Here is a 232,028-nt window from a genome sequence, read left to right as displayed (position 1 = left end):
ATATATATATATATATATATATATATATATATATTCATTGTCCTATTCATAAATATACTCTCGTAATCCTTTTGTCATCCCTTACAAAATGAGAAAAAAGAAGGAAAAAAAAGTTGGCTAGTAATTAGAAAGATAAAAAATTGTAGTGTTATATAGATTTCTAAGATGATTTGGTCTGATCCAAATTCCTCGTATTAGGGAGAGATTATGATGCTTGACAATTTTCATTTGATTCGCTATTCATTAGTTTAATGAACAAATCATCTTGAAGAAATTAAATTAACTGAGCAGCAGCTAATTAGTTTAAGCCATCCTTATATCAACTTACTGACCGACCGACAGTCAAATAGAAGCAAGCTAGTAAAGTAATCAAGAGAAGATCATTACGCAAAATAATGTGTTGTTTTCACATTATATTCAGCAGATTTTGATGACCAGAAAGCAAGACCCGCAAGAATCTGATATGAAGTAAGCTATTGCAGACGTGTCTGCATCTGTATGCAAAAGTTGAAGCAAATAAAGAAGAAGAATAAACATTCCACAAACTAAAATATTTTGTTTGAAAGCCACAAATTAAATATTGTAATTAAGTTGTTAAACAGATAGTCTTAAAATATTATTATGTAGTACTGGCAGCTTATTTAATTATGTAAATAAATCATATTTAAGTAGGGGCTAGGGAAGTAGTTGAGAAAAAGAGGCAAGAGACAAAGAAAAAGAAATAAAACTCATGCAATTAACAAATGCTTATTGAAAAAATAAACTTTTAAATGTACAACTCATTGAAAAATATCAGTTAGCAACTAGGTGTAACAGGATTTCATCAACTAATTAAACGATTCATTAATAATTCAAACTTAATACTTTGACTGACCATTTGATTCAACTAATCGATCGTATATATGATGATGAAGTTAAACGTATATTAAAGGAGACCAATGCATATTTCCATTTAACTAGTTAAGGTTTTAACTAATTGTTATGTGCACTAGAATATCGTAACTTGGTATAGCCAATTCATGTTTTACAGTTTAGGTGGATGAAGAGTTTACACTTGAAAGTATCATATCATTAGTAAAAAAAAACCCCTTGGGCGACGAAACAAACATCATTGCTCAAAGTTCCTTTGCGCGATGAAATTTAAAATTTCGTTGCGCAAAGTCTTTACAGAAATAAAAAATTATTTTTTAAAAACCTGTGCATGATGAAATCCAAATATTTCGTCGCCTAAACCAAATTTTTATTTTTTATTTGATTTTATATTATAAATTTTAAAATATAGTTATTTTCATAAGTTTTTATTTTTTTTTTTAAAACTTTGCGTGGCGAAGATCAATATTTCATCGCCCAAACCCTATTTACTTGTTTTTTATTTAATTTTATATTATATATTATTGAACTAAATTATTTTCTTTGCGTGGCGAACATATATTTCGTCACGCAAAATCCTTAAATTTGGGCGGGCGCCAAAAATGGGATGCGGGAAATTTTATTTTTTTAATTTTTTTAAGACTTTGCGCGACCAATATTTTGTCGCGCAAAGTGATACGGTTTTTAAAACTAAAATAACTCATCCACAATTTTCTCAATGTCTTTCTCTATTCTCTTACCTCTCCTCTCTTTTCCTCTCCCCAAATCCGACCTTCTCTCTCACACTCACTCCTCTCACTTAATCTCTCTTCTCTATCTCTCACTCTCACTCACTCTCTCTTCTCTATCTCTCGCTCTTACTCACTCTTTCATCTCTCTCTCTTACTCATTCTTTCATCTCTCTCTCACTATCTCCTTTAACTCTCTCACACTCACTCCTCTCTCTCATTCTCACTCACTCTCAATCTTGCCAAAAGGTATTTTCTCCCCAAATTTTAATTTTTTTTTCATTAATATGTGTTTTTGGAGTTAATTAATTGAGTTTGGTGTGGGGTGGAGTTTGGGGTAGGATTTGGGGTATGCCAATTTTAGGAGAGATTATGCTGATTTTTTGGGATTATTTTATGTTGTTTTTTTTGTTATTTGACCATTTTTGTTTTGTTTGTAAGGAATCGTTGAGACTTTGACGGTGAAAGTTGAGGATTAGGATGCTATCAGACCATATCCCCTGTCACTACCACCACATTAGACTTGTATTAGGATTTTATTATTGTACTTTGGAAATTTATGTGTACATTTTTAATATAATATATATTCTGGATAATTTGATCACTATTTTTCATATGTAATTTTATTTTGAATATGTCAATTTAAATTAAAGTAATTAAAAAAATTAAGATACAATTAAATTAAATTAAAAAGGTAAAAATTCGAAAAATCTTGTGCTACCAAATATTTCGTCATGCAAACAATTACTATAATTAAATTAAAATAAGAGAAATAATAATAAATAAATAAATAAAATACCTTGCTCAACAAAATATTTCGCCTCACAAACAATTAATTTTGTTGTGCAAAATATTAAATTAATTCAATTAAATAAAAAAATAAAAAACCAAAAACTTTGCGCGACAAATATTTATTTTTGTCACGCAAACCCTATCGTAACGAGCTTTGTGCGACTAATCATGCGTGACAAAAATTTTCTCTCGTAAGGTTTTGAGCGACGAAATCATACTTTGCGCAACAAATCTTATTTCGTCGTGCAAAGTGTTTTTTGTAGTAGTGTATCAATACACATGCACATATATTATAACTCATATACTAATCATGAATTAGGGGCAGCTATGAGATTTCAGGGGTTTTGTGGGAAAATTAAAATAGGGCACTTTCATGTACGAGACATTTTTTTTTTTGGTGTTTAAAACATTTTTTTTTCTTCTATGGTATATTTATGAGTACGAAACTTAGAATGAAAGTCAACTTTGTAACACAATACTAAGCAATAGATGTAGAAGAACTTAAAGGAAGGTATATGTCAAAGATATTAAGTTTTTAACTAAGAAAAAAGAAAGTATATTATAAGACATAGTATTCTCCAAAACAGAAAATAACTTAGGATATTTTTCAAATTTGTACTTAACTAAGTTATGCATATATAGAATTTGTTTTTTTATAGAACCATTAGAACTGAAATATATATATATATATATATATATATATATATTAAACAAATGATATTATCTATACTAAAAGGGAGGGGGAGGGCTTAGCCTCACAATGAACTAGTAATAATGTGGTTCAAATTTGCTTTTGGAGAGATTGAAACCTAAAACTTCTCACTTACAAGTGAAGAGAAATACCACTAGACCGTAGTATTAAGTTGCATATATATATATATATAACTAAATGTTGGTGGACCTTGAAGATGGGGGCTGTGCAACTGCTCCTTTGGCACTCCCCAAAGCTGCCACTGTCGTGAATATATTATAACTTTGTAATCATCTATTCAAAACATTTAAAAATGTAAATACCATAATATATATAATGGCCGCAATTACATTCAAGAGATTGGCAACAATCTCTAATAATTGCAATGTGCGGGGTACCATATATATTTCAAGTGTATATAGAGGTGTGGTTGGACAAGGTGACCAAAGAGATTGTGATTTATGACATATAAAGTAATGAAGCAAAGCATATGAAGCCAACAATCACAGAATAATCAATAATTAGCCAACCTTGATGTGATGAAAAGTTTATTTGCCTAGGGTTTCAAGTCCATATTATTCCATGAGACAGGTATTAGAGACTAAGCAAATGTACAGCCCTTCAAATATACCCCCACAATGGAACAGTAAATATATATATATATATTTATAATTTTCAGTTTGATTTTAATTAGAACAGAAAATTCAAACTTTTGATGTTTTTGAACAAAGTAGAGAGACAGGGTTTTTATTTATTTTTACATTCACCTTTTTAGTTTTAATTTTCAACACATTATCAAATGAGCCCTGAATTGTCATGATATAGACTTTGTCGGCCGATTAAACCTAGCTTTTTAATCCCAAGATTAGGCAGGTTGAACCACATCGAATTAAACTAATCTAAATGATTCCAAGTGTGTCTAAATGTAGATTGGCTTCATATGCATTTCATGCTTGAAGTAAAAGTCATAGCAATTAGTCTCTAATTATGATTGATGAAGACATAAAGTGATCAATAATTCATCAAAGCCAAAGTCAATTATAGACGAAGATCAGCTTCTATGAACTTGAATTGTCTTACACAGATTGCCATAAAAGGAGGCCGGTTCCTACCCCATTATGGCATGCATGCATGAAAGTACAGTCGTAGGTCTAATTGATACAGTTAATTAGTCATAGATCTAATTGATACGTTTATACTAAAATACTAATTTGTAAACTTGGAAAGAGCCAAGTTTGCTAGAGTAATGCACTTCTCCTTGATTAATTATATTAAAGTTTGAATCTCTGTCATAATTTAGTTTTAGTTTAAGTCAAATTAGAATATCGCTTAAATTAAAAAATAAAAAGACTATGCTTTTTCTCTTCTTTTGCCCACTAGCCACTAAGAAATTATACTGAACTCTATGCAAGATAATTTTAATCAGTTTGTTTTGGTTTTCAAGCAGAGTCCCATGTGTGAAACAGCCTAACACCGCCTAGCTAACAAGGAATGAGTAAATACAAAAGCACTTGAAAGCTTCTTCTACACACACCAACAGAGCTAAAAAGCTCTTTTGGGCATGTGGGTAGGAAAGCATTTTTCTTGGGCAATGTCACAAGTGGAGCTCATAAATGTTAAAAAAGCCACAGTAGAAATGGCCATTTGAGTTGTGGCTTCATTTAGTACACTTTTTCCAGGAGTTCTTCTTGGTTTGTATCAGTCAATATATATATATATATATATATATATATATATATATATTCAGGGGAGGCTATCAATTTGTTTTTCCATTGCCATTCTGAATGGCTCTCACAGTCCCTATATATATAGTCTATTTTTTTCACAGACACCACAACTGCAAACCCTAATTGAGATGAATGCATTTATCTTTTAAAGCAGACCCATGTGAGCAATATCAATTCAGGACAAGGAAGATAGTTCAGAAACCAGAACCCACTCATTCTTTTCATCTAACAGCAGCTTGGAGTTTGATACATGCAAAATTAAACTTTCTTTCAAATCCAACAGAAAAGCATCTATCCAAACAAGGAAAAAGTAAATCCAAAGTACTCGTCTAAAAAAGGAAAAGGTAAAACTCTAATCACACACACATAACTGGTGATGCTTATTGTGGACTGCCAATTTAGGATTTAAGATAATCTCCTTACAGTGCGATACTTGGTGTAATTTTTACTGTGCATCGATAAAATTAACAACAATAAGAGCTGTTGTGCATTAGTAAACTATAATCCCTTTACAGTGTGATACTTGCGTGCAACTGAGGATATCCACTATTAATATCTATGTCTTCACACGAAACGAGATGGTGTTAGTATTGCTTAGGAAACCGTAATCTCTTTCTATAGAAATTCTTCGATATAATCTCTTCTATTTTTAGACCCAATATTCTGCTCGAGGGGGAAGATTTGAGATAAGTCACAAAATGGGTCTGTCATAGTTATCGAACTCACCATCCATAGGACAAGAGTCGAAAAGGAGATCTCACACTTACCCAGTGAAAATGAACATCGCTCCAATGTAGGTTAGTAGCTTGTATGTAATCTCTTTAACATCTCCCTCTCGCGATCTCATCATCAAACACGTGGCTTGTATTCCTTTTTATTCATTTTGGTCCAAAACCAGTTTTCAGAAGCCCAAAAGAGCAAAAGAGAACAGGATCCATCAAAAGCTGAAGGCCCAAGAACGCAATGGCCTCAACCAAACATCTGATACCGTTTCAGAGATTTCTGCAAATCTGGTATTTGATTCAATGATTGGCTGGATTTGTAACTTTGTTCTCGCACCATGAAAATATGAAATCTCCAAGGAAAATTTGCAGTCCGTTTACTTATGACCGATAACCACCTTTGGCGCCTAAATTCAAAAACTCCGTAGCCAAAGCCAAAGAAAGACAGTCAATCTTCCCTACCGCTTCGCAAAACTTGTAATTTGTAAAAGACCTCAATGCACGATGCCATATTTCAAAAGGTGCACAGGGTTATGTCCCTTTTCAAGCAATGCACCACCACGAAACATGTAATGCAAATCCATGGCCACATAATCCACAAAGGGCTTGATCAAAACGTCTTTGTTCTTGGCAAGATCGTCTCTTTCTGCGCGGTTTCGGACCGCGGAGACATGGACTATGCCGTCTCTGTTTTCAGAAGCGTTGAAAGCCCAGATGGGTTTTTGTGGAACACAATGATCAGAGGGTTTGGGAAGACCAGGAAGCCTGAAAGGGCATTTGAGTTTTATAAGAGAATGCAGGAGAATGGAAAGGTGGCTGATAATTTCACACTTTCCTTCTTGCTCAAGGTTTGTGGGCAATTGGGTTCTTACGTTTTGGGTAAACAGATGCATTGTGCTGCTCTGAAGCATGGGTTGGAGTCTCATGTCTTTGTAAGGAACACTCTCATTCATATGTATGGGATGTTGAAGGATGACAAAACTGCGTTCAATCTGTTTGATGAAATGCCTCAACCAGATTTAGTGGCTTGGAATACTATCATTGATAGTTATGTCAATTGCGGAAAGTGTAAGGAAGCACTTGACTTGTTTTTACGGATGGTAAACAGTGGCACAGAACCTGATGACGCCACGGTGGTTGTGACCCTCTCGGCGTGCTCTACATTGGGTGCATTAGATTTTGGGAGGAGAGTTCATTCTTTTATTAATCGTTTGAATCTTAGTAGCAGTGTGACGGTGACTAATTCGCTTATTGACATGTATGCAAAGTGCGGAGCTTTTGAAGAAGCATATGAGACGTTTTGTAAGATGAAGGGGAAGAACATAGTGTCGTGGAATACGATGATTCTGGGGCTTGCAACGCATGGGCGTGCAGACGATGCATTGGAATTGTTCTCGAAGATGTTGAAGGAAAAGCTTGAGATGCCGGATGAAGTAACTTTCTTGGGAGTTTTGTTTGCCTGTAGCCATGGAGGGATGGTTGATGAAGGAAGAAGGTATTTTGATGTATTGAGCAAAGAGTATCATATCAAACCAACAATGAAGCACTACGGATGCATGGTGGATATGTTGGGGCGAGCTGGATGCATGGAGGAGGCTTACACGTTGATAAAGAGTATGCCGATGGAGTGTAATGCCGTTATATGGAGGACATTGTTGGGAGCGTGTCGGGTGCACGGTGATATCGTGCTTGGAGAGAAGGTGAGGGGTCATCTTTTGGAGCTGGAACCAGATCACAGCAGCGACTACGTTCTTCTATCGAACATGTACGCAAGTTCAGGCGAATGGAACGAAGTTATACGAGTGAGAAAATCAATGATTGACAGAGGAGTTCAAAAACCAGAGCCTGGTAATAGCCTGGTTTAAAGGTCAGAGATCATTTCGAAATGACCACTTTTACTTCTGCGTTCTGTATGAAGTCTCGAAAATTTTGTAGCATTCCATCTAAAAAGTTGTTTTGTTTTTGCTGAGATATATCGCTAGCGTTTCAAATGTAGCCTGATGGAGGACAAAGCCCTCGTTGGGGATGCTCTTATAAGAGAGAATCAATGAAGGAAAAGGGAGTTCCAAAACCAGAGCTTGGTAAGGTGTACAATACTAATACGGATACAGATTTATACATAATCTCATCTTTACAGAGGGTTACAGTCTCATATAACCCATCTAAGCTTAGTGATTTTCTTTTGTTTCTTGTCCTGCCACTCTTTGATCCGAGCTTCTATCTTTTCTTCCACGCTTGCATGAAACCCTTCATAAGGTTCGTAGCCAAATACCGATTGAAGACACTGCACAATGCAACAATAACATGACTTACCCCTCATCAACAAGAGAAACCATCTCCGATTCAGAAAGGATTTAGATTCGTTACCTCAAGCAGCACAAAGAAAGGACCCATTAGAAACGCTTGAACAAGGTTGTCCCAAAGAGCTGGTGCTCGTTTCTGAAAAGAAATGTTATCGTCAGGTAATATATACATATTTTGCTGCTTTCAATCACGAAAATGATAATCGTGAGATGTATACTATGTTAGGCAAAGGCGCCAGAACAGGGAAAACCGGAGAAGCTAAAGTCCGAACCAGAGCTAGACAAACATGACTATCAACGGAAAGACCTGAGGAGGACAAGATGCCCAACCGAAGCCAACACACAAACCAGAGATGTACATCTCTTGATGAACAGAAAGGCAGAGTTCATCCAAGTGGCCCTTCCATTCAAAGTCATTGCCTCCTCCAAAACCCTAAACCCCACACAACACATTCACATCCTGTAAAACATAACTTCATGGACAAGAAATTTCAACCATTCACCCAAATAGGACTACATTCCAAATTCTGTGAAGACACCGTGGGTAGAACTTGCCCCTAAAAACCGGCTAAGGGGTGCCCAAGAGCTCTTAAACCACTCCGAGATCTGTTATTTTTCCGATGTGGGACAACTAGGTCCTATCAAGTCAAATTGATCGGACAAGGATCTTCTCCGGATCCTTTCCTCCTAATCCACTATGTCCGAAGATCCAAACCGTTGAAATTTGATCCAATGGCTACAAATAAAGATCCATTTTAAAAGTTATAGTCTGGAGATCTGAACCGTTGAAATTTGATCAAATGACTATAAACAGAAGATTCAGGCCGTTGAAAATTTGATCCAAAGGCTACAAACAGGGATCCACTTTAAAAATTATAATAATTTTAGCCGTTTAATCAAATTTTAACGATCTAGATCTTCGGATTTGATGGATTAAGAGGAAGAGATCCGGAGAGGATCCTGTCCAAATTGATCAACAAAACTAACAGAATTCCCAACCCTGAACTCCTTAACCCTAACTTAATGGCATCAAAAGACAGAAAATTTAATCAGATTAAAAAGTTAGAAAACCATTCCATCGAACCCAAAATCCAAATCCTTAGAACCATAAAACCATCACCTGGAAATCGCAAAAAGGAGAGAGCTTTCAGCTTTACCTTCCATGACAGAGAAAACCCAAGACGGCTAGCAAGCAGGGTGGATTGGACCCAGCAGAGTACACAGAGCAAAGCAGAAATGGAGCCAGCTTTCTTATCCAAGCATACATCGCAGTGAAAGCAAACCCTAAATTGAAACAGAACCCATTTGGGAAACTGTAGAGAGAAGGTGTGAAGTAGAAGAGAGCCAGAGAGGTGAAGAAAATGGGCCACACAGACAGTTGTGGATCAAAATGTTAACTGGGTTCCTGTGATAAGAAGTGCCGTTCCAGATCGAACAATCCGGTCCTCCCCATGAAATGTTCCGGGAAAATGGACGGATTTTCCTAGAAAAGAGATTGGGAAGGTGAATGAAAATACAACAACAGTACAAAAAATAAGAAACTAAAACAGGAAAAATATGGCCCATGCAGGTCTCGAACCTGCGACCTTCGCGTTATTAGCACGACGCTCTAACCAGCTGAGCTAATAGGCCAGTTGATGATTTCTGTTAAAACCTTTTATTTATTGGTAATCTAAAATTTTCGTATGGCTATATCTGCATTAGAAGGGTGGCTGCAAATGGTTCTCTTATCCACTTTCCCTCCAAACCAATGAAAACAAAATTTGCAACCCAAACTCTTACAATCCAATTTGGAAGTGCATCTTCTGAACTCAAACTCATTGGAAGACAATGGCAAAAGCTATCATGGGATTCACCATTACCACTCCACATATTCACAGCTCTTCTCTCCAAACAACAAAATTGGACATGAGTTGCTCATCAATCAGATTGGTAAAAATTCAACTTTTCTCTTATATTAATCACTTGTATTGCATATTTTCTTATTGTGTTTGAAACGGTACAAGGACAGACGTGAGTTAAGTCAGTTGGCACGAACAGTTTCCCCGCCCTCCCCTACGTAGATTAGAGTAGTTGAGTGTATTGTCTTGTAAAAAAAATGGTCCATATCCACGAAATGCTTTTGAGTACTTTTATTTTGCAGCTTAGGCAGTCTTCAAGCTCTGAACTTTTCAGTGGGTGCAAGCAGGTAATTAACCAGTTTTATAAATTTTGTCCCCAAAAAATGAACTTAATTTTCGTGAATATATCAAAAAATTTACAGCATTAATATATTTTGGTTTTATAGATTGAAGTAGGGAAGAAGAGCAAAAGAGCCTCTTTCTGCAGAACAAATGCTTTCCCAGATTGGCCTCTAATGGCAGTTCTTGTTGAACACATAGAAGGCCAGAGAGACCTCATAACCCACAAATCTATCGTGCATCTCAGTGATGAAAACATAAAGAATGTCTGTAAGTATTGTATTTCCTAATTAATTTTTTATTAGTTTTTGTGTAAATTGTGGTGGATTTTAATTGGGAATGCTTGAAAATTGTGACAATTTTTTTTGTTTTGTAGATACTTTTTACATCATGTTCACTTGTTGGGGATGCTTGTTCTTTGGTTCCATGAAGGTAATTAATCAGCTACTCTCACTTCATTTTTTTTTTTTTTCAAAATTTAATTAGGTTATATAATTTCATTAGTTTAGAGATTATTCTGAAAGGTTAGGGAATGTTTTCAGGATCCATACTATGATTCAGAGACGTATAGAGGAGATGGAGGGGATGGCACTGGATTCTGGATTTATGAGAAGGTATTTAACCCTTAATTATTACTTAAATTATGTGCATCAAACATTATTTCCACACTTTTGAGTTAGCTTAAGATTAGATATTCAGGTCATAGATTATTCAAAAGCATAGAAAATGAGGATAACACGAGCTAGCTGTAGTTTTAAGGGCTCTGACAAATAAGCTCTTCAAAACTCCATTTCTTATTAAGAAAAAAAACACTTAAATGACCGTCTTGAAGAAAAGCTTCGCCTAAACCCGACTGTTATTGCACTTGACATTAGCAGTTGCTAAGGGTCTTCTTTTTTTGTTTTTTTTTTTTTTAGTGAATAACGATATTTATTTGATGAACGAAACATATAGAGGACCAGGTGTAATGAATAGTCTAATTAAAACCTTGTCGGGCCTTTCAACCAAATAGGGTGTTTTTCTTTGTTCCTCATTGTTTAGTGACCAACTTTGGGAACTGTTTATTGCAGCAAGAAGACATAGAAGAATCAGCAAGAGCAGAGTTGTGGAGGGAGGAGCTGATTGAGGAGATAGAGCAGAAGGTTGGAAGTCTAAGAGAGTTGGAAGAGGCTGGCAAGAAGGAGGAGCTTGTCAAGTGAATCATTATGCATTGTTTAATATTGTTCCACAGTTCCACTTCCAGGCCTTCAAACATCCAGACGTTATTGTATATATACCATGTTTGAATATCGATAAATTCTCATGAAAAGAAACACCAACTTTTGGAGATTATGATGAAGTTGTTGCAATTTAACTGTCATGAATTCAGCAGTCAGGCTGCGTGCCATGACCTTTGTCAAATGTTATGCCTTTGCGTTGGATCCGATGACGATTTTTGTTAGAATGTAAGCATTCACTCCAAAACTAATTGAGAATAAGGGAAAAGGTTCAAAATGTTTAAGCTCTAAGCTAAACCTTCATCGATCCTTCGATGTAGGAAGGATACGATCAACAATTTCAACGACACACGAACAATGGTTGTATTTGGTACAGAGCAATTCATTAGCTAATTAACACTAAAACCTCACAATCCTGGTGATTTCGTTAGGGGAAAACTTACATGCAATTGAGACGGAAAAATAACAATATCTCAAACTTATCACGTGTTGTTATGTGTTTTAACTTACCTACATGGCATTACATAATTCATTTGAGTTACTGTCACCTCGATGTCCCAGTTGCATGCAAGTCCATATCATCATAAGAGAACTAAGAAAAAATAATAAAAAAAGATTAAAAAATATAAAAAAATCAGTAAAAATTTAGTAAGTTGTAAAATGGAACCTGGTGGATTGATGGATTATTGGATTATTAGGGTTATAGAGAACAATACTGCACACTGATACGCCTCTTGTTTCTTTGCTTAGTGTGGACTCAAAAAACAGTTCCAAAACTCATGGACTTGTTCTAGAAGATAGCCTTTTCCCTTGGTTTTCTTGAAAACCTGTGTTCCAAAATCATTTCCCTTGGTTTTCTTGCAAACCAGTGTTCCAAAATCACAACCTATGGGCTACCCTACCTTTTAGCACACAAAAAATGGTCCAAAATCTGTGGGCAAATAATTAAAAATATTACATAAAATTCTAGCCTATTTATCAAGCAATCCAATTATCCAAAGAGGTTCATGAACTGAAATAAACAGATCGCATGCATATGCAGATGTAATGGAGCTTAATCCATCATCTAGAATTCCAGGTGCTCTCATTGTCACGCAATATCATCCAGATGAAAAATATCCAAGCCAACTTTCTTGCATGACACTCCCATAATCTATATGTGGGTTTTTGGTCCTACCCTGTCTTTGGATAGATTTTTCAGTGTGCCAAAAATACGGTCCAGTATATTAGGTGTCACAATATAAGTAGTTGGATACTTGAAAATAAAAATTCAACCACTTATATTATAACACTTAGTGTCCTATATCGTGTTTTCGGTACATTGAAAAATTTCTCTTACTGCATGCAGCTCCGATTTGCCATTTAAATGGAATTGTTTTGGGGGATGGGGATCCTCAGCTAATTTGTAAACTTGGATAAAGTGAAATGAATATATATACTAGTGAAATGATAAGAAGACTTTCTTAAAAGCATGACTTTTTATAAACTTTCTGACACCTCATGTTTTTAGCAAAATATTTTATAATGTTAGCATTGAAATTGGCCTTAAACTATAAGGTGATAGAGAATATTTAAAGAGTCTCATTTTTAAGAGAGTCTCTTTAACGTTTCTCCATATATATTATTTTAAATTTTGATCGATCTTGACGTGATTGATCTTTTACAGTAAGTACATAATCGAGCTTCCAATTCAGGGTTTAAGTCCAAATTTTGATACTTAAATTCTAAAATCTAAATGATCGTGTCAAAAAGTAAGTTCATCAAAGTTGAATTTCGGAATGTCTAGATACATGGTCTCTATTTTGTTTTATTGAAATTATTCATTTAATTAATTTATCTTTGTTCTCCTTCAACTAAATATAAAATCAATAATCTCTTAATCCAACAACTGACTTATTTGACCAAAAAAACAAAGAACAAAAACTGACTTGCTTTCCAAGAGACTTCAGTTGAGTAAAGTGCAGAGCTTGGAACTCCTAGGAAACTCAGTAAAGTAATTTAATCAGAACTTGGTTTTCTTTCTTTTTTCCCTTGATTAGGGATCGGATTAGGCCCCTTGTACCATGACTCAGCACCCATGATTTTTAATGGGAAAAATATCATCTGCATCTCAAACCCTAGTGCGTCCATCGTGTGTTTGCAGTATATATTTTGTATTAATTTAATGTTTAACACGTATTTTATGATCATGGAGTTGTTAAATGCTGCGATTTGATCAAGATTTGTCATCATGGATTAAGCCCTAAGCAGGAGACTGACCACAAAGCATCATCATATTCTTTTGTTTATTAAGGAAGATTATTGGGTAATTACAAAAAGACAGAAAGCATTCGTGAGGATCCCATGTTTTCATGTGATCGAATGATTATGTATGAAGTTAATCTACCCTACACATATGATCAAATGCTCCCGTGTTTTCTTTTGCTAGCGTAGATGCAGAGGGGGCATTGAGAGGGAGCAAAATGTGCAGTTGCACGGGATCTCAAATTTGAAGGGCCTCAAAAAAAATTTGTCATGTAATATTATGTAATAATGTTCTATTCTTAAAAAAAAAATTTGTTTTTGTTAGTACTTTAAAATTTCATTTTGCACCTCTTATAAGAGTAATTTTTTTTTCCTTTCTAAATATAAAAATTTGGAGTACAATGAGATATTTTGTGTGCCAATAATAACATCCGAAAAACGATATATATAATAATATTATATGTTCAAGTGAAACTTCATAGTTAGAGTTTTGAAGTTTTTTGTTTTTCATGTTTGATTGTTTAAAAATGAACTGCTTTTGATTATTTAGTGAATGTTATGTTTGTAACTCTTTTTACTTATAATTAATGACATTTGTAAACTTGCATTCAGTGAGTACTAAAATTTGTTTTGATTTAAGTAACAGTTTTCTAGCATCAATGCATTGTCTTTTTGTTTTTTAAACTATCTTAAGGAGGGTTTTTTTTCAAATTTCACACAGGGTCTTCGAAATCTCAGAGACGACCCTGCGTAGATGATGGGCGTTTTAACTTTGGATCTTTTAAAATATTATTTGAATTAAAAGCGTATGAGTTTGATTTTTCCTTTCATTATAGTTGACGAACTGAGTTCCTCTTTGAGTCTCTACAACCGACAAACTTAGAGATTCGGACTTATTATGTTAAATCATGCGGACCGTATTACATCAAATTGTAATGAAAAAATAACAAAATACACTATTGCATGATATACCATACGATTATTATTGAAGTAAATTTGTTGACTACTAGGTACAACTGTTATGAAGTGGTGTGTAAACGGTAAGTCGGTAAAGCCGTATTTCTTCAATTTTTGGAAGAAAAAAAAATATGTGGAATTAAAAAACTATAAAATAAAGTATTTTATTTATGAAAATAAAATTTTGATATGCATCTCTTAATCAAAAACATAACTTTTTAATAAAAATAAATAGTCAGAATTTCACTAGCCAAAATAGGATTCTCAAAAAGAAAAAAAGTAAAAAAAAAAAAAAAAAAAAAACTAAAAACAATTCTACTCCAGCAAGTAAAACGAGAGATAAAAAGATAAATCAGATTATCCAATTTTTGATGAAGCAGATAGAGTCAGCTGCTCAAATTTATCCACTTCCATAATTTTGTGGAGAAATATCCCAATTAATATTTTCACACAAAACCAGAGCATTTGACCACCAAACATTTGCCCGAAATATAGCAAGTTTTACATTATTGCCAACTCAAATCCAAAAAATTAAACGAAAAACACAGCATATTCCTCGTTAATGACGGTAAATTACACATAAACAACAGCTATAAATCTGTGTCATTTATCAAAAAAATAATAATAATTAAAAATAAAAATAAAAAGTTTTTGGATAAGAGGAAAAATCCATATCAGAAAGACCCCACCTACCCTGTTTCAATTTTTTTTCTAAATACCCCCACTTTTTTTCCTCCTCCTCCTCTCTCTCTCTCTCTCTCTCTCGCTCTCTCAAGTTTTCAAAGAACACAACTCTGTCAATTAGGTTTTTTAGTAAAAAGGAGACATTTTTTGTTCAAAGCTTTGAACTTTTTGTTTAAAGAACAAGTTTTGTTGAAGATTTTGATTGCAAGGGGTTAATTTTAATCCATTTTTCGGCCGTTTCGATTCGAAAAAGTGGTATTTCAGGCAGAGGATCAAGTTGGTCTTGGTCGGTTTTTTTGTTTTCGCTGCGAAATCTGGGAAAAGGGCGTTTGAGTCGACATGGCCAATGCATTTGCATCACAGACTGGTTTCTGCATTTCTTCTGGGTTGGATGAAATTGCAGCTGGCTCCAAATCCCCCAAAGGGGATTTTAGGGTTTCTCCTACCTCCCAATTTAAGGATGCAAATTCAAGAGCTTTTCCTGCATTGAGTGTTGATTTCTTGGGAAAACCCTTGATTCTCTCAGATCAGGGTTTCGAGAATTGGAGGGTCAGAAAACCAAGCAATTTCTCTGTGCATGTATGTAAAGCTTTCTCCTTCTCTCTTTTTAGCTTTTAGCTTTTGCCTTTTGGCTTTTACCTTTTGTAGGATTTTTGTGTTCCCCAATGCATTTTTCTTTTCTTTTTTTGCGATTTTTTTTTAATTGGGAATTTATGGTTTTTCAGGCACAAGCATCTCTGTGTGTAAGCAGAGCAATGAGATGGTGGGAGAAGACCCTTCACCCCAACATGGTGGAGATCCATTCTGCTCAAGAACTTGTTGATTCTTTGAAGAATGCTGGAGACAGATTGGTTGTGGTTGACTTTTACTCACCTGGTTGTGGAGGCTGCAGAGCTCTCCATCCCAAGGTATATATATTTGATTTTTCGTTTATGTTTTAGCAACCAATTTATGCATTTCAGAGAGACGGACCAGCGGCCCACTAATTCCGCCTCGGAATTATGGCATTCTGGTTTAATTGTTAGGGCCTTAATCTGGAACATTATGGTGAAATTTGTTGACCAATAGTTGCCATTTTATTAGATCTGTCAGCTGGCTGAATCGAACCCGAATGCGATTTTCCTCAAAGTTAACTATGAAGAGCACAAGACTATGTGTCATGCTCTCAACATTCATGTGCTGCCGTTCTTTAGATTCTTTAGAGGTGCAGATGGTCGTGTGTGTAGCTTTAGCTGCACCAATGCAACTGTGAGTATTCCCTGCAATCATAATCTTCTTTCTCGAGCTTTAATTGCAATGAATTAGCGAAATTGTTTGTGGATCAAGAAACTGAGTCAGAATTCCTTGTTCAACAGATTAAGAAATTCAAAGATGCATTGGCAAAACACGGGTCTGATCGTTGTAATCTTGGGCCGGCGAAAGGGTTAGATGAATCTGAGATAATAAAGTTAGCTTCAATAGGTGAAATATTAACAACAACATCATCGCCATCCACGAAGGAAGAAAGATTGGAGGATCTGGTCACGAAAAGCGTAGATTTTTCGGGTGTGTGGAGCAATGAAGGCCATATCATAGAACTTGAGGAAGAAGGTTCCATGGTGAAGGTTTAAAAGCAGCTTCTCTAGGACAGTTTCCTACATGGTGTTGTTGTACATGTCTTTTTAACTTTGGGTTTTCCCATAAGCAGGGGGCTCTGGCTTTTTTACATCGAGCCCTGCCTAGTTTGGTTAATCTGGTATTTAGATTTGGATATTGTGATCTGATTAATTATATTTTATCTATTCAAACCCAGCATTCACCAGGGTATGCTTTTCTTGGAAGTGCCTTTTTGTCTAACTTTCACGTTGAATTCTTTCGAATTTGTATGGCAATCTTGACTGCGTCCTAGCAATGATCTTCTTGCAGGCCCCAAACTAACATGGTCAGTAATTCCGGCTAGGGTTTTTTTTTCTTTTATAAATTATTATTAAGGGAAGAGAGAGGGTTCGAAATTATGATAATAATTAAGGGGAGAGGGAGGTTCGGACCCAGAACTCTGTAGAGACACAACACCCTATCCACTAGGAGATTGGATCACATGCTCCAACCGAGGGTATTTTTAACAATTCCCTTTACTTTTTTAGCTCCTGTTGCAAAACTTATATAAATGTGAAAAACTCGACGGTTGGAGGCCAATTGCTATGAATATTAAGATTGACGGAGACTCGTAACCAAATTGAACGTTAAGAGGGTAAATCGAACTCGAAGAGAGTCACAAGTTCGAGGGTGTTATAAATTTTTTTTTTCCTTCCAACTAAGTAGGCCATGACTCATTCAAAAAACAAAAAAGAAATTTCATGGGGCATCAATTTGGCAGTTGGTGTAACATTATGTGGATTTATTTATTTAATTTGTGGCCCCTTGAATATTGACAAAGAAAAGTTATGGTGTTGGCAACTAGCTAAATTTTGTTGGCTTTGCATCTTGGATTTGGATTATGATCTACCGTTTTGGAATCAATGTGGTAGTTTTTATTTTCTTTTATTTTAAGAAAAGGAAACCAATTGGTGGCGTTGCCAGCAATCCATCTTTTCTGAGGTTAGAAAAACTTACATAGGTATTTCAACTTCTTCCTGGCAACCATCGTGTGATTCACTATCGCCAGGAATCGAACCCAAAACGTGTTGGATGAAATACGAGTCTGAAATTCATCTCCAACCATTGAGCCACCTCATAGTAGTTGAATCAATGTGGTTGTTAGAAAGCCAAAGTTTGTATTGTTTTCAACATCCAACTCCCTCAAAGTTGTCTTGAGTTTAATAAACGTTTCACATGAAAACATCAAGCACTTTTTTTAATGGCCTATTTATTGGAGTAGGATTCTCTCCTCTCTTTTTTTTCTTCCCCTCCTATTTGAATGGTCACGATTAAACCATGTCAACATTTTATATTAATTTTTTATAGAAAGAGATAGATAAAATAAAGAATATGAAAGGAGAGGATAGAAAAAGGAAGGGAGAGAATCATATTCCCTATGTATTTGGTGGCATGTGGTGAGGCAAACGTGCGGTGTAGAACAAGTTAGGTCATACTAAATAGAAACCGAGAACAACTTATATGCACTCAGAATACTATGATTTTGATGTTTTAAGTCAATTAAGCGATGAAATTAAAAAATAACAGACTTTAAAACAACTTTACTATGGCATCCATGACATCAAAATATCTCATGTGAACCAAATAAATTAAGTCTGTTCTTTATATGAACACTGTCAAAATAGATGAAACTCAATAGTCGATGAGTTTTAAAATAGATTTCATATTACATATCTCGGAAATGTAAAGTGAGATGTAACCGTAATTATTACCTTTTGAATTTCCGTATTTTTATTGGAGATGCTCTAATTTGATTGCAATTAGTTCGAAAAATGTCTGTTACAAATCCTCAAAGTTAATCACAGTAATGAGCGAGGATTTGGCAATGAGTTAAGTTACGAACAATTCCGCCAATTTGAAATGAACCCCACAAGGAATTATATCACATTTTAACAAAAATGTTACAAAACTACATGGCCACATGAAATATGACATTTTTGTGGAAACACAAGAATCTAGCACAAAAGAAAAAAGATATTAAAATTAGTACTCTTTTGGATTCTGATGATGAACATAAATTAAATTACAGAGTGTGATTTGTACTATGCAACCACCAATTTGGATAAGATCATGTGCCCTACACATTCTGGAAAATTCTGGAAAATGTTTTAAACAAAAAAATTAAATAAGCAAATAGGAGGCAAATGATCTTCTTGCAGGCCCCAAACTTACATGGTCAGTAATTTCGGCTGGGGTTTTTTTTTTTTTTTCTAAATTATTATTAAGGGAAGATAGAGGATTCGAAATTATGACATAATTAAGGGGAGAGGGAGGTTCGGACTCAAAACGCAGTAGAAACACAACACTCTATTTATTAGGAGATTGGACCACATTCTCCAGTCAGGGGTATTTTTAACAAGTCCCTGTATTTTTTTAGCTCCCATTCCAAAAATTATATAAATGTGAAAAACTTGACGGTTGGAGGCCAATTGCTATGTATTTTAAGATTGACGGAGATTCATAACCAAATTGAACGATAAAAGGGTAAATCGAACTCGGAAGAAAGTCACAAGTTCGAGGGTGCTATCAAATTTTCTTTCCTTTCAATTAAGTAGGCCATGACTCATTCAAAAAATGAAAAAGAAATTTTATGGGGCATCAATTAGGCAGTTGGTATAACATTATGTGGATTTTTATTTTTTTTAATTTGTGGCCCCTTGAATATTGACAAAGAAAGTATGGTGTAGGCAACTAGCTAAATTTTGTTGGCTTTGCATCTTGGATTTGGATTATGATCTGTCGTTTTGGAATCAATGTGGTAGCTTTTATTTATTTTTTTATTTTAAGAAAAGGAAATCAATTGGTGGCGTCGCCAGCAATCCATCATTTTTGGAGCTTAGAAAACTCACAGAAGTATATCAACATTTTTCTAGTAATCATTGTGTGATTCACTATCGTCATGAATCAAACTCAAAACGTGCTGTGTGAAATACGAACTTGGAATTCGTCTTCAACCATTGAGCCAGCTTGTAGTGGTTGAATCAATGTGGTTGTTGGAGAGCCAAAGTTTGTATTGTTTTCAACATCCAACTCCCTAAAAATTGTCTGAGTTTAATAGACGTTTCACATGAAAACATCAAGCACCTTTTTTAATGGCCTATTTACTTGGTGGCATGGGGTGAGGCAATCAGACGATGAAACTAAAAAAATGATAAACAACTCTACTGTGGCATCCATGACATCTCATATGAACCAAATAAATTAAGTCTGTTCTTATATGAACACTATCAAAATAGATGAAACTCAATAGTCGATGAGTTTTAAAATAGATTTCGTATTTACATATCTCGGAAATATAAAGTGAGATGTAACTGAGATTACTACCTCTTAAATTTTCATATTTTTATTGGAGATGCTCTAATTTGATTGCAATTAGTTCGGAAAATGTCTGTTACAAACCCTCAAAGTTTGTCACAGTAACAAGCGAGGATTTGGTAATGGGTTAAGTCATGAACAGTTCCGCCAACTTGAAACGATTCCCACAAGGAATTATATCACATTTTAATAAAAATGTTACAAAACTACATGGCCACATGAAATATGACATTTTTGTGGAAACACAAGAATCTAGCACAAAAGAAAGAAGAAGATATTAAAATTAGTACTCTTTTGGATTCAGATGATGAACACAAATTAAATTACAGAGTGTGACTTGTACTATGCAAGCACCAATTTGGATAAGATCATGTGCCCTGCACATTCTGGAAAATGTTTTAAAGAAAAAAAATTAAATAAGCAAATAGGAGGCAAACAACTTCTGATTGGTCACCTAACGTGGAACTGACGTGGATGGGCCCAGAATCCTACTCAGCATGGGTCCCGGGGAGGAATGTATTTGGAAAATCATCATGCAGAATTCATGGAATCCAGAACAACCTGCAGTTTCTATTTCCCACTTCCATGCTACTGGATAAAATATTTATCTTTATTTTCTAAAATATTTGGATAAGTTATTGGATATGGTACAATTTGATAATTTTGTACTGAGATGTTAGACCAACTTTATTGTCGTATTTTTCTACTTACATTATAATCTCACATACCATAAAACATTAAAAAATTGAAATATTATTTTCACATTCACTATTATTCCTAAAATAACCTCTAATATACTATTTCCCCACACATTATTATACATAAAAATTGAAATATTCCCAAACAACAAAATCTCCCCCGAAAATAATTTACCAACAAATGAATGACCCTCCGAATGTTTGTTGTTGTGTGATTATACACTCTAATAACTACCATCAACATCCAATCATCATCAATTTTTAGCTTCTTACCCTTTAATTGGAAAGGGCATCTACATTTTTACATTCCAAAGTTCCTTCTATTTTCATCCTTTATGTATTTTCCGCCAATTTGGCTTACATATTGTCCTTTCCTTTCACAACTCAATGTAAATCTAAAGCTCCTGTCATTTTTTTAAGCCCAATCCATTTTTATTATTATATATCGTTTAGGTTCTTATCAGTCCTTTTATAAATGGGCAAACTTGTTATAAAAAAGTTCACTAAAAAGTGAGCCAAGAGATACAACACTGAAGTAGGAATAACAGGACTCTTTTGCGAAGTTCGTATTTGGAAAATTGATCTTACCAAAATTCAATGTAAACCTACGCCCAAATAATTGGTTGGTAGTCGGTACATTGTGAGCTCTAAGGTTAGCAATTTTCACTGTAATTAAGAATGCTAGCAAATTTTTCCCTCACTATCTCTCAAATTCATAAGGTCATATTCTTATCACTCGGAACATTTTTGTTTTACCTTCTAAATTCATATCAATCTTTAAAGATTTACTCCGCAATAAAACCAACCAAATTAGAAACCATTTAACCATTTGATTAGGAATCTAAAATTTTCAGCTTTTAAGAAGCATGAGCCGTCAAATCATGGAGTAACCGTCAGACGGTTTAAGGGTGGGCGCGGTTTGGGTTGTGAAGTTTTAGGTCAAAACGAAAACCAATCAGCATGCTTCAATTTTGCTTAACTTCCAAACCACAATAGCTTAAAACCGATGTAACCGGGTAACCAATATCGCGGTTTGATTTGGTTTGGTACGGTTTGCGGCAAGCAATTCCCGAATGAAAATTTCAAAAATATAAATAAATATATTACAAAAGGGTAAATATTTAAGAAATAATTGGAATACTATAAAATTAAAAAAGTGATATTCACACACTCTTTTTAACTTCTCAAACACCATTTTTATTTTTGAACATCTGATTGAACAAATCAAACAAAAACGACAAAAATAAAGAAACGTTTGTACGAAACTAAAGAAAGTGTGCGAAAATCACTTTTCTAAAATTACATTATTTCATGACTTCATTTAAAGAGATTGAAACAATTAAGAATGCCGGCAAGCTTTAGCTCACAAGAATTTTCCCTGGGACATTCTCCTCCTGTCAAAGTGGCAAATAAACTTAACACAACGTTCATAATGCAATAAAATTTGTTTAATTAAACGCTGTTTCGCCCACCTGACCTCTCTTATTTCCGCCCCAACCTTATAACTAAAACTTAAATCATAAAACAAGAATGCTGCTATACCCACCCACTTATCCTATTTTCTCCGCCATAGGAGAAAACAGAATAAACGGACAGACATAACAGCACTCTAAATCAATTTTCAATGTTCACAATTGTTAGATGCAACAACCATCACCTAAACCCCTAAACGCAACTTTGAATTAAGTTCAACTAATTGAAAACTTTTATCTACTTACTTCCCAACAAAAGGTCAAATTAAGACTAATTTGGGAAGAGGAATGACAAAAGCTTGTGATTAATTAAACTTAATTAAAAGTTGGATGCCAATAAGTTGGATGCCAATAAACCAAATCACAAAAAATCAGGTCTCGTTTGGATATGCTTTTAAAATAACTAAAAGTGCTTTTAGAGAAAAATGTTTTTAGGTTCCAAAAGCTCTTAAAGTGCTTTTTACAAGAAGCACCAGTTATGTTCTTCCAGTAAGCACTTTTAAGTGCTTTTTCAAAAGCACTTCAGTTATTTTAAAAGCACTTTCAATCATTTTAAAAGCACATTCAAACGAGCTAACCAGCAAACAGATAATTGACAGACAGATGGCAAACAAGATGTAAAATTGTGAGAAAGCCTTCATATACTATCCAGCGTGAACGATTATTTCATAAGTTGCTTTTGGAGCCCGAGGTGTCGAGCTTCCACAAAAGCAATACTTCAAATCTCCGTTCTTTTGTTCAATCACCAGGCATTCAAAAACAAATGCATACACTAAAGATAATGGCATTCAAACTTTGTAACACATTGTTCAAATCATCTTCCTCGTAGTATACCGTTATGCAAAGAAACACTTACGAACGACAGAATTCAAGCAAAGCAAGCAAACAGATTTTGCCTCAGAGGTAGTGACAATATTAGCATATATCATCATATCTATATCTGATAATACGTGCATTTGAAATGCATCATTGGCAAAACTTAAAATTCTAACAACAATACTAATTAAGTGCATCAGAGAGATTCCCATCGACAATTCACCATCCTCCGAAAGGAGTTCTGATGTCCCTGTCTGTTTTATCGTCACGTGCAATACATAGGAAAACTAACCAAAAGTCCTCAAGAACTTAATGAAAAATGACAAATAAGTATGTAAGTGAATAGCACAAAGAAAGGTAAAATGTGATTTTTCGTTAAAAGTGAACAATACCGAAAGTATTTCGCTAAAACTCCCTACATTCAATCATAAAAACCTCAAATGCAATCACATAAAGATATAGACACTACATGACTCATGTTCCCGGTACCCATAAAAATTTCTCGGCCGGATCAGAAGTAAACAATCCTGAATCATGCAAGAACACAAATCAATGGCAGTAAATAAAAAGTTCAAATGCATCAGAGAGATTCCCATTTAGACTAGTCATCAATCTCCAATGGAGTGCAGATGTCCCTGTCTGTTTTATCATCATTTGCAACTCCAAACACCCACAATTTTTAATCTAATTACCTAAAAAACCAAACTTTCTTGTCACCCATGAAGCATAAACTGAGAATTAAGCATAAAGATCAAAGATTTCAACCAGAAATAAATAAAGATTAATAATTTCAGTAAAACATCAAGAGTAAAATTGGTAAAGAAGTGTAAATCCTCATGCCTCAGATGTAAATTTGTTTCATAGAATTTACTCTCAAAGTATATTTAACGCCATCATAGGCATGGGCATACCTTCTTAATAATAATACCATAAATAAATAAATAAATAAAACAGATGAAAAGACAGAGCAAAAGAATATCAGAAAAACAAAACAGATCAGAAATCTTATGAACAAACAGAAATTCAAGACCAAATTAAACCTGGGATTGTGGTGTGAATCTCAAATTAAAAAGGGCAGGTTGGAAGGGGCAGAGATGGAGGTCGTGGAAGATGGGAGAAGAGAGGGTACTGAGTTAGGGTTTTGACTGTGAGTGTGATTATATATAGTGAGGGGGGAGGAATTAGGGCACAGCAAAAACGTACAGTTTGATCAGGACCGTTCATTTGTGACACGGTGGTGGGTTGGGCTAAAAAGCCCAAATATGATAAAACAGCCTACTATTAATGGACCCAATCATCCACTGGGGCTTCCAAAGTTATAATCCAATGTCCAGAGTCGGCCCATTTTTGGGTTGGGTAGGATGGGGACTTTTTTAGGGTTTAGGGCTTAGAGTATTGGCCCATAGTTGGGTTGGGTAGGAGATGGATTTTGTTAGGGTTTAGGGTTTTGGAGTTTTCAAAGAACTTAACTGACATCATGGAAATTGTGAACGGAAAATGTGCAAAGTAAGTGAGATAAAGACTTAGCCCGGTTCCCAGAGCATCCCAATGAAGGGTTTTATATGAGGCCGAAAAAAATTATGAGAAATCTTTGAGGTTTTATAAAATAATCTCTCCCAATAAGGGGGTTATTTTTTTCAGACTATATTTAGGGCTATATATATTTATTTATGTAGTAATTTGATTATAAGATATTTTTTTTATTAACTTTTCTTAAGTTGATTTTTGGACGTGCTATCTTAAACTTTTTTTATGAACCTTCCAACCTAAAAATGTTCAAATTGTGACAAAGTTAGATTTCATCATTTATGAATTGTTTGTTAGATTAAATTCTCTTATGTCAATCTCATCCATTGAAAGATACAAACCCACTATGAAATAATTTGATTTTCACGTACAAAACAACAATTTATCTAACATCAATTGGTATATTAGTATCATACAATTTTGAAAAAGTTTGTTTGAAAATTTCACCCACAATGCCATTGAGCGTTAAATCAATTTGAAAATTTTAATTCTTATGGAATTTAAAACAATAATTAATTAGCCAAATTGCAAGAAAAGTATGTAAAGAAAAAAGAATTTAAAAAAAAAGGAGAGTATAAGTGTATTCGCAAGTGGAGGGAGAGTGATAAAAAAATTTCATATGAGTTGCTACTTTTTGTGGGACCCACAACTTTTTGGGGCTAGATGTAGCCCAATTTTATGCTACCCAATAAAGGAAGTTACTAGCTCCAGTAGTGGATCTAGCTCCATTTTCCTGCTCATTGGGGATGAAATTTCTCATTGAGGCTTGAAATATTGTAGCCTCATGGAGCATAAAGTCCCCATTGAGGATGCTCTCATAAATAGTACATGAATGACCTATATGGTACTTGAAATGTTGCAATCTTTTATACAGGCTAAATGCTAAGGGGACTCTCTCACAAGTGAGATTTTTTATAATTTTCAGTCATCTCATGTTCTTGGTACAATGTTTTATAATGTTGACATGAGAATTAACGTTAAACTATGAAGTGACAGAGAGTTATATAGATTCCCATTTTTTAGAGTCATCTTAACATTTTCTCTTCTATATGTGTAGGCATTGGCGAATCCACACAAGAGATAGTGTTTGCACCTGAGTCACTACTATTACTACGTGTGAAATTTGAAGTTAATTTCATTTTCTCCTGATTATGACTATAAGTCTATAACGGGTGCAAAATCTTTGACAAACGAAACAGTATATAGTCAAAGTAGTGTGCGAGTTCATCTTGATATTTATAAGAAAATTTTCCTTGATTCCCTACCGAGCTTAGAGATATGACATCTTCGATAAGTATTTATTTTTCTTTTTAGTTTTATATTGTAACTTTTTGATGAGTTGAGGAAGTAAGAAATGAGTTGCACTTATTTAAATTTAAGAATATATTCCTTCCATGCATGTCACAAAATATGCATTGCGATGCTTACCTATCTGGCTCATTGGTATCTCTTCCCCTAAAAGCTGCTTTACCATTGGCAAGATAAAAAGGAGCCGAAAAGATTAAGGAGTTGTCTCCAAGTTAAACTTGATTAATTATCTTTAATCATGGATTCATGATTCGCCCAAACTTCATCTACTTTTCCATATGTATGCACTCGAGGAAGATAATTCTTTCACGCCTCCTCTTGCACGTTATCTCCATGAATTCTGGCCTTTTGTGTAAACTTTCGGTGTTCATCACAAATAGTTACTTGGACCGAAAAAAAAATCACAAATAGTTACTAGTCGAGGTATCAAATATAAACTCGTTATCTAAGTAAGTGGAATATGAAACATTCAACTTACAAATTGATAAATTGCAAGTACATTGGAACCGAATTAATATATATATATGTATAAAACATAATTGATAATCGAACCGAATTAATATATATGTATAATTTTAATTTTAAATATATAATTGATGCAAATTATTGTAGATGCGTTGGATTGGTTGAGATTGCCTTCGGTCTAGCATATAGCCATCGACGACGTCGTCGAGTCAACGTCCATTGCCATCTAGTCATCGCCCATTGCTATTGGAGCCGTCGTCGTCGATCCAAAGCCATCGTTGTCGATCTAGAACCATCGATCTAGAGCAATCTATAATCTCAATTGTTGCGGTTTCAGTATAGATTTTCAATTCCCAAACATATTCGCATCATTTAACCCCCGAAACCAGCCCTAATTGTAGTTATGAAATAAGCATCGTGCTTCAAACTTCAAATCAATTAATTTGAAAAAAAATATATATATATATATATATATTATAATACAACGAATTATGATATATAAAAAAACAATAACCATGCATGCCTCAAAATAATTTTTTTTCCCTAAAGTAAAGTAGCCAAGTACTTTGAGAGAGTAATGTCTACATCGGTTATGTATAGTATCTTAGCTATTTAGTTAGGTTGCCATCAACCTAGATCAACATCGACAACTTATTGTCATATAATCTGAATGTAATCTTGCACTTTGTCTGTGTTAGAGAACCGTCGCCATTTTTGTTTCTTGTATTCTTTATTAAAATGAGCAAATATTATATAATCAAATGCACTGGATTTGGATAGTTATCGTCTTTTCCCTTACCTTTTTTTTTTTTTTTTTTAACCCAGAAGTTAATTCTTATATATTATAGAATACAATTAGAGTCTTATGGTTTATTTCTTTGCACCAAATACATTGGATTTGAATCTTCATTCCTTGTCTCTTTTTATTTTGGAATTGTCTACTCTAAACTATGGAGTAGTGATTTGAACTTGAGTGCAAAGAGGAGAGCATATTGCTGTAGCAAAGTTAATAACGCCCTAGTGTGTTGGAACTGCTTTTATATATGGAGATTAATAACCTTCTTATTACTGGTTACTGAATAATTCCATTTGTTAGATAGGTCCAATGAATCGATATTCATAGGGTGGTGCTATCCTCACATCCCCTATTAATTTACATCATTTAATTTTCTTCAATTCATTCAATCTAACGATCAAAAATATAAAAATATGTGTAAAAAATAAAGAAAGATATGTGAATAGCACCACGCTATTCATATCATATCTAGGGAAGTAGGATTTATCTGCCAGATGACTATAATTTGTTAGAAAATTTGACAAGCTATAAAATATCTTGCAACTTGCGAACAATTTTGTTGTCTTGTTAATCCGTTTCGCCACATATAAATTCAGTTACTAATTTACGATTTTCTCTGACATTTCTGGGCTTATATTATCGTCTCCCTCTGTGTGCCGTTTATATATATTGACTTATTGTTCACATACTCAGTTTTTCCTCCTCTGCAATGAACGGCAGGATTCACATTTTCTTCATTAATTCTAACTTATGCAGCGACTACACCTCGGTGCACCCCTGAAAAAATAGCAATGTTATTGTTTTATGCCCAACGATTCTCGTGAGACTGTAAATTTAAACTACATATTTTGATAAGAAACAAATATCCAACGAACTGTAGATAAATAATCTTATGTTGATCATATATAATCATGTATATATTTGATCACGAATTCAAAAGAAAATCAAACGGTGCAGTTGTAGTTTACCCAAAAATATCAAAGCTTTGAAAGAGAGGCTTGAAAAGTGGCTTTTCATGATTCATTCACACACGTATGCATGGGTCAATTTGCATGATGTATTTGTAAACTAGTGTTGGTGGCTTCCTGGTTGTTTTCCAGGCTTTAGGTCTCGACGGTCAGTAGATTTCATCTCTGAAGAAAGAATCCGTGAAAGATAAGGAAATAACAGGACAAAAAAAACAAAACCCTAATTCATAATAAAGCTACGTGTACAGCTAAAAATGACGACTGCATGGTCTGAAAATGGAGCCAAACTAGTGCAGCACGTACGTGTTCGATCCCATATTAAAACCGTTCACGTTGCTTTCCATGAGAGCTAAGCCAGCTTGCTTATCTAATAGGTGGCACAATTCCACGACAACTCTTGTTTTGTCGAAGAAAAACTTGACATACTATATTACTACTTGTAAAAATGAATAGTTTTACTACTAGTTGTACCAAAATTTTTTATGATAAAATTCAGCACCTATGTATCAAATTGTGTATGTGGTTAAGCTATGCTAATATTTGGGTCATTAGTAATGGACCACTGACTTGACTGTGAAATCTAAACATGTGTCCCTTATTATTATTTCTTTTTCTTTTCATTTTTTTTTAATTGTCCAACTTTTTTGTGCCATATAACTTATGTGACTGTGTGCCACTGTGGATTGGAAATTTAAAGAGTTCATACATGTTGAATGGAAATAGGAACTATAGTTGATTGATAATACCGAGTACGTAGTATTGACTATGCTTCAGGTCTATTTTTACGGTAAAATACAATTGATGTTCCTTGTAATGAATCAGAAGATAAGATAGGATATACACATATACCATACGTATAACCACACCAACTAAATCATGCACGTTCTCGGAATTCGTGTATGACCCCCTCCATGGAAAGATTTTTTAATATACTGAAAACACGACCCAGTACTTTAAATATAATAATACGTTGATTGGTTTGAAAAGGAGACCTAAAAACAAGATTGCAGCATGTGAGTCCCTCAAAGCATCACCGTCACACAAACTTTCTCGCCGATTGATGCTAGCAAGTTTTTAAGCAATATGTTTAATTATTTGTACAATTTTATGTTGTTTGATTAATTGCTTATCTTCATATTTTTTCTACCTAAGTTTAAACTCTCTTCCGTTTTATTAATGTAGCTTAAATTAGCTAGAATATATATATATACATATATATATATATATATCGTCATAGACGGAGCCAATGAAGGCTCATTGGGGCATATGCTCCCATTCAAATAATTCGTTTGTTTAGTTGCAGATTACAATTATATAATTACACGGATTATCTTTGAAGAAAATATATGTATTTAATATCCAACATACATTCATTTTACTTATACTCCATATCAAATATTCTATGAGCAATAGTGCTCTTGTTTTGTCATTCAAACCGAAAAAACTCTCTCCCGCCTACCATGTACTTATATATTTTCTCTTCACTTTGCCACTTTCCACTACTATATTGAAATTTTTGTAAAATTAGAATTGTGATACATCATCATTTGAAACCATACTTAATATCATGTTGCATATAACCATACTATAATAAGGTTTTCTTAATTGTTTTTGGTTGCCCCCACTAGAAGAAATTTTTGGCTCCGTCCCTGTATATCGCGTATGGTTTCTACATATGTATACTCTATGAGTTACCTGTATGTTAAATTTACATTCATTTGAGAAGTTTGAACAACATATATATAGCCGGATATGCGTGATACATTCATGCATGCATCCTTGTGATTGCAATTTTCAAATTGATAACGAAATTGCACATGCATGCAACTTTGAGAGACGGATGTGTTTGCAGCTTTTGCAGAACTAGTTGGCAACAAAATTAGTGAAATATAATAAATGGGATTCAGGTGTTGGTGTGCTTTCTCATCAGATGGTCCTAGTACTCCCTCCCTCCCTCTCTCTCTCTCTCTCTCCCTCTCCCTCATCAACTCCCTTTGTTCTACGATCGATCGTGATATGTAACAGACTGATGAGCCCTGCTTATCAGCATTACAAACATTTCATCATCCACGTTATAAGAAAAATAAAAAGGTAAAGAATCATTTTTTGTCATCATCCATGTGCACTCCAAGTCCAAGTGTCTATATATAACCAAAGTGTCAAACCGATAACATTGAATGAGGTTTCTGCATTTGAGATATCCCAAGCACAATAACTAGGTCAAACTTTCTCATTTGAGTTATTAGGTTTTAAAATATATATTGGTCATAGAGTCAACACTCGACAGCCATAACAAATTTTATTTCGCCATTTGTCGGTCTGAAAATTATCGAGTTTTCCAAATATTTCCATGCCTAAAGCCTATAGGCAGACCTAGCTACTCATGTTCGTGGGATTGAATGAAATGTTTGACTCCTTTAGTATCATTTATTTTTTAATATTAATTAATCAAAGAAGAATTAAAAAATAAAAATGAACTGTTCAAGAAAAAAATAATTTCTCTTTCTGTTTAGAGAAAATTAAAAAACTAGTCTATGAACTTTCGCTTAATTAGAATTGTTGTCTATACACTTAAGGACTAATACTCACACATTTTATACTCAATGACCAAACCTTCAAATAGACAAAAATTCAGAGACTTGCTTCAATCTTTTTTTCTTCTTGCGAAAACTCACAATTTGACATGTAAATTTTTTTTTTCTTTTATTTCTTTAATTAGCCATTTCAATGTAAGTGTAAACCTCAAATTTACAGGTAATAAAAAATAATTCATTAACTGTAAAGAGCAAAACAATGTTCTCGAATAAATGATGTGTATGTGTGAATTCATCCACATTCAACAACCATGCATACGGAATAAGTAAAAGATATATACTTTATTGGTAGTTAGTTTCAACATGCTTTTCAATTGCACATGGACTGAAAGATGGTTAGAAATTTGGGATATCGACCAACTAGTTACTTATCTTGACTTTGTATTTGTAGATTATTCAAAGTAAACTATTTATGATAACCACTTTAGCCGCGTTAGCCCTTCTTCTTTACCTTTTTGGACTGGACATTAACGGCACGGGACCATTTGATGCATCTGCATGCGTTTTCCTCTTGGCTAAAGCGGCTGAAGCTGCTGCTAAAAGAAAACAGAGGAAAAGGCAAACTGCAACGAAAAGACTTAGTTTAGTGCAACGCTGTAGTAAATGATAGATACAATTAATGGTCGTTATTTACAGCTTACACATGCACCAATAGGAGTAGTTTTTCAGTGTGACACTAACTCATTTGCATGGTGTTCACCTAGTCACTTAAGTTGCGACACGCATAACATATCCGAGGTTCATAACATATATATTGCGCATGTTGTTTACACGTCTAGCTAGAAACACTTGAGTACTACACCCTTTAGGAAATCGTTGTGTCATCTCAGACTTAGAGTATAGTACTAGTTCAGAATATCGACACTTAAGCGATCATGTTTAAGGTAATTTTTTTTCGTTCACACATGTCATAACACGTAAATTAGTAAAAGTGATTGATGAAGTGTAGTGGGCATGACAGTTCTGTAACGGTACCTTCAGTACAAATTGCAAAAACCACTTTGGGGTCGTGAACCCTGGTTCAGTCTTTGAATCTATATGAATTTAACTCACCAACACCAACACACACAGAAATGTGAATGGCTCCAAAACCACGTGGTTTGAAGAAAAAGTTTGCTTTGGTTCCAGGCACATGCATAAAACCGCTTGCACTTGGCGGTTCAAGGTCCCCACACCTGAAAACTTTAGTTGGTGTGACGTTGCCCTTTCCATCCAACTCCAAGCATGTATTTATCCCCCACCTCACCCCCTCCACTTCTCCTCACAACTCACAAACACAAAGCCTCTTTTGCTTCTTTCTCTTTTCTGACACTACCGAAAGTGGTGTTTCTGCTTCAAAAACAAGTACAAGGTGCTGTGCAGGAAAAAACATGGCAATTCTTGGTTTTCTCTTGGTGGGTCTTCTTTCTTTGAGCTCCTTTGCTTGTGGATATGGAGGAGGTGACGGTGGTTGGGTTGATGCACATGCCACTTTCTATGGCGGAGGTGATGCGTCCGGAACAATGGGTGAGTAAACATTGCAGGACGTTAAAAATAACATACATGCATCAATAATTACATCAACAACATGTTGCTACATTTTGTTAGAGCATATCGACAGTCTGTTCTTTAATACCCTCTTAACTTTCTTTCAATGTATCTAAATTGCAGGTGGGGCTTGTGGCTATGGAAATCTGTATAGCCAAGGGTATGGAACTAACACGGCAGCTCTGAGCACAGCACTGTTCAACAATGGGCTGAGCTGCGGGGCTTGTTTTGAGATAAGGTGTGTGAGTGACCCCAAATGGTGTCTTCCGGGTTCTATTATGGTCACGGCGACCAATTTCTGCCCTCCAAACAATGCCCTTCCGAACAATGCCGGCGGTTGGTGCAACCCACCGCAGCACCACTTCGATCTCGCCCAGCCCATCTTCCAGCAGATTGCTCAATACCGAGCTGGAATTGTGCCTGTGTCTTACAGAAGGTATGCAATTCAGGCTTGGCTTGTTTTATGTTTCGAGACTCAACTCTTGTAGGGACTGTTTGAAATTTAATAAAAAATTTCGAAGGGAAAATTGCACATACACCCTTTAAATTCTTAGGGGTGTTCACAGATAACACAAATGTTTTTTTTTTTTTTTTTTTTTTTGACAATTTACCATCCAACCAATTTACCAAACGTCAACTTTTCCAATTTCTTAAATTTTCAAAACTACCTCTCTCAACGTTATGTTATGTGACTGTAGTATCGTCACGTGATTATAGCAATCTATTAATAGCTAGTATTATACCATAATATATTAATTATGTTGTCCGTTTATATTATAACACGTAAATTACTTGAAAGTATTTGACGGCCTGACAAACTTTATCGCTTGCTTTGACTGATGAATTGTTGTTCTAAATTTGCAGGGTGCCTTGCTTAAAGAAAGGAGGTATCAGATTCACAATCAACGGTCACTCATACTTTAATTTAGTGCTGATCACAAACGTTGGAGGTGCTGGTGATGTTCATGCAGTTTCCATCAAAGGGTCAAGAACTGGCTGGCAACCCATGTCAAGGAACTGGGGCCAAAACTGGCAGAGCAACTCTTTCCTCAACGGCCAGAGCCTCTCATTCAAGGTCACAACCAGCGACGGCCGCACGATCGTCTCCAACAACGTTGTTCCTGCCGGCTGGACCTTTGGCCAAACATTCAGCGGCCTACAGTTCTAAACAACACCATAAACTTTAAACAAATTATAATTACGTTTGTTTAGGGTGTAGCCACAGTTATTGAAACTTAGTGTTTAGAGTCAAACCTGAGAAGGGCTTATATTAAGAGGGCTCTTTTATCATTTCAAATTAAATTATGAGGGTTATTGTCTCTCCTCTCTTTTGGAAAAGGAAGGCAGAGAATTCGGCAGCGGTGGGCAGAAAACCACCCGCCGGGTTTTGTCAGGTTACTTAGTTATTCGTGTAGTTTGGTTTGGTTCGGTTCAATTTCGTTGTAATACGCTTTATCTTGTAAAATTTTAGTAAAATAAAGTTGTCCTCTCTTCATGAGGATGAAAGTAGTTGCTTGAATTTTACATCTATTCTATCTATGAGTGAAAATTTTGTTTTATAACAATTTCTGCGTGTTTTAATAAGGTGATATTCGAAGTTACGATAATACGTGTAATTAAAACTTGTCGTGATTAAAGAAGTTTAAACAGAGCAATGGTTTTGTTCATAAAACTTGTCGTGATTACACATCTTGGGCTAAAAATCTGTAACCCCTCCCCTCTCTTTGTTAACCATCAGACTTCGACTACAGCCCAAGCCTAAACGTGGACTTTGAAGTGGGCTACTATCTCTTTTGATTTTAGACAACCTTTTTTCTCTTACGACGGCTGTCGTAGTGTGTTTTCGAACCTGATCACATATACTATTACTGGGTATGTGCTCAGAGTCTGCTAGAGATAAGGCGAACAACGCATGCGCTTTGGACTTCCCTCTAACGTAGGCATTGCAATTTTATATTTCTGTTAATGAGTACTAAATGCTTTAATGTGACTTGATCAGTACTAGATTAGATGCTTGTATGTTCTCATTGCTAAAAGCTAGTTAACTACAACGGTGGGTTTGCTTTTACAGCAAGAAATGGACAAGCAAGCCTAGCGAGTCACATAGATATGCCCCTACCTACGAGCACGAGCATAAATAGGGCGAGCAAAATCTCGTTCTATCTATATTATCGATAACAGTTAATTTTGATAGCAGTCATGACTCTTGAGGCAGGGTACTGCTATTGCAAGAGTTCAAACTCCCTCCCTCACCACTTGAGCTAATCCTAAGTTTTTTTTTTTTTCTTTTCTTATGGTCAAATCTTGAATGAGATAGGTCGTCTTGTCTAGTTTTCACCTTTTTATTGTTTGTTGACTTCTCAAAATGTACCTAAAATTTTGTCAATTGGAAATGTTTTATTGATGTATAGACGTATATGTAAATGTTAAGGCTTCTTTACTTCCCCATAAGCCATTGTAATCATCCTTGGCTGCCTGTCTCATGGTTTAAGTGGAAGACTAATGAATAAGTTATCCTCTCCAAGAGCTATATGATGACATAGTTCCCTAAAATTTCACCCTTATATCGATTATCAAATTCCGACTCAATGTCATATAGAGTTAAAATCAAGCTACCGTCTATAGCTTTTGAGCTTCAGTAATAATTTCATATTCAAATTAAAAAGAGAATACGCACAAACATAAATTCGTGTTTTCATACAAGACATTGTCTGTTAATGTCCTCTAAATTTCATTTTTGATTAAAAATTTTACCTGTTTTAATTGTGTACTTAAACAAAAGGTAATTAAGTAATACCACACCGATCCAATTAAATATGCATTTGTAACCAAACGAATCACATTTTACATGAAAACAAAACTTACCCTATGCATTTAGGACATCATCATATATCCCGAATCAATAACACATAACACATGTTTTAAATTGTCGACAATGCAGTGCAATTGAGGTGAAGCTACACCAAGTCACTAGCTAAGATGTAGTTTGAGTCAGCCACTTGTCATGCAACTATAGGCTCCCTCAGATTCCACGTGGAAGGAGATCCAATCATCATATCCAAGGATTCTCCCATATCGATATCCTGTTATAAAAAAAAATCTTCATACGTGGCCCAAAAGTGGAACCCACAGTCTCATTTCAGCCAACAGCAACAAAGATATAGATTTGTGGATACGAGTGAGGATCTTCGCCAGATCTTTTTATGAGAATTTCCAGAATTCTTAAATTACATCTATTCATTATATATTGTACGGTTAGAAATTATTGTAAATTTTTTTATTTAAAATTAAATATAAACAATACTTCATAAAAATTGATCGCACGATATACAATGAACGAATGTGATTGAAGGATTTTTAGAATCCCCACAAAGAAGATCCGACAGGATCCTCCCTCTGTGTGGATACAACCCTAAAGATAAAAAGATAAGGTCCAAGGACTTCCCATTGGCCAATCTCAAACCACAAGCACATCTACACCGTTGGATCCTAAAAATCTTGCAAATCGACGGTCAAATTCCATCAAAGAACAACCTCCACAAGACCACCATTGACAATTTGGCATCAAATATACGAAGCCATGGACTCACATCACACCATTCCATGTTCCTTTACAACCATACCCTTCTATTCCTCTACACCACCAACTCCCCATCCCTACCTGAAAATCCATTTTCTTGACCATAATTCAGGTGGGGAAAACAATGGCAACAGTCACAACTCAGGCCTCGGCCGCCGTTTTCCGGCCATGCGTCAACTCGAAATCGAGGTTCCTTTCGGGTTCTTCTAGTAAGTTAAATAGGGAAGTGGCTTTTAGGCCTATGGCTTCTCCTCCTGCTGCTTCTTTTAAAGTTGAGGCTAAGAAGGGTGAGTGGTTACCTGGCTTGCCTTCACCAGACTACCTCACTGGCAGGTATGTTAAAAATTTCACGTTTACACTAACAAAACTATTATTCACACTCTAAAATAACCATCGTACATTTCTCCAATAACAACTTAATTTTTTTAAAGGAGTGCATGATGACTTTTTTAAATGACCGATAAAAAAGTCCTACAAATATTTCGACTGGGGAAAAAACATTGATTGACTAAGATATGTTTTTGTGGGCAGTCTTCCTGGTGACAATGGATTTGATCCTCTGGCACTTGCTGAGGACCCAGAGAACTTAAGGTGGTATGTCCAAGCTGAGCTTGTCAATGGCAGATGGGCAATGTTGGGCGTTGTTGGGATGCTATTGCCTGAAGTGTTCACCAGCATTGGGATCCTTAACGTTCCCAAATGGTATGATGCCGGAAAGGCCGAGTACTTCGCTTCTTCGTCCACCCTCTTCGTGATCGAGTTCATCTTGTTCCACTATGTCGAGATCAGACGGTGGCAAGACATCAAGAACCCGGGAAGTGTGAACCAAGACCCCATCTTCAAGCAATACAGCTTGCCCCCAGGTGAGGTGGGCTACCCAGGTGGCATCTTCAACCCCCTCAACTTCGAACCCACTCTCGAGGCCAAGGAGAAGGAAATTGCCAATGGTAAGCATTTGATCTCACATCCAAGGGGCGTACACACTGCCCCGACCAACTAGCCTAACGCACGTTTGCTTTTATGTTTGAAATAAGGTCTAATATGTTATTTGAAATGTGTTATGCAGGGAGACTGGCAATGTTGGCATTCCTCGGGTTTGTGGTTCAACACAATGTGACCGGAAAGGGGCCGTTCGACAACCTGTTGCAGCACCTCTCAGATCCATGGCACAACACCATTGTCCAAACCCTAAGAGGCTTCTAGATCCATTGCAAAAGCAGAAAAGATGGAAGATCTGTTTTTATTTAGTTTGTAACAATATATTAATGGTCTTTGAGTGATTGGGAAGGTGAGCATCAATGTAGACAAAAAGGTTTTACCAGTGTACAGGAACCATGGTGGCAATGAATATTATCATTATCGTTAAACGTGTGCTCCATCTATACCCAAGTTTGAATCTCCTTCCTCGTAATTTAGACTGGATTAGAAATTGCTCAATTGTGTTTAAGAGAGTGATCCCAAGCCAACAAGGCTCCCCACTTTACGAAGGTCGGGAAAGGAATATCTATCGTACGCAGCCTTACTCTTACTATGCAAATAGGCTGTTTCCACAACTTGAACCCGTGACCTTTTGATCACAAAGGAACAACCTTTCCGTTGCCAATACTCGCTGGATTAGAAATTGCTCGATTGTGTGCTAACATAATATAAATCACAAAAATAGCTCAAGAAATCCATCATGTTTGCTTTCATTTTCTATGAGTAATAATTTACAAAAGTGGTGGTTGCTCTAAGGAACCCAACCATGTTAGTATACAGATGAACTCTGATCCTATATGTCTTGTACGGTATATATACAGATTTAATCTATGCCCCCAAGTAGCCTATTAGCATCAATACATATCTTAGATAACTGTTAACATTTCACAACTCACATCATTTGCTCGGTGTGTGGCGCCCATAAATCCTTCCCTGATTTTGTCAGCTACAATCTCACGTTTGGTTGCTACAAGATACAAAAACAAAGAGCCGCAAGGCATCCATGGAATGATAATATACAAAGACCAATAATTTATCTGTTATTTCATAAGCTTGCCAAAACAGAATGAAAAACATCGATGGAAGGAATGCTCACCGGCTGGTAGGTATTCTCCTTGTACACAGCAATGCCGCTAGGGCCAGGCGAAGAAAGCCAAGCATGATGATCATTTTCATACAAAGATCTTGGCAGTTCAAAGTTGCTACTTAGTTGATAATCCACTGGATTTGCTGGTATGTTCATTTCATTCTCCGGCTTCACTTTCTTATCGTCTGGCACATTAGAACTACAATATGTTGGATACGCATAATGCTCACCAGATTCCGTACTTAAACAAGCATTAATGTCAAACCCATTGAAGCCACCGCCCCCTTCCATATTAGAAATTTGTCCCATAGTATCTAGCTGTAATGGATCACCAGCCTCAGATTGTTTTCCGGTGCTAGAGCTAGTGCTAGTCCCAGTGCCAAAGTAACTAGTATAATGTGGAACTGTGGAATTTGTTGAGCACTCCACACCTCTAGAGAGAGAGAGAGATAATCATAGCATCAGTAATTTATCAGAAAGAAAGTTCTCAGGCATTAGGCTCTTTGGCATATCCAATGGTAGATGCAAAACAGCAGTAGACTAACCTATGTGGCAGATAGTTCTGCTCATTCGGTAATATCATGTGCTGATTGTCGCCATTGAAAAGCCAAGTTATATGTTGAGCTTCTTGTGAACCACCAACTAAGAAAGACGGAGGCATTCCATTTTGAAACTTTGATACACAAAAATCAAGCTTCAGATTAGATGCGTGTGAGAGAGAGAGAGAGAATTAATTCTTCATCAGCTAAAGTATATATTACCTGGTTTGTGCAATCTAGTGATGTTAGTTGGTGTTTTCCCAAATTTTCCTAACAAGTTTAGTTATCAAATATTAGCATCGATTCAATAGCCAACCCCACATAAGTTACTATCAAAGCAGGTAGACAAAGTAGCAGCGTAGGCGGATCAGGTAAGTCATGGCTCCTTAAACTCACCATGACACCAAAATCAACCAAAACCATATATCACTGTTCATACTTCATCATTACTTTTCAGTTGTTTGGTATACAAAACCGTAAAGCCCTCGTTTCTTCTTTCACAGCATAAGCCTTAGAATTTATTGCGCAACTACTGTAACTTGAAAAACAAAATGATACCTTATGCAGACGTGTTCGGTTGATTGATTCCTTAAGCATGTCTTCCATCTGCCGAAGCTGTTCAAGATTGTCAACCTTATCTGGGTCACTCCATAAGCTGAAAAAGTGGCAACAGCTTGATTATCACATGGATTCTTTATATGCATATACCTTACTGATCAATACATATTGGAATCCGATATTCATTTGTAAATTCAATGAAAATTTTAATAGGAAACAGGTCAAGAGAAAAATAATATAACCAAGAACACACAAGAAAATTAAAGAAAAAAGAGTTTTTATATAATTTTCTTAGGGTGGCTAAGGTCCAACACATCAAGTTATCTTCGTACTAGCCAGCCCGTCGAATACTTCATCTTGGTTGCTATTAGGATGCAGCATGTGCAACACAACCCATAACATGAAAATCACAAATACGACTCAAATTGATCCCCAAATTGGGCAGTGAATCCCTAAACTACACTCGTAAGCAACTTAAATCACTTTTGCTTATTTGTTTCCCTTATCATATCAAGTTCATACTTTGAAATGCCCTAATATCGAATTTACATTTGCTAAAATACACAATGTAATATGCTAGTAATTTGACCAAAAAGACAAGGCAATACTTTAACAACCAAAAGCTCCAAAGGTGCACCTCAGTCTCCTATGGAGTTCTGTAAGTTGGGCTTGCAATACCATTACTTGATGAGTCAGATCCTGCCAATAGCAAATTATCACAAAACATCAGTCGTTGTAATTAAACTAAGAAATCGAATAGCATTTATAATTGGTATTGGTGGTAAAGAATATATACCTGAACCGTCTGAGAGCTGCAAGAAACAGAAGGGAAAAAGAACATTAAGAAAAGGGCTGGATTAGATATCCCCGTAGGTTTCACTCAAGGGAAATGACAAATTCAATAAAAACAATCACATACCTTGAACTCATGAAATCTTGTACGTTAACATCATGATCCAACTTCTTAAAAGTTTTCTTCAGTACCTATATCCACAAAAATACCACCAAAATACAAGTATAGAATGGATGAAGTGACATAAATTAGTTTTCGTTTGATACAACAAAAGCAAGAGAAACAAATGTTCCCGTTTGAAATGCTATTTGTGAAAGTCTTACTTCAAGGCTCTCCAATTTCCTGTTAGAGACAAATGGACAAATAGTTAGCTGCAATGCCATCCAAACTCAATCAGCTAGAAAATGAGAAAGTCAGAATCTCGTTGCAAGTAATGTAGTACCTCTTTGCCCTCTCCTGCGGAGTTAATTGCGCGAACTTTGAAATAATCTCTTCAATATTACTGAAAAATTGTCATGAAAGCAAGGGAGCTATATTAGCATATGATATAGAAAGTTTACTGCTAGGTTGTCTGCAAAATCGTGATCAAAGAACGAATGTAAACTTTCCGCTTACAATACCTGCGCTCCCCTTGGAATAATGTAGGCCTTCCAGTGGGGGAAAACATGAGAAGGACGATATCTACATCACATAAGATTGATAACTCCTTAGCTTTCTTCAAGATCCCATTTCTCCGTTTTGAAAACGTAACCTGCCGGTTCCCACTGCTCTCTAGTTTCTTTATCTTTAACTTAACCCTTCCCATCCTGCAATCCAACAAGCAAACCCCTCGAAAATCTTACGAAGCGCCAACTGCGAAAATTTCTCAATACTCTTGTTTCTTGTTGAAAGGCACATTGACTCACTTCAATTACACAACAAAGATGCACTTCTCCAAATGCAGCTTTCATCCCAGGAACCAGAACTTGATAACCATTTATTCAAAAAAAACAAGAAAAAACAAATTCCACCCCAATTCTGAACAATTAATTGTTTTGTGCAGAAAAACAGATCCTACTTATCACAAAAGCAGACAATCTCGTGAAACCTTAAAATCCCAGAAAGAAAACGACCACCTAATGACAAATACAAGCAAAGTTCTGCAATCCCAAAAGTTGATAATTCACGAAATCAACAACAAAAAATTTAATAAAAATCCACAAAAGCGTGGACCCAAATGAGAAATATTAAAAATCGATGTGAAAAGGTGACATTTTTATGAATATGGTAAAAGGGAAATTCAAAACAAATACAGGGGAAGCCAGAAAAAGTAACAGCAGAGTAACATGGAGGGAAAGAAAGAAATGGGGTGTTAAGATTGAAAGCTTACGAATTTGCAGACGACGGGTCAAGCTGTGATTTCGGTCGTTAAAATATGCAGAACCCACCACCAGAAATTTACTGCGGCAGAGAGAGACAGAGTTGTGTTGAGAGAGAGAGAGAGAGAGAGAGAGAGAGACGTGTAATGAACGGTGCGCTTTGTGAGTTTGCAGTAGCACCGAGAATGAAAGAAGGAAAAAACAACAAAAATCTTGGGTTGGGAATGCGAAAAGCTTCTCCACCAAGAAAGCCTACATGGCTCTCTTTGCGGTTAACATGGTAGGCGGGTCGACTTGAGAAACTTGCATGTACCGCGTTATTCCAAGTCAATCACGGATTACTAGCATTTTATATTGAAATGTGTGATTATGTTGAGATACCACGTGGTAATATGTGATTAGTTTGTAATAACGAAAATAGCATCTAGTGTACTGAAGTTCTTTTCCGATGGTCATGTAGTTAAAAACTTACTTGCATTGGAAACTGGACTGACATATCTCGTTGTGCAAAAAGGTGTATAGCTTTTGTTTTGATTGAATAAAAAAGGGTTACATTTATTGAAATTTTTTAATGAATAATCAAAAGAAATGTTAACGAGACTCTGTGAGAAGCTTTATAGACTATGTGTTATCTCACAGTTTAACATTAATTCTCGTGCCAACATTATAAAACATTGCGTCAAAAACATAATGTGGCAGAGAGTTCCCCTTTGAGAGTCTTTCTTAGCATTCACAGTTTCATTACAATGACAATGATTGAGTGAGATTTCTCTCAGCTTGAGAGTCAAAAGCTGCAGCTTCCTCTAATTCCTGCCTTGTCAAAAGTCTAGTTGAGGGTACAAACTTTGTATTCGAGGTAGCTTCAAAGGTGTCCGACTGTTCGGGTCTCACGGAGAATTGGGTTCCGAGTGCCTCAACTGTTTTCTCAAGAAAAACTGATCTTGGGATGTAGTCTTTCATGCGGCATATGAATTCTAAATGGTCTCTTGCCTGCAAAGGAAATAGATAGCATATTAGCATCAAAATATAGGCCTCAATGACAAGCAATAAACTAATAGGCTATTTAAGCTGTGAAATTCAGAGTTTCTTGTTTCAGGCACATTTGAAACACACATTGATACACATAACATACCAATCGATATTCAGGAACCCGTTTTGGATGCTTCAGGTATGCCATGTTCCTAACCTCATAGTCCCATAGAAAGGAAGTGTGGTGGATCCACCGGTTTTTACTAATAGATTGAGCATTCCCACCAAACTTGCAGCTACCAAATACATAATCTACAATCCAACAGGACCAATTATGTTATTAGGGCACAGTCCAAACATAAAACTAACATTTGATACCACACAGAAAACATCAAATAAAGAACCTCAAGTTGCATAGAGAAATTCGAATCAAAATAGCAAGAAACAAAAGAGGTAAGAAAAAGAAAACAAATCAAGGTAATAAACACGACAAACACATAATCTTGTGAGCCTAAGGCACCAATAATGTTGGAAAAGGTTAGTTAAGGTACCGTTTTCACGAAGCTGAAAATCAGCAAGTCCTTCAAACACTTTGCTGTATACTAGGCTACTCCACGACATTATAGGTCGAGGATATGGTTGCAAGCCAGGAACCGCATCCTTGTTGCATAAGAAAGTGACAAATAGGGTATTCTGATCAACAGTAACAGTACCACCTCCAGTAAACCTTCTAATGACGGGAATCTGGTCTCGTAACACCAAATCAATTTCAAGAAGCTCTGCAGGTTTTCTATGCAGAACACACACGGATCCTTTACAATCTCCAATACAAAAAGTAGATAAATAAATAACAAAATCACAAACCTAAGAGAATGAGCATAGCCAGAATCATGTAATTTGGAAAATAAGTCTACGATTGACCAAGCATGACACTCGTATCTTGGACAGATCACGGCAACATCATCTACGTGTTTGCTACTAGCTCGGTAATGGTAGTCAAGGAAAGAAACTACAAACTTAAACAAGGTCACAAGAAGTGTTGAAGCTCATCTTACCCCGAAACACCCATGACAATAGCAGGATCATTAGTTCCATCATTTATAATGCACCAATTATCGGACGAGGTCCGAAGCAATTGCTCCTCTAAATGAAGCTGTTGGAGAATGGGAATTCCCTTTAACCTAACAAGGTTCATGAATGGAAGCCCAAAGTTTCTTCCTTGAGGAATAGTCAATGAAACCATCCTATCCATCAAAACACATCCACAGAAACAAAAATCACACACAGAAAATGAAACTGAACATTTTTTTAGCTAATTAAACTGTGAAAATTCATCAGAAAAGCTTCCATCTTTGATTGCAAATACAAATTGGGTAACAGCATGCAACTGGGTTTTGCTTATTTCCCCTCTGACCAAGATATAAATATAATATATATACACACACGCACACACATTCACAGTACAAATTCCGAAATCTTTTTTATAAAAAAACGATAATAAAAAGATGAATCTGTGTTTCTTCTTAGCCACACAATCTGACAATTAAAACGCAATCGGACTATGTCAAATGGGAAGGAAAAAAATAACATACAATTAACAATATGGAAATCAAAGGCCAAAGGTCTTACCTTTATCGGGTCGAAAACAGGGGCGACGACACCGGCGAGCTGCCCCCTGCGAGAGAGAGAGAGAGAGAGAGATACAGTAATGGTGCTGAAAGTTAGAGTGAGGTTCATTGCGGGAATGAAGAAAACTTGGGCCAAAGACTGTCGACCCAATTGTCAATCCTCAACAACAAAATGGATAGTGGCCCATTTGTTTGTTGGAAACTTTTTCACTTCATCGGAGTTGTTGTACATTACGCTCCAACACAATACCTACTCTTACTAACAACTCTACTCTCACGGATTTGGATCCTCTCCTGAGCTCAAGGTGAGAATCCTCCTGATCAACATATGTGAACCGTTAGATTTTTATCCAACGGTTACAAACAAGAGTTCCCTTTAAAGTTATAATAATAATAGTCGTTGGATGAAAATCCAACAGCCCACGTGTGTTGGTCAGGAAGATCCTCCCCTTGGGCTTCGGAGAGGATCCAAATCCTACTCTCACTACCAATTTAAGCACAAAGACCATCACTTTTTGTAGAGTTAGTGCAACAGTACGAGTATGTGGAGTGTTGTCCCACGTCGAAAAGTTAAGAAAAATTATTGACCATTAATTTTCATTACAGGTTATTGAGCTTTGATTGTGTAAGTTTAGGTCGGTTTTGTTAACTATAGTAGCTATTGAAAGTTTTATGTTTTGAGACTTTAATTACTTTGGGAGATAAAACTTTTGTGCTAGTGCAATTGGTTTGCTGCTCAATTTTATCTACCTCTAATTTTATCAGTCTTCATATATTTACTAGGACGCGAAACAGCAATCTAGTTGATCCCGAAACACTGGATTTAAGTGTAAAAGTTTAATGGGTTCTCAGCAAAATGAACAGTGCCCAGCCCAGTTTTTGAAAAGAGTTGCAAACTTGTAGTTTTGAGAGGGTAAATGCTCAAGTTACCAAGGAAAAACTCATCATCTGACAGCAATCACATCAGTAACTTAAATTAGAGGGAATAAACTGAGAGAGAAAAGCTTACTCCAGAAGGAAGAGTCAGTTCTATAAAAGGGAGCATAAAGGAAGAAAAAATGGACACTTAACTCAACATACAAAAAGACTTCAAAACTTTGCAAGCCTACTTTTACAAATTCCTTTTGTACTTTCATGCACTCTTTTACCTTTATAGCTCTGTTACATTATTTGCAGTGTCAATCTCTTGTATTAAAATCTATTCCACAAACACTTTCTATCTTTACTAGCACTTGCCCTGTCGGTGGACAAGTTTGCCCGACTCTGGGTAAAACTTGCCCGAATAGGTTTAATCTTTGTCTGATTACTTGTATTAATTGTTTATTTTGAAGTTGTTATATTTCTATGCAGTTTACTATGCTTTTGATTAATGTTCAGCAAGTCTTTACAGCTCTTTACATTCATCCATTCACTTATATTCTGTTTTGTTCCACTTACTGCTTTTACATTCATAACGAAGATTGCAAACTGACTTAGATCACTTCTAATCAGTTTGTGGTCTTCTCTTGGCATCGATATAGAAGTCCTTGTCACCAAGGCACGAAAAAGAACTTGACATGGATTTAACCCCTCCATGAAACAATCCTTGATAAGAAGTCCAGTTTACTTGTTGCGGTGCAAGCAAACAAGCTCGACAAATACTTCAGAAACAATCAATATGTTGATCTTGGCCAACAATGACACGCATGAAAGCAATTAAATTGTTTATAAGAGCCTAAAGGCATACTCAAGGCTTTGACAAGGCACCTAAAACTAGGCCAACAATGACACGCATGAAAGCAATTAAATCGTTTATAAGAGCATAAAGACATACTCAAAGCTTTGACAAGGCACCTCAAACTAACACAAAGAAAGAAAGAAAGAAAGAAAAGGATGCGAGCGGCCTTAGCCACTCATTTTCCCAAAATCTGTGAGCATTTTATGTTGGTAACTCAGCAGAAGCTGTTCTCCATGAGCTTAACAAACTCGTTGAAATCTATGCGTCCATCTCCGTTATCATCAAACGACTTGATCATCCCTTCGCATTCCACTTCTGAAGCTTCAACGAAACCCAATACAGAGAGAACCTTCTTTACCTCCCCGGCATCAATGAATCCATCCTCATTCTCATCAAACACACGAAAAGCTTCTTTTACTTCCTCCAAGCTCGGGACCTCCTCAAACAAGTTAGCAATCTCCTTCGAGCCTCCCTCCCCCTCACTCAATGTTTCTAGTTTCTCCATCACTAGTCCTAGTTCTCCTAAACACAGATTCTTTTTGCCATCTACAACATTTTCGCGAGTGTAACTAATCTCCGCGGCATGAATCAAGGGGACTTGATCAGAACTTGTTGTAGAGTTGGTTTCAACTCCTTTGGATGGTTTGTGATCACATACTTTCTCATCAGTGCAACTTCTTTGGAAAACGGTCTTAACCTGCATAACTTCGCAAAGAAAGCATAAAAACAAGTAGCGTAAATTCGATTGGAAGTGCAGTACAATGAGCCTTAGGACTAAGAGAAGTGCAACAAGTGAAACGAGGCTGCATCCGATGCCTTCGTTCATCGCCTTCTCCATGTCGTGGGTGGGAAGAAAACTAGCGAGTAGAAATAAACGAGTAGAGAGATTGCTTAATTGAACCGCTCTTAACTTAATTAATTACGACTTGGGAGTGTTGAGAGACTTAAGAGTTGAGTGTGGGAAGCAGAACGGAGTTAGGTTTTTAATATATAGACCTAAAGAGTTGCTTACTTTCTAAAAAATTTTGAGAAAGTGATGGAAATTTCAAACCAAATTGCAGAGAAACTTTGTTGACTTACTACTACTCGTCTCTTCTTTGTTAATCCATTAGGCATCAGGGTCGTTACATCATGGAAATTTCCAGGTCTTTGCATGCATCATATCCCATGCAGGAAAGGCCAAATTGCAGAGAAATTTCATGTGTGAAAAAAGAAGTTAAATTAATCTCTCAAGTCTTCTTCTACTGAGAGAAGACCTGCTGAGAGAAGACTTGTGAGCACAATGTTAAGAAGCCAAAATATATCCAAGGTAGAAATTTCAGTCTTGAATTTTATATGACCCGCCATCTTCTCCGACGAAAAATCATCAGACCTTCTTAGAATTCGACGGTAAAAAATGGGGCAAAAGCCCTTTTCAATGTCATCAAACTCATTACCCATATTAGTAAAGGGATTTTGTAGGACAAAACTAAAAAACAAAGGACGTTGAATCTGTTCATCACTAACTTCCTTCCCAAGTAAAAATGACCAAATCCTGCTGATCCTGATAGCGTAGGCTTGTAATTATACAGGACATTAAAGCGATTGATAAGTGATTGAGTTTTGATCAAGTGAGAATGATATTTGAAATTTATTCACCACTCTTGTGAAGTCACTTTAAACACGCCTTATTATACTAGGGTTAGTAGGGCACCTCACCCATTGTGAGATGGTGGCAAACAAACAAACACACAATACAAATAAAAATGAACAAATCATCATCATCTTCACTCACATTTCCCATGATAGTAACGTTCTCAACTTCTTTGCATATCATAGCAAAGTGAGAGACATTTTGAATTTCACATAGTAAAGTAAGAAGAAATCGAGTTTCAAGGAATATAGGTGTAATTAATACTAATAGATACCGTCGTTTCTATCCTAATAATTCACAAAATATTAAGGGGTATTATCGTCTTTTACATTTATGGATGGCTTAATTTTCCAATTTTTCCAGTTTCGTGATAATCTGAGAAAAGATGAGGCCGGGCAAAGAGCCAAAGAGGCGGAGCCGCCCTTCGTCTCCACTCAGGGACCGAACCGCCGCGCCCTCCGCCCGTTTCGAACGACGTAGCAGCTCACCACCGAAGCCTCGCGCCTCCGCTCTTCTCAATCGGGACCTCGTCGTCACCGACGTCACTGCCACTACTCTCTTCGAAGAAGAGCTCGCGACTTCTTCTTCTTTTAATAGCAACCCACGAAGCTTTCCGTACAGCGTGAAGCAGCAGTGCTGGGACAAGGCGGAGAAGATCAAAGGTCGAGACCCGGACCGGTGGCGCCGTGACCCTCTCGGAAACACCATTTTTCGGAAGCTCGTGGGTTGCCCCGGTTGCTTATGTCATGATTATGATCACATTGTGCCTTACTCCAAGGTGAAATTCCTCTCTTTTTCTCCAAATTTCACATTTTTATGGATTTTTGAGTGGTTTTGTTAGTGGGCATTGCTTGTTTGTTTTGTGATTGGAGTTTTGTGAGGTGGGTTCCTTTTGGATTTGGAAATTGAGTTTCTGTTTTTGGGGTGCATTTGATATTTACAAATTCAAATTTCTTTGCTTTTTGTTTGGTGGCTTTTCCCGTAGAATCTTATAATTTCTGTGGGTGGAATTTTTGGCTTTCTGTATGGAAAGAAGATGCAATTTGGAAATGCTTGTGCTATTGAATTTCATACATTTAGTAATGCTACTGTCAAAGTTGAGCTATTTTGTAGCTATGTAGTCTGCCGTTGCTTATTATATACGCGAACATGGTTATATGAAACTGCTACTTGAATATATGCACGTACGATACTGGAGGTGATAGGTACTAGTACAAGCTTAGGTAGAAAGCTTTTCTCACCTTTGGTGGAAAATGCATGTAAGATAAACTGGAGTCTTGTAAGTTGTTATGGCAGTTGATTGAGCAGAATAACTATGAGGTCCCAAATTTCATATAAGATGGCGACCGTAATTGTGGAGAGCGGCAGGGTGGCATGACTAGTGTTGTGGAATTATGTGCATTCATACTAGCCTGTGATAGAACATGGTTAATCATGGTGATACAAATATAGGTGAAGGATTTGTTTAGGCCTTTGAGGAATCTTGAGGTGCAATCCCATTTTCTAGATCATTTCACTTGACTGTAATGCAGGCTTGATTCACTGCTGCATTTTTTACCAACTTGGCTCCAAATGATTAGGATTGAGTCGATTGACAGTGCACTAGAAGATAATCCAGTGATGAATATGCATTGGCTGAGGCATTGGTTTTGAAAAAGGAGCGACTTAGCACATTTCAAGATGAAGGTTGTTCTGCAATCTCTTTCGTGCAGATTGAAAAGTTATGGTGAACTCATAAATGTACTGGTTTTGGTGCCGCAAATTTGTGACAAAGTCTGGAAACCAACACCGAAGATGTTTCGTTCTGTGGACTTTTGTGCTGCTTTTGGTTGGAAAGGAATATTAGAGGAAACAAGGAGTTCAGAAATGGGCTGCTGTGGCATCCCAATTTAATATGATAATCTTGATAGCTGAACTTGTAATTCTTTATTTTGTTTTCCCCAGCCTCCTGATCCCTGAAATTACTTTCGGAGAGAGGATTAATCTTTTTTATTTTCACATTTCAGGGAGGACAAAGTACGCTCGAAAATTGCCAGGTCTTACAGGTATGGACTTTCTTCCTCTTTGGAACCTTGGACTATTACACGATTTTTGTATCTTGATTTTGGGTGGTATCTCCATTCCATAGAAACCCTTCACCAGTAGATGTTAGCACACAGTAGATTCCTGCTCTATATTGCTGACCTTCAAAAGGCTGCCAAAATACCTACACTACTAGAGTTATCTTAGGATTCTTAACAACTTAGAGCGATCTCCACAAAGTCTCATTTTCCTTTCATATGAAGTCTGGCACTCTACAGTCGCATTCAAATTTCAGATCATGATTGAAACCGACGTTTGCCTTGAATTTAATATGTTACATCTTACTCTTAATAAAAGCATCTTCCCTTGCATACTGTAGGCAACAGTCAATCGATCAAAAGGAAATCGGACTGAGTTTTCTAGAGCCGAGCTCATCCAGAAGAGTTCTTACTGTCGGGTTTCAGGTAAGCCCAAGAAACCTCAAAATCTTGTGGAAGTTCTTCCAGGGATGAATTCAACTAATTTAGTAGCAAGTGACAGTGTATTGCTTTGAAATGCAGGTCGTGACATGGATCTTCTCGAACTGTCAGCCTATGGCAACGTCCGTCGTGGACAAGATTCAGGGGGATGTAGAATCCAATGACAACATAAGATGTCGTGTAACTTGTAGAATTTATCCTAAGATGGAAGGGGAAACTGGAGACTAGCATTGCTACATGTGTCTCCCAATTGGATGGGAAATATTTGTATCAAGTTGCACAGAATGTCATCCCTTACCTTTTTAATGTAAAATGTGATTTTCGTTAATGTGAACAGTACCGAAAGCTTTTCATTAAAGTTCCTTTTAATATATGAGAATTTTGGCTCAGCATTTTCTTCCTTCTTCCCATTGACGCACTAGACAAATAGACGGGCCGTATATTGTGAAGCTTGATCGTAGGTACATGTTTAAGTAATAACAGTTATTCATTGCTTACATGCGTGTAGGAGAAATTTTTTACTGTATAAGAACACAGTCTAGTACATCAAATTACAATTAATTGGAATTTTGTTTTTTTTTTTTTTTGAAGTTTTTAAAATTTTATTATTATACTTGGTGTACTGACTTCTTCATCCTGCGTGTAAAGCCAAATTTCCCCTCATTCTATGCAACTTGGATGACTTTTGATTGATAATAAAAAGAGCACTAGAATAGTGGGAGATTGACTATGACTTCCATCGTACCAAAAGCCACTTTTCAAATTCAATGAGCTTTACTTTTTGGGCTAAATACATTTCACATATTTTTTTTTAGAATTTTAACAAAAAGTCTACAATACCGTTCATTTTAATGAAAAATTATATTTTTATACTAAAAGGTTAATTCTGGTACTATTTAATTTACCCTTTATTTTATCATTATCATTAAAACTCAAAGTTTTCAAACTCTTTTCATTAGTTTTTCTTTTTTTTTTTTAAACAAAATTTCACACTTTTTATTTTGAAATTGTATTAATTTATTTATTTTTTATAATGAATTATTTGAATTTTCACTAAATTAATGAAACAGTGAGGATGAAATCCATATTTACGATTACATGTAAGCTTATTTGCACCATATTAACTAAAAAAACTCATCAACTTAACGGATATTTAAACGTTCAAATATCTAATATTCAAAAGATGTTAATTGATGCAATTTAAAAATATTAAAGAATGAATAATATGAGAAAATTGAAGCCTAACAATCCATTTTAAAAATCACCTTAAACATGAAGGTGTAAACCTACAATTTTAATCCACTTTTTTTCCTTCAAGGAAGGGGACATGAATTTATGAATTGAGCCAAATGGGAGATGGTAAAACCACATATAACTTGTAACTTGGTGCTGTAATTATTAACATGCAAGAAGACTTGGTTGGTTTGTTAAGAATCCACCATGATTAAAAAAAAATGAGCAAAACAATTACAAGTGGCTCTCTACCTAACCTAATATTCTGTTACTCAAATGTCAGCATTAATCAATTACTAAATGCTACTTTGTTGCTTAATCTAGCCTATTAATCGTCTTGTGCAAGTTTAGATAGTAAGGCTAGTAGTATAATCCAACAATCAAGTCTTTTGTGTAGTTCGACTTACCTAATTCTTTATCATCGTTCCATTAAAAAAAAAATTAATTGAATACTTAAATGAATTACTTCATGCATGCACGGACAAATGGCATGAGCATTTGAGGTGAGAGGATTAGTGATGGGATTAAACTAAGGATTAAGATTTTTATAAGAGTTTTTCTTTCTTTTTGCTTTTTCCCTTGTAAAATGTTGTCATAGTGTCAAGCCTTGAGAGGGAGGTTTTTAAGAAAAATGGAAGAGCTCCATGTTAGTCTGTTGGAGCAATAAAATGACATGCCTTGACCAAACCTTTTCTCCTCCTTTTTCATTTCTCTACAAAGAGACCTTTTTGGGTTTTTAGTTCGAAGGAAGGCTCAATTCCCCATATTTGGAAACACCATTATTTAGCAACGTTACCAAGTTTGCCACTAGAATTTTGTATCCTCAATAAAGTTAAACATGTAAGAGTGCAATGCATGATCATGGTGGTATCCTCTCGTATCCTCTTGTATCCTAATGTCTTGTCGTGTCGTGTCGTGTTGTGTTCTTTTGTCCATATCCATGTGCCGTAGATGTAAGGTTGTGTTCAATATTTAGTCGACATTAAAAATCAAAAACCATATGGCTAAAGAGTTGTGATCCAGAAAATATTCAAAAACCTTCTGTCATTGTATCTTCTTTTGTCTCCCAGACAAGCATTAAAATTAGGCATATGGATGAAAATAGAGGGACAATTGCTTTCGTGTAAGATGAAGGAAAAGAGCAAAAAAAGGAAGAAATAAATAGAAAAGCAAAAGCGAGACAAAATAATGACTTATATAGAACAGATTTATCGTTATTATTGCGTTTGATTCAATAACACAATGTTATGCATAAATTCCTCTCCACATAGCATTGCATAATCAAATCAAAACGCTATGTAACATCAAACTCGTTCTGTATAAATTGCTCCTCAAATCAAGAGAGAGAGAATGCCAAAATATTCATGGCATTATGTGTGGAATTGGGGTCCCATATAACAACTCATCTTTACCAAAAAATGTGGCCTGCATTTGCTTGTTGAACCCAAATATCTGTGTTTTTTTTAATTGGTAATTGTTTTGAGAGACACACCTATCTCTGATGTTGATGCATCTAACGATTTGCTTTGCAAAGAAATTAGGTAATATGTATTTCACCAAGTAATCCTAACATCCATAGTTTCTTATCAAAGGGGAAATATCCCAAGTTTCTGTCACTAGCTAGTGAGAGGCATGTGTCTGAGATGAGTTGTTTTAACGAGTAGTCGTTTAGAGTTGAATAAAGGGTCGAACATATATATATTTATAGAAATCAATGAAAAAAGAATCAAACATATATATTTATAAAATCAAATCGAGGGTTGAACACATGTATTAAGGTTATCAGAGTCTTTGATCATAGCATCAAATTATTCCGTTATGTGTTTAAAAAATGTGATTTCTTTAGCATCAATTTATACGACACAATTTTTGCTAAAAAAGACCATGAACGCATAATTGAGAAATGAAGCTATGATCCAAGACTCTGGTAGAATACCATACCATACCATTGTTTCAAAATTTCCTTCTTATGTAGGTAGGCAATTTTTGGCTTCAATAATTGTGTTGATTTATTATTTCTTAGGGAATGAACATAATTGTTTTCTGAACGAGAAGAGTACGAGAAATTTTTCAGTATGTTCAGAACATAGGACAGTACACCACCTGTTCCTCCAACTGTTCATTCAATTGTATAATAACATGGTGTATTATTTTGTGTTCCAGACACACTGAAAAATCTCTCAAAGAGAAAAAGGAGGAAAAAGACAGCAAGATAATATCGGACGGTCTGCAACCAAACTTTTGTGCAAGTTGTTCAGATCCTTTGGTGGTGAAAAGGAAAGCAATTTGGCCCTTGCCAGGAATTTAATTCAAGCTTATCTTACAAAGAAAAAGGGACTCAAAAGAACAATTTTGTTGGTTTGTCGCCATCCCCATTTTAGCCCCACGAGAATAGCCACCTAGGCATGAATGGATAGACAGCTTAATTATAACGGAAATGTCACTATGACGGTATCTCAAATTAATCAACTAGCATTACTAACAAGAGTCAAACGCAACACTTTTTTATTAGCTTAAAATATTATCATAGTAGCGCCTCAGTTGTAGATCCGCTCTTTTCCTTGGCCCCCAAGAAAAGGGAATAGAAAGATCTTTGGATCTCCAATTCTATCATAGTATTTCACATATATAGAGATTATGGATACGTACATGAACACAACCTCAGAAAAACTAAGTACATCAGAAGGGACCAGTGCATAGCGCAAAAAGGCGAAAGTAGTTGCCACTAGAGCTTTATCCTAGAGGGAACCAATCTCCCACAAGCGCTTTATCCTACATTAGTTCCCCTATCATACTGAGGAACCCTAGAGAGTAGAGACTGCCCCTCCAATTCTGCATCTCCGATTCGACCAGCTCAACTAAAATGGCCTAGCTGGATGGGGTTATCTGCCAAGACTCATGACTACTTGGCTAGCTAGCTACTTCATGAGCTCTCATGAAAGTTGAGGGATCTAGACAATGCAGCTGGATTAGCTCGCATTGCGGGGGAGGTTTCAGGGACAATTTTCTTTTGATCACTCTTTGGTTGGAAGGCCTTGAACAGTCCTTTGCCACTGATGGAATCGTTCTTGATTCCGAGCGTTGCCCATATTGAACTCTTTGCAGCTTCACTTGGATCATCAATCCGTAATGTTTTCGGAACCAAAACACATCCATTTTTCTGTCTTGATGGCTCTTGTTTATCCATATTCTCTGGTCTTACAACGTCCTCATCCCTCGAATGCTTCCCCAATGTTGGAGAATTTGAACTAGAGTGGGGAGACTTTTGGTTTGGAGAAGGGGGTTGTGGACCAAACCAAGGAACGTTCCAAGTGCCAGGCACGCCACAGTTCCAATAAGGTGCAGGGCAAAATGATAGAGGAAATCCTGGAGGACAAAAAGCCGGTGGGGGAACTGCTGCATTCCATGGATAAGGCCACAGAACACCGGGAAGACAAGGAATTTGCGAAGAGAAGCCATTGACATTCTGCAAGTGTGCTTTTGAAACATTTACAGAAGATGCACTGGAGCTATCATCACCATTTTCCCTAGATTTGCAAGGAGCTTGAAATACCTGTTCTTCGCCTTTATGTAAACCATTTCGAGTACTACTTGAAACATTTTTATCTGCAAGATTTAGAACAGAAGCCATAGGATCACAAATAGGTGCATCCACTCCGAAGCTTAGGACTCTACCATTGCTTTTTAATGGAGGGTGGTGAGCTCCATTTGGAGCATCAATCCGAGCTGCTTGAAGAGCCTCGGTAATGGTGAAGTGGCGATAATGTGAGGCAGAGTTCTTGTTTTTGCGACGTCCAGCTCCCACAGGCACATTCCTCATGGTACCGCCTGCAGTCCAGTATCTTTGACAGGCTTTGCAGAAATGCCGCGGTTGATTGACATTGTAATTGTTGTAGTAACAAAATTTAGTGTCCATGCTATTGCAGCGGGGGCATGGAAGTATCTTGTCAGGCTTCTTCAGGGTTTTCTCTTCCGAGTTTTCAGTACTCGGTTCTTTCTCTGTCTGAGCAGTTTTCGATTGCGCACTTTCTTCATCTGTTGATGGTGTCTTCGGGTTCACATTAGAATCTGGTAATATTTCCAGATTTGCAGGGTCTTCAGTTTTAGGAGGAGAACCATCATCTTGTTCGATGCTCTCTGTCGATTTTCGTGATGGCGAATCCTGAAAATTTTACAAATACGATTTAGAATCGGGTAATATTTCCAGATTAATGAAAACAACAGCTCAGAAAATCAACAGAAAACCTTCCAGATTTCTTTCATATGAAGAATAAATAAATCTCACAGCTGAAAATCTGGCTGCTTAATTAGGAGAAAATCAAGAAGCATAAACAGTTTCACAGTTTTTTATCTGCAGTCACACTTATAAACAATCTAATTAGCTATATGTAAATTGGACTTAATTAACCAAAATTATTAAACAAAGAAGTAATAAAACTGATCAAATTTAATACTTTTCCAAAAGCTGGAGTGAAATCCATTGATTGAAAATCGTTTCATTGATAAACAAAATTGAATCAAACAATCAAAAGGCAACAAATTTTCGATTTCAACTTTCAACTGGAAAAAAAAAGCTCAGAATTTCCACTTTCTTTCCCTGGTTCTTTCATCTGCTAAAATTTATGAACTTAATTAAACAGGATCAAAAAATCAAACAAAAATAGAAAAATGAAAACGAATCAAGAAAACAAGCTCGACCCTTCAAAGCTCTCAGCATTTTAACAAAAGGGTCGAATCCAAACGAAAATTTAGACAAGAACTTTCTCTCTGAGTTACAAACTGTTACCTGCTCTGTCTCTGCATCCTCTTCTTCTTCGTCCTCCTCCTCTGACTCTACCTCCACTTCTTTCTCTACAGGCCGAGCAAAACCCAAGTCGTCGATGTCGGCGGGGAGGGCAATCTTCTTCCCGAAGAGCTTGATCGCGGGGTCCTTAGTTTCCAGCATTTTCTCGGCAGCCAAACAGTGGGAAAAGAGGCGCGAGTGTTGGAGGTGTTTTCCTTTTCGTTTCTTTTGGGTGAGAGTCGTGGTGGCATTGGGCGTGGTAAAACGTCGTCTACGATTTTGATCCGTTTAAACTAGCTGGAAGTGGGTGCCACGTCACAACGTGGCGTTTGATTCTCAGCCACAAGTTCTTGTGGCCTCCAGATTTTCCTTGTCAACTTTCCTTTGGGTGCATGGAAAATTCGGTGCTACCGGTAGAGATATCTATCTTTTTTCTTCCTCGTATTGTCACGAATTTTTTAGTATGCACCGATGTATGATGACATTCATATTTTTAGTCGTTGAGTTCATTTTCAGAACTTTAGTCGCGTAATTAACATTTCATTTATCTAGTATATGCAATGTATCGAAGCATAATATAATTTTTTATTGTTCACAAGTTTTTACAAACCAAATAGGATTGTCCAATTCCTATAACACCTATCACTAGAATATACCCCTAGAGAGGGACAGGGCCAAGCGGAGCAAAAATAGTTTTTTTTAATTACCTTCCTTGAGTATGTATAAGACCGAATCCATTTAATTTCTGAAAATGATTACTAATCCTTAACTCTTCGAGGAATCCTTCATAGTGGTTGGGTCAACTTTTCTTATTTTCTTGTAAGGAAATTGTTTAACGGAGTTGCGAGTTGCTGAAGTAGAATTTGAAGGAGATTCTATCCTTGCAATAGCTGCTATCCAACAAGAAGGCGATGACACCTCTATTTGGGGCTAATAATTAATGATAGTCGCTTATTTCTTCAAGCTTTTTCTCGATTCAAGCTTAAGTCATGTTAGACAAGAAGCAAATCAAGCATCACATGGGCTTGAAAGAGCAGGAACTGGAGAGTAACATGAGGTGGCTTAGTTTGAAGAACCATCGGACATGTAGCAAACATCTTGATTGAGAATAGTTCTATTCAGTGATTACAATGTTCTATTTTATTCTACAATGATGGCCTCTTTTTTCATGTTTCCAGTTTGAAAGTCCTGACAAGGTTTTTTATTCTTCAGAGATTCACTTCATTTTTATGTCATATCCTCTTGTATGTATTTTATTGGCATCTTACTAAAATTGTACCTTTCCATAAAAATTAAAAAAAACACAGGACTACAAACACCCTCTTAAATTTTGGTCATCGAATTGAACAAATTAAAGAAGATCAAATGATATAAATTATAAGGAGTGTGTGAAAAGTAAACTAAATATGAATACTCTAAGCAATTATGTAATTTAATCTCTTTAATTATTTGTATATGAAGACTCTAACCTAACTCAATATATTTTCTATTTCATTTATCTTGCTAACTTAATATTTAATCTCAGATTAGAACAAGGTTTGTCGCCACATCAGCTGCAGAAACTTTTCAATGGGTCCCACCCCAAAAAGCACAAAGTTGAAAGCCTGCAGAATATCTACACAATCTCCCGTGGATGACCAACACGTGTCCTAGCGCATGACACGCGTATACCATCGACCAACTTGTACGTAAGCAGAGCTCTCAAAGGATGACACCAAATAAAGATTTTTTAATGTAACCATCACACAAGATAGTACATCACGTGTCTCCACATAAATGGTAAGATATATGTGTTAAAAGGTTAATAACTTAAAAATTAAAATTTTCCATCACTTACATAAAAACACATAGTGTATCATCTGTGTTCTTGTCACAATTAAAAATTTCTCGACACAAAATCCAATTAGTGGACATTTTAATTTTTTTTAATATTTCAAAAAATTAAACAACACAAAAGTAAAAAAATATGATTTTAGTACAATCTTAACGTAGGGATAAAAGAGAGAGAATCCTCGCCAGATCTTCTTTGTGAGGATTCTAAGAATCCTCTAATCATATCTGTTTATTGTATATTGTGCGATCAGTTTTTATCAGGTACTATTTATATTCAATTTTAAATTAAAAAAATTACAATGATTTTTTTCTCACTATGTACGATGAACGGATGTGATTAGAAGATCCCCGGGATCCTCACAAAGAGGATCCTGCGTGGATCCTCACAAAAAGGATCAGACAAGGATCCTCTTGGGGGATAGAAAGTTAAAAGATAAGAGTATATCTAAAGAAAGCAACATTTGACGATGTTAGTTTTGTTATGTTGCGTAGTAAAAATAAATTTTTAATGAAGATAACAACTTAGTTAGCAAATTAAAGAATTAATAATTGATCTTGCAAGTTTATAAGGTCAGTTGTTACTTTTTTAAGTTAGCAAATTAGATCTCGCAACCTATTTTATTTAAAATATTATTAATATAAGTGTTTGAAAATAAAATTTGGACCTCATAAAATAAATAAAGTTAAGATATTAATATTTTAAAATAAAATCTAGAAAGTTGGTTGAAAAAGTGGGAGAACGATAAGGGGTGCACAATGGCTTTGCGCAGAAATGCGAAGGCCTCCCCCTTTTATTTTTTATTTTTTTTATTTTTTATTTTTATTTATCGTTTTGTTTATGTTTTGTCTTGTTAAGAGGACAAGAAGGAGATAATGAACCTCGAAGATAAGGAAGCAAAAGTTCACTCTCCCAAGTCACAATTCTAATGGATAGTGATAGTAACCCAAAGCTTTAGTGGTTAGAGTGGAATTTTTAAAATTACGTAAAAGTGTCAAATGGGTTAAACAAAGACAACTTTAAAGAAATCTTTTTTGTTAAATCCTTTAAAATGCTCTAAGGTTTGGTCTTTCGGTGTTAAAGGTCAAATGGTTTTGATTACTTTAATCACATGCTTCATCTATTGATTAAACAAGTCAACTTTTTCTTTTTAATCAAAATTAAACAAGTGTAATTAGGTAGTTAAAGTTGATTTGTTTAATGTCGGATTAGCCAGTGGGCGGTTAGGATTTCGGCTAACATGTTTTTCAATTAGGAGGTACATACCAGACATTTGATTTGGACAGGATTAAGATGAGATTAGGATGGAAGGTTTGAAGAAATTTCTCCAATCTCTTAGTCCCCTTCTTTCTTTTCAATTTTTTTTTTAGGGAATTTTAATGAAAAACTCTCGGTATTGTTTACTTTAACGAAAAATCATATTTTTACATTAAAAAGTCAACCATGGTACTATTCACTTTATTCTTTATTTTGTCCTTATCGTTAAAACTCAAAATTTTCAAACCCTTTTCATTAGTTTTTTTTATTTTTTATTTTATTTTATGTTTCGTAAATATATATATATAGCTTTTTGGCTGTTGACTGGTGCTTTATTTGAAGAGATTTTTCAGTGTGTCTGGAATACGGGATGAAACATCATTATTATTATACAATTATAGGAACACTTAAAAAAAAATTCTCTGATTATATAATAACATAAGATGCTCCGCCAAGTATCCGAACGCAATGAAAAATCTCGCGTTTATTTGAACCTGGTGTCAGTCAACAGAACAACATGTTCAATTGAGGTTGAAAGTGATTGTAATATGGCCCATGTTTTATAGGGATTAAGTGAAGTCCCGAGCCCAGTGAAAGCTTTGCCAGTGGGCACAGAGTGAGGTTTATTTGGGATTCCAAATAGTGTAAGGTGTCCCAAAACCCAAAAGTCCTTGCCACGGTGGCCCCAAAAAATATTGACTTATGGCCCGCAATTAAAATGAAAGTCTCGTCAATCATTGCTCATCTTCGGAAGAAAAACTTACCTATCACGAGTTCATATGATCCAGAAAAATCTTAAAGTAAGTCATTGAGGTATTTAACAACTAATTGTGAAAATTCCTATCAATTTAACAAATGACTTTTAAGTCATTTAAAAGACGTGTATAGCACGACCCCATATGACCTCTCTCGATGTAAAATGATTATTCGCTAGACATCAATCATCGTCTATAAGAAATCTTAGATATCATGAGTTTGTGTAACATGTACCTCAATGATTAAATCAGATTAACCCTTTCATCATGTAACATGCTAAACCAGAAGAAAGATCCACCCTAATGATAAAAAAAGAAGATTATGTGAACGTTTCATGTAAGTTGTTAAGCACATAAACTCAATGTGAAGTGTGTGACATATTGCTCCCATGGGCATGAAGGGACTGACTAAATTGGGTGAGATCAAACAAGCATCATCAACGGACAGCATCCCATCTGAAAGGGTTGACTAAGTTTGAGTAAAATGTAGCATGATAAATTTTGAAGCATGCAAAAGCAGCAGAAAGCATGGTATGATTATTCTGGATGGATCCTTAAGCTTTTCTTGCTTTATATATTTTTTCTACTTTCTCAGCCCCATTTCGGATATTTAGGCTTTTAGCTTTACTTTGTAATTAGTTAATTAATTTTGTTAATTACCTTTTGGAATTGGCTAATACATCAGCCATGTTTGTTTCATTGTCAATAACTACTTTAATTACAACCTAATCACTCTGTAACCATACCACCATGTAAGGGCAGTGACCCACCAAACACATTGTAAAGTTTGATTGGTGATTCATAAAGTCAAACAATTTAAACTAAAAGCATGATAACTTGATCCCAATATGTCCACTGAAGTCGGAACAAAGTTGAATGGTTAAACTGATTGTGTTGCCAACTCTAATTGTGTTCTGAACTTATCATCCAACCAGATCATTGTGTGTCTTATTCTTGGAAAGAAGAATAAATCATAATAAGAAGAGAAAACAAAGTTGGGTTTTCACCATGTAACCAATTGATAATATTTGGAGTAATTCAACTACATAATTATAAGTACATAAAACGTCCTTCTTTCTGATGTGAGATTCACTCTCAACGTGCTCCCTCATGTGTGATGAATTTTAAAGTCTAACATGTGAACAACACAAGTTGGGTGGCGTGGAGCACGTGTGGCCGTTGGGTTTCACACACAGAACAACTTGCTCTCTGATACCATAGAGAAGGTTGAGCTTTCACCATAAAATCATTTGACAATACATGGAGTAACTCAACTATTATAAGCACACAATGTCCCTCTCTCCCTTATGTGGAATTCACTCTCAACAAAGAGGTCATGAACTGAAAAAGTCATAAATAAAGAAGATAAGGAACGTAAATGAGATTAACTGCTTCCTTAATTAATTTAATTTTTGTTTTTTAGATTTTGAGTTACGAATTATAACGTATGAGTCACATAATTTTTTAGCCCGTAGATGTCACGGTATTAGCAAATGCATGTGAAAGCATCAAGCAAGAGCAAACCCATGTGAAATCATGAATCATACTAACTTTAAAACTCATGCGTCAGCAAACATCAAAAATCGAAAATTTCAATACAAGTATGTTCCAAATAAACATGTCATCGTCTTCTTCAACTTTTTATTTTTATTTTTCAAACAAGTCGTACTTGTACTGCAATACTACATGCTATCGCATTTGGTGGTTGTTGTTTGTTTTCCCTACCCCTTAGTTGACATGCCACTAAAATGGAATCCCAAAAAATCAAACTCCATATTGCTTTGCTTTTGTAGTGATTTCTGCTTCCATTTCATTGAATATCCTTGTGCAGCTGTGTCCAATGATGATGACTCCCACTAAACCTTAACCTACAATTTAGTGCATGAGACCCCTGAGCTCAAATTTTGCCACGACATCATCCTTTGTGATACCTCCACTACCACATTCACTTAAAAATCAATTGCCCCACTTAACAATTTCCCAACAACCTAACTGCATTTCTGGGTAAATTTCCACCAATTTACACTCGTCTTCTCTTTCGCCTTTTTGACTTTTTTCCAAATCCCAACAACTCAAACAAAGGTCTAGAAAAGCAGCTTTTTTGAGTTGTATAAATTGAGTAGTGATAGCTTTAAGACAATTAACATTCAACTTCATAGAGAAAATGGCAAGCAGTCTCCTTCATGTGCTTGTGATCTTGCTAGGGTTTTCTCAACTCATCTTCTTGAATGCCATCCCAGCTACAAGTAAAACCTGTAACAGCTTTCTGCTTCTGCATCTTCTTCTTATTCTTCTCCTTCTTGTTCTCATTTGCTTTTTACAACATGCAGGAATTGGAAGCCTAAAGCATGGACCTCAACTTCATCAAATTGCAGGAAGTATCAAACTGGTATTACTCCATATATTTTCGATATTATAGTTCTTCGCGACTCGCGAGGATCCTGTAGGCATCTTAATAGACATGTATTCATAGTACAAGTATAATTCACGAGAAGCGCTTCCGGGAAAAGATGTGTTGAGTTACTAGCCTTCCATCTCTTAATTTTCATCTTTCAAAACAGGTAACCACAGAGAAGATTTATAATGAGAGAGCTATCAGTGAAAGGATGGATGTGGAGCTAAATGACTACCCGGGATCAGGCGCCAACAACCGCCACACCCCGAAGCCGTAGTCTGGAAGATGCACTGGTTGCTAGTATTCTGCTGGAACTATGGGTTTTAAGGTTTACAATGTACTGTTATGTATGGAATTATTGGAAAAGAGATTTTTGTTTCTATATCAGTCATTTAAGTTTATTAATGTTAGGGTTTAGACGGAGTAGGAATGTAGGAACTAGTCGCGTTAGGTGAAATGAAATCATGGATTAATGCAAATATATATGTACAATGATTATGAAGAGTATTAACTTGATCAAGCAGAATGAATGTATGAGCTTTTGAGCTGTTGATAATCTCGTTAACTATGTGTTTAAACTTTTGATTTTCGTTAACTCGTAAAATTGAGCAGATTATTTCACAGCTTAGCGAGAAATCTTGTGAAAATTTTGATAATTTGGAGTCTGGACACCTCGTGTTATAAGAGACAAGATTATATCTGAGTTGAAATTTTCACGGCCATTTGATGCTCCATAGGCTATACTGCAGAGGGTGAAATTTTTAGGGCAAAACTCCAAGATTAGAAACACATATTTGAATTCGCAAATATAATTCTAGTTTGTATATGAAAAACTTCTTAAATCTTAATCATCACTAAGAAGAAGTTGTTAGAAAGCTTTTCATTCTTCTAGTGTTGAGCAATACTGTATTCTCATGAAAGAAAATTAAAACACATAAAAAGTATTTAATTAACTTGAAATGCTGTCACAGTCACAATAAAGAAAGATATATCTTAAACTTCTAAATAGTTGATATCAAAGTAAAATTCTTTAAGCAAAAGGCTTACCCAAAAGAAAAATATTCAAAGGTCCATCCATAAAAGTAAAAAAAGGCCGAATAGAGAAAACACAATGATAGAATTTTTACCACATGTAAAAGTAGGAATAAAAATACTTAAAAATACTTGCAAGAGTACAAGGTTATCGTAGTATAGCAGCTCAAGTAAGGTTGTTTTCCACATGAATTGAATGAATAATTTATGTTAAAACCAAATCTTAAATAATTATTTGAAAACAAAGTTTGGAAGAGGTTGATTTAATTGCCTAAAATATTAAAAACGAATTTAATTAGAAACAATTAAATAAATTGGGAAAGTAAAGAAAACAAAAGAAAATAGTTTTGAAAATCTATATAAGCACTAGGGCTCCGCTGTCACCTTAACAATAATACGTAGTTCTTCCAATTACTTATGACTTACACATGCATAATTGAATGTTAGGTTTTCCTAATATATATCCTACTTGGAACCTCCAATATAGAACGTATATCTAACATGCAACCCGTCCTTGGCGTTCATATCAAATGTGAACATGTAAAACTTATTAAGTTTTGTGAAAACCTTTTGAAAAACCATGTAACCCTTGAGACATGTCGTCCATTCTAAGAAGTTACACATATTAACCACAAGAAGTCTTAGTCAATTCCATGTGGACAATGATTAGGCATCACGTGTCATTAAAGATCCACGTGAAAATTCAAAATTCAAAAAAAAAAATTCCTCTCTCCCTCTCCACCGTCTTCAAGCCCAGCAAAGGGTTCCTTCTTTGATTTCTGCAGCATGGCAACAGATCAAGGATTTCCTTCACACACAAAAAAAAAAAAAAAAAAAAAAAAAAAAAAAAAAAAACACTAAGATGACAATGCTCGAGGTCAGTTTATCCCATTTCTGCTTTCCTTGATATTTCTTTCTCTCGCCTGAATTTCTTTCTCGGTGCGTGTTTAAGGTTCGCATATGTTAGTCATACATTGCTACGACTATGGTGTCTTTGCAATTTTTTCTCCGAATTTCTGCTGGAAAATGCCTTTTGTTGTTTTTCTTTTTTTTTCTTTGCGTAGAAATTTGAGGTAACGTGACGTAGGTTTTGTTTGGGAATGCTTCTGTAGGAAGCACTTATGCTAGAAATGCTTGTAGTATTATAAACAAGTAGAAATTTTTATAAAAAAACTCCAAGTGGAAGCACTTCTACAACCCATAAGAACTATAATGTTTTTGTTCCAAACGCATTAAGGTAATCAGAAGCACTTTTAGTTGTCTAAACATAAGCAAATCCCAAATGGGCCCTAAGAAATTTTGGGCTTTTTTGCAAGATTATGCTTTGCCAACAACTGACTGAGATTTTTAGTGTGGATAGCAGATGGCAAGAACAGGCATAAGATTGGGGTGACTATGTTTGGCTTTTTTGCTATAAACAAATTGGCGTGATTAATCTCTGATTTGCTATAAACAAGTTGGCGTGACTTGTTTGATCTGCATTTATATGTTGTCAGGAAAACATGAAGCTCATCCAACTTGTTTCTGAAGTCAAGGATGTACAGGTTGTAACTTTATCAATCTGAATTGGCTAATCTAATTGGTTTTTGATGATTCATTTCGTCTAATTTACCTTGATATGTTCTGAATGTGTTCACAGAATACTGAGAACCTGCTCAAACTTTTGGAAGACGGCACGTATCCTTTGTGATATATTTGATCATTTATGTTTTTGTTCACCCATCACTTTGGCATTTTCGGGATTTTTCTCAATTCACTTTTGCAAGTAAATGTGTGGGAAACCTTGTAGAGTTGGAAAGAATCAAAGAGGGGAACAAGGTGCTCGTTAGGGACAGGGTAAGTAAGTTCAAACGATGAAGTCCTTCGCTTTCTAATTCCTACGTTTAAATGGTGTCATTTAGCATGAATTAACCAATTCTGTACGCATGATTAGAATTGTACATCTGTTCATTGACAGGATGTGGAGCGGAGCGTTGGTGAGAAAAGCCGGAAATTCAAAAGAAGGATATGAGAGTGGAAGCCTGCATCTCTAAACCAGGTAATTAACTTGACACATCACGCGTCTGAGATTTTTGCGTCTCCTTCTGTACGAACATTTACTTTGACATTTGGTAAATGCGTGCAGCTTTGCAGCCTGGTGCTGATGAATTAGCCCGAGCTAAAGCGGAGGCATGCAAGAAGATACTTCCCTGCCCTCGCTGCGAAAGCTTGAACACAAGATTTGAACAGTTCAAATATTCCAATCTACGTAAAGAAAAACGTCTGTGCAGAGAGTTAAGGGGTGGCGTTAACAACTCTCTTAAGCTAGGGTTAGTGCCTCTCTGAAGTTCCCCATACTGTTTTTGTAAAAGGAGTAGGACTCCAGGAATAGATGGCATGATAAGGTGCTGCAGATCTTACTAGTGAGGAAAGCTTTTGATTGCGGAGGAGATTTGAATGATATGTTATGGTTGACAATTTTATTATGATTGTGAAGGAGGTGTAATTTCAGAGCAATCAGATAATGGTTCGCGAGAAAATTAAAATATATGAACCGTGTGATTGATTTAAATTTAAAATATTACCAAAAGTAAAACTTTTAATGAAAGTATTGCTTTCCAAGGAAAAATGATTTATTCATTAGAGAAGGGGAGTCAAACCGAAAAGTGTTGAGAAATTCTATGGCCAATCTATTAGAGAGAAATATTCTATGCAACACGTCTTGTTTTTTGAATAGAGGAAATATTGAGAAAGCGCCACTTCTACTAAATTTCTTTCAACTTTGATTTGATTTATGCACAACATCTCTTGCACAGAGTTGAATTAAAAATTGAAATATATTTTTTTGAGTGAACTAAAGAAAACCCAAAGTCGAAGCATTAATGCTAGGTACACCAAATTTTTAAATCAAATTTGCAAATCAAATGATGTATTATTAATAAAAAAATAAGCACGTTAATCAACACTTAAGTTATAATCAAATTATCAACAATCACATCATTTACACTATGTTTGGATGAAAAAATTTAAGATAACTAAGGAATTTTAAAATGACGGGATTTTATTTTCTAGAAATTGTGAATTTTCTTGTTTGGTTAACCTAAAACCAGAATGGAATTAAATATGAAATTTCTTATTTTTAAACTCTCAATAATAGAAATTGGGAAATGACATCTATTTACATGAAATTTAAACTTGGCAGTTGAAGGCCCCAAATTCAAAAAAATATTTTCACCCAAAAATTTTAAATTTCTATGTTTATGAATCCAAATAAGGGAATTGGTGCAGTCAATTTATAAATTCTGACTTTTATCCAAATTTTAAGTTTATTTCCCTCATCTAAACATATTGTTAGTTTACAAAATTTAGTCTTCTTAACATTACCTATTTGTGAATATTAGTTCCTAAACTTGTAACACTGCCCACCGGAGAATGGGGGAGCAATTATCTTTTTTCGATAATGTTGTTATAGCTTTCGTAAAAAAATACATTAAATGAGTAAATAAGAACGAATTGTTGTAGCCTATTTTATCTGACAAGGGAAATGGGGGCTTGCGACAAGGAGAGATTGAGAGAGATATATGTTTGTAGAATTATATAGAGAAATGTGTGTGTTATTCCCTCCTATGTAGTGTCTTTATTTATAATAATAAGAAAGAGAAGAAATTCTTCATTCCCAAGGAACTAGAATCAAATCTAATCTAGAATTTACACAAAGTTCCTGCCACGAATACTATTATTATAACAAAAAAACCAAAAAAAAAAAAAAAAAAAAAAACACTCTGACCAAAGAAACAAAATACCAACTAACAATTTTGCTTCAAGTCGCGAACTTTTTCTCCCCTCGTTTTCTAATTTCTAAAAACTCAGACCAGTAAGAACCAGCTACAGAGAGAAAGAGCTAGAGAGAGAGAGAGAGAGAGATGGTTCGTATGAGGTTACCGGGAGGGACAAAGAGAGAGACAACTAGTCGTGGGGAAGAAATTGGCGACCAAGTTGATTTACTCGGCTTACAAGGTGAAAGTGGTCAAGGTCAATTTCTCCCATTTCTCCTTTTCTTTCTGTTTCAACTTTCATGGTTTAGGGTTCACATATGAAACTCATTCGTTGCTACAACTATGATTTCTTTGCACCTTTTCCGAATTTCAGCTGGAAAATGTTTTTTCTCATCTTTTCATGCAAAAATTTTATAGGAGTTTGAGTAACCGTTTTTAAGTTTTTCTTCCAAATATAGTCAGAAGCGCTTTTGGTCTATAGAAAGTACTTTTAGCTCTACCAGGAAGAAATCCTAAAAGACTGGCCTTTGGAAATTTTCAGCTTTTTGTAAGATGACGTAGTTAGAAGCGTTTTTTAGTTGACAGAAAACACTTTTAGTTCTTCAAGACACAAATCCCGCACGGCCCTGAACTTTTTGTACGATTATGCTTTGCCGAAAAAGGACTGAGATTTTTAGTGTCGATAGCAGATGAGAAGGAAAAGTGTAAGATTGGGGATCAAACTGATGGCTTCGCTACAGTCTCGGTTCAAAGTTTCCATGAGGTACAATCTTGCCTCGTAATTTAATCTCTGATTTGGCCTTAAGAAGTATGTTGGTGTGACTTGTTTGATCTGAACGTATATCTTGTCAGGAAAACATGAAGCTCATCCAACTTGTTTCCGAAACCAAAAATGCAAAGGTTGTCGCTTTATCAATCTGATTTGGATGTTCTAATTGGATTTTGATGATTTATTTGGTTTGATTTCTGTTTCATGTTATTATATTCTGAATGTGTGTACAGAACACCGAGATCTTGCTTAAACTTTTGGAAGACAGGACGTATCCTTTCACTTCGTGATCTGTTTGATTGTTCGTTCATTTGTTTTCGTTTGTTACTTTTACCTTTTGGGTTTCCTAATTCACTTTTGCAAGTAAATGTGTGGAAAACCTTGTGGAGTTGGAAAAAATCAGAGAGGCGAACAAGGCGCTTGGTAAGGAGGACGACAGGGTAAGTTCCAACTAATGAAGTCGCAACACAGTGATGATTTAACATGGATTAACCGGTTTGTGTATGTTTGCGTATGGCAAGATTATTAAACTGGACGTTGTTTGACATGTGCATCTGTTCATTTACACAGGATGTGAAGGATAAGAAGCCGGAAATTCAGAAGCGGGATGCAAAGAGGAAGAGGCCTGCTGAGAAGAAGCAAGAACTTCAGAAGAAGGATGGCAAAGAGGAAGCTTCCTCGTCCAGACCTGGTAATTGACTTGACATCTCGCGTGTTTTGAGATTTTGAAGTTTCTGTACTACTGCACCCGCATTCTTTTTGACGTTTGGTAAATTCCTGCAGCTTTGCAGCCTCGTGGTGATGAAATAGTCCGAGCTACAGAGAAGGCACAGAAGAAGATACTCCCCTGCCCTCGTTGTGATAGCAGGAACACAATATTTGACAAGTTCAGTCGTAACAATATCAGTAAGCCAGTACGTTTATGCAAAGATTGCAAAAGAAGCTGGGTTGTACGCGGGAACTTGGGAAGAGGCTAGTGTTTACAGCTCCGTAAAGCTAGGGTTAGTGCCTCTGTAAGTTTCCGTTCTGATTTTGTAAATGGCGTAAGACTCCAAGTGTAGATGGCACTAGGTATAATTTTGTTAAGTGCCAACATATATATGTATGTATCCATGAGGAGGTGTGCAGATCTTACAAAGTATGTATAAATTATGTTTTATGGTTGACAATTATATGTGAGTCGAAAGTTCATGGCGGATCAATGCTAAATATGTATAACTTCGTAGGCAAAATCACGAAAGTTTAGAAATGTATATATTCAAGTTCACAGAAACTGAATTTCTTGATGAGCTCCTTGGCAATAAGCTCGTTTGCGCTATCTGGTGATGAAGCAATGGCAGGTGCAGGGAAAGGGCCGTTTGTTTCATCAATGCGCGAGAAACCGAATTTCTTGATGATCTCCTTGGCAATAAGCTCGTTTGCGCTATCTGATGGATGGTACTCGTCCCAAAACACATATTTGCTTCTGCCTTTGCACAGTACTGGTGAAGGGAAGAACGTCAAAGCCAGCCGAATCCTTCCAAATGACGAGCTCTGTGAATCTGCGTTGCTGAATCCTGCCATGACGAACCATCTCTCCCTCTCTCTCTCTGAACTTTCTGAAGGATATCCTAGTGTCTGCGACAAGGCATAGACAATCCCGCTGCCTCCCTCGGAAAGTTACACGGTGACAAGAAGTGTCAACTTCCGACCATTCATTTCTTTTCAAATCAAAATCAAAGACTCTGGATTCCTCACGCTTGTCATGGAACATCGAAAACCAAATAACCTCATAACAACGGCATAACCAATTATCGACAGAAAAGAATGGAAACGGCTTTTCCTTGTATCAGGATCGCGCGTTTGAGATTTTGGCATCTCCGTACTACTGCACCCACATTCTTTTTGACTTACGGTAAATTCTACAGCTTTTCAGCCTAGTGGCGATGAAAAAGCCCGAGCTAGAGAGGCGGCACACAAGAAAATACTCCCCTGCCCTCGCTGTGCACGATAGCATGAACACAAGATTTGGCGAGTTCAGCCGTAACAATCTCAGTAAACCAGTACATGTATGCAAAGATTGTAAAAGAAGCCGGGTTGTACGCGGGAACTTGAGAAGGGGCTCGTGTTAGCAACTCCGTAAAGGTAGGGTTTGTGCCTCTGTAAGGTTCCAAATTGATTTCGTAAATGGAGTAGGACTCCAGGAGTAGATGGCACTAGGTGTCATTAGTGCCAACGTATATATGTATCCGTAAGGAGGTGGTGCAGGTCTTACTAGTGAGTGAGGACAGTTCTTGATTGTTCATGAGTATATTACGGTTGTCAATTATATGTGAGTCGAAAGTTCATGAAGGATTGATGCTCAATATGTTTAACTTCATACGCAAAATCATGAATAATCAGAAACATATATATTCGAGCTTATAAAACCAAACCATAGTTGTATATGAAAAGCTGTTACTGATTACTAAGAAGTTGCTTTTTAGGAAAGCAATTTGAGCAGCAGACACTGCTGGTTTTATTGTACTAGTATTTATCCCTCTGGTGATGGAGCAAAAGCAGGTGCGGGGGAAGGGGCATCCGTTTCATCAACGCGCGACAAACCGAATTTCTTTATGAGTTCGTTGGCAATAAGCTCGTTTGCACTGTCTGATGGATGGTACTCGTCCCAAAACACGTATTTGCTTCTGTCACTGCACAGTATTGATGCAGGGACACACGTCAAAGCCGGTCGAATTCTTCCAAATGAGCAGCACGGTGAATCCGCATTGCTGAATCCTGCCATGGTCGGAATTCGAATACAGAAAAGGTCAGTAGAGAAACGAGGAGATATGTTACATGTTCTCTGTTCTAACATACCGTAATCGTTTGGATTACTGATCACATCGTTGACGACATCATAAGCATCACCAAATCGATAGCTTGCGTTAGGAAGCTTGCTGGACAAGTCTTCCATTAGCTTGCTTCCAGCTTTGTTGAAGCTGAGAGCTAGTTTGTTTGACCTTTCTTGGCAACCGTAAGTGGTAGTTAGCACCCTTTGGAGCGGAATACAACCCATTGGTCCTAGCCCAAACACTATCAGCTGCCTCGCCCCTAGGCCGTGCAACAGCTGCTCGAAAGCACGTAAAACCCTAGTCAGGAAACTACGTATTACGATTGACTGGTAGAAATTGATAAAAATAAAGAAATAAAAACTGATATTCTAACATTAAGTTGTCTTTCTAGAGTTCCCATTAGGTATTCGATGAAAGTTTGATCGTTGTAACTCCACGAATCTCTGTAAACAGGCATCAAGTAGTTGTTAATGAAGTCGTTGCTTCCTAAAGCGACCACATAACGAGCGTCTTGGAAGAATTTCTCCGCTGCGTTTGCGCCAATTTTGTTTTTGATCAGTGTTTGTGTCCCTTGAAACAGATCGATCTGCTTGTAAAGCGAGAACCTCTGAATCTGCAAACACATTACTGATCAAATCACGCACAATCTTAATTAAAAGCTCAATCTTCATGTGGTTTTGTTACATCTAAGGTTGCAACTTACAAAGTAGCCGCCGGTTTCATTCAAAATCCCTCCACCTCCAGAGGCATAGTTTACTCCTTTTTCAAGTATCATGTCATCGGTCAATGACGGATCAAGAAAGGCCGGCGGCCTTGGGAGCCCCATGTTATCACCTAAATAAACAAACAAGTTCAGCATAAAAATAAACTCGACGAAAAACTATATGTTTAAGAAAGACAAGACGTCCTGCACAGAGTCAAAACTGTTGCAACATATGTTACCTATTATATCAGCAACTGTACGGCCATTAGAGAACCTGCCATTGGGCAGTCCATTGCCCATATCAATGCCATACCAAGGCAGGCTTGCTTGGGCGAGACTCCTGCCCATTCGCTTGTTGTTTCCGACGTCGGAGAGGGAGTCCCCGAATATAAACTGCACGATTTTGCAGTCGTGGCCATCAATGAGGAGGCCGAAGAGAGTCACGGCCGCCATCATTGCTGCTAGAGCTGTGAACTTCATGGTTGAAAAACTCGAGAAAATGCAGATATTTTCAGGCCTTCCAATGTGAGATGGAAGACTTGGGTTTTGGATTAAACACAATGTGGGAGAATTTATAAGTAGGAGGCGTTATCTGTGATTAGATTTCGTGTGAAATTTGGGGAAGGACTAGAAACTGTATGATGGATTTGGGAAAAACAGAGAGGGTAGCTTAGCTAGCTTGTTGAAGAAACCAAATGTTATTCCGGACGTACCTAAATGCAACTAACCATGATTGTCTTTTGTTACAAGTTTACAAAGGTCCGTGCCCCAAAAGTCCCAATTACAGGAAAATAGTTCTCGCACTCTCTTTTTGTCTGCTTTTTTTTTTTTTTTCTTTCAATCTTTGTATTGAGTAAATCAAAGGAAAAGTATTATAGAAAAAATTAGAGAAGTGCAGAAGAAAATACGAGAGTGAAAATTGCTAGCCTTTCTACAAGCCTCAAACCCTAGTGTTGAATCCAAACAATTCAAGAAAATATATGAATCAAGATGATTTTATCTATTTAAACAAACGATATTATTTACACTAATTGGGGGAGTTGGCAACCAAGCCTCACAATGAGCTAGTAATAATGTGGTTCAAATTCACCTTTGGCAAGAATCAAAACTAAGACCTCTTACTTACAAGTGAAGAAGAATACCACTACACCGTAGTATTAAGTGGCAAGTCAAGATGATTTTGCATTTGTGAAAATGTTAGAAGGAAGTATGGGTTCACCTACCTACCAATGGGGCCTTCTCTTTCAACATGTTGGCAAACCATATATTCTCATTTTCTAAGTTTCTTCAAAGAAAAGAAATTCAGGAGGCTCACAATCTTTAATTCCTTATTTTCTCCCCTAATTCCCTTTTTAATTGACAAGATTTCTAACTTTGTACAAGTAACCCACCCAAATGGGTTTACCCTTGATTTTCCTTTTTACTCAAGACAATCACTACAACAAAAAAAATTATTAAAAAAAAATATCAGCTTTTACAATATTAATTTTTGATTAAGTATTGAATTAATGATGTTGGCTAGGGCTAGGCAAACAAGTCCTGGACCTATGGGTCGGGGCGGGTACGGGGTGGGTACATATATTGTAAATTCAAAACGGGATGGGGTGGGGCGGGTACACATTTTAGAGAAAACGGGCCCCCGGCGCGAACTGTTTCCACCGTTTATTTCTTAGGTTATGTAGAATTCTCCAGACTTCCAGACTCTCAGACCTCTCGACTTCTCCCTCACAATCTCTTTCTCCTGAACTTACACTCTGTCCCCGTCTCCGTCGATCGAGGTCCATCTTACCCACCACTTAACCACCATCTCCAGCGTCGATGGAGGTTTCTCCCACCCACCATCAGGACGAGTTCATTGATGTTAAGAATTTGAGGTCGATGAGCCCCTTGCTGTAATCTTGCTTCCAACTTTTAAGAACCCGGATTGGTTTTGATTTAGGTTTTCGGAGGGTTTTGGGCTTTTGTTTGGGGTTGTTTGGTTTTTGGTGGGGTTTTGGGGGAATTTTCTGATATGGGTTTTGGTTTGGGGGTATGTTTGATATGGGATTTGCTTGATTTTCTTATAGGATTTATGTGATTGTACAGATCCCCCACTCTCAGATTACCCAACTTTCTTTCTTCATTCTCGTTCTCTTCTCCTTTCCACCCCTCGACTGCGTCGACATCACAACAGCCACCAGGCCCACCAAACGAGTCACGACTCATGAAATCACCTCACCGTCGGAGAAGACAAAGATTGCGAAGCTCTAGATCGGAGAAGACGAAGATTGCGAAGCTCTGGATCAAAGAAGACGAAGATTGGACTTGTGGACCAGGCCCGAATCGACCTATTTGAAACGGGCTGGATTAGGTCCGATTCCAAAATTTGAAATCCCATTACTCGCCCTAACCCGCCCCATTGCATTTTCATACGTGTCCGGTCCAGTCCCTCCAAATTTGAGTCTGGTCTAGCACGTGCCTAGCCCTAATATTGTCATTTCATATATATTGGTTAACAAACATAATGGCATGTCTAATTATTATTACGATCCTACTTAGATGCTTTAGCCTTTAGAGAAACAAATTAAAGAAGATTTGCCAACTCCGAGAGAGAGACGTTGTCAACCCCGTTTTGCAGTGTGGCCTGCAGAATCCAGATAGTTAAAATTTGGAGAGGATCTTAACCCCACACAAAGGAGAAAATTTTAAGTTATTAACCTTTTAACACACATAACCCACTATTTATATAGAGACGTGGTATATCACCTCTTGTGACGATGACATTAAAAAATCTCTCCACACAAAGAGGTAAATTCACTGACGTGGCAAGCAACCACTGGTTGCACGTAAACAATACTAGAGTCTACATAACCAGACAAATCCACTACAAAAGTACACAACGTGGCATTGTTGTCATCCCCTCCCATTTCCAAGACCAAGGATGAGGATCCTCTCCTCTAGCAAAGGATGAGGATCCTCCTGACCAAGTTTATCGGATCGTTAAAATTTTATCTAACGATTACAAACAGGGGCCTCTCTAAAAGGATGAGGATCCTCTCCTCTAGCAAAGGGTGAGGATCCTCTCCTCTAGCAAAGGGTGAGGATCCTTCTGATCAAGCTTATCGGGTCGTTGAAATTTTATCTAACGATTACAAACAGGGCCTCTCTAAAAGTTATAATAATTGTAACTATTGGATAAATTTTTAATGATTTGATGAGTTTGGTCAAGAAAATCCTCTTTCTTTGCTCATGAGAGAATCCTGTTCCCAAAACAAATATCAAACCATACCCCTCCCTCCCTAATCAATAAAAATCCAACTCATTATCCACAAATCATTTCAGCCCTCCATTCCCCCAATCCAACGGCCAACCTTCCCACTCGTATCCCAAACTGTATCCACCAAATAAAAAATAAGTTACTTCACACTCTTGCCACTCTCACACTCACCTCCTCCTCCTCCTTCTCCTCCTCTGCTTCAGCTGCTCCGATCAAAAAAATGGCCTCCAGAGCCCTCAAATCCTTCATCGGCCTCCGCCAAACTGCCGCGGAGAAACCCCATTTTACAATCCAGGAAAAACCCATTTCTCCAAACCCCTCAAACCACCGGACCCTCCAAGTCAAAGTCGCCAAAACCAGCCCTAAAGTCACTGGCCGAAACCTCCGAGTCGCCGTCATAGGCGGCGGACCCGCAGGGGGAGCTTCCGCAGAAACTCTCGCCAAGGGCGGCGTCGAGACGTTCCTCATCGAGCGGAAAATGGACAACTGCAAGCCCTGCGGCGGCGCCATCCCGCTCTGCATGGTGGGCGAGTTCGACCTCCCGCTGGACATCATCGACCGCCGCGTCACCAAGATGAAGATGATATCGCCGTCAACGTGGCGGTGGACATCGGGCAGACCCTGAAGCCGCACGAGTACATTGGGATGGTGAGGTGGGAAGTGCTGGACCAGTACCTCAGGAACAGGGCGAGTGAGAACGGCGCGACGGTGATAAACGGGTTGTTTCTGAAGATGGATAAGCCGGGAGATGGGGAGGCGCCGTACGTTCTGCATTACACGGAGTACGACGGGAAGGCCGGTGGCATAGGCGTGAAGAAGACGATGGAGGTTGATGCGGTGATTGGAGCTGATGGGGCGAATTCCAGAGTGGCTAAGAACATTGATGCTGGTGATTATGAGTATGCCATTGCCTTCCAGGTAATTAATTATGAACTTGCTTTGTTTTTAATTTGTTTTTTGAGCTTTGCATGTATAGACATTTTGTTTTCTTTCTTGAGCTAACGGAAAAAAAATGGTGCAAAACTGAGTGCAATGTTGTTCGAATATTAATAAAGCCGACTCCACTTATTGGAATACGACTTTGTTGTTGTGTGAAATTGCGATATTCAAAACAAGTCTAATCTCAAATTCTGGGTGCAAGGTGTACCATAACGAACAAACTGATCTAACTCACGTCTGTGTTGAAAATTGCTACTTAATTATAAACTTAGGGGAAGAAAGTAACTTTTAGTTTAATTTGCAGTCAAGTTTTGTGCTTTGTGTTTTTAATCACCTAATCTAAGTTGCCGAATGATCAACAAATTCAAAGTTTAAGAAGTCTGCTTTACTGAAAGTTTGATCTAAGCCAATACTTTCTGGTGTAACACTTGAATGTTCATTTGGTTCAATGTTTGATTCGTTCTTATTAAATTCTTGGTTTCTGCCTTGTACAGGAGAGAATCAAAATCCCTGATGACAAGATGGTGTACTATGAGAACCTCGCCGAGATGTATGTTGGCGATGATGTCTCGCCAGACTTTTACGGGTGGGTGTTCCCGAAATGTGACCATGTAGCAGTTGGTACCGGCACTGTGACTCACAAAGGAGACATCAAGAAATTCCAACTAGCAACAAGAAACAGAGCCAAGGACAAGATTCTAGGCGGCAAAATTCTCCGAGTGGAGGCACATCCAATTCCAGAACACCCCCGGCCATGAAGGTTGGCAGGCAGAGTAGCACTCGTTGGTGATGCAGCCGGGTATGTAACAAAATGCTCGGGCGAAGGCATCTACTTTGCAGCAAAGAGTGGCAGGATGTGCGCCGAGGCAATAGTTGAGGGCTCGGAGAATGGGAAGAGGATGGTGAACGAGGCGGAGTTGAGGACATACTTGGAGAAGTGGGACAAGACTTACTGGCCTACTTACAAGGTGTTGGATGTGTTGCAGAAGGTGTTCTATAGGTCAAACCCCGCGAGGGAAGCGTTTGTGGAGATGTGCGCGGACGAGTACGTGCAGAAGATGACGTTCGATGGCTACTTGTACAAGAGGGTGGTGCCGGGGAATCCGTGGGAGGATTTGAAGTTGGCTGTGAATACCATTGGGAGCTTGGTTAGGGCTAATGCACTTAGGAGGGAGATGGAAAAGATTAATGTATGAAAGGAGGAAGGCTACTTGGTGTAAATTTTTTTGTTTTTGTATTCTTTTTCTTGCGTAATGAGGTACGATCTCTTTGGAATTCCATATTTGTTACGAGGGTTTGTAATTGTGATATAATTTCAGTGTTAACGGTTTTGTTGTATCTGAAATTCTGCATAAATTAGAAAAGGCATGAACTAAGCCTTATTATGATTTATCTTTTGAACTTTTAATTTAGTTATGAGCCCATCTAATTTTTAATACAGGCTAATTTGGTGTCAACGGTCAAATTTGTCAATTTGTCTATTAATTGAGGGTTGTTTATGTCCATTTCAATTCGGGAAAAGAGAACAAATAAAAAATTAACTTCATTATTATAAACCAAATTATTAAATATTTCAAACAAATCCCGAAATTCAAAACTACCAGTTATTCAATAAAAACCCAAAATTCCAAATAATAAACCAAAAGTCCTGACATGATTTGTTACAAACGCTTCTCTACTCCATAGCCTTCTTTGAGCTGGGTATTCCCGGAATTCTGGAGCCAATGTTATTGCAGAACCTCTTGGGCAATAACTTCATTATATATTCCTTACTCAATTTATGCTCCAAATTGGCAAACATGGATTAAGGCTACCCGACCTCACGAAGATTGCTCCACATTTACAATCCATCAAGAAGGCTATGGAATATCCAAATAGCTTCGTATAGCCTGAATCTGAGCGCCATTGGGGTGGGGAGTGGGGATGCAATTGTTCTTGGTTGGCTGCATGGAGGATACGCAGCACCGTCTCTACTGGTCATTTGCTTTCTCTTGATTGTCCTTGAGATGATATTAAATTTGTTATATGTTTTAAGTTTCACACTGTAAAAGTATGTTATTAATTTAAATTACTCTCACAATTCTATTTTTAGTATAAGCGATCCTTCCCTTTTACAAAGAGCTAATTTTCATAATTTCTATTGATTTGAGTTACCGTCGTAATCTCGTTTCCAGTACAAATGACCCTTCCCCTTTACAAATAGCTAATTTTCATAACTTTTTAATTTTTGTTGTTGTACTAGTATGATGTGTCTAAAGATGTCTGGTATTTGTAGGTGGGAGGTAGGTAAATGTCTACACACAACAAACCCCATAAACTTTGATTTTTTTTTTTTTTTCGGATGAGGATCCTCTTTGTCAGGATCTTAAGAATTCTTAAATTGTGTCCGTTCATTGTACATCGTGCAATCATATATTATTTAATTAAATATAAATAATACATAATCAAAACTGACCGCACAATATACGATAAACTGGACACAATTTAAAAATATCCAAAATTCTCGTAAAAAGGATTCTCCTGACTTTATTTCAAGTTTCTTGTTAAGCATCTACTTCTTATTTTATTGTAGATTAATCTCAGCCGTTGGAAGGGATCAGAGATTAGCGGCGTGATGAAGCAAACAAAATTGGTAGATTCCGTGTGCATCGGGTCCCACACATTTAAAAATTGAAGACAACGGTGTGGATTTATCCGAGGTCCATTGGCGGAGCTTCTCACGATCTCAAAGGGCAAAACCCCAAAAGGTCCAAAAACCCACCACTTTCTCGCTCCTATAAATCCCTCCCTTTCCAATTCGCGTCTCCGTAGCTCCCTGGTTGTTGGCGTTCGTCTTCCTCATCAAGGTTAGGACTTTTCAAACAATTTCTGAAGATTTAATTTGGGTTTTATTGTTTTAATTCGTACATTCACGGATCTATGAGCAATAGTTTCAGATCTGATGGGTTTTTTTTTTTCGAATTTTCCCAGCTGTTTAGTTCTTCATTTTTTTTTTGCTTCTGAATCTGAAAGATGGATGGAAATCTTTTTTTTTTATTTTATTGCTGTAGACATAGCCCAGAATTTATGTTTTCATTTGGTGAATTGGGTTGCAGTTCATTTGATATTTAATCGTGTAAAAATGTTTGCTTTTTTGTGTTTATGAATTCGAGTTTTTGAGTTCGATTGAATTTGTGTGCTACAGAGCGTGAGAGATGGCAGCGACATCAGCAGCTACCTTTTCCATCGGAACCAATTGTTCCCTTGGCCACAAGGCGGCGTCATTTCAACAGCCAAAGCCTTGTGCTTTGAGGTTCAACTCCCAAAACCTTCTCAAGAGCTCTTTCAGTGGGCTAAAGGCAACCACATCTTTCAATTGCGAAACCGAGACCTCGTTCTCGGGCAAAGAAACTGCCAAGGCTCTTCGAGCTTCTTTCGCTCGAAAAGCCCACAAGGATGCCCAGATGGTTCGGTCTCAGTTCCAGCCCCAGGCCTCTTATAAAGTAGCTGTTCTTGGAGCTGCTGGTGGGATTGGTCAGCCACTGGCTCTTCTGATCAAGATGTCGCCTTTGGTCTCCTCCCTGCATCTTTACGATATTGCTAATGTCAAGGGTGTCGCTGCTGACTTGAGTCACTGCAACACTCCCTCCGAAGTTCTCGATTTCACTGGAGCAGCTGAGTTGCCCAGTTCCTTGAAAGGTGTGGATGTGGTGGTCATTCCCGCTGGAGTTCCAAGAAAGCCTGGTATGACCCGTGATGACCTCTTCAACATCAATGCCGGCATTGTGAGGAACTTGATCGAGGCTGTGGCTGATAACTGTCCTGATGCATTCATCCACATTATCAGTAATCCGGTGAACTCCACGGTGCCAATTGCTGCCGAAGTTCTGAAGCAGAAGGGTGTTTATAACCCTAAAAAGCTCTTTGGTGTTTCTACCTTGGATGTTGTGAGGGCGAACACATTTGTTGCTCAGAAGAAGAATCTGAAACTGATTGATGTTGATGTCCCGGTTGTTGGAGGACATGCTGGGATAACTATTCTGCCCCTGCTATCCAAGACAAAACCCTCAGTCAGCCTCACTGACGAAGAAGTTGAACAACTAACTGTTAGGATCCAAAATGCTGGAACTGAGGTTGTAGAGGCAAAGGCAGGTGCTGGGTCCGCGACATTGTCAATGGCATATGCAGCAGCCAGATTTGTTGAGTCATCTCTGCGGGCACTGGACGGAGATGGGGATGTCTATGAGTGCTCTTATGTAGCATCTGATCTGACCGAGCTTCCATTCTTTGCATCAAGGGTTAAGCTTGGAAGGAACGGAATTGAAGCTTTCATACCGTCTGACCTCCAAGGTTTGACACAGTATGAGCAAAAGGCTTTGGAAGCACTCAAGCCGGAACTGAAAGCCAGCATTGAGAAGGGTATTGCTTTTGCCAACAAGCAGACCGCTACTGCTTAGGCCGCTATTATCAGAAGCTTCTATTACCTCATTCCAGTGAATGCTTTACAGATATTTTTATGCGGATTTAGCATTACATCAGTACTTTCAGTTTTGTAGAATGAAGTCGATATCCTTTCAGCGATCTATGTTGAAGTGATTTTCGGAAGAAATATAGAGTTGCTTCTGTTGTTGTAGATTGAAGAATATTAGCCTTCTCTTGCGGAAACTTGTAGTGACAGTTTTGAAAAAAACTTGGCTGGTCGATCATGAGTTTTTAGGAATATCATGTATTTCTATCATGCGTGTTGCAAGGGTTAGTTTCCGATGCAGCAAATAAATTCGAAAGAATGTGAATCCGTACTTTTCAATTGCAATACTTTCTTGTTCTACAAGCTTTCGTACTTTCGATACTTAGATTGTTCGAAAAATCACTTATCGTCCAAAATGAATGTTTACAAAACTTGCCCTCATAGAAGCTATGTGGGAAGAAAGTATCATTCAGCAAATTTCAGCAGGTTTGCCAGCAACCAGACCGTGACTGCAAGTATTGTTCTTCGGAAGCTGAACTGTCGTTTTCTGTTCATCTTGTAAAGTTTAGGGCACCAATAGTTACTTAACTATAACTATGTACCACCATCCATTTCATCTGCAGAAAATTGTTCCCAGTTGCTCATCTTTTCTGTAAATCTTGAATTTTCCTACCAATAGCCATTGCAGGAGCAGTGTCCCTCCCGGAAATGATGAAACCGGGTGCGGTCTCTGATAATTACCTCTCTGTTGTAAACCCCTGAGAGAGCCATCGCGAAATTGTGGCAATCAACACAAATGCGAAGATTCTTGGCCACTCTGATTGGAGTGCCGGGAGGAGTTGACAGAACACCGAAAGCAATAGCCAATTTCTCGCTGTGGTAAGAGAGGGCATGCCCCTTGTCTTCTGCTCCCAAGTTGTGCAATTCAGATGTTACATCTGCAACATAACCAGCAATCTTCAGCTGGCTAGTAATCTCATCCAGCATTTTGTAGATTTCATCCTTCCGCAAATGTGAAACATCATCCACAACAAACTCGTGTGCTACTCCTTTCAGTTCAATCGTGCTACATCCCGGTGTAGTTTTAATTGCTTTTTCCTTCATAAACTTCCTCACTTCTGTTAGCTTCTCCCAGTTCCCAGCTGAAGAGTAAATATTCATCAATAGAACATAATCCCCAGCCTCTTGAGCCTTGAGTTCAATCAAATGGCCTACCACTCGTTCTGCAAGGGAATCACTGCCATGAATTCTGCAAGCCCCAAGTAAGGTCCTCCATATTGTAGGATCTGGTTTGATATCCATCGACGTTATGAGCTGATAGGCCTGATCAAGTTGACCAGCACGACCCAAAAGATCAACCATGCACCCATAGTGATGGACATTTGGCACTACCCCAAACTCTTTGCTCATAAGATCGAAAAACATCTTTCCTTCATCAACCAAACCACAATGGCTGCAAGCACAAAGAACTCCGGTAAAAGTCTGATCATCAGGTAAAACACCCATTTTCTGCATCTCTTCAAACGCTTCAATAGCTTCTCTACCATAACCATTCACTGCCAACCCTGAAATCATCGCACTCCACGAAACCACGTTTTTATCCCGCATTCCCTTAAAAACCCCATAGGCCTTATCCAAACTCCCACAACGCGAATACATCGATACAAGACAGTTGCACAAATTTGAAGCACCACCATAACCGTGTTCCTCAATGTACTTATGAACCCGTTCGCCAAACTCCAACGCGTTCAAGCTGGCACAAGCTTGTAGCACAAGCAAACACGTAACGTCATCAGGCTCACACCTATGTATCTGACTCTGCATAATATCAAACAAACCCAGAGCATCCCTTGTCCGGTTATTATGCAAACAACAAGAAATCAATACATTCCAAGCCACAGTATCTCTCTTGGGCATTTCATCAAACACCTTACACGCTTCATCATACTTCCTGCAATTCGAATACAAATCCATCAAAGTGGTCAGCAAAAGACTGTCTGATCGATGCCCATCTCTCAAAATCCTAGCATGCACCTGAATCCCGCCCACCAACGACGAAACTCTAATGCAGGACTTGATGACAAAAGACGACGCCATAGCGTCGGCGCAGAGGCCGCGCCGCCGCAAATCTCTGTACAGATAAAACCCCTCCGCCGGCGAGTCGCTCTTGGAGTAAGCTCTTATCATTTTGTTGTAGTGAAAAGCCGTCGGCTTTTCGATTTGGTCGAAGAATTGGCAGGAATATGTGATGCTTTTCAATGGGGAAAGAGCGACGACGAGGGACAGGAACCGGAAGGAAATGGTGGGGTCCAGAACGAGCGACGTTCGGAGGATGTGGGCGTGGATTTGGAGAAGATGGGATTTTGTGGTGCATGATTTGATGAGGGACAGCAAACGGGTTGATGAAGAGGTTTGAAGTAGTTTCTGGTACGAGGTTTGAGCTTTGGTTGCGACTGGAAGCGCCGTCATTTTTTCACTCTCATGCTTTTGCTTGCAAAGAAGTCTAATGTAAATTTTCAAGACTTTGGGTTGCTTGGAATTGCAGATGTAGAAAACACTTTTGCTCGTAAGCGTTTTTATTAGAAGCATCAGTCAAAAAGAAATTGGCATATTTTTCTTTATAAAGCGCTTCTATAAACCAAAATAAATGCCAAGTGTTTGTATCATGGATGGGAGGATCTTTCGTCTAGTCGCCTAACCACTTGTCATGTTTGATTGACATCGCAAGTGAATAAGATCTCTTGTATATTACTCTCATTTTGTCCACATTGGTACCAAGAAATTTTTAAATGTGTCAGGAACACAACTCGATACATCAAGTGTCAATCATTTTATTATGACACTTAGTGTATCGAATCGTGTTTTCAGCATACTAAAAATGTCTTGTTATCACCTCATGAGAGAGTTAACCTACGCGGTAAAGCTATGTAAGATTCTTCCCGAAATGGAACCACAATGTTAGAAAATTCAGAGCCCCATTGCTCATGAAGTTACACACTCATAATACATCACTAAAATTCAAAAACATGGAGTCTATAAGAAAATTAAAAAAAAATAAATAAACACATGAAAACTAAATTGAAATTAGAAAAAGCAATTCCAACCGATTAAAATTTAAAATAGAGTGTTGCATGCATTGTTATTTGAGGAAAATGAGTCGGACAAGAGAGACTTAATTTCTTCGTCTTCCTCGTCAGCATCCATCGAGCTTGTTGGGTACTGAATGTTGCTGCAACTGAGAGATGATTGTGATTGCCCCATAACATTCATCCCCATGATCTTCCTCTTCTTGTAATTGGCTTTGAAGCAGGCCTGCCTCAACCGCTTCGTATTGTCTTCAAGCTGCATGTCAGGCACTTCCTCCAGCAGCTTCCTCTCCCTCTCCAGCAACGCGATCGCATTCCGAAGCTTATCTGAGCTCTCTTCTCCTTCCTTTCCTAACTCCTGCATGAACAAAAACGATATAATCAGTACACGTTAAGTTTTTTTGAATCAAACACGAACACGTACAAATATGTAACGCCTATTTATGAGCACTAAAAATTGGATGAAAAACGTTGGTACGCGCATAAAATCATTAGTTATTGTTACAAGGTTAACCTGAATGTTTCGGATTAGGGTTTGAAGGCTGTTCAGCTTCCGGTGAGGCCACCGACGAATGCCCAACTCCCGACACCTTTTTTTGAGAAGGGTTAGCCCTACGTTGAGTTCTTTTGCTGCCTGAGTGATTGGCATGTAAAAGTACTGCGAAACGGTCTCTCTTGACAACATTTTGGAGGAAGAGAGAGAGGAGCTTGATGATCTATGTCTTTTATAAGAGAGTGCCCTCTTACTAATCACCTTATTTCTCTCTTCCCTTGAATCGTTCTCATCAGTTATGCCATTTTTTTCATTTTCGCATGTCAGAAGCAAAGGTTGCTGTTGTTGTTGTTGATATTGCTGATGATGGTTGTGATTAACCTCAGTTAACCCAGCGCATAGATCACTAGAATTAACTCCCAACCAGGCCGTTTCGTTTGCAAAGAAAATTCCATCATCTGCTTAACTTTTGAACGTTAGATTAACTTCAACTGTACATCAAAAACGTCGACGAGACATCAAAGTACTAACAGGAATACTGAAACACACCTTCTAATACAGTTCGGATTGGTGGAATGTCGAGTGAGGAGTAAATAGGATCAATGTCCGCGCAGCTCTCGAGTGGAAGAGGATCAAGAAAGCTATGATCTTGTACGATTGGCAAATCAAATTGCCAATCCAATGCAGCATACCCCCTTCAAATAATTTAACATCCACAACAGAAATATTGAAGAATATTATTACATATAAATCAATATTGCATGACAAAAACTAAGCTTTTGAAACCAAAAAAAAAGAAAAAAACGCTACAGTTAAACAAGATGACATATATATATATATATATTGTATGTATGTATAGATGTATGCAAACATCAGTAATATTCACACACACACACACACACCTGAAATCATGTGCAGTGGAAAATGTAGGTTGATTCGGGAAGAAAAATGGGTCTTCACCAAGATCCTTGACGACGTCGTACTTGGCCAGCCAACCCATCAGTGAATGACTTGTCATTTGATGAGAGAGAGATATAGAGAGAGAGAGTGTGTGTGTGTGTACAGCAGGAGGAGGAGGAGGAAGGAGAAGAGACGAGTGGGTATATATATCAGATGGATGAAAATCCCATACATGAAGTGTTATTCCTTCATTGTTCACTGTGCGTGCTTAATTATTACCCAGTGAGAGTTACAAAGATGTATTAATTGAGGAAATTATCTCCTCGTAAACACATAATTATTATTTTTAATTTATTATCAGGAGTTCACGATGATCATTAGCCTACATGAACGTGCGCCGCCACAACTCCCACCACCACAGGTCACCTAATTAATTTGATTATTCTTCCTTTCTCAGTTTCCCTCCTATAATTTCTTTCTTGATTTTGCTAATTAACCATACTCTACTCAACTGAAATCATTTTTTTCTTTATAATTTGTTTGGCTGCAATATAATTACTTTAGGACTTGGAAGTAGAGAAATTTGTTATTGTGACGGAAATAGGGATGATACATTACGTGTTTATATATAAGTGGTGAAAATTTTTATTTTTTAAATTATTAACTTTTTAACACACATATCTCACCATTTTGAATAGTGACACGTGATGTACCGTTCCGTATTCCGATCACACAGAAAAATATCTCTTTAGAAGTGATTTGCATGCTTGCCACATGTCATCGATTTTTCTTCTTCTGAAGCTACCTACCTATTTGCTTGGAGTATAGTAATCTTGGAAATCTGGGTGGTGGTCTTGCTATAGCCGTTCTATATATATGTAAATGATTATCATTTCCGGTCACGTTTGTTCACCTTTTCCAATTATAACATGTCTTTCGTTCGTCCTTTGGATCGAATTGTATATAGGTGAAAATTATTTTTCAAAATCCTAATAATTTTTAGGATCATCACCCTTTTCTCTGTATAGAGGTTCAAGGATATATGAGCACAAGAAAAAAATAGTTCATGCGTATGATACATGTTGAAATTTCCAACAAGATTTTAACAGAGGCCGCATATTTTTATTCGTGAATGAATATCGTATGGCATTACATAGATTTACCCTATTCTTTTAATTGGAAAAATAAGATTATACATTATATTATCAGTGGTGTTTTTGTTCAAATTTTTTTTTAACTGTGAAAAATAACGTGGCTTAGATTAATTACACTGCAGAGAGTGGATTGGGTTTTAAAATAGGTTCATGTAACGTACCAATAATCATTTACAACGTAATGGTTAATCATTTTATTAAATTTATTAGGACAGAAGGGAATGTTGATTAGACATAATTTTCTATCAACAGTTATAAATATTTTGATTAATTAAGCAGCCATTTTCGTTCTGGTTATTGCGTCCGAGTGGTGGCCAATTATTGCCATGGCCAGTTAATCCACAAAAATGGGGTGATTGTTATGCAGTTAATTATTATTATTTGAGTTCAAATTCTCTCTTGCAATTTTTCTCAAAAAAAAAAAAAATCTCTTCCAATTTATCAAAAATATGAAATAACAAGTACCAAGAACTTGATTAATATTGTGGTTATAAGTTGAACAATGTGTGAGAGAAAGAAAAAAGGATTCTTTGTTGTATAGTTGGATCTTAATGTATAAAGGTATCTTTCATGTAAGATGTAAGATGTTTTGAAATGGGCATTTTATATTTCTTGTTTTTAAGGTGTAGAGAACTCATCTTAGCCGGTTAATGTAAATAAAAATTTACATTTAGTTGGTGATAGCCTAGTTCGATTTTTAAATTTCTCAATTGAAATACTCTAATGAATGTTTACCGAGCATTATAATGAAATGGGTATTATCAGCAATGATTCATCAACTTAACCACCTCGCACTAATTGACCCGACTCATACCCTTAAGTTCTCACGTTTTTGGTTAAACAAAAAAAAAAAAAAAAAAAAAAAAAGAGGTATCTACCACTAAAGGCTTTTTAGTCAAAATGGTTTGAGATTTGTATAACTCATCACTTTGGTACCTGAGATTGAAAATCAATAGAAATGGTCTCTGAGATTGTTCACCATCCATTATTTTGGTCATTCTGTTAAAAACTCTTTAAGTATCCAGAACTCTTGGCCAGAAGTTTGGGGAATTTTCAAAGCTTCGTAACTCAATCGTTTTTTAACCAAATTCGACCCATAATATATCAAAATGAAGATAGGAAAGTGTAGAACATGATTATACCCATTTGGAAGCCCAATGTTTGCCTAAGATGGCCGAAAAATAGCCTAAAAGGTGACTAGTCCGCGGGAAAACTGGAAAACTTGCCGAGAACTAGGTAAACTTTAAACGTTTATAACTTATTCAATACTCAACGAAATCGAGTGATTCAAAAATGAAAATCATACTTCTCGACGAGACAAAGAGAATGGTACTTTCTCGAAGATTGACTCGCTGTGGTTTGGCCGGAAAACAGCTCGAAAATGACTGTCTTGGTCATCAAGTTAGCCACTTTTGAGTCGTTTTCTGGCCTAACCACGACGATTTAGCCTTCGAGAAAGGTACCATTCTCTTCGTCTCGTCGAGATGATTTTCGTTTTTGAATCACTCAATTTTGTTAAGTATTGAAGAAGTTATGAACATTTAAAGTTTACCCAGTTTTCGGTATATTTTCCAGTTTTCCCACGGACCAGTCAAATTTCAGGCTATTTTCCAGTCATCTTAGGCAACCATTGGGCTTCCAAATGGATATAATATTGTTCTACACTTTCCTATCTTCATTTTGATATATTATGGGTCAAATTTGGTTAAGAAACAATTGAGTTACGAAGCTTTGAAAATTGCTCAAACTTCCGGCCAAGAGCTCCGAATCACTTAACGAAGTTTTTAACAGAATGACCAAAATAATGGATGGTAGACAATCTCAACAACCAGTTCTATTGATTTTCAATCTCAGAAAAGTGATGTGTTATGTAAATCTCAGGAACCATTTTAGATAAAAAGCCACCACAAAATAACAATAGAAACAGCAAAAGAAGTCATTAAGAATCAAAATTTGGATAGACACAAACTGTTTTAGCTTCAATAAAATAGAAGTAATATAACCAGGTCCAAAACTTTTCTACTTTGAAACTTTGCTAAACACAAACGCGAGCAACGGGAAACTAGAGACTACATTTCAGTTTCTCGGCTTACCCCTTCCACGACCACGCCAGCCTCCACCACCGCCACCACCCCTGCCGCCCTTGCCACCTAAGACTTTATTGGCTTCAGCGTTTGCTTTCATGTTCTCAGGCAAGGGAAGTATATGGTCCACACACTTCCTGAAGCTAAAATCATCAACAACTTCATCTTCCCTAATGAGGAAGAAGCACCTGCTTTTATACAACGGATGGATCCGAACTTGGAAAGCCTTGACCCCTCCGCCAATCTTCTTATCAGGCTCGGCATGACCCTTCTTAAGCAAGTCCAGCAAAACCAGATATTCATACTGCAAATATAACATGAATTTCAAAAACAAAATAAACAAAAAAAAAAAAATCATCCAATAACAAGAGATATAATGTAGGGCAGTGAACTCAAAATCAAGGCACTATATGATGCAATCACAACCAATTCACACAAATCTTACAAAATTAACCACGTTTTAGTTGAAAAATCTAGAGCTGATCTCGTTGTGTAAGCATAACTCAACTCTATGAACTCAAATACAGATTGATGTGAACAGATTCTAGGTTTAATGTAGCAAAGACCAAAGAATTACCACAAACGAGCTTCCTACCAAATTCGAAGAGAAATCACATTCACGCGTGAATTAGATCTTCAAAAGCATAAATGAATAATACGCACTCAAATTCAAAACATAACATTCAACTCGAATCCAGAATGCTGTGAACAGATTCTTAATGTAGCAAAGACCAAAGAACTACCATGTTCGAGCTTCCTACCAAATTCTAATAGAATTCACATTCACGCTTAAATTAGATCTTCAAACGCATAAATGGTAATACTCACTCAAATTCAAAACATAACATTCAACTCGAAACCAATATTTTCGGTTGGAAAGTGATTTGTGCATCTTATGTTCTTGCCCTCCCATCTTTCTAGCAATCGGATTGAATAAATCAAACACAACATCTCCGACTTTACTGATTAAAACAAAAACCTATTTGTAAAACTGGGTAATACACCAAACCCGCAGCAGTTGATGATCAACCAAACAGAGGAAAGCAAACAACCCAAAACCAAATTTCCCAAATCCAAATTAATCCAATTACAAAACACCAAATTAAATAAATCACACATTCTATTGCTATCCACTAACAAAAAGTTCCAATCTTTAACTTTCAGCATATTAAAAACAGAGCTCAAAGATTAAAAACAAATTCATAGCGTTGTTTCGGTACCTTATTGACATTGAGATCAGTAGGCCAGTAATGGAGGAACTTGTAGAAGTAGTCGAACATCTCCACCGACGACCCAAAACTCTTCGGACCCAAGCTGACCCGACCCGACTTCTCTCCTTCCTCAAATTTCTTCTCAAACCGTTCTTCCTCCGGCGACTTCTCCACTTTCGTCTTCTTTGCATCGTTTTCTTCACTCCCCTCCTCGTCCCTCACCCGCTTCGAGTTCGCCTCAGCCTCCCCGTCAGTAGCTTCGACCTCGTCCGGATTTTGAGCCGCGGCGGGCTCTGAAGTTTCTAGGTCCATATCTTCAGCGGCGGCAGCGGTGGCAGGGGCGGCGGCTTCAGTTTCGGGGAGTTTCTCTGCCATACTGTCTGGTTGTGATTGTGTGTGAAGGCAAAACCTAGGATTTTGGGTTGTTTATATATGGGAAGATAGTATACGGTAACGGAAAAAGATCCTCACCCTAGATTTTAGATTTCGTGATTGTAATCATTCATTGTATATCGTGCGGTCAGAAATCATGAATTTAAAATTTAAAATTAAATATAAAAAATACTTAATAAAAATTGATCGTACGATATACGATGAACGATTACGATCACGAAATCCTATGATCTCCATAACAAGGATCCGGCGATGATCCTTTTCCTATTGTAACCTCTCTTTGAGGTGGAATCCGGTTCGCGCAATAATTTCACATTCCGTTGGGCAACCGGTTATTATATATTTCCTTTTTTCCCTTGTGAAAAATAATTATAACAACATATAAAATATTTAAAATTGAGTAATGTTACACTTAATATAATTTTGTATTATATTTGTACTTTTTTTTTAATAGAGTATAACTCATCAACGTATGTGGGTTCATCTTTATTACCAATGTGGCGTGAAAAATGTTGTATGAATAATATTTTTGTTTGAAAATATTCACATATAGATGTAGTTAAATACAAAAATATGATATTCATAGCTAAATTGGTTATTGTATGATATCGCTATGTACTTGTGTTTGAATTTCTCTCTTAATAATTTATCATATATTAGTTACAACATCACTTGAATAAAATTGGTTACAAGTTTTTTTATTAGAAAGCACTAAGCAGTTACAATATGTAAAGGCTTTTGTTTATGTATCATTCCAAAAGGGTTAGACATGTTTTTAAAATGACTGAAAGTGTTTTTAGGTTCCAAAAGCACTTGAAGTGTTTCATGCAAGAAACACCGGCTATGTTTCTTACAGGAAGCACTTTAAGTGCTTTTCCAAAATTTACTTACATTTCACTAAGTATTGGTTTGGTACTGAGGTGCTTTTATAAAAAATAGGTATAATAAAAATAAATAAATAAAACTAAGCTAAAAAAGGTATTTGGTAAACACTTAAAAACAACTTATTTTCACAGTTTTAGGTGAGAAAAAGCTAAAAACGTGAAGCAGCAAAAATGAGATTATTCTCATAACACATCAGAAGTAGTTTTTTTTCAAAGCATAGCAATACCAAACCAGCCATAAGACTTGGTTCCAAAAGTGCTAACTGAAAGCAATTTTAGTCATTTTAAAAGTACTTACAAGTCCTGAATACATTTTTTATTGCATGCATTTTGCATAAAAAGCATAGAAGTTCTTCTAGGTCGTATAATTGCTTTTTGAAAAAGCACACGTTAAGTGTTTCCTAAAAAAAAAATTTCAAATGAGAACTTCGACTTTTAATAAAAATTTCACCCTGTTTGTAATAAAAGCTCTTCAAGCCAAAAAAAAAAAAAAACGTACGAGTTAAAGTGCTTCTTTCAAAAGCAGTTATTGTTTGATATTTTTTAATGTATGTTTTAGTGTAATATTTCCCTAAATCTTTCATTGGAAGTGACAAGAAAGAGTAAAGGGATCACAAAATTTGCACACTTGTTTCAACATGGTAAAAGGTCAAGTAATGATAAGTGGTGTTTCTAGGAGAGTCTCATATGTTCATGAACCGTTCAATGCTTGTATGTCAAACATTCAATTTTACAAGTTACCATGAAAAATTCAAAATTACTCTATCATTTTTAATAAAAAGAAGAAAAAAAACCCTAATAAAAAAGTTCAGCTGACAATGTTCTTTGATCTTTTTTGGGTAAATACAAATTAGATTATGCTTGTTTTCATCTTCTACTTAGAGTTTTCTATATGCTTGTTTTTGTTTTTATTTACGAGCGATAATTAAATAGAGAAAGAATTGAACCCGAGATTTTAAATACAAAAATGAATACATTTAACCAACTAAATCACGAGATTTATAGTGAAACTTAAAACTGGTTACTTTTGTTGGGAATGGTTACCTACTATATAACATCATGCGGACACGCATCCGTGACCGTTAATGTTGAAACACGCGCTAAATCTCGTGCGCAGAGCGAGGTACATCTGCACCGTCCAAGTCACACTCATGTCTCTCTCAACGGTCAAGATGAACTGAAACCCTCCATTTGGTACAGAATCTACAGAGGATTCTGGCCCTAGCTTTGGATGGACGTTACCGAACGTAGGCTCTTTGAATCCGAACCTGGATGCCTTAGAAATTAAATTAAATTAAACTAAACTTTTTGTTTCACTATCGTGGAAAAGCAAAAGGTTAAAGGGCAAGATATTTTCACAAGAGAAGAATTTCTCAAGAGTTTCTACAGCTCAAATTCCAGGTCTTTTCATAGGTACTTTCGAATTTTGATTCTTCTTTTTTTCCCCAATTTGTTTAATTTCTTATAAATTCCGTTTTCTGGATTTTTACAATGCATTTTTTGGTGTAGATTCTTCAATTTTCGGTGTTGAGAATCATAAAGTTGTTGCATTTCGATCTGGGTTGTGAATTTTTAGGTTTCATGGATCGGCGATTGAATCGAATCGGTGTGTTTTGTGGAATTCGGGTGTCGATTTGGGTAGGGGAAGTTTGGGGATTTTGGTGGGTTAGGGATTCGGCAAAGTGTGGGATTTTTTGTTTGGTAGCTGAGAAAGGAGGTGATTCCTTTTTCTCGGCTTTCTTATTGCTTAAGTTATTTTGGAAAATTAGATGGAATCAATGGAGGCATTGGTCGTGCTGTATCGGTTTAATAGTATACAATGTTAGATTGTTTGATTTCTTTGCCTTTTGTTTCGCCTTTTGTGTTATGTTCTTACTAGCATCCGAACACGCGGCTGAAATCGATCGAATGCAGGGTAGTTTCGGAAAGTTTGAAGCTTTAATGTTTGGTTACCTGCCTTTTTGTTGTAGAAATTTCAAATGCAGGGTAATTTCGAGCTGTTGTAGAAATTTGAAGGCTTTGCTTTCGGCTTGGTTTCCAGTAGAACTGAGGAGGATAGTAGAGAAGTTCGATTAGAACGTTATTGTCTAGGTCAATGCCTTGCCATTCGTTCTTCTAGGTCTAGATACTGAAAGAAATAGGATTTAAGATCCGATTTCTTAAATTTTTATGCACTTCTATGCAGTACTTCTTTCTTCCATGATCAATGGAACCCATAAACGTGACTTTTTTTAACATTTCTAACTTTCAATTTGGTGTATCTTACTGTATTTTGAAGGAGATTGTGTTGAATGATTGAATTTTTTTTTCTCTGTGTTGTGGATGCAGGAGCTTTAATTTGAGTGCGAATGGGTGATCACCTGGTGTTGTGTGTTGACCACTTCACAAAACCTGAAAGCTTGCAAGGGAGTGAGACCCCAGGATCTTCTGTAGAGGGTTCATGCTCCCACTCTGCTAAGCTACCCACTTGTGCCATTGATGTTAAGGGAGTGGGGGAGAAGACTGTATCTGAAGAAGAAGAGCCTCTGATTCAGACGGTTGAATGTCGCATTTGCCAGGAAGAAGACAGCGTTAAGAATTTGGAGGTCCCCTGTTCTTGCAGTGGCAGCTTAAAGGTACGTTTATCTATTGATATCTATCCATTTCTTTAAACTAGAAATTTTTTATATTTTTTTTGGAGGGGGCTGTGGGGGAGGGTTGTCACTCGTTTATTTCCTTTGACCCTAATTACTTAAATATGTCAACATTTGCAATAGAGAAATTCTTGAAGTAGGATACTCTTGGTGTTTAAATACGATTGTTGTTAGCGACTTTGTTCAAAATATATTCTCCACTGCAGTTAGTCAGTGACAGCTATATGCTCAAATCAGTTTGTGCTCTTGAAGTCCCTTTTAGTTTATGGTTTAATTATATGGAGAGATCTTAGCTATATATGAAGTTTTTACTGCATACTAATTGTTTGAACTTTGGAATCATGCTCATAATTATATATTGATATCCAATGCCAATGATTTCTTTCTTTTTTTTTTTTTTTTTTGGTCCAGTTTGCTCATAGGAAGTGTGTCCAGCGATGGTGCAATGAGAAAGGAGATATAATTTGTGAAATTTGTCATCAGGTAAATTTCTAGAATCCTTACCATCTGCAATTGTCATTTTTTTTATGATTTTTTAAGTAGAGAATTTGTTCCGTTCATACAAGTAAGCAACTTCACTTTGTTTGAAGCTATCTTAGTCATGCCTTTGTTTTCTGGAAAGCATGAAATTCAATGTTGTATTATGAGAAAGATATTTGGTTTTTATCAATAAATTATGATGATGCATCCGCGTAATATAGTAACATCATGTGACCATTTGCTGTTAGGTCATTTCAATTGGTTATTATGAATTTATTCCATTTGTGAATTGCAAGTCATTGAGTGGACTTTTACGAAAAGTTTCCTGATGTACAGCCATACCAACATGGTTATACTGCCCCACCACCTCCCCCTCAGTCTGAAGATACCACAATTGACATCAGGCAAGTTTAGATTTTACATATGCTTTACAAACTTGTTCATGTTGTTACTAAGGATTCTTTTCTCGTTTTATCTTTCAGTTTTTCAAATTAGCTTTGGCCAGATGTGATAAGGACTTTGCTTGTTTTTGTGTATTACTTTATCCCCACCCGTATCATTGCATTACCATTCTTCAGGTCAATACAACATACAGCTTTATCTATGACTCTTATCTGTTTTGATCTTTTGTTGTTTTGCTTCTTGGATCTGCCTGACAGTGATGGTTGGACAATCTCTGGTACTCCTTTGGATTTGCGTGATCCTCGACTATTAGCAATGGCAGCGGCTGAACGCCACATTCTAGAGGCCGAATATGATGAGTATGCTGACACAAATGCTAGTGGAGCAGCCTTTTGCCGCTCTGCTGCTCTAATTGTAAGCCATAGTTACCACCATTACGGATGTGTTGTTTTTCTGTAGTAGGGCATGTTGGAATGGCATACTGTCATCTCATTTTTGTTCTGATTTTAATTTATGGATCTTATCACACGATGAGGACAACCTAGCTGATGCTTTTGTCAGCTATAAAGAATAGGGTAGTGCTATCCACACAACCACTTTTACTTCCCACACACCCCTAAGAATGAATTGAAGAAGATCAATTGCCAAAACAAGGGTGTGTGAGAGGTAAAATGGGTGTGTGAATATCACTTTCCTGAAGAATATCCCTAATATTTAACTTTATATTTTACGTACAATTCTATTTTCTTAGTACACCTTTTCTCTCTAGTCATTCTGAACTGGTGTAACTAGTTGCAGGTTCTGTTCTAGGCCCTGCAACTTGTTGCTATGCGCATTCAAAGTTTAAACCTCAGCAACATGCTCTAATCTCAGTTGAATAAGAAAATTTAATCTAATTTCTATTGTTCTCCTGTATTGTTCCTTGGCAGTTAATGGCTCTTCTCCTCTTGAGGCATGCGTTGACCCTTCCCAACGGTGACGGGGATGATGATGATGCATCCACCTTTTTTTCTGTAAGTGCCATAATCATGTTGGATGTTTCTTATAACATTTCAGATTGTTTCACTATCTAACTAAATGATCAATTGTTAACAGCTTTTCTTGCTCCGGGCTGCTGGTTTTCTTCTCCCATGCTACATTATGGCTTGGGCCATCAGCATATTACAACGTCGAAGGCAAAGACAGGTTAGTTCTGGGCTCTGCTGTCTTGGAGAAACCCAAGAATAATCACTTTTTATATATCCTTGGTGATATGAGATATCATCTCTGAGATTGGTTACATAACGTCTCTGAGATTGGTTACATAATGAAGCTGAACAAGCTTTGGCATGCTTCTGACTGCACTAAAAGAAAGTAGGAATCATGTCCCAGACAACTTTTGTTTGCCATTTACCAGAAGCTTTCTGGTCGGCAGATGATTGTAAATGCAAATTTTAATATGTTCTTTTTAATTACACACTAATTTGTTCATATGCTACTGTTGATCCAGGAAGCAGCAGCACTTGCGGCAACTGAGGTTGCATTTATGCTGCAGGCAGGGCATCGCAGGGGCTTGCAGTTCACAATAGCTCCGGGACCTGCAGTGACTCCCCATCAGGAGCCAATTCAGTGATATGATGTCGTCAACTATGGCAATGTTCTACTTTGGTGAAGAGGATTGTGTTGGGACTCGAAATATGAGCGTGTTGTGTCTGTTTATGCTATTAGCATTAAAGAGGAAGATCAGAAGGCTTTAGCTTTCATACTGTCGTGTACCTGTAATCGAATTATTTTACATACTCTTCAAGCTCGTGTTTTGTACATAACCTTTGTTATCACCGCAGCAGTTCTGCTGCACGGTAAACTGCTGTCGAAAGAGCTGTATTTCTACTGATTGTAGTTGCAAACTAAAACATCTACTTTACATGCATCGTGTGTTAGTATCCTGTTCTTATGTAACCTAGTTTTATGTTTTCCGGTTTTGGAGTCGCGCACTAAACCAGACTGTGCCAACGGCTGGTTCGCTTTGCTCTCAGGCACTCCTGAGTGTGGAAAGCGCTAGTTGAAGCCAATCTAGTTGGAATATGATGATTTGGGATTTCAAGTTTTTAGGTGCATCACACACCAATGCTTTCTTGAAGTCTGATTGTTCAAGAAAACCCTATCATCTTGTGTTGTAGTTGTTAAAGTTAAATGTGATGGTGAAGGATGATTTTAGAAAGCAAACGTTCCATTCAAATTCTTTTGCTTTAATACAGCTCTCAAAGCACACGTCCAGCTTGGACCATGACCAGTCCACCTCCTCATCGATTTTGTTTCTTTTCGTTTCTATTTCAAAACGATATTCTAAACTCTTCAAATCTACGAGAAAAGAAATTCAAACTCATGTTCAAAGGGTTGAGACCTCTACTCTAATTAACTGATCTGACTCACGTTTACAACCAGAAGGAAAAAAAAGGACAATGGTCTTTGTGGGTAAGCGAGATATATATAAAGAAGAAAAAGAAAGGAGATGGGGAGGCCATATATGCAAGAACAAAATGTATTTCTTTGAAAGTTTGAATTAGGGTTTTAAGGGCTAAGCAATTTAAAGAGAGGGGAAAGAAAAGCATAAAGGAATTCCATTCAGCACAAGAAACAAAGACTGGGATTTTTTGGTGTATGGAGGAAAGAGCTTGGAATTCTAAAGCTAGTTGTTAACTTAAAGCAAGTTAAGCTGCATAAAGCTTTGCTGTTGGTTGGTTGGTTTGGTTATTTGGAGTGTTTTTTTTGGTGGGAGGGATTTCTATTCCCCACCATTACTCCTACATCTCTACTTTTGATGGCTTTTTTGGCCGCGTTTGTTATCTAAATATGGAACTGGCTGCTGCAACCAAAATGGTTGAGGTGCGTTAAGAGATTTTTTGGGCAGGGTGGGATCTAGGATTGAATGAGACCAAAGTACGATAGAAATTTCGGTGTTGTTTCATTAGAGTATTTTTTACACTGGGTGGATCAACTTGGATCAGGTGGGACCATTCTATACTTTTGCAAGAGGTGTTTTACAGATGACGTGATTATGTGTCCTTACCCAAGTTTTTCTCTTGAAATATAGGGAATTTGTTCTTTTTGTGATGTTGATCGAACCATCTGCTTGATTAGGCGGCCTGACTGAAGATTTTCAAGCGATGAGGAGCTCGTAAGAACTCTACACGTCAGCATGGCCAGATGAGGTGGCATGTTGGAAAAGCATTCAAGATACACAAAACTGGTCTTTGTTTGGTAAAAAAAGAGGTAGGGAAGTGATAGAGAGAAAGATACTTGGCTTCCCAAGGGTAGTGTTCCAACTTAACTTTTGATTCAAACCTGTCAGAGTCTTCTAAAACAGCCTTATATATTGCTTCTGTGGCAGGCTGCTTATGATTAAGGTGAATCTAAATCTTCCCTACATATTCTGCCTGCCCTTCTTCTGAGGGGCCTCCCTTTGTGCTTTATGCCTTTAGAGTCCTCCAAATCCCATAAAAGACATTCCCTTGGCTTGTTCTCACAGGGAATGAAACCATAACAAACACTAGCACTCAATCTCTTATCCAAACACAGATAGCTTCAAAAGCATGGGGTTTTTAGCTTACAGAAGGGCTCTTCTTCTTCTTGTTTGCATTGGGTTTCTAGCCCTTCAACCCGAAAAGGTTTCCGGCTTAAGAAACAGAGATTTGGCTCTGAGATGGGACAAAGGGCACTTGCCATTTCTTAAAAGCTTGCATCTTTTTAAGGCTGTTGCTGTAGAGGATTTGGAAGCTAAGATGACTTTGGCACCTGCACCTTCGATGACATTCGATGCGAATCAGTCAAACAAAAGAAAAGTTCGAAGAGGATCCGACCCCATTCACAACAGAAGTTGACAGGATGCTGATGCACTTAGCTATGGGGAGAAGAAGCTGGCAACAGAGTATTTTCACGCAGAAGAAGCCCGTATGGCGGTAACTAATACAGAAAGGTTCAACGGGGTGGCGGGCATCCAATTTGGTTAGAATTATATGTTTTCGTTTGTTTTTTAGTCGAAAGTTTTTTTGTTGAGCTGAAGAACTGCAGCTTAAACCCGATCATCGAGCTAGCATCATCTGTATTGTATAAACCTAGGTCCTAACTAATAGCTGAATACTTTGAGAAAATGATGATGCTGGCTCTCACAGATTAGATGCATTTCTGATTTTTCTCTATAAAAGCTACGGACTTCTATGATTCTGTGTTGTGAATAGTTTTGCATTTTCTGTCTAGTTTCATCAAAACAGTCAAAATTTCACGAATAGTAGCCGTGACGATAGAACTAATTCTTCGTTGAAAAATTAAAAAACGAAATAATTGGATTGAAAATTATTACGTAAACTACAACTACAATCAGTACCGATGGCACAAATATATACTGTCTAAAACAAAATCCTTACATGTCTCAAGTTCTCAACTTAGTCTGTGCCTCTCTTGTACTCCACCTTTAGCGAACTTGTGATGTTTCCGCGATGTGGTCAAGAGATCTTAGTGACTAAACATTTCAAACTCTTTCATACGGGCGAGTGTCATTCGCTCTTATATCAGATGTTGACCTGTCATATCTCTTCTTCCTGTGAAATTTAAATTGTATAGAGGTTTCCTTATGAGCAACTGCCTGCCATATCATATCAACGGCATCACCAGGCTGGGATGGATACTGATATTCAAAATGATGTACAACTTCCTTCAACCTTTCCCACATCTTGGTCCACGTTTCTTGCTTGATTCCTCGCAGAAGATTCAGTAGGTAACCCTTCTTAATAGCGTCAGATGAGTGAACAAATATGCAAAACTGTGAGTAGTCTAAGAAATCTTCAAATGGTAGCTCAATCTCATCACTAATTATCACAGGAACACACTGGCTGGCGATGGCATCAAATAGGCGATTTGAGGAAGGGGTATCACCAGCAAGATTCAGGCAAAACTTTGATGAGGCCATTCCTTGGCTTGCCTTGTTAATACCATTCCCTCGAACGCTACCAAAAGTGAAGTATACATCTTTCTCGTCTTTAAGAAGATAATACAATTCCTGTCGAACTTTTCCTCCCTAGTTTAGTACAGTAAAGAGAACCACAAGTAAGATATTATCGACAATTATAAAACTGATTATTACTAAAATAATCTAGTGCACAATGTAAAGGAAGCAGGGAAGCACCACAAAAGACCAGCTTTTTGGTAACAAAGCACCAGCAACAACGATAAAAGTGCATCAGAAACCAGAATAAATCAAAGTAGGATTATGAAATAGATCACGTTGATCACGATTCACGATACAAACACTTTGTCTGGAATTAAGATGCATTGACATACTATATCAAGTTAGCAATCAGTTCTGGAGTGCCCTGCATTGAGGACTGGTTTATGCACTAAAATTCCATTAGTATTAAAACGAATTGTTTGCTCCTCTATTTCAACTTGGCACAGAAGACTGAAAATATAAAGCTAATGAAACAGCCCTTTTTAAAAAATTCCTAATTTCCAGGCAATTCATTCAGAGATCAAATTTGGAGTAACATAAGCTAATTGAATCAAATTTCATCATGTATTTAGCACCATTATCAACCCATTCAAAACAAATATAATGTAAAAGACTGTATGAGAAGATGTAAGTGAAGGAAAAACATACATCTTTCCTGTATATTGCTCCTCGGAAGTATAATAGTATAGGACGCTCATTGAATGAGGCTGATTTGCTGCTCTGAATGGTCATCACCAAATGTCTGTAAGGAGCAATTATGTCCTTCTCAATATTTGCTATTTCAGCAGGGTATCTTCCAAAATCCGCAAGCACAAACATTGCAGAGCCTAATTTCTTTCTTGCATCTAACATGCTATTGGGATGGTGAGCAACTATTAAATGATCCTTCCCACCCTTTCTTTTCCATTCCTCCCGACCCATCAAATACTGCACCAACTCTTCCTGCAACTTCTTGTTCACACTTACTTTCTCCTTTCCACGAAGCTTAGAATGCCTGTTGTAACTCAGAGATGCGAAGAACGGCACAAAAATAACATCTGCTTGGCTTGAATTGTGCACCCTGACTACTGTGCATGGTCTGACCACAGTCGGAAGACTTGATGATAGAAGATCAAGGGTAAGCCAGTATTCGATACTGTGCTGTAAATTCAGGCCACCTGGGTAAGCTGGAATAGAACTTGGGTTTTTGACATTTGGCCAAGTTTGATTCTCCTTACCCTTCCAAGCTAATAACCCAAAGTGAAACTCCGGAGGCAACTCATACATAAACACCCTCAAGAGAGCCTGAGTTGAGTCACAAGCAATCGTTTTCTTTTTTCCTAAAGATTCCAACTTCTTGCTTGAATTGGAGTCTTCACATCCCAATTCACTTATTTTTGTGGATATTCCAGCATCAACCAGGGGAACCTCAGAGGGGAGGAAAAGAAGGTTTTTCTGCCTACTTTTCAAAAGGGGCTCAAAGTACACCGACGTGCCATTGAGAAGAATAAGCTTAAACACTGAACTCGGTGTAAAGGAAGTATTGCTAAACTGAAGTAGGAAGACAGAAGAAGAGATTAAAAGGAACAATGAAATCGTTATCAAGTAGAAAAGAAACTTCGATGGAAGCCTACTCTTTTCCGACATTGATGAAATTTCCGGCAACTAAAACTCTACTAAATTTTGCAAATTGAACAAGATAGCATCTGCAATTACACAAAATAAGGAATGCAATCAATGCTACTCTTCTAAAAACCAATGCCTTTCAGCTCAGATCCTTAACACAGCAGCTCGATTGCCACTCGCTAAAATCTCTAAGAACAGCAACATCAAGATTCAATTCAAGGAAAATAAATCTCTATATTCTGTGAACTTACTACACATAAAACCTTGAATTTCTCGAAAACCATAATCTCTCTCTTAAAATCAAAGCCAGAGCAACTGAGAATGTGATAAATCTGCACACACAGTGAATAAATACTTAATTATACTTAATTATTTGGATTCTTAAGCAATTTATCTACATGAAAAATTGCAGCAGAAAAACATGACAGGATTCAAATTTATAAAATCTCTCAACTGGGTTTTTACAGAAACATGATTTCACGAAAAGGGTCGATTACATAAAGAAAAAAGATTGTTACCTGATGAACTGGGGTTCTGAAACTCCACAGCAAGCAGATATATATTTTCAGACTTCTGCAAAAGGGGCGAAGCTTGGAGGAGGAAGCTAAAACACGGAGAGGGACCTTTGAACAAAGTCCATGAGTATGTAATTATTATTTCTTAACCTTTCTTGTAAGCTATGGCATTTGATAAATCAAGAAAATAATACTTTTATATTAATCTTTTTGGTTGTTCATGAGTCCATGACATGGAGAACAGAAAGCTCATGACTTTATCAAACCTTTATTCTCGTGGGAATTGATTTATGAGTTTTGCTATGGTGTGCTCGTCCTCGTGGCTATTAATAAAGGATTTCATATTACGACGAGAAATTTAACATTATGTTTGGACGAAGAAATTTAAGATTATTAAAAAATTTTAAAATGACGGCAATTGAAATGACATGATTTTATTTTTTAGAATTTGTGAATTTTCTTGTTTGGTTAACCTAAAAGAATAATATAATTGAATACCGAATTTGTCATTTTTAAACTTTTAATCATAGAAATTGAGAAATGACAACTATTTATATGGAATTTAAACTTGGGAATTGGAGGTCCCAAATTCCAAGTTTTTTTTTCCATGTGAAAATTCTAAATTTCTATGTTTATGAACCCAAACAAGAGAATTAGTGCATGTCAATTTATAAATTCTTACTTTTATCCAAATTCTAAGTTTATTTCCTTCGTTCAAACATAGTGTAAATGAAATAAGTTCACTTCTGCTATGAACAGTAAAAGAAATAATATTGTATTATAAGCATTGTTATTAGCATTTTATTTTACTTTTTTTTCTTATAAGTGTATTTTTTTTAAATATAAAAAATTTAAAATGCAAAATAAAAATCTAAATTTTGAAGTATCTAGAAAAATAAAATTGCAAAAAAGTGCCCTTTGTTTAAGACATTGCGAAAAATATGCTTCAAATTTCTTGTGATGGCGTGTTAAATTCCTGACCGACAGAAATAAATTATTATCATTTCGTTTAGTTGGTTGCCTAATAAAGTAGTTTAAGTTGGATTTGCTACCAAATTTAACGGATACAATTGGAGAGATCAAGCCTTTCTATGGCTTATTTCAGAAATTGACACCTGTCCATCACTTATTCTATTTTTTTTTAGTATATTGGTATTTTTACGTTAGAAGAAGGAAGAGTTCGGTTAAGCCACACAATGAGCAACTTAATTTAACATTAAATTCACCATTCACGAGATTCGAACCTAGACCTATATATCACTAGATTATAATATTGAGCGACACTTATTCTACTTTTAACTAGTGTTAATTAACTAAAAAATAGGGAAAAAAATGAAACGTGAAAACCCAAACCACCATGACGCACTGCAATCATCCATCTCCTTCTCCTCCTGTCTCTCTCACCATTCCAATGCCCGAATCAAAAACAAAAAACTCGCCCTTGTTGTAGACGAATGATAGAGAAATTCGAACATGGAGAACCCATCATAGAAAATTACTAAAAGATGTTGAGACAGAACTGTAAGAGTACGTTGGAGAAGAGAGAGCTTCTATAGTGGGTACATTGCACATTGTCAAAACTACAAATGAGTCATTCTCGTCGTCCAAATGCAAATTGAGGTCTAAGACGAAAATACAATAGGGTATGAAAATGAAAAATGTGAGATATGGTTCAAAGCGAGGCTCAAAGAATATTTCTTGTTCGCCCTTCTTTCTGGCCAATTATGTCACTAAAGAGTAGGGAAAATATATTGTCATTGAGAAATGATCTTACCATTTAATGTTGTGCTATCCATACACCTATTTTTACCTCTTAAACACTCCTTTCAATTTTCGGCTGCCAAATCAAATAAATTGAAGAAGATTAGTGGACAAAAATTAGCATGAGTGTGTGGAAGATAAAAAAAAATATGCGTAAATAGCAGTACCCTACCATTTATTGAGTTCATAAGTATTTTTTTGTAAAAAAGACGAGTGTTTAATTTTTGTAAGATTTTTTGTGTACAGACAATAAAAAAAATGTTGAAAATCTTTAGAAGCGGTTTTATCATTTATCGAATAATCTTTTGTTTTTTTTTTTTCAATGTTAAAATCATCATAGATGTGAATAAAACCATCTCCCACTAATCGAAGATCGAAATGGTGAAAGGAGGAAATTGACCAATGGCAAAAGGTAGGATTGATTCCATGCAATTTACGTTACAAAAACTTTTCAGTTTGAGGAGAGATTTCTCAGTGTGACCGTCACACGAGATGGTACATCACATGTCCTTATATAAATAGTGGGTTATGTGTGTTAAAAAATTAATGACTTAAAAATTAAAATTTTTCACTACTTACATAAAAACAAGTCGTGTACCATCTGTATTTCCGTCACAACTAAAAATTTCTCTAATTTGAGAAGGAAAGTCTTGGGATTAGCCAAACTTCAACTCTTGAACAACCCACTCAAAGACTTTGAAAGTCGCAATAACATAGCCAATTACTTATTTAGTAGGTAGTCTTCCATTGAAAAAAAATCGTAGGAATCGAGAATCTTGACGAGGCAGTGTAATTATACCATACTAGCTTCTCTGTACACATGAGTGCATTCAAGCCGTCTTTCTTAATCACACTTGTCGTTTGCAATTTGTAAATTTTTAATCATTGATGCTTGGCGCGACTTACAAATTTTTATTTTACTTGTCAAGCGACTTTTGACCATGGATTGCATTACAAATCGGCAGTTGTGGCAGAGAAGAAGATGGAATAATATCATTTGATTAACATAATAAAACCAAATTCTATGTCAACGCTCACATTTGGAGAGGATGTTTAATGACTCATATCCCAAAGAAGCATTAACGAGGGTTGGTTGAGTTAGTAAAGATGTTCTGTTTCGTTAGATCAAGGACTAGTCGAGTCTCACTGTTTGCAACTCCTCTCGGTGAGTGACATGTAAAAACCTGTAAGTCCTCAAAAAAGCTTGTGGTATACTCTGATCCTGAAATAGAATAACCTCCCCTCCTTCCAAACTTTTTTTCGTGAAAAATAATACTTATCTAATTGGGTACTTAGTTAATATTTGATTATTTTGGTAAAACTTGATTAAGCAAAAGTGTTGATCTAGGGCATTTTGGTCCTTCTAGCTGGGTCTTCCAGTTGTTGTAGCAAGGGCACACAGCTTTGTTGCCGTGGAAGCCGGGAGGAACACAGAGGCACTTAGCACAGCATTTTTGGCAGAAGAACATGCATGGCTTGTGGTATTGGGTATGGCTACATCTCCCGGTGCATTGTGACGAGTATTCTTGTAATTTCGTGAAAAAATTGTTCGTATCTCAATGTACTATTAATAAACTACTGTACTTTATGAAAAAAGAGATTCAAGATAAAACGATAATATTTTTAGAATGTTACTTACGATAGCTCTTGAGACTTCCATGATCATATCATCCCTGAAAAAAGTGGGAAAAATACAACTTTTTATTAGAAAATGCCAATTTTAGCGATAATGCAGGTAGCCGGAGATATCAAACTATTATCTTACTTTTTCTTCGCTAGGCTTGTGAATTGCTTAATATTCTCGTTTTCTCCTTAGAGATGATTTCCATGCATATAGTTTCATTTTTCGGAATTAAATAGATTTGTTAGATATATTTAATTGGACTTCAAATTGAATGAAATTTTTTAAAAATAATCTTTTGCTGATAAAAAATATAAACAATTCTAATTATTCGCATTATACATCAAAATGCTATCACGTTAGAGCAACTCCAGCGTTGGAGCCCTCCCCCCTGACAATACACTATTCAATCCACCTAATGAACAGTAATTGCCCTTAATGAACAGTAAGTAGCCCTGGCAATAGATTTTGCATCTCCACCGTTACACTTCTATAGACCTGGCAATAGGCAATAAAATATTAGTATTTTTTTTATTTATAAAATTAATACAAAATAATTTTAATTGTAATATCGGATAAGATTTTTAATCGTTCTCGTTGCGCCACGTGTCATTATCCGAAGTATTATTAAATAATACAAAATAATACAAAATAATACAATTATTGGTGATGGATTTCTGATAAGATTATTAACCAATCACGTCGCGCCACGTGTCATAATCGGTTCACAATCTTTGAGGATAGATTTCCATCAGATTTTAAACGAATGACGGCATGCCACGTGTCATAATCTGTTAACAATCTTTGATGATAGATTTCCATCAGATTTTTAACGAATGACGGCATGCCACGTGGCATTATGCAGAACCTAATCCTTTCTGAATCCTCTATATAATCCACCATCCATCTTCACAAATCTCACACCAAAATTCTCAAGATCTCTATCATTATTCATACTTTCTGCTTCCTTATTCACAAAAATCAGTATCAATATTCATAGTTTCTGTTTCTTTCTTTCAATGTCTTCTTCTTCTTCCTCAAGGATGATGTGGGAATTGAATCAGGAAGAGGAAGACTTGTTTAACCAATCAGAATCAATGTTCAATCACCAGGGGATAAGAAATGAGAGGGAAGAAGATGAGGAGCGTCAAATGAGAGATGACGAAGTAAGAAGGGGCAGAGCCTCACATTCCCGCCGAGTCATCCAAGCTGCGGCTCAGATCTGCAGGCCCAGACGTTCCGGAAACCTTGATAGAAGCAGGCAACGACGAGGTATGGAACTCTTGGATGATTATTTTGTTCCTAATAGTGCATTCCCTGATACGTACTTTAGACGTCGTTTTAGAATGGAACGACATTTGTTCAACAAAATCATGATTGCTGTTTGCAACCATAATTCTTATTTTGTGCAAAAAAAATATGCTTTTGGTGCTATGGGTCTACTGCCGGATCAAAAAATTACTGCTGCCTTGTGGATGCTTGCATATGAAGCATCTGCAGACCAAGTGGATGAGATAACGAGGATGGGGTAATCAACCATTCTTGAGTCCCTGATGAGGTTTTGCGGAGCAATCGAATCTATCTACACCGCTGAGTACCTCTGCAAACCCACACACATGAACTTGGAGCGGCTGTTGAAGAAGGCGGAGATGCGTGGCTTTCCTGGGATGATTGGAAGCATTGATTGTATGCACTGGACGTGGAAAAACTGTCCAAGTGCATGGCAAGGCGCTTACGGGGACAGAAAATGGGCAAAAAGTATCATTCTGGAGGCGGTGGCATCTTTTGATACATGGATTTGGCACGCCTTTTTCGGGGTCCCGGGAGCTCAAAATGACATCAACGTCCTTGCCCAATCCCCAGTGTTCAACGATGTCCTGCAAGGAAAGGCACCAAAAGTTACATATGAGGTCAACGGACGTATGTACGACGGGCCATACTACCTAGCTGACGACATCTACCCGCGCTGGTCAACATTTGTCAAAACAGTGCCACGTCCGCGGAGTGCGAAGGAAAAACACTTTGCAAGCTGTCAAGAGGGGTGCAGGAAGGATGTGGAGCGTTGTTTTGGTATCCTCCAAACTCGCTGAGCGATCGTCAGGGGTGCTGCCAGATTGTTTGATGTAGAGTCGCTTCGATCCATCATGATGACGTGCATCATTCTTCACAACATGATTGTGGAAGATGAGTACGATTATGAAGCTGTTGATGAATATGAGCCAGACCCAATGAACAATTCAAGAACACGTATATATTGTGCTCATGACGCCACCGATGAGCCCGTGCAACATGAGTCATTACAAAGGGATGGACGTTACAATGAAAGGCTCATTCAACGATATACTGCATTTCAAATGCTAGACATGCACAATGCCCGACAAATTGACTTGATAGAGCACCAGTGGGCATTGAAACAAGCTAAAGATAATTAAGTTCATTTTAGTGTGTTATTTTGAATTTGGTATGTTTATGTTATTTTATTTGGTGTGTTTTATTATTTGGTATGTTTATGTAATTTTTTTATGTTTATGTTTATGTAATTCTTAGTATATGTAATTCTTAGTATGTTTATGTTTATGTAATTCTTAGTATGTTTATGTTTATGTTTATGTAATTCTTAGTATATGTAATCTATGTAAAGGACTTTTAATTAGAACGATGGACTTTTAATTATTTTATACAAGGACTTTTAATTAGAACGATGGTCATGGTCATGGACTTTTAACAACATAAATAACTTACCAAATTAAATAACTTACCAAATTAATTCTTAGTATAAATAACTTACCAAATTAATTTGAATAAATATTCATGAACATGGAAACAACATAAATAATACAAACAAGAAATAATAAATTACAACCCAAAGTGATTGGAAAATTATGGGCTCCGATTACAAAAAGTACTCTATTCATCATCACTTAACCAATTTGTGGTGCTAGGATGATCTTCTCTTGCGGTGCTAGAACCACCTTGGCTTGCTATTGTTTCTCTTGCACGCCTCATTCGCACTACGTCCGCTTTCTCTGACTTCCAAAAAAATTTAGAATTTGGAGACTTCCCTTCTAAAGACATGTTCATAATCTCACGATCTTGTTGAGCTCGTCTTTCTTCTCTAACATGTTCCCTTTCTTGCCTAAGTAGCTCTCTTTCTCTCTCATTAGCATAAAGTTCTCTCTCAACAGCTGCTGCTTTTGATGCCTTATCAGCCTTATCAGCCTCATCTTTCGCCAGTTCCCTCGCCAAAGTCAATTCACCTTGGCGAGTAAGTTCTTCCATGAACTTTGCATAATCGTTCTTGGAAGCACTCCCTTTTCTCTTTGAAGCCTTCTTACCTTGAGGCCTAATTGGAAAACGGGTCGAACCCGACGCTTGTTCAGGGAGGGGCGTTTCGGGCACTTCTTCTGCATCATCTACTCTCTCATGATCGAGTGTAGAGTGTAGAGGGGTGCTGTTCATGTGCACTTCTGGACCAACTGGCACAACTCTAAATTTAGGACAATCTTTGACAATATTCCAACATTCCCACCGGTTGAATGATTTATTTTTGCTTTTGGTTTTGGCAGCGTACCAAGCTTGTGCTTGAAGTTCCTACACAATAAAAATAAGTAACAAATAAATAATTATAATGAAAATAAGTAACTAGCAAATATATACATATATATATAAGTAACAAAGATAATGAAAATAAGTAAGAAGGCTTCAAGTTTAGTAAATAATGAAAATAATTAACAAATAAATATATATATATATATGTCATGTTAATCATAACATGGGGCTAGAATTCCAAGTTTAGTAAATAATTTTAACCTTAAATATACACATTTTTTTTTCTTAATGTAAGTGATATTATACATTAATTTTAATGAAAATAAGTAACAAATAAATAATACAAACAACATAATTATAATGTAACAAATAAATGTAACAAATAAGTAACAATAACATAATTATAATGTAACAAACAAATTAATAATACAAACAACATAATTATAATGTAACAAACAACATAATTATAATGTAACAAATAAGTAACAATAAATAATAAATTTTGTACGTAACAAATAAATAATACAAACAATAAATAATAAATTATATAGATAACAAATAAATAATACAAACAAATAATTATAATGTAAATTTGGGTATCAAATAAATAATATCTTGTTACCATATCCGAGTAATTTTCCCCACTTCGAATATTACTACTAGCTTGTGCCAAAGCATCTCTCCACGTACTAAACGATTGGCTAAGTAATTTCCAACGACTGGACATCGATTCTTTGGTTCTTTTCCCACCAATTTTCTCAAGATAATTGGTATGAATAAGACTCCACATTTCTCGCAACTGCATCTCATTACCCGTAAGCGAACTATGAGTAACTTCAACCCAGCTAGTACACAGTGCAACATCTTCAATAAGCGACCAATTCGTACCTGCACCAGTGGTCATTTTGTTGAAAAAAAATGGATTCAAACTTTGAGACAAAGAAAGGAATGTGATTGAAAGTAGTTGAGAAAATATGAAATTGTTGTGAAGGTAGATAATAATGAGAAGGTATTTATAGAAAAGTAAAAACAATTTTTTTTACAATTTTTTTCAGATTTTTCAGATATTTTTTTTGAATTTTTTTGAATTTTTTACAATTTTTTTTAAATTTTTATTCAATTAATTAATCTCTGCCGTTGGATATAAAAAAATTTGAATTCCAACGCTCCAGATTGTGCCACGTGTCACAACGGTAACTTTTCAGATTTTTTAAACTATTTTTTCATTTATTTTTTAATTTATAAAGCATTTTAATATCCACCGTTGATCTCAGATCGAACGGTGGATATTAAATCTGACACTTTTTTTTTTTTTACCGTTGAGATCTAACGGTCCACATTAAGTGACCGTTAGGATCTAACGCACCGTGGGAAGCCACGTGGCTTCCCAACGGTAACTGACATAACCTTTTTTTTTTCTGATTATTGTGTCGGGACGCGCCTCCACGCGCGGGTGGGGTGCACGCGCCTGACACAAAAAAAATTAAATAATACGCTGACGCCAGCCTGGCGTCAGCCTTGTGTCACTCCCACCTCGGGCTCAAGGGCTGGCAATCCCTCACGGGCCCTTTGCTCGGGCCTCCCCCTTCCACCGGGCTGCCTCACGCTGGAGGCCTACCACCGGCCCTCGGGCCTTTGTTTTGGACACTGTCCCCCGAGCAATTTGCTACGGTGGGAATGCTTTTAGGGGCGGAATGAGGACTCTCCTCGTCGAGAATAAAGGAAGAATTGATGCAGCACAGATGACGTGGCAAGATCCTAGGGTGGGTTGGCAAGAAACTATGGTGTGCCAAGGCGTAGGATGCAAAATAGTGGGACCGGCCAACGGGAGGAGTTTTATTTGAGAGCCATGTGAGCATGTGACCTTATGTGAACCCAGCACACGACATAAGAGCCAAAACGACAGGACTATATGTCGTTTGCTGTAATAATGGAAATCTCATCCTCTTCTTTCTATTTGAGTCCGTTTGGTGAGCTGAATAGGATTGGATATTAAAAGTAGGATTGAACTATCATGAATTGATTAGGCTTACATCCCAATCTATTGTTTGGCGAAACACGAAACTGGATGAGACTGAATTGGACTTAAACCCTGTCCATTATTTGGTACATGATTGGATTAGACTTAAAAACTTATTTGTTTTCTAATTTTCATTTATTCAATATCACATATAATTAAGGGAAGTGTTATTGGCACTTCAAAAATCTCATTCTACACTCCTCACAAGTGTATTTTTTTCCTAATATAGAAAGTTTAGAGTGTAGAATGTAATTTTTGAAGTGCTAATAATAATTTTCATAATTAATCAAAACAATTAATACGGTGGGTGGGCCCCTTGTGTCTTTTCCCATGAGACGGCTGAAGTGCAAGAAAGGGCTCATTTTTTTCACTGGGCTCCAAAAATGGTGGGTGGGCTTGTGAGAGCATGGTATTGGGCCTAAAACGTCAGGATAAGGTTTTGCAGGGGCCCATCATAAGTTGAGACCAAGTATGGCCCCACTGGATTTGTGGACAGAGAATCCCTACCATTTGCCCCTTCTCTTGATAAATCCAAAATCTAGCTAGCTAAAGGTATTAGCTAATATAGCTTCATGTGTTTTGTTTTGAGAGTTTTAACAAAAAGTTTGTGGTACTGTTCACTTTAACGAAAAACCACATTTTTATACTAAAAAGTCAAATCTAGTACTATTCACTTTAGCCTTTATTTTGTCCTTATCGTTAAAACTCAAAGTTTTTAAGCCCTTTTCATTAGTTTTCCTTTTTGTTTTTGATCATTCACTCCCAAAATGATATGAATGCAGTCTACGGGTCTGGTCAGATGTTACTTTACAGGTTCCAGTTTGGTGTCTCTCTCTCTCTCACTCACTTATCCTTGAGCGGATCCTTTAACAAGAGGAATCCTCATTTTAAAAAAATTAAAATAGGGAGCACTCTTTTGACTGTTTGATTGACTTTAATGAAATTGTGTGGTTGAGATTAAATCACATACCACATAATCTCAACCGCACAATTTCATTAAAGTCAATCTAACGATCAAGAGGGTGTCCCATTTTTTTAGAAAAATGAGGATCCCTCTTGTTAAAGGCTCTGTATCCTTGAGAATCTGATAAGTGACATGACAATTGTTATACAGTAATGTGCGCATCCACAGTTACGTGCGAGAATTTTTCGTTAAATGAGTTTCAAATTTTCAATAAGTTTGAACTTGGATCTTAGGGTGGCAATCGAGTTGTGTTCGTTTTTTAGTTTTTTTTTAATTTTTTATTAGCGTGTTCATATCAACTCACATGTTGATTAACATATAAATCGACATTACCATAACACATATTCACGTGATACATGACTCATAGACAGTGACTTGGTTAAGGAACCCCAGTGGAGCGTAGCAAAAGCAAGTCTTCATACGACAATTGTCTACTTATAGACACGAACTTGGGTGACCAATAGTCGGCAATTCACAGGCGTGATGAGCGTGTATCCATAGTTGCCTATGAGAACTTCTCATAAAATGTCTTTCCCAATTTTCAATTAGTTGGAACTTTACTTATATATGGGAAATTGAGTGGTGTTTTGGTTACCTATTTATAAGTTTTATATGGCAAATGATCTATATATTCTTCTTTTTCCCCCTCAGCAATCGTATATGTTCATTGCTATCTATAAAGGTGAAATCATTATATAAAGGGTAGTTATTTACTATTCAGCTATGAAATTTACGGACATAGCATACCGGACCAGCTCACGTAAAGCTATATATGTTAAGCATGGCGCCATCCCACCCAGTAAAAGAGCGACCCCAAGCTAATAAAGTGTCTATCATATGCAGTCTTATTTTTGTTTTGCAAAGATATTTTTTCCACGATTCGAATCCGTGATCTTTCAGTTTCAAAGGAGCAACCTTTCCCCAGAAGAAAGATTTTTGTTCTTTTGTTGCCATTGGAAAATAGACAGCATGCTTGTATCGGCTAGCCATATGCATTGGATTGAAGCACCAAATCCCAAACTGAATAATGCGCATGTTGAGAATACAGCTTAGTTATTTGATTTTATACTACTCTTCTGTAGCTGTACGTCAGTACGTACTCGTATGAGATCCATGCACATACAATGTTGCTTAAGATTTGAGAGTTATTGAGACTTTAAAATTTTCATCTGGCATGAACTCTTCTTTTATAAAAATAAAAGAGAAATTGTGATTGGAGAAAAATGGAGAATGACTATTTAATTTGGAGTATCAAATATCAAATACAAGCGTTATGCTTATAAACAAAACATAAAGTGCAATTTACCGCACACTTGGCAAAATTTTGTCGGGCAAATAATAATTCTTTACGATTTAGACATTTATACACGTAACCATGGTCTCGATTATGATCAAACAACTACAACCACATTATGCTTATTAATTAACAAAACATAAAGTGCAAATTACTACACAATTGGCCCTTGTCTTGGAATATACTATACTGTGGGAGAGCTTGGTCAGCGCTGCCCTGCTATATATATATTGGATTGTTTAATGCTTACTGCTCATACTGGAATATCATATGTATGTATGTTCTCAGAATATGTCAAAGGGATAATGGGGCTGGGAGAATATGTATGCAACAAACACTCTACGATTAAACAAAATCAAATGGAGGATTTGGATAGGTTTTGCCACCATCCAATTTGCTTGTAGGTCATGAGGAAAGTGCACAACATAGTAGGACACTAGGAACTTATAAATAAATAAATAAAGTTATTGGAAAAGTGAGAAAAAAAAAAAAAAAGAAATTGCAACAATAAGCGAACGATCGATGAATATTCTAAATACTACTTGATCATGAAATGGTTTAGATATTGGACATGACTCAACCCACATCTAATCAGAGCTATATAATGCAGTCATGATTCTGTTGCTGTCCTGAATGATCTTGTAATGCGGTTGAGATTTAATATCTATAGCAGTAGCACTACTAGAACTCAATAATGTTCTAACCAAAGAAGTCTCATCAAAAGGAGTTCTTTACAGCCAAGCATATGATATCCAACTTGCTCTTTTGTTTTGTTGATATACATGTTTAATCGATCCCTCATAATTAAGGCCCTAAAGTTTTCATATGTTCAATAGTAGCATTTAGAGCTTTCTTGCATGCCCTAAAGTTTTCTTATTAATTACCTAAGAATCTTATAATTTTTTTCTATTACAACAAAACGCAGGAGGTTGAAGAAAAAAATTTATCCATTAAGGCAACTCATCAATTGCCGATAACCTTATAGTTAAATATATAATACACTGCAGATGACACTTTACCGTAGCGGCATAATGTAATAATGCATATGCTTTCTGGTGCGGTTTCAACCCCACTGATTCTCTTCCTCTTAATATTTAACAATTTAATCTCTTAATGCTATTGTTTGTTAAAAAAAAAAATGCAATACACTACTCACTAGCTATCAAGCTAATAATTAGCTTATTAATTGTAAAATAGAGGTGGTCAAGCTTATGCACAGCCGGTAACCAATTATACAACTGTACAAATATGAATAGAAAAAAAAAAAAAAAAAGGAAGGGGCTAAATGTCTCCAAGGGCATTGAAGGGTAGTTTCCACTTTCCACTAGCTAGTTATTTAATAAAATATGGCCGGTTATGAACTTTTAAATGTTCGGGACAAAATTTATTAAATGGTGTCCTTTGTAAACATTCTTTTTACAAACTAATCAATTTTATTAACAATGATAAAGTATCAGAATTAGAAAATAATATACGTCGACTAAAAAACGATTACAGCCAAAGGGGAGAAAACATATGCGATCTAGAGAGCACAACTGCATACAGAAACGATGCCAATATTGAAAGTCAAAACAAAATAAACTGGACAGCTATAGATTGAGAGATGAATACCTTCTAACACTCAAAACCCTAGAATTGCAAAAAAGATACAAGTATTTGTGCAAATTACACTTTGTTTAAATGTTGAATTTATAGGAGATATAGATTGAGAGATAAATACCTTCTAACACTCAAAACCCTTGACTTGTACAAAAGATATAAGTATCTGTGCAAATTACACTTTGTTTAGATGTTGAATTTATGGGTTTATTTGTTCTTATGTTAACGTTTGTAAAGAACGGTTAAGATTAGAACTAACTCATAGGCTATATGAATGATAGTTGTTATAGTAGCGATGTGGCTTAAGTTGTACAAAGTGTTGTGCATGAGAGTTGAATTATCTTGTAGGCATGAGTGGGTCTGCAACTGTCATCTTGCTCATTCCTATTTGCTGAGTAATCGAATCCAAGAGGAGTAACATGCTCCATCTTCTCTCTTCGTTGATCAACCAAACCAATTCCTCATTGATTTTTAGTTTTTTAATTTATAATTTCAAAGCTTAATTCAAATACAAAACAAACACTAATACCTTTTGGCGGCGCAGGACGGTTGCAAAAACCAAGATGACAAGGTTTTGAATTGAATGTTAATTTGATGATTCATGAAAAAATTTGGCGTTGAATCACTAGTAAGATGAAGAAATAAAACTTAAATTTTGATTTTTTTTTTTTAAAAGGAGGCACTGTTTATTTACTATTTTTTTAAGGGGGAAGATATATACATATAGACCAAAAATAGATGGGAAATAATTTGATGCCTGTAGAAAAAAGAAAGAGGCTCTTATGTTTGTTAAATAATTTTGAAAAATAAGAAATGAGAGATATTACGAGGGATTGAACACGCAAATTAAATGCAAAAAATATCATTGTTGCTAAAAAAACACTTTGATAATGAATTAAACTACTTACTATTTATACGAATATAACATAAACTCATCCTAATATTTTTGGTGCTTCCAATTTTTTTAGACCCCGGACGGTTGCACTGCTCGCACTGAGTCGAGTCGTACCCTGACCAAAAAGTAGAGAGGAGGGACACTCCACAGTACTATAGTACTATAATTTCTCTTATTTTAAGCTTAGCTTTGTTGAACAAATTTTAAATAGGTTAATGTGCTGATAACATACATGATTGGATGTGTGGGCCTTTAAGAAGTTATCACATATTCAAACATATTCATGTTGAAAGAAAAATGATCAGTGTTTTGGAGCTAAAAATAATTAAACCATTGATGATGTAGGAGATCAATTATTCTGATACACCTATCCTGAAAAGAAGTTTCAATCAATATATTGGTAGGAAATTGGTGAAGTTCCCCATCTTTCCCTTCTAGTTTTGATGTATATTTTATCCTAATTTTGATATATATATATGTCAACAAACAATATATAGTTGAACTATGATATTTTCATTTCGATAAATTCTCAAAGAAATTCAAAGACAAACAAAGAAAAAAACAGAAACCATGAATAAATCTTATAGAAAATAAAAGATTCAAACTTAATCAAAGCATGATGTATGTCTTAGTTTCTGAAGCCATAACCATATCTCAAGAACATGTACACAACAACTGTGGAGAATTATTTCTTTTGAGCAATATCAAATTAAAAGTTTGATTAATTATCTCCATATAGAGTCAAATATCTGTTGACAATGATATCGATATACAAGTCGAGAACAATCCACAAGCAGTAAATTTCAGAAATCAAAAGACCCTTTTTGTCCCTATACACACGAATAATTTGATTATTAAGTACACTATTAGCGATAAGAACTGGGTGGAGAATACTCACAAACAACCTCAGTTTCCACTTCTTTTCTGTGGAAATTTCTGTGGCAACCACAAGCAGCGCATGTAAGAGCCTTAGTTGTCCCCTCCTCACCACTTGCCATGAATTCTCTACATCCATCGATAGCATACCCTCCTAATTTTGCAGCATGATTCTTCTGGCACTCGCCATACCTCACAATTCTCACCATTGAAGATGAAGTACTCGAGCTCCTTTCCGACCTATCTCGTTTCACCACCACTTGACGCTTCTTCATGCTTCAGAAAACCCTAATCCGCCTGTGTGTTAATGTAATTGGATTGTGAGCTCAATAAAGGGTATTCGGTACTCTATGAATTCAGTACTTTAATTATCCAAACAAGGATAGGGGGGACTGCGTGGGGCGTTGTATTTGTCGTTTGGTGCCTAACCCTAAACCTAGCAGGTATATTTATATGGATTAGGGTCTCGAACATTTTTTTTAAAATATTTTTATATAAAAAATATATTTATGTGGTGGGAGTTTTGGATAATTTACATGATGAGACAATCATAATAAATTAATGCTACGGTTTAGGATATTCCTTTTTACTTGTAAGTGAGAGTTTTTAGGTTTAATTCTCGTCAAAGACGAATCGAACCATATTATTGCTAACTTATTGTAAAGCTAAGCCCACCCTCTACCACTGATTATAGATAACATCATTTGTTCAACAAGTTCGAACTTAAAACCTCTCTTCATCTATAAAAGCCAAACCCAAAACCTATTAAGCAACCTTTGTTGCAGTTGATGCTTTATTGTAGTAGTGAAAGCAATAATGCCTATATACTTTGGTGTGAGTTCAGTCCCCATTCCAATCTCTCTCTTTTAACATTTTACAAATTAACTTACTAATGCTGTTATTTGTCATAAAAACACCCGCTAGGAGAATTTTCTGTGCCTTTTGGGTTTACTAAGAGAGCAAAGATTTTATCAATCGACATGAATTCCTGTTGTCAGCTAATGACTGTGTAACAAGTCACAAAGAAATTGATCGCAACTTTCATAATGTAATATGCCAAAATATATATAAAATAAAAAAATAAAAAAAAAAAAAAATAGAAGATTGGAGAAGTTTGATTGCAAGATCGCAACCATCTCTTTTGGACGTCTAAATAAAAGTTTCCTCTGGCTCTCTCTCGTATCAATAGTGGTCAATAAATAGTGGAATTCAAAGTAGAATTTTTTTGTCCTTACATATCAACCATGTAAAGTGAAGGAACTGGATCTCCTCCAGATCCAACCATGCTGAGCCCACTAATCAATGCATCCGGACCATTGAAATATAATTCAATGGTTATAATTATTATAACTTTTAGAAGAGACTCTTGTTTGTAATCGTCGGAATAAATTTTAATGGCCCGGATGCATTAATTAGTGGGCTTAGCATGAAAACCTTAGCTAGTTAGATTGGTGTTGAAATGATATCTCAACCGTCTTTGTCACATATTTAGAGCTAGTTTGGAATTGTTGTTCTTTTTTTCTTTTCTTTTCTTTTTTTTTTAATAAAAAGAATTGCCTTTGTTGTAGATAAGTGCTTAGTAAATTATAGTGCCAAAAGTGATTTTAGCAAAAAACGGTGCTTTAGGTTTAGGAGAAAGAGATGGGGTATGATTGTCAGTAAGAAAGCTTCATTAATTGGTACTGGTCACCCGTCTCTTCTGAAAAAAAATAAAAAAATAAAAAAATAAACTTTTTTTTTAGAAGCATGGGTAGAGACTTTTTGTTGTTTTAGACCCATAATTTAAAAATAAAAAAAACTTAAATATTTGTTTACCAAGCAATTTTAGCCCCAACTATTTTAAGAAGTTGCTTTAAAAAAAAATGAGGCAACCCCCAATCTGCCTTTAGACGAATAAAAAAAATCAATTCTTAATTTAAAGTTAACTACTAATGCAAGAAAAAAAAATTTATTTACATTTTGCCAATATGAAATGGTTTATGCACACATTTCTTCACTTTTTGCACACTTGTTTTGGCTTTTGAATTGAAGTTAAGTACTAATATATGTAAGAAAAATGAAATTTGAACTTTTGAAGTGAACAAAAAATTTGAATCACCATTTAATTATCAGATAATGTACATGAAATTATAGTTCGTTTGAAAGTGTATTTAAAATAATTGAAATCGTTTTTGGTGAAAATGTTTTTGAAACTAACCCTTAGTAAAAATCTAAGTAGATTCTAAAAAACACTTGAAGTGCTTCATGCAAGAAGCACATATCTAGTGCTTCTTCTATAAATTATTTGAAGTCTTTTTGGAACCCAAAATCAATTTCACCAAAAGCGCTTTCAATTATTTTAAAAACACTTTCAAACGAGCTCTTAGTGAGATATTTTTCAATGTGCGTGGAACATTACATGTCAAAATATGGTTGAAGGAAAGTTTTTTTTTTTTTTTTTTTTTTTTAAAGTATCATTCCAATTGTAGAATGACATATTGTGTTCTATTCTTTGTTTCGAACACACTATAAAAACCAATCCTTAGTGAGGATTGTTTAGCATAGAATAATAACTAATTATCCAGATTGTAGTGTTTATTCTTTTGTTTTCGTAGGTCCAACGCCAAATTGATTTTCGTGGGAAAATTTATTTTTTAAGTTATTAATTTTTTTAACATACATATTTCATCATTTATATAATAACACATAATATACCATTATATGTACTGATTACATTAAAAAATATATCCTTAAAGACAGGTTGCTAGGGGCCTAGGGCTTTGAAACTGTGACAACAACTCTCGTGTAAGTACCTAAAGATCCAATTATTAAAAGCACTGCCCACGCTAGAGAAAATGACCACAATTCATTTCTCTTTGCATCAAATCGTGGACAATCATAACTTTATAAAATTTCAACATTAATAAGATGCTATTCAAATCTAATCTCCTTTCAAACTGAAAGATTGATGTAAATAAATCGACTGTATGTGTAGGGTTAATCTCAGTTTAATATTTTAAAATTTTTTGATTTTCAATATTTGATACATAAAGTCTTTTTCATCTTAGAATGATATATAAAATTATAATTTTGAGACATTTGTATATATCCGTTAAGGTTACTGTTAAATTTGCCGTTAACTGATAATCTGGCATCTACCTAGACAATGATCAAGTGCCACGTAGATATTAAAAAAATAAATTAATAAAATAATAAAAACTAAAAAAATTTAAAAAAAAAAATTGAACGTCTTCTCCCTCACCCCTTCTGAAACCCGCCCCGCCCCCCCTCCTCCTCCTCTTCTCTCCTCTGCACCCACCCTTCCCCCTCCATCTTTCTCTCTATCTTTTGTCCTTAATTTGTCCCGTCTTCCTCCTCCGCTCCGTATTATCCAATACACCCGTATGCCAATCCACTCCCCTACACCCTCAAACCCCAGCCAGTAGCAATCCGATATGTACCTCTCGGAGAAGCCCCGCGTCGTTGACTTATACAAGGGAGGAGGACTAGACCAAGAAACGGAGACAGAGATGATGATGGAGGTGGCGGCGGTGAATGGGAGAGCACCACCTCACCACCAAAACCAAAACGAACGAGAGCAGCAGCAGAGCAGCGGTGGCGAGGGGGAGAAGCAGGAATTGTGTGCGGCTATGAGCAGCAGTGCAGGAGGCGGTCCAAGCGATGCCGCCAGGCCGAAGAAACGGGCGGAGACGTGGTCCAGGAGGAGATCCGAAGCCTGATAGGGTTTAGGAGATTTGGACTTGGAGGAGGCCATTGATGGAGAGAGATGTGGGGGAGAGGGAGAGAGAGAGAGAGAGAGAGAAATGGAGTGGGTGGTGTTCAAGAGGGAGGGGGAACGGTGGGTGCAGAGGAAAGAAAGGAGGGGGGTGGAAGGCGTGAGGGAGAAGACGCCCAAATTTTCTTTTTAAAATTTTTTTAGTTATTTATTTATTTATTTTATTTTATTTTTTTAATATCCATATGGTGCCCGATCATGTCTATATGAATGTCACATCGTCATCCGTTAACGGCAAACTTAACAACAGTTTTAACAGATGTATGAAAATGTGTTAAAATTATAACTTTATGTATCACTCTAGGATAAAAAAAACTTCATGTACCAAATGTTAAAAATCTAAAAATTTTAAGATAATAAACTGAGATTAACCCATATATATATATATATAAATATATGAAGATTTATATGTCTAGATTAATCATCAATATAAAGAAAGGGATCTCTATTTTACTGTTAAAATGAGGATTATTAGTGAGATTTACATCATGTCAAACTTTAAAGATTCTAATAGTTTATTTTTCAAGTTGCACCTCTTAGATGATCTTTGCAAAATATTAATGAAATTGATATTTAAGACATTTAATTGAGTTCAAAAAAATTGACGAACACTTTCTTCTATAAGAAACAATGAAATTTCTTTGTGATAGTATAATAGGTAAATAGTTTTGGATTGAATTGAATTTTTGTAAGGATGATCTATGAATCAAGACTTACAGAATAGGTTGTTTGAATCGTTGAAGTTCGATGTAGAGTGGATCCCACAACTAATCCCATTTTGTGAAAAAAATGGAAATCCCTCTTCTTAAAGGGCATGTGTTGTGTATATATATATCATACACAATTATCAATATCATAGCGCTTATATATTAATATATAACTAATGTCTATGAATAATAAAATATAGTGGCTGGATGGAATTTTTTTTTTTTTTGAACAAACGATATTATTTATACTAAGTTGTAGGGGGTGAACTTAGTCTCACAATAGGCTAGCAATAATGTGGTTCAAATTCATCTTTAGTGAGAATCGAATGTTAAACCTTTTATTTACAAGTGAATAGAAATATCATTAAACTATAGTACTAAGTGACAAGACCATATTCCTAAGTAGCGGCTGCATGGAATTTTATTAAAAACATGAAAACCACCATAATTGTGGAGTTGGGCAATTAAAGCAATAAGAGTAATGGATGCAGTGCACAAGCTAGCAGGCATGACGAGCTTCCACCATATCACATTATCAAAGTGAGGAACGAGGGTGAGACAGATACACCGGGACGATAACATATCCTTATATTTTTCCAGCTTCTAAAATATTAAATTGATCATCCAGGTACAAAGACGCATGTGGTTGTCAATCAAGAAAAATCCACAAAAATGGTCTAAATTTATTTAGCGATTATAAGGGAAGTGTTATTGGCATTTGAAAAATCTTGTTCTACATTTTTTATAAATGTATTTTTTCTTTTCTAATATAAAAAATTTAAAATGTAGAATGAGATTTTTAAAATATTAATAACAATTTTGATTATTAATAATATTATCTTTTTTAATTTCAGTTGGCGAAAAAGAAAATTTAGATAAGATAGTTGATTTGTATACGTCGGAGTACAAGTCAAACACAAACTTGGTTTTGTGTGATAAATCATTGTTGGCCTGTCAAGAAGTTGGTGGTGATTTCTCGTAGGGTAATCTTTACCTTCGACGTACGACATGAAACTTCTATCGTGGCATTCAGCTGTTGGTTGGGCTTTGGCTTTCACGTCAAATATTGCAGACATTTCTTGGTTGGTTATTGCATGTTATATATGTGCATGAACCACATGTACAACTTATACTTGAAATTGACGATGCAAGATTTCACATCATTTTGTTAGGTTGATAACTTGATATTGCAATCAGGCATTAATTTTCTACCAACTACAAAGTGATACATATGAGATTATTGTCAGGACAATAGGATTGAGAAATGGAATCAATTTGGTAAAGTCTCATTTCCAAGGTCCGGGGAATGGAGTCTCGGGTCTCTAGTTTGGGTCTAAGATCTGGAGGTCTCAATTTGGTAGGGTCTCATTTCCAAAATCCGGAGAATACGGGTGTTAACTTGATATACATTATTGATTTATTATCTTTTATGTTAAGCTTTCGGGCCTTAGTGCTTGTCTAACATGTATATCCGCTAAAAATATGATCTTTAACACTATTAACTTGGTATATCTAGCTAGGAGAACTAATAACCTACACCTTTAAATAAGTAATACTAGGGAGACTAAATTTTTAAACCAAATTTTGTAAACTAAATGATGTAGTTGCTAACGATTGGATTATTACTTAAATGTTGATTAACGTGCTTATTTCTTATTGCTGATACATCATTTGGTTTGCAAATTTTGTTTAAAATTTTGATTTCCCTAGCAATATATTTACTCTAAAGGTAGTGCAAATAAGAACTCTAATTGACGGATATCTATATTTATATTTTCTAACACACATTTTGATACACTTTTTAGGGCACACTTCAGGGCATCTTAAACAAGAGATGCAAAATGTGTTGAAATGAGCATTTATAACTTTTCTTTGGTTACCATCTTCGCACGAAAGATGTGTAAATAAAAATCTAAATTTACATTCTTTTTTTACATCTTTTGATAATGAGTCCCACTAATCAAAGAGAGAAAATTTAATGGGAGCTCAAATTTACATTCTCTCATTGGAGTACAATTTTCATTTACATCTCTAGGAAATGTAAAATGGATGTAAATAGCATCTTAGATTTTCATTTTCCCATTGGAAATGTCCTCAAATGGGATGTAAATTTTCATTTTCCCATTAGAAATGTCCTCAAAGACCAACTATACCAAAAATCCCCCAAATCCAAAAATATCACCGTCGAACTAAAATGACAGTCATTTTAGTATTTCTTTGTAGAACCATATATGTTCAATTTCTCTTCACTACTGAATGGATGATCTATAAACGATACATTGAAATATAGATGGTTTGGATATTTAAAAAGAATTGAGAACCACAAAAAAATATATCAAATTGTGTGTGTAAAAATGTGCTTCCCAATCTTTTATGTGTTATGTGTGTGCATGGTGCTAATTGCTAAAAGATGATCTTTGGTGATGGTGTTTGGATTGATTGATGGAGGCAATTGGACCTTCCACCATCTAATTTAGGCTCTAGGGGGAGTGAAGCTTATTTGCACTTAGATACTAATACTATGGTATTTTAAGCTAATTAATTATTGGCATGTTGTATGTGTTGTAATTTTTTTAGTAACAATGTATGATTATTTGATTTATTAATGGTGTGATATTTATTAAAAGGGGTAATGTTAAAGAGACTAAATTTTGTAAACTAAATGATGTGGTTGTTGATGATTTGATTATTACTTAAATATTAATTAATGTGTTTATTTTTTATATATATTAGTGACACATCATTTAATTTGCAAATTTAATTTAAAAATTTAGTCTCTCAAACGTTACTCCTACCTTTAATATCAAGTTTGAACAATGAAGGGGCATTGGCCCCCGGTCCTCTTCTAGATTTTGCCTAAAGTTTTTCGTCGCATCGAGGGGACCTGTACCCATCCCCACTACTCCTAATTTTACCCCCTTTCAATTTACTTTTGGTGGCCCATATTTTCTCCATAGTGGGTAATGCTTTCGGCGTTTTTAATCTTAGCTAAAACTAAATATTTGGTTATTTTGGTTAACTTTTGAAAACAAGAGTAGCGATAGAATTGAACTCTTACTACGAAGGCAGGATGACATTTTTTTTTTTTCCCACTAAAGTTATAAGTTTCCACAAATATTCAAATTTATTTTGTCTAGTTTGCAACACTGGCCTAAATCCAAGACCTCGATCATGAAGGGAAGATTTTTTTTATTTTTTTAAGCGTGTGCGCTAATTTGTAAAGTCATATATGTGATCAAACTCAAAACAAAGGGAAATGTTTAAAAACAATATAGGTTTTTTTTTTCTTTTAGTGTTAATTATCGTACTTGAGATATGAGGAAAGTTTATGAAAGAAAGAAGGTTGATAAGGGAGAGGAAGAAATGAGAAAAATAAATTATTGAAACCCAAATTTCCTAAATAGTTTGTTATTTTTTAATTTTGTGCATCTTTTCTTATTCATTTTCTTCTATATCTCTCTTACGGTCTTTCCAAGTTTCCATCCATCCTTCACGTCTATTTCTCCTCTATTTCTAATACAAAAAATAAAAGGTAAAACAGAAATAATATATAAACTCACGGTAACATGGATTACAAATGAGACACTGAATCATGAATGGGATTAGGCTTATGCGCATGTATGACACACATGAATGGGATTATCATGCATGAGATTACCTTGCCATATGATTTAATTAGAGATCGAGTTTTATGCTTGTGATGCTCCTTCTGTTAACTACATTGCAATGTTTGGGAATTGAAGAGAAAATAAGAAGAAAGATGAACATAGAGAGTTTGAGAGAGAGAGAGAGAGAGAGATTTAGAGAGAGAAATATGCTTTTGTATTGACCGATAGAATGAAGGTTACACAACTGTTTTTGCAATACCCTGAAAATTTAAATAGATGAATTAGATATTCATAATTATGAATACGTGGAGGAAATCGAAAATAAGTCGATTTATGGTTATGAAAATTGAATTGAGAATTTATAAAAAAATTTTACCGGAAATTATTATAATTTACGTCGTAAAATGTATTGATAAGTGGAAAAGATGAAAATGGCACTAGTTGGTTTCATGTAATTATATGAGGACGTATTTTATCCTCACATATTTTATCATATTTCTTGATATATTTGGATAGAGCTTGATCTCACGAACGCGTAAGCGCAGACTGTTAGTGAAACAGAGTTATGACAAATGAGTTATTAACGTTTAGAGTCGGGGGCATTTTAGTAAATTTGGCCCTCCATTTCTAGAAGGCTTCAGCAAAATATGGAGCAGAGAACTTTAGGATAGAGCCATGTGTGTGGCTGGGATCGAAAAGAAAGAAGAAAAAAGAGAGGAAGGGAGAAGGCTCGGCAAATCAGGAGAGGAAAGAGGAATGAGCGGCCCAATCAGGAGAGAAGACGGGAGGAAAAGGAGGGAGAGAGAGCGGTAGACAACTCGTTCTCAACCCGTTTTTCCTTTGAGACCCGACCCCGCGGGAATGCATGGATTCCGGAGTTTTCTCAGGCCAAATTCCGACTAATCATGCCAAGACACTACTTGGAAAATATTCCTCGACCTCCCCTTTACCCATTCCACCCAAAATTTGGTGGAATTTAGCCTTGAAATGGTGAAATTCGCACAGTGGGTGTGACAGGGTTTGTGGTGGCGATTCCTCCAAATCTTGAAGTTAAACCCTTCAATTACCACCACCTTTGGACTCCCCTTGAGGCCTGGAACAAATCCCATTTATTGGTTGGGGGTGTCGGAGTTGTTTTGGAGTCGAATCAAGAACACCCACATCAAGGGTTGCCGCTGGTTCGAGGGTGATTTGAGGTGTTTCCCGGACAAATTGGATTTCAACCTAGGTATGAAACTTGTTCCTCTTGTTGAACTCTACTTTCCTGTAAAATTTGGTAATTTTTAGAGTTGGTCGGAATTTAGGGTTTCCATTCGCTGGAAACCGTCACCCACAGCGGCGTGTAGCCAGTGGGCCGATGCTGCCATTTTGTACAAACTTTGATATTCTAAATACGAATTTGGTATCCATTGGATGTGTTTCAATCATTAGAACTAAAGTTGGATATTTCGTTTATTTTGGAATATAATCGGAAATGGATTAAGATTGAATGGTGAACTACGAAAGGCTTGATCCCGCATCAAGGGTATATAGGCAGTTTAACAAAGATCAGATGCAGTCTTATATAATTGAGATTTATCTTTTATTTGAAATTTGAGGGAAGAAAAGAAATTTTGGTGAATAAATTGTAGATTAAATTTTATGTTTTTGGTAAGTAAATTTTGGTTTTAGATTTTATGAGCGATTAGAAAATTTAAATAAAGAATTGTGATTAATGGTAGTTATTAAACAAGAGTTTAATTTTGGTCTATCACCGCAATTAGTTTCCGAAATAAAATTTTTAGTAAAATTTTTGGGTCGGGGCGTTACTGTTTTTATAAGAGAAGGCCTAACTACTCTAATCAAATACTAACCAACTTACTAACTGTATTTCTAACTATATTGCTGACTTGTATACTTAATACTCCCCTTTAATCTAAAGTGGGTGTCCCAGTTTGAGATTGCAGCAAAGTCTCAAATAGAAAACACTGAAATATGGGCAAATGGACGCATTGCATAGTGTTCTTGTTCCAGTTTAACTTTGGTGATGCTTTCTGATTGAAAAAGGTTTTGTTGCCTTGAGATTGCAACAATTTGAGCTTGATTTGCTCTTCAGTTTTTTCTCAACTACAGTCTCCTAGATGTCAAACCCCAACGGACATAACACAACAAACAGCAACCTGATCCTCCAACAGACACAACAAACTCTGCAATCTTCTATCCACGCTTTCCATCTCATCTTCCAGCCATGAACTGAAACAAATAGCACCCAGAAAAACCCAATCCTTCAAGCTTCAAGCTTTCTGCAATGGAGAGTTTTACAATCCCTTGCAAATCAAGCCTTTCAACAGCCATCATTCCATCCAAATTTAGCAACCCATCTAAATTCTCACGACGACAAACCAAACCCACAAAGTTCTGCGCACTGATAACACTTGTTGATAAAATGCACAGATGCTACTTGCTCATATAAAAAATCCAATATTCCCATCCAAAACATCTAATATTCCATTGCCTCTCGCAGGAGCTTCAATCAATGAACAACCTCTTATAAAGTTGTAACACACCTTCATACTGGTTATAACAATTTCTTACGAGTTTACCCTTTGTGGGATTTACTGTTAATAACTTCATTTAACATTGGCATCGGCCTTTAAAACAGAAAAGTAACAAACTATAGTGTGGCATCGACCGTAACTATAATACCACGGATCACCCCTTGTGGATTTTACCAAAAATCAACTACTCTTAACAATGGCATTGGCCTTCACAATTTCAACAACATAAAATCAACATCTATGTAGGATTACCTTCGTGGGATTTACCTACTCACATCACGGAATTACCCTTCGTGAAATTTACCGTTAACAACTTCTTTTACCCTTCGTGGGATTTACCTATTCACATCACGGAATTACCCTTCATGAGATTTACCGTTAACAACTTCTTCAAATTTCATCGTATAATCGAACTTACTGTAGATACATGCTAACAACTGAGTTGGTTAGACTCGACATTATAGGCTGCAATAGGAAAACATACTGCACAAACTCCTCAATAAGCACTTGAACAATCTTCTCAAACATTACAATTCTCATTTTTGACACAAACCATAATCCGAACAACCACAAAATTATACATGCCATAATGCAAGAATTCACACCCATTTCTCCAAATATATCAACAGTTGCAGAAAGATCAAACCCAATCAACTTGCAGAATATCAATGAAGCAGAGAAAGAACTAGACACCACCATACAAATTGCACAATCAAACAATGACCAATATTCTTGAATCCAAATATCCCAAATATCACAAACATTGATCTTGAAATGAAGAATCTTGAAGTCAAATATCACAAACAACTGGAAGAACCCATAAAAGATTCACAAGAAAGACGGCTCTAAGCTATTTAATACTCAACATATCAACTGAATGACTCCATGCCCACAACCACAAACTAATTGATTTACAGAATATTGAAAGAATCATCGTGAGAAATTCAGAAGAAGTGGCTGAAAAACTTAACCTTCACATGAAAATTCTGAGCTGGGCAATTCGTTAAACACCTAGACTACAGCGAACAAGAAGCATAAGATTTTGGGGAAACAACACCACATTCTAAGGAAAACTCCAACTCTGACAAAACACTAAATCCAGAGTAGGGCAGTGGGCCCCGAAGGAGACGAGGGAGCTGATTGTGATTCGTGGGAAGCTGAAGATTAGGGACTCTGTTGTATCGAAGCACAACAAGCCGCAGTGGAAGAACCTTCTCATTCGCAACAAGGGGAAAGAGCTAAGCATATGCAGAGATCCATTCCCTGATTTCCAACAAACAATACAAAATCATGATGAAAGTTTTCCGATCTGCCTCTTCTTCATTGCATTGAATGGGTACCCTGAAGATGGATGGCGGCGGAGAGCTTTAATTCTTGGAGGTGGTGAAGGCGTCAATGGTGAAATCTTTAAACCAAAACAATCAGCCCAACAATCGCAACAATCGTTATCCCAACAATTGCAGAAAAATCAACCTAAGCTCGTAGAAGCACCGAAATCTAATGGAAATTTGAAGAGAAACTAAACTAGGAAAAAAAATATAAACTACTACAAAGAGAAACCACCAGAATCCATGGCGTAAGCCTAGTGGCTCTGATACCATGTTAACTACATTGCAATGTTTGGGAATTGAAGAGAAAATCAAGAAGAAAGATGAAGATAAGAAAGATGAACACAAAGAGTTTGAGAAAGAGAGAGATTTAGAGAGAGAAATATGCTTTTGTATTGATTGATAGAATGAAGGTTACAAAACTATTTTTATAAGAGAAAGCCTAACTACTCTAACCAAATACTAACCAACTTACTAACTGTATTGCTAACTTGTATACTTAATACTTTCAAATGCTTCTCTAGGTGGAAAACCAACCTGGATTACAACATTTGAAGTGTACATTACTTTTGTAGAGTTCATCCCAAATGTACTTTAGCTTTCAACACGTACGGTATGCCTGACCAGGTCCCTAAATCCATGAATGAAATATTGATGAAGTGATCAAGAAACAGAACGATTTGGTTAGCGCCATCGACAAAAAGAAGTTCGATCATCCTTTTGCCTTGAAGGGTAAGACTAAGAGATGCCCATCTAAAAAAACTAGAATGCAAATGTAAGTATATGCCTTGTCAGCTGTCCACCTCAGCATTAGTCAATAATATGGTTTGTTAATTAGGAAAGAGGATCCTCTCCAGATCCATTTTGTGGGGATCCTAGGAATCCCTCCATCTTAGCCGTTCATCATACATCGTACGGTCAGTTTTCGTCAGATACTAATTGTGTTTAATTTTAATAAAAAAAAGTCAAATAATTTCTAACCGCACGATGCACGATGAATGACTAAGATGTGAGGATCCCTAGGATCCAAATCCGTTAATTAGCTCTTAGCTAGTTAACTTTAAAGTGGGTACTGTGGTGAGGTTTATATGAGCTAGTGTTGTAATTGTATACAGTTAACGAAAGATCATTTCTACTCATTCTCTCTCTCTCTCTCTCTCTCTCTCTCTCTCTCTCTTCACCGTTTATGGTGTTCATCTTTTTTATTCTTCCGATGTAGTTAACATGACTAATATTGCAACCACGCATGCATATAAGAAGTCTGACTAGAACAAGTCAGTGGGACTTAGTAGATGACATTCGATGTTAAGCAGCATTATATATCAACATTAACATACACACAAGCATAAATATAAATGGTAAATGAAAATCATTGAAGCTTTGGTGAATGTCCAACAAAACAAAAATGTGACCGAGGGAATTGGAACATAACTAGTAACCTAGCTTAAAATTGTTGTTTGTGACTTTGTGGTTTCTTGTTGAGATTAAAGGTATTTTTAAAACGATACAAAAGCGATATCAGGGCACTTTTTTATCAGCCAAAGCAACAGCCCATTTAACAGAAGTAGAGTTTTAGTGATTTGCACGGAAAAATTCAAACTGCGTCTAATCTATGTCCCTAGTTCCATAAAAATTCGCACGAACATAAGAAACCGTTTTGTTTACTACATGATATTGACGCATTATCACATATACAAGGGCTAAGCTAGGATTCGAAATGGGGGGAGGCTGAAAATGTGGAACAAGTAAAATACCAAGGCATATGATTTATACTGAAAGGCTACATTTACTACGTTCTAAATACCCATTTGATTTTTTTAATTGAATAAGTTATTACTTATTACAGTTTACAAGGATATATGGGTTTGGCCGAAGCCCAAAAGAGAGAAAATATGACAGAATTGTATCTATATGCACCGACGTACCGTACCGTGGCTGCGCCTTGCTCTTCGCCTTCCTGCTGCTCACGTGCAAACAGTGCTTTGGCTTTCCCGGAGATATTTACACTACTCCTCTCTGTTTTCTTCGCTATCTTTGTGCTCTGTTGTTTAGTCGCCGGAAAATTGCAGGAAGTAATTGGGCAAGGTTTTTTTTTTTTTTTGTGTAAAATAGAAAGAAGAAACCTTTGATTTTAGGGTTTGGAAGAGGCATGGATGGACAACAAGTTAGGGTTAAGTGTGGACCAAGATGGCAAGATATCAACCCTGCTTTGGGCTTAGCCGAATCCCCCGGATTTGTCGGGCCTAATTACCTTTTTGGGTGTGAGTCATACCCACAAATACCCATCCAAATACGCTTTGTATGTACTATGTACCACGATATCCCCACAAATTGAAATACCCATCCACAGATGCTTTGTATGTACTATGTCCCACGATATCTCACACTACTTCACTCTATGGGAAGGCGGCGGTTTAAACTCGGGACCAAGTGGATTAAAGGTGAATGTCCTAACAATGAGAGCAATTCACCACTTTCTAGAGACTATTATTATGTGTTCAAGTGTTCAAGAAGAAGGAACTAGATGGATGTAATCACTAGGACAATCCACCACTAACCCCAAAAAATTGTACGGTTGCACTGCCTACTTTCAATTCGGACAAAACTTAAAAGTTAGCTTTTGTTTCTTACTTCAATGTACATTAAACTTTGTGAGTTATCCAATCTAATGTAATCCTAGTCACTAAACATGGAGCAAAAGTTAATTTACAACTCTTAGTTTTTCTCCTAATCCCACACACCTAACTGGCAGGCAAGAAGTAATTCAAAGAACAATGAAAACACGTTTTTTTTATAAGCATACACTGCACAAGTACTGTAAATTAATCCACCTAACATGATATGGATAGAGTAAAAGAATAACAAATAATATGTAAGTGTGATTTTTCTTCTTTTAGTGATGGAATTAATTGTGGCCACTTCCAGTCTAGCTGCATATCATGAGTTGAATATGATTTAGAAGTTTGCTGGCCATTTTTATGGTGATGAAACAGAACAATTTGAAAGCTCAGCAGAAACCCTACTTACATAAGAATACTGTGAGATAAGGCAATGGTCCCCATTTCCCACGGGACCAAGCCACCTAAGTTGTGTCTTGCTGAGATCGATCTACTTATGAAAAACTTGTATGTACCACATGATTTCCTTAATCAGGTTTTGAGTTGGGATAGTACAACTCATTTGTCTAAGATGCACATGGTTGTGTCCTACTAATCGGTCTATTTGATAGAGAAAATCGAAGAATTGTTTAATTTCTGTGCCCCACTTCTTTTCTTTATATTATTATGGGATAGGGAAGTCTTTCCTGAGATAATTGTCATTGGAAGAAATGCAAAGTTCACTTGCACAAGTGCGCGCGTGAATAATTGTAAACCCTTGATGTTTGTAAACTTTAATTTGCATTAACAGCTTGCCGCAATCACTCATAAACAACCGATAATTTGAGTCTATGGCACTCCACTTGTGATGGGCCTAATTATAATAACTAATAAGTGTCTACTTAAGTGAGTAATCAATGTACTCAAGAGTATTAAAATGAGGTTAAGCTTGGTTGTCACTCTGGCGAGAAACATGTGCTCTCATGACTTTGGCTTAAAAATCCATTACTCTCCCACGATCCACGCATCTGCACTACTTTAATGTCTGTGTCTCAAACGGAGCTTCCTCCTTCCTTTGAATTGGAGGTTGGATTTCTGTCAAAAATTAGGCCTAGCAGTAAGTCACTATTTCAATTTGTAGCTCTGAAGTTGAAGACATTACTGAGGACCGCAGAGACATGCCGCAGCTAGTCTGTGAATCTGTGTGCAAGCTGTGCAGTGATTCAATAAATTTCTGCTGTAAATGCGATGCCAATTAAAAAGGGGAGGAGGATAAAGCACTGTTCATGAGAGACTTGTGCATATATAAAGCATTTGCCGCATCGATCCTCCAAATCCAATGATTTTACTTTACAGTTTAGTGTACGTCAAAGTTGTGACTAGTGGTCAAGCAAGTCCAACTAAATAATAAGATGAACTAACATTTATTATTTTTCTTTACTTATAAATGACGATAATATGTGATATTTGTATTGAATTCGATGTCTAATTAACTAGTGGCCTACCCCAGTCCCTCTCCTCTTAACTAGAATAATACCCTCTCATTTTGAATCGAATATTGTTGTATAAAAATAATAATTTAAATTTATATAGTCAAACCGTTCACATGTTTTGCATTTAAGGCCTTCATTTTGCATATTTCCAAGGCAATTCTTGGCTTTAGATTTTCCTATGTCGTCTCACACTCATCAGAACCCACTCTTAATTTTGAGAATAAGAATTTTGACAATGAAAGATAAGACCGTCGACACCGATATAGCCGAATGGCAATCTATTAGGTTTGGGAAGAAAAACATCTAATTAGGGTTTGCCTCAAAATGGCTTGTAATTGAGAAGAAACTAGGTCAAAAGTTATACCGTACTTAGGAAAATCATTCATGCACTGGAATTCTGACTTGTCGGAGGCTAATTACTAGCTTAATTGTGATTACTGGTTAGCACTTCTTTGAGGGAAATGTAATCTTTAAAATCCGAGGTATGAAGCGATTTCTCTTTCTTGAAAGGATATGAATACAGATTGCGTTCTTTGGAATATAATATAAGTATTGCTAAGTAGATTAAATTTGTAAACTAAATAATGTGTCACCAATAAAAAATAAGTACGTTAATCAACACTTACGTAATAGTACACATGTATAGTACAAGGTTAATTATCTGGTTTACAGAATATTTAATCCGAGAGCATACAGGCACACGATCTAGTGAAAATAGATATGGTATAAATGTTAATTACTGTACATTTACAGGCTATACTTTCTTTTCTTAAAACTAGACAAACAAGTTTAAACAAAATTAATGCGATTATTAATATTGAACCTACCATTCACAGCAAAATTTATTTCTCCTGCCGACACTAATGTCATAGTGAAACCCTAGTACTAAACCGTACATTATCATTCATGAATTCTGTCACATTGATACCAAATGTCACATCCCGGCCCGGGGCGGATCACTTCCCGGGCCCGCTCCACCACCGTAGCACGATATTGTCCGCTTTGGGCTTACCATTCCCTCACGGTTTTGTTTTTGGGAACTCACGAGCAACTTCCCAGTGGGTCACCCATCATGGGATTGCTCTAGCCTCCTTCTCGCTTAACTTCGGAGTTCCTACGGAACCCGAAGCCAGTGAGCTCCCAAAAGGCCTCGTGCTAGGTAGAGATGGAATATACATATAAGGATCAGTCCCCTGGGCGATGTGGGATGTCACAAATTCCCCTAATTTCATGAGTGCATTTTTACTCACCACCATTTAGTGTGGTATATGCTCATTACCCTGTTTATCATCGTTAGACAAGTTTGAATTTTAAGATTTATGCTTATCATGGTCTGTGGAATTAAGCTTTTTGCCTATATGTATAGTTCGAGGGGAAACCAAAATTATGATATTCCCATACTTTCTGCACAACTGATATGTAAAAATTAAATAGATATACACAACTTTTACCTACCTACCAATAAGGTCCACAAAAATAGAAATTAAACAGCTTGATTCATTATTCTCCAGAGCAAAAGCAGATATGTAAGTATGGATATACTTTTAATTAATTTACACTTTTCTGTTTTTTGATTAAGGTGGTGTTATCTTTCTGCTTAGGCTAGTTGACAAAATAAAAAGAGTACTACAAGGATGGCTAGCTAGCTACAAAGCTCAAAAGCCTAATTCCAAAGAAATTAGACAAAAGAAACCTTAATTAAGTACTCGATCTTTTGTTTTAAACAAAAGAAACCTTAATTAAGTACTCGATCATCTTTTGTTTTAAATAAGAGAAACCCTATTTATAGTACTTGATCTTGTTTGTTTGTTTGTTTTTTTTTTCTTTCAAAACAAGCCTGCACCATTCTCTAATGATATGTTGATTAGGTCTTCGTGGGCATGAGGTGCAGTATCGTCAAGGAGCCACTTCTCCAGCAATGAGAGAGGGACTTGTCCCTCCAAATTGGGCTTGCTCTCATCCTGAAACAGACAGCTTGCCTGATCTGCTATGAAATTTGCATTGTTCTCATCCACTGACATGGACTGAGACACATCCGATGGGGATGAGTTGAAGCTGAACAACGAATCGAAAGCCTGATCCGCCGTGGTGGTTGCGCTGTTCGCCCCTTCACTAGAAGTGCTCATTGAACGACCTATAGTAGTTGCAGTAGCGCCACCTTTGTTGTCGTTGTCGTTGTTGGTGTTGTTGAAGGAAATGGTCTGATCAGCATTGGTCTGATCCGAGTTTGTTTGATGAACGGAAACCTTTGGCGAGTTTTTCATCCAGTTTTCGAGCAATTTTGCAATGTTTTCGGCATTGGATGCGTACGTGGAGGTATGGTGTGGCCTTGTGCTAGTGCTAGGGTTATCATTAATATTGTAATTACCTATATTAATGGAGGGCTTCAAGTCTTGCAAGTGAAGGTCATGAGAAGCAGTAGTAGTACTAATAACATTTGGTTTGTCAATGGAGAGAGCCTCACAAAGAGCTTGCTTGGCCATGTGGATATCAGTCTGAAGCCTTCTCTCCCACTGACCCTTGGAGATTGGCTGATCATGTGAATTACCTGAAAAACCATCCTGGTGGTTGTGATGGTCATGACCATCAAGCCCTGCATGAAGCTTTTTCAGCTTCTTTTTCAAGTGGGTGTTCCAGTAATTTTTTATGTCGTTGTCTGTTCTCTGAGGAAGATATGAAGCTATGGCTGCCCATCTGCACCCATTAAAAAATTTCATCATCAAATTTAAGGAATTACAAAACAATAAAACCAATTATTCTCCCTTTAATTTACTCTGATTTAAAAAATGAAAATTAAAGAATTCACTTCCATATATTCTTCTCCAAACCCATAATATATAATATATCATCCAACAACAATATAAAGAACTTCACTATTGGGATTTGAGAGTATCTAACCCCCATATCAAAAAACAAAAGAAATAATAAATTAAAAATACTTTAATCAAGTCAAATTCATAAAATTCATGCCCCAAACATATAAAAATATAAATTCAAATTTGGAAGAAAAAAACATGGGAATAAGTAGATATGAGGTGAAAGCTATTTGGTTTAGTAATTTTCCAAATGTAATAATTTCTAGATTAAGATTTCATTTTCAATTAATAGAATCCGAAGAGGATCCTCTATGTAATGTTTTATTTCAAGTTTTTCACTAAAAAAACAAAATACAAATACAAAAATAAAAACGTAGAGATGAGGGGAAGTGTTACCTATTGCCCAGAAGAGCTTGGAGGTGGATTATCATCTTCTCCTCATGATCAGTGAAGTTACCGCGTTTGATACCCGGGCGGAGATAATTAGTCCATCTAAGTCTGCAGCTCTTACTGCATCTCAGCAAACCTGAAAAAAGAAAAAAGAAAAAAGAAGAAGTAATTAATTAAAAATTACTGCCAATATTCCGACCAAAATAAAATTACTGTCAATAATCAATATGATCAGAACACGCATCTGCAGTAATAGTACTTGTTCCGAGAAGAAAAAACCAGTACCAGGTCATAATTACATTACTTTAATGATTAAACCAACCCCAATCTGAAACCAGTTATTACCAAAACGAGATAGGTAAAAAAAAGAGTACCACATATACTTACACAAGATGCAGGATAGTACTGTTCTACAATCTAAACGAAGAAAGAATTAAAATGGGAAATGATTGCTTCAGACCTTTCTCCGCATGCACTCTCTGTTTATTTTTGGTTTTTAGATCGAACAAGGCAAAGAAAAATCAATTGACAGAAATAAACAGAAGCGAGTATAAATCGTTTACCAAGAATAAATATGAAATTACAAATTGAGTATTCAAAGTAGCTTAGCTCAAATTTAATTAAAAAAATTAAGGTAATAATAATATAGAAAATTTTAATTACCAGTGTTAGTAGGAACTGATCTCCAATTCCCAGGACCATGTTCTTGAATGTAAGAGACCAAGATGATGTCTTCCTCTGGAGTCCATGGCCCTTTCTTCACACCAACTTTGTCACAGCAAGGTGGCCTTCCCATAATTTCCAAATAATCTAATTCCCACTAGGCAACTCTAACGGATGAAGAAATTGATCTCACAAGAAGATTGGAGGCAGTTGCCAAAAAAAAAGGGTTTATTCTTCTCTTGACAAATCTCCGAGATAAAATGAAGAGAGAAGGTTAGTTGCCTCTTCTTTTCTCTTTTTTCTTCTCTGAACGGATGAAGGATTACAAAAACAAGCGTCCAAGGCAGGTAAGTTGGGCTTGTCTTGTAGATAGATAGCAAGATATAAATAGAGAAGAGAGAAGAGAAGACAGAAGGCCATGGTGAGTGCTGAACGAAGCAAGTAAAGAAGGAGTCAAAACGGCCAGCAAATCAGCATTTACTCACTGCTTTCCCTTGCAAAAGTCAGCCATGCTTAGACTGCCTCACTCATTATCCCTTTTTTTTTTTTGCCTCTCTCTCGCTCTCCATGCGGAGAGCCTCTCACAAAACCGTGGGGCATTGAAATGGGGTTATAGTGGTGGCACCAAAAAACCCTAATTTTTTCCCCTCTCTATGCTGTGTGTATTGTAGAGAGATTGTTCCGTATACTTGGAACACATTTACATAATCTTATTATTTTACTCATATTATAATACGTGTATTTACTTTATTAATATATCCGTATTAGCATTGTCGCTCTTTTGTGTCATAACACGTAGAATGATATAAGAGGATAATACTTGCATCCCCCTATTTTGAATATATAACATATCTTAACCGAATAAAATTAACATCAGAACCATTTAATTTATTAATCCTTATTTGAAAATCATCCAAAAAAAAAAAATTTTTGAATTTGGGATAGTTTAATCATCCAAACATATCAAACAAATAAACGATTTATCACAAATATGTTAAATGGTACATCTACAATATATTTGAATAACTAAATAACTTTCGATTGAAATGATTTTTGTATGAATAATCTTCAAATAAAAATTAAAATATTAAACTAACTTTGACTATGAAATTTTACTGCATGTATTTTATTATTATTATTATTTAAGAAGTCCTCCAATTAATTAGTATTTATTACCATAGTACTGTTATTGATTGCTGATCTTTTTCTCTGGTGGGGAAGGGGCTTGAAGGCTTTGGATCAATTAAAACGCCAATCCTCGTGATTCGTGCATGATTTTTATGTGGGTTGGGTTTGCAAGTAATAATTAATCTCAATATTCGAAAAATCCATATGTATATCATCATGAGCTTTTCAACTTCATCTCGACTCTTTGCAAGCCCCATCGATATAAACCCTACGATCCCATGATCTATATCAGGATTCACAGATCAAGTATTAATCCGACGGTTGTGAGGCACATATGTCAAACTGATTGGTTTATCTTTTTTCGAGATGGCCAAGATGGACACGTGTTCTCGTTGTAGTTTAGGTTTGGGACCATCATATCATAATCCTCAGCACATTCAATGCTATATGAACATGTGTCACATAATACATTGCAGTATGTTTAACTTTTTATAGAGGGAACTTCAATGATCTCGTATTTGAGGGATATCAACGTAGAGTACTCCATGATGGGTCTCAATGATTAAAACCTATTAAAGAAACGCTAAAGAGATTCTTTCAAGATTCTTCATTGTGTTTTTACTACTTTATAATTCACCGTAAATTTTTATGCTAACATTATAAAATAGAAAGTATTTTTGCTTACCATCCTAAATTTTAGTGTATGCTCATCATACACCTAATCATCTGACATGTGTCTTTCACTTAATCTTGGTTAATTTTTTTTCAAAATTGAAAAACTAACATTAATATGAAAGTTAACTACAGTTAGATGAAATGATACATGACAAATAATTAAGTGTATGGTAAGCATACACCATAGTTATGATGGTGAGCAAAAGCTCCCTTATAAAACATTGTGTCAAACACATGAGATGACACAAATCCCATAGAAAGTCACATTTTTAAGAGAGTCTCCGTAACAGTTTCTCAATTTATTATTATTAAGGAGGGGAGGGTTCAATGCTATTATAATGATTTCAAGATCTAAACAGTCTAATGTTACTATTTTTTTAGAGGCCATCTTTGCAGAAATTTTAAAAAATAAGAAGGGGCGGCAAAACTGTCCGCCTAGGTGGACATAAGTGAGCAAGGCATGCTATTTTTTTAATTTAAGAAAATCACGTAGTGTCGCAACTTTCGTTTAGACAAAAAAATATTTTGTATTTTCTGTTTTCAATAAATTGTAGGAGACTTATTGGATACTTGGATAAACATGCATTATATGCTTATTTCCCATTGTTTTCAATATGTTCTAGTACTTTATAATTTATATATATATATATATACCATTCTATTTTGTAATTTATGTTTTCTAATACAATTATGTATTTTTAATTATAAGTAAACACTTATTATATGTTAAATAATAAATTTAATTAAAATAAAAAACCACCTAGACTCCTGCCGACCCTTACATGCCGCCTAACTAGCGCCTTTTAAGACCTTACATTTTAGAATGATGGTATTTAAATGAAAACTGAAAAAGTAGACACTTGAAATCCATAAAATTAGAATATGGGATGCATTGACAATTGTATAGTCTACGTGATTTCTATACATCAAGAAAGAATATAGAGAAAGTAACTCCAACCAAATTAATCAGGGGAAATTTTATTTGAACCCATATAACCTTTTTCTACACCCAACTTACTCTCTACACCCATATTATTTAATGAAAGAATTAATATCTCTTTAAACCCAATTTTATACCTAAATTACCCTCACAACCCAATTTAAAATGTGAATTTATCTTTACACCCATTTAAAAAATAAAATCCCAATTGAATAATTTGGTGAAATTTCTACATGTTTATGAATCTTCCATATACTTTCTTGATATCCATGTCCCCATGATTGTATTTGCATAAGCATAAGGCCATCTCTAACCGAATGAGAGTCAGATGACTCGTTTTAGCCCTATAGCCCTCCAAGAAATTAATATTTTAATAAACAATGCAGAGCCATATTTCTTACCATCTCTAACCGAGGGGTCAAAGGGCTATAGGCCAAACATAGTCCAGTGACAAAAAACCATCTCCAATCGAGGGGGCCAAAAAGTCATAGGGCCAAACATAATTTATTATTTAAATTTAAAAACTACAACAACTTAAATTTAAAAACTACAACTTAAATTTAAAATCTATAATCATCATCATCTCATCTGTCATTGTAGGAGTATAGTCGGAGGTAAACAACTGTCGTCAGGCCATAATTTCCCTCTTTTTCCTATCAAAATAGGCCTTACTTATTGGAGTGTAATCCGAAGTGTTCCTTTGCATATTCTTATCATCCATCTCTTCTTGTATTTGTTTGGCCCGTTGTTCATGCCTATGGTTCATTTCTTCCGCAGCAATGGCATTTTGCTCCGCCATTAATCGCAAAGAGGTTGTCATTTCCTGTTGAAAGGCGATGTCATCCTTTGTCTTGCCCTTTTCCTTCAATTTTCGAGCCTTGTTTTGTCCCATAGCCCTAGATATGAAACCTTCACCTAAAGACGGATTTTCTACCCTTGTTTCATGAATGGTAGGAGATTCATCTTCATCACCATCTACAGCTGAGGATGCAGTTCCAAACACCGATGTAGGACCTATTCTATGTTCAGGTGGATCTTCAAATAACACCCACCATTTACAAATTTCCCAACAACCGTGATGCTGAAAGGGTTTCGAGTTGCCCTCTATATACAATTTCTCCGCTTGGCGTACCTAGAAAATATAATTACAAAAATTAAAGGAAATTAATTTATGAAATTAAATGTAATATAATTAAATATTTAAAATAAATTGTGAAAACACTTACTTCCTCGTTGTAATTAGCGTCGCTTTCATGTCTACTTGTGGCTGTTAACAGTGCTTGATGCCATTTATTCAAGCTTAGATGAAGATGTTTCTTCCATCTTGAAGAACAACTCTCGTGGTTTCGAGTATTCAGTGGAGTGGTGCCTTTGTAGAACTCACTTGTTTGAGAACTCCCTCTCACACTATCTTCCAAGACCCATCTATAAACCCTGCAAAGAACTTCATCTTCTTTTCGGGTCCAAGCCCTACCCTTTCATTGCAAATGTGGCCATTTGAAAATTATTGAAAAAATTGAAGGAAGGATTATTGGAAAAGGTAAGAAAACATAACGTGATGAATTGAAATGGAATGAAGTGAGATAGTATGGAATGGTGAAAATTATGCGAGAAATGGTGTAGGAACGGCTTAGGTATTTATAGGGAAAAAATGGGAATTAAAAAAAAAAATTTCAAACCCAACGGTCAACTGATGTCAGTTAGTCGTTACATTCAAATGTTTAGCCCAGCCCGGGGCCAGCTGGCTAGCTGGGTTGGGCCGCCGGTTAGTCTTTTTCTCATTTTTTGGCCTGATGGGGCCCACGAGCCCTTTGGCCTAGCCCTCGGTTCGAGACGGTTTTCGTGTCATTTCGAGCTATTTTCGACCCTCTAGCCGAATCAGTTGGAGATGGCCTAAAGTACATGCTTTCATATGTCTATACTTAAAACACCATAGAAAATAAACTAATAATAATTGTTCTTCATGCAGATATTGTGATATGCGGGAGTTAGGCGGGAATGTTATGGGTATTGACGAAACTGCCATAGGTGTAGAGAATGGTGATGGACAAGTTGTGTGGCCAGTAGTGGTGGGGATGAGCTTGCCAAGCTCTACCGTGGAGATGATGTGTTATACTTAGAGGTGACTTATCGTCGGGAACACTCACCTTCTTCTCAAGCTGGGAAACCACATCTTTTCCGTCTGAAATATTCAACCAAGAACAAAGTCTTGAGTCCAAGGTGAGGCTTCACCACCACCTACACAGCGAAACCCAAACCCCCCAAACCCATCTTCTCAACTTTCAGTGTTGATGGCCTATAAATTGAAACTCAAAAACTCATCTTCTCAACTCTATAAAAAAATAGAAAACAAATGGAAAAAATAAAATAAAAATAAAGCATTTCAACGTAGGGTTTTAGCTAACGTAGGATAAACATTACTTGATGGTAAGGTTTAATTTGGATGTGGGTTTATTAATAAATTTCATTTTATTATTAATTTCATCTTGTACTTAATGGTAATCATGCAATAAGGTAAAAAGGACAATTCACATTTAAAGTTTAAGTTAGGTGTAAAATGAGATTATATGGGTTCAATAAAAAGAGATTATATGGGTTCAAATAAAAATTTTCATTAATCAATATGTGACCACAAGAGTGGATGAGTGCTGATGCAAATTAAATCAGTAACTTTCAGAATTCTTAATAATGGCAGTTCCTCTACTAAGAATATAGATTAGGTTTCGTAATTTTGGTTAAATCAAACATGCACCTTAGAAACTTTGAGTCTTGATAAACGATCATCATTAATTTGTACTCTACTATAAGAATCAAGATTTGAACGAGGGTTAAATATGGCTAACTTTTTATTGTCTCCTTTTTCAATAATTGTTTGCGCATTTTAAAACGATTAGTGCTCTCTTAAACATCATGACTTGTTATATGATTTAGATGTTCATATAATTATATGCTATATATAAATATATGAGAAAATTTTCAGTATGTCCCAAACACAAGGTGAAATGTCATATGTTATTATACAAATAGAGAAAATGTTTTTTCTTTCAAATATTTATCCACTCGTATAAAGACATATAACGTATGTATCCGTATTCAGGGCAAACTAAAAGTTCTTTCTATATATATCGCGACATGCATGAATGACTTCAAACCCTGCATTTCTGCTCAGTTTGTCTGTAAAGACGTACGCGAACTGAAAACTTCACTTACATCACACAACAAATCGCGCATGAAACTGATAAATCTGTGTAATTGATACAATAACCAGTAATGGATATGATTACTCTGGATATACATGTGTTATGAATGTTACCGAAGACATTTTGGTGAGTTGTAAAACACAAAATGTTCCATTATTTTAGAGTACGTGTGCAGTGATCCGATGACAAATCTGGTTTCTTGGACTATTGCGTGACGCAATGAATATAATTTAGGCTTTTTTAATCTAAGTTCTTGAAATTCGATTTTATTTTATTTTTTTCTTTGAAATTCAAAATTCGCTTCATATTGCCCTTGAAACTTATAATTCGTCTCTATAAAACTTAAAATTCTCTCCACATTGCCTTAAATCTGTTAATTTCTTATGTGAGTTTGATTTGGGTGCGGTAGACTAATCGATTTCTTTTTTAATTTTTTTATCTTTTCAATCTCTTTTAAGCTTTATATTCTCTAATTGTTGAATGTTAACGCATAATGAAAATTATGACCAAATTTATTGACTATGTGGCATAATATTATTGGTGCTGGGCCCCACATATGTTTTAGGAGGCGACTTATAAATTTCAAGGGGAAAAGAGAATCCACAAACCAAAGTGAACAAATTTTAAGTTTCAAGTGTAAAACGATGACTTTTGAGTTAAAGAAAATAAAGTGAGATCAAAATGAAGATTTTCAAGACGCGTATCTAAAAATAAGCCTATATTTTAGTAAGAGCTTTGAATTGGGCCTGGGCCAAACATTGAATAACGAAAATGATAGAATATTATAATATGTTAGTTCAATTTTGCAATCAATATAAAACTCATCAGCAGCAGCAGCAGCTATTTATTTTCCTATAAATGGACGGACAATGGTTTAAATGGATTACAAGTTAAAGCTAAGCAATTGACTTTTATAAATATGAATGGTGGTAATAAAGTTTATCGATATATTCGGTTTATTGTTACCTTTCTATATCATAAGAGTTAAAGTCTGGTGACAAATTGACTATGTATTTATGTGCCATAAAATGAAAAGAAAAAAAAAGGCATACCAAACATACTTCAGTTTAGCCATGTTTAGATTAATGTGTTTTCTCTTTTGCATACAAGTTCGAATTTTTACTTTAAATTAATAAATTTAATTTAGAATATAGTTTGTATTAATTATATTATTTTGAATTTTATTATTATTAAATAGAAGGGAAGAGTTCGAAACTATTATAATAATTTAGGCAAGGGGGAGTTTGAACCGGGATGCATGTGTGGAAATCCAACATCCAATCCAATAGAACACTTAGGCCCTGTTTGGCAGATCGGATAAAGGATTGAATAGAATTAGTTATACGGACTCGGGTGTTTGGCGTTCACTCGTACTAAATAAGCGCCGGATTAATTTAGCCGGTCGGATAGGATAACACGGTATACACCCGCTTAATAAAACCAACCAAAACGTCCGGATTATTTAGTCGGGGAAGAAGAATATGGGAGAGAAAGGGAGGGAGTTTGGGGGGTGTGGCGGAGAGAGTTGGGGAACAATTATTTGGGATTCTTCTGCAGTCGGGGAAGAAAAAGGGAGAGAGAGGGAGGGTGTTTGGGGGGTGCGGAGAGATCTAGGAACAAAAAAATGATTTCACTTTTTTAATTTTTTTTTTTTTTTTTTTTTTTTTAAGTTTGATTTCTCCTATCTAGTATAATACCAAACATAGTATAAATAATACGATCACTAGTCCTGATACTTACACCAAACACCCGACTAATTTAGTCAGTACTATTCGGTGACTATTTATCCTATCCGACAGAAATAGTCAGTACAGTCCGAGCTAGCAAACGAGACCTTAGTTTTAAACCAGTTTGTATTAATGTATATGTATATGATATAATTAGGATTCTACCATAAAATCAATTAGCAATATATATGGAGAGTGGGGTTCCACCATAAAACTAATTGACAATATGGTGAGTCGCCCAAGATCATATAAGCTTAGCTGGACTTGTCTCTCACCGATGTGGGACAAACTTCCTCACAAAATCAACTCTCAACACGCCCCTGCACATGTGACCGATTTTCAAGTCTACACATAAACAAGTGGATGACACATGAACATGTGTGACCCTTTGAACTTGCACACGAGAGACAACCTGACTGTAATACCATGTAAACCAAGCTTAACTAAGCTTTACAGTAAAGAAGAAGAAGTTCTGAGAGAGAGAAAAGGATTACTTGAGTACGTAGTAAGAAATGACTTCACTATTTCATTTTTCTTGTGCGTTTAATACAACCATTACAAATGACTTACACACTTATCTCTCTTAGCTTACAAACTAAGCCAACATTCTAACAACTTGTAACTAACTCTCTAATCTAATGACACTTGTCAGCATCTCAACAACACACTCTTAATACTTCATGAATTTAGGAAGCTCGTTTGTCAATTATGATGTAAATGCACACGCACAAGAGTAAACAGTTTTCTAGATAAAATTGGTGACTGAGTTTCATAAGGATTAATTGTTACATATGCACAAACTAAATGGTACATTGCGGCTATAATGGGGGAAGAAAAATATTAGCAAACCGCATGTGAACCAACAACTACAAAAGGAAAAGGATTGAGCACCAGCTAGCTATATAGTATAGGCTTGCAGATCTTTGAGAAGCTCTATATACGGATTAGTATCGGATTTCAATCTGGTTTGGGGCTATGAGGAATGGAGGTGAATGTGAACTAGATTACAAGTTCATCATTTGGCAAAGTGATTCGAGTTTTGAGAATCCTCCTGATAGAACTATGTTATTGGATAATATGATGGGAGGCCCTAAGACTCAAACTCTTTGTAATAACTCTTTAAGCTAATTTTTGGAGTGATTTACCACCTTTTGTTACCTAAAAAAAGTGATTTGAGTTTTGTATATTAGAAAATTTTAAAATGGGTAATTGTAGCGAATCCTTTTCTAATATGAAACTTGGATTCTCTATATAGTTCTTTTTTCCCCAAAGTAGATATAGGAGAATTTTTGGATGACTATTGAAAACGTAAGATATATAGTGTATTATTCTACTTGTTATAATAACGATGGAAAAACAAGGTTAATATATTCTATTTTTGAGTATATTAATAAATAAAAAATCATGTGTCATAATTTGAAAGAAATAGTAATATCATACGACCGTATTCCAAGTATACTTAAATTACTCGTCCCATAACTACTTGTTGTATTGTCAACTAGTGCTTAGTACATACAATGGTAATTCTTTTTTCACTACCGGTATAGTTTTCAAGTTAGAATCCACATAATCATGTTCAACAAAACTTAATTTTCACGTACTCTTTTATACATGTATATACACATATATTCATACATACGTGCACACGTACACTGCATATATGTATATAGTTTGGATGATTCCTCTATAGGTCCCTAGTCCAATTATCTTATCTAGATCATATTTAAAGCTCATATAAATCCGTATACCGCTTCTATAAGTGAGTTTACCACTTCTTGGCAAACAAGTGAACTTAATATCATTAAAAAGGAAAACAAGAAAATGTCGACCCCAATTCCCGCAATTGATTTACACACATACATGCAAATGCAAACAAATTGGCAATTACTGAATTTTTGTCGAAGAGACTGGAAAGTGGAAAGTCTTCAAGTCCAGTAGTTATCCACATACAACATACAGGATGTGTTCACATTGCAGCTGCATGATGCTACACATTTGGTATTATTTGGATTGTCAAAAAGTACAGGGGGAGAAGAGGTTACCTATTTTAGAGTCAAGGCATATCACAAGTTTCTTTTCTATTTATAGGAGGTCTTAGCCTCCTTTTTTGGTTTTTACAAATAGCCCACCAAGAGGGATTACTGACAGCGGGATTCGAACTTAAAACTTAATCTAGCAAAAAGAACAATATTTACCAACTCAACCAACCCTCGTTGGCACACATTTGGTATTGTTATATCACATTTTGTGCATCGTTACTAACTAAATGACCGAGTCATTGTACATCCCAAATACATGGTAGAAACAGACGAAGATAGAACTTAATGGGAAATGACCTAGAAATACACACACACACACACACACACACACACACACATATATATACGCATATATATGTATATATATATATCACACCAAGAGTTTGGCTATGTCTTACTTGAAAAGAATTTGATTAGCATATATTTATTGGCGGGGAAGGTCGATGTGGACACGAACAATGCGAAAGGCATGCGTCACGAAAGAATGCAACCTCCATCCCTATATGTTAATGAGTGGCACATAAGGAGACAAAAGAGGTTGTATTTTTAATTTGTAGGCGTTGTGTGGCAATTCCATGTTCAAACTCAAAAATTCAAATGTGGCGAGGTGCAAGGTTGGTTCCATTATTTGTTTTTTTTTTGTCTTAAGAAAACTGTAGGCAGTAGCCATATTTGTTCTTTATTGTGATATTTTAGGGTTCTTCTTGCATCGTAACCGCAAATGGAAGGTTCAAGGGAGGTCTGTGTTTGTTGAGGATTGCATTGTATTTGTCGAGGGACATGAGACATTAGACCTCTCAATTGTTTTTACCCCTGTTCAACTGTTCAGATTACGTTTTGTCTATATATTTTGAGGAAGGAGAAAGGAAGGGGTGAGAATAAGTATTGAACTTTAATCTTATATGTACGAAGTCCTCACGAGAAGAGAAAGAGACCAAGAATTGATGTATATAACAAGAAATAATGTGAATGAAATTGAGCGTTTCACACCACATATTTTATCCCTTCACTTGGCTTATAATTACTTCTTAACGAAACCTAGCTACAACGGTGAGGGTAATCATATATTGATTAGTTCAATTGTCATATTTCTTATACATTCTAACATGAAATCTCACACCATACAATTTAGATTAGTTTAAGATAAATCTTGCCAATATAAAAGAAGTAAAACATTGCTTCTATAAAACCTAAAATGTGTTTTCTTCTATTATGGTCACACACACAAACAACTTTAATTATCTGAAGAATATCAAAACAAACCCTAAGCGTAATTAGTTTGATTAAAAAGAAAGCTAGCTTTCTTCTTCTACTAATTAATTATGGGGATACTATTGAATGATTATTGATCCAAACATATCCAACGTGTTATGCAGTTATTGACCGGTTTCAGTCCCTTAAATCACTGCATTCGCACTAGATATGACAAAAGAAAATACTCAGGAGACTATATGGTGTGACGATTGATAGTTGAATTCTTTCTTTAATGATTTAGAGAAGAAATCCAACCATCACCTGTCACATCAGGTGATCTCTAAAATTTGACTTAAGTTGATGATATGTCTAACAGTACCCATGACATAATACACGTATAATTAATGTCACATAGTTATCATCGATCTCAGAATGATCCTAACTCAAATTTGATTTTGTTAACTCCATCTCTTGAGAGTGTTCCACTTGTCTCAATATTTACGCTATATAGCTATGTATCTAACAAATGCCGCATGACAGGTTTGACAAACAATGCTAATACTACTCACGTCCTTTTCATGTTTTCATGCACTCTAATTTCATTGGGCCATTCGTTAAATTCCATGCATGTTGGTACTACCTTTCAATTAGCTAGCTTAGTTCAAGATTATGATTAATCACTTGTTGAAATTAAGTCAAGTTCAACCACTACTCATTATCCACCTCTGTCGAATATGATGAAACATAGCTAGCACAAATATTATCATTGTTATCATCGATCCAGGTGGTGACGTCTCTCCTGTGTGAACCCAACAAAGTTACTTTGAAGCTTGTTCTTCCATCTCACACGTAGACTTGGCATGCACTAGAGACACAAATATGAGGTATGGGTTATTTGGGTATGGCGCTCAATGTTCAAACTTATTTAAAAGATATAAACAAACCACCAAAGCATGTATATTTTGTGGATAATGTTGCCCTCATCCCTAGTGAAGGAGGAAACTTGATAATGTGACATTATGTTATTGTTATAATCATAACTGTTTTTTATTTATTGTTATTTCAACTATTATATATATTTAAAAAAAAACATTTGATTTGGAGACTGTTTTGCCTTCATATGATAATAAGTAGCATTCATTATTATTTGGAGACTGTTTTGCATTCATATAATAATAAGTAACATTCTCACGATGAATTCTTAAAATTTTTATTAACAGGAATGATTAACTGATTTATAAGTAATAATTTTTTATAAAAATGTTATGTATATGATCATAGAAATTCATGGCTTATTAGTCGAAATGCCCCTGAAACTGCCAGTGAGTCTCAGTTTACCCCCCTAAAACTTGTTTTGCCTCACTTTGCCTTATGAAACTGACATCTTCAACTCTCTTGTCTCACTTTACCCACTTCTGTTAATGGACGGTTAAACTTAAGGGTATTTTAGACTTACTTAGTGTGGGCACTAGAGGTAAATAAATGTGTAAAAACTGAAATATCTAAAATACTCTTAAACGGAAGTGGGTAAAGTGAGACAAAATAGTTAAAAATGTTAGTTTCAAAGGGTAAAGTAAGACAAAATCAATTTTAAGGGATAAACTGAAACTCAACAACAATTTCAAGGGACATTTCAACTAATAAACCTATAATTTTTGCACCATAAAATAATGTCTCGTTTGCAGGAAGAAGATTTTCCTTCCTAGTAGGAAGATGCCCTTTATCTTGCCCAAAAGATGATAAAATAAGACGAAGAAGAAAATGATACGTGTCTACTATGATTGGGGTTTAGGTATACAATGGAGCCCACAACCCCAAAAGTAGGGATTTGGATTCTTTCCTCAGCTCATAAATTTGAGTCTTGAGATCAAATCACACGGATCGTTAGATTTTGATCTAACGGTTACAAATAGGAATCTCTCTTAAAGTTATAGTAATTGTAGCCGTTGGATAAAAATCTAACGATCCGTGTGATTTGATCATAAAGCTCAGATTTTTGAGCTCAGGAGAGGATCCAAATCCTAAAAGTAGTATTTTAATTGTATTATGTGGAATGGGGGCCCCCTACATTCACTGGCCATATTGCCGACAGGTACCACAATCTGATGCAACAAGAAATGAAGGTCAACTTGGTAGGGTTTTGTTTGGATTGAACAATGAACATGGAGGAAGGGAGTGAAGCTTGGAGATCAACATCGGACTCCACGTGAAGGGTTGACACGTAGTACTTCTGGAATCGCTTGCCCGACAAGTGATTCAATTTGGTGTGATCTTGGATGGCTACAAGGTGTTGAACCCAGTATTGCAATTTATGAGATGAATCAAGCTTTGCTGTCGAAAAAAGAGCCACAAGTACTGCTAAAAAATCTATACAAATGAATACGTATTTGAATAAGTGAATTGAAAATTATGATTAGGCACTTGTTTATTAGTGATTATGTTACAACAACACTATTGTTCTTCTTTCAGCAATGAAAGATATGGTTCTTATGAAATACATGGTGATGTTTTTAGACAGAAACAAATTCTGCTATCTTGTCTTTATAGTTCACGACTAGAATTTGATTCTTATTTTCTACCCCGTTTGACGTTAAAAAGAAAGTGATAGAATTGGATAAAACCTAATACATTCTTAATAGGTGGTGATGAAGGCCGTATATTTAAGATACATCTTTTTCACATAACTAAGTCTACACTGAAAATGTTGTGTAGTCCTACGGCATATCACCACGTCAATGGTGCTATTAAAACTATACATATCATCAGTTTAGAGGTGTCGAACGGGGCGGGCCTAGCCCATTTAAAGTCGGCTCGCATGGGTTTGGGCTGTGATTGGATCGACCCATTTAATCGTGCTAGACTGACACATTTAACGAAACATTAAGCCTAGCTCAGTCTGCAACTTTGGCCCATTAAGAATTGGGCTGTGCTAGGCTGGGTCACTAAACTGATCAATTTAAGTAAAACAAACTAGTTATTAAAATAAAAATAAAATAAAAAATAAAAAAACTTATTTGAACATGTTATTAAGCTAAATATCTTTAATATGAACACAAGCGGAGCCACCCACAAGGCGAAGATGGGTTGTAGTCTTAGGAGGTTTTTTGTAAGTATAGTGCTATCTACGCATTTATTTCTATTTCTCACACATTCCCATCGGTTTTCGACCGTCGAATTAAATGAATTGACGAAGATCAATAACAAAAAATTAGTAAGGGTGTGTGAATAGCACTATCTTTTTTTTAAACTCATGCTTTAATGGCTTATGTTAATGCATATAGCATATATAGCCCACTCAATTCCAATACAAGTTATTATTTCATGTATATTTAGTAGATGATAGGTAATAAATTATACTTTTTATGCTAATATAATAAATTAGTTCTATCTTCCCTCTCCCCTTCTATCCTAACCGTTGAAGAAAAATACCATTTATCCTATGCAATTTAGCCTCCGTACTTCTTACTCAAGAAAAAACAAAGATTTTCTTTTAGTTCACGGTTAAATTATTATCTCCGCAATTCCTTACTTTTCATTTTATTTACTTATTCTTGATTTATTTAGTAGGTTAATTATTTATATGGTCCTTGGAGTTGTTGGTTAGGATTATGATTTCAAGAATTGTCTATATTCTATTATTGTTCTTTTATATTCATTATTTTATAATTTTATATAAGAAAAACAGTAAACATATGATTTTGCGGGACTAATTTCAGCTAGCCCACCTAAAAAAAAAAATCATAGCCCTGCTATTGAATATGAAGCCATATTAACCAAACTGTACGGATCGTATTATTTATTTATTTATTTTTAATTGAGGTCTCAATAGTTCTTCATGTAATGAAATGCAATTAGTTTATTAACATACTAATGTATGCAACTTTTTTGAATATAAGTAATTTATGTGACACAATGATTGTATTCATTTTGTGTTTGTATTTGATCTCATAATAAAAGAAAATAATAAAATAAGAAAGAAGTGAAACAATCCACAAATATAAATACATTTAAAATGATCAAAACTCATGCATAGTGCCTCGTAATAAACTAAAGGCTTTTTGCCGTTCATGAGCGTGTGCAAAAAAACTAGTCATATTTTAAAAGGAAAACTAATAAAAATGGCTTGAAAACTTTGAGTTTTAACAATAATGACAAAATAAAGGATAAAGTGAATAGTATCATGATTGATTTTTTAGTGTAAAAATGTGGTTTCTCGTTAAAGTGAACAGTACCGGGAGTTTTTCGTTAAAGTTCTCTATTTTAAATGATCTAGTTTATAGGGAGTTTTAAACCAGATTTGCTACATAATCGGCCTCATTATGAATGAACAAATCCCAATCAGAAAAGAATGTGACTTAAATGAGTGTTCAATTTCTATGCTACATGGGAAAAATGAGTGCACTAGGTAAGCCATTTCCATTAGGATCGATCGGTTAGTTGCAATTGATGGACATTAGAGCATTTCTAATGGTAAGGGCAAGACGGGGTAAAGATAAAATCTAGCCCTCCAAATTGACGTTATTCATGAAATCTAGCCTTTTAAATTTTTTGTTGTTCCAACGGTGAGAAAGGCTAGAGGCTAAAAAATGTTAGATGATTCATTTTAATTGGCTAGCGTCTTAACCTGTCCTCTTAAAAAGTCAGCGGTAAGACCTGGGGCTAATTTGGCCTCACAAGGAGCCTTGAGCTCCAACTAACCTAGGCTGATTGGGTGAGTTACAAAGCTTTTCCTTGCAACTTGGAGTAAGATTTTCTTCTGGTCTGAACTTAAAAGCCATGCGTTAGATATACTGTTATGTATCCATGCCCAGTGAACAGAGACATAAATCGTAACATGGTGTTTGGGATTGGATTTTTGGTAATGGGTCTTTGTCATCCACATAGTTAACGCTAATATTGATTGATTGATGCATGTTGTGGTACACGTAATAGGAATAACCGACATCTTAGAAGGTAATCTTCATGTGCGCCTACCGTATACAATAACACACTTATAAGAAGTGAGACGCAAACGCAGACAGTCTCACCCCTTGTGAGTGTGTTTCGACAGCCGCACATAAAAATTTCTTGAGATCTTAAGATTCAAGTAGCTTGCTAAAAGAACTTTTTTGGGTCATCCCTAACAGAGCAGCTGATTTGCTATGCCAATTTGGGCTATAGCTAGACTTTACTCTGGGCTAGCATTTACGCTACTGATGCCTTAGGCAGGCCTCAGCCTAGGGCATTTGCTTGTTGGATTTTGGTTCGCCAATTATCCAACTGTCGCAGCCACTCTGAAAATATCATTCTGCATTCCTTTACTTCGAAAATACTAAACAACGACATATGGTGTCAGCTTCCTGGAGAGCTTCTATTTTTGCTTTTGACCTCTTTGGCGATCCTTCGGTTGAGAGGACAATAACTGGTATCTTCCTTCTGCCCATATCCGCAAAGAGTTCAAGAAATTCCTCTCAGAGTTTGTACAGGGTCAAGGAGGCCAGTCAAGAAAGCAGCGGGCGTGTAGCGAGCTCCCTTCGTCTTTGTCAGCGCATATCTACTTTCGACAATTCCAGGAGTCACATTGTCAGGATTTCAATAGACGTGATCAGTATTGTGATTCAATTGACTTCTCATTGCTGACAAGCATGTTATACATCATCCAGCCCACAGCAAGGGCTTGTAAGGTGCCTCGAAGTAGTCTGTACCTGAAAATTTGTTAACGAAAGGAGAGATTAATGAGGTTCATAGATCATAACAAAGGTGGCGGTTCAATATATGGTTTCAAGGAAAAGTAGCACTTTCCATAGAAGACATCTGTATCGAAATCTTAACAATGGACGAACTATGTGCAACATATAGAAGCAAGGAAGGATTATCAAACACTTTTCCTCCAGAATAGTTATCCTCAATTTGCGACGTTATCTATTACCCCTCAAGTCTCAAGAACAAGAACCATTCCACCTATATATGAGGTTTTCAGATAGAATACCTAGTTTACATGCTAGAATCTCGACCAAAAACAATAGGAAGGGGACCAGCCCAGGTGAGTGCAACAGCGGCAATGGCTTTAGGTTTCACAGCACAACGTTTTAAAGCACGAATAGTTGAAGTAGCTGCATGCCCTCCTCCAAATACCACAAAGTCATTTTCTGGTTGATATCAAGAGACTGTTAGTTCAAAAGTAAAGCTTTGTATTGGTTTCAAACCCATGTGCAAATTGACAAAGTAATAACAAAGAAAAAGTACATTTTCAATAACTGACCTGTGATGGGAGTGAAGATTTCTCACCCACAGGGAGCTTGGAGGAGTTCTTCAGGGTGGTTGAAGCCCTAACTGTTAGTGTTTTCTGGAAGCAAGCACTCTGAGAGAAATTTGGTTTCCGGGTTCAGAACAAAAGAGCACGGGATGGCTGTGAAGATGTGTAGAATGCTGTGGAGAGCGCCATGAGTTTGTAGCAGAAGTTGAGAGGAAGATGCTGACCACTGGTTTCTCTTCTGTAGAAAAATATTAAAGAATCTCAGTTCAGCAATCAGCACACCAAATGAGAGATTTGAACATATCGCTAGTGTCCACAAAAGTTTTGGAAATATCAGTTAGCACCAAATGAGATACAAGTTTGTTCACTTTTTCATATGGTGCCGTTGGCCTCCCACCCGCCAAACGTTAAATTTTCTCACCTTATTCCTTTGGATATTCTTTTTCAATATTGTATCAAAGGATTCAAAAGCACAACAGATTCAAGCCAAAAGAAAACCCCATGAAAATTGTAAAAGCCACGAATTTTTCACGATTTAACAAGTGCTTCCTACCATCAATTACTCCATCTGCATTATAATCCCTCTTGATTTATAAGTTTTTTCCAGCATTCATGATTTCCCTTGCTTCCATTGAACCAATTGTTGAAATTTTGAACCAATGATACAACTCCATGCCAAATTCTTGGCATTCTTTTTTGTATTTGTGCATCAGGGTCAGTCTATTAACTTCTTCCACGACGTTGATCTCTCTTAAAATTACAGGAGCTAAACTTCTTCAAGCGCTTCATCAGTCGCCACTCACCAGTAATCTTTACATGAACAAGAGCCATCCTTGAAGGAGTGAAAACGGCTTCCATCTCTAACCACAATCTCCACTCTATAAACCTTAGAAATCAGCTTCATCACTGTATGACAGTGCTTACAGACCAGTAAATTCTTCACAATCCTTATAATCCTTCCTTCACGCTGTCTTGCCAACCCAAAAGCTACAGCAAGTTTCTCACTGTGCCTGAAAACTGAATCTTCTTTATCCTCTTCTTCTATGTCATGCAAAACACTCCTAACCTCCGGAACATAACCTCCTTCAACCATAAGTTTTAACATTACCTCCCTTAGCTTCTCATAAGCATCTTCTGTAATGTTATTTGATTTTTTACCAACCATAAACTATACATGACCCGGTCAACTTCGATTGCACGCCATCCTGGAGCTTTCTTAATCCTCTGGTCAGCCATTGATCTTCTTAGAGCAGCAACATCCTTTCACTTCCCCGCAACAGCGTATGCATTTGACAAGAGAACATGGTCACCAGAATTGTCGGGATCAAGTTTGGAAAGAACTTCCTTCACTTGTTCTGCCAACTCAACATTACCATGAATGCTGCAAGCCCCAAGAAGAGTACACCAAATGACAGCATTAGGAGATATTGGCAATTCACGTACAAAATCACGGGCCTTCTGCAGTTTACCAGCTCGACCATATAGATCTACTATACAACCGTAATGTTCAATAGCTGGTTCCATACCATATAAATCTCTCATCTTAGAGAAATACTCACATCCTTCGTCAACCAGACCAGCATGACTACAAGCATACAAAACTGAAATGAAGGTGATCCCATCGAGCTTAATTCCAGACATTTCCATCTTACGGAAAATTTGTATTGCTTTTTTCCATAACCATGCATTGCAAGCGCTGCTATCATTGAAGTCCACGAAATAATACTCTTCTCTGGCATTCTTTTGAAGACCAACCTAGCCATGTCCACATTGCCAGTATCCAGGAGTGCATTATTGACTGAAATCATCGAAAGCAAACCAGCCTTCTCTACTAAACAATGTAAAATTTTACCAAACTCAAATGCACCAGCTTGCGCACATGCAGAGAGTACTCCAGTCAAGCTCGCCTCATTCGGTCTAATTCCCTCCCTCTGTAGTTCCCTGAAAAACCCAAAAGCCTCATCAAAGCAACTATTCTGAGCAAACCCCACAATCATAGTACTCCAAGACATATCATGTTCATCGGCATCCTCAAAAATGCCTTCTTAGCCAGCTCAAGCTCATCCGTTTTCACATACCCTGCAAGCAAAATGTTCCAAGAGGTCAAATTCCTCAAAGGCATCTGGCCAAACATCGTCTCCGCACCCTTTGCATCCCCAAACCTAAAACACGAGGTAAGAATCGCATTCCACGCAACCATATTTGGTTCACGCATTTCCTCAAACACCTTTTGAGCAAACTTAACACGCCCGCATTCAGCATACATACTAATCAAAGTTGTCCCAACAAAAGGATGGGTATCAGGCCCACAAGCCAAAGCTTGACAATGCAGCTGCATCCCATATCTTAAAGCCCCGCAATTCGCCGCCGCCTTGAGTACAAACGCGAAAGAGAAGCTATCAATGGGGTCGGTCAATCTCCGACGCATTTCAGCAAACACAACAAGCGCATTATGCGGAGTATCCGACTCGGCGAGCCCGCGAATGAGAGTATTGTACATGAAGGCATCTGGGTTTCGAAAATGAAGGAAGAGGCGGCGAGCGTAGTGGAGAGCGTCGGAGATTGTGACGGCGCAGTGGAGGAGGAGCTTGCCGAAGACAAAGGGATGAGCGTCGATGCCGGTCTTGGATGCAAAGGCGTGGACTTGCTTCACGGTTTTGAGAGTGTTTCACAGTTTCACTTGCTCAGAAAACACACGCAGAGCTGTTCCGCCGTAATCATGGTCAGCTCTCGTACTCCATAACTCAAAGCACCGCAAATTTTTGGTTATGACCAGATCACGGGATACACAGCGTGTTGTGGTGAAAATTTTTATTTTTTAAATTATTAATTTTTTAATATACGTATCTTATTATTTGTATAATGGTAGATGATGTATTACCGTGAACCGGTCACATTGAAAAATCTCTCTCAAAGCACATGGCTTTTTCGTGGTCTCTCAAAGTTCAGAGAGGAAATCGAAAAATTAAGTGATAGTTCAAGGGGCATATCGGCAGTTTGCTCATATTTAAAAATCAAGGATAGAAGGGTGAAATGTAAACTTCATTTTATATTGATAAGATATAGAAAAATCAATAAATGTCGATGATATTTATCAATTCACTATAGAAATTTTGTTAAAACCTATTCAAAATTTTAAACTTTTGAATTAATTTTGACTAAATCTAAATGAGTTTATATACCCACCATATTGAAAATTTTCATAATTTTCGTCGAAGACAACCGATATCGACATTTCTATGAATTTACATATAACTGTTTTACTGAAATCGATATTTTCAACACTAATTAAAATCAATAAATTACAAGTTTAATGAGAAAATTGGGATTTTCCTCAAATCACAAGGGCATATAAGGCTTATAAGCAAGTAAGCCAATGAAATGGACAAGAAGTAGAAATCATGACCGTTGAAAGAGAACACATGGTAGCCGTTAGATCCTAGGGCAAGTGAGGATCCTTTCTTTCTGTCTACCTCTCTAGGGCTTGAACTGTCTCGCTCTACCACCAAAACAGAGTTGCTCTAAATTAACCTAACCCAGAGAGAGAGAGAGAGAGAGAGAGAGAGAGAGAAAGAGAGAGAGAGAGAGAGCGAGAGGTTGAAGATGGTTCAGAGGCTCACATACCGTACGCGCCACAGCTATGCAACCAAGTCGAACCAGCATCGGATCGTCAAAACCCCTGGTATTTTCACTATTCTTAATACATAGTTAATTCTATATTTATATGGGATTAAAGCTGATGCTTTTGTGATCAAAGTGCAAACTTTGATTGTTTTTCATGTACTTTGGGTAATTAAATTTAATTTTTGGGGGCTTTTATATGTTATCATGCAAAGAAATGATATGATGCAGCTGTTAAATCTGAAATTTTTGAGATTTTGATTGATCCAATTTCATAAGAAAATTTGTGCTCTTTTAGAAAATGCGGTCGGATGTATGAATCCTAAAACGCTATTGCGTGCGGTTTTGCGCCATGTATTCCGTTAGCTTCAAGTTCTCCGTACCTTTTCTTAAAGTCTCTATCCGTGTCTTCCTGGTTCTTCCTCTACCCCTTTTGCTCTAAGCCTCCGTCTCATAGGAATTCCTTGATCTGAAATATGGAGCAAAATTGAAATGGGGACATGAAAATTGATGAATGATGAAAATAAGAATCTGCATTGTCTGCAGTTTTGAAGTCTTTATATCTAAGAGTGAGATGGTTACCATATAATTGGTTTTACTGGCTTCGACTAGCTAAATGCCCGTTTCTTGTCTCCGCCTCTTCGTATTCTATGCATTTGATTGTACGTCTCTGAGTTGGAGTTATGGCATTGTTTGAAACAATGCTGAACTTTAGTTTACTTCATTTGTATGTCATAGATCGTAGTTTACTTGGATCGTAATTGATTCATTCCTGCGCTTGCATTTTAAATGTATTGCAAAGTTTTCCATTCTGTTGGTTTTGTGTGGACGGGTTTCACTTATACCTGTGCTTTGATATACAGGCGGAAAGCTCGTGTATCAGACCTCTAAGAAGAGAGCAAGTGGACCCAAATGTCCTGTTACTGGAAAGAGAATCCAAGGGGTGAGTTGATTGTTTGGGGCTACGACTTGTTTTGGTTCTAAGTTCTAACTTTTGTTTTCAGTCTTTTGATCACCGATTTCTATTTTTTCCCGCAAGAAATGTATACCTGATATGATATTGACTTTAGTGTTGTAATTAGGAAAACAAGGATTCACATTAAGCATTTTGGTTTATCGCATATGTTGCTAATACTGCAAATCAATTTTTTTTTGTGCAATTTCTTCTTTTAAATGGTTGCGGTCCTATGTATAAGCATAGGAGTTAAGATTATCGCATAACGAGCTTAATTTGTCACAATTGGTCTTTACGGAAAGTTAGGGATGCCATGTTGATATATATATGTATATATATATATTGATGATATGAAGTACGTTGTATTTCCTTTTTCCCGCCACTTGTAGTCTGCTTTCTGCTTCCCGTCTTGAGAAGCCTGCCCTTTTTTAAGTTCTCACTCACCGCCATTGCAGATTCCTCACTTGAGACCCGCTGAATATAAGAGGTCTAGACTATCAAGGAACAGGAGGACTGTGAATCGTGCCTACGGAGGTGTGCTGTCCGGTGGAGCTGTCAGAGAGAGGTTTGTATTCTACAAGTTTTACTTATCGAGTTGTGTGGTTTATTTGCGCTCTTCTGTTTAGTGATATTTTGATTAACCGACTATAGTTCTTGTAATGGCATTGCAGGATCATCCGAGCCTTTTTGGTGGAGGAGCAGAAGATCGTGAAGAAGGTTTTGAAGATTCAGAAGGCAAAAGAAAAGCAGGCTTCAAAAAGCAAATAGAAAGCGAACAATTTTTGTGATATGCAAGTGAGAAATTTTGACTACTACTATGAGATGATAAAAATTATTGGAACCAAATTTGTTGTCATCAGTTTCTTTGATTCAGTATTACACACAACGTATTAATTTCGGATGGATACAGATTGAAAATATGCCGTAGGGCGATATTTCAAGCAAAGTCTTAACATGTTACGTGATGGGTGATGCGTTTATTACATAACAAATGTATTCCACCGATACGTGGTTAACTAATGCGATCGAGCATGACTCGTCTGCTTGATAAACTGAAGGAGCCGAACAAGCGTGTCATGAGGAGGGTCTAATTCTTTCACCAGTGGATGCTCCTTCATTGCAGCTACCCATGAGAACAGCAACGGATTCCTATCTGGGTCCAACATTTTGAAACCAAGGACTTGTTCATGAGCTTTGTAAGGACCAAATGTTGCAACCATCAGTATGTCCAGGAGTCCCAGATTCTCACCATTGGTGAACGGATCTCCTCCGTGAAGGTACTCCTTCATTCCTTCTTCAAACACTCCCAGCCTCGCAAACACTTCCTCGAGCGCTTTCTCTTGCGCTTCACCTTCACTTGTCACCACCCGGCTCATGCCCTCGAACAACTGCATCAACAAAATTAAGCATGATGATGATTGATGATTGAAAAGACAGGCAAACATAAAAACAAGGACATTGGCTCACCTGTTGCTGGATATAAGAGGCCCAGAATCCAACTTTGGCTCGTTCATAAGGATCTTCAGGCAGGATTTTAGGAGCATTGTTCCAAGTTTCATCAATGTACTCTAAGATGACGTACGATTCAACAATCGGTTTTCCATTGTGGACAAGTACCGGAACCTTCTTGTGAACCGGATTGTACTGGAGGAGCTGCTGGCTCTTGTTGCTCAAATCTTCTTCTATGTACTCGTATGGTACGCCTTTAAGCCGGAGAGCGAGTTCCACTCTCTTAGAGTAAGTACTAGCCCACATCCCGTGTAGTTTTACTCCGTTTTCGCCTTCCATCTCTCCCACTGCAAGCAACGGCCTAGTTTTCTGGGTTCAAGTCTGCGAGATTAGCCTTTTATGTAGAATTTTTCATCCATCTTTCGTCATGTTCTTTGAAATTTGACCACCTTTTTGCTTGGGAAAGAAGATTAGTTTAAACCATTTACTTAACTTGCTCGACAAGTCTGCCTAAACAAAGATTAGTGCACCCAAGTTTTCAACGTTTCGAAAGCAGAGGGGCCTCAGTCGACAGGAAAACAATTGCTGATACAATTTTCTTGGTCATAACTAACAAAATATTAGTAGCTGCACTTTTGATGTCAAAAAAAAGAGAAAAATTAATTTGTCAAGAATGGGATTCGAACCCATGCCCTTTCGGACCAGTACCTGAAACTGGCGCCTTAGACCAACTCGGCCATCTTGACTTGTTGCAATAATTAGACCCAAAATCTTAATTAAAAAATAAATATTTGTGGCCACCCAGTGTTATGTTATTACAGTTTCATACGTTCCCGCGTTTATTCAAAATGATCTGTGACAAAATCATTATGCTCTCCTTTTCCTCTGCACGAACCCAAATGAATTCTCTCCTCAATCCAAAACTCTCTTCCAGAATCTCACTCTTTCAACTCAAGTTTCTATCTTCGCTTGCCGTTACGGAAAACCCATCTTTTTTCCCCATCGAAAACGACCAAATTCCCAGTCAATTTGACCCCTTTCAGTTCTTCAATGATTATGCAAAATCAAGACAGTGTACTGCGAGAATCACTAAAATCGTACACACCCATTTGACCACAACTGGTTTACTTCAATCCGATATCTTCCTCTCGAATTCATTGCTTGATTCGTATTGTAAGTCCGCTGCCATGGTAGATGCACTCAAGCTGTTTGATTTAATTGCTGACCGAAATGTTTTTTCGTGGAATATCATGATTTCGGGTTATAACCACATTTTGTTATTCGAGATGGCATGGGAAATGTTTTGTAGGATGCACGCTTCGGGTTTTGGGCCCGATGAGTTTGCCTATGGGAGTGTTCTTTCGGCTTGCAATGCCTTGCAAGCGCCTATTTTTGGGAAGCAGGTTTATTCGCTTGCAATTAAAAATGGGTTCTTTCCGAATGGTTATGTTCAGTCCGGAATGATAGACTTGTTTGCGAAAAATTGCAGCTTTGAAGATGCTTTGAGGGTTTTTCATGATGTTTCATGTCAGAATGTTGTGAGTTGGAATGCTATTATCTCTGGGGCAGTGAGAAATGGAGAGAACAGGGTTGCTTTGCATCTTTTTCAGAAAATGTTCCGTGGATTCCTGTTGCCAAATAGTTATACATTTTCTAGTGTTTTAACTGCTTGTGCTGCACTTGAAGAAATTGAAGTCGGGAAGGAAGTGCAAGGGTTGGTGATTAAACGCGGTGCAGAAGATGTCTTTGTTGGGACTACTATTGTAGATTTATACGCCAAATGTGGAGAAATGAATGAAGCTGTCAAGGAATTCAAACGTATGCCAACCCGTAATGTGGTTTCTTGGACTGCCATCATTTCTGGTTTTGTGCACAAGGACGATTATATTTCTGCCCTCAAATTTTTCGGAGAAATGAGAAAAGTCGGAGAGCAAATGAATAAGTACACTGTTACGAGTGTACTTACTGCATGTGCTAGACCATCCATGACTGAAGAGGCAACCCAAATTCACTCTTTGATTTTGAAATCTGGATTCTTTTCAGCTGCTGTTGTGGGGTCAGCGTTAATTAATGCATATTCAAAAATAGGAGCAGTCGATCTATCCGAGATGGTGTTCAGAGAGATGGAAAATATAAAGGATCTTGGGACATGGGCAGCAATAATATCTTCTTTTGCTCAGAATCAAAATTCTGGAAGGGCAATTGAATTGTTCCGGAGAATGTTACAAGAAAGTGTGAGACCAGATAAGTTTTGTACTTCCAGTGTCTTGAGCATTGTAGACTGTTTAAATCTAGGAAGACAGATCCACAGCTACACTCTTAAAAGTGGGTTGGTATTTGATGTTTCTGTTGGTAGTTCTCTTTTCACAATGTACTCGAAGTGTGATAGTCTAGAGGAATCTTACAAAGTTTTTCAGCAAATTCCTGACAAAGACAATGTTTCATGGGCCTCAATGATTTCCGGTTTTGTGGAACATGGCTCTGCAGATCAAGCCCTTCAGCTATATAGAGAGATACCATTAGAAGAAATTGTACCTGACCAGATGACTTTAACTGCAATTCTAACCGTATGTTCTGCTTTGCGTTCCCTATGGACTGGTAAGGAAATTCATTGTCACGCTCTTCGCAGAGGAGTTGAACAAGATGTACTTGGTGGGGCAATTGTGACCATGTACTCAAAATGTAGTGCTCTATCATTGGCGAGGAGGGTGTTTGATATGCTTCCACAAAAGGATGAGGTTGCATGTTCCTCCTTGGTTTCAGGATATGCCCAAAATGGGTATGTCGAAGAGGCGCTTCAGCTATTTCATGATATGCTGATGGCAGATTTGACTATTGACTCCTTCACAATTTCCTCCATTCTTGGGGCCATTGCACTTTTGAATGGATTAAGTATTGGGACTCAACTGCATGCCCACATCACGAAAGTTGGCTTCAATTCACATGTTTCTGTCGGCAGTTCACTAGTGACAATGTACTCAAAGTGTGGAAGCATTGAAGATTGCCTCAAAGCATTTGATCAAATTGAGAAGCCAGATCTAGTTTGTTGGACAGCTATGATTGTGAGCTATGCTCAACACGGGAAAGGCGCAGAGGCTTTACGAGCATACGAGCTTTTGAGGGAACAAGGAATCAGGCCTGATTCAGTGACTTTTGTTGCACTTTTATCTGCCTGTAGCCATAACGGATTGGTTGAAGAAGCTTATTTCTACTTTAATTCAATGGTTCAAGACTATGGCCTAAAGCCTGGTGATCGTCACTATGCCTGTATGGTTGATCTTCTTAGTCGATCAGGCAGACTGAAAGAGGCTGCAACATTCATTAACAATATGCCTATTAAACCCGATGCCTTAATATGGGGAACACTGCACGCTGCTTGTAAAGTTCATGGCGATATGGAGCTTGGAAAGCTAGTAGCTAACAAGATGATGGAGTTGGAGCCATCAATGGATCCTGGCGCATATGTTTCCATTTCAAACATGTATGCAGATGTGGGCCAGTGGGAAGAAGTCATCAAGATTAGAAACCAGATAAAGGGAACTGATATGAGAAAGGAACCTGGTTGGAGCTTTGTGTGAGCTACAAGTATAATATGATCTGGCAAGTCAGACTGCTGGTGATTTCTCCGTGCAGACTGGGTTTGAACTTTTTTTCTATGTCTCATACTTTGTTTCGCATTCCATGTTTTCGTTGGTTCTGTGTAGCCAAATAGTCTCACTTCGGAATCAGACAGACACTTGTACTTACTGCACATAGATTTGAACAAGCATGCCGAGGCAGGCATAAGTTTGGGATTAAGCAGATCCGAGGCCAAGCTGGTCCGAAAAGCCTAACTAACCGATCATTACAAATACAGAGGGAAGAAGATCAAGGCACACGCAATTTTCGATGAAAAAAGGAAGAATCATTTTCCTGTAACTGTTCTTTTTGTTTGGATGTAGTTCTTGCTGCCAAATCAACGAAGAAACAGACTGCAGGACGAGAGAACTGTGGCCAATGTTGCAAGGTTAGTGTAAACGCCTATCAGGACATCATTGTTATACAGAGATGGGTGCTCAACTTATGGGACAGTATGGAGCTTGAACCCACGACAGAACTCATCGAAATTGATTGATCTTAACGTCGTTCCAACTTCTAGATCGTAATTCATATGTAAGCAGCCAACAGATGGTTTTTGTACACTACAAGTGCGTTTTACTCGTTGAAATTCATTTCTTCTTTGATGGAAATAACGTTTACAAAATTGTATTAAGATCTTTCTCAACTTTTCTTCTGTCCGGCAACGTGATGAATGCCCAAAACTACGTTCTCGGATTTCCGACGGCACAGGTCTAGTAAAACCAAAGTGTATTCTATAACTCTAATACATTCATACCAACCTATATATTCTCCAACATGTGTATTCCTGTATCTACAAGACGCTCTATAAGACAACAGAGCAGGCCCTACACAATCCGCTTGTTCAAGGGGCACTTGGGTTCACATCTTCCTTGTCTCGTGCCGCCAGTTTGTTATGCGAGATAACTCAGACGTTCTACTGTTAAAACCTGAAAACATGTGCAAATCATGATTATATCATAAGTACTGTCCATACGAACAACACAAGGGAGCCAAGATTTAGTAACAAAAAACATTAATATCTTAATTTCGTTGTTCTATACAAGTACAAAGAAAGATCAGATAGTTTTGAAGCAGAATACTAAGAACAAAGTGACATATAAACGTGCATGCTTCCTCCAGTTAAACAGAGCACAAAAATTTAACTCGAATCATCTTCGTTATAAGCAGTTAAAAATTTCCAGAATTGGCACTCTCGGGGCAGCTTCTGTGAAAATATAAACCGATGCCAAGTCATTTTCAGTTTCATCAAAATATTTAACTTAATAAATATATAGGGATTCGGTAATAAGTACCAATTGTTCACCGTCTTTACAAAGGACGATTAGTTATCCATGCCCTTCCCTATACCAAATTTGTTGTTAGAAGTCCGAAAGGCCCCAAACATGATACTCAAGTTTCAACATTCAAAGTATCTGCCAAGTTCTGTGACAAACAAGGCTGTTAAACAGACAACACGAGGGAGTCAAGATTCAGTAATGAAAAACATTAACATCAGTTAGCCACTTAGTGATCAGTGATTTAGAGGCTGAGCAAGCTATTCATAATGAAACCTAGGCAGCAACAATAAAAAATTAAAAAATTAAAAAAAAAAAGATGGAACAAGTACCAAAAGTTCAGCAGTCACTTACCCTCAGAAGCTACAAGAGCACTGGTAAAAAAGTTTGTTACTTCAAGTTTATGCCATCATTGCGCTTACCGCCATATCAGGACTGAAGAAGTATATGCTCCATAAAAGAAGAACTGTATTTTTGCAACACTCAAGGACTTCGTTTTGAAGTCGTGGAAACACCTCGTTTGAAGCTCTTTTGTGTTTTCTTAACTACCTTTTTATCTCTAATTCCATCATAGAGAAGTTCATAGGCATAATAAGTTATATGACCCTTCTTCAACAAATCTTCTACAACAATCTTGGGTGCTGCTATTTCCTTCTTATCAGACTCGAAGATTGTACTAACAACATCAGGCACAATGCCTTCTGCACCATAAGGTAGATGATACCAACAGCGTCCTGAACTCTATGCTTCACACAAAGACAATTTAGCACTCTTCCGAAGGTCACCAGTGATGGAATGAACCCTTTCTCAATCTTCTCCAGGAGGAAATTGTACCCATGATCATCATTTCCTGCTTTACAGAAACCATCAATCATGACACGGTAAGTGAAACAGTCGGGGGCACATCCTTTGTCACCCATCTCACAAAATAGTTTTTGTGCTATACTACTGTTAAGCTTTTCACAGAAAGCATTGATCATGATATTGTATGTCGCTGTTGTATGAGATACATTATATTCATGTTTCATTCTTGTAAATAGGTCATATGCTCCATCCAAATCCCCATTGCCACACAAACCATTAATCAACGTGCCAAAACAAACAATATCTGGAGTCAAGCCCTTGTTTCTTATTTCCTGTAGCATGTTCAAGGCCTCAGGTCACTTTCCGGGCTTTGCAAAGGCTTTCTACAAGTATGTTATATGTAATAATGTTAGGAATACTCCCCTTCTCCATCATTGCTTGAAAAGTACGGATCACATCCTCGTATTTGGCAGCCTTGCAAAGGCCATTTAACACAGTATTGTACGTGATCACATCAGGGGTAACACCATGACTCCACATGCCACTAATGACCTCAAGAGCACTATTCAGATTCGACTGTTTACAGTAACCATCTATTAATGTATTGAAAGTAAATATGTCGGGAAGGCATCCTCTGGCAATAGCATCATTCATTAGTTTACTGGCATCAGATACATAACCCATCTTGCACAACCCGTTTATAACCAAGTTGTAAGTCCAGATATCGGGACTGCAACCATTGCTTGACATCTCATTCATCAGTTGCAAAGCTTCCAAGAAAAGCCCATTCTGAGACAACCCTTTTACCAACGTGTTATAGAAAACAATATTAGGCTTGAATCCCTTTCCTAATACCTCATTGAATAGAGCTAGGGCACGGTCGATCTCGCCATCCTGGCATAAACCCTTAATCAAAGAGCAATATGTGAAGTCATCGGGTATGAATCCCTTGAAAATGGCATCACTGAGAATCTTATCTGCTTTTTGTATCATACCCAATTTGCAATATCTATCGATAATACTGTTGTAGGTAAAGGTATCAGGCCAAAATCCATTGTTCACCATTTTACGCATATAGCCCTCTGCTTCCTCAACCTTGAAGTTTTTACACAAGCCAAAGATCAATGTATTATACGTGACAACATCTGGAGTTAAACCTTCCATCATAAAACCATCCAGCATTCTGACAGCCAAATTAAGTGAACCGCTGTTGCAGAGCCCTTGAATGAAAATATTTAATGTAAACAAATTCGGAGACACACCCCTCTTCAGAACCTTGTTGAGAAGTTTTTCAATTTCTTGGATATGACCCTTCTTGGATAATGTATGAATAAGCTTGTTAAATGTGGTAATGTTGGGACATACACCTTGCCCGAGCATGTCTTTAAACAATTCATATGCCTCGATCCGGTAATTCTCTTCATAAAATCCACCTATGACTGTACAATATGCAACGGCATTGAACTCACACCCCTGGGTAGGCATGTTATTAAGCAGTCTCAAAGCAACATGAGGCCTGCTAGTCTTACAGAAAGACTTTATCCGTATTGTATAAGTATACACATCCGGATCAATCCCATTATCTCTCATCCCCATATACAGCTTATGCGCTTGATTGAAATATCCATACTCAATGAGCACATTCATGATTGCGTTATAAGATTGAACTGAGGGCTCACAATTATAAAACTCCATCCGCTGAAACACATTAACAGCTTCTTCAACCTTTCCTTTCCTTCCATAACTCCTCATGGCTCCAATGTACACTCCTTCTAGTAAGCTATTATCAACATTCATCCTCATCTCGGAAATCACACGCTCCATGGCTTCAAACTCGCCATGAAATCCGAGTTTTTCAACCATGCATTTGTAAGTTAGCACTGTGTGCTTAAACCCATCTTCCTTTTTCACCGAGTTAAACATTTCGAGCGCTTTAAACGGATCCTTTTGACACTTAACAACGGCAGCAACATGCTTAGGAAGTAAAACCCGACTCATTCGAATAATTCAAAAACTAATAGCAGACGATAACAAAACAACCCATAATCCACAAGAATTTGAAGCCTCAAGCTTTAGCTATCCTGAATCCACAAAAGGAAGAAAGAAACAAAAAGCTATCATCTTTTTTCAACTTAGACACAAAAATTCATCAGCATCAGCAGCATTTACTTAACCGGAAGAAGACAATTAAAGGGTCTGTTTGGTTGCTGGGAAACTGTAAAAAGTAACAAAAAAATGAATTCCTACTAGCTGGGATTAAGAGAAAGATTTACCTCTTGGCGTTCTGTGCTTTATCTCACAACCAAAAAAAGATCAAAACTTCATTTGTTTATCAACAGGATTTAACCGGTACCGTGGTACGTAAAGTAAATAATCTCCAAATATAAGGGCAATACCTAAAGTTGAACGCAGAGAATGCATTGTAATGGTTGCTGTTGCTAAAATTTCCCAAAATTGGGGAGATTAGGGTTTCAATTGCAGAGTTGGAGGGGTAAAGAAGAAGAAGTAACAAGGACTGGATCCTCTGCTGCGAGTGTATAGTTCCGTTTGGTCGAGTTACAATTATGATCCCGCCATGTCATCTATAAGTGGGACCCAAGAGGAAATTCTTGAACGAGGGGCGTTTATCCATTTAGCCAATAAAATGTGGTCACGTCGCCGGTTACTTTTCAAATAAAAGATGGGTTGATAATCGGAAAAATATCAACGTACTTGTTGATATTAAGTGGTTAGGCCGAACCAACCCTTGTCTCGATTTCTAAATCGAAATTTTCGGAATTCTCAATTTCAAGATTAATACTAAACCAAATTTTTGAGAATTTTGAAATAATCAATTGGAAAGCTTGTTGCTAGACTCTATACTATGATGGTGGAACAAACTCTAGATAGACTAAGTTTATTAGACAGAAACTTCACTTTACAACAAGAGAAAAAACAAAGGAACAATTTGGACAGTAGAGGTGTTGCTTACTGGGAATAACTTGAAGGGAAAATCCAATAATACTAGAAGATAAAAACTCATAGAAGACATAAATGACATCTGAATTAAGACTAGAGAGACTGATAATATGAGGCATAAAATGGCTTAAAAATCCAGTAGGATAAATAACAGCTACAAGATCAACTTATAGAAATTAGACTACTACAACTCCCAAAGCTCCTTTCACCATACCCTGCCCTGCTGCATCTTCATTTCCCCCCAATGACAAAAAAATAGCTTTCACACCTGGAACTTAAAAACCTGCTCCAGAATTTGTACAAAATCCTAAACTATACGAGTCTGCTTTAGGAATATAATATTGACATTGAAATTAACTTGTTTCATGTCGATTTAAGACTCGCATTCAAAATTGAACACCACCCTAATATCTTCAGTCACTAAAACAACCTATATACATGATAGAGACTTGAGACTAACATTGAATTTCGGCAAAACCCCAAATTGGAGATGTCTGATCAGTCACTAAAACATCCTAATTTTATAGATTTTTATTTTGGGAACATAATGAAGAATTGAAATCAACTTGATTCATGCTGATTTTTATACTATTTTCAATTTTCTAAAATGTGGATACAACGCATGCAAAGTTTCAAAGCTTGAATTATTCTGTAATTCATCTTGGTTCCTATTTAATTTGCATCCCACATAAACCATTCTCTACCGCAAATTCCCTAGGTTCTTGTATAGACACTGATGAACGAAATCCAAATTCCAATAATACTCAAATAATCAATTAGAAAATTACATACTTTGAATTCCTTAGCGGCGAATTTCAGCACTGATAGCGATAGGGGCAGTTCCAAAACAAGTTATTCTCCAGCGAGGTGAGGTGAGGTGAGGTGAGGTGAGGTCGACAGAGTGACTGAGTTAGGGTGACTAGGTGAGTTTGGGATTACCGAACAAATGCAAATCTGAGACCGATTCCCATACCGAATTTTTGGGATCGGTTCAGTAATAGGTACTGAAATTTTCGGGATTTTTGGTTTGGGATTTTTTCGGTTCGGTTTGGAATTTTTGGTTTTTTTTTCCACCCTTAAGACAAGCAATGAAATCATACTGTTTGACCTAATATTTTCTCAAGGCCTAATATTTATGGAAAAATGTGACTCAAACTGCATAATAAAAACCCAGACGACTTGATGCTCAAACCTTTCTATAGTCCTAGACTTATATAACATAGATATACTGTCACAGATACATTATCACAGTGGCGTTCAATGTAACAAGATAAAGATATGGGTAGTTTTCATTGTATGAAATTGTATTATTAACACAAGAAGTCATGTGAAGGTAATCGCATAAGTTGTTCTTTCTGGTCCTATTATACACTTCCTTCTCTGACTTGGCAAGATCAGTGAGATAGACCGCATGAGGCCTCGTGAATGAGCGTACTATAGTATCACCAAAATCCCCCTCGCTGCCAGACTCGTCGTCTCCGATCGTCAAAAGCATAGACAAAGCTCGAAACTTTTAGAGAGAGAGAGAGAATGTTGGCGGCGGAAGAATGGCTGAAAAGGCGTTGGTGGATCTCTACAGGAAGATGGAAACGGGGGGTTTAGATAAGGATATGATATCAGGTTTGGTCTCCTACTGCGAGCTCGCCAATCCTCATGACGCCAAAGAATACCTCGACGTGAGCCCAATTTCTTACTTGTTTTTCTCCAATTAATTTGTGTTCTTGGGTTTACAGTTTTGTGCAAATTCTTAGAATTTGTGTAAAATTTAGTGAAAATGTTTATGTTGGTATTGGATTTGTGGGTCTGTTTAACCCAATTGTTGATTGCAATTTAGGGTTGAGACTTGAGAGGCACCGATTGGGATCTAATGAGAAAGCTTTCGTTGTTGGTTTGGACAATTCGAATTAGGAATGTTGTGGTGTTTTATTGGAGTACATTTGAAATTTGGCAAACAACTTGTACTAGAACAATTGAGTTTTTCCTTTTGTCTTATGGGGTTCTTGTTTTGGACTGGACTTTGAGACGAATGCTAGGGTATATCTTTCGTCTATTTGAGAGTGTATGCAGTTTGGTTGGGGATTCAAAATAACTTTTATGGTTATTGATTGAGATACCGTATCTGAGTTAAACTAGGTAAAAGTTATTAGACCATCTCCAACCGAAGGGTCTAGAGGGCCAGAGGGTCAAAAATAGCTCGAAAACCGTCTCCAATCGAGGATTAGGCCAAAGGGCTGTGAAATATGAGAGGGCCCCACGGAATCGGAGAGGGCTAGAGGGCTGGCGGGCTGGCTTCATGCAGCCAGCCAACCAGCTCGGGGCTGGCCAGAAAATAAAGCATTCTTGTCGGTTATAACCAACAGGAATATATTTATATTAAAAATTAAATGTATTCCTAACCGACAGGAATATATTTATATTAAAAATTAAATGTATTCCTATCAGTTATAACCGACAGGATTGCTTAAAAAAAATTTGAATACAACGGCTAGTCAACTAGTCGTTGTATTCATTTTTTTTTTCTTTTTGGTTTTTTGGGCCTTTTTTTTTTTTAAATTCTTAAAAATTCTAAATTTTTTTTCCTATAAATACCTAAACCATTCATTAAATTTATGTTCTAATTTTTTTGGTTTTTTGGGCCAGTTATCGTTGTAGTTTTTAAATTTAAGTTGTTGGATTTGAATTTAAGTTGTTGTAGTTTTTAAATTTAAATAATAAATTATGTTTGGCCCTATGGTCCTTTGGCCCTTTGGCCCTCGGTTAGAAATGAAGGCAAATATGGTCTTGTACTGTTCATTAAAATATTAATATCTTGGAGAATCTTGGAGTGCCAGAGGGCTAAAACGAGCCATTTGGCCAGTCATCGGTTGGAGATAGCCTTAGGTGGTGTGATGGAATATTGGAGTGTTACTGAATTGAAGAAAGAAATGATTGTTTGTGTAGTTCCTTTACTTCTAGAACCACATATGTATATGTTTGTATGTTGGTATTTAAGATTACATGTTTTCTATGCAAAACATAATCGGGCAGGAGGTCGGCAAATTTGTGATTGAGGAATATTTGCAAAAACGAGGTCGCTCAGATTTTTGCAGCAGCACCCTTGTTGTTTCAACCTCAAGTTTGCATGCCTATGTTAAACCACCCTCAAATGAAGGTTGTGCAAGTGGAAACAAGAAACTGTTAAAAACACCGAAAATGGCTAAAGTCTTACGTGATCAAGCAGCTTTTAGCAATCAAGTGAAGCAACTTTCAAGTTCAAATAATACAAACCCAGGTAATTCTAAGAAGAAGAAAGCAGGGAAAGTCGTTTCACTTGCAGAGGCTGCCAAATGATCAATTGTATTCAACCAAAGGAAGCCATGCTTGTCACATCCCGGGCCGAGCCCCCACCGCATCATGGGCTAGACTTCACCGTAGCACAATATTGTCCACTTTGGGCCCCTACCACGCCCTCACGGTTTTGTTTTTGGGAACTTTCACGAGAACTTCCCAGTGGGTTACCCATCATAGGATTGCTCTCGTGCAAACTCGCTTAACTTCGGAGTTCTTACGGAATCCGAAGCCAGTGAGCTCCCAAAAGGCCTCGTGCGAGGTAGAGATGGGAATATACATATAAGGCTTCTGCTACTGTGGTATGTGTTGCAAAGTAGTCACTCTGGTCATCAATAACTGTAGTACGTGCTGCAGAGTCTCGATCATACTTAACGAGTCTCTTTGCATAAGCTTCTGCTATTGTTTCAACAGCTGATGTGGGGGCAAAACTTTCCTCCAAACCAGCATACGTGCTGCCTTCCTTCAGCACAAGAGCTCCATAAAAATTGCAAGGCATCTCACCTCCTTGCTTACAGACTATCTTCCTGCAAGATAAACAATTGCTCACAAATCTGTGCACGACGGGCTTGGCATGAGCATTGTTAGATCCCACATTGCACAGGGGAGTGGATCCTGTAAGCCTTATATGTATATTCTCATCTGTGCCTAGCACGAGGCCTTTTAGGAACTCATTGGTTTCAGATTCCGTAGGAACTCCGAATTTAAGCGAGTTTGCACGAGAGCAATCCCATGATGGGTGACCCACTAAGAAGTTCTCATAAGAGTTCCCAAAAAAAAAAACCGTGGGGCATGGTCGGGGCCCAAAGCCAATAATATCATCCTACGGTGGAGTCAAGCTCAGGATGTGGTGGGGGCCCGGGCTAGGATGTGACAATTTGGTATCAGAGCCTAGGATTGGCAGCCCTACATATCTTGTAAATATTCTAATTATTTTGGTGTCTTCTATCAGAACTATGTTGTCTCGTAGAGAGCCACGTTCTTCGATTAAGTCTAGTTTCCCCGATATTGCTCAGTTAGGGGAAGATATAGTCAATGCTATTCAATCTTCGCTTCGTCCTCCCCAGATGACTCCCATGGAGACTATGTATAATTTGAAGTTGGATAAGTTTGTGGGTAGTGAAGGACATGAGGGAGCTGAGCAGTGGCTCAATCATCTTGAGAAAACTTTTCGTTTAATGCAAAGACAGGGAAATCTCCCTGAGGATAAGTGGGTTAAGACGACTACTTGGTTATTAGGTTAGGAGCCTACATCCTGGTGGAGACAAAAGTCTTATCAGTTATCACCAGAGGAAGCTGCTGATTAGGAAGTTTTTAAACAGTTATTTCATAAGAGATTCATACCTCTAAAGCATATAGATTGTAAAAAGCAAGAATTTACGCACCTGAAATAGGGAAAGATGACAGTTAATGAGTACTACAGGAGGTTTACTGATTTGTCTCGCTATCACCTGGAGATTGCTGCTAATCCGATGGAGATGCTCCGTCGTTTTAGGTTGGGTCCTACCTAAAACAGATAGTCACTTCTTTCGAGTACCCAACCTAAAACGACGGAGCATTTCCACCAGATTAGTAGCAATCTCCAGGTGATAACGAGACAAATCAGTAAACCTTCTGTAGTACTCATTAGCTGTCACCTTTCCCTATTTCAGGTGCGTAAATTCTTGCTTCTTACAATCTATATGCTCTGGAGGAATAAATCTCTTATAAAATAACTGTTTAAAAACTTTTGAATCAGCAGCTTCCTCTAGTGATAACTGATAAGACTTCTATCTCTACCAGGATGCAGGCTCCTGACCTAAAACCTAGGTAGTCGTCTCAACCCACTTATCCTCAAGGAGATTTCCCTTTCTCTGCATCAAACGAAAAGTCTTCTCAAGATGATTGAGCCACCGCTTAGCTCCCTCATGTCCTTCATTACCCACAAACTTATCCAACTTCAAATTATACATAGTTTCCAGGGGAGTCATTTGGGAAGGGCGAAGCAAAGACTGAATAGCATTGACTATAGCTTCCCCTAACTGAGCAATATCTGGGAAACTAGACTCAGCCGAGGAACGTGACTCTCTACGAGATGACATAGTTCTGACAGAAGACACCAAAATAATTAGAATATTCACAAGATATGCAGGACTGCCAACCCTAGGCTCTGATACCAAATTGTCACATCCCAGCCAAGGCCCCCACCACATCCTGGGCTCAACTCCACCGTAGCACGATATTATCCGCTTTGGGCCCCGACCATGTCCTCATGGTTTTTTTTTTGGGAATTGTCACGAGAACTTCCCGGTGGGTCACCCATCATGGGATTGCTCTCGTGCAAACTCGCTTAACTTCGGAGTTCCTACGGAATCCGAAGCCAGTGAACTCCCAAAAGGCCTCGTGCTAGGCAGATATGGGAATATACATATAAAGCTTACAGGATCCACTCCTTGGGCAATGTGGGATCTAACAATGCTCATGCCAAGCCCGTCGCACACAGACTTGTGAGCAATTGTTTATCTTGTAGGAATATAGTTTGTGAGGAAGGGGGCGAGGGGCCTTGCAATTTTTGTGGAGCTCTTATGCTGAAGGAAGGCAGCACGTATGTTGGTTTGGAGGAAAGTTTTGCTCCCACATCAGATGCTGAAGCAGTAGCAGAAGCTTATGCAAAGAGACTCGTTGAGTATGACTGAGACTCTGCAACACGTACTATAGTTATTGATGACCAGAGTGACTACTATGAAATTGAGGGGAATAGTTGGTTGTTAAAGGATGTTCGTAATTTCTCGCTCCATTTTTGGAAAACATAATATGAATAAAATTTGTGCATGCTTGTATGTTAAATTCACTCACATCTTCATCCCTAATCCTTTTTTTATTACTTCCATGAAAATGAACTTTTGACAAAGAAGCAGGAGGAGATTGTAGAAGTTGAGCAGATCAAACGAAGTAAAGTAGTTGTATCTTTTGACTTGGTTGGTCGCAAGGTAATTATAACTTCGTCGATTGTGTGTTTGTATGAGTACGGTTTGTTGTTGTAAAACTTATCTTATGAGATTTGTTGTTATATACTTCCATATTGCTTTTGCAGCTTTAAACCACATTTTCCTAAACATGCATTTTGCCCATCCCATATTTTGTGTTCCGCAGGTCCTTGTAAATGAAGATGAAGCTTCTGAAGTAGAATCAGAAAGCAGAATATTGAGGCCCCAGGATGAAAAGGAAGTAAACTGCATCAAACCAAACCTTTCTCTTAAAGTACAACCAGTCTTTGTGGATCCGGGCCCTAGTAAGAAGCCTGTTCAAGGTAGAAAGGCAAACAAGACCCTAACAAAAGGCTTGTGCTTGGAGATAACCGGGAGGGTGCAACATGTCATCGATGAATTGAAACATTTTATGGTGGACAATCAACTGGAAACTGCTTCAAATGGGAAGTTTTCGCAAGGGACGCCTGTAAGTAGGGAGTACGCTTGATGATGATGGAGAATGTTTTCTGGATTTCCATGGAGGGCAGGTTTGTGGTTTCATTTTTACTTTGCTCCAACTTCTGTTGTTTTGGAAGGATAAAAAGAACAAAGGGGTTGAATGAAATATACAAGTTTCAGAACACCATTAGCTATATTATAATCTTCCCTTTCATTGCTTGTAATCCATTTTCGAGAATTTTGAATGGTTGAATTCCCTTAACTCAAACAGGTGTAGTCATTGCCCTAGAATAATCGGCATATGAGTTTAGTTGCGGCTGAAATAGTCCCGAAAATTGGATTTTCATGTGATCTGTTGAAGGTACTGAAATAGTTATGTGAACCCACTTACCAAACCTAATCCCCCAACGAAATCGCCAAGAACTCTACATGCATTATCAACAGCCTTCAAACAACTGCATTTGGCTCTACAGGCATACTTTTCACAAACTTGCAGGTCTCCTCTAGCCTTCCTGCTCCTGCATACATATCAATCACGCATCCGCAGTGCTCGATTGTGGGCTTGATATGGTAAGATTTGCGCATTTCCTCGTACAAGTTCAGACCTTTGTCAAACAAACCAACACGATCGCACGCTAATAGAACACCGATGAATGCAACAGAGTTCGGTTCAACTTTCCCAGCACACATTCTCTGGAAAGCAAGAAGCGCTTCCTTATCAAACATAACTTTAGCTCGGGTCATGCTCCCGCATTTTGCATACATGTCTATAAGAGCATTGTGCAACACACTACTCCCCTCCCCTTAATAATAACAATTGACCTCGAGTAATGTTTGAGGGTGCCTCAAGTCGAGTCGTTGTATTTCTAAATCTTAATAAAAGAGGCCCTAAATGTCTTTAATGTGTTAGTAAAAATGGTACTTTATATAAGCTTAGACTTGTGTTAGCATTTTTTTTAAAGAAAAAACTAATGAAAAAGGTTTGAAAACTTTGAGTTTTAATAATAAAGACAAAATAAAGGATAAAGTGAATAGTACCAGGATTGACTTTTTCGTGTAAAAAGTGATTTTTCGTTAAAGTGAACAGTACCATGGGCTTTTTGTTAGCACTCCTTTTTTTTTTTGGTCCGTAATTTACAAAAAAAATTTGTATGCACTTAAAAGATCAAGGTATTGGAAACAAGTTCAGTTCTTTGATCCATTTTGGCCTTGGCCCGAAATCTATCATCAGCTAAACAATCATTTGGATATGCCATTTTGGGCTTTTCTCTAACCAAAACTATTATTGCATCGTTTGCCCTTGATGGTGGTCTTTTTGATCTCATCTGTATTTTGATTGTTTTGTAGGGTTAAAATTTAAAAAATTCGATTCCACATGAGGACAATTTCCTTTTTGAGTAATGGGAAATAGAAAGCAAACTAGTCCTCGAAAATGCTCGTTAAGGTTAGAACTTACAATTCCCTATGTGACTCACGGTCGAACAAATCATGTCATTTATACATTTAATCTTCTTCTAATAAGGTCCCACCACGAGCTTACTTTCATCTCAATACCTTTTAATCGTGTGTGGGTATACAGACGACGTAATTCTCACACCAGACTTCCACCAAATTTACGTAAACATATGGTACCTTTCAAATTTACCCTTTCACCAAAAAGCAAAGCCATCATCTTTGGCCCAAAATTTGTGTGCTATTTTACCCTTAAACGACGTCGTTCCCCAACACAACCCCTCATGTTTTTCCTGTTGCCGCGGGACCCAACCGATTGGGAACTAAAATGGCGGGATCTGATTGGGTGGAAGCATCATCAACCCTGAAAGATTTTTTAGTTATCGTCACACGAGATAGTACATCAAATGTTCCTATATAAATAGTGAGTTATGTATGTTAAAAAGTTAATAACTTAAAAATTAAAATTTTTCACTACTTACATAAATACACATAATGTATTATCCGTATTCCGTCACAATTAAAAATTTATAGTAAACATACAATCTTAAAGTCACTAACTTCAATTGAAACAGTGTTTCCCCGAACCCCCAAAAAAAAAAAAAAAAAAAACAACTGAATTGAAACAGTGTGTGCGTCACAGAAGAACAACAAAAGCATCCTCGGCCTCATCGTACTTTGTCTTTCCAGTTAACAACGAAAGAAGAACAACGGCAGAGCCGCTCGTCCCGCCTCCGAAATCAAATTCGTGTCAGAATTTTAGCCGCTGCCCACGATTTCTGCCGCATTTTCTCGATAAAATTGTCGTCTTTTTTGTTTTTTGTTTTTTTTTTTTTCTGGATGTCTCCGTCTGTGTCGTGGGTTATGGATTGCTGGAGTTGAAATATACGTTTGATTTGAACCGACCCGAAAAAGATTCGTGCTTTTCGCTCCCTGAGATCCGTAAGACCTCTCGATCCTTTTGATTTGGATACGAATTCTGTGTTCTTTACGCAGGCTGCATTTTTTTTCTGATTATTTTATTTTATGGGATTTAATTGATAGTTTTATTAGTTTTTTTGAATCCCGTTTTGCTGTGGTGTGCTTTGTACTTGATTTTCTTGGAGTAACTGTGATTGACGAATTGTTGGTTAGTTTCGATTTTTCGAGTTTGTGAGACGTTACCTAAGAAGAAAAAGAAAATGGGGAACAAACTGAAACAGTGGAATTGCAATTATACGATTCAATGATTTGTGTTTCGACCAATGTGTAATTTGTTTCGCGTGGAATTGAGCTTCAAGGTTCCAAATAATAAATTTTCGAAAATTTGACTTGTTTTTGACATCAACTCATCAAGGTAGTCAAGTAGTTGTGGAGTTTGGATAGAATATGGAACATACTTTCTGCACTTTTAGACATTTAAGGATCTTCCATATATTTCGTTTCATTTATTTGAAAAATGTCCTAACTGGTTTCGGGATCCCAAAATACATTTAGGCACATCATGGCGACAAAAGGGAACTCAGGAGACAACAGGAGTCGAAGCTCCATGTCAATTGTCATTGTAGCTGGCCTGTGTTGTTTCTTTTACATATTGGGTGCGTGGCAGCGAAGTGGTTTTGGGAAGGGAGATAGCATAGCTGTGGAGATTACCAGACAGACAGACTGCAGTATCCTATCCAATCTGAATTATGAGACCCATCGTGGTGGGATTGACAATTCTGAAGGAGTTGGCAAGGAGTTCAAATCATGCGGCGATCGCTATATTGATTACACTCCCTGCCAAGATCAAATGCGAGCAATGACTTTCCCCCGAGAAAATATGAATTACAGGGAAAGACATTGTCCGCCTGAAGAAGGGAAGCTACATTGCCTTATTCCGGCACCCAAAGGCTATGTAACTCCATTTCGATGGCCCCAAAGCCGTGACTATGTACCTTATGCCAATGCTCCCTATAAAAGCCTGACAGTTGAGAAGGCTGTTCAGAACTGGATTCAGTACGAGGGCAACGTGTTTAGGTTTCCTGGTGGTGGAACACAGTTTCCACATGGAGCAGATGCATATATCAATGAACTTGCAGCTGTGATCCCAATGGACAATGGGATGGTTAGAACTGCATTGGACACTGGATGTGGGGTAATTTTAATTTTTTTCTTTTTTTCATTTTTCTGCTCTTTTTAATGTCTTGGCTGTAAATACTGCTATTCTCAAACACATCCGTACTGTTGTCCCTCGTTGAAACTTACAACCCAATTTTCAAACACCTAGCAGTTATTGCACGTTGTCTTAGAATTTGATTTATCACCCATGTTGGTTCATGCTTCATAGGTTGCCAGCTGGGGTGCCTACCTATTTAAGAAAAATGTTATAGCAATGTCATTTGCGCCAAGAGACTCTCATGAAGCACAAGTTCAATTTGCTCTGGAAAGAGGTGTTCCGGCAGTTATTGGCGTCCTTGGAACTATAAAGCTGCCTTACCCTTCTAGGGCCTTTGACATGGCTCACTGCTCTCGTTGCCTGATACCGTGGGGTGCAAATGGTGATGCTCATAAATTAGCCACTGATATTGCTTTACGTTTTATGAAGTTTAAGTGATTTTCATTCCTCATTTTCTTTTTGGAAAAAAGGCAAGCTTTCATAACTTTTAGGTAAGGATATCATTTATGACGTGAAATCATCCTTGGACTTCTTCTGCAGATGGAATGTACATGATGGAAGTTGACCGGGTTCTAAGACCTGGTGGTTATTGGGTGCTTTCGGGTCCTCCTATTAACTGGAGGAATAATTATGTAGCGTGGCAGCGCCCTAAAGAAGAACTTGAGGAAGAACAGAGGAAGATTGAAGAGGTTGCGAAACTTCTCAACTGGGAAAAGAAGTATGAGAAGGGTGAAATTGCCATTTGGAGGAAACTAACAACTTCTGAGTATCGTCGTGACCAAGATCCCCAACTGAATATGTGTGAATCCAATAATGCCGATGATGTTTGGTATATCACTTTATTTGATCTACTGACTCTTTTACAATTTTGATTGAACATTTATTGGCTATCAGTTTACCTTGAGCTTTTTTTGCCATTTCCAAAGCAGTATTTAACCTTTTTCTGTTTCATAGGTACCAGAAGATGGAGTTGTGTGTAACTCCTTATCCTGAGACTTCTGATGCCAATGAGGATGCTGGTGGGCCATGGAAGCCATTCCCGGAGAGGCTTAATGCTTTACCTTTCAGAATATCTAGTGATTCTGTCCCGGATGTATCTGCTGAGACATTCCAGGAGGACAATAAGGCATGGAAGAAACACGTAAATGCTTACAAGAGGACTAACAAGTTAATGGATACAGGAAGGTACCGCAACATTATGGATATGAATGCCGGTCTGGGAAGTTTTGCTGCTGCTCTCGACTCTCCTAAATTGTGGGTTATGAATGTTATGCCTACAATAGCTGAGAAAGACACATTGGGAGTTATATTTGAACGTGGATTGATTGGCATTTACCATGATTGGTAATTCTCGAACATTTCTTTTCTGTTTGTTCTTCTCTGCGACAATAATGTTCTCAAACTGGATTTTAAATATGCTGAGGATTAGGATGTAAAATAGCATCTGTCTTGCTGCTTAAAACCAATCATTCGTCCAGAGTCATGCTCTTGGCCTTCGTAATTATGTTTTCTTGACATGCTATTGTGCTTGATAATCTTTTTTATCTTCCTCCAGGTGTGAAGCCTTCTCCACGTATCCAAGGACATATGACCTTATTCACGCAAACGGTGTTTTCAGCTTGTACAAGGACAAGTACGTCGTTTTTGACCCTGCTTGTTACTATTGGTTGCAAATGGTGTTTCTCCAATCAATCAAAGGCACTCGATCTTTTTGTACTAATAAAAGGCCAATGCAGGTGCAATGCTGAAGACATTCTTTTGGAGATGGATCGCATTCTACGGCCTGAAGGAGCAGTGATATTTCGTGATCACATGGATGTGCTAGTCAAGGTGAGCAAACTTGTGAGAGGAATGAGATGGAACACGAAAATGGTGGACCACGAAGACGGCCCTCTTGTTCCTGAAAAGGTATTGTTTGCGGTTAAACAGTACTGGGTTGCTGGTGAAGACAAAGCTACAACGTCGGAATGAATAAGAAGCAAAAGGGGCGCGTCTCCTATAGCATTTTTATTGATTGCCTTGTTCTCACCCCTCTTCTTTAAGTAATTAAGTGATTTTTTCATTTTCTTGGTCCTAAAATGTTCAAGTTCTACGGCATTTTCTTTTGAGTTAATGTTTAGTTTTTCTTTTCTTTTTTAACTTGATTAATTAACGATTTAATTCAATTTTATTATTAATTTAATTTTAATACGTAGTATGGAGTAAGGAAATTTACAGTGTTCTTGAATTTCAAGTGTACTAATACAAATTAGCTTAACTTATCTGTATAAAATGCAAACCTCTTGATAATGTTAAACTTATCGGGGACATCGTTGTGACGTTATCTCAAGTCAGTCATGCACTATTGTGCGTTTTAACTTTTTCATATGGCCAGTCAGTGATTGGCTTGGGATCGTAACAATATAGCATCTCTCCGTTGCATGGAAGTCCTTCTCCCACATATTATTTAGTGCAAACTGAAGAGTACACGGCACTTACATGTGATGAGGGAAAGAGAAGGTGGAATGGTTGCAATCAAGCCCCAAGAATGTAGGACCTTCCCACAAGCCTACCTACAGGAACTGGTTCTCAAGAAGCCTGTCAATCTCCAAAGTCCAACCCTCCAAAAGCTCCTTGTCTTTCCAAAATTCCTTTTCTAATTTTGTGCTTTCTCCCTTTGTTAAATTTAAACATACTCAAAGAATCAAGCTTCAGTAGAAGCCATGGAAGGAGACGCCAACAACGGTACTCGTACTCAGGACTGCTTCATTTTCTTCTCACCTCAGAAGAGCAGAAGGTAACTTTGTAGTCAAGCTTGCAGGATCAGTTCATATTCCGAATCCCCCTCCTGCCACGAAGGCTGAGGGTGAAACCAGCGTCTTTGGTGCGGAGAAATATTTCAGCATGATGCTGGAAGATGACGGTCCACGACTTGTGGGCTATGACACAAGCAAATTCGGGCAGAAGAAGAAAGAAAATAGTGGTGGTCAGCAGCACAAGCAACCAACGAGCAGGCCAGGAACTCCTAGTACTTGTTCTGAAGCGAGTTGGAACAGCAAAAGCGGCTTCTTATCTTCGATGAGAACCCCGTCTCAGAGCAAGAAGAAAAAGGTAAATCGAAAAATCAATATCTTTTCGAGTTTTAGCTGCAATGGATCTTGCTCAGATAAGAAATCCATATCTGTTCATGAGATGAATGCCAGTCATGGAGGTCGCGGCGATAAAGATTTTAAGAAGCAAAACGTTGGGAATATTGATCACAATCCTGCTAAGCAGCCTCAACCAAGATTTAAGGCAAGAGATGAGGTGTACTACTCCAGCTTTGAAAGGTCAAACAAGGAAGAGCATATCGCATTGGCAATTTGAACTCCGGTGCGCAGAAATTGGTAGGTAAATCACAGTTGGAAGAGAAGACAATGAAAGAACAAGAAGGTCCCCAGAAATTGCTCGAGGTGGTTGGATCCCAAAGGATGAAGGAAGATAATGTCGCAATAAATTCAGAGAGGAGATTGTCCATGCTAACTTCGGATGCCATTCCAAAAGCTCCAGTGATGAATGAAGATGCCGAGAGTGATGCTAGTTCGGATTTGTTCGAGATAGAGAGCCTATAGGGGAATGGGATGCCTATGACCTGCCACCAGGGACTAGTCCAGTGACACCGGCATGGAGAAAACGGCGGTAAAAGGTCTTACACCGGCTCCAACAACGACTGGCAATTGGAATCTTCAATGTAATTAGGGAAAGTTACCATTTGAAACTGGTAAAATTAAATCTTTGAGAAAATTGTTCTAAGTTTATCATGAACTTTACTTTCTGATTGTATCTTGCTCATGTATTTCATTTCTGCTAGTTGAATGCATGAATTCAATTTAGAAACCTTACCAATAGGTCAAATATACAGTCTCGCTATTTCCGTTGAAGAATGTGAAGTCCCAGGTCGGAAACTTGACAAACTAAAATACAACTATAATCTCCCGTCTAGTGAACTGCGCAAACAATTAAGTTGGGGACAACGTCCGTATTTGATTAGTTGTGTTATCTCATAAGAGAACAACATTTTCTTAAAATATCCTCATGTCATTCAAAGACAAAATACCCCAAAAACATTGAGAGCAAAGATTCCACACTTTCTAGGGCCATTTTCCACACCTTTTTAGTTGTGAGTTTATCTTGTTTTCTTGATTTGCAAGTGGCTGGCCAATGTGCCATTCATGTTTTGGAGCTTCTTAACGACTTCTAACAGAAGCTGCTTTTTTAAAAACGACTTTAACAGCAGCTGCTTTGGCAAGTAGTCGGCCAAATATCTCAAATTAGAAACTAAGGGAGAGTTTGTTTGTCTTCATTAGCTCTCACTGGACTAAGAGTTAGTGTAGTCTCGTGCTTGTTACTCGCAAAGACTTAACTTTAATGGAATTATAAGAAACTTGCCTCAACTAAAGATAATCCAGTGCAAGTGCAATAAATGCTCCTTAAAAGGCCTTACAACCGGAGGTCATGCTTCAGAAAGTGCGAGCACTCATTCGTCAGAAGCCCTAAAACTTTCTTTGCAGCCCGACATGGGCACATTATTGAGAGAAAATTCACAACTTAGCACAGTTGGATAAAAAGCTTCTGTCTTGTCAACAAGTCAGCCGTAGCATTAGCTTGTTCATGAAAGAATAACTCCTTCCATGTGATGAGCCGAGTATTTTCTGTTGAGATGTCACATTTTTTTTTCCTTGTGAGTTTGATATGATTAATTAGAAGGATGGACCGTTAAGGAATATCAACATAGCGAGTTGGGTGGCAACATTCAATTCTGTAACTATCTTACAACTAAAGGTGGATCCCATTCTCTCTTCTCTCCCTTTCATGTAAGAGCAAGTTCACTCCTCTTTGAAGACTGGCTCAAAGTTTAAAAAAATAGGCTGGCACCCTAAAAACCCACTCTACCCCACAAAATTGATCGGCCCAAAGTTCACCCCAGTCTCTAGGCCAGCCTAGAATGGGCTGAGTGAGGAACATACCTATCTAACGGTCTAACGTCAGCCAAGGCTTATTCTTTTTTTTTTCGGCTAGCGCGCTCCAAACTTAAAAAAAAAAAAAAATGTCAGAATCTCACCATGGGCCACGTGTCCACTTTTGGGCTGTTGGATTTCAACATTTTTGAAATCCAACGGCCCATATTAATTAACTTAATAAAAAAATTATAAAAAATGTTTTAAAATACAGAAAAAAAATTAAATGATTTTTTTATACATATAAATACCTAACCATCTTCTACAAAAATTGTACTTTCAGAAAATGACACGTGGTTGACAAGATTGGTTAAAAATTCTATCCGAAATTAAAAATAAAATTATTTTTTTATCATTTTATAAAAAAAAAAAAAATTTAATACGAATTGACTAAACTTTGGGCCAGCTCATTTTTTAGGGGTAAAAATGCACTTGGCCAATGACCATTCAATCAAGTCAATTACTATTCATTTGGGTGGATTAAATGGACTTTGCTTTTAGGGATGGACTTGCTCTAATAGAAACTAGGTTTGACAAGTAAAATGCTGCATAAACAAGATTTTTGTCCAATGTTGAGAGTATGAATTCCGCATCCAGGAGTTAACGCCTACAAAATAGTTATATGATCTTAAAGTCTTTCTGCATATAAGGGCTTGTAGTTCAAGTAGTTAAGAGTATTTACCAGTCTATCCACGCATTGTCAATATTAAAAAAATCCTATCGATTGCATTTCAGAAAGCTCGAACGGTAAAATCCATATGTCACCCCATAATGAAGGGGGCAATCTCAAATTATTGGTATGTGAAGTACATTAGGTGCTCCGTTTTATTTTTTCTTTGAGGCCGAACCTAAACTTGTGCTTGAGAGATAGTTGTCCTTACAATGATTGTACGGATTCTCTAGAAGTTTGGTTTCAAACTCTGGTTCAAATTAGAAGTTTTGAATTTGGATGCTCACATTCTAACATGATATCCAAATAGGCTATTAACACGTCCTACACATTCTAAAATCTTATCTTAAAAGAAAGAATAAATATTGATTAGGTGCCTAATAGTTGTCCATACAACAACAGATGACATTATGGATTGAGAGGGAAATATGGACCCTAATTGAAGAATTTGGCAGCTCATTCATCAGTGGTGCCAGCTGCCTAGTAGTAGTAGTAGTAGGAATTATTGCCAAAAATTGCAGCTTCTGAAAATTTGGTTCATATGCTTGATGTGGAAGTCCTTGCATATTATTATGCCATGATTTCCACAGTAAAACTCCCACAATTTACATTTGTTCTCTTTTTGAGCATGACAGTCACAGTGTCACACAATGTTACTAGTTCACGTGTTATATTATGATTTACGAGGTCTAAAAGACGTTATCTACCTAATAGCGCTCTGATTGAGGAACCTGTGGTGGTGAATGGGACGCATATTTGATATTCCTCAAGAAAAAATGGTGGCCTTGATCAAGTCCTTTTTTTGGAGAGAATGTCCCGAAATCTTCTACAGCTTGACATCCTATATGCATTGCCTGCTAGACAATATAAGGCAGCCTGTGCCCACTGGGGCAGCTGCCCCCACTCAACTTTCCTGATTTGAAAATTCCATATATTTATTAAAAATACACCAATATTCCTCGTATTCGCCTAACAAATGAATCAAATGCGTATATATAGTTTTGTGTGAGTGTGACAAATGTTGTTTTGAGCAAACTTTAATTTATCGCTACTCAATTAAATAAATTGTCAATATAATTAACATAAAAATTCGATTAAAACTGGCTACAATAGTTTTTTTTTTTTTTTTTTTTTAACAAAGCTACAATAGTTGATATATCAAACAAATACACACCATAACATAACATGTTATCACCAAATATAAAAAACCTTACCATTAACAAATTTTTTGCTTATTTTATAACTCAAAAGTTGCTCCTATTAGAAAAAATTTCTAGCTCCGTTACTCACATCGTCACGTTAAAAGAATCTTTGATAAACTGTGAAGTGTAGAGATGATAAAATAGAATCAATTATCCAATGTAATATGATATCATAATGTCAGGATCAAGAAAAATTGTGTAACCACTTGTGTTTGTTGATTAACATGCTCTTGACTTGTAATTTTAAATGCAAAGCTTGTCAGGCAAGCTTTTCCTATGAACTCTATATCAAGCTGCTTCAAGTAGTAGCATGAACTCAAGATTTTTTGATTGAGAGAGAGAGAGAGAGAGAGAGAGAGAGAGAGAGAGAGATGGCAGAGGAAAACAAAGTGACCTTATATAGAATGTGGGCAAGCCCTTTTGTTAAGAGGGTGGTTTTTGCTTCCAAACTCAAAGGCATACCCTACGAATACGTTGAAGAAGATTTGAGGAACAAAAGCTCATTGCTTCTCAAACTGAATCCTGTTCTTCAGCAAGTTCCGGTACTTGTTCACGACGGAAAACCGATTGCCGAGTCCCTAGTCATCCTTGAGTACATTGATGAAATCTGGAAAACTGGCCCTCAGCTTCTTCCACAAGATCCATATAAAAGATCTCAAGCTCGCTTTTGGGCCGGCTTTATGCCGCATGTGAGAGTTGCGAACAAAAAATGCAGTTTTTAAAATCCGTTTGATAAACATTTTGTGTATATAGTTTTTAGTTTTTATTTTGTGTCTATTTTATTACATTTCTTCCACATCCCTCACATTGTTCTTTCTTCACTTCTCGCCATCTTGACGCAACATGAAGTAGACAAAGGATTACCAACATAATCCCTTGTAGAATAAAGTCTGGAATTCACTAGAAAATTGACAGAAATCCCAAGGGGTTGTGATTGATTAATTCTTGAATGGTTGCAATTAATACATTTAGATGAGTTAAATAAAGATTACAACTCAAAGGACTTTTAGGAATTAAAACAACATTAATTGGATGCCAAATCCGTAATTTCCCACTACGTCCTTTTGTCTTCCGATGATCCATTTTTTCTTCAATCCATTCTACCATTTGTTCTACATCACATCTCTAACAAAAAGAATAAAAACTGAAACTATAGAGCTTACATATGCTTGTTGTTTGTTATAGATTTTTGAGAGTTTGGCCACAGTGTTGGAAACCAGTGGAGAAGCACAAGAGAAAGCCATCAAAGAAGTGAGTGAGAGAGTAAAGCTACTAGAAGAGAGATTGAAGGGTTACTACCCAGATGGATTTCCCAGGTCATTTGACCTAAAAGATGTGGGACTTTTATAAGTGGTCATTTTTCACACTAAAAATACTCCACTTGTATTTTCCTGCATAAGAGCTATGATCGGGATACCTGAGGTTAGTGAGATGCGGAATCCTCACGAGAAGGTGGTGGCTTTCCTGAAATTTGTTAGAGAGAATGCCCTTAAATCCGTAAAGTGACCATGTACTTTGAGTTGTATTTGCTTTATGCTGTGAATTATTTTGTTTTGTGTTAGAAATTCTATGATTTGGAATTCGGACCGCATGTTTCCTATGGACTAAGACACAAACAACACCCTAACCCCACCCCACAGCTCCTGATTTGTTATGCTAAACTGGCTCAGAATTTGGTCCCACTTCTCTTTCACGTGTCCCTAGTTCGGTTTCTTCACATAAGACTCTCTCGTGGTTAAGGAGTACACCTGTGGATATCTGCCACTTGATGTACGTAGAACCCCCACATCGTTGATGCCAGAACCTTGGCTTGAGGCATTTTCTTTACCCCTTCTTACTCTTAAAAATTACCGATAACCATTTTTCGGCTAACCTAGCCTCCTCTGTCCCCCTGGACCAACAAAGGGTACCTATTTATGTGGCAGGACGGGCCTTCTTTTCTGCGTGCGAGCGGTGAATCATCGACATTAAAGTTTTGGTAGTGTGGAGTAGATTGATCAGCTTTTTGTGTCACTTGGGCTTTTGAGGTGATTAGACCTTCTTCGCTATTGCATGAGCCCCTTGAGCCTGGGCTTTAAGTCTTTTACTTTGGGCCATTTCAAGTCTTTTCGTTGACCTTTTTTGTCCAACCCCACTACAATTTTAACTCAAACAATCATTATAACAAATAAACTTAATTCTCGAAAATGTGGGGAAGTAAGTTTCATATTGCTCTCAATCTCACAATTTGATTGCAAGGAACAAGAGAATTTCTTAATTATTATTTTTAAATTTCAAAATCCTTGATGACATGGGTGATGGGTGCTTCTTGAAAGGTAATTTTTCTAGAGGGAGGAAGAGAGTGGTGACAGAAGAAAGAATAGTTTGGTCATTGGTGATGCAATGGGCGATAGAAAATAGTGAACCTGCCAAGCGCAAAGCAAAAAATTTGTCTTTGGTAAACTTAAAGAATTCAAAGCAAATTTGGATGCGTCGGTTGAGATAATATATATCATTACTTTAGTTATCTGGTCAATAAACTTTTAAATTTTCGTAGTTGGTAATTAGAAGATGGAATTCCATTTATATAAATTGTTATGACTAATTTTGAGATCAATTCGATATGTGTTTGAAGTACGTGGGCTAAGAGATTTAGGCCATTCAAAAGAGAAAGAGAGATTTGAAACTTTTAAGCTTTTATGTTTTGTGAAGTGGGCCAATGAAATGAGTTAATATGGGGCGTAAAATAGAAATTGAGTGGTACAAATATCTTGGTCTGCATGCTCCAAAACAGAAATCGGGAGTGAAACTTATCCAAAAAAATGTTCGCGCATGTTTTTTTAATAATTTTCTTACTTTTTTATTGAAGACTTGTCATGCAAGTTTTTGCTGCCAACTTTCCAAGCAAGTTAAGAAAATGGTTTGAGCTCTATATAAAGCTGCTTCCAATAGCTTGAACTCAACATCACATCAAAAACTAGAGAGAGAGGCTGTGAGTCTTGAGAGAAAGAGGGAGAGAGATGGCAGAGGAAAACAAAGTGACCTTGCATGGAATGTGGGCAAGCCCTTATGTAAAGAGGGTGGAATTGGCCCTCAAACTTAAGGGCATACCCTATGAATATGTGGAAGAAGACGTGAAGAACAAAAGCCCATTGCTCCTCAAGTTGAATCCTGTTCATCAGAAAGTTCCAGTACTTGTCCACAATGGAAAACCGATTGCTGAGTCTCTTGTCATCCTTGAATACATCGACGAAACCTGGAAAACTGGACATCTTCCACAAGATCCCTATAAAAGATCTTAAGTTCATTTCTATGCTGGCTTTATGCAACAGGTAAGAGTACTCGAGAATGGATACTGTTTGGCTCCTTATATATAAGAAGTCATTCATTTATAAGCAAATTATCAAATAAATGTTTGCGGAAACATATCGACTGTGATTTGTCCGCAAGAAAAAAAAGGCTTCTTAAACGTAGCTAGCTAAATTATTAATCTTTGGTGCAGGTTTTTGAAAGCATGGTCTCAGTGTTGGAAACCAGGGGGCAAGCACAAGAGAAAGCCATCAAAGAAGTGAGTGAGAAACTAAATCTGCTTGAAGAGGGACTGAAGGGTTTCTACCCTAATGGATTTCCCAAGTCGTTTGACCCTAAGAATGTTGAACTCCTAGAAGTGGTCATTCTTGCACACTTAGGGGCATATGAGGCTCAGGAAGAAGTCCTTGGATTTAAGGTCATGGACCTTCGAACAACTCCACTCATATATTCCTGCATAAGAGCTATGACTGAGATACCTGAGGTGAAAGAGGTGAGCAATCGTCATGAGAAAGTGGTGGCTTTCCTCAAGTTTTTCAGAAATAAAGCTATTAAATCTTCTGACTGAAGAATAATCCTGCTACTTGGGACTTTTCTGACCAATGTTTTGTTGTAATTTGTAAAAGAATAAAACGATTAGTATCGCAATTTCTGATAGAGATGATAGTCAGAAAACTAAATGCGGTACATGTAATGTAACTATTTTTGAAAAAGATTGTACGACCATGGACGTTATATATTGGCATTTTTTGTCGGATTTCAAATCCCCTTTATAATTGATGAAATAAATAACTAGTTCACATGAATCTATGTAAGTATCAATTCAATTTCTTTATGTATTTAAGAACACATTTCACTTTGTTTAAGTGTAAGTAAGCGGGATTTTAACACTGGATGACGATGTTTTTAATTTCGTCATGTCAAACGTTACTAACACGTTATATTAAAAATGGAACTTTAACGAAAAGCTTTTGATACTGTTCACTTTAACAAAAAATCATATTTTTACATTAAAAAGTCAATCATGGTACTATTTACTTTACCCTTTATTTTGTTCTTATCATTAAAACTCAAAATTTGTAAGTCATTTTCATTTCTTTTCCTTATTAAAAAATCATACTTATAGAAGTGCAAAACGACTTTTTGAAGCGTAAATAATATATCCTGTCGATAATTATTAATTAATAATATTTAAAATGTGTGTGACCCAAACAAAAAAAAAATAGAACGGGCCTGCTATTGTTCTATAGCATTTGGTCCAGCCCAATATGAGTTTTTGGGCCCGGTCAACGTCGACCATCTTTATACATGTCAATAGATGAGTGGCTCGGTATCTGTACTATTACCGTCGGTTCCCGCAGCAGATTATAACCCCACCCCCAAAAACCCTACCCCTTTTGTACTCTCTCACACACAGTCGCATTTGTCACTCGAGGAGCGAGACAGAGAGAGAGAGAGAGAGAGAGAGAGCGGTAGGGTTTTAGAGAGAGAGAGCATCAGAATTCAGAAGCTCGAAGAAAGATGGTGGCTGACAAGGGCAAGAAGCTGAAGCTCTCAGAGAAACCCGAGGACGAGAACGCCGACCACATCGACGAGAAGCTCGTCCTCTCCATCGAGAAGTTGCAGGAGGTCCAAGACGAGCTCGAAAAGGTTGTACCTTCACGCCTATCTCTGCATATTATTGTTGTACTTTCATAATTGAACAAAACGGAAGAAACGGTTTCGGTTTTGGCGATGTTCTTTTGGGAAATTCTGCCGATTCAGGGGTTTTTGTGTTCTTGTTTTTTCTTGAATTTCAATTGGTTTCGCGGCATGCATGAGTCGAAAAGGGATTTGGTTTCGGGTTTTGGTTTCTAGGAAATTAACCCAGAAAAGGATCTGATGGTGGTGTGCTTGGTTGATAGAAAATTGGATTTTTTTGTTTGTTTTTAGAATTTAAAGCCGCTTTGTTATATAGACGGCCATAAGCGGAAGCTCCGCGCTTTGCATTCTCGTTATATGTTGTAGCACAGTGGATGCTCTGAACAATTATTGCAATTGGTAACTGTGGAATGTGTTTCGTTTTTGTGAAGTTTGAATTGTTGGCATCCGGTGTTAGATTTTCTCCTTGTTTGTTTATCATTACCATAGGTTGGGTTTACATTCGACTAGAGAATAAATGGGGAAGGAATAGAACTTTAAGGTTTGACATTTTGTGAAGTTTGAATTGCATGAAAATATAGAGAAGAATATACGATTTTGAAAAGAAATTGCGATTTTTGTAGCTTCTGATCGTAAGAGCCCCTCATCAATTCTTTCCTATTTTGAAAAGAAATTGCGAGGGTAAACTCAGCATTGGATAACGGTTGGCGGTTTTTCTCTTGTCTTGGAACCTTGAAGAAAAAGTTGATCTTGTAGAAAGAACGCCAAAGATCAATGGAGATTGAAAAGTAACTGATCTTCTTCTAGTTGAAGACAAAATCCGGTGGCCAATCTTTGGCCTTGAATAACCAGCTCAGCAATAAATTCAATTATTTCATTACATAATTGGGCAGGGTTGCACCTGACGAGTGACGTAAGTGCATAAGCTGTCAGCTCGATAAGGAAAATATAGAGTTATTTTCTTTTGTGTTCTGTACCAATTTTCATGTTTATTAATTTAACCAAACAACTGATAGCTGGTAGATTTAATTATTGTTACTTTTCTTATTCATTTCCCAAATGCTAAACTGAACAGAGTTATAGTATGTGAACCCATGCTACATTTTTCACTTTGTGGCTTTGTTCATAAGGTGAGGCATTTCGTAATCATGAATGTGCATTGCTTTATTATCTTTTAAATGAATTATGTTTCTTATAAAAATGTCCATTGATTTGAATTTTTATAACCGTTCAGGGTCATTTTTAAGTTCTGAGACATACTTGTTTTAGGCTTTTAGCTGCTACAGTTCACTTTTATCAATTTTGACTTATGAATTATCGCGGTGGATCAACATTGTTCATTTGTTTTTAATGTTTTCTTTTGAATGCTTTTTAGATCAATGAGGAAGCCAGCGATAAAGTCCTGGAAGTGGAGCAGAAGTATAATGAGGTACGCAGGCCGGTCTACGATAAGCGAAATGATATTATCAAGTCCATCCCTGACTTTTGGTTAACCGCTGTAAGTTATCTATCCTTATTTATATACATATGTGAAGGATTTATTATGTTTAGGTGGCGTTTGAATAATTTACTTTCTCCATACTCTGCAGTTCCTGAGCCATCCCGCGCTTAGTGAACTTTTGACTGAAGAGGATCAAAAGGTTTGCATTTATTGTGATTCTGAAATTATTTAGTGCATCTTTCTGTTTATACCTTTAATTAATCCCTCAATTATAAATACTTGTCGGTGGTCACTGATTATGCAATTCAATTACTCGCATTCCCTTCCTGCTCTTCCATAATCAATGAAATTATGGAGATTATTTCTATGTAATCTTTCAGATTTGATTCTAGTTAGCTTAGTATGGATTCATCGTTCTTTTCCTTTTCATAGATTTTCAAGCATCTGACTTCTCTGGAAGTTGAGGACTTCAAGGACGTGAAATCTGGTTACGCCATCACATTTGTGAGTCTTGTCTTTTCCTATTCCATGGTATCTTTGAAGTGTATCAAGGGCATATTTTATGTTTTATTTTAGTTAATGAATGTACTGAGATTGTGACCAAATTTATTATTTAATTGTACAGGTCTTCAGCCCCAATCCTTATTTTGAAGACACAAAGCTTACGAAGACCTTTACTTTCCTTGATGAAGCAACAAAAGTTACTGCTACATCCATAAAATGGAAAGAGGGAATGGTATAAGATTTGTCTTGCATTCAGTTTATATTTCTGGTCAATTATGTTAGGGTATTACGACTTACTGCATACCTGATTTGTGAAGGGCATTCCTAATGGAGTTAATCATGATAAGAAAGGGAACAAGCGACCTCAGGTTGAGGAAAGGTTCGTTAATGGAACCTGTTAGGATGGACCTCCAGAAAATACTTTTATTAGTCTTTCAAATTACCTCATATTGACTGAAATTCCAATTCTTGTTTTCTATGCAGCTTCTTTAGCTGGTTTAGTGATAGTCAACAAAAAGATATTTTGGAGGATGAGATTCATGACGAGGTTAGTTTGTAGTTATATTTCAATGTGGTATCGAGAACTATGTGTCAATCTGAACATTTTCTTACTTGTATGGTACCTTTCTGAACTTCCACATCACACTGCAGATTGCGGAGGTTATTAAGGAGGATTTGTGGCCCAATCCTCTGACTTACTTCAACCATGTAACTTCTGCTTTACCACTTCCCTATTTCTCAAGCATAATTTAAGTATTGTGTAGAAGCTTTTACTGCTTGCCTAATTTTCTAATAGTAGCTCATGACCTCTTTGACGTAGGAGGCTGATGACGATGAGGAATTTGATGATGAGGAAGCTGATGAAGAGGTGAATGCACAGATCCTTTTAGGTTTACATGTCAAGTGAAAATACTATAAATACAGACAACCTTTATGCTAGATTAACCGCTAATGGAATCTGTACTTTCTAAAACTTAAATATTTGTAGCATACAAGAAGATCTTGAGGCTCACATAAGGATTTTTTGTAGTTTCTAAAGCCTACATATTTAAGCATTGCTGTGTCATTCAAAAGTGAAGAAAAATATTTCAGATGTTAATTTCTGGCTTAATCATTATTAAGTCTTTGCCATGAACTACATAAAAGCATAAGAAATGCTGATAAATTGAACCTCACATGCAGAACCCATACTAGTAGCTTTTGGCATCATTGGAAAAAGTAAACTGCTTACCTCTGGTGACCTGATGTTGCTGATATTGTACTTGTGCAACTCGTGCATTGCTACATTTGTGTGTGCAATTTAATCTCGTAGAGTCCTCGTTCATCTAGGTTCTGTATTACGTAAGGGCATACATATAGTCACCTTTCAGTAATTTCAGTAGTTGTGTGTGGTTGTTTACTGTGCTTCCATTTGAACAGTCTGGTAAATACCCTTTATGATCTGTTATAACTAGTCAAATGAAGATTATAGTAGGAAATCAGATATCTTAATCTTTGAGGTTTGATTATTGGCAGGGAAAGAATGAAGATGACGACTCTGAAGATGATGAGGATGACCAAGATGAGGATGAAGATGGTGACGAGGATGACGGAAAATAAACATTCATCTGGGTCTTCAAATCTTTTAGCATTTGCTGCTTTGTTAACAGCTTGTGTAAAGTGAGTCTACAGTATTAGATAAGTCTCGTCTAAGGTGACAGGGGATGACCATCATAACTCTTGACAGCGTCCTGTCATGTAGGCGCCCGACTGTTCCCATAGGCCAGTCGGGTTTTTCGACTCTGCTGTTACTATCTCCGTGGCGTCTCTCTGTTACAGTAGGGTTTTTTTTGTGGCTTCTCCCTGATATGCAGGTCTCTAGATGACAATATTATAATGGTCTTTTCCTTTTGGTTTTTTGAATGCCATCAATGAGGATATATTATGGAGTTGGGAAGTTCTTTGGCATCATTTTATTGTTTGATTCTACAAAGTATTAGTTCATGGAGAAATGATTTCCGCACACCCCTTCTCTTGTTCTGCACGCGCGGGTCGGATGTATGACCCTTCCTAATTCATGTACAAGTGTGCTGGCAATTTCAATTCTGGGACAACCTGTAAAGGGGTCTGCATATAGATCACAAATCCTGTGCCCTCGGACATGTCGATCTTCACGGGCACACCCTTCAGGCAATGTCCAACAGAACCCATCCAAAGGGTGACCCAGCATATAGACGTGACCAAAGTAGTGCCTCGCTGTGCTGCCGGACACGCGCCTTCCCGCACCAAACGGTAGAAGCTGAAAGTTGTGGAGTTTTCTGATGATCCACCACGGATATGGTTCCGGAGGAAGCGTAAATCTGACCTGGTTATATATGGTTTCTCATTATATTAGGCATTTTTTTTGTTAGAGGTCACTGTGCATGTTTTGTAGATTGAGGATTCTTTTTCGTGATAGACCGTCGTCGTGCATGTAAATAAGTTATAATACAGAGAATCCGCAACGTTAATATAGAAAAAGATATATCAATAATACCGTTCACTTAAATTATAACATGTTAGTTAACACGACATATCAATACGAGCATCATATCAAAAGAATTCTAATCTTTTCACCCGACAAAACCCTAGAAGGAGTAGATTTATAACATTTATTCGTTCTCTTTGATGAACTATTTAATTTTGTGCTGCAATATATTCTATTTCAAATATTCTTTTTTATTTTTTTATCTAAACTAATATCTATAATGATTAATGTACACTGGCGCAAACATGTGGATTTCACTTCAAAGCCAACAAAGTTGATAAATGCCTTTAAACAAGCACGTGCATTTGTTTTTATTTTCCTAATTTGTGTGGACAATAAAAATCTTTTATTTTTTAATTTATTTGCCTGTTTCATTACATGCAGAAAGGGAAGGAAAATATATACCTCAAATGGCTAAAGACCTTTTTTTTTTTTTTTCATTTTTTTTAATTTATTGTTATTGAAGAGAGGAGGAGAATGCGGAATTATTACAATAATTTAGGAGATGGCAGAGTTTCGAACAAGGAACGCATGGAGAGAACCTCAACACCATATCCAATAGAATATTGGATCACATGCAGCTAAAGACATTCTAGTTAACTTGAATTTTTATAGTAACTTTTGTTTTTTTTTTTTTCAAACCTATATGGGAGGGTTATTCAATTTATGTGTAAATAGGAGAGTACACTGCTCTAACCAATTTTAGTAAGTTACAAATTTGTATTTTTATAATAATCTTTATGAAGCTATAAAGTTTAAGTTGAGTTTTCCTTGTATATAGGTAATTCAAGCATGGTGCATGATGCAATTAGTACTCTTTTGGATCCGATGCGGGGATGACTATGACATTCAATTGTGTCCTGTTAGACTGACATGGATATCATTTTCTGAAGAGTTTTTAGCTAAAAGGGTATTTGAGAATGACACAACTTCTTATTTTGATTCTTAACAATAAAAAGTAATAGAAGTAGTTTCTGAATTTATCTACGGTAAATCATTCCGTGAAAAATATGTTAATTTTATTAAATTAACACGCAAACGACCATGTAGTCATTTTTTAAAATATATTTTTTTGACAAACCTCCATTTTGGCTAAAAAGCCTTTCCCGAAAGCTAGGTCTATCGTGCATGTAAGTAATTATACTACTCTAGTCTCGATCAAAAAGAAAGGGGGGTCTGGAATAAAGGGGGAAGAAAGGGTTCAATGGATCTTTTTATTTTATTTTTACTGAAAAAGGACAAAGATATGAGGTGTAAAAGTAAGAGTGTTTTCAAATCAAATCTTAGGCCAAGCACTATAAAAAGTAAATGTAAAAGGATAAGAGATTTTGTTATTCTTTAACGGAATGCTTTTCATTTTTTATCCTTCTTTTGCTACAGTCTTTTAATAAAACACTTGATCACATTGTCAGTTAGGTGTACGAGTAAGTTTTTTTGGTCTGTGATTGTGAACATGCCCTGTCGCTGATGGTGAAAGTAACTAATCTTTCTAAATTTTCTTGCTATTGAAAAAAAAAATACTTGATCGCATTAGTAGGATTTTCAAATTATTAATAGAGATAAACTTATTTGTAATTGAGATGTTACAGTGACGAATTAATTATGTATTATTATCATTTCAACATTTTTGTATGATAGTGTGTGGTTCAGTCGAAGTATCACCACTTATATTTTTTTTTTTTTATATATAAAAATTGGGGAAATCGAAGCTTCTTAAGCTCATCTAAGCCAGTGGATGTGTGGGCCTCAAACAACAATGATCAGAAGGTTATTACTTGTTAATTAATTCAACCTGCGAGCAAATGTAAATTTGGAAAGGGAAAAAGAAGTACTTGTGCTTAGTCACTGTCTACAATAAACCTGTGATGGTGGAAGTGATGAGATTTATATAATTTTGGAATTTTCTGTATTTTAGAGACTAGGTTAAAAACCAAAAGGACAAACAAACAAATATTTTTTTTTGTCGAAAAACAATTGATTAAGATGTTGCTATTTACATATATTCTCTTACTTTTTACACACTTTTATCAAATTTTGATCATCGGATCAAATGAATTGAAAATGATTAAATGACAAAAATTAACAGAATGTGTGTAGAAGGTAAAAAGAAGTATGTGGGTAACACCAGCCTTTAATTATTGGAAGCCAAAACTACACCATTTGTTGGATATGTATTGAAAATTAACTCACACGGCATAAATACATACCACATAACATCATGTGTCATGATACAACATTAAGTGGACATAAACATATACATATATATATATATATATATATCATTGTATTATTAATATAGGACTTCTCGATAGCAGTACACTCGTAGTATGTAAATCAGTATTCATGTTTTGAGCTCTCTCATGTCCAATTGTCCATTGTCCAGGAGTTGGATTCTCTCGCCTCCCTTTTCTTCTCACCTCCCTCCTCTCCTTTTCTTCTTTTCCTCTTTATAAAATAAGATGATAATGTGACATAATCTTGAGCATTAAGGAGTAATCTTGGGTGTTTAAATACGAGAAGAGGGAGAGGAGAGAAAAATGGGATGGCGGATAATTCAGATCCCATTGTCCATTGTCCAAGGCAGATTTTTTTGATAGTGTAATTGGTTCATTGTCTTTTCATGCTTAGCTGCTATGCTCTGATTGGACTTCCCTAGGTTTATTGAGATAAGATTTTCAGTGTATCGTGGATTTTAGCAACTTGGCACGACAGCAAAAAGTCGTCCAAACTGGTTTCTTTCATTGGTGCAACAAAAGTAACAGTCCATCTCAAAAAACTAATTGGTGCTACAAAAGTAACAACCCCAATACTACTGCACTAATCTTTTGTTCGATCAAAGTTATCATCTTTCCTTCTTGCTGAGGCAAGGCACCACTATTGCTTGGGAATATATACTTAATTATTCGCACAGTCGAGTGTGATTTAGATACAATTCTTATATATAGTAGGTATAAGATCTTATCCTTGCTTATTATAATTAGCAGCTAAGTACTAAAGATTTTCAAGCTTATAAAAAGTGATACATCTTTTAGTGGAGTAGTCCTCTTCACCTTCAAATATTGTTTCCTTTTGTTAGGCAGAAGCAACTGTATGTGCCACAAAGCAACATGAATGATTAAAGCCTAGTCTCAAAACCTACGCCGAAGCGGTTTTTTCTTGAACCCTAATTTGTATTATATGTGAATGCAGTTGTAGCCGTTAGATCAATTGATAGGTTCATGGATCATTCTCTACTAGGGTATATTGATGATCAGTATCGAGTCATTTAATCGTGTACATATTCGTGCGAATTCATATGTAGATACGTGACAAATTAGCATAAACAAATATAAATATGCAACAATTTGTGTTGTGAACTGGACACATAAAATCTTGCAACAAAAACAGATTTAGGATATATTCAACATGATTCACATTTATCAAAGGAAGTGAATAGTGATGAGTGGTCGAATTCTCTAGCGACTAAGCAAAATAGAAAACAAGGGTAGTGGGATTGCTTGCAGATGCAGTGTAGACGAAGAAAAGGGAAGGTGTGGATCACAGAAGGGATCCCAAGAGGGAGCTTTCTGTTCCTTTCTAACTTTGCTTTTCTTTTATTTTATAGAGGATGATGAAGTCACTGAGGAGTCCGGAATAGAGGCAGGCAAAAAGTTGAGAAAGTGATGTGACTCAACTCCCTCCGTTTTCAAAATATTCCAGTGCAACTTCCAGCCCTACATGAACGCCAAGATTCCAACTGTCTTTACTACTCTCATATATGATATATCTAAACACCATAACCAAAAACCCTTCTTTATATACATATCTATATGCTTCTAAATTAAGTTTTAGGGTTTCTTTCATTGCTTCCAACAAGTTCCACAATCTTCGATTAGTGTTCTGGTTAAGCAAAACAAGCCCCAAGTTAAGTGGGAAAACTTCTTTTTAAAGGCTAACCGCTGTTTCCCAATAAACCAACCATATTTGATTGATTAACAACTTAAGTTCCTTTTTTATGTGAATTCCAATAGTGAAATGGTATGGACCCAACCAAATGTAATCCCTTCATCCTCAAGAAGAATATATGAAAAACCCCATTAAAATTTTACTTAGCAGGTTTTGGAGGACAATGTTTTTCGACTTTTTAGTAAACAATATGGTAATTTACACTAAATTAATCTGAGATACGGCAATGGGAATACGAACTTGAGTGCAAAGAGGAGGGAATCATACTACTCTTGGCTAAGCCCAGGTCTATGACAAGGTTTTTCTGGTTGAGTTTTAGGCTGCCAAACACAATTAAACAACCTTAATCGTGTATTATCTCTATAGATAAATATGGTGAGTGGATTTTTCATTTGATTTGAATGTAGGCTTTAGGGTTTCAACTTTCACATCCAGAAAATTGACAAATCTGAAGAGGACTCTAGTTTTCCATAAGATATTAACAGTTGCACAGCTGAAGAAGATGGTGGTAAGCTGTCTTGTTCAATGACATTACATAAGTGGCAAGGCATGTGGTCTAAATGGAGGCAGGATTTTGCTAATTCCCTGGTTCACATTTCTCGACAGTAACCCCACAATGCTGTCACGTACAGGAACCCTGTCATCCCCAATGGGACGTTACCACATGTTACAATGGACTTGTTCAAATGGAGCCCCATTTGATTTGGTTCAAGTTATTAGAAAGAAAAATAAAGTCATTAAACTAGTGAGGTGGAAGTTTTTACATGTATATATTTACTTACACAGTGAATACCTTTTATTTTCATAAACAATCATCCTCATGAGAGTTGAACTCAAAGAGACCTCTTATAATAAAGTGAAACTCTAAGTGTTGTAGGCCAAATGATAATATAGAAAGTTTTAATCAAAAACTGATTGTTGCACTTTTTTTCTCCTCTCACACTCCCGTCTAATTTTAGCTGTTTGATTGGATAGAATAATCAAACGAGAATAAACGAACAAAAAAAGAGGAGTAAAATGCGAATATCATTTTTCTTTTTAACTATTGTATAGTTGATAATTAATATGTTTATGCAAATATCAAAAACCAAGTGACTAAGTTAAATATACATAAAGAATGAAGGCATCGCAAATTATTCATAATTAAGAAAGTTGAGGTTTCACCATAAAACTAATTGAGAATATGAAAAATATCACAACTTATTTATAAGCTCATGCAAGCTAACTTCTTCCATCATGTTAAGAAAAAAGAAGAAATAAAGGGCGTGGAAAATCAGCAGTGGTTGTGACAATCGGGTCAAGAAGTTGTCAAAAATGCTAGTCATTATCTTTCTGTTGTAAAACTAGTTATATGAAGATTATGGCTTGCTTCTTTGATATAGCAATAGTGGTAACTATATATCTAGAACAGTTCATCATCGACATCTTTATTTATCCAGTTTCTTTATTTAAACCACCAAATCAGATTATGCCACATGTTCATTTGAGATTCCAAAGACAAAAATACCATCAGAGATTAAGTATATCTCATCAATTTTTGTGTGGAGCAGATCACACTAGCTGTGGTACTCAATAAAAACATCCAATCAATTTCAACTTGGCAATTTTCAGATATTATAGCAAGTAATTCTGCAAATATATATATTTATATATATATATATATATATCTGTGTGCGCGTGTGTGTATGTATATGTATTTACAACATTTTCCCAGCTGTAAAAAGCTCAATATCCAGATCAATTCAGCTAAACATAGACAGAATATTCTTTCAGCATTATTGTGGTCTAATTAATAATGCAAATGGATTAAAAGAGAAAAAACCAAATGGGGTTTGTAATTTGATTAACTAATTAATTTAATTAAGTAGATTGCTCAAATGAGTGGATTTATGGACCAGCATGAGTGTAAACAAACCTTAACACAGATTCTTTAGACAAAATCAAAATGATTTAGATGGGCCTGCACACAAAACCAGTAGCTCTGTTCGATCATGATTGCATATTCTGCATGTTTTCCTAAATTTAAAACTTGGAACGAGTACTGCTGATCATCCAGGGCCATCTGTTTGTCCTCAAGGGTAACCCACATTAGCATCAATTAAGGAACACCAAAACCCAAAAGCTTTAAGACCACCTAACCGTCGTAATAATACAAAAAATTAGGGTTGTGAGAGCTAGCAGAACTCTTGTGGTGGATTGGAGACTATCAAAACTCTTATCGTGAATGCGTATAACAACATAAGTAAAGGTTTTGGTTATCGTTGGAGTAACAAATTCTCACAACATGCATAAGTGAGAACCCTAATTACATATAACCACCACAGGGTGACTCAGGAGTTGAGGACGAATTTCAAGTCCGTATTCTACATGGCATGTCCTACGTTCAATCACAGATGGTGGCTACGAGCATGCTAAAATGCCTCACAAAGTATTTCCGGCCTCTAAGAGTGGACTGCCGTGACGAAGTCACCAGCTGGTTTTTTTTTTTTTTTTTTAAGAAAAAAAAAGAACCCTAATTACATATAAGATCAAAAATAGAATAATGGAAGATGTTTGGAAAACTCTAAATCTATAGGCCAACCACAATATATTAGGAAATATCAAAACCCTACACTCATCCATCTAACAAAATAAAAATAATTACAATAAGTACTATAATATATAACTACTCTTATCGTGAATGCGAGACTATTCAAAACTCTTGCCGTTAATACATAGAAATTAAAACACTTGAGTGACAAATCCTCGTAACCTGCAATAAGTAAACCAGGGGGTAGGTACCCAAGCAAAACGTGCATAAGTGAACCCTAATTAGGGTTTTGGGATCAGAAGAGAAGAATGGAAGATGCTTGGGAACCTAGAGGCTAAAACCTAAAGCCAACGAAGATCATAGGCCCAATAGGCAACAGTCAGCAAAGAGAGGAGAATGAGGAGGAGAGCTAAGTTTAAAGTTTTTTACTGATTGGAGGAGCTGAGGAATCCCAAAGTTCCCTGGCCAGCAAACAACAAATGGCAAAGGCGCAGAGCAAAAGGCAAAGGGCCAAAGGCAAAACGAAATGATTGCTTGAATGAGACTAGGACCCGCGTCGATATAATCTTTCCTTTTTTCCAAGTCTCTAAATTTTTTTTTTGACTTGGGATTGGTCCCACTCGGCCACCATTGTCTTTATGGATTGAATGATAAAAAGAGCACCTCACGTGGAGTCCTGAACCAAAGGGGCTGTCCAACCACAATAAAAAGGGGAACCCCCCACCCTCCCGGCCTCCCTCTCTCCTCGTCCCCAGTATTCAAGAGATGAAATGGTACATCATGTATTATTATATAAATGATATATAAGATATTTGTATTAAAAATTTAATAATTTAAAAGATAAAAATTTTCTCTACTTATGTTATGACACGTGATGTACTATCTGTATTATGAACACAATGATAAATTTCTCATCGTATCCTGAAAATTCCTAGAAAAATTAATATCTAAATGTTATTTGACATTCGGGTATTTGGTAATAGATGCTTTGATATTTTCCTCCACAGAATGAAATAATTATTGAAAATTTGGATAGGAGTTGTAGACTTGTAGCGCAAGGAGTCTAGAGCACTTATTTTTGTATCAGTGAAATTTTGAATTTGATTTCCGTCTTCGTGTCCTTTTTCTTAAATTTTTTTTTTAAAAAATCAATATTAAATTAAATCTATTTGATTTGTTTTTTGGTGTTTGATCATGATCTTTTCCTATTAAGAACGGAAAAATAAAAAAATTAAGGCGCTTATAGTTAAACCTTTATTCATGCGTTCGTAGTTCTATAAGTTTGATTTCAGCCTCCCTTAGGCCGTCTCCAACCGACCCGATCAAAGGACCATAGGGCTAAAAAGAACTCGAAATGACACAAAAACCGTCTCAAACCAAGGGCTCGTGGGCCCTACTAGGCCAAAACCACCAAATCAGGCCAGCGAGCTGGCCATTTCCAGCTAGCTCGATAAGCCCAGCCCACTTTTTTTTTTTTTTGACTTAATTTTTTTTTTTACACCATTCCATACTATTTTATCTCATTTTATTCAATTCTTCACATCCTATTCTCTTCTAATAATATTTCCTTTAATTTTTTCAATAATTTTCAAATGGCCACCTCTTTCAATAATCTTCCAATATGTCCGAAAATCTTATTTTAATACAGTAGTTTAATTTAATTAAATTCAATTAAAATAATAAATTATGTTTGGCCTATGGCCCTTTAGCCCATTCGGTTGGGAATGGTATAAAAATATGGTATGTCACTATTCATTAAAATAAAATTTCTTACATGACTATAGGGCTAAATATAGCCTCTTGACACTCCTTCGATTAGAGATGGCCTTGGACCCAGCTTCTCCGCCCTCCCACTTCTCATACACTCTCATCCCCTCCAATTTTGTGCGGCCACGGTTAAGCTACGTCAACATTTTATATTGATTTTTTTTATAGAGATAATAAGACAAAAAATAATAGTAATATAAAATGTTGACGTGGCTTAACCGTGACCGCACAAATAGGAGGGGATGAGAGTGTATGAGAAGTGGGAGGGCAGAGAAGCCAGGACCGATGGCCTTACTATTATTTATATAATTTTAGATATATAATAAAAAATTTAAAATATAAAAGCTAGAAAAAGCTCAGCACAACAACAAAGCAATTTCTTTTCCTACAAAAAATTGCTTTTTAAAGCTCACCCATATAATTCCCACTCATTATCTTTGTTGCTTAAAGCTTACCTGCCCAGTGCCCAGCTCTCTCTCTCGCTCACTCCCTCCCTCCCTTATCTTCTCTCTCTCTCTCTCTTTCCAAAGGACCATTTTAGTCCATCCTTCTTTCTCTCTCTAGATATCTCTAGCGCTACTATACAATTCTTAACCCAAAACACATCACCTAAACCAAAATCTCAATTTTTTTCGTACACAAATTCCAGCCAACAAACAACCAGAGATTTTTATTTATTTATTTTAATAAAAACAGGCTTGTTCTGTAAAAATATAGTGCGAGTGAGTGACTGAGTGAGACTGAAGAGAGCTGAGAGTTGAGTTGATCAGCTGCTGAGTGAGAGACCCACCAAAACCCAATTATACTAAACTAAGCCCTCTCTCTCTCTTCCACTCTCTCTCTCTCTCTCTCTACTCTTCTCTCATAAAACCCTCCACAAGCTGATCATAATTCTCTTTCCCATGCGATCATGGAAGGAGGTGATGATCATCAACTCCACCACCACCACCACTACCAACAACACCAACAACAATATCACCACCGTCCAAACTTCCCCTTCCAGTTGCTCGAGAAAAAAGAATTAGATCATCAAGAAGCGGCTTCTTGCTCCAACTCCACGTCCCCCTACCCTTCTCTAGCCATCACCACCGTCGACCCCACTACCAACAACAACACCTCCTCTCCCGCAGCCACAACCACCTCAGCTCTTCAAGCTTCTTCCGCCGAGCCCTCCAAAAAGCCACCCCCCAAGCGGACCTCCACCAAGGACCGCCACACTAAAGTCGACGGCCGCGGCCGCCGCATTCGAATGCCGGCCTTGTGTGCCGCCAGAGTCTTCCAGCTCACACGCGAGCTCGGCCACAAGTCCGACGGCGAAACCATCGAGTGGCTTCTTCAGCAGGCCGAGCCCGCCGTGATCGCCGCCACCGGTACCGGCACAATCCCTGCCAACTTCACGTCACTCAACATCTCACTCCGCAGTTCCGGCTCCAGCATGTCCGTCCCATCTCAGCTAAGATCCTCTTACTACAGCCCAAATTTCTCTCTTCACCAGAACCAGCGGCGTAGCCTCTTTCAGGGCATCGGCCTCTCGTCTTCTGACAGCTCCTCAACTCTCCTAAATTTCCAAACAAACTCCATGCACGCTTCCATGTTGCAAGCCAAGCAGGAGCTCCGCGATACAGTGTCATTAGATCTCTCGGAGGCGGCGTCGGCAGGGGAGGGGAGCATGGGAGGGAGGAAGCGTCGACCGCCAGAGCAGGACTTAAATCAAATGGGCGGCGGCTGCGGGGGTGGTGGAGGAGGGTACTTATTACAGTCAAGCACCGGTGCGGTCCCGGCCAGCCACCCACATAGTCAGATTCCGGCTAATTTTTGGATGCTGGCAAATTCTAACAACCAAGTTATGAGCGGAGACCCTATCTGGACTTTTCCAGCTTCGGTCAACAACAGTGGACTGTATAGAGGAACAATGCCCGGTGGCTTACATTTTATGAATTTCCCCGCCCCAGTCACCCTGTTGCCTAGTCAGCAACAATTAGGTGGCTCGGGAGGCGGCGGCGGTAGTAATGATGGAAATAACATGAGTGACGGGCAGCTGAATATGCTCGCCGGACTCAACCCCTATCGGCACATGTCGGATACTGGTGTTTCAGACTCTCAGCAGGCGAGCGGATCCCACTCGCACCATGGCGGGGGCGACGATCGGCACGATAGTACTAGCCACCACTCATAAAGCCGGCGAATGGCGGTCGGGTTTTATCATCGTGGTCATCGTTGGTGGTCGTCATTTCTTCCCACATGTGTAGTCGTTTGCTGTGTAACAACACACGTGAGGTTTGATTGATTGCTCTTAAAATTCTGAGGTTTATTTTTACTTATTTATTCCAATTTTTTTGTGTGATTAATATGATATGGCCGGGAGAAGAGAGGGTTTTTTTCTTAGGGTTTGCAGAAAAAGAAACAGACACTTATTTTTAACATGGGTTAATTATTTTGGCTGCGATCTCTTATTTCTTGAATTTTTGGTGATTAATATCTCATTTGGGAGATGAGTTTTTACCACAAAGTATACTATCATCATTGTGTGTGCAATCATTTCTCTCTTCTCTTTCTCTCCTTTTGATTTTTCATGAAAAAGTAACGCAGCGAAAATTCTAGATTAGACCGGCTCAAACATAAACACGGTGAATGAACGACTAAACGATATTGTTACTTATGTAATTTATGCAATTTTTATTGTGTTGGTGAAAATGACATTATTTGCATGCTATGGTAAGTCTCCTACCTAACTAACAATTGGATTCTCTCTCTAGGCCACTACCAAGTTTATTTCACGTTTAGTGAATGCTAACGAGTAGGATTAAATTTCTCTCTCTTTCAGTTTTATATTTGAACGATTACGATTATGTCATGTCAATATTTTACAGTTGATTTTTTTATAGAAGTAGAAATAAAAAGAGAAAAGTGAAAGAGGAGGAAAGAAGTAGGGAGGATAAGAGATTTAGAGAAGAGAGAATCATAATCCGAACGTTAATAAAACAGTAGTAGTATTGTTACTGCAAAATGCAGTGTTAAAAAAAATTTCACAGCCTTTTGATCATTCTGATTCTCTCTCTCTCTCTCTCTGCCATGAATCTCTAGGGTTTACTGCATCAATGATTAAGATTTTCAGAGAAGGGGGGTTGGGGAGGGTAATAGGACGGTAGGGTCCACCACACCTTATCAGTTCCAGGTGTTGGCCCAAGTGGTGGGACCCGGATGCTGGTCTTTGCCCGAACTAATATACAACGTCACTGACAAACAGGTGGATCATTCCTCATCTTTTTTTTTTCATCACTTTTCTTTCTTTCTTCTTTTTAATGGTGCAGTTGCTGACACCATTGAGGGGATCGGTGGTGAGTTTTAAATTTATTTAATAAATCTACTGGGTCGTGGTCCACCATCTCATCAATCAATCTCAACCCTTCATTTTTTATGAAACCACCTTTTGATTGGGCACCATTGAATGATTGGGTATCCTACGTGGAGAGATTTTTCAAATGTTTTCGGAATAAAGAGCGATATGTTATATGTCATTATATAAGTGGAGAAAAATATTTTTTTTAATGTCTCTTTATTTGTATTATGACATATATTGTATATTTTCAAGCTCAATGAAGGGTGGGAAAATTGTGGGAATATGGTGTTTTTAGTTTCATGCCCACAACGTTCAAGTTGTTACTGAAATAATTACCAAAATTTTATATATAGTTGGCAACCATGCATAAATCTATGAATTTTCTTTCTTTTTAAGAAAAACTAATGAAAAATATTTGAAAACTTTGAATTTTAATCAAAATGACAAAAATGTGTTGTAAGTGAATGGTAACATGAGTGACTTTTTAAAGTAAAAATGTCATTTTTCGTTAAAATGAATAGTACCGGGAGTGTTTCGTTAAAACTCTCTTCTTTTTATGATAGTGGATAAATTAGTTTATGCTTTAAAAACTTCAAAAACCAAAATAATACAAGGATTGTGCTCTTTGCACCAATTGGATTCCATACATTTAACTGATAGTTCCATATTATTACAATTAGGGATTATATTCTTAATCACACAAGGGACGATTGTCAATGACCTTTGACAAAGGGCGTATGACATAATTAATCTTAGTAATGTCCCATCGAACATGACTTAATGGTGGTTTGGTTGTGGTTGGTGGGGTTTGTTTAATTTGCAAACGAAAATTATTTGCATTTAAAAAAATATACTATGCTTCAATGTATAAGTATAGGAGTAATTGATTGTTAGATGTGCACTTGACTATCGATCAAATGAACAATGATCCATTCAACAGTCAAATTAAGACTATGACACTTTACCGCAGTAATGGAAAGTAAGTTCGATACCCACTGATCTCTGTCTCTCCTAGCAACTAACAATGTAATTACTAACACTATCGTTTGTCAAGAAAAAAAAACAGCAAAGCCTCCGATGTGTACATTGATGCATGTTGATGAGTCCATATTATACCACATATTTTACTCTATTCTTAGTATATTTTGGTTATTATTTTAGTAGAATTTTGATATTTTGTTTTATATTTTCAACATAGGACATTCAACTTCCTCTGAAGTAAAAAGTGTTCAAACGGATAAATTTTGGAGTGATTCCAATTGGAGGATGTTCGTGTGCCTTTCAACATGATTGTGTCAAAATTCTAGATTTTTCTACCAAGCCGTTTGACTGTGGTAATGAAAAGAAGGTCCAGCGTGCAGCTTTTCCAGATTGACGTTTATGGATATTTTGAGTATTTTGGAGGTCACATGTTAAAGGATTGATCAAATTATTTTGGTATTTGTCGTTTCTACCTTACTTCCCAGTTAAAGTTGAAAACGAGTTTTTCTTTTCAATGAATTATTTGTAGATGGACTGAAAGAATTAATGACTCGTTCTTGAGTTAAACAGTGTAACTGGATGAAACTTGAAAGGAAGATAAAGGTTTTACGGGGTCTACGGTTTCTGCATAACTTTGGAGTCTTGGATTAGTCGGGATCAATGCAAATCTTGGTAGTGCTCTTAGTTAATTGTAGCCCATCGCTGTTTTATATATATATAGGTCATTTAACACATAATTTTGGAGTCTTGGATTAGTCGGGATCAATGCAAATCTTGGTAGTGCTCTTAGTTAATTGTTGCCCATCGCTGTTATATATATAGGTCATTTAACAAAAGGGATTTCCAATTTTTTTTTTTTTTAAAAAAAAACTCTTGTTATATGATATATATATATATATATATATATATATGGTAAAAAGTTTACGGGGAATAGGGGCTACCCCTCCCGCATCCTGGGATGAGGCCCATGAGGGCAATACCAAAACATAGGGGGTTTTAAGCCTTTAGGGGGGGTCTTACCCTTTTTTCAGGGTTTTAAAGATCATCCATCAAGAGAAATTGTTGGCAGCAAAACTCGAATTTAGGTCTTGATTATGCAAAGAACGATCCTTATCAACTTAACCAATCTTCGTACGCTCGCTGTTATATATTCTTAGTGGTCCTTTGATGAATAAAGTACAAAGATACAAGTGTAAAGTGATCACTTCTAGTTATCGTGTATTAAATATGCAGATTTATCAAATATAAAAATCTAATTTCATTAGTTGTATTAGACATACGTGTGAATTCTTTTTATAATATTCCATATCGAATAAAAATGCCATGTTCATAAGATTTATCCAAACTACCATTAAGCTTGTGTTTGGTTTTTGCAACAAAAGGATATTGTAGTAGATCGAAGAGAAGTAGTAAAAAGGAGAGAGGTTTTTGAGAGGTACAATTAAGTGTATGGATAGCACCACTTGTAATATATTCAGAAAAATTAATAAAATCATCCTTAATAAACAAGCGAAAAAAATATCAAATATATATCAATAAATAAAACACTGATACACAAATTAAGAGAGAAATATCGGGAATCAATTTCTATGATTCTGATCATCCAATAAAACTAGCATTTGTAATTTGCTTGATTATTTAAGAAGGAAAATGATAATCACGCACAAATTTTCTCCTGTACACCTATTTATTTCCAAGCATCATACTAAATCAATATAACAGAAACAACAAACACAAGTGTGTAGGGTGAGATAAAGGGGAGTGTGCCTGATTGTCATTTCCCTATAACAATAAACATACGAATGGCTAATATTCTCATAACATTTCTTCGAAACTTATGTGCATAAGTTGCAAGCTACTAATCAAACACTACATATTTATCGAGAAGCGAATTTCAATCACGCATGGCTAGTTCTTAGTACGTTTTTTGTTTATTAATATTCTTGTAACATTTCTTCAAAACTTTTGTATGACTGCAGGAAGTGAAAGATCCTAAGAGGATTCATTGTAATTTCATTTCAGTTGAAAAAACTCATGTAATTTGCAGCAACCACACAATTAATAGATATCTTGATATACGTTTTTAGGTTGTTCGTTGTCATGACTCAAGATCATGACAAGTATGATTTGGCATGTACCATCTGTAATCTTGTTGTGTGAGAAATCTGTGTCACCCCCATCATCAATCGCGAAATATAACTTGGTCTGGGTCGTACACACATTGTGCACATGGTCTGGAACCCTGTCGGCGACACTGCCGATGGTCCCATGCAACCAGCAAATGAAGATCTCGATAGATCGTATGCCAGTAGCAGCATGATTAGACCATCTAAACTTATTTAGCCATGCACGTAATCTTCCGGAGTGAACCAACAAACCTGCCTCCATTCGGGAATTAAATCAAAACCTTGTTAATACTCTACTAATTTGGCCCATAAAATCTCTCCTAATCCCGTTTCATGTGATTGGTTAGGGCCCATAAAATCTTATAACCCCAGCTTCCACGTAGGGTTTGGTTAGCTTTTTTTTTTTTTTTTTTTTTTTTTTTTTTTTTTTTTTTGTGATGGAAATGGATTGAGTGGCATGTCACATGTTGCCTGCCTAGCTTGCTGCTGGCTTTTAGGTTAAGGGTTGTTTGTTGGCAAGCAAGAAAATTGGATCAAATGACCCACCACCACATCCACATCCACCCTTAAAATGTCATGCTTGTTGGTGATAATTAATGTAACCTAGAACTCTCCACTCCAGGAGAGAAACATCTTGGGTGTAATTGTTTTACTATTTTTCTCGCTACGTGATCATTATTTGATAAGTCACGGTACATTCGCACATTAATATTACTATGAAAAAGGTTAAAGAAAGCATAGACAACTAACTTCATCGGCCTCTCAAACTAAAATATTCTTCCTCAAGTGTCATCGGTTCATTCATCTAACTACCAGGTAGTGCAACCTAGTGAGAAATTTTTGAGAGTGACGGGAACACCACCTCAACAAAGCCAGATGGTGTTCCCAACCAATTAAATGTTGACAGCTAGATGTTGTCATTTGTTCACTTAAAAAATACTTGAAAAAGCTGAAAACTCAAAAACCAAAAGATTCCTCATAACTCTGTTAACATCTCCGTTTCTTTGTTTCAAATCAAAAGCTTTTTGCAAACTTCAAGGGAAGTTGCAGACTCACTTCCCTCTTCTTTCTTTGAAAAATAACAACAATTCCCTCCATTTCTCACAAACTCAAACCCAGACCAAGGTATTATGGATGGAGACTTAAACCCAGACCAAGGTATTACGGATGAAGACTCAACCGCAGACGAAGGTAGCTTTCTGCAGGTAGCCTCAAACCCAGATGAAGGTATTTGATTTTGCCTTTGAATAAGTTGTATGTGTGAGCTCTTAAAACATTTTGCATGATTATAGGACATTGCTTTTTTGCTCTTGGCCATGATATTTTTTTTTAATAAAATCTGATTATTGTTGATCTCCCAATGAATAATGCAGTCATTGATATTGAAAGCAATGTAGAAAATATTCAATGCAATGCTCGAGAAAAAACTCCACCTATTGTAAGTCTTGAAGAGAGTTATGTTGGAGATTTGTATGGAAAGATTGTGAAAAATGAGCAAGAAGCTTATGATCTCTATAATGAGTATGCAGCACACATTGGCTTTAGCATTCGAAAGAAACAAAGAAGATATGACAAAAATGGAGATCTTTCAACACTTAATTTTTGTTGTTCAAAAGAAGGTTTTCGGCAAGATAGTGACCCTTGTGAAGAGAAAAAGACTAAGAGATTGGACGAGAGAACAGGCTGCCAAGCCAAAATTCGATTTTTACTAGAAGATGGTGAGTGGAAAGTCTCTACCTTTGATCCTGAACACAATCATGAACTTGCAATGCCAGAGGAAAGACAATTTTTAAGATCAAATCGTAAAATTTCAGAAGCTCATATGGGTGCGATTAAAACCATGGCGAATGCAGGTATAAGAACTACAAATACGTACTCATATTTAGCAGAAGAAGTCGGTGGGTCTCAAAATGTTGGGTTTACGAAAACAGATTGCTACAATTTTGTTAGTAGGGAAAAAAGAATTATGCTTGAAGCAGGGGATGCTCAAAGCTTGATCAATCATTTTAAGCGCAAGCAAGCTGAAGATCCAATGTTCTTCTACACGGTGCAAGTTGATCAAGAAAACCGAATGACTAACTTTTTCTGGAGGGATGGAAGGTCCAGAATTGATTATGAGTGCTTCGGGGACGTAGTAGTATTTGATACTACATATCGAACCAATAAGTACAACATGATTTGTGCTCCTTTCGTTGGAGTTAACCATCACTGGAGTAATGTGTTGCTGGGTTGTGCCTTTTTGTTGGATGAGAAGACTGCTACATTTGAATGGTTGTTTGAGGCATTCTTAGAATCAATGGGGAATCAAAAGCCTATAACCATTTTCACTGACCAATGTCAAGCTATGGCAAATGCCATTATGGTGGTGTTTCCTGGGACATGCCATCGTTTATGCACATGGCATATATCAGTGAATGCTACAAGAAATATACCAACACTTTATGGAATCCCTGAGTTCAAAAAGCTATTCAACAAGTGTCTTGACGGATGTCAAACAGAGTTAGAATTTCAGCATACTTGGGATGCAATGATTGAGGAATTTAACATTGCACAAAACAAATGGCTTAAAGGTCTTTATGCCATTCGTGAGAAGTGGTGTCCAGTGTTTAGCCAAGATGCTTTCTCTGTGAGGATAAAATCCACACAAAGAAGTGAGAGCATGAATAATGTTTTCCACCGTATGTCTACTAAAACAATGACTCTTACTGAATTTGTGCTTCATTATGAAAAACAAGCAAATGGCATGCGTTCAAAAGAATTAGAAGAAACCTTTCGTTGCAAGCAAGGTTTGCCTTCTACAGCAGCTAAAAACAGTGGTTTTCTTAAACGTGCTGCAAGTGTCTACACAAGAAAAATTTATAAATTTCTTGAGTATGAGTTTGTTGGCAGTTTGGCGGTAAAAATGCGTGAAGTTGAAAGTGATGGAACCCTCCAAACCTTTGAACTTAATGAGGAGGGTCACAGAACAGTTTATGTTGTCAAATTCAATTCCTCAACTTTCAACATCTCATGTAGTTGCAAGAGGTTTGAATCCATGGGTTTGTTATGTCGTCATGCTCTACGGGTAATGAATGTAAAAGAAGTTTCTCAAATACCAAATCAATACATATTGAAGCGGTGGACGAAAGACGCAAAGAAAGAATGGAATGAAAATGAGCATGGAGAATCTTTACATGTAAGTGACAATTTGTCAGTGACGTTACGTCGGAATACTTTGATGCGGATTGCTTATGGTATATTGAGTATGAGAGCTGAGACAGAAAGTTGCCATAGAATTGCAATGAAAAAATTGAAAGAAATGGCACAATTGCTTGACAAAGAAATGAAGTCAAATGGGGAAGAAATTGCTAATAAAGAAAGCAATGACGTTTTGAATGATGCTACTGTTCGTGATACTGATGGAGTCAATAACTCAGCTGATGAGGCACCGGTGTTGAATCCTCCGAGTGTGAGGCCAAAGGGAATAAGTAATGCTAGATTGAAAAGTCATATGGAGAAACGTAAAAAGAAGACATCAAATGTTCTTGGCTCATCTAGTAAGAAACTTGTACATTTTAAATGTTCACATCTGTGTTATTCTTCTTATATATATATATATATTAATAGTAGTTGTTATTTACTGGTTCAGAGAAAACCAAACCACCAAGTAGTGGTGGTCCTTCACATACCGCCAATGCCAATGTTCGTTTCCCTTCAACTAATCAGGTAACTAATATGTATGTTTGATTTGGATTTTCTATATACATTTTGCTTAATTATTCATATTCGATATTCGATATCGATCAATTTTTTGTAGTTCTATCCAACTATGACAATGCCAATTATTTATGTTGGGTCTCGTATCAATGTTTGTAGTTCTATCCAACCACGAGATTGTCAACCACCAATGTCCAGACTAGTTTGCCTTTATCTAATCAGGTAAACAAGTTTATAGGTTTGAAATTTGTGTTGGTGTTGTCAATATTTATTTATTACAATTTTCATTTTTCTTTTAGAGTCCCAACTACAGTTGGTCATGTTCCCCACCAAACTTTGCCTTCACCAATGTGCTCCAAAGTCAAAACTGTATGACACATTTAAATCAGGTATTGTGTTTTTCCTTCTACCTTTTGCTTTGAATTAGGTATTTGTGTAAATTCTTTGTTGAAGTTAAATTCTATGTAATGCAGGATGCCTTTCCTTGTGGCTTTGAGGAACATGAAGATGCTTGTAACTCCTAATTCTGATCATTTTAGAATTCACGTCAAGATTTCAGTGGTTTTGACAAACATCAAGTTCATGAAAGAATGTTTTCTTGTTGTACTATGTTAGACTTATTATCATAAATCTGAAGCTCCATAATTTGACATTAGAATATGTGGCTTGGAAGTTTGGAATTTGACATTAGAATACATATGACTTGAAAATGGTTAAAGTTGATTTTAGATTAAAATGTGATGGTACAAGAAGTTTGGAATTTGACATTAGAATACATATGACTTGAAAATGGTTAAAGTTGATTTTAGATTAAAATGTGATAGTACAAGAAGTTTGGTTTAACCCCAGAAATGAGTTTGGGATTTAACCCCATATAGTGATTAAAGTGTCAGATTTGCAAATATAGAATGCAGGACACGGACATGAGAAGTCTTGTAACTTTACCTTCATTAAATCTTGGGGCGACAACCATTTAGTGGAGACTAGAGATGATCAATGAAGTTGATAACAAACCATTGATCATCCAATTTTCTTGCTTAGACCTCTAGATTGCATTTGGTAGCTCCAGTAAAACGGCATAAGGTTTTCTTGTTTTCTGAGTTGTGAACAGGTAATAAATAGAGTTTGTTTGAATTTATGCAAGTGTTGTATGAGGAAGGAACAGAGCACAGGCTGTGTTCAATGATACTCACATGTGCAAAATGCTAATCCTATGGTCTAAAGCTAACTGGTTTTTAGTGTAAAATCCCTAATTTCACTGCATTTGGATTGATCACAGTTCCTGACTTATTAAACTTAATATCTCCTTGTACATTTTGGGAACTTGACAGCTTAAAGAAGTGCTCATAAAAGCAAATTACACAATATCTACTAAAAAAACTTAGAGAAGGGACTCAGTTAGTCAACAAACATGCACCTCACACTTAAATATTAAAGAACAAAGAGAGAAAACCAAGCCGAACTCTTCAAAATTCGTTGGCACACATGCCTCATTGGCTCAATTGAATGTATAATGCATACTTAGATAAAACAATTCGAACAGTAGCTCAGAAACAGTGCTGAAATTCCATTAGCACTAATCACACACTGCCGGAACAGAGATCCTAGCAAAGCTACACCAATTAAATGATAAAGACTAAGAACCATAAGGATGAGGAAGAAGATGGACTTCAGATTGCTGGCAACCCTGTTGTGATGAGGCCAAGTCTCCATCCAGAATTTGGAAAACCCCTAAACTAGAAAAGCAAAAAAATTTGGCAGTTGCCCTGTTGTGATCACCCGACGACGCAAAAGCTTTTCAATTGAAATTTAGGTTTGAGTCTGAGAAAACAACTTCAACATTTAAGGTTTTCAGACCACTTATTCTACCCATAAAAATCTAACAAAATTAAAAATCATACATGCAGAAAGCTAAATTAGGTTTAGGGCAGCTCTACCACCGCTTGCACCGCCACAACAAAAATAACCAACAACAACAACATAAAGTGTAAGGGCAACGGAGGCCTTGACAACAAGAAGTTCAGGTACCGCAGCGTGCGTCAGCGGAGCTGGGGTAAATGGGTGGCTGAGATTCGTGAGTTGCGTAAGCGCACGCACAAGTGGCTCGGGACCTTTGCCACGCTGCCCGCTCCTACAACCGGGCCGCCATCATCCTTTACGGTTCTAGGGCCTAGCTCAACCTCCAGCCCTCCGGTTCCTCGTCCCAAAACTCCACGCAGGGCTCCTCCACCTCTTTGAGTCTACCTTCGTCTGGGTTTGAGTCTCATGGCCAAGAGCAACAATAATCAGATTTTATTCATTGGGAGATCAACAATAATCAGATTTTATTAAAAAAAAATATCATGGCCAAGAGCAAAAAAGCAATGTCCTATAATCATGCAAAATGTTTTAAGAGCTCACACATACAACTTATTCAAAGGCAAAATCAAATACCTTCATCTGGGTTTGAGGCTACCTGCAGAAAGCTACCTTCGTCTGCGGTTGAGTCTTCATCCGTAATACCTTGGTCTGGGTTTAAGTCTCCATCCATAATACCTTGGTCTGGGTTTGAGTTTGTGAGAAATGGAGGGAATTGTTGTTATTTTTCAAAGAAAGAAGAGGGAAGTGAGTCTGCAACTTCCCTTGAAGTTTGCAAAAAGCTTTTGATTTGAAACAAAGAAACGGAGATGTTAACAGAGTTATGAGGAATCTTTTGGTTTTTGAGTTTTCAGCTTTTTCAAGTATTTTTTAAGTGAACAAATGACAACATCTAGCTGTCAACATTTAATTGGTTGGGAACACCATCTGGCTTTGTTGAGGTGGTGTTCCCGTCACTCTCAAAAATTTCTCCAACCTAGTACACAATTTGAATTAGACCCCTTTTTTCTTTTTAGGAAAACTAATTAAAAATACTTGAAAACTTTGAGTTTTAACAATAAGAACAAAATAAATGGTAAAGTTAATAGTATTATGATTGACTTTTTAGTGTAAAAATGTGGTTTTTCGTTAAAGTAAACAGTACTAGGAACTTTTCATTAAAATTCCCTTCTTTTTTTTTTTGAGAAATTATTTTCACTCTGCTTTTCCCTCAGACACTCCTCTCATATATGTTCGTTGATAATTGTTTTTTATTTTGGGAGTTTTAACGAAACATTTTCAGTACTGTTCACTTTTAACGAAAAATAACATTTTTACCTTTCCTGATACTATTCACTTATACTTTTAAAATATGAATCATTTATTTTTTCAATCCAAATACCGTAATAAAAAGAGGGAGTGCGGAGCAGATAAAAGACTAACCACTTTTGAAATATGAATAATTTATTTAGGGGTCTAACATTGAGGGGAATCTAGCATACAACGGGACACTTACATTATTTTCCACGTTATGTGCCCTAATGTAATGTAAGAAAAAAGAGCGATATCCCTCGACACGAACAAAAATCTCCTCCTGCAATCACTGGGCATAATTACAACAAATTGGTGGCAATGGTAGTTGTCAAAATACTTTCATGTGTAAGAATTTAATAAGTGAGTTTTTAGTATTTCGAGAACATGTACAATTGGTTACAAACTTGAAAAAAAAATTCAATCTATTGTATTATGACAGTTAATATATCAAATTATGTTTTCAACACCTTACAAATTTCTTGTATCACATAATTAATTCGATAAAAGCGACATTCTATCATCTCGTTTCGTTTAAGTAATTCTTTTTAAATTTTGACCGACACCAACTTGTTTGTATTCTATTTTTGGTTAAAAAAAAAAAAATAAAAAATAAAAAACCATTAACTCAGCTTCTCCCTAGCTTCGGAAGTTTCCATTCTCAGAGTCACTGTTGAGAGATGGCGACGGCTAAATGGCGGTGATGGGTTGGATGGTAGCGCCGACGACGTGGTAGTATGAATTGCTCCAAGACCGTAGTTTTCATCTGGCTCCTCTACGCCTTGCTCTTCTACTCTCTCTTCCAAATGGCCCTCCGGAACTCCGACTCCTCACGCAATTACACCTCTGCCTCCGGTAAATTCAATTCCTTTTCCCTTCACTCTCTCACTATTTTCTGTTTGGTTCCCGAGAATATTTCTTAAATCACAATTTCCGGCTTCAGATTCTGTAATTTCGAACAAGGAGCGGAGGTCCGCATTGTACGATCAGATGGGTCGGGATTTGGCTGAGCACGGACCGGTTTTTCTCAAACACGGCGGCCAGACCTCCCAGTCTCTGTCCCTTTCTGATATTTTTACTATCAGGGATGGATCTGTAGCACCTGTACTTAAGGTAATATTAATTAATTGATTAATTAGTTGATTAAAGTTTTAAACTTTGGAGATTTGGCTAATTGGGTTTTGTCATGTGTGTGTTATATGTAGGCAGCAAATCCTCCTGTTCGTGCTAATGTGTTGTATCTGAGCACACAGTACTCGCTTCCGATTTTGTAAGTATTTGGCTTTGTTTCTCATAGTTTTGTTCTTTCATTGTGTTTTCGGGTTCAAATTATCGATGCTAATAGGGAAAGAAACCATTTTTGAGCTGATATTAGCAATGTTTTTGTTGTGTTGATCGTTGATTATATGCGTGAATCGGAATTGAGCGTAGAAGTGAAGTCGTCCACATTAAAGTTTAGAAATTTTGTTTGTGGGAGGTGTTTTGCTGCAAGATTACAGGATTAGGGACAATTTTTATAGGTTCAGCTTTTTGCTCTTTCGTTAATGTCGTGCATTCGTGGTTGGCTTGTTGCAGGAAGGCGCTCAAACCTATACTCGATCCTTACTTTGATGAAGGTAAGGTACTTTTGACAGATTACATGATCATAGCCCAAGAGTAACAGAGTAGTTTGTCTATTTTTCAACTCTCACTATTTACCATCTTGGCCAGCGATCTGGTTTCAGAACTCAAGTTTATATCATTTTAGTATGTTTCATGCCTCGCATCATATTTCACCTGTTCCTGCTACTCCAGATGAGGTAAACTGTACTTTTAGAGCCATTTTTGTGTTTCTTAACATCATTTGCTTTCACTTATACATCGGTTTGGTATCAATTTTGAACCCTGTATTTGTTTTTTCTTTCCTCAGATTGAAGCTGAAGCAGCTGCCGTTAGGAATACTGCAGAGGGTCTCTGCCCTTTGAAAATTGTCTTGGACAGGGTGGTCTTAACTTCAACGGGTGTGCTTCTTGGGTGCTGGCAGGTTATTTTCCTTAACCTATATACTCACCTTTTTCTTTCTCCCGGTCTCATAATGTATGCGAAATAGGAATATATAATCCTTATAAATATAGAGTATTAGAAAAGTTTCAATTTCATAACCATCAAAGGAACGATATAACCAAGAAACTATTTTCTGGAATCACTCTTTTGTATTTACCATTGTGTTTTATTGTAGGTAACCTCTGGATCAGATCCTGTAACCATTCGAGAAAAATTGAGGACCGCGCTTCCACATGCACCAGAAAAGCAACTTGTAAGAACCATTTATCCATCTTAGTTCATTTTAAACTAGTACAGTATCCCAATACTGTGCAGACTAAGAGTTGTCAAGTTTACCAATAGAGTACTCTTAATGACTTGAGATCATAGGAGAACTCAAGCTTAGGAACCGAGGTTTTAACGGTTTAGATATGTTTGAAAGTGAACGATTGCAATGCTTGCTTGAGGTGACCATCTCCTGTTATGGAACTTCTTCCTTTCTGATTCATCTTATCGGCTGCCTTACTTTGTTAAACTATAAGAACTACATGGTAAAAATCCTGATGTGGAACTCATTGTGGCATGACAGATCTCATCGTCATAACCTGGCCTCATTAGGACGTTATGAAATATTATTGGTAGACTGACAGTAAAAATCCTCCCGTATCTTAAGCATTTAGCACTTACTAATATGCAGCCATTGTCTCCTGCAGTATGATGCTGCTATTCTTCATACTTCATTTGCAAGGCTTCTTGGTCACCCCAAAGCATCATCCACGGTAGTACATCGAATGACTCTTAGTTGCCTATCTCTTTGCGTAGCATCATATGTGCGTGTTTTTAATATTCTGGTTCCAATTTATTAGGTGATCTTTTGAAAGTTTGATTCCCAATCTCGCTTCTACTTTTCCCAGAAACTTGGCTTGTTTTCTAATCACTTTTCAATTTTCATAGTTTGTGAAATTTGACAGTTCTAGAGTTGAAGAAACATGTCTCATCTCATATCATTCTAACATTGATTGCCGTTATAACTGTTTACATTTATGTTCTGTTGTTTACGTAGTCTTGTCGTTTTTGTCATTTTCAGGTGCTATCTAATACTTCAGAACAAGTCCACTTCTTCCAAGAGCTTGTTAATCGTCTAAACAATGAACTCCAAGGATTGGAGGTGAGTTGTTATGCCATATATTATCACTCTACATGCGTGATTCATAGTATGCGTGCATCCATTATATATTTTAGTCTTGCAAGGTCCTCTAAAATCAGTTGCATTCAGGCTGTGGTATCCGAGCTCTGGTATGTCGAGGAATTCGACGTTTTGGCTCTGGCATTGAACGGAAGAATGAAGGTTCGCAAGTTTCAACTTGGCTGCTCAAGAAGTTGACATCACGATTCGCCAGTTTCACAAGTATAAACCCAAAACATATCTTCACAAGGATATTCCCTCACAATATCTCACATCACATGCATATATTGTACATTTCCTTCAGTTAAAGAACACTAGTTATAGATATGTCCTTAAACCGTGTTTGTTTTACAAGTTAGTTTTCCATCGAAGCACGTTCTCCATGTTGGCGTGTGAATTCGCACCTTGTTCTGAACTGAAAATCTAAAGAAAATAATCGATGGTGTGGACTTGATGAACGTTTCTCGAACTTGAAAGTACCTTATGATAAAGGAACGCGTAACGGCGTATATCATGTGAGGCATGGAACATGCTAAAGTGGTACATGCTTGAGCGCTGAAAGCAGATCATTAGCAAACAGAAACGGACGCATTACGGCATAGGCCGGAAACCAACTGGCGAGTTAGGTCAGGGATGTGTTTTTCAGGGCATAACCACTCTGCAGTCGTTAGACGAAACTCAACCTTGGGCAAATTGTTATTTTTTAGGTTTTATTCCCCCCAAACCCAACTCAACCCATGCTAAATGTGTGGGTTATAAGCTAAAAGCCAAACAAAAGCCAAATTCCCCTGGAGATTTAGCCTAGAAAATGGTGGGCACCACCAGCGGGATCCCATCCACATGGGCATGTCTCTTAGGATTTATTGAATTCAACGGTTTAGATCGAATGTAATCAAATCTAACAGTAAAAAAAAAAAAAAGATCTAACGGTCTAAATTTAAATCCAATGGCTAAAATAATTAAAAAAATTATTTAACTCAAAATTCATCTAAATTTAGTGATTTTTCAATATTTATCGGAATTTAAATATTTTTAGGTTAAAATGTTCATAAAATTAAATTATGATAGTGTACATAATTTTATTTTTAAATTACTTAAAAAGAAAAAAATTAGCCTAAATTTATTCTTTAATAATCTCGGACTAAAAAATTTAGGCTGGAAGCGTTAGAGTAGAAAAATTGTTTCTGGGCTAAAACCTAAATTTTTTGGGCTAAAAACTTTAGGTTTTAGCTCAAGGGTTGGAGATGATCTTAAGGGGCTGATAAAACCCACACCCTATGACCGAGTTTGCAAATTCAAGCTCCAAGTAATCTCATGTGGAAAGAAACAAATCACTCATATACAGTGCTTCGCCGTCTCTTACTCAAGAAACGTCGAATACGCAAATGCACGTAGTCACATGTGACTTTTACTTGGGCTGGCGAGATAATTATTACATGTGAAGTATCGACTTGAATATCGAATACTTAGAAAAATCACTCGTGAAAAATGATGAAAATATATATATTTGATATGTGTCAACTTGGGGTGACATGGATGTTCTCATGGATGGCACACGCCTAAGTTTTGCTACAAAACATAAAAATTGCAGTCACTTTCAGTCACGCTTGGAAAATACGTATGCCTCCCCGTGGATGCCACAAGCCTCTCTTGCCAAACAAGTCCTTGTTGTAAATAGCTTTTAGAAAAATAAAAAAATAAAAAAAAATAGACCGCTCACATTTTATTTGAATACAGGATTTTGCCCAAAGTCAATTGTCAAGTAGGCAATTAGTCACGATTGATCAAATTACGTGCGTGGACGAATAACTATAGCATGACAAATGGTCATCGATCAAAAACCACATATATGCGTGTAGATGATTGACACTAACATAATCAAATCTAGTAGAGGAGAAGATTTCTACGTATGAGAAGATTGAGGTGTTACGGTGATTTGTTAAACATTGCTATATGTTTTGACTAGAGATATCACAACCTGACGTTCCAATTAAGAGAAAAACTTATATACATGTTACCAGCACAACATCCTCATGACGTCTCATGTTAATAACACAAAAGTAACGTAGAGAGGGTTTTACACAATTTTTATATCATTAGTTCATCATCCAGGGTTCATGGTTCACTCGGGTAATGATAGCAAGATCAGCAATTTAAATTATATTTTATAAATTATATGACGTGGTTGTTGATAATTGAATTATTATTAAATATCAATTAATGTACTTATGTTATATTAACGACACATCACATTGTTTACAAATATAATCGAAAAAATTTGATCTTACTGAGCATTCCTCTAATTAATAAAAACGGAATGGCACGAGGAGAAAGAAGTAGAAATGTAGAATACAAGGGGACGCAAGCCAAAACTCACAAGAAGGAAGGTCACGTGTCTGGGTCCATTACACAGCAAGAAGGCGAGCACTCGGCACACGCCCTCCGCTGCCTGGTTTTCTCCCGCCACACTCTCCGTCTTCCTCCTCCCCTAAACGCCAAGCGTAACAGTTAACTAATTCAATCCCTTACATTTTATATCTGGATATGTATAAATCCCCAATTTTCCTCAGATTCCTGAGCTATTTGTCTTCAAAGTTCCCCAATTTTTCTTGATCCAAGACTCAATTTTTTTGTTCCCTGCATTTCTGTCTGCAGGTAACTAGGGTTTGATATCTGGAATTCTACATTTTCTGATCAAATTATGCAGCTTTTTGTTCGTATTTTTGTTCTTCTACTGCAAATATTTTTGATTTTTTTGATATAGCGTCTCTGGCAGTACGTAATTTCTGAAAAGCAAAGATTTTTGTAGTTTTTGTTGGTTTTGGGTTTGATTTTAATGGCTAATTTTGAATTTTAATAGTTTTTAGAATCTGCTAAGCTTGATTTGTGATTTTCAACTAGAAAATTGTAAATATGTTTTCAATTTATTGATTTTTTAGTGGGGAATTGAGTAGAAGTAGTAGTTGGGGAAGACAAAACTAGGGTTTCACTTTGAATGTCGATTGCGTGCTTCGATTATGTTAATTCAGCATGTTTTATATAATGAAGTGCAAAAATGTACGCATTGTTTGGATGTTTTGTAGGCTATAAAGGCTTATCCAGTTCATCGAGACGATCATGGGTTCGCAGGATCCTGTGCCGGCAGCTGGCAAGGGTAATGTTGCAACGGAGGCATCAGTGCGCAAGTAAGTTCTAGAGATCTTAAGTTTGGCATGATTGCATAAGTGTTGTTACGTGTGTTAGCAATTTTGTATTATCTTGATTGGATATAATTCTTGGAGTATAAATTAAACGTTGGAAGTTCATGTCTACATAGGAATGGTAGAACTTGCATTGCTTTAGAAACTTGATGCAAATTAGTGTAGCATCTGGAAAACGATTTGAAAAATGAAAATTTATAAATGGGGTATCCAAAGGAGTGTTTAAAGATACACACGGTCTGTGTATGTTGTGGCACTGAATCACTGATATAACGTTTGTACTTGTTCAATCTACTCGACCTTCTGGAATGTTGGATGTGTTACTCACTAGTTACTGATCCTGAATTAGCTTTTACAGTGCAAACTAGTGATGAATACATTTTGGACTAGAATTGTAGAAAGCTTTGGTATTTGTGTGAAGGGAAGAATGCATATGGTTGGTAGACTCGCATTATCGAGGTTAAAGGTAGTGTTGACATGTTGCATATCTAATTGACCAGAAGATTCAAACAAGGTGGAATTCTGAACTTGATTAGAGAATTTGAAATATTGACAGAAGTGTTCACTTAGGCTCTATTGTCAACAAGTATTTGATTCCTATTAATAAAGCTGATGTATTTTGGATAGATGACTGCACTAATTGTTGTTATTACTATCCTATGCCAAAAGCAATTTGTGTGAAGTTCTTTAGAGATGTGGGTAAAACACATCCAAGTGGGATAGCATGGCCGTTTATTTGGATAAAAAAAGCACACAGATTTCTTGGTTAGATGTTTAGGAAGCTATTTGATGTGAAGGGCTTGTCCTGGAATAAAGAAACAGGGGAAAATTCCGAAAAGAATCCACAAGTCTGAGAGGGAGAGAAAGAAGCGTGAGCGTTTTAACGAGCATTTTTTGGAGCTGGCTGATGCTCTTGGTAAGTTCGTTTTATCTACAAGAATTTCACTATAATTTTGTTTTTGGCTGCAGTTCGTCTTACATTGATTTGTAGCTTCATTATTTGGTGTAATCATTTTTGATATGATGGTGGGTCGTTCTTAATTTGAGATAACTCTTGTGCAGAACTGAATCAGCAGAACAGTGGAAAGGCCTCCATACTAAGTGAAGCTACTCGACTGTTGAAGGACTTGTTTGGTCAGATTGAATGCTTACAGAAGGAAAATGCATCCCTGTTGTCTGAATCAAATTATGTAAGGCATTCAACGTCTTTTTATTTTGCTACTTTTCATGTTTATAGAACATATATACATTATATGTGTACTTGTAGTTATCTTAGCTAATTCCCTATCGGTCTCTTTGAATCATTCCTCATCCATCAGTGTTTTGTTAGAATGGAGAAAAACTCGTATAGTAGTAGTGCATTGTTTTAATCAATCATGTTCTCACAAGTTCTTCAATAATTGAACAGATGACCCTTGAGAAGAATGAGCTGAGAGACGATAATTCTGCCTTAGAAACTCAGATCGAGAAATTGCAAAGTGAGATACAAGAGAGGGTGGCACAGTCTAAACCGGATCTAAATGCACCACCTTGCACAGAATTGAGACCAGAAGTTGCCTCCCATTTTACCGGAAATTGCATCGGATTTCCCACTCAAGAACCCGGCTTGCAGCAACCACCTGCTGTCTTTGTTATGCCCGTCGGCCCTGATCTCCAAGCTTATCCACAGCCGGATGTCGCCCACCTCACATCTAACACCACCTCACATGTGAGCAAACCGCATGCTAGGTATCCAACCTCGGTGGATTCTTGGCCGTCCCAACTTCTCGGTGAGAAACCAACCGCAGGCAACGGGTTTCGACAAATCCGGGAAAACGACCCTAGTATAATGTAAACCTTGTAATTGAAATGATTTATGTGCAATGCTTCACCTTTTGTTAGGTTTAATTGACAATGCCCTATATTTTGTAGTTTGTATATTTCATAATGTATGAAGAAAAAGGGACCATGTCCATTTTGTATGAAAATTTTATTATGTTTCAGGGTGTTTTATATTTTAAGGTTTTTGACCGTTAAATCTTTGTTACTGTATATTTGAACAAAAATCTATCGGTAAAAAATCTCAAAATATTATAGACTGAGCATGCTAGAAAATCCTCAAATTTAACATCCGTAGTCCTTGGAGGATTTGGATCCTCTTCGAATCCTCTCCCTGGAGATCTTGGGGATCAAGACACAATGATTGTTCATCAAAGATCGTGCGGTCATAATTAAATATTTTTTACGCAAAATGAGATTACTTTACTTTTAAAAATATAAAAAACATTTAATTGTGACCGCACAATCTTTAATGAACGGTCCTTGTATCTTGATTCCCGAGATTTCCAGAAAGGAGATCCGGAGAGGATTCAAATCCGTCCTTGGATACTCAATTTGGTGTACTTTTAATTGACATTCAAAACTTCATTTGTCATGCATTACAGAGCATAATAAATTTTTCGATCCCTAACTCAACCTACTACGACTCAAAAGTCTTTTCTTTGACTCAATCTTTGTCCTTTGAATAAAACAGGACAACAGTAACTCCCATGAGACCACTCAATAATTTATCATCAGACCTTTTGCTTTTGCTTTTGCTTTTGCCACCCCGCGTATTCTTTGGTGGTGCTGAAATTGTAGGAAGCACCTGTCCCCTTCTACGGTTCTACCGACGCTTCACACACAAGCTGACAAAAAACCCTAGCTTATTCCAGAAGCGCTTTTCCCAGAAGCTCATACGGTTTCAGTTCAGAGAGTGGTAGATTTGCATTGGGAAGTCGGGAAATGGGATCTGGCACCGGCAGCTTCCTCAAAGTGCTTCTCAGGAACTTCGACGTTCTTGCTGGGTACACCCACACTCTCCTCTCACTCTCTCACTTACTTTACCAAATTTTGCAAACCCAGTTACAAAGTTTCGATCTTTTTTTTTTCTTCTCTAATTTGATTTGTGGGTTTTTTTTATCCTGCAGGCCTGTGGTTAGCCTTGTTTATCCACTGTAAGTTGGGTTGAAGACACTAACTTTTTTTTTCTTTCCAATTTTATTTATTTTTTCATTGTTTTTGTGTTTAATTTGAACTTTTTTGTAATGGGGAGTTGGATTTTGGGTTGTTTTCGATAGATATGCATCGATTCGAGCGATAGAGACGCAGTCTCCGGCGGACGATCGCCAATGGCTGACTTACTGGATTCTGTATTCTATGATTACTCTGGTTGAACTCACCTTTGCCAAAGTCATTGAGTGGTACATCATTTTCTACTTTCGAAATGTAGTTCCTTATTCACTTGTTTATAATCTCAGATTGCATTCAATGTGCTACTTTACGTTTGCTTAAGATATGAGACTCCGAAAATGTAGATTCCTTCGTTAAATTTTCGTGTAAAGATTTCGTCTTGCTGCATTTACCAGTTTTTTTCATACTGGTGCTTAATGGAAGATGTATGAAAAGTTATGTTCGAGTTCGCTTGGTTTGCGTTGTCCTGTCAGCCTTGTTGGGGCTGTAAACAGGTATCTTGCATTAGATTCAATGAACTCTCGAGCTGTTGTCGTTCACGAATGATGTGCCGTTGCTGCATTTGCTATGATTTTGTGTGTGTGTGTAATGTTCTCGAGCTTTTCTTGCAGGATTCCAATCTGGTCTTACGCTAAGCTGATTGCGACTTGTTGGTTGGTCTTCCCATACACGAGTGGCGCTGCGTATGTTTATGAACATTATATCCGACCTTTCTTTCTCAACCCACATAAAGTTAACATTTGGTATGTTCCGGGGAAGAAGGATGTATTGGGTAAGGCAAACCAAGACGACGTTTTGGCTGTTGCGGAGAAATACATTGCAGAGAATGGGATTGAAGCATTCGAGAAGATCATCCACAGGGTATATGCTTATTGACCATAATATTTGAATAATACATTGTAATGTGCTTATAACGTTGCATATCGGTTTCTGTAGGCTGATAACAACCAGAGGGGCAGGGCGATCCGTCTTTGATGAGGACCGTAAGTACTATCGAGAATATTAGCCATACGTTTCACTGCATCTAGTCCCGCGGTCTTGTAAAGAAGACGATGTTGGGCGTTACCTTTTCCATAGCTGGTAGCGTATCTGTATCTTTCGGTTTTGTAAACGATACTGAATGTTTCTTGTTTACTAATAATGTTGTTATCATGGTTTGGCGACATCTTTTCTCATACTTTGTCTCTTAAATTCAGTTAGTCCAAAATTTTAATTTATTTGCCTTGACTCAAAGTCGACATAAGCAAAAATTCTAGGATGCTCCAGAGTATAGGATGCTTCAGCTTTTCAACCGTTGGACCTTGGTTTTTGTGTTCTTGAATAAAGATCTAACGGTTAAACATCTCGGAGTGCCCTGTATTCTGGAGCAGCATAAAAAATCCCTAAGGTGGGATTAGCCGGGAAATTCGAACATCCGGCATCCGCCGTCATTTAAAACAATTTGTGCGTAAGCTCATACCTTGAGTAGTTAAGTACGAAGCACAGACTAATAGTTGCTTATCAAAGACCAAAAAGCAATAAAATTCGTCAAAAGTGCTTTGAAGAGAAGTTAGATAAAACAAGTTAACAAGATCTCATTTCAAGTAGAGTGTCTATTATTAATAAGATCTCATTTGTTTCGGTTCGCAACCATCTGTCCAGCACATACGAGGAATAAGTTCTTCAATTAATGGAAAGAGAGACCACTGATTCATCGGCTTGTTTCGACGCTAGTGTCTTGCACAGGCAATGTCCTACAATGTTGGCCTCAAAACTCAATGGTCAGTTTCTGTTTCGGCTTCAGCTTCCGCTTCTCCTTTGGCTTCGCCTTCATCTTCAGCTTCACCAACATTCAGCGATTGGTAGAGGTACTCCTGGGCTTCAGCAAGTGGTGATTCTTTTGCATCCGCGGCATACAATATCTTCTTTACTGCCACCGCTATCTGCATGAAATATAATCGCAAGTGTGATGAGTTGGTTCGTCAGATCACTTAACATCCAACATTCATACACAACGGCATATATAACTACTTTCATACACAACGCATATAACTACTTTCATACACAATGCGATATATACCTACTAAATCGCCCAATTTCAAGAGGGGAGGGGGCAGAGGCAGAGACACAGGAGGGAGGAACAGACGGACAGAGTATTGTTTCTAGTCAATACTAGCAAGAAATGCCAGCCTAAAGGAAAAGGAAGAAATAAATAACCTAACCTAGCTCCTTACGAAAAGAAAACCGAAGTCTAGATACATATAATCTCAAGATCCATTAAACAATTCCAATATTTTGCTTCAGAAGTTATTTTCTTTCTTCAGCTTTAGATGCAAAGCGAGATTTGAAAAGAAAGCATGATACCGGGAAAAGGAATATACATCATAGGAATACAATGCAACAATAAACCAAGTAATATAGAACAACATGTCAGAAATTCCTACCGGGACCTCCTCCAACTCTGATGTCTGACAAAGAACTTCAATATCCCTTAATTTTGCGAAGTAAAAGTCCCTTTCTTTTTCCAAAAGGTCCACAGAGAGCTTGAGATCTGTAATCTGTACAACAGAAGCATACAAATTAAATGAATAATTAAATGAAAAGGTCCACGCAAAGAGAGGGAGAAAGAGAAACGATTTCCTCAGGCAAGGCTAGATGCTGATACCTCCTTAGACAAAGCTTGAATCTCTCCTGAAGAATTTGCACCGCCTGCTGCTGCATAAGGCTTCCCTTGCCTTGGTCCTAAAGAAAACAGCATCAAGCAATGAGAAGCACTTTAAAAACTAAATAAATGGAGTAGAAACGACACTTTTGGTGGGGGAAGGTGATCTGACCTGAGGTCTTATTAAGACCAACTGTATCTCCAGTGCCAGGGTTATGTAAATTGCTTGCTTGCAGAGATTTTGAGATTTTCTGAGCACCTTTGGGATGCCGATCCTTCCCACCCTTGCACCTTCGCTCCACAGGGTTATAGTTTCTACAAGGAGAAAATATGTGAGTTGAAGGAAAAAGGGCCATTAACGTAACGCCAACACACACTAACCCAAAGCTTTAAAAAGAGAGGGGAATGTTAGAAAAACGAGCATACTCATTCATAATGCCACCATTTATGGAATCACAGTAACGTTTCAGCCATTGCAAGAATTCCAAGTTGTCCAAAGGCCTGCCTTTAACAAGCCTATTGACTTCAAGAGGCTGCAGAAGGATTGTGGTCAGTAAGAATATAAACATCTTGGTTGTGCTTGTTCCAAAGATTACCCCAATCCGGTTTCCCGGCTCACCTATATTAAAGTTTGCAGAATACAAACTATCCCAAGTCATGGAACCACTACCATTCACAAGTTGGAGTCCCTCCATTCGACTAGGAAAAAGAATTACAATAGAAGTACCACATATGAATACCACACAAGCTCTCTGTCAACCTTATTCTTCGATCATTAATAGCAAAGAACAACTGCTAGCCTTATCCTAGCAAACAGGTCATGAAGAGTGATATTTTCTTTTTCCTAATAGACAAACAAAGTTAAGACCAACCAACTCGTAAAGGTACCACAAATGAGTGGGAGACAATTTAGAGCAAACAACACCATAATATGGTATGGACCTACGAAACTTTATGAACAGTTCCTAGACATAAAGAATTCCCATGATTCATTCTAGCACCTATATCATAAGTTTTCATCTATACAAGATAAAGTATTCCCATGTGTGGTGAAGATCAATACATGCCCCACAAACAGAATTTTGATTGGATAATTCTTTATTCTAAAAGTGAGTATGTATTGGAGGTGTTTGTAAATAACTTTCAAAATAAGGTTATTCCTCGAAAGCCAACTATGAAAAAAAAGACAAGGAGGAGTGGAGGAGCATCGTAATGAAAATACCTTCTCAATTTTTAGCTTGTTGAATACTTCCTGTAGAACCTTATAATTCTGGATCATATCATATTCTGTTTTCGCATCAAAATTGACCTGCAATAAACCAAGTAGAAGGAGAGTGAAGAGGGAGCCAGTCCGGCAATTAAATGTTAATCCCACCACAATGTGCTGATCAAATAAATAAAAGATGCAGAGACGCAGATACCTTGTGCATTGGAACAACACCAGGATAGGTCATATCCATCATTTGACATTGCACAGCACCAGATGCAGCCTAGCCACATTTGTTCGCACCGTTATGATTACAAGAAGTTTAGTATTCGTTTTCAAGTGAAAAATTTTAAGATCAAAATCGCACAATGTGACTTAAAACAGTCCAATGAATACATATCACAATTCAACACGAAAGCTACTTTAGTTTCATCCATCCATCCTACGACTGAGTATAAAACTGTCGTAAATTGTCCAAAAGGGGAAACCCCGAGTTGCATTTAAGACCAGGGTTAATGCTATTAAACCTATTCGACATTAGACATGGGCTCACCCCATAAACAGCTCAACTAGAAGCAGTATACTACTTCTATCACTTAATTTGTAATCAAAACCCACAATTCAGTGTCGCCTCTAATCAATTGGGTCTTATCACTAACACACTTTCATAAATCTAAGCAGATAAAGCATTCAACTTTCCAATTATATATACGATTACTTCAATTGGGTCATACATTACCTTCAAATTAATGGATTAAAACATAGAATAAAGATAATTCAGAAAAAAAAAAAGAGCCCAGAAAGCATTTTTCAAAATGAACAAATGGGTAATGCTCAGATAAACAAACCCAGATCAAGATCGTTTCTTTTCGATAAACAAACCCAGATCAAGATCGTTGCCTTTCGACACCCACATTGTCAAAATCACAAAAAAAAAATAATAAGAGAGAGAGAGAGAGAGAGAGAGACCTCTTCAATGCGGGAGAGATTGAGCTGAAGGCGATTGTTGATCCACGTCAAAATCTCATTCCTCCCAACAAAGTAAGCACTGTCCATTATCCCAATGTTGGAAGCCATTTTTCTTCACCCAGAGTTTTCCCAATTCTTCCAATTCTCACTGACCCAGAGACACGGAAGGGAGAGGAAAATGCCCAAATAGAGTCAGAAGAGAAAGCAAAATGTTGTTTAAGTATTTAAACCGATGAGGATTAGGGTGTAATGAGATTTTCAAGGAAAAAAAATATTAAAATTCAAACAAAAATTCAAAATCAAAAAAAAAAAAAGATTGTGGAAACCGTGAGAAGCTTAAGGAGGATGGGAATTTAATGGTGAGAGAGAAGAGAGAAAAAGAAACGGAATTGGAAATTTGCACGACCGGCGCGCGCTGATATTTTGTAATCCGGAGGGTATCGCATTGTAACTGCATTTGGCAAATACAAGCGGGCGAAGAGGAGAGAGAGGATTTTGTTTTGTTTTGATATTAGTTAACTTTAATCCCTTTGTTTTATTAACTTAATCCCTTTGCCACTTGGGATTGATAGTAACTTTCTTCACGAGCAACGTTTATTTGTGGAGGAAGGAAAATTTGGGTGGAGGTGCTCCACCTTGTTATCTGACGTGCGATTAGTTTGAGACGTTACAAGTTTAAAGAAGTAAATGTAACCAAGAGTTGGTGATTCAAAGATAAATACTAAATTGCGAGGTTTCCTTCAAGTTAAAAATTAGAGGTCTTGGGTTCAAAACCCACTGCTGGTGTGGAAGCCTGTAGCCAGAAGAGACTGAAATGCCTCTGTGAGTCTTCTTGACCCCTGGAAGAGATGGATAACCGTAGCTTGCCACCAGTTGTCCATTTTTTAAAAAAGAAAAAAAGAAGTAAATGTTACATAGACCAAAATTTTAAACTAAATCTGTAAATCAAATGACGTATCACGAATAAGACTTCTTCTAAATCCATATTGAATGCCAAAGTCTTCGACCTTGGTGGTAATTGAAACCTTATATATAGCTTTGAAGGTTTCACCTATCTTGTGACAGCCCGTCCCGAGAATGTTGAAACGTACGTGTGAAAAGACTATTTTACCCCCAGTTCGATTTCTTTACGTTTTGTGTTATGTTTTGGGTTTTGTTGGCATGTTTTGAGCCACACACATTTTCCCACACTCCACAACCTTTCCTCCCTATTCCTGCACCCAGTCCCGAGCCCCATTCCTTCCCATTTTCCTTGAAACGTACGGACACACCCACAAACCCATCGAACCTTCACAGATCGAGGAAACCAAGCACATACTCATGCTCGTGAGGCTTGTAGGAGTCCAACCATACCTTTTTTAGGTAAGAATACCTTCGTTTTCACGTCGAACTCATGATGCCCGATTTTGGTACTGTTCATGCACACGTAATTTCTCACGTTTTAGGGAATTTCAAGCTTGTAGGGAGCTTGGTGGGGTCCCTAGGAGGCTCGGGGTGGTTCGTTTGAAGGTTTTGGACGTCGGGATCACGAGTTTCGAAGTTGGCCGGAGTTGGGGTGATTTTCCAGGTGAGATTTTGTGGTTTTTAGCACTTGAAAGTGGTATGATTGTGTTCCTCTCGTTGTAAGCTTCATTTTGGTACCAATTTCATGAAATTTGGTTGAAAAACGAAGAAGATAGGACGATTTGAAAAATTCCTAGTTTTCCGGCGCCGTCGCCGGCACCGGAGGCTCGCCGGAGAAGACGACAGAATATTTCATCAAATTTGACAGAATATTCCTGACGCCGTTGACGGTTACTGTTAGGAATAACGGAATATTCCTAACGGCGTCAGTTGATGCCGCCAGCGTGCCAGGCACGTGCCTGCGCTTGGCCGGCGCGTGGGGCGCGTGCGACGGTGAAAAATTATTTTAAAAATATGGGGATGTTCTTGAGGTTGAGTAGATCACGTTGGTGTATTCATACACCCCATTTGAGCATTGTATGAGAAGTTATTTCTAAAGGTTGGTTATGTGCTTTAAAATTAACGTTTTTATAGTTGTTTCGCATATAGGTGAGACGTATCCCGAGGACGAGCGTGGTCACTCGAGGCAGGGGGTTACGACCCTTCCACTTACCAGTGAGTGGGCTTTTGGTTTTCCGTATATACCTATATACTTATATTTTCCTAGAAATTCAATTAAATGTTTATTAGTTATATGCCATTTTATATTGTCAGTTGTTATGCATGATTAGTTGCATTTATATATATATATGTGTGTGTGTGTATGTATTGGTGCTGTGGACGCTCAGGTATGTGCCAGGTGAGTGGTAATTTATATTTACGTTTAGTAGTGATTTGAGGTACATAGAGAGCTCATAACCTGCACCCCGGTGTTAGTGCTCCCGCCCAGAGTAGGGCACAGTCCTTCACGTGATGTTCACCTCTCGCACCACACGCTCAGCTTGGATCCAAGTTAGGTGCACAGTCCTGTCGTACAGACCACATTAGGTGGTTCCGACTCGTAGGTGACCCGCGATTATTCGCCCAGCCTTCACGTGATCGTAGCACTTGAGCGTTTATATGTATTACACCCAGGCCTGTCGTACAGACCACATTAGGTGGTTCCGACTCGTGTGCAGGTTTAGTTACTGAGATTGAGATTTGAGCTCTAGATTCAGCCGTACAGGTCACGTTAGGTGACTCCGGCTGCCAGACCATATGTTATTGATATGAATTTTGCCTGAGCATTTGCATTCCATTTTGAGATTTTGGCATGGCATATATTTCCGAGCATGACTTATATATATATATATATGTATATTCTACTTTTCTGGGAAGTATACAGGTTTTACGGCGAGGGGTTAGAATCTTGTTTTTGAAATGGTTTTTGAAAAGATTTGTTTTTGCCCACTCACGCTTTTGTTTTGCGCCCCTCCAGGTTCTAGTTGACTAGCACGTTTGGTGGTTTCCCAGGGGGCTTTCCCGGCATATCTGACAGACGATCACCAGCGTAGGACCACCTTCGGATGTACTGTTGTTGCGTCATTTTCTTTTGGACTGCTTTA

At 36.8% G+C, this 232,028-nt stretch overlaps 37 protein-coding genes, 6 non-coding genes and 1 pseudogene across 50 annotated transcripts; 23 read left to right on the top strand and 21 right to left on the bottom strand.

The window, feature by feature from the left end:
• The first annotated feature begins 5,768 nt into the window (after positions 1 to 5,768).
• LOC125479882 (pentatricopeptide repeat-containing protein At4g21065-like) lies at positions 5,769 to 7,835 on the top strand. Its single transcript, XM_048590038.1, has one exon. It carries the CDS (start codon positions 6,028 to 6,030, stop codon positions 7,393 to 7,395), a length of 1,368 nt encoding a protein of 455 aa, XP_048445995.1. The 5' UTR covers positions 5,769 to 6,027; the 3' UTR covers positions 7,396 to 7,835.
• Positions 7,836 to 9,391: 1,556 nt separating this feature from the next.
• TRNAI-AAU lies at positions 9,392 to 9,465 on the bottom strand. Its single transcript has one exon. It is a non-coding gene; the product is annotated as a tRNA-Ile (tRNA).
• A 104-nt stretch (positions 9,466 to 9,569) lies between these two features.
• On the top strand, positions 9,570 to 11,345 carry LOC125479883 (photosynthetic NDH subunit of subcomplex B 4, chloroplastic). The gene is made up of 6 exons (XM_048590039.1): positions 9,570 to 9,765; positions 9,977 to 10,021; positions 10,121 to 10,283; positions 10,390 to 10,445; positions 10,556 to 10,627; positions 11,084 to 11,345. Exons 1-6 carry the CDS (start codon positions 9,664 to 9,666, stop codon positions 11,210 to 11,212), a joined length of 567 nt encoding a protein of 188 aa, XP_048445996.1. The 5' UTR covers positions 9,570 to 9,663; the 3' UTR covers positions 11,213 to 11,345.
• Positions 11,346 to 15,161: 3,816 nt separating this feature from the next.
• LOC103958700 (thioredoxin-like 1-2, chloroplastic) lies at positions 15,162 to 16,935 on the top strand. Its single transcript, XM_009371002.3, has 4 exons — positions 15,162 to 15,694; positions 15,841 to 16,023; positions 16,199 to 16,363; positions 16,471 to 16,935. Exons 1-4 carry the CDS (start codon positions 15,455 to 15,457, stop codon positions 16,723 to 16,725), a joined length of 843 nt encoding a protein of 280 aa, XP_009369277.2. The 5' UTR covers positions 15,162 to 15,454; the 3' UTR covers positions 16,726 to 16,935.
• Positions 16,936 to 23,128: 6,193 nt separating this feature from the next.
• LOC125479898 lies at positions 23,129 to 23,210 on the bottom strand. Its single transcript, XR_007260355.1, has one exon. It is a non-coding gene; the product is annotated as a small nucleolar RNA snoR122 (small nucleolar RNA).
• Positions 23,211 to 23,241: 31 nt separating this feature from the next.
• Positions 23,242 to 23,327, bottom strand: LOC125479894. The gene has a single exon (XR_007260351.1). It is a non-coding gene; the product is annotated as a small nucleolar RNA R44/J54/Z268 family (small nucleolar RNA).
• A 298-nt stretch (positions 23,328 to 23,625) lies between these two features.
• On the bottom strand, positions 23,626 to 23,712 carry LOC125479893. The gene has a single exon (XR_007260350.1). It is a non-coding gene; the product is annotated as a small nucleolar RNA R44/J54/Z268 family (small nucleolar RNA).
• A 172-nt stretch (positions 23,713 to 23,884) lies between these two features.
• LOC125479892 lies at positions 23,885 to 23,957 on the bottom strand. The gene has a single exon (XR_007260349.1). It is a non-coding gene; the product is annotated as a small nucleolar RNA Z267 (small nucleolar RNA).
• A 7,816-nt stretch (positions 23,958 to 31,773) lies between these two features.
• Positions 31,774 to 33,755, top strand: LOC103958701 (expansin-A1-like). The gene is made up of 3 exons (XM_009371003.3): positions 31,774 to 32,215; positions 32,360 to 32,672; positions 33,101 to 33,755. The coding sequence occupies exons 1-3, from the start codon at positions 31,789 to 31,791 to the stop codon at positions 33,402 to 33,404; spliced, it is 1,044 nt and encodes a 347-aa protein (XP_009369278.2). The 5' UTR covers positions 31,774 to 31,788; the 3' UTR covers positions 33,405 to 33,755.
• Positions 33,756 to 35,828: 2,073 nt separating this feature from the next.
• Positions 35,829 to 37,181, top strand: LOC103958702 (chlorophyll a-b binding protein P4, chloroplastic-like; the record flags this gene model as incomplete). Its single annotated transcript, NM_001319812.1, is given in 3 exon segments — positions 35,829 to 36,149; positions 36,348 to 36,763; positions 36,883 to 37,181. Coding segments are annotated over 3 exon segments (762 nt in total).
• A 299-nt stretch (positions 37,182 to 37,480) lies between these two features.
• On the bottom strand, positions 37,481 to 41,399 carry LOC103958703 (agamous-like MADS-box protein AGL65). Its single transcript, XM_009371005.3, has 12 exons — positions 41,141 to 41,399; positions 40,392 to 40,577; positions 40,214 to 40,273; positions 40,095 to 40,113; positions 39,898 to 39,962; positions 39,775 to 39,790; positions 39,616 to 39,677; positions 38,979 to 39,075; positions 38,643 to 38,690; positions 38,427 to 38,554; positions 37,891 to 38,314; positions 37,481 to 37,761 (listed from the first exon to the last, which is right to left on the bottom strand). The coding sequence occupies exons 2-12, from the start codon at positions 40,574 to 40,576 to the stop codon at positions 37,741 to 37,743; spliced, it is 1,125 nt and encodes a 374-aa protein (XP_009369280.2). The 5' UTR covers position 40,577; positions 41,141 to 41,399; the 3' UTR covers positions 37,481 to 37,740.
• Positions 41,400 to 41,626: 227 nt separating this feature from the next.
• Positions 41,627 to 43,874, bottom strand: LOC103958704 (putative lipoate-protein ligase A). Of its 4 annotated transcripts, none has more exons than XM_009371007.3 (5): positions 43,728 to 43,874; positions 43,154 to 43,342; positions 42,650 to 42,919; positions 42,262 to 42,410; positions 41,627 to 42,119 (listed from the first exon to the last, which is right to left on the bottom strand). In XM_009371007.3, exons 2-5 carry the CDS (start codon positions 43,194 to 43,196, stop codon positions 41,871 to 41,873), a joined length of 711 nt encoding a protein of 236 aa, XP_009369282.2. In that variant the 5' UTR covers positions 43,197 to 43,342; positions 43,728 to 43,874; the 3' UTR covers positions 41,627 to 41,870. The 4 variants fall into 4 exon arrangements, with proteins under 4 accessions (XP_009369282.2, XP_009369283.2, XP_009369281.2 ...); XM_009371008.3 differs by having other exon boundaries at positions 42,650 to 42,910; XM_009371006.3 differs by having other exon boundaries at positions 42,650 to 42,888.
• A 1,393-nt stretch (positions 43,875 to 45,267) lies between these two features.
• LOC103958806 (probable calcium-binding protein CML46) lies at positions 45,268 to 46,386 on the bottom strand. The gene has a single exon (XM_009371127.3). The coding sequence runs from the start codon at positions 46,279 to 46,281 to the stop codon at positions 45,658 to 45,660; it is 624 nt and encodes a 207-aa protein (XP_009369402.3). The 5' UTR covers positions 46,282 to 46,386; the 3' UTR covers positions 45,268 to 45,657.
• Positions 46,387 to 47,446: 1,060 nt separating this feature from the next.
• On the top strand, positions 47,447 to 49,966 carry LOC103958706. The gene is made up of 4 exons (XM_009371009.3): positions 47,447 to 47,854; positions 49,083 to 49,121; positions 49,478 to 49,562; positions 49,659 to 49,966. Exons 1-4 carry the CDS (start codon positions 47,462 to 47,464, stop codon positions 49,739 to 49,741), a joined length of 600 nt encoding a protein of 199 aa, XP_009369284.1. The 5' UTR covers positions 47,447 to 47,461; the 3' UTR covers positions 49,742 to 49,966.
• Positions 49,967 to 53,298: 3,332 nt separating this feature from the next.
• Positions 53,299 to 55,863, bottom strand: LOC103958707 (cyclic dof factor 3). The gene is made up of 2 exons (XM_009371010.3): positions 55,597 to 55,863; positions 53,299 to 54,972 (listed from the first exon to the last, which is right to left on the bottom strand). Exons 1-2 carry the CDS (start codon positions 55,753 to 55,755, stop codon positions 53,734 to 53,736), a joined length of 1,398 nt encoding a protein of 465 aa, XP_009369285.1. The 5' UTR covers positions 55,756 to 55,863; the 3' UTR covers positions 53,299 to 53,733.
• Positions 55,864 to 66,671: 10,808 nt separating this feature from the next.
• LOC103958708 (cyclic dof factor 2) lies at positions 66,672 to 68,556 on the top strand. Of its 2 annotated transcripts, none has more exons than XM_048589971.1 (7): positions 66,672 to 66,859; positions 67,308 to 67,381; positions 67,471 to 67,518; positions 67,621 to 67,658; positions 67,752 to 67,827; positions 67,958 to 68,078; positions 68,171 to 68,556. In XM_048589971.1, exons 1-7 carry the CDS (start codon positions 66,766 to 66,768, stop codon positions 68,362 to 68,364), a joined length of 645 nt encoding a protein of 214 aa, XP_048445928.1. In that variant the 5' UTR covers positions 66,672 to 66,765; the 3' UTR covers positions 68,365 to 68,556. The 2 variants fall into 2 exon arrangements, with proteins under 2 accessions (XP_048445928.1, XP_009369287.1); XM_009371012.3 differs by having other exon boundaries at positions 66,675 to 66,874.
• A 1,202-nt stretch (positions 68,557 to 69,758) lies between these two features.
• On the bottom strand, positions 69,759 to 71,453 carry LOC103958709 (GDSL esterase/lipase At1g74460). The gene is made up of 5 exons (XM_009371013.3): positions 71,143 to 71,453; positions 70,904 to 71,034; positions 70,574 to 70,813; positions 70,226 to 70,475; positions 69,759 to 70,144 (listed from the first exon to the last, which is right to left on the bottom strand). The coding sequence occupies exons 1-5, from the start codon at positions 71,381 to 71,383 to the stop codon at positions 69,900 to 69,902; spliced, it is 1,107 nt and encodes a 368-aa protein (XP_009369288.1). The 5' UTR covers positions 71,384 to 71,453; the 3' UTR covers positions 69,759 to 69,899.
• Positions 71,454 to 74,261: 2,808 nt separating this feature from the next.
• LOC103958710 lies at positions 74,262 to 76,490 on the top strand (annotated as a pseudogene).
• A 1,296-nt stretch (positions 76,491 to 77,786) lies between these two features.
• On the top strand, positions 77,787 to 79,890 carry LOC103958712 (malate dehydrogenase, chloroplastic). Its single transcript, XM_009371015.2, has 2 exons — positions 77,787 to 77,944; positions 78,283 to 79,890. The coding sequence occupies exon 2, from the start codon at positions 78,293 to 78,295 to the stop codon at positions 79,532 to 79,534; it is 1,242 nt and encodes a 413-aa protein (XP_009369290.1). The 5' UTR covers positions 77,787 to 77,944; positions 78,283 to 78,292; the 3' UTR covers positions 79,535 to 79,890.
• On the bottom strand, positions 79,862 to 82,186 carry LOC103958711 (pentatricopeptide repeat-containing protein At3g47530). Its single transcript, XM_009371014.3, has one exon. It carries the CDS (start codon positions 82,132 to 82,134, stop codon positions 80,215 to 80,217), a length of 1,920 nt encoding a protein of 639 aa, XP_009369289.2. The 5' UTR covers positions 82,135 to 82,186; the 3' UTR covers positions 79,862 to 80,214.
• A 236-nt stretch (positions 82,187 to 82,422) lies between these two features.
• Positions 82,423 to 83,951, bottom strand: LOC103958807 (protein RKD1-like). The gene is made up of 2 exons (XM_048589114.1): positions 83,146 to 83,951; positions 82,423 to 82,989 (listed from the first exon to the last, which is right to left on the bottom strand). Exons 1-2 carry the CDS (start codon positions 83,314 to 83,316, stop codon positions 82,660 to 82,662), a joined length of 501 nt encoding a protein of 166 aa, XP_048445071.1. The 5' UTR covers positions 83,317 to 83,951; the 3' UTR covers positions 82,423 to 82,659.
• Positions 83,952 to 87,096: 3,145 nt separating this feature from the next.
• On the bottom strand, positions 87,097 to 88,890 carry LOC103958713 (protein EMBRYO DEFECTIVE 514). The gene is made up of 2 exons (XM_009371016.3): positions 88,483 to 88,890; positions 87,097 to 87,566 (listed from the first exon to the last, which is right to left on the bottom strand). Exons 1-2 carry the CDS (start codon positions 88,846 to 88,848, stop codon positions 87,255 to 87,257), a joined length of 678 nt encoding a protein of 225 aa, XP_009369291.1. The 5' UTR covers positions 88,849 to 88,890; the 3' UTR covers positions 87,097 to 87,254.
• Positions 88,891 to 91,016: 2,126 nt separating this feature from the next.
• On the top strand, positions 91,017 to 95,190 carry LOC103958715. Of its 3 annotated transcripts, none has more exons than XM_009371017.3 (8): positions 91,017 to 91,163; positions 92,079 to 92,365; positions 92,795 to 92,866; positions 93,200 to 93,267; positions 93,523 to 93,679; positions 94,195 to 94,278; positions 94,361 to 94,450; positions 94,755 to 95,190. In XM_009371017.3, the coding sequence occupies exons 2-8, from the start codon at positions 92,099 to 92,101 to the stop codon at positions 94,875 to 94,877; spliced, it is 861 nt and encodes a 286-aa protein (XP_009369292.2). In that variant the 5' UTR covers positions 91,017 to 91,163; positions 92,079 to 92,098; the 3' UTR covers positions 94,878 to 95,190. The 3 variants fall into 3 exon arrangements, with proteins under 3 accessions (XP_009369292.2, XP_048445923.1, XP_048445924.1); XM_048589966.1 differs by having other exon boundaries at positions 93,185 to 93,267; XM_048589967.1 differs by lacking the exon at positions 91,017 to 91,163 and adding an exon at positions 91,570 to 91,841 and having other exon boundaries at positions 93,185 to 93,267.
• Positions 95,191 to 97,569: 2,379 nt separating this feature from the next.
• LOC103958716 (probable arabinosyltransferase ARAD1) lies at positions 97,570 to 100,656 on the bottom strand. The gene is made up of 4 exons (XM_009371022.3): positions 100,373 to 100,656; positions 100,106 to 100,186; positions 98,898 to 99,934; positions 97,570 to 98,318 (listed from the first exon to the last, which is right to left on the bottom strand). The coding sequence occupies exons 3-4, from the start codon at positions 99,873 to 99,875 to the stop codon at positions 97,773 to 97,775; spliced, it is 1,524 nt and encodes a 507-aa protein (XP_009369297.2). The 5' UTR covers positions 99,876 to 99,934; positions 100,106 to 100,186; positions 100,373 to 100,656; the 3' UTR covers positions 97,570 to 97,772.
• A 14,099-nt stretch (positions 100,657 to 114,755) lies between these two features.
• On the bottom strand, positions 114,756 to 115,369 carry LOC103958719 (mini zinc finger protein 1). Its single transcript, XM_018650250.2, has one exon. The coding sequence runs from the start codon at positions 115,221 to 115,223 to the stop codon at positions 114,939 to 114,941; it is 285 nt and encodes a 94-aa protein (XP_018505766.1). The 5' UTR covers positions 115,224 to 115,369; the 3' UTR covers positions 114,756 to 114,938.
• Positions 115,370 to 132,817: 17,448 nt separating this feature from the next.
• On the bottom strand, positions 132,818 to 134,995 carry MYB31 (myb-related protein 306-like). The gene is made up of 3 exons (NM_001302319.1): positions 134,863 to 134,995; positions 134,206 to 134,335; positions 132,818 to 133,687 (listed from the first exon to the last, which is right to left on the bottom strand). Exons 1-3 carry the CDS (start codon positions 134,993 to 134,995, stop codon positions 132,820 to 132,822), a joined length of 1,131 nt encoding a protein of 376 aa, NP_001289248.1. The 3' UTR covers positions 132,818 to 132,819.
• Positions 134,996 to 150,588: 15,593 nt separating this feature from the next.
• On the bottom strand, positions 150,589 to 154,990 carry LOC103958717 (pentatricopeptide repeat-containing protein At1g74630). Its single transcript, XM_009371023.3, is given in 7 exon segments — positions 150,589 to 151,449; positions 151,734 to 151,893; positions 152,007 to 153,170; positions 153,173 to 153,673; positions 153,676 to 154,017; positions 154,020 to 154,665; positions 154,668 to 154,990. Coding segments are annotated over 5 exon segments (1,914 nt in total). The 5' UTR covers positions 154,722 to 154,990; the 3' UTR covers positions 150,589 to 151,449; positions 151,734 to 151,893; positions 152,007 to 152,799.
• Positions 154,991 to 155,518: 528 nt separating this feature from the next.
• On the top strand, positions 155,519 to 157,477 carry LOC125468156 (60S ribosomal protein L34-like). The gene is made up of 4 exons (XM_048589217.1): positions 155,519 to 155,682; positions 156,485 to 156,564; positions 157,032 to 157,141; positions 157,248 to 157,477. Exons 1-4 carry the CDS (start codon positions 155,604 to 155,606, stop codon positions 157,342 to 157,344), a joined length of 366 nt encoding a protein of 121 aa, XP_048445174.1. The 5' UTR covers positions 155,519 to 155,603; the 3' UTR covers positions 157,345 to 157,477.
• A 106-nt stretch (positions 157,478 to 157,583) lies between these two features.
• LOC103958810 (glutathione S-transferase U9) lies at positions 157,584 to 158,481 on the bottom strand. Its single transcript, XM_018650260.2, has 2 exons — positions 158,044 to 158,481; positions 157,584 to 157,964 (listed from the first exon to the last, which is right to left on the bottom strand). Exons 1-2 carry the CDS (start codon positions 158,362 to 158,364, stop codon positions 157,593 to 157,595), a joined length of 693 nt encoding a protein of 230 aa, XP_018505776.2. The 5' UTR covers positions 158,365 to 158,481; the 3' UTR covers positions 157,584 to 157,592.
• Positions 158,482 to 158,690: 209 nt separating this feature from the next.
• TRNAL-CAG lies at positions 158,691 to 158,771 on the bottom strand. The gene has a single exon. It is a non-coding gene; the product is annotated as a tRNA-Leu (tRNA).
• A 72-nt stretch (positions 158,772 to 158,843) lies between these two features.
• Positions 158,844 to 162,254, top strand: LOC103958725 (pentatricopeptide repeat-containing protein At1g74600, chloroplastic). Its single transcript, XM_018650261.2, has one exon. It carries the CDS (start codon positions 158,874 to 158,876, stop codon positions 161,601 to 161,603), a length of 2,730 nt encoding a protein of 909 aa, XP_018505777.2. The 5' UTR covers positions 158,844 to 158,873; the 3' UTR covers positions 161,604 to 162,254.
• Positions 162,214 to 166,258, bottom strand: LOC103958724 (putative pentatricopeptide repeat-containing protein At1g74580). Its single transcript, XM_048589568.1, is given in 6 exon segments — positions 162,214 to 162,572; positions 162,749 to 162,850; positions 162,939 to 163,621; positions 163,624 to 164,080; positions 164,082 to 165,805; positions 165,998 to 166,258. Coding segments are annotated over 3 exon segments (2,316 nt in total). The 5' UTR covers positions 165,723 to 165,805; positions 165,998 to 166,258; the 3' UTR covers positions 162,214 to 162,572; positions 162,749 to 162,850; positions 162,939 to 163,403.
• A 1,774-nt stretch (positions 166,259 to 168,032) lies between these two features.
• LOC103958811 lies at positions 168,033 to 173,637 on the top strand. Its single transcript, XM_048589445.1, is given in 8 exon segments — positions 168,033 to 168,358; positions 169,695 to 170,044; positions 170,962 to 171,240; positions 171,792 to 171,818; positions 172,444 to 172,763; positions 172,878 to 172,978; positions 173,142 to 173,458; positions 173,460 to 173,637. Coding segments are annotated over 8 exon segments (1,644 nt in total). The 5' UTR covers positions 168,033 to 168,229; the 3' UTR covers positions 173,581 to 173,637.
• A 1,627-nt stretch (positions 173,638 to 175,264) lies between these two features.
• Positions 175,265 to 179,199, top strand: LOC103958721 (probable methyltransferase PMT2). The gene is made up of 7 exons (XM_009371027.3): positions 175,265 to 175,810; positions 176,345 to 176,984; positions 177,177 to 177,387; positions 177,546 to 177,834; positions 177,960 to 178,349; positions 178,561 to 178,638; positions 178,742 to 179,199. Exons 2-7 carry the CDS (start codon positions 176,352 to 176,354, stop codon positions 178,974 to 178,976), a joined length of 1,836 nt encoding a protein of 611 aa, XP_009369302.1. The 5' UTR covers positions 175,265 to 175,810; positions 176,345 to 176,351; the 3' UTR covers positions 178,977 to 179,199.
• A 508-nt stretch (positions 179,200 to 179,707) lies between these two features.
• On the top strand, positions 179,708 to 180,350 carry LOC103958720 (protein PHYTOCHROME KINASE SUBSTRATE 3). Its single transcript, XM_048589444.1, has 2 exons — positions 179,708 to 179,729; positions 179,794 to 180,350. The coding sequence occupies exons 1-2, from the start codon at positions 179,708 to 179,710 to the stop codon at positions 180,348 to 180,350; spliced, it is 579 nt and encodes a 192-aa protein (XP_048445401.1).
• A 3,907-nt stretch (positions 180,351 to 184,257) lies between these two features.
• On the top strand, positions 184,258 to 185,203 carry LOC125479719 (glutathione S-transferase U10-like). Its single transcript, XM_048589443.1, has 2 exons — positions 184,258 to 184,542; positions 185,039 to 185,203. Exons 1-2 carry the CDS (start codon positions 184,258 to 184,260, stop codon positions 185,201 to 185,203), a joined length of 450 nt encoding a protein of 149 aa, XP_048445400.1.
• A 2,087-nt stretch (positions 185,204 to 187,290) lies between these two features.
• LOC125479848 (glutathione S-transferase U10-like) lies at positions 187,291 to 187,886 on the top strand. The gene has a single exon (XM_048589938.1). It carries the CDS (start codon positions 187,347 to 187,349, stop codon positions 187,707 to 187,709), a length of 363 nt encoding a protein of 120 aa, XP_048445895.1. The 5' UTR covers positions 187,291 to 187,346; the 3' UTR covers positions 187,710 to 187,886.
• Positions 187,887 to 188,619: 733 nt separating this feature from the next.
• On the top strand, positions 188,620 to 192,677 carry LOC125479847 (NAP1-related protein 2-like). The gene is made up of 10 exons (XM_048589937.1): positions 188,620 to 188,791; positions 190,158 to 190,280; positions 190,372 to 190,422; positions 190,656 to 190,727; positions 190,849 to 190,959; positions 191,045 to 191,106; positions 191,211 to 191,274; positions 191,379 to 191,435; positions 191,548 to 191,595; positions 192,243 to 192,677. Exons 1-10 carry the CDS (start codon positions 188,663 to 188,665, stop codon positions 192,324 to 192,326), a joined length of 801 nt encoding a protein of 266 aa, XP_048445894.1. The 5' UTR covers positions 188,620 to 188,662; the 3' UTR covers positions 192,327 to 192,677.
• A 9,243-nt stretch (positions 192,678 to 201,920) lies between these two features.
• LOC103958732 (transcription factor TCP14) lies at positions 201,921 to 204,010 on the top strand. The gene has a single exon (XM_048589946.1). It carries the CDS (start codon positions 202,386 to 202,388, stop codon positions 203,649 to 203,651), a length of 1,266 nt encoding a protein of 421 aa, XP_048445903.1. The 5' UTR covers positions 201,921 to 202,385; the 3' UTR covers positions 203,652 to 204,010.
• Positions 204,011 to 209,052: 5,042 nt separating this feature from the next.
• On the top strand, positions 209,053 to 212,142 carry LOC125479718 (protein FAR1-RELATED SEQUENCE 5-like). The gene is made up of 6 exons (XM_048589442.1): positions 209,053 to 209,149; positions 209,296 to 211,458; positions 211,551 to 211,627; positions 211,778 to 211,840; positions 211,918 to 212,007; positions 212,092 to 212,142. Exons 1-6 carry the CDS (start codon positions 209,053 to 209,055, stop codon positions 212,140 to 212,142), a joined length of 2,541 nt encoding a protein of 846 aa, XP_048445399.1.
• A 3,207-nt stretch (positions 212,143 to 215,349) lies between these two features.
• On the top strand, positions 215,350 to 218,431 carry LOC103958731. The gene is made up of 10 exons (XM_009371038.3): positions 215,350 to 215,620; positions 215,709 to 215,878; positions 215,971 to 216,035; positions 216,341 to 216,381; positions 216,476 to 216,564; positions 216,675 to 216,788; positions 216,984 to 217,061; positions 217,501 to 217,566; positions 217,875 to 217,955; positions 218,064 to 218,431. Exons 1-10 carry the CDS (start codon positions 215,503 to 215,505, stop codon positions 218,169 to 218,171), a joined length of 930 nt encoding a protein of 309 aa, XP_009369313.2. The 5' UTR covers positions 215,350 to 215,502; the 3' UTR covers positions 218,172 to 218,431.
• A 1,900-nt stretch (positions 218,432 to 220,331) lies between these two features.
• Positions 220,332 to 223,159, top strand: LOC103958730 (transcription factor bHLH47). 2 transcript variants are annotated; one of them, XM_009371037.3, is made up of 5 exons: positions 220,332 to 220,480; positions 221,057 to 221,158; positions 221,971 to 222,089; positions 222,236 to 222,363; positions 222,582 to 223,159. In XM_009371037.3, the coding sequence occupies exons 2-5, from the start codon at positions 221,091 to 221,093 to the stop codon at positions 223,005 to 223,007; spliced, it is 741 nt and encodes a 246-aa protein (XP_009369312.2). In that variant the 5' UTR covers positions 220,332 to 220,480; positions 221,057 to 221,090; the 3' UTR covers positions 223,008 to 223,159. The 2 variants fall into 2 exon arrangements, with proteins under 2 accessions (XP_009369312.2, XP_009369311.2); XM_009371036.3 differs by having other exon boundaries at positions 220,351 to 220,628.
• Positions 223,160 to 223,755: 596 nt separating this feature from the next.
• LOC103958728 (HVA22-like protein a) lies at positions 223,756 to 225,327 on the top strand. The gene is made up of 5 exons (XM_009371035.3): positions 223,756 to 223,998; positions 224,122 to 224,148; positions 224,272 to 224,394; positions 224,776 to 225,025; positions 225,101 to 225,327. Exons 1-5 carry the CDS (start codon positions 223,937 to 223,939, stop codon positions 225,137 to 225,139), a joined length of 501 nt encoding a protein of 166 aa, XP_009369310.2. The 5' UTR covers positions 223,756 to 223,936; the 3' UTR covers positions 225,140 to 225,327.
• A 414-nt stretch (positions 225,328 to 225,741) lies between these two features.
• Positions 225,742 to 229,478, bottom strand: LOC103958733 (microtubule-associated protein RP/EB family member 1A). Its single transcript, XM_009371041.3, has 8 exons — positions 228,982 to 229,478; positions 228,227 to 228,295; positions 228,028 to 228,114; positions 227,232 to 227,338; positions 226,978 to 227,120; positions 226,809 to 226,885; positions 226,588 to 226,701; positions 225,742 to 226,086 (listed from the first exon to the last, which is right to left on the bottom strand). Exons 1-8 carry the CDS (start codon positions 229,087 to 229,089, stop codon positions 225,919 to 225,921), a joined length of 873 nt encoding a protein of 290 aa, XP_009369316.2. The 5' UTR covers positions 229,090 to 229,478; the 3' UTR covers positions 225,742 to 225,918.
• Between the last annotated feature and the right edge of the window lie 2,550 nt (positions 229,479 to 232,028).

The sequence above is a fragment of a genome, unplaced genomic scaffold (genome assembly GCF_019419815.1).
Source record: "Pyrus x bretschneideri cultivar Hongxiangsu unplaced genomic scaffold, Pyrus_bretschneideri_v1 Contig3, whole genome shotgun sequence".
NCBI lineage: Eukaryota > Viridiplantae > Streptophyta > Magnoliopsida > Rosales > Rosaceae > Pyrus > Pyrus x bretschneideri.
Note: the sequence above shows the minus strand (reverse complement) of the source record. Positions and strands in the feature narration are given on the sequence as shown.

Bases quoted from the DNA above. Each gene is read 5' to 3' on its own strand.
- LOC103958719 (XM_018650250.2), bottom strand. From the start codon at position 115,223: ATGAAGAAGCGTCAAGTGGTGGTGAAACGAGATAGGTCGGAAAGGAGC.
- LOC103958728 (XM_009371035.3), top strand. From the start codon at position 223,937: ATGGGATCTGGCACCGGCAGCTTCCTCAAAGTGCTTCTCAGGAACTTC. The intron at 223,999-224,121 runs GTACACCCACAC...TTTATCCTGCAG, and splicing joins AACTTCGACGTTCTTGCTGG to GCCTGTGGTTAGCCTTGTTT. The intron at 225,026-225,100 runs GTATATGCTTAT...CGGTTTCTGTAG, and splicing joins TCGAGAAGATCATCCACAGG to GCTGATAACAACCAGAGGGG.
- LOC103958703 (XM_009371005.3), bottom strand. From the start codon at position 40,576: ATGGGAAGGGTTAAGTTAAAGATAAAGAAACTAGAGAGCAGTGGGAAC. The intron at 40,274-40,391 runs GTATTGTAAGCG...ACAATTTTTCAG, and splicing joins TTATTCCAAGGGGAGCGCAG to TAATATTGAAGAGATTATTT. The intron at 37,762-37,890 runs GTGAGCATTCCT...TGTATCTTGTAG, and splicing joins AGGAGAATACCTACCAGCCG to CAACCAAACGTGAGATTGTA.
- LOC125479847 (XM_048589937.1), top strand. From the start codon at position 188,663: ATGGTGGCTGACAAGGGCAAGAAGCTGAAGCTCTCAGAGAAACCCGAG. The intron at 190,423-190,655 runs GTTTGCATTTAT...TCCTTTTCATAG, and splicing joins TGACTGAAGAGGATCAAAAG to ATTTTCAAGCATCTGACTTC. The intron at 191,436-191,547 runs GTAACTTCTGCT...TCTTTGACGTAG, and splicing joins CTCTGACTTACTTCAACCAT to GAGGCTGATGACGATGAGGA.
- LOC103958713 (XM_009371016.3), bottom strand. From the start codon at position 88,848: ATGGCAGAGAAACTCCCCGAAACTGAAGCCGCCGCCCCTGCCACCGCT. The intron at 87,567-88,482 runs GTACCGAAACAA...TTATATTTGCAG, and splicing joins CTGATCTCAATGTCAATAAG to TATGAATATCTGGTTTTGCT.
- LOC125479718 (XM_048589442.1), top strand. From the start codon at position 209,053: ATGGATGGAGACTTAAACCCAGACCAAGGTATTACGGATGAAGACTCA. The intron at 209,150-209,295 runs GTATTTGATTTT...TGAATAATGCAG, and splicing joins AGCCTCAAACCCAGATGAAG to TCATTGATATTGAAAGCAAT. The intron at 211,628-211,777 runs GTAACTAATATG...CAATGTTTGTAG, and splicing joins GTTTCCCTTCAACTAATCAG to TTCTATCCAACCACGAGATT.
- LOC103958725 (XM_018650261.2), top strand. From the start codon at position 158,874: ATGATCTGTGACAAAATCATTATGCTCTCCTTTTCCTCTGCACGAACC.
- LOC103958711 (XM_009371014.3), bottom strand. From the start codon at position 82,134: ATGCTTCTAATAAAAACGCTTACGAGCAAAAGTGTTTTCTACATCTGC.
- LOC103958700 (XM_009371002.3), top strand. From the start codon at position 15,455: ATGGCCAATGCATTTGCATCACAGACTGGTTTCTGCATTTCTTCTGGG. The intron at 15,695-15,840 runs GTATGTAAAGCT...ATGGTTTTTCAG, and splicing joins CAAGCAATTTCTCTGTGCAT to GCACAAGCATCTCTGTGTGT. The intron at 16,364-16,470 runs GTGAGTATTCCC...CTTGTTCAACAG, and splicing joins TTAGCTGCACCAATGCAACT to ATTAAGAAATTCAAAGATGC.
- LOC103958731 (XM_009371038.3), top strand. From the start codon at position 215,503: ATGAATTGCTCCAAGACCGTAGTTTTCATCTGGCTCCTCTACGCCTTG. The intron at 216,036-216,340 runs GTAAGTATTTGG...GGCTTGTTGCAG, and splicing joins CAGTACTCGCTTCCGATTTT to GAAGGCGCTCAAACCTATAC. The intron at 216,789-216,983 runs GTTATTTTCCTT...GTTTTATTGTAG, and splicing joins TGCTTCTTGGGTGCTGGCAG to GTAACCTCTGGATCAGATCC.
- LOC103958708 (XM_009371012.3), top strand. From the start codon at position 66,766: ATGGTTCGTATGAGGTTACCGGGAGGGACAAAGAGAGAGACAACTAGT. The intron at 67,828-67,957 runs GTAAGTTCCAAC...TCATTTACACAG, and splicing joins TTGGTAAGGAGGACGACAGG to GATGTGAAGGATAAGAAGCC. The intron at 68,079-68,170 runs GTAATTGACTTG...AAATTCCTGCAG, and splicing joins AGCTTCCTCGTCCAGACCTG to CTTTGCAGCCTCGTGGTGAT.
- LOC103958807 (XM_048589114.1), bottom strand. From the start codon at position 83,316: ATGTTGTCAAGAGAGACCGTTTCGCAGTACTTTTACATGCCAATCACT. The intron at 82,990-83,145 runs GTTAACCTTGTA...TTGTTCATGCAG, and splicing joins CCCTAATCCGAAACATTCAG to GAGTTAGGAAAGGAAGGAGA.
- LOC103958806 (XM_009371127.3), bottom strand. From the start codon at position 46,281: ATGGAGAAGGCGATGAACGAAGGCATCGGATGCAGCCTCGTTTCACTT.
- LOC125468156 (XM_048589217.1), top strand. From the start codon at position 155,604: ATGGTTCAGAGGCTCACATACCGTACGCGCCACAGCTATGCAACCAAG. The intron at 155,683-156,484 runs GTATTTTCACTA...TTTGATATACAG, and splicing joins TCGGATCGTCAAAACCCCTG to GCGGAAAGCTCGTGTATCAG. The intron at 156,565-157,031 runs GTGAGTTGATTG...CCGCCATTGCAG, and splicing joins CTGGAAAGAGAATCCAAGGG to ATTCCTCACTTGAGACCCGC.
- LOC103958701 (XM_009371003.3), top strand. From the start codon at position 31,789: ATGGCTCCAAAACCACGTGGTTTGAAGAAAAAGTTTGCTTTGGTTCCA. The intron at 32,216-32,359 runs GTGAGTAAACAT...TCTAAATTGCAG, and splicing joins TGATGCGTCCGGAACAATGG to GTGGGGCTTGTGGCTATGGA. The intron at 32,673-33,100 runs GTATGCAATTCA...CTAAATTTGCAG, and splicing joins GTGCCTGTGTCTTACAGAAG to GGTGCCTTGCTTAAAGAAAG.
- LOC103958732 (XM_048589946.1), top strand. From the start codon at position 202,386: ATGGAAGGAGGTGATGATCATCAACTCCACCACCACCACCACTACCAA.
- LOC103958704 (XM_048589144.1), bottom strand. From the start codon at position 43,350: ATGGATAGGATGGTTTCATTGACTATTCCTCAAGGAAGAAACTTTGGG. The intron at 42,889-43,153 runs GTAAGATGAGCT...TGTTCTGCATAG, and splicing joins ATTGTCATGGGTGTTTCGGG to AAAACCTGCAGAGCTTCTTG. The intron at 42,411-42,649 runs GTACCTTAACTA...GTTGGATTGTAG, and splicing joins TTTTCAGCTTCGTGAAAACG to ATTATGTATTTGGTAGCTGC.
- LOC103958707 (XM_009371010.3), bottom strand. From the start codon at position 55,755: ATGCTGGAAACTAAGGACCCCGCGATCAAGCTCTTCGGGAAGAAGATT. The intron at 54,973-55,596 runs GTAACAGTTTGT...TAAAATTTTCAG, and splicing joins AGGATGCAGAGACAGAGCAG to GATTCGCCATCACGAAAATC.
- LOC103958712 (XM_009371015.2), top strand. From the start codon at position 78,293: ATGGCAGCGACATCAGCAGCTACCTTTTCCATCGGAACCAATTGTTCC.
- LOC103958721 (XM_009371027.3), top strand. From the start codon at position 176,352: ATGGCGACAAAAGGGAACTCAGGAGACAACAGGAGTCGAAGCTCCATG. The intron at 178,350-178,560 runs GTAATTCTCGAA...ATCTTCCTCCAG, and splicing joins ATTGGCATTTACCATGATTG to GTGTGAAGCCTTCTCCACGT. The intron at 178,639-178,741 runs GTACGTCGTTTT...AGGCCAATGCAG, and splicing joins TTCAGCTTGTACAAGGACAA to GTGCAATGCTGAAGACATTC.
- LOC103958730 (XM_009371037.3), top strand. From the start codon at position 221,091: ATGGGTTCGCAGGATCCTGTGCCGGCAGCTGGCAAGGGTAATGTTGCA. The intron at 221,159-221,970 runs GTAAGTTCTAGA...TTTGATGTGAAG, and splicing joins ACGGAGGCATCAGTGCGCAA to GGCTTGTCCTGGAATAAAGA. The intron at 222,090-222,235 runs GTAAGTTCGTTT...ACTCTTGTGCAG, and splicing joins GGAGCTGGCTGATGCTCTTG to AACTGAATCAGCAGAACAGT.
- LOC103958706 (XM_009371009.3), top strand. From the start codon at position 47,462: ATGAGGCCGGGCAAAGAGCCAAAGAGGCGGAGCCGCCCTTCGTCTCCA. The intron at 47,855-49,082 runs GTGAAATTCCTC...TTCACATTTCAG, and splicing joins ACATTGTGCCTTACTCCAAG to GGAGGACAAAGTACGCTCGA. The intron at 49,122-49,477 runs GTATGGACTTTC...TGCATACTGTAG, and splicing joins AAAATTGCCAGGTCTTACAG to GCAACAGTCAATCGATCAAA.
- LOC125479883 (XM_048590039.1), top strand. From the start codon at position 9,664: ATGGCAAAAGCTATCATGGGATTCACCATTACCACTCCACATATTCAC. The intron at 10,446-10,555 runs GTAATTAATCAG...GAATGTTTTCAG, and splicing joins TGTTCTTTGGTTCCATGAAG to GATCCATACTATGATTCAGA. The intron at 10,628-11,083 runs GTATTTAACCCT...TGTTTATTGCAG, and splicing joins GATTCTGGATTTATGAGAAG to CAAGAAGACATAGAAGAATC.
- LOC103958733 (XM_009371041.3), bottom strand. From the start codon at position 229,089: ATGGCTTCCAACATTGGGATAATGGACAGTGCTTACTTTGTTGGGAGG. The intron at 227,121-227,231 runs GTATGCTCGTTT...TTCTCCTTGTAG, and splicing joins AATGGTGGCATTATGAATGA to AAACTATAACCCTGTGGAGC. The intron at 226,702-226,808 runs GTATCAGCATCT...TCTGTTGTACAG, and splicing joins TTCAAGCTTTGTCTAAGGAG to ATTACAGATCTCAAGCTCTC.
- LOC125479719 (XM_048589443.1), top strand. From the start codon at position 184,258: ATGTGGGCAAGCCCTTTTGTTAAGAGGGTGGTTTTTGCTTCCAAACTC. The intron at 184,543-185,038 runs GTGAGAGTTGCG...TGTTTGTTATAG, and splicing joins GGGCCGGCTTTATGCCGCAT to ATTTTTGAGAGTTTGGCCAC.
- MYB31 (NM_001302319.1), bottom strand. From the start codon at position 134,995: ATGGGAAGGCCACCTTGCTGTGACAAAGTTGGTGTGAAGAAAGGGCCA. The intron at 134,336-134,862 runs GTAATTAAAATT...TTCTTTTTTCAG, and splicing joins ATCAGTTCCTACTAACACTG to GTTTGCTGAGATGCAGTAAG. The intron at 133,688-134,205 runs GTAACACTTCCC...TAATGGGTGCAG, and splicing joins CAAGCTCTTCTGGGCAATAG to ATGGGCAGCCATAGCTTCAT.
- LOC125479882 (XM_048590038.1), top strand. From the start codon at position 6,028: ATGCACGATGCCATATTTCAAAAGGTGCACAGGGTTATGTCCCTTTTC.
- LOC103958715 (XM_048589966.1), top strand. From the start codon at position 92,099: ATGGGTGATCACCTGGTGTTGTGTGTTGACCACTTCACAAAACCTGAA. The intron at 93,268-93,522 runs GCAAGTTTAGAT...TCTGCCTGACAG, and splicing joins GATACCACAATTGACATCAG to TGATGGTTGGACAATCTCTG. The intron at 94,451-94,754 runs GTTAGTTCTGGG...CTGTTGATCCAG, and splicing joins AACGTCGAAGGCAAAGACAG to GAAGCAGCAGCACTTGCGGC.
- LOC103958709 (XM_009371013.3), bottom strand. From the start codon at position 71,383: ATGAAGTTCACAGCTCTAGCAGCAATGATGGCGGCCGTGACTCTCTTC. The intron at 71,035-71,142 runs GTAACATATGTT...TTGTTTATTTAG, and splicing joins TACAGTTGCTGATATAATAG to GTGATAACATGGGGCTCCCA. The intron at 70,814-70,903 runs GTAAGTTGCAAC...ATGTGTTTGCAG, and splicing joins ATGAAACCGGCGGCTACTTT to ATTCAGAGGTTCTCGCTTTA.
- LOC103958720 (XM_048589444.1), top strand. From the start codon at position 179,708: ATGGAAGGAGACGCCAACAACG. The intron at 179,730-179,793 runs GTACTCGTACTC...GTAACTTTGTAG, and splicing joins GGAAGGAGACGCCAACAACG to TCAAGCTTGCAGGATCAGTT.
- LOC125479848 (XM_048589938.1), top strand. From the start codon at position 187,347: ATGGTCTCAGTGTTGGAAACCAGGGGGCAAGCACAAGAGAAAGCCATC.
- LOC103958810 (XM_018650260.2), bottom strand. From the start codon at position 158,364: ATGGAAGGCGAAAACGGAGTAAAACTACACGGGATGTGGGCTAGTACT. The intron at 157,965-158,043 runs GTGAGCCAATGT...TTGTTGATGCAG, and splicing joins CCTCTTATATCCAGCAACAG to TTGTTCGAGGGCATGAGCCG.
- LOC103958716 (XM_009371022.3), bottom strand. From the start codon at position 99,875: ATGTCGGAAAAGAGTAGGCTTCCATCGAAGTTTCTTTTCTACTTGATA. The intron at 98,319-98,897 runs GTATGTTTTTCC...GTACTAAACTAG, and splicing joins GAGCAATATACAGGAAAGAT to GGAGGAAAAGTTCGACAGGA.